The sequence below is a fragment of the Cavia porcellus genome, unplaced genomic scaffold (assembly GCF_034190915.1).
Source record: "Cavia porcellus strain 051 isolate PalLab524CR breed Dunkin Hartley unplaced genomic scaffold, mCavPor4.1 scaffold_1, whole genome shotgun sequence".
NCBI lineage: Eukaryota > Metazoa > Chordata > Mammalia > Rodentia > Caviidae > Cavia > Cavia porcellus.
The window spans coordinates 173,440,578-173,720,428 of record NW_026947484.1 but is presented as its reverse complement, the minus strand read 5'-3'; the positions used below and the strand labels follow the sequence as shown (position 1 = coordinate 173,720,428).

The window sequence follows — 279,851 nt, the reverse complement described above, 5'->3', positions numbered from 1 at the left end:
GAGTAGCCAGACAAGAGGCTGCAGTGCATGCTGGATGGCACCGATGTGACACTGTCAGCAGTCCTTGAGGCAGTGTTAGGATCACCTGAGTGAACCAGTAACCAGGAGCACCAGTCATGCACCTGGGGGCCCTGACTGTCCTCTCCTCTTCCCCTCCCTCCTAGATGTGGACGTCCTCCAGCAGCTGGGCCTCAGCTGGACGAAGGCAGGGGGTGGCCAGAGCCCTGCACCCCCAGGAATCATTCCTTTTCCGCTGGGCTTCATTTTCACGCAGCGGGCCCGGCTGCAGGCCCCCACGGCCACTGTCATTCCCACCGCCCTCGGCACAGAGCTGGCGCTGGTACTGAGCCTCTGCTCCCACCGAGTCAACCATGCCTTCCTCTTCGCTGTCCGAAGCCGAAAGCACAGGCTGCAGCTGGGCCTGCAGTTCCTTCCCGGCAGGACAGTTGTCCACCTGGGGCCCCGACACTCTGTGGCCTTCGACCTTGATGTGCACGATGGGCGCTGGCACCACCTGGCGCTCGAGCTCCGCAGCCGCACCGTCACCCTAGTGACAGCCTGTGGGCAGCGCCGCGTACCTGTCTCGCTGCCTTTCCACAGGGACTCCACATTTGACCCCCAGGGCTCCTTCCTTTTTGGGAAGATGAGCCTGCACGCTGTCCAGTTTGAAGGTGCCCTCTGTCAGTTCAGTGTCCTCCCTGTGACGCAGGTTGTTTCTAATTACTGTGCCCACCTGAGGAAGCAGTGTGGACAGACTGACATGTATCGGCTCCAGCTGGGACCCCTCTTTCCCCTAGATGCTGGCAGGCCTTTTGCCCTCCAGAGTGACCTGGACCTGCCAGGTCTGGAGAACTTGACCACTGCCACACCGGCCCTGGGGACACGGTCAGCAGGCAGGGGACCTGTGGTGACCATGCCCACTAAGCCCCTGAGGACAAACCCTCCAGACCCTCACCAGCATGCAGCAGGGAGAGGCCCAGCCTCAACTACACCGCCACCTACCAAACTGTCAGCCAGTAAATCACGTTCTTCCTTGTACCCAGCCTTTCCTGCCAGCCCTACCACGGCTCACCCTGTAGCTGCCCAATCCCTGCAGAAGGTCACAGCCACCAAGGTTCCTAAGAATCTCCCCACCAAGCCTCTGGCCCCTTCTCCTTCCATCACCCCTGTGAGAAGCTCCCATCTGACCCAGAAAACAGCTCCCCATTCATTCACAAAGTCGGCCCCACCCACCCAGAAGCCTTTGCCACCCACTCCTCACCCAGCTCCTGCCAAGGCCTCCGATCCCACAGCAAAGCCTGTCCAGCGGAACCCTGTGACACCCCGACTTCTGCCACTCAGTGCCCGGCCTCCCATGGCTGGCTCCTCAAAGTCCTTGCCCACAGTAGCCCAGGTTGAGTCCAGGCTCACCAGCCAGGCCACCAAGCTGGCCTTGACCCACACCACCACCTACAAACCTCCCCGACCTGCAGTTTCGCCCTTGTCTTCTGCCAGTTCCGCTTCCCGTTCTGGCTCCACCAGAGCTGCTCGGCCATCAGCCCCAGTGGTGGCTTCAGCCTTGGGCTCTGGGGCTCCCAGAACAGCACCTCCTACTCTGGCTCCTGGTTCTGTCCCTACTGGAAACAAGAAACCCACTGGATCAGAAACTTTAAAGAAGCAGCCCCAGAAAAGCAGCACCTGGAAGCCCGAATCCATCAAACCTGGGAAGGCCATTGGGGATGCTCCCTTGAATGACCAGATAACCAGGTCCAGCCCTGGACAGTCCCCAGATGGTCAGCACACCACCCCAGCCATGGTGTTAGCTCCAGCACGAGTCTTGTCCTCCAAACCCCGGCCCACGAGCGGCAGCTACTCCTTCCACCTGATGGAACCCACACCTTTTGCCCTGCTGATGGGGCCTCCAGGGCCCAAGGGCGACTGTGGCCTGCCGGTAAGACTGGGTGGAGTTTGCATGCTGTTTGGGTGGTGATAGGTGACAGTGGGTGGCAGTGAGGCAGTTTGGGCCAGTGGCCGCTCCTGGTAAGGGCAGGGGAAAGGAGTGGCCTGGATCAGGGAGCTGGTCACGGGACTCTTTTGGTCTGCCACCCCTTCCTTGGATACCCTGCTCCACCCTCATGATCTGCTGGGACGGGCTCGGGTCTGGTGTAGTCCCGTCCAAGAAGGAGCACCTTTGTGCTTCAGTTGGCCCAGGCCCAAGGTTATGATATGCCAGCCCAGCTGCGAAGGTTGAGTGGCTTCAGGAAAGCCATTAGCTGACTTGGCTCAGGTTATGCTCAGGGAACAGCCCAGGAGCCTCCAAAGCCCAGCCCCTTACTCCTTACACTGAGTAGGACCTGCTGGCCCAGCAGCTTGTCTGGGAGCTGGGGACAAATATCACATACAAGTAGCCCTGGGTGTGTTTTGTTTGGCACATATAACATTCTTCTTTTGAAAATCTCCTAAGTTACTAACAGTCGAAAAATGTGAGCGTTCTTAGAAAAGTCTCAGCAACCAGCTTCTCTTGGAAGGTGGGAGAAGTGGTGGCCCTCGGATGGTCACTTATGACAGGACAAGCACTCCTATTACCATGAGCCTTACGTCGGCAGCTTCAATCTTAGCAGCCTGGCCTGCCACGCGTTTGTTACCTGCCTGGCTGGCACCTATGTGCATTTGATTTGTGGCCTCTGGTAGAGGAGTTGGGGATCAGGAAGGTCAGCGTGGGCTGGCGCAACAGGGAAGGGAAAGAGGAAGAACATTCCATGTGCAGGAGATGGTCTCAGGGTCTCCCGGGCAACGACCTTCCCACAGCTGGAGGTCAATTCCTTTGGGCGGGGAAGGCTGGGATGGAGTTTGTGCATGCCCGCGCCTCTGCTGTTCTTCCTTGGAGATGACCACGCTGCGGTGGCTGCCCCCTCCTTCCTGGGCCCGGGTGTCCTACTGGGCTCTGGGTTTGAGGTTAGGGCTCCTCGAAATGTGGACACAGTGGCAGATGCTGGGAATTCCCGGGCCTTCCAAACACACTTAATGAGTTTTAATAATCATTAGGAATAATATTTATTCAGCCTGTCTCCAAGGGGACCAAGGGGCCGTGTTTATTATAACCATATTGTAGATCTTATGGAAATGGTATGCATTGCTCTGCAGTTATGTCAGTGTTCTGCGTGGGTCCTGCATTATGGAATTGGCAGTGTGGAGAACCGCAGAGCGGTGGGGGTAACTGTTTTGCTGAGAGGTCCGGGAACCTTTCCCCTTTTCCCATCTCTGGCCCCAGCAACTCCACTTCCTTAGCTGTGTGCACCGGGTATGCTGACTCTGAGGTCAGAAGGGGGTTGCAGCTGAGTGGAGGGGCCAGCTCTCCCTTCCAACCCATCTGAGGTGTAGGGGGCAGGGAAGGCACATCCCTGAAGAGGATGCAGGGGCAGCTTTTAGGGTGCAGAAGCTGCCTTTGGACATGTCATCTGCTTGAACCGTGTCCTCCCTGAAGTGGGGAGCTGTGTGTGAGGCTGACTCCTCTCCTTTAGCCTCCCCATCATCTAAGAAGGCTAGAGTCCCCCTGGTCAGCAGATAGATGTTTAGGGGTCATTCAGTTTGACTCTTCTTCTTGGGCAGGGAAAGAGATAAGCGACTGTGCCCAGAGAAGGCCAGGACTTGCCTGAGACTGCAGCACACAGGAGACAGGGTTGAAATTCATACTCGGGCACCTTCTTCTCTCCCTGCCGCGTGTCCACTCAGGGTGCTGTGGCACAGCGAGGTGGGGGCTTCAGAGGTGAGCCACACCGTATCCTGGGCCTCAGAGGAAGTTTCCTGTCCAGAAAGACTTCTGCTTCCCCACCCATCAGGTTTAGGAGCCGCTTTAGTCGAGCATGGTGGTACAGCCTGTAATCCCAGCATTTGGGAGTCCTTTGACTGGAGGACTGCTGCAAATTCAAGTGAGTTTAAGGTTGGCTTGAGCTTCATTTTGAAACCCTGTCTCAAAAAAAACCAAAAGAAGAAAATAAAAAACCAAAGTAATTTCGATTGTGTTTTGGGAAGTGACCGGAGGGCCATCTCCCCTGTGTAACATAAAAACAGTATCTGCGGAGGCTGCCTTGCCCATGGTACTCAGGGGAGGGGGCTTGAAGCTGCCTGGCAGAGGCTGGCACCAAATCGGGGCTGGAGCTGCAGGAGAGGAGCTCTGGGAAAGCTGAACTGAGCTGGCGAGCGGGGCAGGGAGGGCACTGCACAGAAGCTGCGTGGAAGCTGCGCACCAGAGGAGGTCTGGACCTCCGTCACCGACATTGTCACTGACACCATTACCGTCACCATCACCATCACGGCAGCATCTACATGCCATAGTGCTTCTTTCAGGAGCCACCTCAGGAGACTGGGCTGGAGGTTTGGCCCACAGCCGCATGGACTGCAAAGCGTGAGAGCTTCGGATTTGGAATCGTTCCCTCATGCAGTCATTCATTCATTTTCTCCCCCAAGGCTGGAGTTTGAACCCAGGCTGTTTCCACTGAGCTACACTGCCATCCTTTTTTTTCCTTCTCTTTTATTTTGAGAGAAATTGCGAAATTCTTCAGGCAAGGTCTTCCTGCCTTAGCTTCCAGAAGTGAGTGCTGGGATTACAGATGTGTGCTACCATGCCTAGCTTGTGTTCATTCTTCACAATAATGTCGATGGTGTGCCTTTCAGGGGCCTGGTCCCCTGTGCAAGTCACTTAACCTCTCTGAAGCTCAGTTTCTGCCGCTGTGAGGTAGGGTATGATCTACCTTTCTCAAGTTGTGTGCTTTCAGTGAGGTGAGCCTGTATCACACCTGGCACTGGGCCTGGGTCCTTGTGACTTTCTGTGGCTGTGACTAGGTGGGCTTGGGAGAGCAGGGAGAACTGGGAGACAGAAGAACGAGAGCATTGTCCAGCTTCAGGCCAGCTAGGGATGAGGGGCTCGGGGTGGGACTGTCCCCACTTCCTGCTGTTGCACTGAGGGCTGCTCTGTGAGCTTCCAGACTGTCTTCATTTTCGTGCTGCCTGGGAGCCCTAGCTCACAGCCTGGCCCAAGGTGGGCCTTTTGGTATCTCCAGGGCCCTCCTGGTTTGGTTGGTTAGAAACTGGGGCTGGATCCTGAAACCAACATTACACAGACCGTGGAGAACAAGGCCCCTGTGGAGCCCGGCTTTGTGCCAAGCAGTTTGCATGCTGGGACCATGGCTCCAGGCAGGGTCATGGCCACCAGAACCATGGACAGGGGTGCAGTGGCATCAGAGGACCCAGCAGGGGCCGGGGGAAGCACAGGAGTCTGGAAACAAATGGTTCTTACACCCGCCCTGGAAGGCTCCAGGGTCAAAAATGGTGTTACCAGAGCCCAGCAAGGGCTAAAACCTTGAGTTGGGATCTCCAGCAGCAAATGGGGTCCTGCGAAGCACAGCAGGGAAGGTAGAGGAGAAAATTCTGTGCTTGGAAGCACAGCAGGGAAGGTAGAGGAGAAAATTCTGTGCTTCCTTATCTGCCACCTTTTCTTGCTGAGATCTCTGTTCCCCTCCCCCACCAAAGCCAACCCCGAGGACAAGAAATTTCCGGGGGTAGTGGTGTGCTCAGGTCACCAGTTCCCAGGGCCCAGAATGGATCTAAGACAAAGAGAGAATAAGCAGTGTGCACACATGTGTATCATCTCAGATGGGTGTGATAGTCCCATTTCACAGCTGGACAAACTGAGGCCCAGAGACACAGGAACATACAGTAACTTGCTTAGGGCCAGTTAGAGCTGGATTCCTATGGAGGAGCTCTGTCCAGCAGTTTCTTTACTAGGACAGAGACTGAAATGCTCAGCACCCTATCGGGTGTGCTTGGAATTATGCTGAGCTCAGATAGGGACGGGAGGGCCTTTTGTAATGCCTCCCCAACCCCTTCAGGTTACAGGAACTGAGCAGAGGCCCAGAGGTCATTGCTTAGGGTCACATGGCCATAAGTAGCGTGTCCCAGCCACGCCTCCAGCCTCTAAGGTGCCAGGCCTGTAAAACATCTCCTGAGTACTGACTGCCAGGGAGATGCCAGCCAGAGCTGCCTTCCTCTTGCAAGGCCTGGCAGGTGGGCTGCTACATTGGGTGCAAGGATGGACTTGTTCTGTGGGATACGATCCCCCTGGTCTGGCCAAGAGAGGCCAGGACCTCGGGGGAAGCTTGGAGTGGCAGCTAGGTCATTTCCATGGCTGTGTTTGCATGTGCCCCAAGCCCCAGCCTCCGTGGCCTCCCCCAGAATGGGCCTGCTCCCTGGCTCCCGCCCCTCAGCTCTGGGCCCTCTCAGAGGCCCCGTTGTTTGCAGCATGGAGTGGAAAATCCCACCCTGGCCCCGTGAATCATCCCGGAGTCACCCGCTCCGACTTCAGGCCCTGGAAAGAAACGGCAGCATTTTTCCACTGCAGAACAGACAGGGTCTCCGACCAGAGGAGGGGGCATGGGGTACCCACCCTTGCCACCACCAACAAAGGGATCAGTGAGTGGAGTCAGGTCAGGCCTGAGGCTGAGCTGAGCAGCTGGTGGGGCCAGGCCCACAGCGGGGACCTGGGCTGCCCTGTCAAGGAGTCAGCTGACATGAGCAGGCCAGACCATGGGTCTTGGCTGGCACTTGAGTCTGCTCTGCAGATGTGGTGGATGAGCTCAGACTTCTGCCTGGATGCCCCCATTTCTAGGACAGAAGAAATGCCAAGAGGGAGTGTCCAGGCCTCTGCAGCTTTGGCCCCATCAGGGAGCCACACCCCAAAGACCTTTTTCCTCCCTGTATCCCTCAGAGCTTTGACCTCCTGCTCCACGAGACGGGGATGATCTGATATTTTTCTCCCACCTGGTAGCCCCACTGCAGCCCCCACAGCTCAGGAAAAGCCAGTACTGGGAAAATTCTGGGTGTTCATGTTCCCGAGGGCCACAGAGCAGAAGGACTTACTCAAGGCCACACACCTAGTCAGAGATGTACCTGGCTTGTCCTTGGAGAAGCCTCCCATGGGAGCTTCCGTATGGGGAATGGGTTCCGTAGTGCTAGGCTTGTCTTTTATTAGCTGTGTGCCCTTGGGCAAGTCACGGTGCCTCTCTGAGCCTCTCTCAGGTTTCTTTTCCATTGAAAGAGCATTTTACACACACAGCAGTGTGTAGTCTTGGCCCCAACATTTTCATTTAATTATTTCCTGGCCCCCTGTGAGAAGTGAGCCAAACAGGGCCTTCTAGGAAGGGACACCCTTTGCTATTTCCCCAAAACATGCAGAGGGAGGTGGCTCAAATTTCTGAGTGGGGACATTCCGGGAGCTGACCTAACAAAAAAAGCTAACATTTTTTGAGCATTAATTTCGGGCCAGGCTGAAGGATTAGCACATTTTATAGATTATCTGCAGCTACGAGCTATCGTTATCCTCATTTGATGGAAGTTTGAGAACCCAAAGTTTGGAACCTGAAAGTAGCTAGGCAAACCACAGAGCTGGTAAGTGGGGTGTCTAGTGTGAGCCCAGGACCCCTGTCTTACCTGCAGTCTGCTGCTGTCACCAAAGCAGGAGCAAAGGACGGGAGGTAGACTGGCCCCAGTCCCAACCGCACAGGCTGGACACAGGACCAGAGACCGTGCCCTGTCCTTGTGTGCTGCTTCCAGTTTGACCATAGCTGCCTGGAAACTCAGAAGTGGCCAGGACTTTTCCGAGGTCACGCAACACCTCCTTGTCCATCCCCTGGGGCTCTTGCCTAGGGACTGGCAGGGCCTCGGTGTCCTATCTGCCTGTCTGGATCTCTGTGATCTTTATTTGTGGATGAGCAGGCACGTGGTGTTCACAGGCCAGCTCTACGAGCTGAGGCTGCCCAGCGTGAGATCCGGATTAATTACCAGCCAAAGCGTTCTGAGTTTTCAACACTGATTTTAACTCTGGGCAGGAAACCTGGAATCTCATTGACTGGTATTTGAAACAAATGAATTCCCCAGGCCTCACACATCCTCGAAAGCAAGCCTGGCTTCCTTCGAAGACTTTAAGACTTCGGGCTCAGTGCGTCCCATCAGGCACTTAGTTAATCCTCATTTACTCCTCTGGGGTAGATGGGAAGGTAGCTGTCGGACCTGTTTTAAAGAGGGAGCATCTGAGTCTCAGATGGCAGAAGGGACTGCGGAGCCCGTCACATTCCCAGCTCCGCAGGGATCAGCTCAGGATTTGAACAGAGGTCAGCCTGCTGCTTGGTCAGTGTGCTCCCTGTGTGAAGGGAGGAGAGACGGAGCCAGCTTCTGAGGCACCCACACCAGGGTCAGGCCTTCCTCTTGTGGGCAGTGGGGTGCTGTTGAATGCTGTTGAGCAGGGGAGTTGCTGAGGAAGGAGGACGAGGCTGGGTGAGGAGAGGGCGGATGCAGGGAGAGCCCTGTGGAGCACTTGCAGGTGCTCGGGGAGCCACAGTGAAGGGTCCAGAGAACATGAGTGCCGGTGACCAGCAGGCACTGTGCTGGACATTGGCTGTCTCTCATCACCTTGAAATTGTGCCATGACGGGGGAATTACGTATGGACTGAACCCAGCTGCTAAGTGGCCGTGTGAGGCCACTCAGGTGCCTGGAGCCAGGCCCAGGTGACTGGAAAACCTGCGACTGTGCTGTCTGTGCCATGCTGCCTGTTCGTGGTACAAAGATGCATGGCGTGACCTTGGCCAAGTCTCTTGTCTGCTCTGGCTCTGGAGAGAACTTGGCTGAGCTCTGAGGTGCCTTGTACTAAACATTTGGCTGAGCCCCGGGGATAAAGATGACTCACACTTTATTGGTTCCTTTGAGGAGACCATGATCTGCTGGGAGAGATGAGTATCTGAGCAGATAACTCTCCCATGATAGAATGGTCTTCAGAGAGAAAAGAAGGACTTGGAAGAGGGAACAGGGAAGGCTTCCTGGTGGAGGCGACACTGTAAGTTATCGGAGTGATTAAAGATGAGAGCTTCAAAGACTGGGAGAGAACAGATGCTACATGTGAAAGTCCTGAAAGCCTCAGCGAGCATTGAATTCCTCAGGACAAGACCTCAGGAGACCCCACTTATACCCATGAGATTTCCTTGCCCAGAGTTTGGGCAGGATTGTTGATGAATGACTGGTTGATGGTATTCTCTGCTGCCTCTTGGCACTGTCTGACATTGTCTTTTTGCTTCCTGTTCAGGGTCCCCCTGGCCTTCCTGGGCTACCTGGACCTCCTGGCCCACGGGGGCCTCGGGTAAGTGTTCTTTGGTGCCTGGGTTCTGTTGCCCCAAAGTCCTTGTTTGTGGTGTGTCTTCAGGCCCTTCCTTGACTGGTGCCAACACCCATTTTCCATTTTGTGCACTGGGGGTAGAGTAGGGTTTGGGAGGTGCTCCTTGGACAGGTGTGGCTTGGGATGACAATGACTTCTTGTGGGGTGTCTGTCCTGGGCATCATGCTTACAGCTTGAGGTGTGGAGGCGGACCCTGAGGATTATCTTCCAGAGCTGGGCTTCAGCATGTGTCCAAGAAGAAGCCTGGTTTGGGAGGTGGCACCCATGAGGTGTCCTTCTTGTTCTCTGCAGGGCCTTCCTGGGAGTGATGCTGATCTGGGCAGCTGCATGGCTGTGCCAGAAAGGGCTGAGCTCCTGGGTGGCAGAGAGTCTGGTAGAGATAACTGCCTGGGGCATATTTCTAGCTGGAGCCCAGAGACTGGTTCTGGTTACACAATTACTCAGCCCCTGCTCCCTCCAGACCTGGCCCTGGGATTCCCGGGCCCAGGGCTCTGGAATCTGCTGCTGAAACTACATTTCCTCCTGGCTTCCGAGGCTCCAGGAAAGTGCATCCCCAGAGCTGAGGCACCAGCAGTCTGTAGCGCCCCAGCAAGATCCTTTAACCTTGCATTCCAGGCCCGGGCAAGCTGCCCCACTCCCAGCCCTCCGGAGGACTTTCCTCTACTGTCCTCTCTACTCAGCAGGTCTGCTTTGCGAAGTCCTCTTCATTCACAGCTAAGCTATCAAAGGATAGCTTCCAGTGTGGTTCCCAGGCTATAAACCAGGCAACTGAGGCTCTGAAAGGTTGTTACTTGAGCGCACTTTCTTACTTGTACATCAGTAATTCTTCTGTCTTCAACCAACCTCTGTCTCCCAATGGCAGACTGACCAGTCTTATCTTATGGTTAGAACCTTACCCTGGTGGTGGGAAAATAGTTGGAGATTTCTAGATGGGGGTTGGGAACATTTCCACCAGGAAGCCATGTGATCTTAGGCAATCCTCCAGGCCTCAGTTTCCCCATTTATGAAACCTAGGATTATGGAGAGATTCCTCTGGGCTCTCCTGACCTGCTTCAGCTCTGTGCCCGCCCCACCCCCACCATCCTGTTTCTAGCCTGGAAATTCCATAGATCATAAAATTCTGAAGATAATAGAATGCTTGCTTAAACAAACTCATTGCCTCTGCACAGATGGTGGCCCTGGGCTCAGGGAGGGGCAGGGTTTTACCTATGGTCACCAGAGGCCTGTGGCCTGACCCTTCCCACCTCCATACACTCCCCCAGCCTGTGTAAAGATGTGGGGGAATCCCTGCATCCTCCCCTCCCCGCCTTTCTAGGCTCTAACATTTATAGAATCGGTCTGCTTGGCTCTGGGTCAACTATGTGCCTCTTGTCTTTGCAAGGCAGTGGTTGGAGAAGGGTGGGAAGTGGGCGCAGGGAGGAGGAAGCCCCAGCCTTGCAGAGTGCAGATGGAGGCCGAGAGCTGCACTCTCTGGGGCTGCTGGGAACATGACTGAGGAGCATCCACACTTGACCTTACATATCCTATGGCTGGTCCTGGGGGAGCTGGGCATCAGGGGCCCTCCACCAATACCCCACTCAGCCTGAGCTCTGAGTAGACATAGGATGGACATAGGATGGTTTTCAGAGGTCACTGGCTGCCATCACTTACAGGAGACCGAAGCTGGTGACCATTGCAGACTTCACCCATCCAAGTTCCATCCCTGTGCCAAGAGACTGTGGGGTGGAGGGCGCAGGATGGCTGATAATTTTAGATAGAGAGTTACACGTGGCACTTATAAATTCACCAGGCCAAGTGCAGGCTGGACACTGTTGCTTCCTGTGTGTTCAGAGGAGGGGAGGTCCCTGCTCAGGCATGGAGGAAGAGGGAGGTGCCTTGGTTGGAATGTGACGGGCTGCAGCTGGGAGCTGGCCTCAGACAGGGAGGAGGTCAGTGCATGCACAGCTAGACCAAGGAGCCCAGTGGGCCTGCGATGAGGACCGAATCCAGAGGATGGTGGTGTCAGGGGCCGGTGGATCCCTCCAGTTGCCCCTTCCTACCCCACTGCCCCAGACTGTTCCTGCCTGGTAATTGACTCCAAGTCTGTAGCCAGGGCTCTTGCTGGGGAAAGTGGACCTGACGGGAGCCAACTGTCTCGGGATGTAGAGATGGCCTGAGAAACTCAAGGGCCATGAACAAACTGGGTCCGAAGCCACTCACTTGAGCACACTCTGCTGTGCAACTTTGACCAAGGCATTACCAGTTGTTCTTGGTCTCTGGAGTTTGCTGGAGTCTATGGGAAGCTCTGATCACACACTGGGGCCTTTGTCTAGAAGTGGCCAAGCCCTACTCCTGATAAGCTCTCAGCTCCTACCAAAAGCCACTGGAGTCCAAAGCACGGAGAGACTGCTTTAGGCTGAGGAGTCTGGGAAGGCTCCCTGGAAGAGGTTGCCTTTGAGCCAGGCCTCAAGGGATGGGTTCTGATTTCAGCCAGAAGAGATGGATGGGCAAGACATGCCCAGTGACTTGGACAGCATGGGTCACGGGGACAAGGAGAGAAGGTACCAGCCATACTAGAGGAAAACAAGAGCTGAGTGTGGCTTGAGCCCAAGGAAGCTGGACAGGTTGATGAGGCTGGGCTGAGAGAGTGGGGAGAAGTGGTCAAGTCTGGGGTTAAGGTCTTGCATTCTGACAGATCCGGGGCTAAGGTCCAGCTCTGGCTCTTAGCGGCTAGGTGGTCTGGGGCAGCTGTAGACCTCTTTGAATACTGACTTCGTCCTGTAGCACTGACTTGTGGCACCCATGCCCAGTGCTTGCATCTACTCAGTAGGGTAACAGGGTGCAGGGGAAGTTCCTCCAACGCCAGCTTCCCGGGCCTCCTAGAAGTGGGCTGAATGCCTGCCATTGTGTGGACAGGTGATGCTGCTGCTGGGGAAAGGGTCCCTCAGCACTGGGTGGGAGGAAGGTGACAGGGATTGTTGTCTGAAGTGGGGTGACTCCGCTTTTTCTCTCACCTTCTCTTTGTCTCCCTTCAGGGTCCTCCTGGACCATATGGAAACCCAGGCCTGCCTGGTCCTCCTGGTGCCAAAGTGAGTAATTACTGTGGGGTCTGGAGAGGTGGCGTGGAGTGAGTGCTGGGCTTGGGGACCACATTTGGGATGCTTTTTGGTGGAGAAACTTCAGAGAAATAGTGGAAGAGTCCCAGTCAGGCGGGAGGCAGCCTCAGCTTGCTCCCTCCTATTACTGGGTCTGGAGGCCCAGAGAGAATTCGTGAGGTTGGCTTCTGGTTGGAAGAGACTGGGGGAGAAGGGCAGCTAGGCCCTGGAACCCTCAAAGGGGTGTAGGAAGAAAGGCGATTTGTTGCTGCATAGGGCGGGCCTTGAATGTCAGACTAGGGACACAAAGTCACTGGGCTGTAAGATGCACCCTCTGGAGACCTGTCAGGTTGTGAGCTGGCGAGGGACCCATAAAGACCATGTTTTAGGGAGATCCTGAGATGCACCAAGCTTGCGTTCTAGAGAGGTCTCTGGATGCCATGGGTAGGATGAACTGCGGTGAGATCAAAGGCACGATGAAGGTGATATGAGGAGAGCGGAGGCCTGGGCCAGCTTCCGCTGTGGGAGGACAGAGAAGGATGTGAGGTGAGAGACAGCCACTCCCTGGTGTTATTCTGGGAGACCAACCCAGGAGGAGGACCCAGGAGAAGGAGTGAGATGCCTTTGTGTTTGGGAACCAGATGGGGCTCATTGGTGGAGAGACATTCCGGAGCTCGGGGTACTCTGAGCTAGAGATGGAGTCTGGGAAGCCGCAGAGATGTCACATCTCTGCGGCTTCCCTGGAGGAGCCTTCTTGGAATAACCTGGGCTGCTTTTGGTGAGACCTTAGCAGCCGGCACACTGGGGATGCGAGAACTCCCGACTGCAGAGCTCAAGTGTGTTTCTGGAACAGGCAGAGGACCACATTGTCCCTGGCAGTGCCTGGACGGAGGAGCTCAGAGCTCAGAGAGGATGGGAAAAAAGGCAGGGGTAGCTAGGAAGAGGATGCCAAGTGCTGGAAGTTAGAAGGACAGTGCCCCCTTTACTCTTGTGTGCAGCACTGTACATGGGCTTGCCGCATTTGAGCCCCCACAAAGGCCGAAGAAATGAGTGTGAGGATACTGTGCTCACTGACAGATAGGGAGGACAGGCAGATTAAGAGCCTGTCCAGGAATCTGACTCCAGGCCTGGTGCTCAGAGGGCCTCCTTTGGAAACTTACTCTGCTTTTGCAGAGGCCTCAGGTATATCAAAATGCTGATGAACAGCAGCTGCTTTGCCCTGCTTGGCTGCTCTGGGCTGGGCCTGTGTGCTCCTCACTGACGCTGCTGCTGTGACAGCGATGCCCACAGTGAACCTGTGCTGACCTGTGCTGGCCCTGCTCATTCTGGAGTACTGCAAGGTCTCATGCCAGGCTCGCAGCCAGTCACTCCTGTTCTTTCAGCAAAGATACGAGGGTAGGACAGCTGTTTCTCCTGTCATTTGGAAAAGCAGCTGGGCGGGAGGGAGCGTGGAGACTTGTCCCTAACAGATGAGTCCTGCCACCACATGGAGCTGAGACTTATGGACACGGATTTAGGGACAGGACCCCAGATCTAAGGTCATTCATTGCTAAGTTAAATGCCAGGGCCTAGTGGCTTAATGCAGATCCTAGATTGGCTGCCCAGGCCTTGCAGAGAGAGTGGGTGTGCAAGGGAGAGGGTGTGAGTTCCAGAGAAAATGCTGGAGCCAGAGGCGTCTCTCCTCTTTGGACTTGTGTGGAATGCTGGGAGATGTGGAGCAGAGGCTATGCCTTTGCCCGGAGACTTGGCCTGAGGGCAGAGCAGGCAGAGGCCTCCAGGGCAGAGGCCTCCAGGGCAGAGCAGTTGGGTGGGCGGCCACAGAGCGCTTAGTCTGATGCAGACTGGTTATGATTCCAGGTGGCACAGCCAGGATAGAGTTAAAGCAGGGGCTGTCCCTAGAGCCCACTGGAAGTGGGGATTTTGCTGAGAGGGTCCCCACTGTTCATCAGAGCCCTTGGGGCCTGAGGTGCCTTTGGGGGACTACAAGGCTGGCCACACCCAGGCCCTGTGCTGGGTCTTCCCCTTCCCCTTCCTTGGCCACTGCCAGGGCCACTCATCTACTCATCTTCCTTGGTTTGCTGAGTACCTATTATGTTCCCAGTGACAGATCCTGTACTTGTCTGGCTTGGCCATCATCCTGTCCTTTAGCTCAGTCTTTGTGCTCACGAGCTAATGGCCTTGTGAGGTAAAGCTCTCTATGTTGGCCTCAAGGGTGGGCAAGACAGGTGCTCTCAGAAGACGGCGGAAGGAAAAAGAGAAAAGATGAGGGAACTTCTCCCCCTTGAGGTTCCCAGGAGTGGCAGGCCAAGGGCGAGGTGCGATGCCTGGGTCCTCACGTGCCAGGGACTGGACCCTTGGGTTGGTCCTTGGCAGGAGCTTTGGGGCTCCACAGCCTTAGGAGGTCAGCCTAGGTTTCATCACTCAACCTGCCTCCTCAGAGTGCTGGTGGTGCCCAGGGACTGTACCCATGTGTGCCACACTCATATCTGGGGAAAAGAGGACTTTAGCTTCCTCCTGGAGCTGAGGTTGAAGACTCTGGGAAAGCAGACACTGGAGCCCAGTGGCTCAAATTCAGGTCCCAGTTTCTTCACCTCCTAGTTCTGTGACTGAAGGCAAATTATCTTACATTTCTATGCCTCAGTTTCCTCATCCAGAAAGTAGAGTAACAACAGTAGCCAGCACTTCGGGGCCTCAAGAGGGGGCTGCGAGTGCCTTCTGTATCTGTGGTGTAGTGCTGGTCCATGGGAAGTGCTGTGGCGAGGTGGGTGTCATGGTCAGCTGTCAGCCTGTGCCGGGCACAGGTACACCGAGACACCGAGGTAGTGTTCCTGCCCTTGAGGCATGCAGAGGCAGTGAGCAAGAAAGAAAAGCAGATCGAACAAGATCAAACAAGTGGAGCCACACTGAGGTTAAGGCTGTGGGGGCCCATGTCAGAGGCGTGGGCTGCCCAGATTCCCCCAGATATGGCTTGATCTGCCCTGGGAAGTGAGAGTCGCCTTCCTAGAGGCTGGGAAGACTGGACCTTGGATGGTGGTGGGCAACTCCGCCCGTGACGGCGTGTGGGAATGCTGGCAGCACCACTGGGGAGTTTTGGGCTTTATCCAAGGTCAAAAGACAGAACAGACGTCAGCAGAGGTAAGACTATCCAGGCAGGTTTGTAAAGAGCTTTAGGCCGCCTCAGCAGCTGGCTGGACCGCAGGCCTGTGGGGATCTTTGTGCTGCCCTCCTGGGGGGCTGCTGCCAAGGTCGGGGGTTTAGTGAAATGCAAGGCCGTGGCGCAAGGGAGGAGCTGTGGGCCAGGAGTGGCAGGGAGGCCACTTAGGGGCAACCAGATGCCCTGATGCTGTTTGGCCCATTCCTTCAGCAGTGAATTAGATGGGTTCTTGTGGCCCTGGGGTGTAGGCATGTGGGACGGAAGGTTCTGTGAGCAGGTGGCTGCTGGCAAAGCCATGGGAAAGGCCCCACGGGATTCATAGGCCTCAGGCCCAGCCTTTCCCTTTCCTCAGATGGCCAAGAGAGGAGGCCCTACCCTTGGTGGGCACCGTGGGTTTGAGCAGTCCTGGCTTCATACACTTTTAGGGCACATGTTATGACCCCCTTTTATGGATGAGAAAACAAAGACCAGAGTGGCTAAGTAACTTGGCCAGCATCACGTTTCAAGTAGATGGTGAAGCCATCCATGAGTGCCTGATCCTTGGGTGTCACATGTGTGACTATGGCTTCACTGGCCAGGCAGAGTCTGGCCTTTGGCACTTAACAGTTGCTATGAACGTTTCCAGTTGCTGAATTTTCTTCCCACAAGTGTATTAATTGCTGTGTGGCTTTCTCCCAACATCAATACTCCATGCTTCCGTAACCAATTTCCTTTTAGCAAACTGTCTTTTACTAATATATGGGTATTATGTATATAATACATTATATACATTATGTATATAATACATTAAAGAAGAACATTACTGTATATAAATGCTGGGATATTTAATTATATCTTTATGATAAATTCATAAAAATAGAGTTGCTAGAATGGACTCAGGAGCCAGTGCACCTGAGTTTGAGTCCTGACTCCCCCATTTGCGGGCTGTATGATTTGGTCAAGTTACTAAACTCTCAGTGTAGGGTCTCAGTTTCTGCTTCTGTAAAATGAGCATAGCAATAGTTCTTATTTACCTCAAGATTGTTCTGAAGATTAAACTGTGTGTACTTGTGTATTTATATATACCAAAATATATATGCAAGATCCATGAATATGCATGGAAACATAGTATACCCCATGCCTTAACATAAAAGCAGTATGTGTATCTGCTGGTATTGTACTATCATCTGCCTTCCAGAAAGATTCCGTCACTTCATGCTGCTGTTAGCATTAGAGAAATATATTAAAAGAAGGCAATTCAAGCTGGGCATGGTGGTGCATCGCTATAATCCCAGAACTCTGGGGGGCTCAGGCAGGAGGACTGCAAGTTCACACTCAACCTGGGCAACTTAGTGAGCTCTTATCTCAAAGTAAAATTTTAGAAATGTCTTGAAATGTGCAAAGTCCTGTGTTCAATCCCCAGCACTGTAGGAAAAAAAGAAAGAAGGGAGGGTGGGGAAGGAAGGAAAGAAAGAAGGAAGAAAGGAGAGAGAGACAGAGAGATAGAGAAAGAGAGAGAGAGAGTGAGAGAGTGAGAGAGTTCTATTTCCAGCCAGGCATGACAGTATGTGCTTATAATTCCAGAATGCTGGGCAGCTGAAGCAGGAGGATTCCAAGTTTGAGCCCAGCCTGGGCAATTTAATGAAACGCTGTCTCATAATAAAAAAATAATAAAGGAATGAGGATGTAGTTTAGTGTAAAGACCCTGGTTACATTCCCCAGCACCACGATAGATAGATAGATAGATAGATAGATAGATAGATAGATAATAGATAGATAGATAGATAGATAATAGATAGATAGATAGATGCTTACATGCATACATAGAATGATACATGAGTTCTCTCTTCACTTCACTCTGCTCATCTATGAGATGAGCTTGTTCTTATGTCTGCTTTTATTTGCCTTTTGCCATTGGTGAATTAGTTTATGTTGGAGGTTGGGATGGTTTGTCATTTGTCAATGACTTGTAAAAATTATTTTAGATTATTTAAGGTTATTAAAACTTTGCCTATGTTGCAAGTATTTTCCAGTTTGTTGTTTGCCTATTAAGGGTAGTCATAATGGTTTTTACAGCCAGAAGTACTTTTTTAAAGAAGGAAAAGGGATCAAATAAGAAAGAATTAAGATGCTAAGGTGTGTTACGTACGTGTGTCAACTCCCAACAAGGAGTGTAAATATTATTATGTACTACAAACACGACTACTACTACTAAGAAAAAATATTAACACTAATAACTACCTTACGGGGGATTTATGGCATGTAATCTGATTTGGAGAGGGCTCTACCAGTAGGTACAATTTATGATTTCCTTTTCCTCCCTGCCTCCCTCCTTCCCGCACTTCCTTGTGCTGGGGATTGAATCCGAGGCCCTGTGTGTGCTAAATATGTGCTCTACTCCCGAGCTACACCCCGAGCCCTGCTTTGTCTTTATACTGGGAAGTGTCTTTTCCATTTTAAGATCAGACAGGTAGTCACTTTTATTCCTAGTCACTTCATGTCATTTATGCTATTAAACTTTTTAAACCATCTGGAACCTTAATGGGGGTGAACTATGAAGTGGGCCACTAGCATTGTTTTACCCTGATCTTTAACCATTTATTGAGCAGCTGTCTTCCACTGATTGTTGTATAATAGGCCAGAGTCTGTTTCAGACCATTCCATGGTATTTCACTGCTCTATTTGTGTATTTGTATGTTCATAAAATACTATTTTATGTGACTTTTACTGCACTATGTGTCTCCCCGCTCCTCTTTTAAAAGTATTTCCGGCTGTTTTTTTCTGTTGAGCAAACTTTAAGGCCACCTTAATTTCCTTTAAAAAAAGGATTTTTACTGGAATTGTATGAAATGCATATATTAATTAGGGAAGAACTAACATCTTTAAAATATTAAGTTTTCATATGTACACGTACAACATGTTTTCCCATTTGGTTAGGTTTTAAAAACATCTTTTGACAAACTTTTATAGTTTTTATTACATAATCCCTGCACATTTCTTTTCAAGTTTATACTTAGAAATTTTTGGTTTTTGTAGCTGTTATGATTGGAATAGTCTCCTCTATTATATTTTCTGGCTGGCTCTTAGCTATTGAAGAAAACTCTTGGTCTTTGTATTTTTGTACTTTTTCTGTTTAATCTGTGACTATCACCTTCACTGAGGTAGCTTATTAGTTCTACTAGTATTTCAGTTAGTTCTGAATATTCTAGAAAGGCATTCATGATGTTTGCAAAGGACATACTTCTGTCTCCTTTTTCTCAAATGTTAGTCATTCTTATTTGTTTTTCTTGTTTTAGTACATTGGCCAGCACTTCTAAACCCGTGTAATAGTAGTAGCAGTAGTGGAAATCTTCACAGGAAGTCCCAGGATGGGGCCAGATCTGACCCAGCCTCCTGCTGCTGTCTCTTGGGTGCCCATTCACTCATTTGCTCATTCATGAGCTATTCTGCGATGCCTTTTTCTGCCCAGGCCCTGTGCTGTGTACTTGAGATCAGAGAGAGCTTATACAGGGAGCTTCCAGCCCAGAATCTCCCAATCCTTTATGATATACTCCTCCTCCATCTCAATGTCTATGGACTCAGCCCCTTGGAGCCCTCTCTCGTGTCGCGTCCCAGCCCTACCCGCAGGAGCTATGCTGAGCACATTTCCTATTCCACAATGGTCTTAGCAGTAAGGTTTAGGCTTGCCTTCCTATAGTCTTCTAGTCCCATAAAAGCCTACTGCCTAGCCCAGGCACAGTCTACCATTCCCTGTGAAAGTGGCTTGCTCAAGGTCACCCTAAGATCTCACTGGCTGGAGAGCTAGGCCTGGAGACTAGATTTTTGCTCTCACCAAAGTCTGAATTGTTGGTTAGACTTTATACATTCTTTTGTCTCACACCGGGACATTTGCAGGAGACTGGCTAGGAAAGCATATAGTCTTCTCCAGCCCCCAAATCACCCCTTGGCTGACCAGGGATACCTTGGACATCCCCTAAGCTATGTCTTTATGTGGCTGCTCCTTGATTTGCTCCAGCCTCCTCTCAGCAGTGACTCCCTGCAAAGATGTATCTGTCTCTGGGTGCAGTTCTCCCAGGCGCCTGTCTTCCATCTATCAGTGATGTGTAGTTTTTCTCTGTGCTCTGCTGAAGTGTGACCAGACTGCCTGAGTAAACCCATGCATTAATTGTCTGACCTTTGGCACATGACATACAAGGGAGGACCAAGATATGTGGCTGATGTTTACATTTTCATTTTAAAAACTTACTACAGTCAAAGAAATATTGCCATGAATCCTTCTCAGAATACACCCTCTTGCTTTGAACACACTCATCCCGTTTCTTTTGCCATTTTCTGAAGCAGTTCTGGAAGTCCTCTTTCATCAGTATCTTTATGAGGTGTGAGTGGCAAATGTTGCTGCCGAGTGCCACTGTGAGCCTTTTAAATCTGTTTAAGACACTGGGGCAGCCACCACGGCACGGCTAAGATACTCACGAAAGAGAACTCCTAGAACTGCTTCTCGTGTGGCCAGGACGATGGGCTGAGTGTGTTCCAAGCAAGGAAGAGTACCTCGATGGCGGTTAAAGACAATGTGTCTTACTGTCAGGAATATTTAAAAATGTAAACTTTCACTGTATCATTTGGTCATACCTCACATCTTTGCTCTGCTTCAGCTTCCTTTCCTGTAAAATGGAAATAGCAATAGTTGCTGCTTCATAGATTTGGAGGATTAAACACAGGACTTGGAGACATCTGCAATAAATGTCATCCTTCCTGGTTTGCCTGGCTCCCTGCCAGTTCCCCAGGGGCAGCAGCAGTGCTTTGCTCTCCGTCACGGCACTGTGTTCTTCACCACAGTTGGTGTATAGTAGGTGTTCAGTAAGTATCTGTCCTCCTGAACGTTCTCAGGCAGTGACTGTGTTCCAAGCACTGTGCAGGCTGCCTGGGATACAGAAGGAATGATAAAGGACTAAAATGCCCCAAATCTGTCACTCCTTTGGGTCTCAGTTTCCCCTCTGCCATCAAATGACAGAATCGGATGTACAAAGACGCAGCCTTGCAAGCTTTCTGTGCCAGTTTCTCTGTCGGCTGCAGGGTGAGGTGGGCAGGGGCAGGCTAGGAGAAGCTCCATCCTTTTTTGGCCATGTGAATCCTCACTAGTCCTGGTCCTGGCCTTATACCATGGACATAAAAGGCGTGGAGCTGGGTTTGCGAGTAGTGAGGGTGGAGAGTGTCTGTCAGGGCAACTGCAGTGCCAGGTAGATCGGGGGTGGGTTCTGCGGAGGTAACCAGGAGGGGCCCAGGTAGAGCTGGCCTTCGATCAGGGGCAGGTGGCTGGGGAAGGGAAGGAATGTGGGGAAACATCGGGCCTTCCCATGTGCAGATCGGAACCCAGCCTCTCATCTGCTGGGTCAGCCTGGGCTGTGCCCAGCTTCCCTGAACCCAAGTGAACCCATGTCCTTTTTGCTGGGCCAAGTGTCTTGGTGCACAGAGAGTGACCAGCAGTGTCTGTACATAGTGGGGAGGCAGGGAGAAGCCATCTCTGTCCCTCCAGGAGGCTCTTTCCAGGGCACCAGTTTTTGGCAAAGAGTGACTGAGTCAGGATTTGGGAGGTCAGAGTTCTCACGAGGAAAAAACTCAAATAGGAATTAATTAAAGTTGGCCAAGCCACCTTTCCTGTGTGTCATGGCCTCTTGCCTGGAAACCCCAGAGGTCAATGTGTGTGTGTGTGTGTGTGTGTGTGTGTGTGTGTGTGTGTGCACGTGTGCATGCTCATGCACAATTGTACTCATGTGACCCCATGTTAAAGGTGAGGAAACCAAGCTCAGAGATGGGGATGCACTGCCTGAGGCTCCTCCATGAGTCTGTGGCTGGAATGGGGATGCACCCCAGGACTCGGCTCAGCTGAGAAAAGGATGGGAAGAAGCTGGCCTGAGGGGGAAAGGGGACAGAGATTAGGAACTCCTTAAGAAAGCAATGTCAGGGTGGAGGACTCCAGAATGCTGGGCTCGAAGAGTGGTTGCCTCTGTCCACCAGGAACTTGCTTCCTATCAGTTTCTCCCAGGTCACTGTTTTAACAGATTGGCTTCCAGGACATCCTAGAACACAGGTCTGGTGTCACAGGGTACTAGTCTCAGTTTGCCAATGCCCACCTCTGGGACTTCCAACAGTTCCCTTTCCTGGCCTCCATCCCCAGATGTGTTATGGGGCAGTCACACTCCCTTGCCTATGTCCTCTGTCTGTTGTGGGAAGGAAGGGAGATGAAGGATGTCAGTGGCTGTTGGTGCAGTGCCTTGGGTGATCAGGAAGCAAAGAGATGAGCATGAGCTCTCTGGGGAATGGAAAAGAACCTATGTGCCTCGTTGCTCGGAAACCCCTCAGAGCTCCAGGAGATGGGCAAGAGCCGGTCCTGGCAAGATGCACAGGCAGACCAGTCACCTTGGTGGCCCGGAGCTCTGCAGTTGGCCAGGAAGGACACAGTGAGCTGTGTCTTGCAGAGAAGGTTGACAGCCATCGATCGGCTCTGTAGGTGGGCGGCTGGCTGAGCAGGGTCTGCCCTCGAGATGTGCAGGCCATGACTGAGAAGCGTGCTGTGCTGTGGTGACACAACCCAGGCTTCTCTCTGTGTGCTTGGCTGGTGGCGGGAGAGTAAGATTTGGACCACATGGCTGGGGCCAGACTGTGGGACTTGGGACACTAGCAGGAAGAGTTTGGACTTCGCAGTCACTGGGGAGCCATGGCAGATGCAGGAGCAGGGATGTAATGGAATGGGAGAAAACACCCCTGGGGGTTGTGAGTGGGAGGATGGAGGGGACAGCACTGACACAGGAACGCAGAGCTTTGAGCAGAGCCTGTGGGGGAGACATCCTCTCTAGGTGACTTGGTGGCCAAAGGAGAATTATTTTTGTTTCAGGGACAGAAAGGGGACCTGGGGCTCTCACCAGGACAGGCCCACGATGGGGCAAAGGTAGGTTCCAGGGACTCTAGTGTTGAGGGAAGGGGGAGGTAGACCATGGTGACACTGCCATCCTGTGGGGAGCAGACCTGGCTGTGGCCATGAGTGACAGGCAGGAGGAGGGCAAGTCTGGGAAGGTCACAGTGGTTGGTTTTTCCTAGAAGTCCTTTGGGCTTTCCCAACACTGAGCCTTGGCCATTCCTGGTGTTTTCATCCTGGGGTACAACCACTAAAGCAAGACACAGTTTGCCTTTGGGTACAGGGTGGCGAACTGTTGCCCGCATGGCCTTCTGCTAAGTGACCCTGGCATCCAGAAGCTTCTTGGCAGCCCTTGCCCATGAAGCTTCCAACAGACCCCCTCCCCACCCCCCCAGTTCATCCAAGTAGACAGGTGTGTGTATCTCTCGAGGTGGGAAGGGCTCAGGCTCCATCTGAAGGCCCCTGACCCCAAGTGCTGTGAAACAGAGAGTTTGCCTGCAGAGAAGACATTTGGGCTGCAGGACTCCTTCCAGCCCTGAAGTATCTTCCCCAGAACCGAGCAGGAGGCCTGGAGAGAAGGCAGGGCATCAGGGGGCCTGGAACGCCCAGCAAGGTTATGCTGGGCCTCACACACATGTAACCTAAATGAACGGGCATGGCTGTCTAGCTACCACTGGGACAGCCAGGGCACTGGCTCTCAAGCCAACCTGCTGTGCCTGGCTGAGTGGCTGCCTGAGGGGCTGTTCCTCCTAATGTCCTTGGGACACTGGTGGGACACTGCTTCACATCCTCACTGCTGACTTTTTCACTCTGCAAACACTTCCTGGGTGTCCTGGGTCCAAGATAGCGTTCACATATATTCCCACCTGGGTCCTCCTTGTACCGTATAAGCCAGGGCCCATGGACTCTGCTTGTAGATGAGCAAACAGAGCCCCTGAATGTGAAAGAGGCCTTGCTGGAACCCTCACAGTCAGTAAGTGGTAGCGTGGAATCAGTGCAGGGGCCTAGGCTTCACTGTTCCTCCTGTGTGGCTGGCTTCCGGGTCTGGTGGTGGTTGTTGATGTGCCTAGTGACCACTGTGCCTGCCATGGGAGGTGTCTCAGGAATGTGGGGGAGAGCTGACTGGTATGGGTAGACAGGCACACGTCTCCTGGGTGTGGCTTTAAGCTATGGTTTTAGCCTCAGAGCCCATGCTCTGGGCTCTTCTGCCCCTGGAGGCCCAGTACATAAAATAGATCCAGCAGAGCCAGTCCGTTGGGCTAGGTGCCCTGCTCACCCCTCTGCTCCATTCCTCAGCTCAGGCCTCCTAGAGTCCACTTGGAGGCTTCACGAACCCCCAGGGAGTAGTTGGAGACAACCAGCCAGCAGTGGTCACACTTAGGACTTAACAAATGTCTCCACCTCACCTGCCTTGTCTGTGTCTCGCAGGGTGACATGGGCCTGCCTGGCCTCTCTGGGAATCCAGGACCTCCAGGACGAAAGGTATGCTTCGGTTCTGATACTTGTCCTCGCCTTCTGGGCTCAGGGCAGGAGCACTGTGGGCCGCCTGTTCTTTCTGGCCCATGCCCGGTTCCCTAGGGACCAGGAACAGTGGTGGGAAACGTGTGAGATTTGGAGGGTTGTACTTCCGGGAGAAGGCGGCACCTTGACATGGAGTTGGTCCCCACTGTGGTTAATGTGACAAGAAGGTGCCTGTACTAGTTTGCTGTACCTCCTCCTAGGCTTGGCCACTCCTGAGGAGGCCTCCCTCTTTCCGGGGTGCTGGAGGTAGTGAGGAGCTGTCCACAAAGCCAGCAGGGCCAGGCTGGGCTGTGTGACCAGGAGCCAGGCCTGCAGGGCCGGAGGGAAGGGGCTTTCTGTTCAGTTGGACCTGTGTTCTGCTCCTGCCTTCATGACCTGGGGCGCGTCTGTCACCCTTCTAAGCCTGATACCCATCCCAGCTGCTGTGCTGTAGGTCAAGACAGTGACTTCTCTCTGTGTTGCTGTTGCCGGGCTACCCTTCCCCCTCCCCTCTTTAGCCCTGATGGGGTCACACTCCTGAATGTCTCAGTGAGGGGAAAATCTGCCACTTTCCTGGATAGGGCCTCTCGCTCCGTCCTCTGGCTTCCTCAGAGTGTCTCCCATCCTTCAAGATCCTGTTCTAATTGGGCCTCCTCCAGGAAGCCCTCAGAACATGCCTGCTCCAGGCCGTCAGCTCCGCCTGCTCAGGGACTTTTGGCCCAGCTCAGCTCGGCTATTGCCAGCCCCGAGTCTCACAGGCCAGCCAGTGACACACAGTGACGCACGGGTCTATCACTGTCTCTGCTGAGCCTGGCACGGGGCTGCACGGAGCAGGTGTTTGGGACACTGGGAGAGTCATCCAGGCCTGGGTTCCTTCATCTTTTGCAGGAAACCCTCACTGTACATGAGCTGTCCAGGGGACACGTGAGCCCGGGGCCAATCCTGAGCTTCAGCCCGGCTCCCAGCTGTGGCTCCAGCTGCTCTCTCTGGACTGTCTGGTTCTCATGTGGACACCCTTGGTTTCTCCTGGGCCTGTCCTGTCCTTGCTTCAAGGCCCCCAGGACACAGCAGGACTTGAAGGCCTGCACTCCACCCCCATCCCCGTCTCCTCTGCCTTCCACGGTCAGAGCAGCCGTACTTTGGGTCTCAGGCCAGCCCCAGACAGGAAGTGTGGCTATCTGTGAGCCCGGAAGCATGCTCTCTCCTGGCTCAGACATGTCCCCTCTCCCCTCTGGGCTCTAGTACTTTCTGATGGATGAGGTATGAGTGGAAGAGGCTCCTTCCAGCCTCAGCTCCTCAAGTGGCTGTGTTCTGCTTGGGATGGGAGTCTTGCAGGGGAGGTGGGAGATGGGGAAACAGACTTGGACTAGCTCCTGCCTGGGGTCAGGAGAAGCTGGCAGCCAGCCCCTAGCCGAGTGGAGCCAGCTCCCTGAGCAGGGGGAAACATCCTTCGGACACTCCAGCTTGGCTTTTCTGCATCGTCTCTATGGGAGCCCTGGGAAGAAGGAACATGGGGGGCTGTAATGTGGGTCCACTTCCTCCCTGCTCCCCAGGGCAGGGAGCTCTGGTGGCTCCATTCATTCTTTGATTTAGGGAGAATGTATTGGATGCCTACTCTGTGCCAGGCATGGGGCCACACACATAGCCAGAGATCCCGCCTTACAGAGCCTGTAGCCTTGGGAGGTGGTGAGTAGAAGGAAACTTGGTAAAAATGGAGGGTATGTTGGCAGATGGAAATGGCTGTGGAGGAAGTGGGCAGGAGGAAGGCAGTCTGGGTTGGGTGTTCCAGGGGCAAGAAGGGTAACAATTAGAGGGGGCAGAAAGGATGGCTGCCCCTCCTCACAGTTAGGCAGCACTGTGCCCATTTTATAGCTGTAAAGACTGAGGTCTCAACAGATCTCATTTATTCATTCATTCATCTAGGAAGTGAGCAAATATACACCTCTGCTCTGGTTCCTGTGAGGACCCTGGTATTAAGTGACCAGAATGGTCAATGAGAAACCCAAAGGGATCACTGCAGTGTCAGTACCTGATCCTGTGGAGAATTACAACTGGCTGGGGCACTGGGTGTCCCCAGTGGGGAATACTGGGCTGGGAGGGGCACTTGCATCAGTAGCTATAGAAGCAGCCAGGTGACTCATCAGTGGCTAAGAGGGAGGGCCACCGGCTTAATGTACATCACCTCCCACGAGTCACCCACAGCAGGCCTGGGATTTGAACCCAGGTCTTCTGACCCTTCGTCCCTTCTTCTTACCTCAAGCCTGACAAAAACAGCCTCTTAGCCGAGAGAGGCCCCACCAAGTGAACAAGAATCTCCTGGAGGTCTGGCTCAGATGGACCCAGATGGATTCCCAGCTCTGTCCCTCTGTGACTGTGTGTGGGTGGCTCACTGGTGTCCTCGGCCCGTTTTTCCTGTTGGAGCCAGTATTGGAGGACAGAAGTGTGTGTCCCTCCATCTCCGTGTGGGGCTCAGCCTCCCACTCTCCTGCCTGGTCTCTGGCAGACATCACCAATGGATCTTTCATGCCAGCCCCCGACAGCCTCAGAGTCCTGAAGCATTGCCCTGGGGAGACATGACTAATGGAGCGAGATGTGTACTTAACTTGAGGCCCATGAGCCCTCTTTCCAGTCTGACTTCCTCTCCCCTTGTGGCTCATTAGATCTCCTGCACCACCTGAGCTGGCCATTGTCCATGGGAAGCCAGAATAAAATGGGAAGGTCACCTTACGTGTTTGGGGAGGATGTGGCTACCTGAGAGGGTCCCTGCCTTTGTTTGGACCTGCCAGTGCTTCCCAAGGGTAGCAGAGCTCCCAGGGTGAACTTTCTCCAGTTTCTTCCCTGCTGCTGAGTGGCTTTGGGCTTCAGTGGCTCCTTCCTGTCAGTCTGTCCTGTCCCCTCCCAGCCTCGGTTTACAGTGCTGCCTCCCTGGGTGCATCTGCCCCTCGAATCTTCCCTTCCTTCGCTTCACTGGTATGTGTTCAGTGCCCTACTTCGAGAGGCCAGCTCTGGAAACCGAGCTCCAGAGATGTACAGGGTCGTAAGCAGCATCATAGGACAAGGCTTTCTCCACCTGGCATGTTTCTTCTTTCACCTGCTACTCTCCTGACTGTCAGGGTGGCACTGGGTGGCTGGGTGGTAGGTGAGTTTGGTGGGAAGGCTCCTGGGCGCTAAGCAAGACTGGCAAGGTCCAGTTTGCTGGAGGGAAGCCGAGGCCTTGAACCGGGTAAGCTGGGGCCTGGGTAAAAATAGCTGAGCTCTGGACCCTCAGGCAAGGACAGGACTCCCTCCCTCCCTGCCCAAAGCCCAAATAGCACCCCTGCCAGCCGGGAAGCCTGTCTACAGCAACAGTGAGGTGATGTCTGGTTTCTCCCTGTGCATTGTAAGCAATGATTAATCTGGCTCCCAAACCAAAATAGAGTCCGAGCTGTATTATAAACATGGTTCTGCGGAGACCCGTCGGCTGGGCAGCCAGCGGCCCCGGAGCTCCCCTGTAACACTGCCCACCTCTTTGCGCCCACAGGGCACCTATCACCACTGGGAAATCACTGCCCCTGGGTCCACCTTGCTGTCAGTGCTGGCCCATAATTGCTGAGGCCCTGGAGAAGATGATGGCGTGGCCCCTGTGAACCCAGGCCCCTGTCATTTAAAGCTGTTTGTTGGCCCAGCTTGAAAAACACGGCTGGGTGCCTCTGGGAACACAGCACCTCCACTCTGCCACCTCGAACTTTGACTACCCTCAGTCTTGTGCCGCTTCTGGAAACCAGGAAAAATGCAGAGTTCCTGACATGTTCAAGCCCCTTGAATTAGCCCGCTCGGGTCAAGCACCCTGGCGACCAGTGTAGGCTCAGCCCTAACTTCCTGAATAACCCTGGGCCAGCCTCTGCTCTTCTCCCAGCTTCTGCTGCTTTATGTGCGTGGTGGACAAGGAAGCTATCCAATGTGTTAGGTCACTTCCAGCTCTCATATTGCAAGGCTTCATGACTGACCATGTCATGAAGACCCATATCTATTGCAGTGATCTGAGACCTGTCCCTTGTTGCATCTCTAAGGGGATCTTTTCCAGGCTGACCCTGTGACTCTTCCAGGCAGGGCCTGGGCCTCCGCAGTTTGGCACTTACAGGTGTAGGGACTGAGCCACAATCCGGGTGCTGCCTTTAGAATGCTACGAGGCTTCAGGAGTCTCTTTCCCTCTCCAAGTCTCGGTTTCCTTGACTGGTAAATGTGCCTGGTGACTCCTGCGAGGAGTCAGGAAGCTGGTTGTCTGAGGCTTTGCCTCATTGTCTAGGGCTGTGCATTCCTCTGAGGCCACACCCCAGTCCTGAGCGAGGGCTCACCTGACTGTCTGTCTGGACTGCACAGTAGATGCCTCTGCTTCCTTTAGGGAGGAAGCACCGAAGAGCCGGCTTTGGGAAGGTGGCCTGGTAGTTGTGGAGGAAGCCCCAGGAGCTGGTGATGGCTGGGGCTGCTGGACATGTCTTTTCTGCTTCTCCCAGGTCCTTGCCTCTCTTAGTCCATGGGCGGCATCCTTGAGGCGGGGAGGATGGTAGACTTGGCCATGCCTGGTCCCATGGCCAAGAGTGAACAGCTTGGCTCATCATGTTCCTGGGAAAAGGTGGAAAATGACAATAGGGCTGACCATGTGCATGCTGTGTCCCTTGCTCAGAGTCCTCCTGGACCTCCCATTATGTGTGCCCTGATCTCCTGTCCCTCTGACCACACTCATTTGCCCTGCTCCAGGTGGTTAGGCTTCTTTGTACTTTGTTGAGCTCATTGAGAACATTCCATCCCCAGGGCCTTTGCACTTGCTATTTCCTTTACTCAGAACACTTTTACCCAGATAATGAGCCCTGTTTCCCTTCTCTTACCTCACTCATCTGCTCAGGGCAATCTTCTCTGGTCACTTTTCCTGCAGTCACCGCCTCCCTTTCCCAGCATGGCCACTCTGTACCCTAACTTTACTTTTCTTCATCCCTCTGATCACTAATAGATGTTAGGTCTTTCATCTTAGTTTTATTTTTATGATGGCAAGAATATACATACATCTTATACATTTTAAGTGTGATTTAGAAGTGTTAAGTATATTCAGTGTTGTGCAACAGGTCTCTGGAGTCTTCCTCTTGCAAAACTGAAACTGTAGGCCCTTACACAACCTTCACCTGCCCCCACCTGGCTTTACCTTTCATACTTATTTTGTTTTTATAGTTCCTTAATAAGAACGCAGACCCCATTAAGGCAAAGGGTGTTGGCTGTCTTGTTCTTCTGGGCCTAAAACAGCGCTGGTATGTGCAAACTCCTCAAACTTTGAATGAAAGGAAACCAAAGGCCATGGCAGTGGCAGCAGCTAGTTTTCTCAGGGTCTTGAATTCAGTGCCAGGAGCTGTGATTAAGCATCTTGAGCACAGATGGGACGATCCACGCAGCAACCCTCATGTACCCATTTTACCATCAAGGAGGGTAAAGAGGAGGCTCCAGAGTTCGCAGCCAGCTGGTAGGCAGAGCTGCACTGGATTCCAGGTCTGTTTGAGGCAGAGATCTGGTCCCTTGCTGGCTGAGCCTGGTGCCCCTTTGCCCGTGGGGAGAAGAGTTCGCACCCCACATGCACACTCCTCAGGCAGCTGGGTGGGAGATGGAATCCGGTTGTGAGGAGGTGCGGAAGGAATGCTTGTAACTCCTCAGAGCGCTTGGGTCAGGCCGGCTGCTGCTGTTTATAATCAACAGCGCCACTGCTCCTCGGGAGTGGGGGAGGGGGCGTGTGCATGCCTGAGGATGGTGGAGAGGAGAGGCCCTTAGTGAGACTCTGCTCATCTTAACCCCTGAAATGAAGGTGCCCCCACCCCTCACCTCAACCCCGTGTGACTCTGCAGGGCTGTATGAAGTTGTGTACCCCGCGTGTGATCCCCACTGAGCAGCCGTACACAGTGGGGTTTCCAGGGGCTTGTGGGGGTGCATGTGTCATGGGAGGTGTGCATTCCCACACATATTCTACTCTTGATCTTGAGCTTAGTATGTGCATTTTAGACTCTGATGTTCTTAAAACTCTTGCATTCCAAATCAGAGGTGAAAAGGACCCGGGATTCTAAGACCCCTTCTGTGACCCAGCATGGGGCAGTGGCCACCCAGAGTTGCACCAGTCAGCGACCATGTCTAAACCCACCCCCTAGGGCGGGCCCAGGGGAGCCCTGTCTTCCTAGTTTTCACTGCAGCTTCAAGCTGGCAGGGCTGGAGTCAGGGCTCCCCCACAGCCCTCCTGTGCCATCTGACATCACACCCCTAGTTCCACTCTCTGGCCCTAGACACCCCACCTGATAGCTGGGCCGTCAGGTCGGAGGAGCAAAGTTGGCCCTGGGGTGTCACCAGAGTCCTTGTCAGTCACACATTTGGGTGTCCTCTTCACTCCTGGTGCGGGGGTGGGGACAGCTGGAAGAAGGGAAGCTTGTTTCTGGCCATTGTGTATGTGCTATCTTCTCTGATAATGGCCTTGGAGAAGGCACAGTCCCAACAGGACAGGGAGTCCTGGCCTCTCCCTCTCATAGTGGCTGAGCATGTCCCATCTGGGGTCCTTCTCCGACTACTGGTGACAGACAGCCCTCCACCCCCAGGGGCTGGCTCCATGGCTCCTAAAGGGATGCGGCATCCCTGGACCACAGCAGCTCTGTCTTATGGAGCTCACAGACAACCCAGACTCGCACGCCACTGGGAGCAGAGAGGAACCTTAGGCATCCTCCAGCCCTCCCTTAGTTGTGGCATCCTCTCAGGCAGTGTTCTCTGAGCACACCTTGCGTGCCCCCCCCCCCGCCCCAATGTAATGGCTGAACAAGCAGTCAGGGAACCAGGCACTGCTGTCCACTGTCTTCCCTGCCTGACATAGACTTTCCCCTCCCCCACCCCACAGGGACACAAGGGCTATCCTGGACCTGCAGGGCACCCTGGAGAACAGGTGAGACCCTCGCCCACTTGCGCTGTACTCCTCCTCCTCCCACCCCTGCCTCCCTGGACCTGCCAGGGTCAGGTGCTCCTACCTCTGCATCCCAGCCCGCGGGGAGCTCCCTGCACAGCCCTCCCTACTGCTTACCCAGCCACGCTGGCCCAAAGGAGTCCATGCTGGCCTGGAGCTGGCAGGAGCCACCCTACTCCAGTTGGAGCCATGAATAGCTGGCCTGTTACCCGCAATGTTAGGGGACATTATCCATGCGCACGCATGGGTTTGCAGGAATTTGGCCACCCTGGCCCAAGTCAACATTGAGCGGCCCTGCCAGATCCAGAGCTGCCAGGCCCCCTAGAGCTCTCTGATTCTGGCTGCCAGCAGAGGTGTTGTCCTTCAGAGCTGGTCCGACTGGTTTTCAAGAGGGGTGGGCTTGTGGGCCCCTGTCTCACATTCCTACCCTTCTCCTTGTGCTTTATCAGACCCAGGTTGAGCTAGGTACTGCCTCTCCCCCCTCTCCCCCTCTCCCCTCTCTCCCTCTTCTCCCTCCTCTCCCCCTGTCTCCTCTCTCCCCCTCCCCCTCTCCCCATCTCCCCTCCCCTTCCCTCCCTACATTCACAGTTCTCTCTGTTTCTTTGCAGGGGCAGCCAGGACCTGAGGGCAGCCCAGGGGCCAAAGGTTACCCTGGCAGGCAGGTGCAGTATATGGCTTCTGGAAGCTCTGGCCCCGGCAGAGAGGGCCATGGGTGCCCCAGGCAGAGGGGGGCTGTCTAGGTGGCCGCACCCAGCACCAAAGCCCCTCTTTGCAAACACCAGGGCTATGTGCTCAGCCAAAGGAATTTGGGTTCCTGGGAGGAGCCCGAGAGAGTTCTTCCATCCCTGAGACTTTGGGGGCTCAGGCCAAAGACCTTTAGTGTAACCCATCCCAGATGGGCCGCTGAGGCCGGAGTAGGATTTGCCTGCGGTGTTGGCAGAGGGGAGGAAGCCTCCATATGTCCTTGCCCCTGTCTTTTGTGTTTCAGGGGTTACCTGGACCCGTAGGAGACCCTGGCCCTAAAGGCAGCCGAGTAAGTGGTCCTCAGCCAGTGCCCCACAGGTGGCACCCTGGGTGGGCATCGCCTGTCCCCACGGGGGACGTGATAAGAGCTCAAAGCTTTCAGCAGGTCTTCTTACTGTGGCTCACCAGGGAGCCAGGGCAGGAGGAGGCCAGCTGAGGTCTACGGGCAGGCAGTTTAGTTGGCCCAGGCTCTGGGGTCTGGCCATGCCCAGCTGCCAACAACCAGGCATATTCTTGTCTGTCCCCTGCTCATTTCTTGTGACCAGGTAGCCAAAGCTGGGGCCATCTGAAGTGCCTGCTGTGGAGCCCTCAGAGGCTTCTCTCCTTGACTCAGCTGCCCTCCAGCCTCAGTTTGCCTGTCTTTACTACAGGAGTCATGTTCCTTCCTCCCTCTCACATGCTTGGGGGGGGGGGTGCCAGGAATTTGACAGCTGGTACTTTTGAAGGGGACATGCAGGCTAAGGGAGGCAGAGAAGGTCCTCTGTGCACTGAAGGAGGAAAAATGAAACAGGAGGACTATGAGCTGGACTGGTGGCATCTTCTTTTCTGTCCACAGGGAGCCCAGGGTTAGGATGGGCTCCTCTCCCCTCTCCCACTGCAACACCCAAGGTGGCTCTGGGATGGGGATCCCAGTGTCCCAAGGCCTACAGGAATACTTGGCAAGTAGGTCCCACCATCCTCGGTCAGGGCAGGCCCAGTGTGATGCTCCCTCCCCTCCAGAGCCAAAGCTGTTTAGCCTGTGGAAGGGAGAGAGCAGAATAGCTACCATGTCAGGCCTGTCCAGCCTGAGGGAGGCCGGAGGGAGCTTGTTCCAGGACCTTCTTGTGATGCGTGGGGCTTGAGGAGCTGCCTGTCCTGGGTCCTGAGCCTTCAGCTGCTCCTGTGAGCTGTGGCATCCAGGGTCCACCTGGACCCAGGGAGACAGTCTCTCATCCCAGCCCTGGTCCCATCTGCTGGAGGACAGCTCACGCTCATGATGTCTGCAGCTGCTTGACGTGTACCATGCTGGTGGCATCTTGAAGCCACATGTAGGGAAAGGGCCTGTCTGGGCCATGCAATCCGGTCCCCTACAGGTCACAGGTCCTAGGGCACTCAAGCTGCCTGCCAGCCTCTGTCACTGCCTGCTCAGTGTTTATGAGGCAGGCAAAGCACAGCCCAGGCTACAGAGCCACAGGGACAGCCCTGCCATTCCCCAGCTGTGAAGCCCTGGACAAATCCCTGGACTTCTCTGAGCCTGTTTCCTCACCTGTAAATCTGGGACACAGACCCGATCTGGAAGGGTCAGTAAATGTCACCGTTGGGATTATGAGTAACACACATGCTGGGTGCTAGACCTTGGCCTCTCAGCTGTCAGGGGAGTACACACAAGGCTGTGACCATCCCTCACTGTTTGTCTGTGGGGACAGTGGAGTATGCTGGTCAGGCTAACACGGAGACAAGCATGGGTGGAAGATGCCTGAGAGAAGGGGCAGTGTTAGGTGCTGCTAACTGGGCTGCAAATGGGGCTCTTGGGGCAGGGAGATTGCTCAGGCTTGGACACCGGGGTGTGGCCAGGGGAGAGTGCATGGAGGTGGCTCTGCAGGGTTTGGTGATGCAGTCGTGAGAGTGGGAAGGGGACTGGTGCAGGGCACCAAGGGGACAGGCAGGAAGCAGGAAATAAGACATCCTAGGCCCCGGCCAGGCTTTCACATGATTAAAGCCTAGGTAACCTGCAAGCTGGCTAGGAGGTGGCTAGTGGGACTCCCAGCCCCACCACTGACTGTGTTGCCTCTGTGTCCCTGTATGTCCCGTGAGGGCTGATAACCAGGCTGCAGGCTCCTTCGAAAGCTTAAGGCAGCAGCACGTGTGCCTGGCCGAATGGCTGCACGCCAGGGTGGCCGCTGCTATGACTCTAGCACTCAGGGGGCAGGGGGTGGCCATCAGCCTCATGGCCAGGACCTTCGAGGCCTCTGAGGAGCTGCTGCAGGAGTCATAGGCTCACTGGAGTGGAATGGGGAGGACTTGGGGCCAGGCTAGCACCTGACCCGGACTCGAGCTTCCTTCCGCAGGTCTGGAGCCCCGTGCGGGGCGGGCCTCCATCCACGAGCGCCCGCGCCCTTCCCTGGCGTGAGGGTATGTGCCTTTGGACTACATCGTGGAAGCCAGCACCATGCAGTCCATGGGCATATACACTTGCCTCAAGGCCTATGTCGTCCATCCGTCGAGGAGCACAGGAGCTGCTGCCGCCAGCGAGGATGAGGACCCTGGTGGAGGGAGGGCAGCGGGGTGGGCCAGACAGGCTGGGTCGCCCACATCCCAACACTCGAACCCTCTGATCCCCGTCTGCTTTCTCCTAGGGCTACATCGGAATCCCAGGGCTCTTCGGCCTGCCAGGGTCCGACGGAGAGCGCGTAAGCACGCTGCTTGGGCTGTTCACCCTGCCACCCAACCCCAGCTGGTGTAAAACAGCCTGCTAGGCACTGGCCCCCAGAGTCACATGATTCCTTTGGGTGGAGTAGGAGTCTGCAAAGGGGGAGAGTCAGGGTACATGGATTTCAGGCTTAGGGAGCAGTGTGTACAGAGTCAAGGGCATCTGACAACTTGGCAAGTCAACCTGGTCAGACCCCCAAGTGAGAAGTTGAGCGAGCAGAGGAGGCTGCAGGGGCCCTCCGGGTAGGCGGGATCACACACGCACAGGGACTGAGGTGAGGAAAGGGATGCTATCTGGGAGTCCCCCAGGGCTTGCAGCTAATGAGAAATGGGCCGGCTTTATATTCTGGATAAGAGCTCTGTGAACCGTGGCCAGTAGTCTGTTTTATAAATAAAGTTTTATTGAGCGTGGCCATGCACATTTGTTTACTATGGTTCCTGGCTGCCGTCTCACTACAGTGGTGGAGCTGAACAGCTGTGACAGAAACCAGATGGCCCACAGAGCCAAAAATAGTCACTATCTGCCTCTGTGCAAAACGGCTGCTCATCCCTGGCTTAGCCAGCTTGGTCCATATACTTGAGTGACATGAGACTGAGGTGGGGTGGGGGAGGCAGGAAGACCTGGTGTCCCTAGGGACAGGGTGGCATTGTCTGCACGGGAGAGGGGGGGCAGGATGGCAACGGGAAAGTGGGGAAGGGGGAGCACCACAGAGACTGGGCCTTAGCTTCCAGGGAAGCTGACGGGTCTGACTTAGAAGTGGGCAGGGACTGAGCTTCCATGCAGTGCTCTGTTCTTGCAGCCTGGGGGCCTGTGTCAGGAGGTCTGAGGCAGGGACAGGGGCTGCCCACGGCCCCTGGTCCAACCTTGATGCCTTGAGGAGCCCTGGGGCGGGAGAATGGCCCACTCCCAGTCTGAGCCTGTATTTGGGAGCTCAGTGTGACCTTGACAGTAAGCTGGGGACACAGCACTTTAGGATAGCAGGAGGGGGGTACTTTAAACACCCACGAACACTGGGAATACTGGGTGCTTTCTTTAGCCATTTCCTCAACCAACCAAAGGGTTGTCCCTCTGATGGGCACATAATTAGTGCCACTGGCTATATAGCTTGTACTTCAAGCCTGCTGGGACCTGCTGGGGGGGCTGTGGGGTGTGTTGCTGGCCCCTGCTGGAGTGCTGGGCTGATCTCTCCCCCTTTTCCACCTACAGGGCCTCCCTGGCGTTCCTGGCAAGAGGGGCAAGATGGGTAGGCCGGTAAAGATTTTCCGTGTCTATTACGCAGACTCTATGGGTGACCCCTGCTTCCTGCTGGCGAGCTGCCCTTGTGTGTGGCCCAGCTAGGCCTCGTGCACCTCTTTCTGCTCCGCTCTGTGTGTGTGTGGCTGTGAGTCCTGCCCTGGCAGGGGCGCGGCGGCTGCTGCCAGCCAGGGCTCCCAGGTGCCCTCTCTCTCTGTGCATTTCTGTGTCTGCGGCTTCTGTCCAGGATGTCTGTGTCTGTGGCCTGCCTGGGCTGGGACACCTGGGTCTCCATGTCTTTTTGCTGGCACCTGGCTCTGTCTTTTTTACTTGTGCACACACAAGGCCAAAGGACAGAGGGGCAGGGCAGGCCACTGCAGGTATGGCCAAGAGGGGTTCAGTGGTGACCCCTACCCACCAGCTTGCTCTTTGCTTCTCGCTGTTTTTTCCCTTGTTTGGGAATCCACCGGGGATAAAGCAAGAGCCAGGCATAGGGAGATTAAGCAGCTTGCCCAGGATTTCATAGCGACAGAATGGTGGAGCCAGGACTGTGACTTAGAGGGTTTGTCCCCAAGGCCTCTGACCTTGGTGACGGTTTGAGGTGGTCCCTTAGGGTGACTAGTTGGTGTTCATACTGTAAAAGTAGAATCTGCTCCTGCAGGAAGGTTGCTGATTCTGGCTGTCTCATTGTTCAGAAGGAGAAACTGAGGCTCTGAGAGGCAGTGTGATAGGCCCAGTGTCCCGATGCTGGGGTGCAGAGCCAGGATGGTCCCTCTGGCATCTTCCTTGAGTGCCTTGGCCCCCGTATGTGGCTCAGGCTCTCTGCTGCTGCCCCGAAGGTTCTCCTTGAGCTTGGGGGAACCAACAGCCCAGCTCTGGAACTCTTATACTGGTCAGAGAAGGGGGAGTGGGGAGGTGGGGACCAGAGAGGGGCCAGAGCCCTTGGGATGCTCAGGGGCTCTCCATGATGCTGAGATTGTTGGCCTGTCATTACCCTGCAGAGGGAGAGAGGGAGGAGCTGAACCCTCCAGGGGCCAAAGGGGAGAGGCAAGGAAAAATAGGATCCAACCTCCTCCTCAAGGGGCATGTAGAGGGGTCTCCATCATCAGCACTCTGTGACCTGACTTATTCTGTGCTCTGGCACAGTGCCTGCCATCTAGACATGGGCAAGGAGTGGCCCCTGCCATTCTGGGCTCAGGGCAAGGCCCTGGGTCAGAGAGGGCTGCGCTGGGCCCCAGTCTGCCCCTCGAGCCAGCTGGTCTTAGGCCAGGAGATTCCTTCATTGAGTGACCACTCATTGTGTGCCTGTTATGAGCCAAGCATTATGAGAGAGATTTCCCACTCTCACGAGGCAGATGGACAGTCATCAAATAGAGAAATGGAAAGAAGAATGCTGGGTAGTACAGAATGCCAAGAGAGCAGGACAGGGGCCACGAGCACTTGGAGTGGGTTATTGGAAAAGCTGGCCCAGGAGGGCCTCCCTGCTTCATGAGAAAACTGAATGATGTGAGGATGGATACCACATGGCTTTCCATGGAGGAACATTCCAACTTGAAGTAATGACAGGTGCAAAGGCCCTGGGGTAGGAGCATGCATTGGTTCAAAACCTTCTAAGTTCATCTGAGAAATGGTGACAATTGTGTCTACCTTGTGAGATTGTTGTACTTGCCATGCAGTACCAGTTGCGATAAGCAGTGGCAAGTCATTGCTCCTATCTGTGGTTTCCCTGTGGGTGAGGGCTTTCTGTGTTGTGACTGAGGCCAGTGGCTCACGTTCTCTGGGTCTGCGTTCTACAGTTCAAGCTGCAGGGAGGTGAGTTGCCCGGGTGCAGCTGTTCATCCCCACCACCTCTGAGGGGTTGCTCGGATTACCCTGGGACCCCCGCAAGCCCAGGCTCTGTTAACTTGTCAGATGAGGCTGGGGTCAGGAAGGCAAATGGCTGGGCCACAGGCACGTGTCTGTTGAGAGCCAGAGCTGGATTCAAACATGGCCCATGCTCACGCCGCGCCCCCTACAGTCTGTCCAGAGCGCAGTTTCCAGACTTGCAGGCAGGAAGAGACCAGATCTGAGAATCCCTGGCTATGTTAGTGGTGAAAGAGGAGGCCAAGGGAGACCAGAACCGCAGGAACCTTAGCATGGCCTGGCCTGGCTTTGTCACACTGATAAGCAGACAGCCTCCCCACCCCCACCCAGGGCAGGGAATTGCTCAAGGTCATACAGCCAGGTGGTGGCAGACCCAGGACCCCTGCTGGCAGGTACACATCACCGCTCTTCTGTCTGCCCACATCTTCAGCCTCTGAAGCGAAGCTGGCCCTGGCCCTCACTCCCTCCTCACGCCCACTAGAGAGAATGTGGAACGATTTGCTGGGCAGCGTCTGGGTCTAGGATGGTGCTGGCTTGGTGGGAGCACAAGGCTTTCTCCTGGTTAGCCCCAGCAAAGGTCTCTCCGGGCCAGGGAAGGTGTGCAGCGCCTCCCTGCATCCTGCTTGTACTGAGTCTGCCAGGGTGCTCGTCACCAGCTGCTGCCAGGGCAGCTCTCGGGCCCTGCCTGGCCAGGGTTAGGCAAGCCAGGAGGTAAACCCTTTAAAGCCAGAGTGGACATTGGAGCTCCCTGGGACATGGCTGCCTGGGGTGGGGGCAAGAGTGGCCCAAGGCTCCTAGCAAGCTCAAGGCTCTTTCCAGTTCTCTGGGGAGCTGGGAGCCAAGTTACAGAGGACTCACCTTTCTGCATGGGGAAACCAAGGCCCAAACAGATTCAGACTTTTATTTGGACATGCTGTGAGCTGCAGTTTGGTCTCCAGAACCGTCCCAGGACTGTTGATGACCCTGGAATCCTGTGAGACCTCTGCCTGTCTCCCCTTTCCTTCCGTGTGGTAACATTGAAAAGGGCCTCCAGGGGTCCCTCCAGGTCCGAACCTCAGGATGCATGCCCACCCTGTCTGGGAAAGAATTCGGGCTTCTTTGACTGAGGATGAGGTTAGATGTGGCAGGAACTTCCAGACTTGGAGAATTTACACTTCATTAGATCTCCAAGATATTTCTGCAGGTTCCTCCTAGAGGTTACCAAACATGCTCACTGCTGGTACCAGCTCTAACTAGGGGCACAGTGGCCCAACAGAGTTTACCAGATTCCTGTCCTCCTCAGCCCAGCCTGGCCAGATGAGGCAGGATCACCGGGAGCAGGCCAGGGAGCCTCGCCTGGAGCAGGGCTTGAGCCTGGGCACTCCAGGCCTCCCTGCCCAGCCCCTCTTGGTGCAGACCTGGAAGCAGAGTGCTCTGAGGTCTCTGCAGCCTTCCACTCCTACCGTGCCTGTGGGTGAAGACTGTCACTGTCCTTGCCTTTGTTCCTGAGTTGTATGGCCAGGAGAGAGTAGGAAGTCTCACTCCCCAGTCTCTCTCTGCCTCTTCTGAGCCCGGTTCTGCTCAGAGTTCCCAGCATTTAGCTCCTGGAGAGGCCAAGGAGAGCATATGGCTGAGCCCTGCAGGGACTGAGCTCCGGCCTTGGGACTTGGGACTTGGGCCAGCCTGCTGCTGCCTGGAGCTCGGGCTGTGGAGGAGGTCTCCACTGCAGGCGGGCTGTGGTGTTGTGTGGTTACCTTGTACCAGCAGGGACAACCAGGGAATGTGTGGAAGCGCCTGTCTGGCTTGGAGCTGAATCTTGGAGACCCAGAGAGGCCAGGCGTCAGAGACCCTGGGATGCCATGAGGGAGTGGGGGCTGAGGCAAGTGAGTGGCATGACAGGGCCTTCTCGGCCTCAGTTTCCACACTGGCTCAGTGAGGTGTCAAATGTCAGAAGCACGCAGAGCCCTTCCATCCCGGATCCTCTATTCCCATCAGAGATTCGTTCCTGTGCCTCGAGAGCTCTATCCTTGGCCTGTTTTGTAACTGTAAACCCTAGATCCCCAGAGGGCACCATCTGTAGGGAGACAGAGGATGGACACAGGGCAGGCACGAGGCCACCCTGCATGTCCAGGCAGAGCCAGCCCTCCGCCCCCTCATGCCTGGCTGTCTGTGCCTTAGCCCAGGGCTATGATGAGCCTTGCTGTAGTCTGTCCTGTTTATCCTGTTGTGTCCTAGCTCAGAGAACAGCTCTGGGATCACACTGCCTGGACTGAAATCCCTGCTCTGCACTGCATAGCTGTGCGCCTTTGGACAAGTCCCAGAACTTCTCCACATCCCTATTTTATCATCTCTCTGATGGGGCCATGCCAGGCGTGGTGGCACACACCTGTAATAGTGTGAGTTCAAGGCCAGCCTGAACTTCATAGCAAGACCCTGAAGTTTGAAAAAAAAACATTTACAATGAGGCCAGTAATCGGAGCCACCTGCCAGGTCTGCTTGGTGTCACACTGTCGTCACCACCCGCTGGCCATCCCCAGGCTGCATTAGTCTGCAAAGGTGACTCGTTCTGGGACACGGACTTGTGAGTTTGACGAGTGAGTCTCCTGCTGCTGCTTCACAGATTCCGGTACTGCCGTGTGGGACGGGCCCCAAGTCTTGTCCCCGCAATGTTTCCCTTGGGACTGAAGACAAAACTGAGGCTCTGAGAGGCTGTTGAGAGCCAGAGCTGGATTCGAACATGGCTGACAGAGGGAGGTCACCTGGCAGCTGGGCCAAAGGGGATGTGGAATCAGCCTGAGGCCACCTCCAAATGCAAAATCATGCATCTGAGACCCACCTCGTGCCACTGGGGGAAATACTCTGTTCTGCACAGCCAAGATGGCTTGGGGGCGATTTGTCCAGGCTGGGTAGTATCCCTTGCCTGGGAGAACAGCCTCCCTTCTCCCCAGCCTTGTCTAGAGGTCAGATCAAGCTGGAAGGATCTTTAGCAAACACCCCCAAGCAGCACAGGATAGGGGGTTCAGTGAGTCTGTGGTCACACAACCAGCCCAGAGGAGGCAGGGCGAAGTCTGGTCATGTCTAGACACAGCACTTGGGGAGCCGAAGGGCCTCTCAGGGAGGGAGTCAGCCAGGTGCCCAGCAGGGGAGCACCCTTATTCCCTGAGGACCTGCCTTCCTCTCCTGCCACACCTCAGTGCTGCAACCTCCAAAAGCCAGAGGTGGGAGCCAGTGTCCTCAGAGTGTGCCCCCGATTGCTGATGTCCCAGTCCTGCAGGGTGTGACAGAGAAAGGTTGGAGCGGGGTGAAGCCAGAGTTTCCCAGCAGAGACTCCTAGGACATGAAAAGAGGAAGCTTGGGTGGGGTCAGGTGTGCCCCACAGAGGGACAGCCTGCGCCCCCGTGCACTCACACACAAGCATACACCTATCTGCCATCCTCCACTGCCTGTTGGACACAACCCAGCAGCTCCCGTGCACCGGGCTTTACCTTGCACAGCTCATGGGCACACAGTGGGTTAGAGAGATGGGACCCAGCTCAGCTCTGCCAGAGACCTGTGTTATAGCCTTGGTCAGGTGACGTTTCCTCTCTCAGCCTCACCTTCCCCAACAGTTAAATGGGACCCCCGAATCTTTTCCTTCATAGTGACTGTCACATACAAGTGAAGTTTTGCATGCAGGGTGACCAGCTTGGTCCAAATCCTAACACTGCATCCTCCTCGTCTCCTGGTGTCTGAGCGAAGCCGTGTGGCCCCTGCCCTCCGACCCAGGAGGGCATCCTGGCAGAGGCTGTAAACTTGTGTGGCTGGCTGTTGCAGTTTTGAGGATTAGTCTTGGGACTGAATCTGTATACTGTATCCTCCACCAGTGCTGAAATCAAAAGCAAGATTATCTTCTGGGGTGGGTGTGGGGAGTCATATGGTCTGAACCTCAAGGCATCCTCTCAATCACAGGAACATGTGCTTTGTGTTTTTATTAAATTTCCTTAGGAAAAGCAATGATTTGAATTTGTGGAGGGGGGAGAACAGGTCTCCCCAGCTCCAGGCTGGAGGATTCGCCTTTCCCTTTGAAGTAGGGATGGAGCTGTCCCGGCCCCTGGAGGTGTCTGCAGCTGATGTTTTTCCAGCTGTCTGGCTCCCCAGAGTGCAGTGTGGGCTCCGGAGTGCGTTTGGGGAGGGACCAATGCCTCTGAGCTGCCAGAGCTCACCTGTGCAGGCCGCACCCTGCTGCTCGCTACTGCGTGACCTTCTGTGACTCTCTATGACCTTCTGTGACTTTCTGTGACTGTGCCTCCTTCCCTTTCACAGCCTTGATATATTTGTAAAATAGGGATCCTGATTCCATAGGCTGGCTTTTGAAGGGCAGCTCACAAAGATTTGAGCCAGGAAGTACCAGTGGGGAAACTGAGGCCTATGGGGGGAAAGGATGTTCTTAAAACTTTAGGCCAACTAGTGGCTGGTCTGGGCTTAGATCTACCCAGCTGCCTGACTCTATTTAGGTCCTTCTCATGTCTTGGAGAGCAGGTCCCAGATTTGGGGGGGTTGGCATCTATCCCTGTTCTTTCTAGACTTGACTAGGAAAGAGAGGGCTGCCTGGCTGTTGCTCCCCCCGTGGCCTGTCCCTGCCCAGTGCAGTGTTTGTTGATGGCAGGGGGTGGCCGCAGGACCCCACTGTCTCCCAGATCCAAGCAATGAGACTGCTCAGATACTGTCCTTGTGTCCTCCCTGGGGTCTGGATCAAAGCCACCTGCAGCTACAAGCACTAACCTCTTTCCTGTCCACAGGGCTTCCCCGGAGACTTTGGGGAAAGAGGTCCGCCAGGACTTGATGGAAACCCTGTAAGTACTTCATGTGTTTAGGAATAGGAGACTCCAAGTGAGCCCAAAACACAATTTGGGGGTCAGAGAGACCTGGGTTAAATCCTGATCTGTGGCCTCCTAGCAGGATGCCCTCTACATTACTTGCCTTCTCTGAACACCAGGTGCTATGACACCCTACCCCACCTTGGTCCCAGGAGAGTCCTCAGCTGTACCTCGCCCCTGGGGATTGGGAAGGTTCATGGGTGACTGCCTGCTGTAGAGGCTCCGGCTGCACCGTTACAAAGTGTCAGCAATATTTATGGGCCACAGTGGCCTGGGAAAACAGACGGTCTGCAGGCTCTGTGCAGGCAAGAGCCGAACTCCAAAGGAATCTCCACGGCAGGCATGTTTATAGAGTCTGTAAGTAATCCCAGGCCCAGGCTCTGTGCTGCCGAGAAGCCAGGTCAGCTTGCCCTGGGGAGCTGAGTTTGTGTTCCCTTCCTGCCCAGGCTCCAGGCCCTGGGGAAGAAAACAGTCATCCTTGGGCTGGGGGGTACAGAACCCACCCAGAGCTCTCTGGGACACTTGCCATGGTCCTCTGTCACTTTCTGGGGCTTCCTGCCTGAGCAGCTTGTATCCAGCTGTGTCCTCTGCAGAGGTGGATGCTGCATCTGCAGTCAGCATCCAATTATGTGTTAATTGAATTCTGCAAATTTTCTCCAACCCTGACCCAGCCAGGGTCTCTGGTGTCCAAACCCTGATGTCAGAGCTGGACACACCTGGGCTTGAATCCTGTTCAACCACCTGTCAGGCCCACATCTGAGCCTCTGTTTCCTTCTCTGCAGATCAGGGACCTGGAATGCCTGCCCCGGGGGCCCATTGAGGGCATAGGCTGAGGGTAGCAAAGATGTTACAGTGGATGCAGGTGTAGAAAACACCAGGTGTCAATGAGGGAGGTAGCATGGCCACCTTCCCAGTCCATGCACAAGACCCAGTGTGCTGGGTAGTGTGAAAGGAGCGGGGAGGAGCAGGGAAGACCCCCCCAGGGGACGATGCATTGGATTTGGGATGAAGAAAGAGAAGGGATGGCCAGGGCAGAGGAAAGGGCATCAGTGAAGCTGTGGTGAGGGGATTAGGGCGTTCCCCTCAAGCAGCGCTTACCAGGTCTGCCATTGCATTGTGTTTGGACAAGCCCATTCTGGAAGTTTTACTGGGCAGGGGCAGAGCAGAACAGGTGCCTGATGTCTGACCCCAGCTACCGAGAGACCTTGATTCCCTAGAGCCTTAGATTCCCAGTTTTGAAGCCAGGGCTGCTTGTTACGCTTGTCTTCCCGTTGGTGTCTCTCATGACACCCACGCATCTGAGCACCCCCAGATTGCATGAGCTGAAGCATCGGGGGATGCTGGCATTTCTCATGGCTCACTATACTTTCCAGAATCCTGTTTTTATTCACAACCTAACACTGAACTGGACTCAAACCCTTCCACTTTACTTTTCTGGTATAACAGAAGACTCATTTGCAGAGCTGCAGTGACTGAGGGTTAGAGGGCAGGTCACACACACTGTTCACTCCCTGACTCCCAGACAAGAACTCTTCCAGTATCTTAGGCCGTGGAGAGAGGAAACCAACCTGGCTGGCAGCCAAACAGGGCTTTGTTACATCACTGAGCCTCTGGAGGCCCAGTTTTCTTATCTGTCAAAGGCAGCACCCCATGCATCTTACTAGCCTATTGCAGTTCTGCCCGCATTTTATACCTACTGAAAGATACTAGATGTGGGCCTCCAGCTGCCCCATTGTACAGATGTGGACCGCTGATGGCAGAGGGGGAGGAGTCTTGTTCAGAGACCAGGCCAGGTGTGGGACAGCGTTGATCAGGAAAAGGAATGTTCTGCAAAAGGTTCCGACGGCGCCCTGAGAAGATAGCATGGAGGGAGCCCGGGAGGGAGAATGGTCAGTAACTGCCTGGCTTTCTGTGTTTGCAGGGAGATCTGGGCCTGCCAGGGCCCCCAGGAGTTCCCGGCCTCCTTGTAAGTACACAGGTGCCCCGAGTGGTGGTTGGGTGGGGAGGGAGAGAGGAGCTGGAGGCAGGCAATGGGCCTTGCTGGGGTGGGGGGTGTTGGAAGGGCTCCCTGGTCATCAAACCTCAGGAGGAGATGAGGAGCAGGACAGGACAGCCTGGGCAGGAGACTGAGGGAGGAAAGCCCTGCTGTGTGCCTTCAGGCGGGTCACCTGCTTGCTCTCTGATCCCGCTTGCTCGTTATTTAAATGAGGCTGGGTGGCAATGTGTTTTTGCATGTGTTGCCCGTCCGTCCTTTGCAAAGACGCCTGGATGGTGATGGCTGCCGTGTGGGGCTTCAGGGCCAGAAGGAGGAAGTGGGCAGCAGAGGGCTGAGACTGCACCATGCAGATCAGTCTTCTCCCTTTCGCTTGAAGTATGGCTTTGAAGCCAGACTGTCTGAGTTCAAGTCACAGCTCTCCCACATTCAGGCTGTGGGCGTGGGCCGAGTCGCTTACCTCCCTGAGCCTCAGCCCCTCATCTTTAGAGTGGAGATGAGAGCAGGCTCCTCCTGGATTCTAAGTTGTGCGGTTAATCAAGGCTTAACTTGCTCACACAGTGCTTATTTAGCACATGAGCTAATTTTTACCACATCAGTGGTAAAAATTAGTGGATAACTGGACTTGAGTAGTGGAAAATACCATGGTATTAGTTATTACCCCTGAAAAGCCTGGACTGAGGGCTCTGTTCCTGGGAAGGCCAGAGGTGATCAAACCTCTGACTGCATCTGGGCTGGGAGCCTGAGGGGTAGTTTGGTTAGGCAACACTGAGGCTTGTGGTGGGAGTTTTGACTTTGGTGAGTTTTGACTTTGGGCTGGGCCCCATGGGCCTGAAAGTTGCTAGAGCTTGGCAGTGATTGGAGTAACCACCTGTCACTGCTCCACTGGGGGACACAGAGCCTGGTGAGATAGGGCACAAATTAAGGTCGACCTGTGTCCACTTTCTGACTGACTCTGTGAGCCTCAGCAATGACCTCTCTCCTCTGAACCTCAGGGACCCCTCAAGTACCTACTCCTATTAGGAGCACAGAAACACACAGTCCAGTCTAGTGGCTAAAAGAACAGTCCCAGGACCTAGACCACCTGGGATTACCTGTACTCACTTAATTGCAACTTTGAGCAAATTCTTTAAACTTTCCTATGCCTCAATTTCTTCATCTGTAAAATGGGATAAGGTTCATGCTTAACTCAGAGGATTGTTGTAAAAATTTTAATCAACTAAGTGCTTAGGACATAGTAACAACCATTGTTACAGGTGTGTATGTGCACACGTGGTAGTTTTATGCCAGGTAGCAACTCTCTGGATTGTTGCACTAAATAACTAGGAAAGATTTCAAAATCACATTGGAATTCAGTGGGAGATGGTGCATCAGTTGATTAGCAATGTCTGCCTTGGCTGGAGATGGGGAAGTGTTAATATGTGAGTCACACACTGGTTGATCCTGATGTCCATTCAGCAGGACTTTGCTGAGCATCTTTTCTGGTACATGGTGCTGATCTAGAAAAGCAATGTCTGCCATGTGCCTTTCCAGTTAGAGACCTCTCTGGAAGTCTTTTAGTCCACTTTTCTCTAGGCCCAGCAGGAATCCTTTCTGGGGCAGCCTGGTCATATGGTCATTAAATTCCAACTTGAACGCCTCTGGTGTTAGAAATCCGTCCCTCTCTGGGAACTGGTCCATCCTAACAGAGCCCTCATTGTTCAGTGTTCCTGTCCTTGAGCCCAAGTCGTCTTCGCTGTCCCTGGGAGAGGCTGATCCAGGGGTAAGATGCTCCCCGTCTGTTCTTCCCAAGGTTCCTTCTCTAGGCTAAACAATCCTGATCCCCAACCCTTTCCTGAAGGGATGTTTACATCCCCTGGCTGTCATCCTTGGCACAAGTTTCTATTTGTCATTGTCCCTGTGCTTACTAGGTTGGCATCTGTTTTAGTTGAATAAATTTAGATTTTGGAGACATATATGATGCCCTGGTCCTTGGCCCTCTTGATTCTTGAGAAATCTCGTGCCCGTCTCTGGTCTCCATGCTCAGGGTCGCCAGATAAAATAAAAGACATTCATTTACATTTGAATACCAGATGAAATACTTAGCACTCACTTATACTAAAATATCATTCTTTGTTTATCAACTACTAAAATATACCTGGGCATCTTGTCCTTTCATGACCTAATGCTTGACAGGCAGGCACTTTTGCTGCTGAGCTAAATCCTCGGCCTTCATCTTGTCCTTTCATAAGGACAAGATGCTTATGTCTCAGGAGAATCCCACGTGGCAGATGGGAAGACTGAGACTATTGGCTAAGGTCAGACTATTGGCTAAGGATGTAGGCACAGTCTGAGACCACGAGTCCCAACTGCTAGGCCAGAGCACGCCTCCTACTGTTCCCCCGCTCATAGCCCACACTCGGGGCAGTCTGGGCATTCCTACATTTCTCCGACTCCGAGACCCTCTGTGCAGGGCTCCTTCCAAGGAGCTGATCTTCCCACCTTGTAGCTGCTTCTTCCCCCGGCCATGTCTTCCCCCAAACTCTCTTTCCTGTTTTTAGATTCTTTTTGCTGCTCAAGTGAACTTCCATTTGTCCTTGCTCCTGAAGTCTCAGGGCTGGCCCTGAGCCCATCAAATTACCACTCTGCCCCATGCCAGTGCCCCCTCTCATTTTGCAGTTTGGGAAACAGCAGCTTTTGTGCCTGGGGAAAAATTTCCCCAAAGAGTTAGAAAGGAAAGGAATTTTCTATGCAACAGTTGCAGAGGAAGAGGCACCATGAGTCACCCATGGTTTTCCAAAGGATGTGGGTTTTTAGCTGAGCAGTGGGAATTCCATGTATTGATCATCATTTTAGTGGTGGTGTGCGTTTATTCAGTGCCTTCTGTCTAGTCAGCTGGAGCGATTTGCATACAGACTGAGGCCAAGACTTCCTGTCCCTCAGGTCATTACAGTAGCGAGGAAGGGCGAGAGAGGACAAGCTAACATTTACGGAGTGTCTGTCTGCTCTGCGTGTGCTGTGCACACCCTCGGCTCTGGAAGCCTCGGGATGCCCTGGGTCAGCGGCTAGGGAGTGGAAGTGCCGGCTCATAACTCAGGTCTGGATGTCCCCCATCCCAATAAGCTACTAGTGGCTCCCTGCAGGCTCAGAGGTGAGTGCCCAGAAGTAGCCCCTTTGAGTAATGGAAACCTTTTGGCATAAGAAAGCTGTGCTGATTCCAGAATCTGCTCAACAAAGACAATGTCTGTCTTTCTTATTCAGAGTGATACAGAGGGAATTTTGGCTCCCTCATCTAATAAGACCCAAAGAACATGTCATGTAGCCAAAACCCCAGCATGTGAGGTGCAGTGGACCAGTTCACTATATTCTGCCACCAAATGACCACCCATCTGGCTGTTTGTCTATCTATACAGCAGGGTCCGAGTGACCTGCTTGCTGCCATTCGCCAAGCCCTTGTGTGCTGACTGTCCTTGGTGTGGAATTGTCACCACTGCCCTGGAAGGTAGGGGACAGGAGCACCATTTTGCAGGGATATAAACTGAGGCTCAGTGAGGGAAGGCACCCACCCAGCGTCTCACAACCCCAGCCTATCTCTGGGGCTCAGTATCTTGCTTGCTGCCCCATATCACAAGCTCTGTGAGACATGTGTGCTGGGCAGAGCCAGCAGAAGTGGGGGCTTGGGCTGGGTGGTGCTGGGCAGCTCCAGCGTGAGAGAAGGCACTTAGGGAGATCATGTAGAGCTAAGATGCACCAGGGTCTCTGGATCCTGGTCCCTAACTACCAGCACCCTAGGATACCCTCTCCGTGTTCCTGGAAAGAGATGTGGCCTTCAAAGGCAGGTCCCCAGAGGGGCTGCAAATGAGCCACTTTCCTTGCTTGCATGCTGTTTGTTAAGCCACTTTTATCAGGCACCTGCTTATGGCCATGCCCCTTGATAAGGTTGCCAGATTGGGCGCCGGCCCTCAGTCTGATGGCAGGCCAGGTGGTGGCCTCGTGGGTACACACATGAATGAGGTAGTGGGGACAGCTATGAGGAAAAGAGATGGGCTCCAGACCCAACAGTAGGGCTGCAGCAAGGGGGAATCTGGGGAACCAGGAAGTGATGTCAGCCCTTGGAGCAGAGAGCTAGATGGGCAGTGACTGTGGGAGGGGCATAGTGCACAGGCCCAGCAGGAGGCAGAGCCAGGGGTCAGCGTGCATGAATAACTGAGTACCCGTCAGTGGCCGAGGATGCCACTGCTGAAGAGAAATGAGGCAGGAAGCTGGGACAGGTGTGACGGAGGGAGGGTATCCTGCCTCTGCCCCCATTAAGTTCAAATTAAGTTCATTACTTAATTTGAACAGGTGACTCGTCTTTCTCTAAGCTTTGGTTTCCTCATCTGTAAAGTGAAGCGCGTCTGATGGTGCTGCTGGCTATGTGGAGTTACTGAGTGACCGAATGTCCAAGCCACCAGCAGTGCCTAGAGGACCACTTGCTGTTGTTGAGCACAGCATGTGGCTGCTGTGAGGAGGTGGCCCACTGTCCGGGCCTCTGAGTAGCTCAGATGTGCTTGGTGATGGTCTTGGTGGGTGTCACGGGCTGAAGGGCCAAGTGCTGTCTGGGGCCAGGAGGGTTCCCAGTCCCTGCTCATTGTCATGGGGAAGTGACACTCCAGGAGGCGCCAGCCCAGTTATTCAGAGTGCATCTCAGCAACCTGGGGTTCCTATGTTCCAGCCCCTGCCCTGTGTGTGTGTGTGTGTTGCTGGGAATTGAACCCAGGGCCTTCATACTGAGCTGCATCTCCAGCCCTTTTTATTTTTTGATACAAGGGCTTGCTAAGTTACCCAGGCTGGTCTTGAACTTGTGATCCTCTTGCCACAGGCTCCCAGAGTGCTGGGATTACAGACATGTACTACCACCCCTGCTCCTCCCCCTGCTTTTATAGGGGTCCCACTGACACGGAGACAAGGTGCTGTGTGACCTGCCATGGGCTCCCTGGGTACCCTACAGCCAGGTCCCTTAGCTATGGATTTCTTGCCCTTTTTGCATTGATTCTCACACAGGGCCCTGTCCCCACCACACACAGGCCCCTTGAGGCGGTAGGGGCCCCTGCCAGCCATCGTCCTTCAGCCTCTACTGACTGACACCAGGCCCTCCAGGAAACTGTCTTCAGGCCTGGAGCGCAGAAGGAGGCTGTGTTCCTGGGGTCCATCCCCAGCCCAGGCTGCACCCCCTCCGGCAGAGCCCGTTGTGAAGCTCTGAGCAGCCAACTTCATCCTGGGAAGCTGTGGGGAGCCACAGCCCAAGGGGACGTCCTCCTCCTCATACTCCCTGAGCCAGCAACTCACCCCCTCCACCCCTTTCCTCCTCCTTGCAGGAGGCAACTTCAGAGCTGCCTAGAAACCCTGGAGATAAGGCTGTGTGACTCCTAGCTCTGCCCTGGCTCCGGGACTCTACTGCGGCTGTAACTCCCAAGCCGTCCGTCTCTTCTCCTATGAGATGGCAAAGCAGAGTCCATAGCTAAGGGATGTTGCTAGGAGTGCCTGGGCTGAGGCTTGGGAAGGGCTTGGCTGCTTATTCCTGGTACCTGGGTTACTGTTCTGAGTGAGACCTTTACTGGGTAGTGACTGAAAGCAGAATTTACTAGCAAAGGCTCAGCTCAGAACCCAATCAAGTGGGAATCCTGGAGCCCAGGGAGGGTGAATGTTGGCCAAGGTCACACGGCCAGTCCTGCAGGCCAGTGGCCATCTCCAGTGTTCAGGGCTAGGAGGAGATGTCTGTGTGCCCTGCACCTGCCTTCTCTGACCCTGGGGGTGTTTATGGCTCAGGCCCTTCCTTCTGGGGTCACTGGGAGAGATGACTCTGCCTTCTGTCTGGCCTCTCTGCAAGGGTTCCCACCTACTCCCACGGGAACTTGAGTCTGTCCGCAAGCTGGCCACCTGGGGAGCCTCTGGGCCCCAGTGCTTCAGAGCAGCATCCTAATCTCAGAGCCCTTGCCAAAAGAGCCTGAACTGGAGTGGCAGGACACTGAGGTATAGGGGGATCCCGCCATGTCCCTTTGGTTGGGGTCATACAGTGGCCAAATGCTCAGATCAGTTCCAGAGGGTGTGTGGGTGTCCAGGCTTTTCCTGTCTCTGGGCATTGGTTTAGCGTTATGACCATGGCTGTGAGTGGCTGTGATGGGGGAGGACAGAGCAAGATTTGAGGGAGAAAGGTGAGCTTGTTAAAAGATTTAGCCACACTTTTTCGAACCAGATTTTGAGGCTATTTTGTGTGCTTGGTTGCTTGGTGTTTTGGTTTTGATTTTGGTGTCAGACATCAAACCCAGGGCCTTTGCACTGAACCACATTCCTGGCCCCTTTTATTTAGTTTGGGACAGGGTCTTGCTGAGCTTGCTGGGCTGCCCTCAAACTTGAAATACTTCTGCCTCACCCTCCCAGAATGCTGGGATTACAAGGCATGTGTCACTATGGCCAGCTGAGAGTGTTTCTTGACCTTAGCACTTTTCACCCACTAGGCAGGAGGATTCTTTGTTGTGCAGTGTCCTGTGCCTGTGGGATTTATGCAGCCTCCCTAACCTCCTCCCCACAATACCAGTAGCAGTCCTTCAGTTGTGACAACCAAAAATGGCCTCGGGCACTGACAAGTAGTCCCACCTGCTAAATCAGTAATTTCTCAAAGCAGCCCCAAGAGGTGCATAGCACTGCTACTCCCACTTGTTATTGAAACTGAAGCCCAGAAAGCTGGGGACCTCAACCAGGCCATGGCCCAAGACAAAGCAGCCAACCTCAGCCTCCCACTTGGGCCGTGACCAGCACTGAGGATCCCAGGATGAGCAGCTGTTCTCTTTACTTGCTGTCCTGCCGAGGAGATGACTGGGAGCAGGAAAGGCGCTGCCACCTACCTAGAGGAAGCGGGACTTCCCCTTATGCTTTCTGTAGCTCTCACAGCACTGTAGGGCTTGGAGGTCATCATCCCCATTTTATAGAGGGGAAGACTGAGATGAAAAGTCTTGAGTTCCCCTAGCTGAAAGGGGACAGAAGTAACTAATATGTAGCACTGATAGGGAAAGGACCAGCCCAGACTTGGGCCTGGGGCAGAATCCATGTGCGATGGATTCCAGCATTTAGCCTGTTCCAAGATCAACCCAAAGGAGTTGCATCCTTGAGAGCCCAGCCCTGACACAGGCCAGCTTCCTGGGGCCACTCTCATGAGCTTCTCTTCTCTTTCTTTTCCCAGGGCGACATGGGAGCTTTGGGTCCCCTTGGCTACCCAGGACCCAAGGGCATGAAGGTAAAGACGGGCTTCCCCCAAGTTGGAGCCTTCTGGTACCCATAAGGCAGGGCACCCCTCAGTGATATGAGTGAGGGAGGCCAAGGGTCTCTCTGGGATGCTGCAGAGAAACTAGGCTGTTAGGCGCTCAGTTCTTCCCTGTCCTGAGAGCTTGTCATCACCTGATTGCCATTGAGAATGGATGTCATTGTGAGCCAGCAGTCTTTGAGCTGAGTATGATTCCAAGGTGATTCTGGACTGGGGAACCTGAATGTCATTGCCAGGGCCATCAGAACCATCATGATGGACAATGAACCCAGTCCAGCTGAGAGAGAGGGCATGTGGAAGACAGGCTAGCACTGCCTGGCCAGACCCGGGGGTGGTGCAGCCTGGCCCCTTCCCTCCTGGCATCAGTGCCTTCCTCGTATGCTGTGGTTCCAGATTCACCCCTCACCTTGCTCTCCCTCGACTTCCTACCTAAGAAGGTCTTGGGGGTGGGGACCGAGCTCCACGTCAGCCAGGCGCCTGACTCCTGGCCCTTGTCTTGCAGGGACTGATGGGCGGCGTGGGGGAGCCTGGACTGAAAGGTGATAAGGTGATCGGAATACTCCCTCATTGCACCGGGGTTTGTCTGCATGCCGCCCCTCTCCGCCTGGAGGCTGCCGCTGACCACTGGCCAGGTCCACCTCCCTGTGTGCTCCCTGCGCCTCTCCCCACCCCACCCCGCCCCTGAATCTGTGCTCCTGCTTCTCCTGGTCCCTCTGGGCAGGGCTCAGTGCATGGTCCCAGGACCTGCAGATCTTGGCAGACAGGGCGCAAGAGGCTGTTGAGGATAAATCAAGGCAGGCCTCCGAATCTGCAGAGTGGGCTTGGAGAGCATAGCCCTTGAGCAAGGGCTGGGTGGTGGCATGGGACAGAAACACGGCACATAGCATGATCCCCAGGCTAGTCTCTGAGCCCTGACCTGCTTCTGCAGCTTCCAGCTATAGGGGGTAGGGAGCACCCCCTAAGTTCTCACTGTATCACACTGTGTCAAGCCAGAGTAGGAGGAAGGAGGTGGGTCCTGGGGGCCAGAGAGGGTCAGCACCTGGCCTGGGTCAGAAGCGTCAAAACTATAGACACTGAGGGAAGTAGCACCCCTTGTGGGCAACTTTCTGCCCCACTCTCAGACTATGGGGAAACCAGGAAGCCCAAAGGGGGTGTGCGTGAGCTGGAGCAGCATTCTGAGTATCCCCACAGGCCTTAGAGCCTGCCTTTAGAGGGCTATGTGGTCTACCCCCTGGAGCAGGTGCCCTGTGCCCTGTGCCAGTGCCGTGCCCTGTGGGTCAGCCCATGCATCCCGCAACCCCATGCACTGAGGGGCTGGCCCAAGACCACACTGCTCTAGAGGATCAGGATTCTACCCTAGGCCCCTGGCTCTGGGGACTTCCACCACCCAGCCAATGGTGGTCAGAAGGTCCAAGCAGATGAGATTGGAAGGTCACTTCCCGTGCCTGTGCTTCGCAGCTGGGGAAACTGAGACCCAAAGAGAACAGAGGGAGAATTTGTCAAAGCAAGTCTGTGCTTTATCAGGGGAGCCAACCCTCGTCTCAGACTCTTAGAAAGTTAGAATTGCTGGATAAACACGGACACCTGGCATGTTTGGTGCAGGCCAGCTCCAGGTAGCCAGTGGTGCGGTGCTCGCCCGGGCCTTCCTCTACCTGCTGCCTGCCATCTCTTCCCGTGATGCCTCCCTGCTCCAGCTCCCCTCAGCTCTGCTCTGCTGCCTGCGCAGCACCTCCAGAGGAAGGGGCTTCTTTTAGCCAAAGGAGTCCCATGCCTGCATGTTTATCCTGAGGCTCAAGCCTTGGGTGCTGTGGAAAAGCTGAAGTTGTGGTCAAGGGGGAGACGAGAGCATAGGCAGCAGTAAACTTGTCACAGTGCCCGGTCAGAGCTGGCCTCCTGCAACCAGGGCCCCAGAACGTGGAAATACTGGTGTCTACAGAATCGGTTGCTAATGGGGCTTCTTGGGACACTTAAAAAGATTAAGCGCTGGAAAAAGGGGATCGGAATTATTTTCATTCACACAGTTTTCAAGAAAGTCAAGTAAGTGAGGATGGCAGGAGAGATGTTGAAATTTCTTTTCTGTCCCAGTGGTGGGAAGGGTCTTAGTCCTGTGCTCTGATGGGCCGCCCACACATACCTGCCCCGCAGGCCTCCCTGGGAGACAAAGCCAGCCTTTCATCCTGGATGCCTGCCCAGAATCCCAGATTTTCCATGACCCTCCCTGGCCTCGGCCCCACTTACAACCGCTTGGCTCGCGCTCTCCGTGTGGAAGCGCCTTTTGGAACCAGGCTCCCGCTCGGCCCAGCTCTTTCCGAGTTTATTATCCTGTGTTCCTAGGTGCCTTTTAAACTTTCCTTTCCTCTTATTTTATAAAAAAAAATTTTTTTTGGACTCTCTCTCCTTTACTTTGGACATTAAAAAATAGATGTCCCTTGGATCCCAAAACTCTTAGGATGTACTGGATTTTCCAAATTGGAAAAACCGAAGTAAGTTTTTAAAAAAAGACACTTTCTTTTTTTTCAATTCTGGCTTTTGTTCTGCTAAGGAAGTTCTTCTGCTGGATCAGAGCCATAGCTGTACAACATGGGTTTTCCAAGATTCCGCATCTTTCCTCCTGGCCCCAGGGCTGGATGCCCAGCATGGAGAGGGGCTTTGGGCAGGCTCTCAGCAGAAGGACCTCTCTGTGCAGCCTGTGACAGCTCATTTACTGGGCAGGGAGGGAGTAGAGGAAACCTCTATGGTCAAAGTGTGTCCCCAAGCCTGGGTAATACATCATCTTAGGAAAGAAACAACCAGGGGGCTGGGAATTTAGCTCAGCGGCATAAGCGCCTGCCTTGTAAAGCAGGCAGTTGTGAGTTCGATCCCCAGTACTGATAAAAAGGAAAAAGACACAAAACAAAACAAAACAAAACAAAACAAAACAAACAGGAAAGAAACACCCAGATCTAACTCAGGACGGGGCTTCTCATGGTTTACACACAGTTTAGCAGTTCAGATTAAAAGCAGCCGGTTTGCTGGCCAAAAGGAAGCAGCACAGTCCATAGCCCAGTGATGAGAGAACCACAGGGCAGGGCAGTCACACAGGCTGCCCTGGCCGCCCGGGCAGTGAGTGGCAGGGAGAAAGCAAGCGCTCCAGGAACCGTTTGCCTCATGTCCTCTGTGTGTGTCTCCTCCCAGCAGCAGCTGCAGGCAGGCCAAGGGGGCTGCAGCTAGGGCAGCCAGTCCCCAGACAGAGCCCACCAGGTGGCCCGTCCTTGCCCCGTGCCAGGATGCTACTGGCCAGATCCCACCTGGGAACAGTCTGCGTGAGGCTGTGCCTCGCTGTGGGCTTGGCGGTCGGGAGGCCTCTGGCTCTGCTGCCTCCCTCACAGTCTTCTCTGTGCTGTGTACTCAGGGTGAGCAGGGCGTCCCAGGCGTATCGGGAGAGCCCGGCTTCCAAGGAGATAAGGTAACTCCACCAGATTCTCCCTGTTTCTCGGGCCGGGTTCCTTACTTCCTCTGAGATGGCTCCCTTTCAGACAACACCGTCTTCTCCAGCCTCCTTCCCCCTTCGCCGTCTCTTCCCTGTAGAGTGGCCTCCATTTTACCTCCAGGTCCCCAGCCTCTTCTCTCCCACTCTGTCTTCCTCAGTACTCCCAAATTGCATTTTTGAGGGCACAGCTTTGCCTGGTGAGTACACACATACCTGGCACGCTGCTGCTCCCAGAGGGAGGTCCTGGCTCCCTACCCAGTCAGCACGTCCCTCTGACACACTCTGCCCCTCCCCATGGAGCTGTGCTGTGGCCACACTGTGCCCAGGCCCTTTGCACACATTCCTGACCACCTAGAACACCCTCCTCCCAGCTTCTGCATCACCCTGCTCAGAGGCCAGTTTTCCTACCTCCTTGGAAAGTGGCCATTATCCTCTCAGATGCCCTGGACAGTATATTCGTCCCTCTAGGTGGAACCACCAATATCCCCTGGTTCGGGGGACTTGTGCTCAGCCCCCTGCCATGGTGAGTTCCCTGAGGCCAGGGCTCTGGATGGCTTGACTGTGAGCTCTGCTCAGCATCCAGCACTTTTCTGTGAATACTGGGACAGGAAGGAGGAAGGGAGGGAAGTAGGGAGGGGAACTGGTCTTATTGATAGATGACCCAGAGTGGCCTTGACTTCCAGAGGCCGTATGTGGCCTGCTGAGCCTGTCTCTTCTTTGCCTGTGTCCTGCACCATGTGGCCACATCTGGACTTCTCACAGCAGTGGGCCTACCGGGCCCAGATGTTGGCCTCCTCCTCCCACCTGGCTGGGCTGGCCTGTCCTGGCCTTTGTGTCTCTGGACTGAGACTCCACAGGCCTTCTGCTTCTGTGGGGCCCAGGCCTAAGCAAGGGGCAAGGCCTGCTTGTCCCAGAGTCCCAGTTCACTTTGACACCCCAGGCCCAGCCTCCGGGGTGTGAGCAGGTGTGGTCAATCCTGCGCCTGGGGTGGAGAGGGTCAAGGACCTGGTCCTCCTCAGAGGCAGGCCATCTCTGGGCTCAGGCCACACAGCACTTCACTCACCTTTCTGCCCCTCGCTGACCCTGCCTGCTCTGTGTCTTTTCCAGGGGAGCCAGGGGTTGCCAGGTGTCCCAGGTGCTCGGGGGAAGCCAGGGCCCACTGTGAGTATTTTCTCCAGAAACCAGCCCACGGCTCTCAAGCGGGTCACAGGAGGTGGCTGGGGAGGCCCTTGTGGGGAGGCCCTGGACCGAGGGCACTGTCTCCTCCAGGCCTGTGGCCTGCAGAGCAGTGCAGGAGGGTAGCAGGAATTTATCCATTGTTTGGATGAGAGGACACTGAGACACAGGGGACAGAAATCAGCCCACAGTGTAAACAAGCCTGTTCCTGCTGGACTCTGATGGGAAATGGGTTCCTTGCCTATAAACAAGTCAACTCACTTGTCACCACAGGGCATGTCATTTATGGAGTTACTGTGTAGCAGACTCAGCTGCCCACAAGCCCAGGAAGGAGGGAGTTTCTACTGCTCCCATTTTATAGGCGGGAAAATAGATTTGGGAAGTGTTTTGCCCTGCATCTCTTTGGCATTTGAATCTCAGCTCCTTGTGGCTGTCCAGGCAGAGTTTATCCAGACTCTAGAACTTTCTAATCACTGCGGCAAGGGACAGTGCAGGGTGTGGGTGACAGGTGGAACCTCCCTTCTCTCTGCCTCCCCTCTTCTCTTCTGCAGGGCAGAGTTGGAGACAAAGGCTCTCTGGGGTTTCCGGGGCCCCCTGGACCCGAGGTATGTGACTCCTATCTCTGGATCTGGCTGCATGCAGCTGGGACTGGGCATTGCCTTTGGGAAACAGAGGCTCAAGGCAGGGAGGGACTTGCTTAAAGCCACACAGCCAAGGGGAGGTGAGGCTGAAGTGGACATGCCTAGATCAAGCCCTTCCTTCACATCTGCTCTTCCCATCCTATCCAGGGGCTCTGGAAGTGGTGGGGAGAGAAAGCTGGTCTCCCTGGACTTTGCAGGGAGATGGTGACCTCGATGATGCTGTGGTTTATGCAGAACAACCAGGAAAGGTCCCCTGGGTCCTGCCACACAGGTCCCTCTTGGGAGCTGCCATGGTCTCAACGCAAAGAGGTCCACTAAGATCCTGAACCTGTCCCGATGCCAGTGGCCCCAGAAAGCCTCAGGGACCTACAGTCCTATATGTGGGAAAATGCTCAGAGCCAGGCATGGAGGTGCACATCTGTACTCCTAGCACTCTGGGAGGCAGAGCAGGAAGATCACAAAGTTGAGCTCAAACTCCAGAATTTAGCACAACACCCTGTTTCAAAAACAGGCATGGGGGTTGGGAGAAGCACCGTAGCTTTGTGGGGAAGCCCTAGTTTCAATTCCCAGTACTGGTAAAAAAAAAAAGGGGGGGGCGGGGGACAATGCTCAGGTCTAGGATTTGAGTGGGGAATGAGAAATGATGAGCTCAGCATGGTGCCACATGCCTGTAATCCCAGCACCCAGGAGGCTGAGGCAGGAGGATTGCCATGAATTCAACATCAGCCTGAACTACATAGCGAGACCCTGTCTCAAAAAAAAAAAAAAAAAAAAAAAAAAATTAATAAATAAAAAAGAGAGAGAGAGAGATGAGGAAGGGGGATTGGGTAGGTTTAGCAATCAACACCCTAACTCAGGGAGTTCATAGAAGGCCTGAACTTTGCTGATGCAGGTGATAATTAGCACGGTGGGGGAGACTGGACCCTAATTACCAACTCACATCTACCTGCACACTCCTGGGACCAGGGCTGTCCTCCCTGTTAGGGTCCTGGACACCCAGGCCAACCCTAACTAGGACCCCCAACGTTCCCCCAAACCCTGGCCCGCAGTCTCACTCATCCCCATGGTCCCTGCAGCCAGTATGAGAGCTGAGTCCGGGTTCTCTAGCTCTTCCAAAGCTCACCCCCCCACCCCACGCTGCTCTAGGAGAGGAGGCAATGTTTCTTAAAAGCCGCACGGTCTGAGTTTCCTCCATGTTGACTTTGGCTGTGCTGCCGCCCTATCTTTAGACAAATGGAGCTGGCCTGTCCCCCCAGGGCCTTCATTGCCTGCACCGGTCACTGTGGAAAAAGACTTCTGAGTCCTGGTTCCCAGCCGTCTGGCCAGGGAGGGTGGAAGGCACACTCCCTCCCATTTCCCCGGTCCCTCTTAGCATTTCAGGGACGACCACTTGCTGTAACCCCTTCCCCCTATTATGGGAGGGAGAGACCACTGCCTCAGGTACCAGTGAGTAAACTGAGGCCCAGAGCAGGGAAGTGACCAGCCTGTGCAGTGGGCTCTCCAGCCTCCGGCGACCCACCCAGCTCTGCCTCTCCCTGAATGGCAGCTCCATCACCAGGAGGCGCCCGCCATGACGAGGGGCTCCGAGCTTTGCCTGCACTGGGCCTGTTGGGAGTCTCTGGGCCTTGGAAGGGCTCCAGTCTTCAGTGCTCAGGGGATTTGTTTCCCTCCCTCACCCCTGGCCAGAAGTGAGTCAGCAGCAAGATCTGAGCAGCACCCAGATGTCACATTCTCCCTGAGAGAGGCCACTCCAAGCAGACTTGGTTTCCCCACACACCTCGACTCCCTGGAGATGCAGGTTTTTACTGAGCACTTAACCAGTGCCCAGAGCCAGGCTAGCACATTGCTTGCATCACTCATTTTAAACCTCAGCACAGCCCAGCGAGGGAGGTGCTCTGATCACTACGTTACAGGTGAGGGAGCTGAAACCCAAAGAAGCGGAGGGATTTGCCCCGAAACAGTGGAAGGTGACAAGCAAGCTCATCATCTCACTGCGGGGAGAGACACAGGCTTTGACTCAGGGCTTAGAGTGCCAAACTCAGGTCTTCCCTTGCTTTTGCCAGTAACACAGTTGAGGGGATGCTTGAGCCAGGATTTTACTGGAGGGGCTGAATAATTAAAAGGGAAAGAAAGAAAGAGAGAACTCACTTCTAAAGGCAAAGAGTAGGGAATTTTTGGTTACATTTTTTAAAAAAAGGCTTTGGTTTCTAGTTAGCAGAAAACTAAAGTAGTGAGACTGCCTAAGAGCTAATGATAGGTTAGGCCACATTAACAAAGATATGGCACTTAAAACTAGGAAGGGGATGTTTGCATATTGACTCATGCACAGAGAAGCATGATGGCTGTCTCAACCTGGTGAGGGAATAGAGAGAGAGAGCCCTGTGCCTGCAAGACCCTGAATGCGGACGCTGGCTAGAGGCTGGAGGTGGGGTGTAGGCAGGTGACCCTGCCAGGCCCAGAAACTTTAGGCCAGGGCGTGTTGGCAATTTTGGCTTCTGGTCCCTGTCTGTGTCGTGACAAACCAAAAGTCACATTGCATGGGAAACTCAAGACAGGTTTCTCCAACAGGGCTACTGCACCCTGTTGTGTATTTTCTCAGCCAGTCTGCGAGATGCCACGCTGGGCTGTGATCCCTGTTTGGAGATGGAGTGGTGGCCTCCCCCTAGCCCCGGCCTGGGTGGTAGGACAGCATGATACAAACAAATGACATAGGTTTTTCTTTTGTCTGTGGTGACCCTGCTTTCTGCTTCCCATAGGGATTTCCGGGAGACATTGGCCCCCCTGGAGACAATGGCCCAGAGGGCACGAAGGTGAGTCCGTGCTCAGTCAGCTATGTGGAAACCATGGATGCTGGCTGGGAGGGCAGGGTCCTGCTGGCCTGCATGGGAGATGGAGGGGCCACCTCTGAGACTCCTTTTTTTCCCTTCTCTCAGGGTAAGCCTGGAGCTCGAGGTCTACCGGGACCCCGTGGGCAGCTGGGACCTGAGGTGAGACCATCGGGCCCTTCCCCTCCTGTCCTCCCCCTGTCTACCCTGGCCTGTCTGCAGCATTCCCTCAACGGGACACAGCAAGGGGGACCTCAGACTCTCAGGCAGTTCATCCTTTTTAAAATTTTATTTTATTTTAATTTTTTTTAAGCCAGTCAAATTTAGCAGTAGGGGGGTGGTATACCAACTTTAGTGACACTAATGTTAATAAGTTCTGATAACCCACTGCCATCGGACCAGCCCAGCAGTTCATCCTTTATAGCCTGGCTCCTGGGAACCTGGCAGGATGAGCCACCCCTCCTTTGCTGTCCCCTCTTCACTGTGCTGGGAATTGTTTTCCTGGAGTGGCTGCCTGGGCTCATTCATGGTGGCTCCACTTATGGGGACATCGACAGGAGAGGATGGGAATTGTCAGCTCCATTTAGACTTGCAGCCAAAGGAGTCTCAGGGAGCTCAAGGCTTCCAGGGCTGTTTACCCGGAAGCAAGAGGAGGAGCTGTGGGAGGCTGCAGCCTTGGAGGGGGCCCCTTGATCAGGTCTGGCCTGCCAGAGGGACTAGCGTGGAGGCTGTGGGCCAGCACCTTCACTCACTCACCAAGCTGCCAGACACTGCCATCCTGAGTGTCAGCTGGGGAGGTGGCACTGCTGTCCTCCAGGGATCCAGTGAAGTCTATCACTGTGCTTTTGGAGGATCTCTGCACTCTGGAGAAACTGAGGCACCGCAGGCCATCGAGCCAGGCGCACCTTCTCTGTGTCCAGGAGGGCTTCTCCACCCACTGGGCACTCCTCTGGATGAGTTCTCCAGATCCCTGCCGATTAAGATACTTCTTTTTCCCTCTCTTGTGTCTCTTGACTCTAGGGAGATGAGGGACCCATGGGGCCACCAGGGGCCCCTGGTGTGGAGGTAAGTGGCACCGCTGAGGTGGGGTTTGTTGGAGCTGAGCCAGCTGAGCCAGCATGACCAGTGTTCCGGAGGGCAGCGGCTGAGAGGGCCTTGGGCCAGGCAGAGAAAGGACCTGACGGACCCCAGAGGAGAGAGACAGGAAGTGCCCAGGGACTGGCCTTGCCTCCTGCTGGGTGCAGGGTGCTGGGGTCACTTTTCCTGGGGATTTTCCCAAGAGCAGCATAGAATCTTCCATAGATGCTTTCCATAGATTCTTCAGAGAGCAGCAGTGGGGCTGGAGGAGCGGAAAGGTCAGCCCTGTGTCTCCTACCTGGGAGGTGGGGATACCCTGGCTGGAATCAGCCTCAGTTCCTGCCATGGCTCTTACAGCTTCTGGAAGGCACCTGTGCTGGCCCCACCTCACCCCAGTGATTGCACAGAGCCTCAGCCACTGTGGGTCTCAGTGGCAGGGTCTCTTCATGCTCTTTAAAAAGTCAGAGGCCCCAAAGAGCTTTGGTTTTTATGGGTTACATGTAGACATTAGTCATTAAAACACTTTAAATATATTTGTGAATTTATTGGAAATTAATAAATGCATATCATATAAACTACATATACTTTTTAAAAACTCAAAACCACATTTTCCAAAGCGAGTTAACTGCAGTGGCAGTCTCTTGTCATTTTGCAAATCTCCCTGATGTCTGCTTCAAAGTCACCTGGAGCCTCAGCTCGGCTTCTGGGTTCAGTGTTGATGATGCCTCAGCCATGCGACGAAGGCACATGGCATCTTAGTGTCAGGATGAGAAGGGTTTTGACCAGCAGACCCTCTTGGGAGGGCCCCACCACACTTTGAGACCCACAGCAGAAGCTCCCCGTTGCTTGATCCTCTGTACTCCAAAGTGTAGGTGTTGCTCTGTTTACACTAGGCGAGCAGCCTGGGAGCCAGGAAGCTTCCTGAGCTGCACAGCTGGAGACTTTCTGAGGTGCTTGCAGCTGGCTGTCTGGTGGCACCAGGGATCTATGTCCTTGTCCTCCCTGGACACTGTGGTCCTCCCTAGCCCACAGGGACCCTTGCCGGGTTCCCAGGTTCCCTGTCCAATCAGTATCTTTCATTCACCTCTCTCTCTGTTGCAGGGTCTGCCTGGAAGGAAGGGATTTCCTGGGAGGCCTGGCCCAGATGGCTCAAAGGTGAGGGCACCTAGGGATACTTGGGGAAGAAAGGGGTCCAACATATGAAAGCCCCAAAGCCCATGGCCAGCTGTGAAAAGGGAAAAAAATCTAGTCCCTATTTGTCACAAAGCACAAAAACAGATGGACATGACCTCCGTGTCCAACAGAGGGGGATTGTTCTAGTGGTGGGGTACCCTGCAGCTGCCCAAGATGATGCTGTGCAGTGTTTTACAGTGTGGGAGGACTGGGTGATGAGGTGGTGAGGTGGTGGAGAATAGGCTATAAATGGGGGTGAGATGAGAGTCTTACCGAGGTGGGCAGCACCCTTCTTCACACACAGCAGAGTCTGGAAGGTCCTCTCTTAGCTGTGGAAAAATAGATTTCCATGTTCTTCTCCTCATAAACAATAAATGTGTACTACATTTGTTAATGGGACTTTAAAAGAAACTGGCCCAGGGTAGAATACTCATGCTTGTCAGCGTATGGGCGGCCTCCCTGAGAGGCTCCCCCTGCCCCTGTTGGAGGGGACAATGCTAGAAGAGTTGGATGGACTTAGTCATTCTAGACAAGTGTTAGGCCAGGTTTATAGATGGGCAAAGCCAAAGGAGGCTGGTGCGGAGTGTGGGGACCCAGTGATCCTACCCCAAGGGAAATAGTCCACAAATCCACCTGGCCCTTCTGGTTCTTGAGAACTTGAGGTCTGGGGGAGAAGCCAAAGGGGATTTGAGGCTCCAACCAGGATGCAGTCCACCATATCCATTTTTGGCCGAAATTCTGACTTGTTGGAGCCTGGGTTCTACCCTCTGAGGTCTCACTGCTGTCTGTCAGATACCAGTTGGGTTCCTGTGATGGGAAGGTGACACAGTCTGGGTGGACTTTTCCCACTGGCCTGCTCGCCTCTCTCCAGCTCATGCTGTGAACACCAGAGCAGCTGTGGCCACCCATGGAGTAGGAGCCACCTGAGTGTGGCCGGAGCTGCCATGTCTGGGAACAGGAAATGGCCAGTGAGACCAGTGAGTCTGGTCACCTGTGGACAGTGGGAACCCAGGCTCCCTAAGTCCCCCCAATTTCCTGCTCTTCCTGAAGTGCACAGCCTGGTGCAGTAGAGTTGGCGATGCAGTCAGGCTGACCAGGTTTCTATCCCAGCCCTCCTAGCTGGCTGTATGGCCTCAGCCAGTCGTCCTACCTCTCTGGTCCTGTTTCCACCTCCTCAAAACGCAGTGCTGCTGAGGGACCTGAATGAGACATGCACCTCAGAGGCTGAGTGCCAGGTTCCTGGTCCGTGGCCTCCATCTCCCGTCCCTATCCATCCTCCTCTTTATTGTTTGCAGGGGGAGCCAGGGGAACCTGGACGGCCAGGGCCCATGGGTGAACAGGTAAGTCAGCCAAGGTGTTGAAACACTGGCTGCTTTTGTGCAGCACTTAGCTGTGTGGAGCACTTTGCTAAGGACCCCACCAGCACTGCTTCGTTTAGTTCTCAGAATGGCACCAGCGCCAGGCTGGGCCTCTCCTTCCTCCCGTCTACGCAGTGACTCTTGGAGAGGGAAGCTCTCTGCATGGGAAAATCTCTGTCACCGCTGACTCTACATACATGGCTCTGCTGCGTTTGCCCAAAGAGGTTCTGTGATGTGGGTCCTCGAGCTGGAGTTAGACCCCATAGGTCAGGCTGCTCCCCCAGAGGAAAGCAGCCACAGCCTGCCGAGAGCGGTTGGCCCAGGATCCCCAAACGGTAAAGATGAAACTCAAGCCAGTGGTGGGCTGGCTGGGAAGCAAGGCCCCTGTTCTGCAGAAGAGAGGTGGCTGCAACTAGTCATTAAGAATGAGGTTTGGGAATCATTCCCTCAATTATCAAAGTCCACAGAAACAGCTGAAGTGCTGAGTGGATGGGCAGCTCACTCCCTCCCCAGCCCCTGCAGCTCCTGCAGGCTTATTCTCTGGGCCCGAGGCGGAAAGTGGCAATCTCGTCACCACTTTAAATAAGCGCCCATAGCTAGTGTGGAGGAGCATGCCTACAATCCCAGCATTCTGGGAAGCTGAAGCAGGAAGATCAAAAATGTAGGATAGCCCAGGCAACTGAGACTTAGTGAGACCCTGACTGAAAATAAAAAAAAAATTTAAAGAGTAGGGAATGTAGTACATAGTAAAGATACTAGTTTTAATTCCCAGTTTCATCAATCAATCAATCAACTAATCAGTCAATAAAGGTGTCCTGCATTAGGACCCCAGGAAGGGGTTTCTGGAAGCCCAAGCCAGGAGAAGAGATGGCACCCTGGACCCAAAACGGTCCGGCTGCACCAGGAAACACCCTGCACACAGGGAGAATCCGCACACCAGGCTTCCTCACTCGCCTGCAACATCTGTTAGGGGGAAGAAAGGAATGAAAGCTGGGGGAGGCCGGATTGTTGAAACTTTTCCAATGTCATTCGAGTGCATTCTGTGGAAAGCCCAGGAGTTGGGAAAGGCTGCGGCAGCCTGGATGTGTTTCCTGATAGGAAAAAAAAGAGGCAATGTGAGCCCCAAATTCAATTTCATAGTTATGCTAATGGAAGGGCCCTAGGGAAATAGATACTCAGAATCCTGGACTATCAGGACACAAAAGGTCTTTAGAAATCACTTTATCTAGGGCCTTAACCTTTTTTTGTGCCATGGATTCCTTTGCCAGACTCCTAAAGCCCAGGGACCCCCCTTCTCCAAATAGTTTTTAAATGCATAAAATAAACACAGGATTCAAAGGAAACCAATTCCATTGAATTATACTGAAAACTACGTCTGAGATATAATGTGCTCATATTGATTGATGTGTTCAATTGTGAGATTTAGCAGGAAGTCCCACAATGACCTCAACTTTGAAGTGGTGACAGGCCTCAGTGATGTATTTTATGATCCCTGCAGCAGTGAGATCTCCGTCTGTCAGAGGTCCATGAGGGGAAAACGGGCTCAGCCAAGATGACTACAGGGACAGTGGCAGAGCCGGGGCCTGTTGGGTAGCAGCCCAGACAGCTTGGTCAACAGAGCCCCCAACTATCTGTCTGGCCCCCCAGACCGTGGCAGCTCAGACCATGGCAGGAAAGAAACAGTGTCAGGCTTTCTGGGCCACGGTGGTCCTCTGCGTGTAGCCCTGGGTCCCCTCCCCACATGGTCGTGGGAAAAGGGCAGGTGTTTCCTGTTCCTGGCAGAACCAGAGGAGTCCCAGGAAAGAGACCTAAGTTCATACCACAGGCCCTCCTTATAATCACAGTGACAGTTACATTTAGTGATCCCCTGTTAGGTTTGGCGCAGTGCCAAACACCAAATGCATGAGTGCCCACAGATGCCCCAGCAGCACTGTGGCCATTGGTGTTGTTATTCCCATTCTGCAAATGAGGACACTGAGGCCCTGAGAGGTTAAGTAGCTTGTCCAAGCTCTTATAGGTAGTAATGTAACTGTCAGAACCCAGATGGGCACTTAGATCTACAGGATTCTCAGGCACTGCCAGTCACAGAGGAACTAGAAACCTCTCCAGCCTGCTAAGCCCCAGCATCTGTGTACCAGTGTGAGAGCTCTGTGCTGGGCCCTGTCCTAGGTGCTGGGCCAAGGCATGAGCCTTCTCTTCAAGAGGCTCAGCCTCCGAGAAGCAGAGCCTGCCGACACCACTGTTGGGCTGTCTGGTTCAGCTGAGACGGTCTCAGGTACCCCCAGCACAGGTGTATGCCATGAGAGGAGACAGGGAGAGGAGGGACGTTCCTCCTCTCCTGACCAGCCCAGCCTCTCCCCAAACATGGGGACTCAGATCCTGCCTATGTGACGCCTGCTTAGGTAAATATCCCCCTTTCTCTCTTGCCATCCCGAAAAGAGCTGGCCGCGCTTCTGGCTTTCAGAGCCGCTTCTCCGCCCCACTGAAAGATAGAAGCTCTAGGCCTCCAAGGCTGGCTTCCCTGGACCAGCTCAGCTCCACCTGCAAGTCAGGCGTGCCAGGATGTTCCAGGACAGCACCAGGGGAGTCTGAGAGTGAGGGTGCAGGAACAGGGCACTTTTGGTATGCCCTGTATTCATTAGGATCCTGTTTGGCTTCTTGTGTGAGGTTTATGACCCACCTGCCTTCCAACAACTCATAAATCGAAAGTAGCTATGAAATTTCTCTTGCCCTGAGCCAGTCAGGCAGGGCCTTTTGACAGAGCAGTTTTATTCCCTCCATTCAGCGGCTTCTAAAGGGCTGCCTGCTCCCTTGTGGGGAGCTTGTGCCACTGACTTAACTCTGCCCTTTTAAACACATGAGAAGGGGTGGGTGAATACGAAGACCAAGTGCCTCTCCAGGCCTTGCAATAGAGGGGATACTCAGAACACTCTCGGAAGGTCAGGAGTGCCTGGTACTGTCCCCCTTCTGCAGTGATTTGCCCGAGGTCTGCAAACCTGAATGCTGGGTGACAGTAACAGAGAAGTGTGAGGTACAGGGCTTGACATATGGTAAACGCTCAACACACAAAGCCGTTGTCTTTGACACCACGGTCACCTTGAATATGTTTCAGTTTGTCTTTTAGAGTAAGTTGCTGCAAAAGTTAAACACGTACTTGGTTGTTCATGGCAACAGCAGCAGTGGCTTTACACACTGTGTCACATCTCTTGTACTTTATGCTTTGTCCAGAGGAAACCAGCTTGAGCTGTCCCATGAGCGGCTGATGGTGCTAGAGATCAGGGAAGTCAGGTCGTCCTTAGGCCCCACCTCTCCAAGTCTTGGGGAAGAGGGGAAGGTGTGTGGGATCTAGAGAGGCCTCCCCAAGCTGTACCAGCAAAATCTATAGGGTCCTTGCTAAAGCGGCCACATCAAACCCTTTGGAGAAGGAGGAGTGGGGCTCAGAGTCAGCCCTTTGGAATCAGGCGTGCCCTCTCACCCTTGCAGCCTGGCAGGTGGCCTGGCTTTCCCGTGAGCACATGAGCTCCAGCCTGTTATCAGCTTGTCTCAGTCTGGCCAGAGTTCAGGGAACAGGAGGTAGATTTTATAGGACAAACCCACTCCTCCCTGTCTTTCCTCATTCCCCTGGAAACTCTTGGCTGTACATCGGGGTTCTTCCAAAGCCACGTTTGCTCTCCTGACCTTCCCAGAGCCCCCTCCGCTTGCATTTTCCTTAGCAGGAAAGAGTTGGCCTGAACCAGAATTGGCTGGCTGTCTTTCTGGAGACTTCTGCAGGTATCCACCTGCCCCGTGCACATGTTTTGCCCGTTTAGGGGACAGCAAGGCCTGTGGCCACCTAGAAAAACTTTCTGGAACCCAGAGAAAAGTTGTCACCCAGTGAAGTAAAGAGGAGCCAGAGAGAGAGGGAGACAGAAAAAGAGAGAGAAAAGAGGGGAGGAGAGAGGAGGGGGGAAGAGAGGAGAGGAGCGTCCTTTCCGTAAGGAGAGAGAAAGTCTTTCAGGAGACAGTAAAGAGGCCCCTGCTTCCCAAATTCCAATCAGGTTTTTGGCCGGGCAGACATGCTGGCTGTTACGGTATTTCTATCCCAGCCAGCACGTTTGCTTCTCTCTTTGAAACAGCCCCAGAGCCCCGAAAGATGGGGGCAGATGGCCTCTTTCCAGTGCAGCTTAAGCGCCTCCCCCTGCTCCCTGCTCTCCAAAGGCAGCCACCTCCCAGCCTGCTGCTGGCGCGGGAAGAATGTGTGGCACTCCCAGGGATGCTGGCAGCAGCCCTGCTGCTTGGCTCCCAAATCAGAACCATCTGGTGGAGTGAGGGAAGTCAGTACGGTGCCCAGAGAGAGGCAGCGTGCCTTGGTGGCAGCCCCAGCCTGCAGGATTACTGGGCACAGGCAGGATGCTGGGACTCAGCTCCAAAGAGGGAAAGTGCCAGCTGTTGCCTTGAAAACTCAGCATGTCACCAAATTCATGTTGCTTCCTCTTGTTTTTGTAAATGTTCCTCTAGGGGCTTATGGGATTCATTGGTCTGGTTGGGGAGCCAGGAATCGTGGGAGAAAAGGTAAGTTGTTGTGGGAAAGATCAACCAGTGGAACACATGATTTGAGATCTGGAAAGTCAGAGGACTGGTGGATCCTGGGGTTTTAGGACCTTTCCCCACCGGCTTTTGTACACCTGTCATTCCACCTTCTCCAAGAGCCTTTCCCAGCATTCCCTGGGCCCTGCCCTGATCACCTGTGAGCACTTGGAGAAACAATTTTAGGACTTTCTCTTGACAACCAGTAGATGTATGTGACCTGGGCTCCTCGTGGCTGCCCACTGACACTGCCCAGGGTGGGCAGCAGGAGAGAGGGAAGATTCATCTTGAGGAAGGACAGAGGGTGAATGTCGCCTTGGTTGCCTTGGGAGCTCTCTGCAGCTCTGCCTTGCTCTTAAGGTGCCTAGGGCCCCTACGAAGGGGGTGACTTGATTAAGGTCATCCAGACAGCAAGTGACACACTTTGCCCACTGAGCCATTTAGCCTGGTGTTGGCTTCCCGGGTCCCACTGTGGTCCCTGAACCACCCCTCCCAGTACCCAGATCAGGTCCTCTGAGATAGCCAGCACAATCCCCACTGGAAAGATGGAGAAACTGAGGCTCACACTCATCTGATCTCACCAAATGCTTGGTTCATCATGAGCTCATGCTTCATTACTGTTTGTATCCTATACTCTCTGCCCTCTGCTCTCCTCTTTCTTGTCTTTATTTTAAATTTAAAATTCACAAAATATTGCAAAAAATGGGACAGAAGGCTCCCATGTGCCCACACCCCTGGTTCCTCCAATGTGAACAGCTTACAGAGCCATCATGTGGTGGCGAACCCAGGTGTCCTTCTCTTGTCGCTCGAGTGTCCTGTGTCCCTTTTCACCTACAAATGGTGGCCTTGCCAGGAACACCTTTCCCACCCTGGTACCCCTGCACACACTTTTGCTTGAATAACTCGAGTGACCATTTAGCCCTTAGTTCAGACAGCTCTCCCTGAGGGATGCTGGTCGTGGTAGCACAATCTATAAGCCCAGCACTTGGGATGATGAGGCAGGAGGACTGCCATGAGTTAGAGGCCAACTCTGGCTACCTAATAAATTCAAGGCTAGCCTGAACTGCATAGTGAGACCTTGTTTCTTTTTTTAAAAAAAAATCTTCCCTGGGCTGGAGATTAGCTCAGTGTCATAAGCACCTGCTTGGCAAGTGCAAGGTCGTGAGTTTGATCCCTGGCACCAAAAAGAAAAAAAAAATCCTCCTTGAGAAAAGTCACCCCCCAACAGCATAACACCTAGAGCCTCACCTCTCTCCTGCTGCAGGCTGCATCTTCTGGAGATTCATGTCATCTCCCTGCCACCCCCGAGTGTCTCACCTCCTGGGAGCCCATCTGTCTGTTTCTACTTCGCACAGGGTCTGAATATTAAGGCATATAGTGTCAGGCACATAGAAGCTTCTCGATACATTTCTGCTAGCTGGGTGGACATAAGAAATGGGACCTCATGGAAAAAGAGACAGGATGTGAACTCACAGGCCCTGTCTTCCAGCCATAGCTGTGACTGCCACCCCACCCTTTCTCCCAGCCTGTCTGGATTGGTCAAGAAGGAGTGATTCGGGTCTGATCCTCTAGCACCTCATCTAGGCGTGGCCAGAGAGAAAAACAGGCTGTGTATGGTTGTTTCCACCTCAGCAAGCCCAGCCCAGGGGATGCCAGCCCTAAGGAAGACTGCATGATGTGGGCCGGGATCAAAGGGGACGATGTGTTAGTGTGCTCTTGATCAGGACCTGCCTGGCCTGAGGGAAACCAGCCTGTGGTCTGCTGCAGGGGCTGCCGAGGCCTCCCAGGGCTTGCCCAGGACTTGGTCTCCATAGGGTGAAATCCTAGGTCCCCATCCAGGTGCAGCTATGAGCCAAGCAATGGCTGTAGACCTTCGTCAAGTCCCCGCTCCTCTTTGGGCCCCTGCATCTGCCTCACAGAGCCACCCATAGCCACCGCATGACTTTTCTGCCTGTGTCTCCATCACAGGGTGACCGTGGCATGATGGGACCCCCAGGTGCTCCGGGACCCAAGGGGTCGATGGTAAGGAGTAAGTCTACATCCTCCTACCCTCTCCTGTCCTCAGCCAAGGTGACAGTCCCACTCTTCCTCCACCTGTCACCAGCCCTAGGGCCTCAGGATGACCAGCTTCTCCTTTCTCCCGGCTTGGGCTGCTTGGCTATGAGGGACTGAGGAGGAAGAGGTTCCTCTGATAGCTCCTCTCCTTTTGCGTGGCAGGGTCATCCAGGAATGCCAGGTGGTGTCGGGATTCCCGGAGAGCCTGGACCCCCGGTGAGCAAAGCCCCTGTGCCCCAGAGTGCAAACTCATTGTCCAATGAGGGAGAGTCAGACCTCAGACCCAGCGTGCAGTCCCTCTCCACCACTGCCCGGCAGAGGCCCTTGAACTTTTTTGAGCTTAAATTTTGCACATCTCAAAAATAGAGGAAATTATCATGGTCGTGCTAATGTAGTGGCATGGGTTAAAAGGACAGTAGCTGAGACATGTTATAGAATGATGTGTTTTGCTCAGTACACAACAGATGTGACCTTGTCCCTTCACTCATTCACTGGGGAGGATCCCAGAGAAGCAGGTGCCAAGCAAGCAGGGATAGCAGGTGGCCCTGCTGTCCCGCAGTCCTTTTGATGAGGTGGGAAGTTCTTGCCATGCGGTTGGGGTCAGAAACTACACCCTGGGCTCCCATGACATGTTTTTTTGTCCTGTGCACAAGGAGGAGAAGTCACACCTGGCCTGGGGCTGGAGGATCTGAGGATGGGGAAATAGGCCTGGAGGGCAGGAAGCAGGGGGCCAGAGGACTTGTGTTCTGGCTGGTGGGGAGGTGTGGTGTCCAGGTACCCAACTTGGAATCTGAGGGCCCAGTTCCGAGGCCCCAGAGCTGCTGTCCACCTCCCTCCCTGTATTGAAGGTGAGGGAAGGAAGCTCGTCCCAGGGAGGTGCCCAGGTCTCCTGAAGCCTTCTCCTGGGTTCGTCTGTCTACTCAGTGGTTTGGCCCAGACTCTGTGAAATCAGACTGTCACTCACTGCGTCCAGATCTCAGAGTTGCCGCTGGCCCTTCTTTACAACAGGTGGGCCTGGTCCTTGAATTCGTGGGGCTCCTGCCCCCAGCCAGCTGCCTATAGTCTACACAGAGGCCCAAAAACCCACTTCAGAATCAGATCTGTGGGAGTCAAGTCCTGGCCCCTACTCTCTCACTGTGGGTGTTGGCAACGTTGGCGGCCGTTGTGGGCCTCGATTTCCTCATCTGTAAGTTGGCATAGGGCCACCTTCCCTGGGGAGCACTGTGGGAAGTAAGTGGTAGAGTTGTGATGCCCAGCTGGCAAACATCCTGCATTTCCCGAGTGCTTAATAAATGGCAGCGAGGCTTGGGTGGGTACAGAACTTTCCACCTCGTTGGCTCACTGGATAGTGCCATCTACTGATGCTGTCTAACCCCGTTGGCTTTTTCGTATGTTTCCAGTCATTTTAACATCCATGCTCTGCTCCTACCTACTGAGGCCATTGAGAGTGTGATCCCTACGGCTGGGAGTGGGGGTGGAGGGACAGGTGGAAAGGGTCTGAGACCTGCCAGTGTCATACAGTGGTCTCTCCGGGTGCCCCTCCTGGTCTGACCTCTTGCTTGAGCAGGGTGAATACTGCCTTGAACTAAGGACCTCTGGGTCATTTCACCTTCCCATTTTATGGGTAAGGAAACTGAGGCCTACAGAACTAAATAACCAGAAGTGGGTTTGAACCCAGTTCTCTGGAGCTGCAACCAGGCCAAGTGAGCACCGCTCTCTTCTGCATGGAGACAGCTCCTAGCCCTTTGCAGCAGCACACTCACACCTTCTGGGCTGGAAACAGCCCATCTCACAGCCTTCACCAGCCGGCTGCCAGATCTGCCTTTTTATTGGGCCAAGGTGGTGGACAGTCTGCTGCCTCTGCCAACCAGAAGTCAGGCTGGGACACAGCCCACCTCAGCCTCCAGCAGAGTGTCTGCAGAGCTCCGTGGGATCTGAGGGCGCAGCAAAGGGGGTTGGGCAGTGCTCTGGTCTGTGGCAGGGTGAGACCATCCCCTCCTTGGGAAAAGAGCCTGCCAGTCCGGGAGCTGCTGCTGAGCCAGAGGCCCCTGCAGCTGTCACAGGGCTCCCGCTGGCCCTGGGATGAGGTGGCTGCTTGGTGGTTGCCAGCTCCATTTGCCCAGGGGGCCATTGTTCACTTGGATTTCTGAGGACTTGGCAGGTGCTGAGCCAGGCCAGGTGCTGAGAATTCAAAGCACAAAGCCGCCACCTCTCAGTGCCTGACTCTCCGGGACTCTCCATGCCTCCCGCCATCTCTCCTTGTCCCCTGCTGGTCCTCCATGGCTCTCCTTTGCTTCTCCTATCATTCCTTCATCAAACCAAGATAAAGGACCTTGTCTCCAGAAGGGCCCTAGCTCTCCTGCCCTGACAAAACCTAATCGTGGTCACATTTAGTGTAAGGGCTGGGGTGGGGACAGAACATGGGAGGCTGCTGGGGAGAGAAAGGGACATGAATGTATAGGGACACTCTTTTAGACATGGCCCAGTAGCCCCTCAGTGCTGATTTTGAGAGGAGGAAGGAGGTGGCTCACCCAGGAGGCCTCTGCCCACCCCCAAGATCCCAGGAATGCCTGGGCTGCTGATCTAGGGCAGCAGCTGCTTCTCCCCCAGGGCCTGCCTCAGGGAGGGGCGCTGTGTGTGACCCCCTAAGTCTGCCCCACACCCCTAGACCCCTGTGTTGCTCCTGCCCCCTAAAAACAGCTTCCCTAACTTTTCTTCCCCAACAGGGCCCTCGAGGGTCACGAGGCCCACCAGGCATGCGGGGAGCAAAGGGACGCAGGGTAAGTTGGCCCAGACCCCAGGGCAGATGCTGATAAGTGCGCGAGTAAAGTGGGGCCACCTGCAGAAGACCTCCTTCTGGTCCCTGCCCCCTCCCTGGCTCTGGGCTTTGTGACTTTTGCAGCACCAGTCTCACCCTCAGCCTGCTGCGCATGTGGGACCTCTCGTTCCCACTGCTGTCTTTCGAGCCTACTCCTGAGCCTCAATCTTGCTGTCAAAAATGGACTCTGGTACCAGGGCTTTGTTCATTCATTCACTCCATCATCCATTCAATTACCATTTATTTAGCATCTACCTTAGGATACTCTGCCGATATCATGCAGGACAGACCAGGCATGCCCTGCCTGCCTTGTGGCCCAGGGAACAGGTCACACATGATGCGAGGCAGACACAGACCATAGAGCAAAGGGCCATTGGCACATGGATGATGGGAGCGCTGGCCACTTAGAGGCGTCTCCCCTTAGAAGGGGAACCAAGGACAGCCTAGGAGAAGGTGTCTCTTGGTCTATTACCAGATTGCAGGAAGAGAGGCTGGCAGGGGAGAGCCCTACGGTGAGGGGAATGCTGGCATGCTTAGGGTTCCCTAGTCAACAATGACCAGGATCACACTTAGCAGGCACCATGCCAGGCAAGGTCTCCAAAACCACAGCTATGCCTTAAAGGTAATAGGGAGCCACAGCTGGTTTAAGATACGAGATGGATTGAGCACAATGGCCTGGGGTGATCACTAATACTCTGTGCCAGGCACTCTCACATGCACTAACCCTGGTAGGTAGGTGCTATCTTTAGTCCCATTTCACAGATGAGGTAACAGAGCTTCAGAGAAGTTAAGTCTTGTCCTCAAGTTGCACAGCTGGAAGTGGCAGGGCTGGGATTTGAACCCAGGGAATCTGATGCGTTTGCATCCTGAATTCAGCCTCCTTTTCAATCATGTAGGTGGATGGATGGAATGATCTCCTGCCAACTGGTACGCAGATGCCAGGGCACGCGTCCTCATTGTAAAGAGGAAACAAGACAGCAGGGGTAGCCCGGGCCTGATATCCAAGCCTCATGTTGGGGAATCTGTGATTATTTTGGCTGGAATTCAACTAGTTTTAAAATTTCCCTTGCACCAGATGGCCTGAAGCAACAGCCCAAGAGAGGAAAGATTAAGAGGCATTCCTGTGGCCACTGGGGCCTGCCCAGTACCCAAGTCCTCCATCTCTACAAGGGGACAGGAACCAAGGGCAGCCGGGTTCCCCTGGTTCTGGAAGCAGGATTAGCTGGCAGGGGAACCTCAAGGTCCTTGGCCGCTGCCTCACCCCAAAAGGAAGCCCAGCCCAGCTCCACCAGCCATCTGCTCCACCCTTCCCAACAGTGGCTTGAAGAATTTCTCCCCTACTTGAGGAAACTCAGGCTCCTGACTGCATCAAAGTCTCTGGGACAGAGAAGAGCAGGGGGACCTGAGCCCTGCTCCTGGCAAGGTTTGGCAGGAATGTAAAACCTGCAGATTGTCCCGAGGTCCTGCCTAAAGAGCTTCCCAGGGCCACTTCCCAGATGTGCCTGAGTGTGGGGACCCAGAGAGGTGCCTCTGCTCATGTAGGAGTTCGCTTCTAAGCAAGCCTCTCTTAGCTCCAAGCTCTCCTCAGGCCCTTAGCAAGGCCTCGTTGCAGTCCTGGCCTCGGTTCCTCAGGTGCTCCCTTTCCCAGGGTCTGGCTTGGGGAGGGGGGCAGCGCGAGTTTGACTATAAACATCTTCCTTGGGGAGTGGAGACAAGTGGCAATTCACTGGTAGAAACCCAGGACACCTCCAGTCTTGGCCGCCCCTGGTCTCATGGAAAAAGGAATGGGACCAAGCGGGGACCCGCAGGACAAGCTGCTGAGTGGCCAGAGCAATGGGTGATGGCGACTCTCACATATGTTTCTGCGTAGTGGGCTGAGAAGGAGACGGCTGGTGGTCCACTGCCTCTGCCTCCCTCCAGGCAGAAAAGATTGGTCCTGTTTCCCCCAAGCCCGGTGCTGGCTTCCCCTGAGCTCAGCAGGTGTAGGCCCTCTCTTGAACAAAGATTTCAGACCTTGTCTTCTCCAATGCCCTGCCTGGGGCAGGCTGCTACAGGCTCTGCCTTGCATACCGCCTGGGACAGGAAGCTCACACTCATCCTGATAAACAGTGACAGGCCATACAATCAAATGGGCACCTAGCTGACTTGGGTTCAAATCGTGACTCTCCCCCAACAAGTTGTGTGACCACAGGCGAGTTCACTGCCATCTCAGTTTCCTCATTTATAAAACAAGGGTGCAGCTCTTTCTGTGAGTGCTGCTCCTTCCTCCCAGAGGGGCTTTGAGAGTCTGCAGCGGTCCCAGGCTCTCTTGTGGAGGCTCTGGCCTCCGTGGATGGGGACAGTGCTGGGAGGGAAGTGCAGGCACAGAGATGCCGTAGGGGTGCCCTGAATCACACAGCCCTCTGTTCCCCCACAGGACTCTGTTTTGCAGTAGGGGCTTTTGCACTGAGCTCTGCCCCAGCCTTACTTACTTACTTATTTAACACAGATGTCTTCCTGTTTGTTTATATATTCTTTAATTTCTCTTTCAACGATGTTTTGTTTTGTTTTTTAAAATTTTCAAATTTGTACCAGCACATGTTTGCAGTAATGAAACCCCTTGTGTGGAGTTTGTATGTATAGCCGTCCTCTTCCTCTCTCTCCAGCTGTTGATCCCTTTTTCCATTTGAGAATGATCTGTCTCCCTACTTCCTAGTATCTATTTTTAAAAAATTGCCCAGGAAGAAAAAAAATCTTATGCCGCTGAGCTAAATCCCCAGCCCCAAGAAAAAAAAATCTTACACAAATGTTTCAGTTGTAAATTTATTGAGACATGAGATTCTTGCAAGTTACCTTTGGCCTCTACATTTGTAAGAGGTGCTCAAAGTGCTGGCTTCCAGACATTTATTAGTATGGGGAACTGCTGCTCAGTCATTGAGATTATTACACGTGTCTTTTGTCCTTGGTGAAACTAAATATCCGACACCCAAAGTTAAGGGAAGAAAAGGTTTATTTAGCTCACAGTTTGTAGAAGTTTCAGTCCACAATCAGCTGGCTCCAAGGCAGGGTGGCACGGCAGACAGGTATTGCAAAACAGAGACAGTCATAGCAGGAGGAAGGTAGCAAAGCAAGCAAGGGGCAAGAAAGACTTTCTGTCCCTTGTATTTTATCCAGCCTTCTGGATTAGCACGGTACCAAACCAGTCAGTGAACTGATTTAGGAACACTCACCCCTAACCCTAGCAACCTTAATGCTGGCACCCTTAGTCCTAGTGTCCTTAATCCTAGCATTGCACCAAGAATTAGTCACACACTTGAAATCCAGCCACCTCTGAAAAGCCCCACCTGAGACTGCATGAGGCTTTGGGGAGACATCTAAACAGACACCACAGCAACATGCATTTTCAAATTGCTCTGTAAAGGCCGGCAGCGTAGTGGATTTTCTGCAATATACAGTATCCTCTTGGGTCTCCCATACAAGTAACACCACTTTGGAAAAAATACATTATTTTTATTTTCCTGAAGTGTGTATACATCTTTTTTAGTGAACTCTATATATTTATTTGTTGGATTGGCTGTTTGTTTGTTTGTTGTAATTTTTGAGGCAAGGTTTTGCTAAGTCACTAAATTACCCAGGCTGGACTCAAACTTTTGGTCCTTCTGCCCCAGCCTCCCAGAGTGCTGGGATTATAGATGTGTACCAGCATCCCAGCTTCAAGATCTCCTTAAACAGGGTTATGCATGTACCAGCTTCATTCTGGAAGCTGTGCCATGCCTCTGCAGAATGACCTGGGCCATCACTGCAGGCCAGTGACCTACCTGCCTTTGGAGGCAGTGGGCAGGCAAGGGGAGGTGGTGGGAAGGGGAGGGTCCCAGGCTCTGGGCATCGTCACCTACCTGGCTTCTACCCTGAGAGAGATCTCTGCTGTCCACCATACCAGAAACTTCTTACTATTCCAGGGCCCCCGAGGACCAGATGGACCAGCTGGAGAGCAGGGGCCCAGGGGCCAAAAGGTACTGACCCCTGTGGGTTGCCCTACTTTACCCTAGTTTCACTGGGTCAGGGGGCCCAGCACCAGGAACCTTAGGAACAGAGGGAGGCTGCGGGGCCCATTCCTGAGACTCATCCACCACCTTCCTGACCCCTGGAAGTCCCGAGCAAAAGAACATAAAGGAGGGACAGTGAGAGCGAGGGGGGTCATCATGCCCTGGAATCTTGGGAGCCCAAGCTTCTCAAGCTGCCTCTGTTGTCCTGTCAGTAGGAAGAGGTCCTTGGTTCTTGATCCCAGGCACCTAGTCACTGTGGGAAGCCACACTTACCTGGCCTTGGTTTTCCCAGCTACACAATGGGACAGTGGGGATCACTGCTCTGGCTTCTTCTCCTGTCTCCTGGGTGGGTCCCTTCCAGTGCAGGGTAGTCCCAATCTCTGTCCAGCTTTACTTCTCCACTCCCACAGGGCCCTGAAGGACCTCGGGGAAGACCGGGGCCACCTGGACAGCAGGTACGTGGGACAAGGACACACTGGCTGGCCACTGGACCCCCATCCCCACCCTGTGATGGGTGCCTCTAATGACCCCCAAATGTGCTTCCAGGGTGCAGCTGGTGAGCTGGGCCACTCAGGGCCACCAGGCTTTCTGGTAAGTAGAATCTGTTTCTGCGGTGCCCAGCGTGGGACTGGGGCAAGCTGGGGCAGAATAACTCAGATTCCCACCTGCAGTGGAAACCTCACACCCCCAACCCAGAACCCCTTGGGCGTGGCTTCCACACCAGGGTCTCAGCCTCAGCATCCATCTCAAGGCTGCAGAGGGTCAGGTCGGATGCTGAGACTCTTCAAGCACTGCCAAAGGTCAAGGAGAAGGGCAGAGTGGAGAAGGCCAGCAAGGGACTGAGGTCACCTGTGTCTTTCTCCGCAGGGCATCCCAGGTCCCTCGGGGCCCCCAGGCATCAAGGGCCTCCCAGGAGAACCGGTAAGCTCCTTTCCCTGCCTCTGTGGCATCCTTCCCCTGGCAGGCAGGTCTAAAAGGGGCCGCCGACTGGGTTGTGGGCTGAGTGGTCAGACTAGGAGAGGCATTGGCAAGGGACAGTGCCAGGGCTCTGCTGCCCACCAGGCTTTGGGTGGTGGTAGGGGCCCTCCTGCCTGATTTCTCACCAGTGAAATAGGCACCCGTGTCCTCCCTTGCCATTCTGTCGGGAGGATGACATTGGGAAAGGTAGAGAGGGTGCTTGGCACAGCGAACGCAGAAGGAGGGAAGGAAGCAGGGAAAGGAGACGAGGAAGAATGAGCCACCAGCCAGCTGGGAGCCTCAAGGGGAGAAGGGCTGTGGGAAGCAAGAGGAGGTAGCCCCGAGGCCCGGAGCCCACTCATCCCAAGGGCACAAGAGCCTATGAAGGTGACGGAACAGAGGCAGTGACTGCATCACCTCGCCCTTCGAAGGAGGCCCAGAGGGACAGGTTTGGGAGACAGCCTAGATGCTGAGGAGCTCGTGAGGAGGCTTCAGGGAGTGATGGTGACAGAGATGCAGAAGAGGGTGGCTCTTGGGGTTCAGGAGGAAACCCCAGGACCATTCTCCACAGAGCACAGGTGCTGCAGCACCCACCTCTGGATTCTCAGGGAGCAAGGAGGCCTGGGGGGGCTGTGGGTGGAGCAAAGCAGAGGTCACAAGGGAGCAAGGCTGCAGAGCAGGGATTTCTGCACAGGGGACCCCCACTGGGCTTGGGTAAGGGTGAATAGGAGCAGGCAGGTCGCTGGAGAGCCTTGGGAGTGGATGAGGAAGAACTGCAGATGCCAGGCCCCTCCCCCTCGGTGCGACTGGGGTCCCTGGGGTTGGGCTGCACGATCCCCAGTTCCCTTGTCCACTGCTCCAGATTGCATTATGGAGCCTCAGACCCCAGAGAGGCCCAGGCTGGTGTCTCACAGTATGTCTGTCTGTCTGTCTGACTGTCTTGCAGGGCCCTCAGGGACCACAGGGGCCAATTGGGCCTCCAGGAGAGATGGGACCCAAGGTGAGTGCTGAGGGCCCTGTGTGTCCCTAACTGCTTTAGTCGGGGGCGTGGCCTGCCATCCCCTGTTCTGGCCCAGGGTAAGAGTGGAAGTTGCTGAGAGAGTAGCCCATGCTGGGGCACAGGGCCAGGACCTGGTGCCTGGGTGGGGCAAGTAGTGCCAGGACGCTCGTGGAGGTGGCCAGTGCCTCTGAGGGCATCACTGAAAGTAGTAGCCTTTGCTTGTCCCATCTTTGCTGAGACTTCACCCAGCACAGTGAACAGGACCCAGCCCACTGTGGGTCACTGGGCAAAGAGCCAGTAGGGGTCTGAGACAGCTGGCACATCCTGAAGGAAACTGAGCTCTGGAGATTATGCAAGGCCACGGTCATGCCCTGGTGACAATTCAGGACCCTCCCACACTCATCACCCTGGCTCATCCATGAGAGAAGGCTGGAAGCACCCAGCCCCAAGCACCCACTGACATCCCTCGTCCTTATGTGAATTATGGATTTTCCCCCCGTCCTGCCAAGGGGCTTCTATGTGGTCAACCCCACGCATGGGGAGGGGTGGGTCCTGGGCCTCTGCCAGCGTGGATCACTGCCGTCCCCCCAAGGTCCCAGTCCCAAGTTCCTGGAGCTGCAGCTGTCTTCCACGTATATCTTCCCAGCATATCTCTGGCCTCTCGGACTCTCTTTTCCCTCTTGACAACCAGGGCTGGCCCTTGGTATGCGAGGGACCCAGAGCCTTTTCTTTCCTTGCAGGGACCGCCAGGTGCAGTGGGAGAACCTGGCATTCCTGGGGAAGCTGGGATGAAGGTGAGGCGGGATGAAAGGCGAGAAAGTGACTTGTTGAAAATTAGCTCCCGGCTGGCAGCAGTGTTCTCCTCACAGAGAGGAACGGATCTTTCTTGTGCCTGGGATAATGGGTTCTCTGTGCTCTTGGCTGAGGGGTGGGGCCACAATGGAGGGCTCCCCTGCCCAGAGCGCCCACCCCAACTTCTGCCCAGCAGTGTTTTCTGTGGCGCCTACCTGCCTCCATGCCTGGGTGGCTGCACCTGCTGGCCTGTGTGATGCCATCGCACCCCTGCCCTGGTGTCCTTATTACCTGCCAGGAAACAGATGCCAGCTGATCCCTGGGCCTAAAGCAAGCTGCTCTCCAGGGCGTCTGGAAGATGATCCTGTCTTGTACGGGTCCAGGAGCTGATGTCTCCTGCTAGTGGCCCAGGACATTGCAGAGGTCTGGCCCACGAGAGTCATGCAAGGGCTTGTGACTTGAAGCAGATCACCCTTCTAGTCCTACACTGTGACACTTGGCTCAGTTTCAGAACCTTTGCTCAAAGAACAATGAAGAAAACAATGCCCATGTGTCAGACAGACAGAAGTGGGTTGTTCTGGCCGAGGCCAAGGGATCGGAGCTCTTCCCCCTCTCTGTGTCCCCAGACCCTAGCAGAAAATCCTAGGAGGTTGTTTGGGGGGCTCCCTGAGGGAGCAGGTAACATTCAGCCTTCCTCCTCCCAGTCTCTCTCCAAGTCTCAAGGGAGAGTAAAGATGGTATCCAGTCAGAGCTGCCATCCTGCAACCCACACTACCTGGTTAGAGTCCCAGTGTGTCATTAGTCACATTACAGTATGGGCTTGCTGTGGAACCCCAGCCTCCCATCTTCCTCTCTGGAAGAAGAACACCTTTTCTTCCAGGTGTTAGGGAGGTCACACGTTCATTTTTAAAAGTACTTAGAACAACGCTGAGTAAGTGGTGGCATGATGGCGGTTGTGGTGGCGATGGTGGTGGTGGCAGTGATTATCGTGCTGGCCATGCTGTTGGTGGTGCTGTTTGTGATGATGATAGTAATTATGATTGCGATGGTGGTGGTGGTAGTCGTGGTGATGGGATGATGTGGTGCTGGTGGTGATGGTGATGTGATGGCAGTGGTGGTGCTGGTTACAGTGACCGTGATGGTGATGGTGGTAATTAGTACCATGGTGGTGGTGGTGGTGAAGGTGGTGATTTTTTCATCCTGCGGTGAGAAGCCCATGGCCAGAGCTGACTTGGTAGAGGGACTCTGGTGTTCTGTAGTCCTCAGGAAGGACGACCTTCCCTAGTTGCTCTTTCGTACCCCAAATCAGAGCCAATGGGAACAGAAAGTGGCGGGGGCTGGAGCTGGCCCTGCCCACCCCCATGTGCTTGTCTTTGGCTTCTTGTAGGGTGACCTTGGACCCCTGGGAGCCCCTGGGGAGCAGGGCCTCATTGGGCAGCGGGTAAGTTGAAGCACATATACTCTCCTTGGGAAGTCCTGAACATATGTGGATTCTGGGGGAAGAGAGGAGCTTCACTCAGTGTCCCTGTGCCTCAGTTTCCTCAGCTGTAGGAATCAACCAGGAATGTCCACAGCCCGGCCCAGTCTCTTTGGTGGCCAGCATTTCCACAATGTATGAAAGCATGCTATGGTCCAAACGCTGAGGATGCACTGTATGCTTGTATTCCCTCTTACATGTCAGTTCAGAAGGCTCTGAGGTGACCTGCAACCAGAAAGTGGCTTTTTCTAGATTAACCCAGGGCCCGAATGTATTTCACTTCCAAGTGCTTTTATTGAACAGCAATCCTCTGCTGTCCCAAAAGAAACCCACAAAGCTTGTCTTACTCTAAGAAGCTCTGCAAGGCCCCTGTGTCCACCTCTCCCAGCTCAGTGCCGAGTCCATTAGGTCCTTGCCGCATCCTTAGTACCTGTAGGTAGAGAAGGGAGGGTCTAAGAGTGATAGGTAGTGCAGGTCTCACTTCAGGAGTACACAGGTCTGTGACCCAAGCATCTTTGTTTTTCATCTTTTCTTTGCACTGCCTTGTGTTGCTTGTGGCTCAAAGTCTGCAGAGATTCTGTGAATTAAGACAGAGGGAGAGGACAAGGCCACACAGCCTGGAGCTGGGGCCCTGAGATGGCAGGGCATAGCGTCCACCAAGCTTGGCCAGTGGTCTTCTTAAAAGATGGTATGAAGAAGGATCCTGAGCTCCATCAGGATCCAATAGGAAAGAAAAGGGCAAACACTCAAATATTTCAGCTGCTGTGTGTCAGGAGCCCAGCAGGAGAGTAGCAGAAGGCCTGTCTCATGGAGCTTATGGTCTAGTGGATCGATTAGTGATGTCTACATGGGTGCAATAGGAGTAGAATGTGCACACCTGTCACTTCCCTGAGGAGTGCAGTGAGGTCCTGCTCCTGGTCCAATAAGATCTCAAGCAGCTGTCATTGTGAGGCACTGGCATGGCCTTAAAGCAGCCTGGGAGGAAGGGGTGTCAGCCCTATTTCCCAGATGAAGAAGTCCATATCCTGTGGACTGAGTAGTGTGCTGTGGTCAGATGGCCAGTGAGTGGGAAGCCAGAGTAGTGCTGAGATCTGCTGAGGCAAAGCTGGCACTTAACCAGTAGGCTGCTCTGCCTCCCCAGCAGACAGAGCAGCCTGTGGTCTGGGAATCTGTGTGTCACTTTCTGGAGAGCTGAGGGTGAGGCCTCAGCCTTCTGCTCACTCATTCTTGATTCATTCATTCATTCTGGTTGCCTTGTGCCTGTGGTGGCCCAAGCCTGTGGGTGCCCTGCCTAGGGATCTGCATGGGGTGGGGTCCTGCTGCAGGGTGGGGAGGGAGGGAGAACACACGGCACTGCCCCCCATATCTCCTGCCTTTCCTATTGTGCTGTCCAGGGGGAGCCAGGCCTTGAAGGAGACAGTGGCCCTGTGGGGCCTGATGGACTGAAGGTAAGCGCTCTTCCGAGGGAACCTTGCAGAACTAAGTTTCCTCCCATCACGGTCTCCCACACAGCTCTGTGGTCAGCCTCCACTCCCAGCAAGGGAGGGGTGGGTGTCAGCACTGTCCAGCAACCTGCTGACTGTCCACACCAATGTCAGCTTCTCTGAGCACCTAATCTGTGTCAGGACCTGAGCTGGGGACATTGCTAGCTCTCACCTTCCAGCATCCTGAAACATCAGGAAATGATCCTAAGCTGGTGTCCTGAATCACTAATTAGGAATTCGGGAAGACTAAGCCCAGCGGTACCAAGTACCATACTGAGCGCTTCAAACATATCACCTCCATCAGTGCTACGAGGGAAATTTCATCTTCAGATGAGGAAACAAACTTAGTAGGGTTAAACAACTCCCCAAGGACGTGTAGCTAGGAATCAGCACATCCAAGATCTGAATGGAGGCCTCTGCGTGCTGTGCCACAGGGTGCACCTGTCCTAACGGTGAGGTGCAGAGGCTCATGGCGAGCACAGAGCGCTTCATTCACAGGTCGTGGCTGGGAGTGCAGGGGCTGAAATGTAAGTCACGATCTGCAGGTGCCAACGCCTGCAGGCCAAGCTCAGCCCTGACGCTCTGTCAGCCCCACGGGTTGGGTGCTCACCTGAGGTGCAGCCTTGCAGGCCACCTCTCCAACTAACCAGTCCCCCGCAGCCCTGGCCTGACCCTGCCTCCATCTCAGGCCCAGCCTGGCCCAGACCCATGGTGGACCTGCCCTGTGGTCAGCCTCCCAGCCCAAGGTCCTGAGTGCCACGCCCCCAGTCCTGGGTCTGCTCCTGCTGGCGCTTTTTCTTGCAAGGGTGAGAGCGCCCCCTGTCGGTACCCTGTCTGTTTTTTCTCCTCCCAGTCCTGCAGGATTCCAGGATCCTGCTGGAGTCCTGTTGGGACTCGGAGGATTAGTTGGCCTTCCACATCCCTGGCCAGGTCCCATCCACTGTGTGGGGATGGTGACAACCCTTAGGGTCAAATGCTTTGTGTACTTGCTGTGTGCCAGGCGCCACACACCTTAAAGGCCTGCACCTTTTCCTTATTGCTCTGGTCCTCTCTTTTTCCCATTTATAAATGGAGAGGCTTGAAACAGGCAACTGTGAAGTTCTTCAGAGCACTGGCAGGCATCTAAGGATTTGGGGAGCCTCCAGGTACCCCCAGAACCTATGATGCCTGGAATCCACAAACAGCCCCACTCTGCTGTGGTAGCCCAGGCTGTGGGGCAGGGGCTGGCCTTCTCTGGAACTCTGCCCATCCCTGAAAACCAGCCCTACTGCTAGGAGCAGGCACCCTTTTGAGAGCCAGGGCCATGGATGGCCAGGAAAGACAGCCAGGAGCAGAGTCCTGGAGCCAGACGAGGCTGCAAGAGCATGTCAAGTGCGGTCCTGTTTTCATGCCTGACTGTGCTTGTAATCTGAGAATCACAGAGGGAAGGGACCTTGGAAGCCCACCTGCTGCTCAGGCCTGCTTTGTACCAGCCCCCCCCAAGCTGTGTGAGCTGTGTCTCCAGGCTGAGCTGGACAGTGCCTGGCCACTGCCCTCCTGCCTCCTGCCCCTGCGCACAGAGATGAGCTCACAGCAGCCATGTCCTCCAGAGTCTCCTCTCAGGCAGGCCAAGCCCCAGCCTCCTGCGCCGGGCCCTCTGCGCCCTGCTCTCCCCGTGCACTGGTTATCTGTGTCCTTTGTAAAGTGTAACACTGGGAAGCAGAACTGGCCAAGCCCCCCTCTGCTTTTCCCTGCCTGCCTCCAGTGCATCCCTTGCTCATTCATGTGCCCAGCTCCTTTTGTGGCCTCCTGTTGAGCCATGAGTATACTTGCCTGAGGCCATCGAGTCCCCTCAGGTGTGCAGCTGCTGCCGAGCTGCATCTCTCATACCTGCTCTGCCCTCAGCCTGTCTGCTGCCCCCAGGAACGTGGGAGGTGGTGGATGAGCCAGGCAACTCAAGGCACAGGGCTGATTTTTCCAAAACCTCTCGCTAAAGCCAGTTCTCACGGAGAACCATGAAAGCCCGTGCCGTCACCCCCAAAGCCCATGCTAAAGGTTCCCTTCTTGGGATAGAACCTTAAGCGCTTGCATACCCTGCAGTCCCAGAAAGACCACAGCGTGACACCCCCAGTAGCTTCAAGGAGAGCATCACTAGGGCTTATTCTCTGAGGAACCAGTGGGTGTTCAAGCCCTTGCTGCCAACTCCAGCTCCTCTACAAGCTTGGATCCTTTGGGTCAAATGATTAAACTTAGCCCTGCCTCAGTGTCTTCATCTGTAAAATAGGACAGAAAGAGACTCTGCCTTCTGTGAGGCTCACTTCCCTGAGGGTTGAGTCTGTTGATCTACAAAAAGAGCCAAAATTGGCCCAGACCCAGGAAGTGCTATGCCCATGCTGGTAAACATCTGCTTGTCCTACAGCAGCGGGATGGTGGCCACACAGGGCAGGCATTAAGGACACTGGGTGGGACTTGCATGGCAGAGCACCAGGCCTTTGGGCCCAAGCTTCCTGGTGACCAGCTGCATGGCCTGAATAGGGCAGTGTCCTGCTCCAGGCCTGGGCCACAGCCATCAAAGCCTGGCCTAGACTTTGTCACTGGTACTATTGTAACTAGGGTTGTGTGAGCTTGGGCTGCAGATGCACCTCAGGGAAGCAGATGGAGCTGGCTCCGAGGGGCTTCTGGGGCACATTTTCTTCCTCAGTCAGACTCTCACTCAGTTCCCGTCCTCCCTGTGTGTCTCAGCTGGGAAAATGACTGTCTCCGAACCTGGTCCGTTCTGGGAACTCCTGGGCAGTCTGTGATCACATGGTGGTGTCTGTCTGAGCCCTGCCATGGCCCCACTGCAGGCAGGGACAGGGAAGCGTCCGTGGCTGCGATGTTTCCTGGGGCAGCCAGCCCAGCCCAGCCCTGACACTGGGCAGCTCAGAGACCTGTTGGGAAACCTGTTGGGTGGCTGTGGATGCCACGCAGCCCTGGGGCTTGGGGTGCTTGTGACCCAGTGACTCATCTGTTGTTTCTCTCTCTCTGCTCCGCCTGCCCTCCTGACCAGGGGGACAGGGGGGACCCAGGGCCTGATGGTGAACGTGGTGAGAAAGGCCAGGAAGGGCTGAAGGGTGAGGACGGGCTTCCTGGGCCCCCAGGCATCACTGGCATCCGGGTGAGTACAGCTGTGGGGCTGCTAAGGGCTGGAGGGGACCCTCACGCCTGCTCAGGTAGCTGGGCAGGAGCTCTTGACAGCAGCCACCAAAACTGTGGCTCCATCTGTGAGTTCCACACAGCACCAATCTATGTCTCTGCCCTAGTCAGCCACCCAGCTTCTCCATCATCCTCATTCCTTGGACTGGTCTTCTCCACTCCCGGGTCTTTGCACATGCTGTTACATCTAAATCTTTCCCTTCTTTCTCTCTATCACCTGCTTCACTCCTCTTGGCCCTCAGCTATCCTCACAGCCGTCACGCACTTTAGAAAGTCACCCTTGGCCCTGGGATAGGTCCCAAGCCTCCAGAGATGTGGAGCCTTGCGGGTATCTACCCCAAGGCCCGTGAGCAGGGAGGTAACCAAACTGTTGATTGCAAAGCCAGAGAATCTCTGCTGTCCCACCCCAGGGGAATCTACTCAGTCTGAGCGTCTTCCTGAGCCAGGCACCTGATAGGAAGGGTGAACTAGGTTCCTGCCCTTGAGGGCCATGGAAAGGAACTATCCCATCTCAGTGTCTGTGGACAACATGCCCAGGGCTCCCCAGCACATTCCTATTTGGTACTGATAGCAACCCCCAAGGACCAGAAAGCCCAGAGAGGTCAAGGAATTGCCCAGGCTCACACAGTAAAAATAGGCAGAGCTGGGACTTGAACTCTGGCCTACTTGAGTCTGCACATCCTGCCCTCGGCTCTGACCCAGCTGGAGCCCAGGCCCTGGTCTCCCCCTGTGTCCAGGATTTGACTGATGTGTGGAACATGACTTTGCAGAGGGGGGTGGTAGGTTCTCACACCTGGGTAGGATGTGCATCACCTAGGAGCAAGGGACCAGCACCTTGCAGCTAAGGGGCGCCTGATCCCAGGGTGCCTGCAGGGGTGGGTGGGGCGGGGCCTTGCCTAGGCATCTCCCTCTTCCTGCCCGAAGCAATTTGCTTGTGACCTGGACACCCACTTCCCTCCAAGCCAGCTCGCAGCATTTGCTTTCCCTCTGCAGTGCAGAAAGAGTAACCTGGGATGGATCCAAATTAGCCTGCAACGAACCAGTTGTGGGAAGATGTTTGTTTCCTAAAAATAGAACTGAAATGCTAATCCCCTGAGCAGCTGTAACAGGATGAGCTCACCACAGAGCCAGAGAGGAACACAGCGCTTGGTCAGACTGGCCTTGCTGGAGGCTTCCCCAGGCTTGACTCAGTTGCAGGGAAATGGACCAGGGGGAATTTAGCAGGAGGGGCCTGACCCTTATTCTCCATCAGTAATTTGCTGTGTGACTTTCCACTTGCCTCTGGCCCTCTCTGGTCTTGCCTTTGGTATAATAAAAATGGGAAAAGAATGTGTGCTAAGGTCACCTTGAGTTCCAGTATTCCAAGGACCCTCTTTTTAGTGAGTTTTGAGTACCGACTGTGGAATGGGGAGTAACTGCACAGGGACATCTTTGGAACCAGAATCCAAGGGTTGAATCCAGGTTCCTGAGGTAAGCAGCCCTCATTCTCTGTGACTTTAGGCAAATCACTGCCCTCCTCTGAGCCCTGGATTTCTCATCTGTAAAGAAATAGGAAATAGGAAAGCACTTTACAAAATGCAGTAGAAATATAAAAGACTGTCTTTAAGAGTTTAGAGGAGAAGTTTGGCTAGAAGTTGATAGTGACAGTGGTGATGGTGATGGTGGTTGTGATGGTGGTAATGGGGTGGTGGTAATGGTAGGGTGATGATGATGATGCTGGCCATGGTGATGATGATGGTCATGGTGATGATGATGGTGTTGGTCATGGTGATGATGATGGTGTTGGTCATGGTGATGATGATGGTGATGGTGATGATGATGGTGTTGGTCATGGTTGTGATGGTGATGATGGCGTTGGCCATAGTGGTGATGGTGCTGGAGGTGGTGACAGTGATGGCATTGGCCATGATGCTGATGGTAGTGGTTCAGGTGATGATGGTGGAATTTGTGGTGGTGACAGTGATGGTGCAGTGGTGATGATGGTGGTGATGATGACGATGGTTACAGAGGTAATATTAACATGGTTGTGACAGGGGCTATGGTGATGGTGATTTTGTTGGTGATGGTGACGCTGGTGGTGTTGGTCACGGTGGTGGTGGTGGTGGCATTGCTCATGGTAGTGATAATGGTGGCAGTGGGGTGGTAGCAGTGTTGATGGTGGTATAGTACTGTCCTTCGTGGTTCTTATCTGCTAGGATGGGAGACAGTATCTGGGACAGACGCATGCATGTACATAAGAGAGAGAATAAGGGACTTGCATTTAAGTCTTTTTGGCATCAGGGCTGTGGGGCAAAGTCCTCCCACTGTGTGTCCTGGAAATACCCAAATATTTAAAAATAGAATTTGCCAAGCCACCCAGGCCTTTGCAGAAATGCATCTGCACACATGGCGCCATGTGGTCAGCAACATGCCACACAGTCATAGGCCAGGGTCTCCCGTATCCGTGGTGGTAAACATATGGCACATGTGCCACGCTGGCTCCATTTTACCAGTGCGGCTCTAAAAGATTCACTGTCCCTGCACCTAGATGATCTTGCCTAGAAACGTCAGAGCCCCTTCAGTGTGAGTGCACCCTCTGATGTGCCAGGCAACGTGTTTGTCAGCTTGTGTCCCCACCCCTACATGACCAATGACTGCATGGAAGGGGTCAACCATCTCCATCCCAGGCCACTGTCTCCCCACTGGGTACCCCAACCATGGTCCTCAGGGTCCCCTCATGGAGAGCCATGGGAACTCGTGGCACCTTGTCTTGGGGGAGGCCCAGCCTCCAGTCCCCCAGACCATGGATCCTGGGTCTGTCAATGCCTCACCTCACTGGTCACTGGTCACTGGTCACTGGTCACCTCAGTCCACTGGCAAATGCCACCGCCACCATGTTATGAGGCTGGCACAAGAGATCCTTCAGGCAATGTGCATCTGTGCCTCTCTTCCAGCCTGGCGGCTGGCTGTAGACAACACCTTCATCTCACTGAGCCTCAGTCTTTTTAGCTCTTCAGTGGGATAAATAGTTTCTTTCTGGGAAGAATCCAGTGAGGCGCCCAGCCTAATATCATGGTTACGATCATGGTTGTTGTTATTTTATGATGGAAGAATCCAGAGACCGTGGGATCATTTAGTCCAGCACTGGCCAAGGGAAACAATATAAGCCACATAGGTAATTTTAAATTTTCTAGTAGCCACAGTTTAAAAAGGTACAAAGAAATAGGAGAGATTAACTTTAACAGTATATTTTATTTAGCCCAGTAGATAAAAAATATTATCTCAACATGTAATCAATATTAAAAGTCATTACTTTGATCTTTTCCATTTTCTTCTCTTTTTTTTAAAGGCAGGATGTCACTATGTAGCCCCAGCTGGCTTTGAACTCAGGGCAATGCTCCTGCCTCAGCCTCCTGAGTGCTGGGATTACAAGTGTGCGCCACCACACCTGGCCCCTTTCTCTTTTTGGTACTAAGCCTTTTAGATCTGATATGTCATTTATGCTCTCAGCACATCTCAATTCAGATGTAAATGTTTGCTGGAAAGACTTATCTATATTTAGGCTTCACAAAACATACAGTTGAAAATGTAGATTCGTAAACCCAAGCCGTTTGAAACGTACTTAAAAGTTTCTGCCAGTAGTCAAATTCAATATGAGCTTTCAAATTTAATTTTAAATCAAAACTAAATAAAATGAAGAATTAAGTTCCTTGGTCATACGGGCCATGGTTCAACACCTCTGATGAGCCCAATCCAAGACCTTTCTAATCCAGCTGGGGAGACTGAGGCCCAAGGGACTGGTCAGGATCACATGAGGACTCAAGCAGCAGGATGTGACAGTCTATGCCTGGCTCCTAGGGCCACGTCCCGCCTCCCTGCCGCCACAGCACAGTCTGACAGGTGCTTACCTTGAGATACAGAGTCTTCTCCCACACCCGGGCCCAAGTTCTTTCCAAACAGACATTTCTGCCTTGTGTCGCATCAAAGCTGGCCGCCTGTGATTCCCGGGCATTGGCCTCCCCAGAGAACCTGGCTTCAGAAATCTGCAGCCAGGAGTCCAACTGCCTCTTCCTACCCTTGTCCCACCACAGGTTGTCAGGTGATGGGGACCGTCCCCACCCTCACCCTATCATTTGTACTTCTGTTAATGCAACCAGACGATTAAATCAAGCCATCGTTTTAATACTCATCAACAGCATAGATGTTCTTTCCAACTCCTGAGACTCACAGTCAGAAGGTCCCTTCCAGACCAGACACACTGCCTGCCCTACCCCGTGCGTCCCAGCCTGGTGGGCTGAGGGATGGCACTCTCTCTTTTCTCTGTCTCTTACATTCTCTTGCACACTCACCCACCACTGAGTAGTTTCCCTGTAGCTGTAGAGACAAAGCTGAACCCCTCTCTGACAGCCAGGGCGTGCTTGTGATGGAGGCGGCACTGGAGACTGTTATAGAAAAAGGAGTGGCTGCTGATTTACAGAGAGCTGTTTCAAGGATGCCCCTGGGTGGCTGGCGGTAACCATGACAGCAGTAGAGGCCACCCCCTTTGTGGAGGCCCAGTGCTCATTATGGCCGGGCACTGCGGTCACAAGGGTCACAAGTCTACTCCTGATCCCTGAGCGAGTCTTCAGCTCTGTGACGTGCCTGTGTCTCCCGGATGAGGCTCCCAGCATGGGGACTCAGGTCACGCTCAGGGTTGCGTGGCTACCTGGTGGCAGCATCATTTTGGAGTTTGGAAACCCAGAGCCACCAGCCTGGCCCCTTCTGATACGCCTCGATTTGCTCTCAGCTCGCCCCTTTTTCCCTTTCCTTTCAGGGTCCTGAAGGAAAACCAGGGAAACAGGGCGAGAAGGGCCGGACGGGAGCCAAGGTGGGTGTCCCCACCCGCCACGGTGGCCTTTGTCCCCACCCTGTCTCCACCAGCCCAGTGACAGCTTTTCTGTCCCTCTGCAGGGTTCCAAGGGCTACCCAGGACAGCTGGGTGAGATGGGCGTCCCTGGAGACTCCGGACCCCCTGGCACCCCAGGTCCCAAAGGGTCCCGGGGCAGCCTGGGACCAGTGGTGAGGACCTGACTGGGGTGGGAGGTGAGGGTAGGCTGGGGGACCTGGGACGGGTTTGGCACCAGACCCCAACTGTGAGCCAGATAGTGGTGTTCATTATTCAGCCACCTCCTGCCACCCATGGGTCCCTTAAAACGTGCAGAAAGCTGCAGCCCCTGGACACGGGAGTACACAGAGGCGCCATTTCTCACTGTTTAAAGGGATCCTGGGGTCCCAGATTAGTGAAATCTTGCTAAATGACATGGGGGAGGGAGGCTCCAGACCCTTGAGACTACTTTTATCCAACAAGCAGTTTTCCTGCAGGAAACAGACATGGGGGGACCTGGGCCAACCACTGCCAGCGCCTCAATGACACTAAGGGTGTCCCAGTGCCTTCTTGGGCTCCCTGAAGGCCAGAGCCCAGAACAGGGTGACAGCTGCAAGGAGGAGAAGCCTTGGGAGGCTGAGGTCTTTGTTGCTCCTGCAGTGTAAATGCACACGTGAGCACAGGCCAGAGTGGGATGGAGTGAAAGGATTCAGAAGGGCGGGGTTTGGAGTCTCCCTTTGCTTTTAATGACATTGATTTAGCCCTAAGTCCAGAAGTTTTAAATTGCAATAAGGACTCTGTTTAAATAGCTCCTGAAAGTGCTAGAAATGGGCCAGCAGTGTCCTGGCCCAAAGGAGCAGGACAGGGGAAGGGCTTGTGGGCTGGCAGCTGGGGAGGAGATCCCCGCCAGGATGCCTGCTCCAGACCACCGGGGTCTCTTCCCTCCAGGGCGCTCCGGGACGGATGGGGGCCCAAGGAGAACCTGGCCTGGCTGGTTACGATGTAAGTGGAAGCTGCCCTCCCTGGAACTCTGTCCTGCAGCCGGGCTCTGCCCCCATCACCCCCAGCTAAGGGTCTCCCCAGGACTCCTGAAGATGTGGGCCTCACTCTGTCAGGGAGCTCCTGGGCCCACACCTGAGGGTGGGGATGGGGGACCACGGAGGAGTGGGTCACAGGAGATAGTACCAGCACCCGTCCTGAGCCACTGGAGCCCCCCTGCTCCTGGTGGGTGCTCCTTCAGCCCTACCCAGAGCTGCAGGATATCCTCAGGGAGAGAGGAGCTCAGCCCAACAGTGCGCCCTAGGGTCCCCCTTGAGGTGGTGTCTGTCCTGCTCCTGTCCCTGTCTGCCTTGGACACAACAGCAGGCTGGCACATCAGCTGGAGGTGTGCTTGCCTGTAGGGCGTGTCCGGAAGCCATGCTCAGAGCCTCACGGAGAGGTCGGGTCAGAGCTGGGACCCAGTGCACAGCCCAGCACCTCCGCCTCTGAGTTCCTGTCCGGTGCCATTTGCCCTCCTGGGCCCTCACTGTGCCTTACTCTCTACCTTGTTTGTCTGCAGGGACACAAAGGCATTGCGGGACCCCTTGGGCCTCCTGGACTGAAAGGCGAGAAGGTAGGTGTTTGGGTCTGGAAAAGCAGCTGTCGGAGGCCAGTAGGAATGAGCCCCTGAGGTCCTCAAGGCTGAGCTGGCAGCCCGATGGCAGCTCACCCCCTACATACACTGTGGTGGACCTGCGTGGTCCTGCGCCCAGTGTCACTAAGGCCATGGGCAGCAGTCAGGAGCTGTGGGACTGACAGCCATCACTGTGTGTGGGTGTCATCTTCGTGTCCAGCACTGGCTGAGGCACAGACGCCATTCCAGCCTTTAGGGGTCAAGCAGAAGTGACTCAGTCATGGGACAGCTGTGTCACTCCCTTGTCTGTGTGAACCTGGGAAAGGAAGATTTGCCCACAGATGAGCTCAGTCAGTGTGTGCTGGGGGGCAACGCTGGGAAGTGGCACTGGAGAGTGAGGAGGCCCAGCAGCCTCACCAGCTGGGCACCAGGCTTGGGACAGGAAGCAAGTTGTCAAAGGAACCTTGGTGATTGGTGACCCTCCTGGTGCAGAGGGTAGGCTGAGGGCCCTGGGTCACATCCCAAGACAGTGCCCAGTGACTCTGGAACCAGGTCTCCGAGTTTCCTGTTCCTCCCCTTCCCTCCAAGGCTCACAGTAAGGAACGCCTGCCCCCTCACAGGCTGCATGGTGTGCGTCCTGGCCCAGTTCCATGGCCTCCCCAGGCTTCCTGCCGTTTGCTGAGTCAGCATGCCACTAACTAAGTCCCGCTGTGGCTGAATCTCGATGGCCTGGCCGACATGCCCTCCCCTGCCTGGGGGAGTACGGATCTGCCCCACAGCTCTGCAGTTCCTCTCATCCTGCAGGAAGAGCCCCCAGTCCCCAAGGCTGGCCCAGGGAGGGGCCAGGAGCAGCCCCAGAAGCTGCTGTTGTCACCTAGGCAGTCCCTCTTTGATAGAAATGTCACTATGGGTTGCATGGTTGTTGTCACACGATGAACAGCCAACCACAAAGTGGAAGGTGCTGGGAAGGGTTGAGGACCACCCCCTGAGGCCAAGACCCACTCCTGCCACTTCCTTGAACTTCTCCCGTAATCCTTGCCATCTCCCGGCCATGAAGCTGTCACTGTGCTACAGGACGGGGGCGGGAGTTGGGGCTGAGTTCTTGTGGTATCACGGGCTCGCCTGGGACCAGTGAGACAGCAGCAGGGCCGGGCACAGGCTGTGTCTGGCTGATGCCAGGCCCTGCTCCCCGAGCCATAGCCAGACCCTGTCTGAGGAGCCACGGTGCTTGGACCTCCCAGCATGGGACCCATGTCCATGAGGAGGTGGCAGAGTGTGAAGGGATGAGACTGACAGCAGGCTGCGGAGGGCTTCCGGAATTAAAATTGCACCCCTGACCTGTAGCCGCCATGACATGGTGTATGCTGCAGGAGACTAGAAGTTCCTTCCAGCCCTGATTCCTAAGGAGCCTTCACTGAGACCCTTCACTCCTTGGGCCTCAGTTTCCCCATCTGTAAAGTGGTGACAACTCCAGCAGCATAGATTCTGTGACACACTGAGGCAGACTTTATGACGCGTCCAGCACAATGGATGTGCCCGGTAAACACTGACACCTCACCCTAAGGCCCCTAGTCCCTTGCCACTGTCCGCCATGAGACTAAGGATTGCATCAGTGGGCCACAAAGAGTGGCGGGTGGGACAGAGAGGGATTCCCTGCTCACAGGGTCACCCCCTTGCTACAGCTAGTTCTGGGCCTCGGGCCGAGTCCTGCTTGCGTGTGCCACTGCCCACAGAAGCCACAGAGCCCCGAGCCAAAGTGCTGCGGCCGCCAGCCCTCATCTGCTGGCCCAGGCTCTGTTCCCTGCCCTGCTGCCCCAGGCCTCCCTGGAGCTCTGTGGGCAGCAAGGGTGCCCGGTTTGAACCCCACCCGAAAAGGACTCCCTTCCCCTGCGCAGGAGATGACACTCGCTTTTCAGACTGGTGTCCTGAGCCCCGAGACTCTGCCCTGGGCTCTCCCACTTACACCTCCCTTCTGCTGGCCAGGTGCATCCAGCCATCTGTCCTGCCCCAGACCAGGGGCTATGGTGGTCTGAGCGAGGGGCTCTGCTCTAAACTCTGCTCCTTTCGCAGTGTCCTTGGCCACATCCATGTGACACATGCACTGCTATTACCCTTATCAAGGATGGCAGTTCAAATAGCCATCTGCTGAGGGCCAGCAGCGGCTCTGGGCCTGCCTGAGCCCTCTTCCCACTGTGCACTGACTGACCCCCAGTTGCTGCTGATATGCGCCCTGGGGCAGCTCCAGCCTTCTCTGGGGCTCCTAGCAAGGGGAGAAAGTGCGTCCTGCGGTGCCCACCTCCCCCTAAGAAGCTTCAGGACAGGGATTTTCACTGAGTCGCTCTGAGCAGCTCCTGTCGCCTCCCTGCAGCTGCTCTGTGAAATGGGGATACCAAGGGGGCTGCTGTGAGTGTTCTGAGTGCCTAGCCAGCCACTGTGGATCAGACTCCTAGCTGCTCCTCTGTGCCCACATCCATTGGCCCTTCACCCCCAACCCAGCTGAAAAAAGCAGCTGAGAGATGGGAAGGGACATAGTCCAGGGGCTCAGGGAAGTGCAAAGAGCACCGTGTTTCATGATACTGGTTCCACAACATACCTGGGTCCGCTTCCTGATCTGCCTTAGTTTCCCCATCTACTGCCTCCCGAGGCCCAGCATTTCTGAAGCAGGAAGCCCCAGTTACCCAGGATGGGTGGCTTTTCCTAAAACTGATTCTGCGGGGTGTGGTGACACACATTAGTAATCCTAGCACTCAGGAGGCTGAGGCAGGAGAATCACCTAGAGTTTGAGGCCAGCCTGGGCTACATAGTGAGTTCAAAGCCAGCCTGAACTACATAGTGAGGTGCTGTGTCAGGAAATAAAAAAAAAAAAAAAAAAAAACTAAAGGTGGTTCTGTATTCACAGGGAGAGCAGGGTGAGGACGGCAAGGCCGAGGGGCCCCCTGGGCCCCCTGGAGATCGGGTAAGGCCCCTTTGGTTCCTGGGCTGGATGGCGTCCAGGTAGAGTCAAGGCCTCCTGCCACATGGGCAGGGAGGCCTGAGAGCCCCCAGGGAGCTGTGCGCCATGTTATGCTATTGTCCTTGTCATGTAGGGCCCCATGGGTGATCGAGGCGACCGTGGGGAACCTGGGGACCCTGGATACCGTGTAAGTAGAGCACCTTCCCACCTGGGAAGGTGGGTGTGTCCTGAGAGGACACTGGCAGCTGGACTCAGGACACAGGCAGAGGAGGTGGTCAGGGAGGGAGATGCGCTGAGCCTGGGTCCATGGACAGTTTCCTCCAGTGTGGTCCTGGGCAGACTCCTTCTGTCTCCATCCACAGCTGGGAACAGCCGTGCCAGCCACCCAGCCCCACCATGCACTTACCTTCTTTAGTCATGCTGGGGGCATCACTGCTGTGCCCCTTCTGCAGATGAGGAAGCTGAGGCTCAGAGAGGGACAGTGGCTCAGGAGCTCTGGGCTGTGCCCTGGCCCCAGCCCCCTCCAGATGCCCCCCTCACCTGTCTCTCTCGATTTCCAGGGACAGGAGGGTGTGCAAGGCCTCCGTGGAAAGCCTGGCCAGCAGGGCCTGCCCGTGAGTGGTGCTTCCTCTCCCTTTCTCCTGCCCTGAAGTGGGTGGAGCAGGGATAATTAAAGAACCAGCCCTTTTAGTGCTTAAAGGGACCCTCCTTGCAGTAGGACCCGGGAGGCAGCCCCTTCTGGTCTTTCCTGCCCTGGCTCTGGGGGTACTCCCATAGCCTGCACCCCCCCAAACCCCTCCCCACCCTCCCCCTCCAGGCGGAGAATCCTGGGGCTGCCTTGTGTCATCTCACCTTGGTTTGCAGGGGCATCCGGGACCCCGGGGGCAGCCGGGACCCAAAGGATCAAAAGGTGAAGAGGTAAGAGGGAAACTGAGGCGGAAGGAGGGAGAAAGGCAGGAGTGGAGGCAGGGCTGGGAGGGAACCAAACCTCTACCCCACGCTCTGTGGCCTGTTCTGCTGGGGCTCAAGGAAGGGACCGCCTGTTGGAGGTCAGCCAGGGGGATCAGGGCCCAGGGACCGGGCTCAGGGGCCAGAAACAGGCAGCCTTCTGTCTGCCATCACATGCTGCAGGGCCAGAGAAGCTGGAGAAGGGTTCCCAAGGCCACAGGGCCTCTCTCCCCTGCAATGGGGCCAGATAAATGCCCTCCCAGCTATGCCCACCTCCTCACCCCCTGTGGGGGGGACACTGTCCAGAGCCTCGTCAGCAAGGAACGGATTGGGAACACAGGACCCAGTGCAGTGCAAGGACAGCCCTGGCTGACCTCACAGATGGCCCTGACCCTCGGCTCCTGGGCCACTATGCTTGGTCCCTAGTGAGACCTGACTCTCCCCAAGGGCCACCTTTGCTTAGGGCCCACACCTCCTCCAGGTAGCTTCTGATGCTGGCCTTGCTTTTGTTTTTCTAGGGCCCAAAGGGAAAGCCAGGCAAGGCCGGGGCACCAGGCCGGAGGGGGATCCAGGTGAGTGGCACAGCTGTTGCTCTCCCCCAGCCCCTGTGCTTCCTGGAAGCCCTCACTCACGCTGCTTCTTCTATGCCCCCAGGGGCTGCAGGGGCTGCCCGGGCCTCGGGGCGTGGTGGGGAGACAAGGCCCCGAGGGCACCGCTGGACTGGATGGGCTTCCTGGCAGGGATGGCCGAGCAGGACAGCAGGTGAGCAGGCTTGGGAGTGGCAGAGCGGGACAGACGTGAGGGTGACCACCACTGGCTGATGGCCAGAGGAGCAGGCAGAGAAATGAGTGGGGCAGAGCCAACGTGGAGAAGTTTCCTAGGATGCTCTGGGGGAATGGCCCCCTCATCCCTTGGGGCCTGGCAGGCAGTCACTGAGTCTGACCCCTGCCCGTACTGGGCTGGAGCTCCTTCCAGCCCCCACTCACAGACCTGCAGCTGCTGCCGCCTTGGGTCCAGCCATCTGACAGAGGGCAGGTGTCACATCCCTCCCCTGCTCCATCCCTGTGCACTGCAGCTCCGGCTACCCCACATCCTGGGCTGTCGCCTCCTAAAACCTATCCTGGCCTTTGCCCGCTTTCTTCACAGGGAGAGCAGGGAGATGATGGGGACCCTGGCCCTGTGGGCCCTGCTGGGAGGAGAGGAAATCCAGGTGTGGCCGGCTTGCCTGGAGCACAGGGACCCCCAGGATTCAAGGTCAGACTCTTCCTAAGCCACCTACCTGCCCTCCTCCCTATCTGACAGCCCCATGTCCCAGGACCCGTGCGGAAACGGATTCCACCTTGTTGATCTTTCTTGGGGGTCCTAGCCCCCCAATCTTGACCCAGACTTAAAGGATAGTCTTTCCAAGGGTCTGCAAACACTGCCCCCTACCAGACGGTGGGCCCTATCTTCTGCCGCTGCGTTGTCCACGTGCGCCCTCTTGTGGGCCTTTGTACAATAACAAGTGTCGGATTCTCCCAAGGAGGCTTCATTGACCAACCTGGGTAGGGAGCAACAGAGGAGGAGGCATGTGGCAGAGGGGCTGGGGGTGCTAGGGAAAGAAAGGAGACATCTTCAGGAGGCTCAGGCATAGCTCAGCCCCGGTTCCCTCTGTCTCCAAACGTCCTGAGTTTTCAGGGGGCTCAGAACCACTTCATGGCTTGACTCATCATTTTTTTTTTTTTTTTTTGGTCTTTTTCCTTTTTTTTTTTATCGGTACCGGGGATCGAACTCACGACTGCCTGCTTGCAAGGCAGGCGCTTATGCTGCTGAGCTAAATCCCCAGCCCTTGACTCATCATTTTGGTGTGTTTGTTTCAGGGTGAAAGTGGGTTACCTGGACAGCTGGGCCCTCCTGGAAAGCGGGGGACAGAGGGCGGAATGGGGCTTCCTGGGAGCCAGGGGGAGCCGGGCTCTAAAGGCCAGCCGGTGAGTAAGTCTTGGGGCCTGGGATGTGCATACCACACCGTGCTGGCCACTGTGACCCAGCAGATTCCCGCCCTCTGGGAGCCTCTGAGTGCCTGTAAACAGGAACACGTTTGCTAAGGACCTAGCGACCCAGCCTCGGTGAATGGGGTTGCTTTTTGGGGATCTTTTCTTGAGAGAGCTTTCAGACAGGTGTGTGGGGGTGCAGGGCTTGCCACTGTCTTCCCTGAAGGCCTGGGCCAGGAACTCCAGTGTCCCACAGGGAGGCCCTGAGCTAGACCCTGGCAGAGGACAAGGTGACCGCTCTTCTCGTTCCACCTGCCCCATGGTCTCCCGTTCTCCTTGCAGGGCGACTCCGGTGAAATGGGCTTCCCTGGAGTGGCCGGCCTCTTCGGACCCAAGGTACAGGCCCCTGCTTGCTGCTGCCTCTGTGGGGTCCTATCCACCCACCCTCTTACCTGTGCATTTCTTCATTCCACAAACGCTCTCAGTGTGGGCTGGAAAGAACTGGAAGTGGGGCTAAGCCTGCTGGCCTGGCTCTTCCTTCCTTCTACACGCCTAGGCTCCCAGCCCTGCTGTCACCTGCTCGGTGCCTCAGACTGTCTGGGTCCCTTTAAGCCTTGATTTCCAAATGGGAAGAGTAAGAGTGGAAGATCGTTGGCAAAACTGAGATCAGAGGTGTATGCTGCACGGTGCGCAGCTGGAGTTGCTAAATAATTGGGGACTTTGGTTTCTCTTCCGGAGCACTCTCAGGCAACGCCTCCCCTCAGCCTCCAGGGGCCTACCCAGCAGCTCCTTCCGTTCCCCACAGGGTCCCCCTGGTGACACTGGCTTCAAAGGCATCCAGGGCCCTCGGGGGCCTCCTGGCTTGATGGTGAGTTCCTCCCTGTGTACCCTAGCAGGGTCAGTCCCCGAGGCTGACCAGCCTGCAGCTGGTGGGACACCTGTCTCTGAGACTGTCCTCAGAACCCTCTCTCTCCTCTAGGGGAAGGAAGGCATCATTGGGCCCCTCGGAAGCCAGGGACCCTCAGGACTCCCGGTATGTGCAGGGACGGGGAGGAAGGTAGCCTGGTGCCTTTATCCTCGCTGTTCCAGATCATCTTTGTGTGCCAGGGCTGCTCCAGGCCTCAGTTTCCCCATCTGGGAAATGAGACTTCCCCTCTGAGCCCTGTCTGTAATTTGTCGCAGGGTCGGAAGGGTGACAAAGGCAGCCGAGGGGACTGGGTGAGTACAGGGGCTGAGGCTGTGCTATGGGGTGAGGAGGGGTAGGTTCCGGGTAGCTCAGCCCTGGTCCCCTAACTCTCTGTCCCCCCACTGTATCTCCCTCCAGGGACTGCAAGGTCCGAAGGTGAGTGGAGCGGGGGGGGGGGGGGCAGGCTGGGTTTTCCTCCTCTGTGACGATGACTGTCCCCAGAGTGTCCTCTCCTCTGGACCTCATTTGTCCCATCTGTACCCTCTGCACCAGGGGAGCCATTGTCCCTGCATCTCAGGCTCCCTGGGGAGACCAGCTAGCAGCTGCTTGCTGACCAGGCCTCACATTCTTCTCCTGTTCTTCAGGGTCCTCCCGGCCCAAGAGGGCAGCCCGGACCACCGGTAGGTACCTGCGTGCCAGGCCATCATGGACCTAGGGCAGCTGGAGGGCTCCGGACCCTGAACCTTACAGGCCTCCAACACTTCTTAGAGGTCACAGACTTCTGGGAGGGGGGTAGGGGCAGCCAGGCCTCCAGGAGGGCAGAGACCAGCATGGTAGCCAGGGCCTGTCCCTATCTAAAACTGACCCAAACTTCTTCTGCAGGGCCCTGCAGGACGTCCCATCCAGCTTGTAAGTTGGGGAAGATTGTTTTTGGCCTGCTTGGGAGGATCTGGGCACTGAGGGTGGGAAAAAGCCACCGAGCCTTTTCAGGGCATGGTAGTGAGAACACCCAGCTGGACCTGGGGACACCCAGGTCCTTTCTGTTCCAGTCCTGGGGCCCCAGGGCAGGAGGTGGGAAAGCCAAGTTTTCTCTGGACGAGCCCATGATCCTTTCTGTGTGCCCCCACACAAAGAGGGGTTCTGAGGTCCCCCATCTGGGATTTTGGCCTAGAGTCAGGCAGCAGGCAGATCGAGCCTTGCCCTGGGTATCATAATCCTGCTGAGAGCGTGGCCTCTCCCCCTAGCCCAAGGACAGCTGTGTCCCCGTGTTACTGTACTGCATGATCATGGGATCAGGCCAAGATGGCATCCCAGGGCAGGGATCCATGGGAAACTGAATAGTGAAAGAGCCCTTGGGCTGGGGCCACTCCAAACCTCTGCTCCTCTTGTCTCCGCGCTTGTCCTGTCTCTTCCGCCATCTACAAAGATGCTACTCTTTGTCCCTAGCCTCCTCCTCCTGCAAGCCTGCCCTCATCTCCTCATGGATAGAAAAAGAGCCCTCCAAAGCCCTACAATATGGAGAAGGGATTTGGAAGTTGGGGAATAACAGCTAAAGTACCCAGGTCATTACTGGCCAGCCACCATTGGCAGTGCTTTTCCTGTGTGAACTCACTGAGCTCCTTCAAGCAGTTCTGGGTGGTTTTATTATCAGGCCTGTTTTCAAGACAAGGAAACTGAGACAAAGAGAAGCTGAGTGGCTGGCTCCAGCTGGGGCCGATCGGACCGGGCAGGGCTGGGATTTGCCCCCCAAAGTCCCACCCCAGCCCCTGATCCTGGCTTGACTTACTGCCTGGATTCTTGCCGTCTCTGAGTTCATGGAAGGACCATCACAGGATCTCTGCCAAACCAGCGCCAGCCAGGGGGTGCAAGTGGAGCTGAAGGCAGCACAGGGAAGCAGCAAGAAACATGAGTCTTGTGGGGTCCTTGAGAAGCCCCTCCCGCCCCAGCCTGGGGACCAGAGCAGCTGGCAAGGTCGCCTGTCGTCGTGCTGACCTGTGGGTTGGGGATGGGCTGTTGAAGAAGCTAGAGGGAGAAAGGGACAGGGTCAGCTCTGACTCTGCCTGCAGAGGGCGTGTGGCTTGGCCAAGATCCTACCAGAGAAGCTGGGCAGGAGTGGGTGCGCGGGTCTAGAGCTCCTGCTTTTGGGGATCCTGCACAGCAGCTGGGTTATGTCCCTTGTCTTTCCCTGCACAGCAACAAGATGACCTCGGGGCAGCTTTCCAGACGTGGATGGACACTAACGGAGCGCTCAGATCAGAGGTACCAGGGGCTCCATTCCCAGAAGAAAGAGAGACCAGTGCCCACCATGTGGCCCTGCACCAATGTCTCAGAACCTCTTCTCGACCTCCAGCTGGTCACAGATGAAGGAGCTGTCATAGTTACTGAGGCTCAGAGCGGGTAACAGCAAGTACAGGGTCACACAGCCAGTGTAGCCAGAACCCGGCCAGAAGCAGCCTGGGTACCGTGTGACCCTGAGGAGCAAGGAGCTTATGGTCAGCGCTTTGAGCTCTGCTGAGACCCTGGCCTGCACTCCAGGCAGAAAAGGGCCTTAGGTGTCCTGCACCTCAGCCCTGTCAAGAGGGAAGTACTTTTGCAGCCTTGGCTCCTTCACATGGTGGGGAACTCACAGTCCCCGGATCAGACCTCCAACCAGCATTTTGTTAGCTCCCTGTACTGGGTGCCTAGTGCACAGTCCAGGGAGGAAAAAGCATGCACATGTCCCTTGCCATTCATATAGGGCAGCCAGCAAAGGACAGAGAGATGCCTAGGGCGCAAACAGGGTAGAGGAGGGAAGTGTTTCCTTCCACATTTGAAGGTCAGTTATGCTGCATTCTGGGGAGAGCGCCCCCTGCAGCAATTTTATAGCATTACTACTGAACACAGCTCTACTAGGGAGGTTAAGGCAGGAAGGTTGGATGCTTGAGGCCAGCCTGGACTACATAGTAATTTCAAGTGCAGGCTGTACTACATAGTTATACTCTGTCTCAAAAAAAAAAAAAAAAAAAAAACCAACAAAACAAAGCATCTCTATTTATGATGCATTTCTCCCCCCTTTTGCACATTTTATTAAGTTATTGACCACAGAATTCAGTGTAATTTATTTCTTGTGCATGTAAAGGCTAATTGCTGTGGTAATGGCAGTCCCAGACTGCCGCCCTGGACTCTGCCATTTTTCTCTTCCACATATGACCCTCTAATTTGTCACATTCTGTCAGGGAGCTCTAGCCAAGGAAGGCAGCACAGAGAATTGTGCAGGAGACATCTGTGGGCCAGGCTCTCCCATTGCATTGCCTAAAACAGTCCTGTGACCCCCACCAGTGGCTAAGGATGCTGTAAGGGGGCACCATGTGTCCAAACAGCATGCACAGGTAGGGTGAGCATTTCCAGTCTCTGACCCACATATATGCGGACAACACACATCCGTATGCATGCACCTGCACATGTGACTCCTGCCTTTGACAGGGGATGGGAGGAGGCTTATTTAGCTGATTTGTGGCTCTGGAAAGAGATGTGATATCACATAGCAAGACAGGGCACCCCAAAGGCCCTGCTCTCCAGCACCCTGCTAGAGACCTGTCCCTTCTCTGAGCTGAAACCCATCCTAGGGTGTGTGCTGCTGGTCCCAGTTCTGTTTTCTGGTGCCTCTCAAGAGCCCCCGATATCACCCAAGGGAGCCCAGAAGGGACTGGAAGATTTTCAGTTTGGCTCCTTTCCTCTTCTGGTTTCTCCCCGTAGCACTGGGTCTGCTCCCCAGTGTCTTATGCTTCTGCTCTGCCTAAGTCCCAGGGTGTGGTCCTCCCTGTGGCAGAGGACCTAGGCCGACCTGTGACACCCCCACCCATTATATCCCTGGCCCCAGTTTCTTTATCTGTGAACTGAAGAGAGACTCAGCCCTGGCCAGCCAGGTGCCTGGATGGGGGGGGTGACTCAGAAGTGTGAGCACTTGGGCCCTGGACCTTGACCTTGGGCTGGCCCTTTCTGTGACAGGGGTATAGCTATCCGGACCGGCTGGTGCTGGACCAGGGAGGGGAGATCTTCAAAACCTTACACTACCTCAGCAACCTCATCCAGAGCATTAAGACGCCCCTAGGCACCAAGGAGAACCCCGCCCGGGTCTGCCGGGACCTCATGGACTGTGAGCAGAAGATAGTGGACGGTGAGAGCACCTGTAGGCACCCTGCCCAGGCTGGGGTGGGCTAGGGTAAAGGGGTGGTTCCAGGAAGAGCTAAGGCAGATGGAGAATTGGATTCTCAGCACATCCTAGCCTCAGAGAGAGACACATGGGTGAATATTCATTCAACAGTCACTGAGTGTGTGTACTGGGCCTTATCATGAGGATATTGTGGGGGACACAGAGGAGTGTCCTTCCAGAGCCCACAGATCCATAAGCTGGGGACAACCATTTCAGTGCACTGACACAAGAACTCCCCAAGGTTTGGCAAGAGAGCCCCAACCCCAAGGGCCTTCCTGGATGGGCCCAGATACACCCTCTGTCTGCCCCTCCCTGAGTTTTCATCTGCAAACTGGGATGTACCTCGGCACGCCTGTGCCACCTCACATCCTCTGTACTTGGAGCTGGGTCTAGATGGCCAGGTGTCCCCTTCTCTGCTGCAGTCTTTCGCTTCCCGGAAGCCCAGCAGAGGGAGCCAGATAGAAGCAAAGTGTCCAGCTGCCAGGCAGAAGCCTGAGCCACCTCCCATGGAGGCCCTGGCATCGGAGATACTGTCCCACATGATGCTTCATGGTTCCTTGGGGCAGGCAGTCTGGCCTTTGTCAGCCTTGGCTGCTCCTGACAAATGGACACATCTTGGGGCCATAGGGAAACTTACATGGGACCTATCCAGGGAGCCACCAGTCACTATCTCTGCCCAGGCTTCCTTCTGTCACTGGGGTTTCCAGAACCTCATTTCTGCTCACCTATGACTCCATGCCCAAACAGCACAGCTGGTCACAAGGGGCGGGGTCCTTCTGCCAAGCCAAGTCCTGCACCTCCCCAGTGACTCCTGCCACACCTGCCGTGCTGCCCACAGGTACCTACTGGGTGGACCCGAACCTTGGCTGTGCGTCTGACACTATTGAAGTCTCCTGCAACTTCACACATGGCGGACAGACCTGCCTGAAGCCCATCACGGCCTCCAAGGTGCCCGTTGCCCCTATTGCCTGCCACGCTGACCCTCTTCCCATCTTGCCCTGAGCCCCAACTAACCTAAGCTCTGTTCCAAGCCCTGCCTTTCTTTGTGTGTGGCCTGAGGAAAGTCACCTCCTTGTTTCCAGGCTGCATTTTCTCTTCTATGAATTGGGGATGGATTGGGCTAATCTGTGGTTTCCAAGCCCCCTTAAGGTTTAATGTTGCCTGTAGACTCTCCCACATGCATCTCAAGCAGGGTGGCTACCATATGGGCCTGGCCTGGGGAGCTGTGAGTAAAACCCTGGGCTATACAGAGCTGCCCACACCATTGCTGTTAACTCCTGTTCACCACCCACTGGCCACCTGCCTATCTCTGGGCGGAGCATGTGAGGTGGTGCAGGGCAGAGCAGCAAAGTGACCCCCAAGACCATTCACTTGTACCATGGGAGGGGGACCTGGCTACAGCAGGACCCTGAAGGCTCCAGCCCAGGGCCAGCAGCATTCCCTGTTCCAAGAGGCTATGAGACCAGCTTGCACAGATCTGTTTTCCTGCCTTTCCAATGGTCACACATCAGGGTGCGTGGACGGGAAGAGCCCACCTGGAAGGGGCTCATCCTGTGTGTGCTCGCCGTGTCCCTCAGGTGGAGTTTGCTGTCAGCCGGGTACAGATGAACTTTCTGCACCTGCTCAGCTCCGAGGTGACCCAGCACATCACCATCCACTGCCTGAACATGACCGTGTGGCAGGAGGGCCCGGGACACACCCCCGCCAAGCAGGCTGTGCGCTTTCGGGCCTGGAACGGGCAGATCTTCGAAGCCGGGGGTCAGTTCAGGCCAGAGGTGTCTGTGGACGGCTGCAAGGTACCTGCTGGAGCCTCTTGCGGGCCTCTGATTCGGGGACACGGGAGAAAACTTGTTTGGAAAAACTGTTCACAACAAGGTTATGCGTCATAGTCTTATGCCTCAATTAGGGTTTATAGGTATGCTTTTATCTTTATGCTGAATAGTTTTATTAAATTGTTTTTATTCACTGTCCCCTCTGGGAAACTTCTCAGGGATAGTCTGGGCTGGTAAGAAATCTATGGCCTCTTTTAAGAACCCTTGCCAATACTATGGCTATTTCTTCTCTTTAGGCCCATCTTGGTTAGGATAATTTTTTTCTCTTAATGTTCTTGGGTGGGTTTGGGGGGAAGGGAGAGAGAGCAAGCTGTCATGAGGCAAAGACCAGTTTCATAAGATTGAACAACACTGATAACACATGGTGTTAGGATGTGGGGAACCCAACACTCGCTTAGGAAGCAGTAGAAAAAACCAAGAGGTAGGGGCTTTCTGGAGAACAACTATGCATAAATATACATCCAAATAGGTCTTAGACAGATCCAGAACCTCGGTGTGCAGTTATCCTTTGATCCTGCAATTCTACTTCTAGAATTTATTGTAGGGAACGAGTTAGGAGTGTGCACAAAGGTGATGTTTTTTAAGCATCACAAGATGCTAAAATATGCAAACAGCTTGGGTCCACAAACACAGGCCATTGCCACAGTGAAATGGCACATGGCCTTTCTAAACTGGGAGGAAGACTGGTGGGGAAACGCACACAGCAGGAGATGAGAGCCATGAAAACTTACACGCACCCTTTTCCTTCTGCCCAAGGTCCATGATGGCCGTTGGCACCGGACACTCTTCACCTTCCGCACGCAGGATCCCCAGCAGCTGCCCATTGTTGGCGTGGACAACCTCCCTCCTGCCTCATCAGGGAAGCAGTACCGCCTTGAAGTTGGACCCGCGTGCTTCCTCTGACCTCTGTCCTCCAGGCTCCTCTAGGCCTTATCTGGGAGAGAAGGGGAAGAGGAGGCAAGAGGAGGGTACTGAGGGGCATGTGGCCCCAGAAAAGGCAACCCCTCTGCCCAAGGAGCCTTAGGGAGGTCCCTGCTGTTGTCTGCTCAGTAGGAGCAGGGGGGCAAGGGGAGGCTGGGCACAGTTTTTCTTCAGAACAACCAATCCCAGCTTAGTCCCAAAGACCAACCAAAGAACCAGCCAGAGTAAGCTGGGCCTGCAACCCACCTGAGCCCCATGGCCTGTCTCCAGCTCTGTGGCTGCCCCTTCCCTGCCTGGCTTCTTGCCCAAAGAGCCCTATGTTCAAGCCAGTTTGAGGGAAGGGGGCATCTTGTCAGCTGGTCCCTGCCAGGGAGCTTTTGATGTGCAATATTAGAAAGGAGACATGAAAAAGGAGAAAAGGAAAGAAAGAAGTATATATATTTTTTTTATTTAAACAAATACAAAGAGGGTGTGTTACTATTTTTTTCACCTGGGAAAGAAGTGAGAGGATGAGAAAGAGCAACCAGGGGATGGGAAAAGGCGAGATCTTTGGGGCTGGGGGAACTCACAGTTTGCTACCTCCCACTGTGAAATCGCTGGTGCTCGACATTGTCTCGCATAGTGTATGTGACTTTTTTTTAAGGAAAAAAAAAAACTATTTAAGATTCTGAAGGTGCTACTATTTTGCCACAGACTTTGAAGAAACTTTTTGATGTGGGACATCATCCACATCTTTCTCTGTCTTCCAAGTGATAAAGTTCGGGGAATCTTTAAATTTTCCTAGCATCACCCTTGTGCTCATCAGGTAATCTATGAAAGAAAAAAAGGGAGGAGAAAAAGAAAAAAAAAAACAAAAACAAAAAAACAACCAACTAAACAACAAAAAAAGCAAACAAAAGATGTTACCAGAAACCAGAGTAAGGATTTCCTTTTAATTTATGAATTTTGAAATATCTATCCTTTTCTGAAGCATTCTGACTTGGCCTTTCCCGTCCTGGAGGGAGGTCCAGCTTGCCCTGGAGGTGCGCTGGGAAGAAGTGTATGGGGGAAGCCTGGCCCTTGCAGAATCCAGTTCCAGGAGGGGCAGCGCTGGACCAGAGCAGGCCTGGGAGGTGAATGTAAACACACCTGAGCCACCATACAGGGCATCCTGCAAGGTTCTGTCTCTCAGGAGCCCATCCTGTCCAAACAAGGTCAGCACCCCAGCTTTTTCTCCCTGGTGTTAAACTGTACAACCTTAGTGTCATTAGCACCACGTGTCAATTTGGGCTGAGGAGAAAAGAATAATTATGGGTATCTCAGTGTTCTGTGTGACAGTGACACCCGGTGCAGTCTGACCTGTGTCACTCTATCTGCAAACAAGGCAAGGCCTCCATTGGAGTCCGAACTTAACTATGGAGTTATTTTTATAGAAGGGGAAAAGTCACACGGAAGTCTCTATCTGTGTAGTCTAAAGTTGTGTCTTGTCAGGAATTGGGTTTGATTCTCATTATTTAATACCTCGCTCTGGCCCACCATCCCGCACACTCCGGCCCCCACCCTGCGCATTTTCCTCGCAGCTTGGGCCTCATCTCCGAACTTCCTTCCCCACCACCGTCTCTGCCTGGCCTCCATCTTGTCTTTGGATTTATCTGCTGTCTTCTTTATGTCCCTTTCCAAATGTCAGTATGTTAAAACCCCGATGGGTTCGGTTTCTCCTTTTCCTTTCTGGATTTTAAATAAATATTTAAAACTGAAGCAATGGAATGAGGTGTCTGTGGCCCTGTGCTTCTTCATAGAAGAGAGGGGTGGGCAGTGGAGGGACGGAGCTCTGAAGTTCTGGTCTGCAGACTTCCTGGTATTAAGCACCAGGAATGTTTTCCCTCTTCAAAGGAGGAAGTCAAAGTGTCAACAGGCCAGCCTGCAGGGGGAGGAGCCTCCCTTTCACCTAGCTTTTCTATTTTGGTTTGGGATTTGTATCACTAGTAACTGCTGGGCAACTTAACACCAGCGGAACTGAATCAGCACCGTGCTGAGCATAGGTGGCCCACCTGAGGACTCACTGTTGTAGCTTAAAAAAGGAGAGCTGAAGAGGAAGAGTAGCAATGTGGGTCCTAAGTGTTATTTGGAGCCAAAGGTTCTCCTGGAGGAGCCTGTCACACTGACTCCCCTGATATGGACTTGGTAGTTCTCATCATCAGAGGAGCTCAGGACCTCTGTGTCACTGAGGATGGCTGTAGTACTTTTCAGGGGAGCCCTGGTTCTTATGACTCCATTGCAGAACCCTCAACCTGCTGGCACAGCTCCTTCACCCGCCAGCACAGACTTTCTAGCTTCTACCACTGACCTTTGAGCCTTCATGGTGCAGGTCTATGAAACAGACTTGCATGAGTCATTGTTGTGGGCTCTGGGTCTTCAACTGAACTCATGCAGATTATTACCATGGGGTCCAGGCGCTTGGCTGCATTTTCTAGGACTTTAGTGTTGTAGATAGATTTCCTGCACTTTCTTTGTATTTGACTCCTTGAGTAACTAGGCCCCATGCAATACTGTGAGGTACTTAAACTGAGGAAAGTTGTCGTTTCTCTGAAATTTACATTTATCTGGGCATCGGAACCCTCAGCTTCATGTGTTTTCCTGCATTCGCAGGACACAGTATGAATCAGAGCCCATCTCTTTCATCTAGGAGAAAGGACAACTCACAACCTTTGAATTCATACTGGGATTCAATGCTTTAAAAGCTTGTGCTGCATTTCTGGGTTTTAGAGCTCATACAGCTCTGGGGCCCCATCTGTCCTCACCACAGCACCTGCCCTGGACGGGGAGCTTTGGAGCTGTCCTTCCAAGGCTGTAGGAGCCACAGTACCAAGCCCAGGATGTGGAGGAGGACCAGGAATTCCTGTGTCCATGCCACTTGATCCCATCTTTCCTAGGGGGCAGCTGAAGCCCTAACAAAAGCCTGAGTCTTAGGAGATCCAAGGCAAGGCAGAGCTCAATTTAAAGCTGATTGCTGACAGCACATTAAGTGCCTTGCCCCAGCCCTGCCTGTGATAGCTACTGGAAGCTTGTTACAAATGCAGATTCTCAGCCTCACCCAATCCTACTGAATGGCAGTCCCCAGGGCTCTGCATTTCTACCCGCTGCCCATCCAAGTGCCTGCTAAAGTGCTAAGACCTGAGGTGGTGCACTAGTTCCGAAGGCTGGAGAATGAGGAAATACAAAAGTTCTTTTTGTTTCTTTGATAGATAATCAGAAATGAAATGGAGCCGGAGGAGCCCATTTCCTGAATCATTTCCTGAGATCTGCAGTCTCCCCAAGAGTTTCCCCAGCTGCCCAAGTGGCGTCCTATTATATAGATGGAAATGAAACCACAGCAATGTCTGTTTCCCCATAGAAAGTTCTTGGGGACAGGGGACCAGGCTCATTCTTTGCTTCAGGTACGGAGGACAGAATGTGAAAAGCACTCGAACTTGGCCTGCACCCCAGATCATAGGCCTGTGTGACCTGCCCAGTGAAGACCTTGGGACAGGGCCAGTTCATTCCTGGAAGGTGTGAGGGTAGGCTTTGGGGGACAGAAAACAGTTTTCTACCAACCAGCAATGTCCAGTTGCAAAACCAGTTGTCATGAACTGGCTTAAATAAACTTTTGGCTGGGTCACCTCCAGGGGAAAGTCTAGGCCAGCTTGTGTTTGTCCACAATAAATCAGTGCCACAGCGGACAATCACATCTGTCAATAATCAGCAGCTCTCAATAGGAAAGTAGCCAAAGGTGATGGCGCATGCATATAAACCCAGCACTTTGGAGGCTAAGACAGCAGGATGGCCTCATGTTCCAGGAGAACCAGAGCTACATAGGGATAAGGGAATGATAGCAGTGCTGGTTAGCTAGAGTGAGGGCTGCAGTTCACCATAACAGCGCGGAACCGACAAATGGAATAATATTCAGCTATATCTGGACCTTAAACCTTCAGTTCCACATTGTTCAGACCATTCAAGACCACAGTGGCTGCAGTCCTGGCTCACTGACCAAACGCCCATGATGTGCTCAGTGTGACAGGCTTTCACCTCCCACAGGACCTTGTGAGACCCATGTGCTGTGATTCCCACTTCCCAGACAAGAGAAACGAAGTCCTAAGGGGCTACATCCCATTTACCAAGATCACAACACAGGATTTGAGCTTGAGCGAGGCTTCTTGTGTGTTTCCTGAGCCCAGACACCAAGCTCCTGGTGGGGCGGACTCTGCTTTTGGGTGCAGAGACAGCACGCGGTGAGTTGGTTCCGTGAACAGAGTTGAACCCAGGCCTCCATGCAGAAAGGCGTGAAGTGACCTCTCAGGAAGGAAATCACTGTCGAGTGGGAGCCGCCTCCTGCTTACCCAAAGCTCAGCTGCTCAGAGGCCTTTACCAGGTCTCCTGGCCTCTCTGAGCCATCTGTCACCCTGTCTGTATAAAGGGAGGAAAGATCACCTTTTCTCAAACCTATCCTAAGCATGCTTTCTCACTTTGAGGCCTTTAAAAGTGATTCAATCTGCCATCGGGTGGTGCAAAGGCTGATGAACAACACAGGAGTGTGTAAATTTAAAAATTTAATACCATAAAAGACACGTTGCCCTTAATTCCCCCAAAACATTGACCTTCACTTCAAATGCACATATTCTGTTGTTCTTGCCACCTTCTAAATCAGTTCTGGAAGTCCTCTTTCATGAGAGTCTTTGTAATGTGTGATAAAAAAATATAGTGCATTCTGCGGCCATGTGTCATCCTACAGGAGGGCAGGCTTATAGGAATATTGCAGCCAGTCCTCATCCAGCTGACTCACTGGACCTGGCACCATGCAACTGCTGGCTCCTCCTCAAGGTCAAAATGACCAGGAAAGGTAAATACTTGGATTCAATCCAGGATATCAAGAAAACCCCAACAGCACAACTAAAAACACTCAGAAAGAGGATTCCAGAATTACTTCAGAAAGTGGCAACCCTGATGGTATAAGTGTGGTTAGAGCAAGGAGACTATCCTGAGGGGCATCAGTGGCTTGATGTCTTTGTCTATAATTTGGAATTTCAATACGCATCGAGTTTCTTGATCACATCTTGCATACGGTTCACCCTGGGGTTTGCCTTTCTCCCAACCAGCTTGACAGTAAACTCATGGTGATAGTGGTCATATCCATGGACCTGACAAGGACATTTATCTTATTTGAGAAGTAGATCACAAATATGCACTTGTGGAATTCTTATAACTAGCTACTGAAGTCAGTACTATTATCTCCACTGGGAGGGACAGATATCAAGGTGCAGAGAGGTTAAGCAACTTGTCTTGGGTCACAGAGCTAACAAATAGCAAAGCCAGGAGAATGTTTCACCCTCATCCCTGACTGCCAGGATGACATTTTTGTGTCTTTCTCACAAACGCTTGACATTGTGCCAGGGCCAGATGGAGAGACAGGTTGGCAATGGTGGGCCAAGAACTTGAATCCCTAAGGGCACTCAAATGCCCAGAAATTCTGTGGCCTGGTGAGTACTGGGTCTCTCCAGGAACTACAATCCATGGACGGCCTCTTGGGTAGACACTGGGACCCTGCAGGGCCAGCCTAAGTGCTGGACAGGCACTAGGACCACACGCCCTCCCACAGAGTGGCACCACCTGCAAACACAGTCTGAGCCCTAGCTCTGTGCCCATCCCCCACACAGGCCACCCCCACACCTTGTATTTGTGCTCTAGAACAAAAGGAACACACAAACCCATTATTATAAAGAAATTTATTATGAAGACCATTTGGCAAAAAGCCAAAGTGTTTAAATCAAGTCGAAACCGTAAGTTTTGGGGATCCAATTCGTTCATTCATAAAACCTTGTCCAAAAGTTTCATATGATTAAAAATGATTCATTCACCAAGAATTTAGTTCAGTAGCATAAATGCCTGCCTGGCAAGTGCAAGGTCGTGAGTTAATCCCGGTACCAAAAAAAAAAAAAGATTCACTCAACCTTTGGTAGCCAAGGACAGGAGCAGATTCAAGCCCATTGTAGGTTCCAACAACCTATCCAACATGGTTTTTCTTATATAAAAACTCAAAATATACTTATATATTTTTCAGCAAAATAAAAGATAAACAAATAGGAAGTAGGGAGAAGTTCAAATTACACCCCAAATTATCTATTCCATTGTTTCAAAAATGTTACAACAGATGAAACAATTTGTTTTCATTTATACTACTAGTAGGTTCTGTTAGTACATTGAAAAAGAGAGTATTCAGCAATTATCTGTTTGTCTGCTTTTTTGTACAACAGAGTCTGTTTGGTCCATGATTTATACTCACAGTAATAGTTTGGCCATTCTTTTAAGATTTTCACACACGGTGTTAGCAATTATTATTCTCTGAATTGTGGTGAAATTTTGTTTTATTTTATCACAGAAGTCTGAAGAGAGCTTTCTATGTTTTCTTGGTTAATAGCTACCTGTAATACATTACATGAAAACAACAACGAACTTAGGGTAGTGGGAATGACTTTATATTCCAGTTGTTTCTCAGCTTCCTTGTGCAAGTGTTACAAGCCCTGCTGGCTGGGACTCAGAAAGGCTCCCTCAGCCAACCGTGCCTTGCGAGACGGGGGACTGACTCACAGGAATGGAAACAAAGTGCAAGAACTTATTGCGCTTGAGCTGAGGACAAGATATGGGATGTGAGCTAATTTATCTGTTCTCTTACTTCTGCAATCAGGCAAGTCCTCCCTGAGCCTTGGAGCAGGAGCTGTCTCCTACATCAGGGGTGGCATCTCAGCAAAACCTTTGGATCTTTGATGGGTTCAAAGACAGAGTGCCAGAGCAGGGAGTTGTTCCCCTGGGTCAGCATCAGTAATGCAAGTTAAGGAAGAGGATGTTTAGGGCTGTGGATCCCTTGGTCTAGAACTAGGCACCACATCCCAAGAGTTGGGGGAGCTTAAGTGTCATTTAATAGACTCTGTGTGTGTGTGAGTGTGTGTGTTGTGTGTGTGTGTGTGTGTGTGTGTGTGTGTGTGTGTTGGGAGTGAGGGTGTCTCTGAGTCCCTGGGTTCCAAGTAGGAGCCTCAGTTGTCCACATCTAATGGTGGTGCTGTCCCACACAACACCACCTCCTCCATAAAATAAACATGGCCTGGACTCTGTTCCCAGCATCATCTCAGGCCTGGGCCCATGCAGCTGCCACCCCTGGCCTCCTAGGTCTCCACCTGACATTGACCCTTGTTTTTCTCTCCACTGCTGACTGACAGATTTTTCAGAGAGCAAGGTGACCCTCCACACTGCAACTTTTCCTCCTCTCTGCAGCACCTGTGAGGCCCATAAAGATGGGGCCTGCTGCCACGATGGTAGGGGGGCTCCTGCAGCTCCTGTGAATTCTGTTTTGGACCTTCCCACCAATCCTGTCACAGTGCTAGCTGCACAGGGACACAGGTGCCTGGGTCTGAGTGCTCACACCTGCTCTCTGCCCTCCTCATCAACACCGTGTTGCCAAGGTCAAATCAGAGCTGTGTTCAGTCAGAACGCAAAGGAAGGAGGAGAGAAGGGAAGCAGGGAGGAAGAGAAGAGGAGAGAGGGAAGGAGAGGGGAGGGTAAGGGAGTGATGATGGGAGAGACAGAGAGAGAGATAGAGAGAGAGAGAGGGAAGGAGAGGGAGATGAACAGGGAGAGGGGGAGGGAGATGGGAAGAGAGAGAAAAGTCTAGTTTAGACAAGGTCATGAAGAAAGATGCAAGAGCCTTAGTGTTTTGGATTGGTCTTATATTTATTTTTTCCATTTGGGAAGAGAACTTTTAACAATGAATTTTAGGGAATTGGAATAAATAAAGTGAGAGGCGCATATGTTAGGGTCATGGTTCAGTGAGTTCTCACAGATGCACACCTGTGTGACCCTCCACCGGGATACCACACTGCCTTTTGAGAAGTCCTCTTGGGCCCCTCCACAGTGAAGCTTTCCCCAGGCACCAGTGGTCTGCTAGCTGGTACCACAGGTGGTCTGGGCTGCTCTAGAGTTTCACACAGTGGAATAACCCCGAGCCCGCTCTGGCGTGTCCCCCACTCAGGCCTTGTGCTTCTGCACCTCTCCATGTAGTACATGGCATATTGCTGAGCCAGCTCTTCTCAATGCTGAGTTGCACACTTGTGTGAAGATGCCACAACTGGCTTCTGCATCTTCCTGTTGATTGGCTGTGAACTGCTTCTACTTCCGGGCTCCTATGAATACTGTGGCTGTGAATGTTCATACACAACCTAGTGTGGAATTGGAGAAGTCACTCTGATGCTTCTCATGAGTAGGAATATTAAACACCCAATGCTATAGACACAGAGGTGGGCTTCCTGGCACACTCATGGAATTCTAGTGTTCAGGAGGCTGAGGCAAAAAGACCACCATGAGTTAGAGTCCAGCCAGCCGATGTAGCGAGTTCAAAGCCTTCCTGAAATACACAGTGAGATATTTCTTAGAAACAAAAAACTAAACAAAACAAAAACCTATAGCTGTAATGGACATAACCGAAGTAAAATATAATTAGTGAATGAAAAGTTATGCATTCTTAAACTCTAACCAATCATTAAAACAATAAAGATTTGTTTGGGACATGGATCAACTCCCCATGGTCAGTGTAATCCCTACATATTGCAAACATGTATCACTAAATATGAAACCAATAAAAATGAAATCCTAACCACAGACTACCCGGAGACACGAACATTTCTTTTTTCTTTTGTGAGTCAAGGTCTTCCCATGCAGTTCAGAATGGCCTTGAGCTCACTTTGTAGACCAAACTGGTTTCAAACTTGTGATGTTCCTCCTGCCTCAGCTTTCTGAGTGCTGCGATTACAGAAGTGTGCTACCAAGTCTACTAACATGAAATCAACATAGTATATGTGAAATCAATAAGAATGTACAGCTGTAAGCACCCCATGAAAGTAGTTGTTGATTGTGTTTGTTCCTATAGATAAAGACGCAAGCCCATGAGGTTGAAGGGCAAAGGGTAATGAAACCCCTCCTTCCACTGTCACCCAGAGTGCCGGGCACTGTCCCAGGCCTGGGGGTGTGTAGGAGAGAGGAGGAGGCCCCCACCTGGTCCAGGGCAGGGTGGGGGGGGGGTGTGATGGTTTCCCGTTTCCCATTCTGGGAGAAGAGTCTAGGAACTCACTCACTGAAAAAGACATTGGACTTAGTTGCATCGTTTTGGGATTGTCCGGGCCTCCAGGACCAAAGAGGATCCCATGAAGGTTTCTGTGTCACAGTGGGGAGCACACACAGTTGGATCCAATTACACTCGTCCACAGTCTCCACCTTGACCCCTAACTGTTTTCCCCAAACAGCAAAAATCGCCAGCCTGGGAACTCCCTAAGAACCTTGCATGTTTGATTTTTGGCTGGGTCCCATTCCAGTCTTGCAGCTCCGTGGGACAGCATTCTGATGCGATGGCAGGGGAAAGCTGAGGACTCCATAGGTGACTCAGAGCACACCAGCTCCTCACCCACCTTGGCCTGGAATAAGGCAACTCTGGCCCTGGCAACTCCAGCTCAGTCTCCGAATCAGACCTTTGCTTCCCAGTTGGCTGTGGGGAAAGAATTGTGCAAAGCATTTCCCAAGTGCAGGCTGGGTTGTATCACAGGCCAAAGCCCCAGGCTCCACAGCACCATCCCACCTCCCTATAAAGGTCAGTGTGCCCTCAGCGACCTGCTGTCCCCGGCTCTACGTACATCCTGCTCTCAGCATGGCGCTGCACTGGGCCTTGGAAGCTCTGTGCCTCCTACCACTGTTGAACCCAAAGGACCCAGCTTGTGCCAACGTCACAGCCATGCCCATCACCAGTGCCACCCTGGACTGGGTGAGTTCTAGGGCCATCACTGCCCAAGAACTATGGCCTCACGTCCCTCTCTGAGCTTTTATTCTCCTGCTGGCTGGGTCCCCTCTGCTCCTGGCTCTGTGCTTTGTCTTCTTGGGGATGGGTGGCATTCTGACAACCCTGGGGGCCTCCCCTGCCTTCAAACTCAGGAGCTCCGCAACAAAGACCCTACACAAGGGACAATCCTGTGGTAGGCATGAAGGGGCTTCCCTGAGGGCCATCGGAATGAGCTCTGGCCTGTCCAGGCCTCAGCCATGCCTCGTTCTCCCTGATGCCTCAGCTGAGGAAGCGAAGGAGGGGCTCCCTGAGGTTTCTTTGCCCTGAGCTCCCACATCTGCTACTGCCCAGCTCAATCGTAGGTGGTTTTATGCCGCCGGTGCCTTTCGGAAGCCTGAGTATAAACAGGAGGTTCAAGCGTTGCAAGCCGACTTCTTTGAATTTAACACACACCCCAGGGAAGACACAGTGACACTCCAGGAGCACATGACCGTGTGAGTTCACCTGAGAGCCCAGGCACTGCCCACACTTGGAGGGGACACTTGGAGGGCCCTGCCTTGGCCCTGTCCAGGGGGGTGCCTGCTGCTTCTTGTCCTCCTGCTTCTCACACTCCTCTCCTCCTGGTGTCTGACTTCAGCCACGACCACTGCATCCAGAACTCCACCTTACTGACAGTCCAGAGGAACAATGGAACCTTGGCCAGAACTGGTGAGGGCCGACCTAAAAAGGACTGGGACCTGCAAGGGGCCAGGAACCAGGAGACCATGGCTGTCCGATCCCCAGATGTGCAAATTGCATAGCAAGCTTAGTAAAGACTCCCACCATTCCAGAGCCTTTACTGTGTGCCAGGCACTGTTGGAAGTGCTCTCAGTGAGCCAGTCCACCTACTGTGTGCAAAGAGCTCTAGGAGGCATTATTACAAGGATCAGATGAGGAAACAGAAGAGAGACACTGAGGAGTGTTCCTGAGGTCACACAGCTTGTCATTAGAACCAGAATTCAGAGCAAATCTGGCTCCAGTCCTGCTGCTCTCAGCCAGCCTTGAAGATCCTGTGGAATCTCAGGGTGGAAGTCTATGAGTTGGCAGGAGGAGATTTCATCCACGTCCCCACTGTCACTGAAGCTGGCACACAAACATGGGTGGGACTAACTGATACCTCTTAGCATGGCTGAGGCTCCTCTGTGGGCCTCATCTCTCTCACCTGTGAAATGGGGCACAGCTACCATCTGAGGCTCCTACCATCCCCTGTGTCTATAGTGCCCAGCATGGGGCCCTGCTATGCCAGGGATCCTGGTGCCTGGTAGTGAGTACAGGGAGCTGTGTAATAGACCCTTCATGCCCTTAAATTGTTTCACTGGGGTTCTTTCTCCTGCAGTGAAAAATGAGTTGCACCTGGCCCACCTGCTGCTCCTGCGGGACCCCCACAGCTTCATGCTGGGCTTCTACTTGAATGATGAGCAGAACGTTGGGCTGGCCTTACACAGTAGGTGCTGGCCCTCCTGGCCCCAGCCTGCCTGCCCCCGTCTGCAGCACTCTCACCCCGCTTCTGCATTCCCCTGCAGCTGACAAGCCGGAAGCCACCCCTGAGCAACTGGATGAGTTCCGGGAGGCCATCAAGTGTGTGGGCCTGAGCACATCAGAGATCCTCTACGTGGACTGGAAAAAGGTAAATGCAGGGGCCACATATGGGCCAACCCCAAGGCCCAGAGAGGGAGAGCTGTCAGCCTTGCAGCACTGACTCAAGCACTGACTTTCTTGCAGAGTCTGCTGAGATGCAGACATGTGGGGTTTGAGGAGAGGGCCTCGAACCCTAATCTTAACACTAACCCTCAAGCCCTAACCCTAATCCCCTAGGGAAGGAAGAAAGATCCTAGGACAGGTAGATGATCTGGGGAGAGACCCTCCTGGGAGTGACCAATTGTGATCATATACCAAAGAGTTTTTGTCACTCTCCCTGTTTTTGCCATCTGGACTTTGGGGAATGTGTATCAAGATTTGTACTGTTGGGGCTGGGGATTTAGCTCAGAGGCATAAACACCTGCCTTGCAAGCAGGCAGTCGTGAGTTCGATCCCTGGTACCGATAAAAATGAAAAAAAAAATTAAAAAAAAAAAAAAGATTTGCAGTGTCACTCAAACCTCATGCGAAATCCAGAACCTCAGTCCTGCTTTTTGTGACACATGACAGTGACCTGTAGTATGGTCTCCTCAAGGTTTTTCACCAAACTTAGTTCCCTGCACAGCTGTGTCTGCTAACTCAGTGCTGCTGAGCGGTGGGTGACCTTGCTTTTGTAGAAATGCAATGCTTTCTTGACTCTAACAGTGAAAGTCTTTACCCCTGCATGCTGGACTGATGTCCCCAGGCCTGGGGAACAGCATAAAAAACGGGCTGGCCACCCTAACCTTCTGCTCCAGTCATTCCCCGCCTGGGGAACCTGGGACAGGTGCCCGGCCGCTTCGAGGTAGACTTGAGGGATGCAGCCGAGGCAATGTGAAGGCATCACCAGCTCTGGCTGGGGTTTGAGCCCCAAGTGGAGCTGAAGAAGCTGTGGCTCAGCGAGCGACACCAGCTGGGCCCAGGCACACCTACCAGCCAGCAAGCTGGGACTTTGCCTTGTCCCAACCAGCTCCCTTCTCTCCTGTCTCCTAGAACAAGTGTGAGCTGCCTGAGCAACAGGAGACCAAGGGAAAGGAGACCTAGGAGGACAATGCTGGGCAGCTCCTCGGGGTATTGGCAGCCATCACCCCCTCCGACCACTGTGCCTCTGCTTTGTCTCTGCATCAATAAAGGTCCCACAGGGGACAGTCAGACTGACAGTCATTTGTCCACTCAGTCACTCACTCATTTGTTCCTGCGTGGGGCCCAGGCTGGGTGTGCAGAGACCATTTAGCATTTTATAAAGGACAGGTAAAAGCCTGAGGAGGATATAGACAAGGTTTTACAAAAAGATCCATTTTGCAGAATTTTATCAAAGTCTGCCAGATGGTACCTTAACAATACTTCTTCCTCACCCTGTCTAAAGTGAGATTAAAAACCACAGCAACCACAAGTCAAATAGTTCACGTGAGCCTAAATGGAACACAGATGAAAGAGGAATACAAAATCTTGTTCACAAGAGTACAATGTCCCTTTAAAAAGCATTATAAAGTGATTTTTAAAAGACGCAAACCATGGCAAACAAGAGTGACAATCATGATTACTAATATAATTCACCAATCAAGGAATCAAAGTGAACTCTTATCTCCTGTTAATTAGTTGTTATTTTGCAAAATGCAAAAAGCTAAAGTATTACACTCCCGTCAGTGAGAACTATTGTCTAGTTAGCTTGGGCCTCCCACAGTACAGAAAAAGATCAGAGGTTTGGGCCTCAGATGGGGAGAGGAGGAGAGAAATTTGCAATTCTGTGGGAGGCAGACTAGAGGGGACAGAGGAAAATGGAAGGTTTCTCACTTGGGAGAGAGTTATGGAGAGCAGCTGGATCTCTGGTGGATGTCTCCGGTTGGGGCCCAAAGCCATAAATGCGAGCCACCTAGCAAGACAATTGTCTTTATGATTGGTCGCTAAAGGAAAACAGCTTTCCTGGAGGTAATTATTGAGATCAGCATTGGAGTTTTAAAAACACAAAAAGCAGGGACTCCTGCAGGGCCCAAGGTCTAAGGATGGTGCCAAGGTGGGATGGAGGTTCAAGAGGACTGAGAGCCTCTGGAGAGAGAGAGCTTGTCTCCCTTCTGGGTTTCAGCTGCAGATGTAAGGAACAGCCAGAGGCAGAAATCAGCTGAGCCCACCAGGGTTGTGTTAAAGGCAACGTGGGTTGGAATTTATTATGCTTGGGTGCAGGCAGACAGAGGGCAAAAAGGCTGTCTGGAGGGAATAAAAAGAAGTGAGTTCTTTTAAAAACTGAAATTGAAAGACGAAGAGACATTACTTGGGAAGATAGGAGTAAATATCAATGGTCCAAGTTCTCTGGCTGCTCGCACCTCAGCAGGCAAAACTCCAGTGTTGAGTTTTGGGTGTCTCCAGATACCCTGGGATGTTGAGGTTCCTTTTCTTATGTTTTCTTCTCGGTTTTGTGACATCCTGTGTTTGCAGATGACAGCGTCAGTGCTAAGCTGAGATGCAGCTGTGAACAGTGACTGTGAGGGCAAATAGGTTGGGTGCTGGGAGAGGCAGCTGAATTCAAGCCTTACACCGGTAACTCGTGTGTGAAAAATAATAAAGCTCCATTTACTTTTGAGAAAACAGGGTTTCTTACCCTTCATGCACAGGGCTGGGTTGAGGGGCGGGGGATTGCCAGGTAGGGCTCGCTACGGTTCTGTGCCCCCTTTTGGGTATACAATTTGACCACATCACCCCACCCTCACCCACCTCTCCTCAGGCCTCCATCTACCTCTGTTTCAGCCTGGTCCTCTCACCCCCAGCCACCCCATGTGCCCTCTGTCTTTAGCTTCTCTTCACCTCGTCCTCTCATCCCTGGAGTTGTCATTCCTTTGCCCGTTTGCTCATTCCTTTGCTCAGACACCATGACTTTCTCAGTTTCTTGCTAATGGACGAAGTGAAAGCACCACTCACTTCCCCTCTTTCCCCTCTGCTCTGCTCTAAGCAAAAAACAGGGAAAGGACCCCTGATGGGGTGAAAGGAGGTCCCGTGATCCCACCGACTCCCTGTGAGCCATCACAGGCACTTTGACCCCCAGGCTATCCCAGGAGTGACACTGAAGGGACAGTGATGGGGTCCACGATACCTGAGGTGGGAGAGCCGGTGCTTGGGGATCTGGGTGAGGGGTGACACTCGGCTGGTTTCTGAGCCCACAAAACCACTGTCTGTCTCAGGAGAGGCTATCCAGGGCTCCTGAAAGAAGCATTGTCCCTTTAAGTCAGAGGCATGTGCCCAGGCCCCTGGGAAGCCCCTTCTTCTCCCAATCCTGGCCTGGGCTCACATTCCAGAGGCCCCCAGCTCGTCCAGGAGAAGGAAGCCAGGCCAGGGGTGAGGGTCCTCAGGCCTGCAGGCCCAGGGCCAGCACGAGCTGATGGAGCTCCACAGATGGAGAAGTCCCTGAGAAGGTCTGGCAGCCTTGTGGGTGGCAGTCTGAGCCCTGGGAGAGCCACCTCGGCAGGTGAGAGATGCAGAGCAGAGAGGAGAGTTCTACTCCAAGGTCCTGAAATCCAAAGCTTGGAATGCCGTGGTCTCCTCTGCTCCCAGAAATCCTGCGATGCTTATATCAGAAACAAAACTCACTGAATACACACAGGCTGGCCTTCTGGGTCCTATGCAAGATGCAGAGACACAGGCACTGTCTTTCTGGTTCTGTGCAAGGGTCCCATGCAGGGGCCTATGCTGGGTCCTGACCAGGGCTGGTCAGGACTATGGTATGTGTGTGTGTATATGCATTTTCTTAACGGCCTAAGACACATATCCACAGTGGTTGGTGGCCTATGCTATCGTTTGAGTGATTACTGGCAGCTGGGATTTCCAGGTGGAGAGAAATACAGCCACATACTCAGCCCTCTCTTTCCAGATTTAGTACCTCAGATGTCCCTTGGCTTCCACCTGCAGCCTTCAGGGTTTCCCTTTACTGTCACATCGCAGTTTTTACTGTGTTGTGATGCTGGGATTTGAACCCATGGCCTTCACACTGAGCTACATCTCTAGTCCTATTTGTTCCTTTTTATTTTCAGACAGGGCCTCCCTAAGTGGCTGAACTGCCAGGTTGGCCTTGAACTTGCTATCTTCCTGTCTCAGCTTCCCAGAGGTCCAGGCTCACAAGCCTGTGACACCATGCTGGTCTCACATTTTTAATAAGGACACAGCCATGTCCCTTTTTAAGACCTCATGTTAATTTGACCACACCTGCAAAGACAGGGACTGATGAGGAGACACATCTTTAACCACATCTTAGGGGAACAGTGGAGCCCAAAACACAGAGGCCAGGACACACTGAGGTTAAAGTGCAGGTCTCTATTGCAACTACTGTAGTAAAATGTTCTTGAATCTTGTCAGTAGTGGAATTTAGAGCATTGATAGCATCGTGTAGGTGACTGCTCCCTAGCCTCATAGCATTGTCACCACCCCAAAGGAGAAATTTTTCCACAGTCACTTCTACTTCTTTCTCTCTCCCAATCTGGAAACCACCTATCTGCTTTCTATCTCTAGGGTTGTGCTCATGTTGGACATTTGGCATAAATGGAATCATGTGACATGTGACTGTTGGGGACACAATGTTCGTTCACTCAGCATCAGATCATTCAGGTCATCTATACTTTATCATATCTCAGAACTTCACTCCTTCCTCCGGCTGGGCGGTGCTCCATCTTCTCACTCTGTGCCAATCCAGTCCCCATGTGCTAAAAGGGCCCAGGTGTGCTGAGGCCAGGTAAAGAGGCAGACAGATCGAGGACTGCAGAGTGTTGTCTCCTGGGGGACCTAATGTGGCGGTCATGAGAACAAGGGGTCCCCACAATTTGTGTCAGAAAGAGGAGCACATGGGGCTGGGGATTTAGCTCAGCAGCATATGCGCCTGCCTTGCAAGTGTGCAGACGTGAGTTCAATATCCTGCACCAAAAAACCAAACAAACAAGAAAAGGATACAAACAAAGAGGAACACATATGAGTTGGGGTAAAAGTGACTTCATCCAAGCTGCAGGATTACCTGGTTTATCCGAAGAAAACATCGGAGAGTCCTGGGGCAGACTCCTGGTGGCAGGGTTCTCAGTGCCCACGTAGCCCAGAGTCCCCAGTTCTCCTCACGCCAGCATTTGTGCCAGACTGGGAGCTCTGGAGCCATCCTTCCAGACTGCAGGAGCCACTGCAAGGAGTCAAGGATGTGCAGGAGGATCAGAAATTCCTGTGCTCACACCACTAGGCCCCATCCTTCCTGGGGGGCACCTGAAGCCCCAACAAATGCTTGAGTCTTAGGAGATCCAAGACAAGGCAGAGCTCAATTTAAAGCTGATTGCTGACAGCACATTAAGTGCCTTGCCCCAGCCCTCCCTGTGACAGCTGCTGGAATCTTGTTACAAATGCAGATTCTCAGCCTCACCCAATCCTACTGAATGGCAGTCCCCAGGGCTCTGCATTTCTACCCCCTGCCCATCCAAGTGCCTGCTAAAGTGCTAAGACCTGTGGTAGTACACTAGTTTTGCAGGATACTATTTCCTTGTCCCTGGGAAAATACAATATTACAATCTTGGGAATGGGAAATACAAAAGTTCTTTTCATTTGTTTGATAGATAATCAGACATGAAATGGAGCCCTTAGAGCCCACTTCCCTGGTCATATCCTGAGATCTGTCATTTTCCCATCTTTGTCCTGAGTGGCTTCCTATTATATAGATGACATTTAAAGTCACAGCACTGTTTTCCCATAGAGTCTTTGGGGACAGGGGACAGGGCTAGTTCTCCTCTACAGCTACTGGGGGCAGTATGTGAAAGACCCTCAGACTCGTCGTGGCCTGGCCACCAGCTCATGTGTCACCTGGCCAGTGACAATGACTGGGGCCAAGCCAGTTCCTTCCCAGCAAGTGTGGAAGTATGTTTGTGGGGACAGAGAGCAGCCCTTCATAACTGGCAGTGTCCTGGTTCTCAGTGTCCCATTGCACAATCAGGTGCCAGGAACCAGCAAAGCAGACTCCCCAGTTTGGGCAAAACCAGGGAAATGCTGGATCTGGCTGTGTTTGTCCATCATGGCTGAAGTGTCACGGTGGACAGTCACATCCAATGACGGCCAGCATCTGGCACTGTGAAAGTAGCCACATGTGGTGGTGCAGGCCTGTAATCCCAGCACTCGGGAGGCTGAGACAGGAGAACAACTCCATGTTGAAGGAGAGCCAGGCTACATAGCAAGTGTAAGGCCAGCCTGAAAAACATAAAGACCTTGTCTTTTAAAAAAACGAGGGAAAGCAGGACAAAAAGGAGAGAAGCTGGCAGGGAGTCTAGTGCCATCTTCCTGCCTTGAGACAGGGCCTTGAGGGATGATTCTCTCCCACCTCTCTCTCTGCCTCAGTTTCTCTGTGAAACAGGCATAAGGGAATGATATCTGTATTGGCCAACATGACTATTCTTTAACACAGCAGCACAAAACCGACAAAACGAAATAATATTCAGCTGTGTCAGGACCTTAAACCTTCAGTTTCACATCATTGAGACTATTCAAGACCTCAGTGGCTGTAGTCCTGGCTCACTGACCACATGCCCATGATGTGCTCAGTGTGACAGGCTTTCACCTCGCACAGGACCTTGTGAGACCTGTGTGCTGTGATTCCCACTGCACCCTAAGGGGCTGCATCCCATTTGCCAGGATCACAAATAGGATCTGAGCTTGAGCGAGGCTTCTTGTGTGTTTCCTGAGCCCAGACACCAAGCACCTGGTGGGGCGGACTCTGCTTCTGGGTGCTGAGACAGCAGAGGGTGAGCTGGTCCTTGTGGCTGCAGCTGAGCCCAGGACTCGATGCAGAAAGGCGTGAAGTGGACCACGTTGGCACTTAGGGTGCTGGGAAGCCAAGGAACTAGCCTGCCTCCCTAGTTAGCAGCCCCATGAGACTACCGGTGATTGGGCGAAGAATCAAACATCCAATCCCCCACCACCCCATTAGCAAATGGGAGCCAGAGGTCTAGCACCTCTTGGTAGGTTGACCATATACAGTATAGCAAACAGGGAGGATTTCCTGTTACCATGTCTTTGAAGGTAAATATGGTTATCACTGTTTTGCTTTGTTCTGATTAACTGTATAGCTTTATTCAATATTCTGTTTTGATAAGTTCTATAATATTCTATATTCCATTTGATTGTTTATAACTGATTGAAAGAACAACTATTGTGAACATAAGGAGATGTAGTATGGCACCTATTACTGCTATCCCTGTAACCTGCTGTGACTTTCTGGACCAATTTCACTGCACTATCTCAATTGGCTTTGTTTCTTTCTTGTTCTATTGTGCTTTACTATCTCCAAAATAATAAAAAAAAAAAAAAAAAAAAAGAAAGAAAGAAAAGGAAAAAGAAAAAAGAAAGGCATGAAGTGACCTCTCAGGAAGGAAATCGCTGTCGAGTGGGAGCCGCCTCCTGCTTATCCAAAGCTCAGCTGCTCGGAGGCCTTTACCAAGTCTCCTGGCCCCTCTGAGCCATCTGTCACCATGTTTGTATAATGGGAGGAAAGATCATCTTTTCTCAAACCTATCCTAAGCATGCTTTCTCACTTTGAGGCCTTTAAAAGTGGTACAGTCTGCCATCAGGTGGGGCAAAGGCTGATGAACAACACAGGAGTGTGTAAATTTAAAAACTTAATGCCATAAAAGACACATGGCCCTTAATTCCCCCAAAATAGTGACTCTCACCTCAAACACACCTGTCCTATCATTCTTTCCACTTCTAAATCAGTTCTGGAAGTCCTCTTTTGTGAGAGTCTTTATAAAGCATGATTAAAAAATATGGTAAATGCTGGTGCTATGTGTCATCATACAGGAGAGCGAGCTTGTAGGAATATTGCAGCCGGTCCTCACCCAGCTGATTCACTGGACCTGACACCATGCAACTTCTAGCTCTTCCACAAGGTCAAAATGACCAGGAAAGGTAAATGCTTGGAATGAGTTTGGGGTATCATCGACAGCACAACTGAAAAAGCACTCAGAAAGAGGATTCTGGAATTATTTCACAAAGTGGCAACAATGCTGAAATAATTATGCTCAAATCAAGGAGACTATCCTGAGGGGGTTAATGGCTCTATGTCTTTGTCTGTAATTTCTAATTTCAATACATACCATGTTTCTTGGTCACACCTTGCATACAGTTCACTCTGGAGTTTGTCTTCTTCCCCACCCCAGCTTGACAGTAAACTCATGGTGATAGTTGCCATATCAGTGGGATCAACGACGACTTTGATTTTTCTGTTTTGTTTTGTTTTGTTTTTGGTACCGGGAATTGAACTCATGACCTTACACTTGCCGGGCAGTTGCTTGTGCCGTGGAGCTAGCTCTTTGGCCTCTAGGACATTTGTCTTATTTGAGAAGTAGTTCACAGATACACACTTGTGAAATCTTTGTAACTACCCAGTGAAGTCAGTACTATTGTCTCCATTTAGGAGGGGAAGATATCAAGGTGCACAAGTGAAGCAATTTGCCCTGAGTCACACAGCTAAGGAATGGCAAAGCCAAGGGAGTGTTGCACCCTCACCTGTGACTGCCAGGAGTATATTTGTGCATGTTTCTCATAAAGGCTTGACACTGTGCAAGGGCAAGATGGAGAGATGGGTTGGGAATGCTGGCCAAGAACTCTAATCCTCAGAGGAACACAAACATCTCAGAATTTTGTGGATCTGTACTGGGCTCGTATCTCCTGCTCTGTGTTACAATGCATGGCAGAAACAAAGACCAAGAGACACAGTGGTGGTGCAGTGAGGATCTGGGATGATCAGTTGTTCATGGAGAACAAAAGGCCATGAGGCAGTGAGAACATGGGTATTTATTGATTGAAGAGAATGGTGAGGACATTATGGGATGACTCAGAGGCTGAGCTGGTCCCATGCTAAGAAAGACCATGCCCTGGAGAATCTTCTGTCTTGGTAGTCTTAGTCTTGGTGCTAGTGATCTTAATCTTAGTGCTAGTGATGTTAAATCTTATTAGGTAGGAGAGGATGGCCCACCATTAATGAGATAATGGGAAGTCCCAAATGGGTGAGATCAGTGTTCCCAAGAATCCATGCATTCCTTAGGGAAGTATGTAAACCCAGTCATAGTGAATTTTTCTTCCCAACATTTCTCCCTTTTTGTTTTTGTAATTGTAGCATTTGAAACAGCATAGAAGCTCTGATGCCCATCATAGGAAGAAACTTATTCTCAGGAGTTCGTGGGAGGCACTCTGATCTCACCAGCAGGTGAGACCCTCAGTGTCTTCTTTGGTTGTCTCTGTGTCATGGGTTTTATAGTCTGCATGGATCTCAGTACTTGTGTTAGGCCTTTCTCCACGGCTATCTGATGAATGCTCACACTGGAGGACCAGATGGGAACAGGCTCCAACATGGGGACAGAATTTTCCTTCAACCAAGGTCACAAGTTCCAGGATGGCAGCCATAATGGTTTTTCATTGTCTGTTGACATGCAAGCCTACCCTCAACACCAAGTTATTCACTACACTAGAATCTGTGAAATAACATTCTAATTTGAGAATCCACGACACAATACAAATGCTCTAGGCTTGATACCTGGGACAATCCAAATGTGCTGTCTAAGGAAATGGATACACTACTTTTGGGGTGGTTTTATTCTGTGCTCTTAGGCTGTCCCATTTTCCTGTTTGGATGTCCTTCTATAAAACTTGAGCCCCAGACATGCTCATCAGATTTGTTCCTTTACCAATAAAATTTTGATGGAGACGATTTGTTTTCTGCAACCAAGTTTTAAAAATTTAAGGTAAAGAAAGCAAGATCTAATTGTGCATGTGGCGGTAACAATATTCCCCCTTTATGCTTCTGCTATTGTGTCTCCAGCCAGTGTTGTCTTCTGTGCTCACCTGTCCCAGGCCCACCCCTGTCTGACTGCCTGTAATATTTCTAGATAACTTAGTGCTCTATACTATTACCCACTCTGAAGGAGTATCTATAATGGTTGAGAGATATTCTTAACTGTGGATAAGGGAGAATGGGTGCTTTGAACTAAGAAGAATCAGATTGGGGATGCCCACAGTCAGGGCTCTTCTCTAGACAGCTAATTGTATGAGCCTCAGATAGATGCCATTTTGTGGTTTAGCAGTTATAAACTCTATTTACAAGGTTGACCTGGTGGGTCTTAGTGAAAGGAGTCTAACATGTTTCTTGGTGGATTCATCTGCATGATCAACTGGAGTTTGTCAGCCTATAGGCAAGAATGAAAACATTTTAGAAGAGATTAGAGCTGTGTAAGTAAAGCATGAGCACTAGAATGGAAAGTACTAGATCAAGAAAGAGCCAAGTCTAGAGAATGCTCTTTAGAGACTGGGAAGGTGCTGTCATCTGCTGGCCCTTAATTTCCTCTGGTGATAGAAGTCATCTATACTTTGGTTATTTTGTCCTTCTCTAGTCAGAGCTATAAGGAGATGGAGAATTTTGTGGTTTTTCAGGAGAATTTTAACTAAAGAACATAAAGATTCTTGTTGAGCTTTTATAGGTTTTTTAAAATAGTTTTTCTTAATGACCTATAACAGTGGTCAGCTACTGGTCTAGCTTGAAACTGCCAGAAGGAGTTGATGATTGAAGCCTCTTCCTCTATCTACCTTATTTTTGTAACATTGTTTGATATATCTTTTGGCTTTGTTCTCCTGCTGGATGTTTGAGACCAATGTAAACTGAGACCTGTATTAATTAAAGTCACCCTCTTGCTATCTATTTGTGAAGTCTTCCGAGGATTTTCTTGTAAAGAGCCTCTCAGTTGTTCTATTAGCATCAGACATCAGGATGTGTCAAGACCTTTGCTTGACCAATTGCTTTCTAGGAAAGAAGGGAAATTTTCCCTCTAGTGAGCCTCCTTTGGCACACTGTTCACTGTGTTCCCATTCCTTACCACCCAGCAATCTCTTTGGTCAGAAGGTTGTGTGACTTGTCAGAGTTGTAAAGTGTTATAGAAAACGTCCCCTTATCATCCAGGTCCTCCTTAACTTCAGAGGGCCAGGGCCAAAATATTGGCTGTCTTCTTAGCCCAGTTATCTTTCTTGCTTTAGTCTTGAAACCTCAGGTGTTGAACACCCATAAGAAAAGATTAATGACATCAGCATTGCAGTGGGGACAGTGACCTTAACTATTATGATTTTATCTGAATATCCAGCACTTTCAAACATAAAGTATACTCAAAGTCCTATTATGTTTTTATCCTCTATGATTGTCTTTCTAGCTGAATCTCTGTAGAATGTAAGAGACAAAATGTCGAAGGTTTAGAGAGCAAACTGGAGGTTAAGAGCCACAGATAGCCTGTCAGCATAACAATCATGAGATCCTTACTTTTTTTTACTTTAAAGGGATAAAGAGGATAAAACCAACCAAAACAAACCAGTGTAACAGATACAGGATTTCAAGACATTACAAAATCAACAACAGTTACCATAATGCCTCTTAATGTCCTCAAAATAACTGCAGATAACTTCAAACAGAACAGAATAGAAGAGACAAAAAAAAATAAATAAAACAATGAATGCAATAAAAGACTTCAAAACAAGCCCATAGAAAATCCAATTGCTGTCATATTAGATGTTATCTTTCTTTTTTTTTATTTTATTTTAAAGAGGGTAAAATTAAACATGACAAAATAGAACAAAACAGATCATAAGAAAACAATGTAAGGGGCTGGGGATTTAGCTCAGTGGTATAAGCACCTGCCTTGCAAGCAGGCAGTCGAGAGTTTGATCCCTGGTACCGATAAAAACGAAAAAGACCAAAAAAAAAAAAAAAAAAAAGAAAAAGAAAAAGAAAAAGAAAACAATGTAAGAGACACAGATTTCAAAGCAAGACAACCAGAGAACTTCACTGTCTATTATATTGTCTCTTGTTTTCTTCCAAATAGTTGTCCATATTTTCACATACAGTGAATTCATGCAATATAACCTAGTATAAAATTGATCCAACCAGGATGATGAAGGCATTTTAGGTATTTTAGGTCTTCAAAACCAGTCAATAAGGAAGTCAACAATGGCTGCCATGGTGTCTCTCATTCTCTTCAAAATAACTGTCCATACCTTCACATATGTTGAAATTAAATAAAACAAAACTAAATTAAAATCACTCTAAGCACTCTGAACAAAGAATAATAATATTGCTGGATTTCATATCATGATGCTACAGAATCAGCACTGGGTACCTTACTGTCTCTTTTTCTTCAAAGTAGCTGGTCAATTCATCATGCATTATATAATCAATTCTCATAAACTGTTTAGAAATTCTATGCATGAATGAGTCTCTACATGTGTATCTATCCTTTCTGTATTAGAGGCAAAAACAAAACAAAACAAAACAAATCCCTAGAAAAACAAGAAATGAAAAAGACAGATAAAACCACAATACAAGATGATCTACAATGGTTACTAAAATGTCTCTTGTTATCTTCTATATCTGATGATATTGTCTGTATCATCAGGCATAGTATAATTGAACATAGCAGTATATAACAATATTAATAAAAACAAAACATTGGAGACATTATAAGATTTCAAAAGCAGGTAATAGTCAAACCAGAATGGGTTCCTAGTGAATCTTGTCATCTTCAGAGTAGTTGCCTTATCCTCTTCTTCTGCTATGCTCTTTTTCTGCCATTGGTTATCTACTTTACTCCTTCATTCCACTGTCTGCCCCATTCATGGAGGCCTCTCTACCACTGTCCCTGAAGTCCTGGTGTTTTTTTTTTTTTTTCTCTCTCTAGAATGTCCTTCATTATCTTTGTAGGGTTAGACTGGTGTTCACGAACTCCCCCAGTTCCTCTTTCTCATAGAAGCATCTTCTTTCTCCATTAATTTTGAGAGACAGTTTTTCAGGGTACATCAATCTGGGTTGGAGGTTATTTTCTTTCAGGACTTGTAATACTTCGCTCCAAGCTCTTCTGGATTTGATGGGTTAGGAACTCTGTTTTGATTTTGATGACTTTTCCTTTATAGATGCTTTGTTTCTTTTCTCTGATGACTTTTAATATTCTGTTTTTGTGATGAATATCTGGGCTCTTGGTTATTATATGTCTGGGTGTAGCTCTGTTTTGGTTGTAGCTTGCTGGAGTTCTGTATGCCTCATACATCTGAATATCATTTCCTTTTCCTATGCTTGGGAAGTTTTTCTTAATTATTTCTTTGAATAGCCTTTGTATTTCATTTGCATTTACCTCTGCTTCTTTACTCACATTTTTTTATTCTTAAGTTATAGATCTTCTTGTTGGCTTTTAGCTTTTGTATTGTTACTGCCTGTTTCCTTGTTACTTTTAAGAGATCTTTCCTTTTGTGATTATACATTGCAAACCTACCTTCAAATTTTGATTATCTGCCTTTAGTTTCTTTCAAGCAATTTTGCCAGATTTCAATGGAGTTTTTAATTTCCTGGTAATCTCTTTGAATCTGTTTCATGTATGCTAGATTTTTTTTTAATATTCGACATCAAAGGTTTCCCTCCTTTTTCTGTGTTCCTCCATTCTTCCATCTGTGTCTTCTTGAGAGATGCTTAGCATTTCTTTTATTAATCTTCTTATATCTTGCTTTACTTGTATTAGTATTTTAGTTTTGAGTTCTTCTGTAATGTCACGAAGATATTTCTTTATGTTAGCTGATGCTATGTCCAACATTGCACGTTTGCTGCCCTTGATCTCTTCTGTGTTTGCCTCTCCTGGACCCATATTCCCTGGGTTGGCAACTAGAGGCTTTTTTTTGTTTCTTTCTCTTGTCATGGTTCTGATTTCTTCCAGACAGGTGTATGGTGGCAGTCCCAGCCCCTTTCCATATTGGTTACGGTTCTTCTGAAGCATGCTGGCTAGGGATTGCTGCCCTCTCCAGTTTGCTGTCAATTACTGAGGTATAAAAGGGGGTGGTGTAGGCTGGCCCCTCTCCTCTGAGCCACTCAACCAGCAGGGGCCTTTACCACGTTAGTGTGTGCCACGCAAACAGAGCCAGTTCGGGACAATTTCGGGGGCAATTTTGTCCCTGGCTATTGGGTCCTGACCAGGGGCGTGACCCAGCCCAAGCAGATCCTACCAATCTGCTCTGGGCGAAGAGCAGCCAGTTGAAGCCACTGCAGTTCCAGGTTCAGGTCTGCCCCCAATTCCAATATGTTGTCCTGCCAGTCACCTCCTCCTGCAGGAGGACCAAATTTTGAACACTCACTGTAGGTTAGTGCAGATCTCCATGCTGACTCTGTTCTCTGTTGGACGTGTTCTCACACTGAGGGCCTCAAGCTTGCCAACCCCCGACTTCCGCAGGACTGGGAATTCAGCATGACTGCAAGTCGTCTGACTTCAAGGTGCCTAGCACAGTGTGGAATGCTCTGGTGAGAGCATGTCTGGCTCCAGCCTTTTGTCCACGTTTTTCTTTTCTTTTTTTCCTTTTCTTTTTCCTTAGTTTCTTCCCGGGTCATGAGAATCCCTCTCCTTTTGTCCAGTCTTCTCTATGGTGGTAAATTCTAGCCTCTGAGCTGTTTCTCTCAGAGAGGCTCTTTACCTTGCTACTTATCAATCCGCCATCTTCAGTATTGCTCATCTTGCTGTCTTTGAAGTCACTGCTCCTACCATTGGATCTGACATAATCAAACAACAAACAAAAAATAATAAAATCCAACTCAGCAAAACAATGGAAATGATACAGGACTTCAAAAACAAGGCCATGGGGAATCAACAATGGTTGCAACTCTCACAAGAAGATTCTTCCCTAGATGTCACACTGTGTACCACTATCCTCTGAACCTATGATCAGACTACTGGCCATAGACCTGCATTGTGAATGAAACCCCAAACACCACAGGCATCCAATTGCATTTCATATCCATAGCTATCATCACAGCCTGTGTTTCTCCAGATAAGCTGGCCACATAAGGCAGGGGAGCCAGGGTGGAGGGTGGGATAGGGAGGTTGGTACTTCTTATTTACCAGCCCACATGCTGGAAGGGACTGGGGTCTGTCTGTTCGAGTCTAGCAGTGGCCTGCACATGGCACTGGTTCCCAGACTGGGCTTGCTTGCTGGTATGGGTTTGTTCTCTACCCCCAGACCACAAATGGTGATTTGTGGAGAGGCCGGGGTCTGTCTGTTCCAGTTCACCAACAACCTGTGCATGGTGCTGTTTCCCAGACTGGGTTTGCTTACTGGTGGGGTTTGTTCTCTCTACAGCAGTCTGCAAATTGAGACCCTTACTTTTGTAATAGATTTAGATGTCCATGTTAATATATAATTCAGTGACACATATATCATATATATCACATAATTTTTGATCTATCATTTGTAAAAGAAAAAGTTATCACTATAAATAATGCCAGTTTTATATGTTAGCACAGTTGTACACTTGGTAGGCATAAATACTTTTGCTATACAATGAGACTATCGTTAATGAATGTCATAGCTACATGAAAAGCTTTGCGTCTCAATGCAGTTTTGTAGCAAGGCCACTCTTTAATGAGACCATATTGTTTCACCCACAGAAAGCTTAACCTTTGACCATGACCAATACAAACATATTATAGAAATATATTAGGCAGTGTTTATTGGAGTGTGCCTCCCGTGAGACTAGAAATTTTGGGGGCCCCATTAATGAACGGAGGTGGGAATAAGATTTTTTAAGCAGCTGTTCCTTTCTTCATCAAGGGGATTCCTAGCCAACAGGTCCTAAGCCTAAGAAGGTACCCATTTAATTATCTGAACAAACTTTGGATAACCTATGTGTTCCAGATCATGACACATTATCTTTAACCAGTAAAAGAGTCTCAAAATATTTTACACTTAAAGCAATATGCTATACAGTTGTAAAATCAACCTTGACATCCTTTTGGTCAGCTGGCAACCTAGGTAGAAGCATGTCCTTAGTTCAAATGACATCTTAGTTACAGACAAAGGTTTTAAGCATCCAAAACCAAAAGAAAACAAAAATTGTTAATTTGAAAAGAAACAGCTATAATTATGGTAACTACATATTGGACAGACTGACAGACAAACACATATAGTTTATTTACGAAACTAGGGTGCACGCAGAAGTATTTGGTGAAGCTGAAGTATAAAAAAGTTTTTGGTTTTGAAATTGGTAACTTATAATGGACCAGCCAGAGGCTGGGGATTTAGCTCAGTGGCATAAGCACCTGCCTTGCAAGCCTGTGGTCGTGAGTTGGATCCCTGGTACCAGTAAAAATACAAAATACAAATATATATATATATATATATAATGGACAAGTCAGAACTCTTTGTAGGTCAGTTAAGAGGTCTCTTGTAAGAAGAATCTGATAGAAGGAAATCTTTTATGCCTGTGAAAGCAAAGACAGTCTTTAAAATTGGCCCTGGGCCAGTGGTTCATCTGATTGGATGATCCAGCTATATAAGCTCCTCACTGTTATTTTGATTGCCACAGATCTTGGATAGTCTCAGCTGACAGGCAAGCGCTGTTTTGATAGCCACAAGTAACTTTCCTCTACTTGGACAGACTGTTAAAGGTGATTTTAACTATTTGGAGGGAGGATTATCATGCCTGGTGTAGAAAGAGATTTTCTCTGAGAATAGTGGCAGCCTGCAAGATGATTTGGAGACAAGTCATGGTGAGAGTCCTCTGGGGACTGGACTGAGCCTATTTTTAGTATCTGCTTCTATTTAAAATTGTGACTAAGATTATAAGCTTCCTAGGAATGTTCTTCTTGTTTTCTGAGTGAACTTCTTTGTGATATAAAACTAGTCAGCTTCGGGCTTGAGGCTGAGGGATGGAGAGTCAGAGGAGTTAATCTCCAATTCTCCATAAGAACTGAAACGCAGGCAAACTCGGACTAAACTTTGTACATCTATTTCCTGAAAAAAATCTAGACCTATTTATTATATGACTCAGAGTAAGTGAAGGTCAGTTTCACTCTGAAAGGGTTCTAGGAGGGGAACCTCACCTTTCTGCAAACTTGGTCCTGAATTTCAGCAGCCAAGAGAGCTGCCTTGGACCAAACACTGTTGTGAGCTGTGTTATTTCTGTGTGAGAGGGCTTAGGAGAAGGGACAGAACAGTGACTCCAAGTGGTCTGGCAGGAGAACTAAATCCTAACCATCTGAGCAGAGAAAGATAATTACGATGAAGATCTTTTCCAAGGTTGATCTCTAATCCTCAGCCAAACATGCCTCTAGAGACAAAAGGTATGATTGACTCCAACAGTATGGCCAAACAGAAAATTAAACCAATGAGCAAACAATCTGAATCACTTTCAAAGTTTTTCGAAAAAAAGGGAGAAAATAATATTCTTTAGGGCTTACCTCTTAATATATGAATCAAGAGTTCTGAATCTTAGTCTTTGAAAGAGATCTATCACCTGTGGGGAAGACAGAGGCAGATAATAATCCAGAAGAAATGTCAGCCCTGGATACAGAGGTTTTCAAAATATTCAGGGTTTTCTATCTAGTCACTTCCACAGCATGGCTTGCTAAGCTCTATTTAAGCCTGCTCTGAAAATATGCATCTCTGGGTATCTGGAATACACTTCAGAAACTCAGATTAAAGTCCATACTCACTGCATCTCATTAGAAGTCAATATGTGATAACAGAATGACATCAACTCTCTCTAGTTCAGTTCACATATCTGGGTAAGTCTCCTAAGACGTAGGTGGATTTATCAGGATCACCTAAAAAGTTTCTTAGATTTGTCTGCTATGTTTTGGGTGGTTTAGGGAAAAGGAGCACATGAATGAGTGTAGTTCTAAGTGTCTTATTTATTTCTGTAAGGGATATGGTTTTTGAGGAGCTTGAACCAAACAAATCAGCTAAGAATTGATACATCCTCATGGAGGCTTTAATTCTGGCTGACCTAGAATCTCCATCCTCAGGACCGGAAGGGCAAGTAGAGGAAGCCTAAGACTCAGTGATAGTAGGTGAGGCATTGATTAGGATTGTTAGGAAATCTTATCCTCAGGTTCTAAAAGTGGAGGACCAGTAGCCTCAGGCTCAGTGATTACTGATGCCTTAAGATGTCTGGCCTTCCTGTGGCTCACAATTGCATTTAAATCCAAGTTGGACAGTCTGAACATGAGGAAATTTTGACCACTTGACCTCTGTCTTACAGTACAACTCCAGTTGTGCAATGGTATCATAACCAATATTTCCCTTCGCACTAGCAGTGCTGTTTAGAGTAAGCACTGCTTTAGCACTAAATCATTGTTTTCTAGTTCTTTGAAAGAGGGCCTGAAATGTTCCTTTTTAAAATATGTTTTGACCCCAATGATTTTAACATTTACAACATCTTATTTAGGAGCCATACATTAATCCATACATGCTGGCCCAGCAACTTGCTATTGTGTTTAATATAATTTGGGTTAACATGGAAAAAATAGAAGACAGTGAGATAAGAAATAGGGCAACATTCCAATGACTCCCCAAATTATCTCTTCCATTGTTGGAAATATGCTGCAAACACTTACTTGTTTTCATTTTTACTACTAATAGTTTCTCTTAGTTCATTGAAAAGAGTTTTCTGCTATTTCTGTGTATTTCTTTTTTGTAAGAAAGACTCTGTCTTGTCATTTTGGCCACTCTTTTAAGATTACGGTACCCAGAGTACTAACAATTGTTATTCTCTAATTCATAGAGAAGTTCTGTTTAATTTTTTACACTAGCGAACAGAGTGTTTTTTATGGTTTCTTTATTAATATTTACTTGTACTACATTACATGAAAATAACAACGAACTTAGGGTAGTGGGAATGACTTACTATTGCAAGATGTTTCTAGCTTCCTCCTGTAAATGTTGCAAACCCTGCTGATTTCGAAATCAGGAAGGCTTCCTTAACCATGCCTTGTGACACAGTGGGCTCTTTAGATTGGAAATCAAACACAAAAACTTACTGAACTCAAGCTGAGGAACCAGACGTGGGATGAGAACTAATGTATTTTTCTCTCATCTCTGTGACCACTAAAGTCCTCCCTGAGCCTTAAAGCAGGGTCCATCTCCTACAACAGTGGGGCATCTGGGCAAAGCCTGGTGACCTTTAGTGGATGACAGGTTCAAGGACAGAGTTTCATACACAGGGAGTTGTTTCCCTGGGGTAGAACCAATGATGTAGACTGAGCAGGAGGATGGCACAATATTAAGCGTTTGTGAGAAAGACACAAAAATGTCATCCTGGCAGTCAGGGATGAGGGTGAAACATTCTCCTGGCTTTTCTATTTGTTAGCTCTGTGACCCAAGACAAGTTGCTTAACCTCTCTGCACCTTGATACCAGTCCCTCCCAGTGGAGATAATAGTACTGACTTTAGTAGCTAGTTATAAGAATTCCACAAGTGCATATTTGTGATCTACTTCTCAAATAAGATAAATGTCCTTGTCAGGTCCATGGATATGACCACTATCACCATGAGTTTACTGTCAAGCGGGGTGTGGAGAAAGGCAAACCCCAGGGTGAACCGTATGCAAGATGTGATCAAGAAACACAGTGCTTATTGAAATTCCAAATTATAGACAAAGACATCGAGCCACTGATGCCCCTCAGGATAATCTCCTTGCTCTGACCACAGTTATCCCATTAGGGTTGCCACTTTCTGAAGTAATTCTGGAATCCTATTTCCGACATAGACCTTTGCTTCCCAGTTGGCTGTGGGGAAGGAATTGTGCAAAGCATTTCCCAAGTGCAGGCTTGCTTGTGTCACAGGCCAAAGCCCCAGGCTCCACAGCCCCACTCCGCCTCCCTATAAAGGTCAGTGTGCCCTCAGCGACCTGCTGTCCCTGGTGGGTACCTCCTGCTCTCAGCATGGCGCTGCACTGGGCCTTGGAAGCTCTGTGCCTCCTATCACTGCTGAACCCACAGGACCCAGCTTGTGCCAACGTCACAGCCATGCCCATCACCAGTGCCACCCTGGACTGGGTGAGTTCTAGGGCCATCACTGCCCAAGAACTATGGCCTCACGTCCCTCTCTGAGCTTTTATTCTCCTGCTGGCTGGGTCCCCTCTGCTCCTGGCTCTGTGCTTTGTCTTCTTGGGGATGGATGGCATTCTGACAACCCTGGGGGCCTCCCCTGCCTTCAAACTCAGGAGCTCCTCAACAAAGACCCTACACAAGGGACAATCCTGTGGTAGGCATGAAGAGGCGTCCCTGAGGGCCATCGGAATGAGCTCTGGCCTGTCCAGGCCTCAGCCATGCCTCGTTCTCCCTGATGCCTCAGCTGAGGAAGCGAAGGAGGGCTTCCCTGAGCTTTCTTTGCCCTGAGCTCCCACATCTGCTACTGCCCAGCTCAATCGTAGGTGGTTTTATGCCGCCGGTGCCTTTCGGAAGCCTGAGTATAAACAGGAGGTTCAAGCATTGCAAGCAGAATTCTTTTACCTTGACACACACCCCAGGGAAGACACAGTGACACTCCGGGAGCACATGACCATGTGAGTTCACCTGAGAGCCCAGGCACTGCCCACACTTGGAGGGGACACTTGGAGGGCCCTGCCTTGGCCCTGTCCAGGGGGGTAGCTGCTGCTTCTTGTCATCCTGCTTCTCACACTCCTCTCCTCCTGGTGTCTGACTTCAGCCACGACCACTGCATCCAGAACTCCACCTTACTGACAGTCCAGAGGAACAATGGAACCTTGGCCAGAACTGGTGAGGGCTGAACCTAAAAAGGACTGGGACCTGCAAGGGGCCGGGAGCCAGGAGCTGAGGTTTGGACACCAAGAACATGGGAAGAGCAACTCCACATGCCTGTCCGATCCCCAGATGTGCAAATTGCATAGCAAGCTTAGTAAAGACCCCCACCATTCCAGAGCCTTTACTGTGTGCCAGGCACTGTTGGAAGTGCTCTCAGTGAGCCAGCCCACCTACTGTGTGCCAAGAGCTCTAGGAGGCATTATTGCAAGGACCAGATGAGGAAACAGAAGAGAGACACTGAGGAGTGTTCCTGAGGTCACACAGCTTGTCATTAGAACCAGAATTCAGAGCAAATCTGGCTCCAGTCCTGCTGTTCTCAGCCAGCCTTGAAGATCCTGTGGAATCTCAGGGTGGAAGTCTATGAGTTGGCAGGAGGAGATTTCATCCACGTCCTCACTGTCACTGAAGCTGGCACACAAACATGGGTGGGACTAACTGATTCCTCTTAGCATGGCTGAGGCTCTTCTGTGGGCCTCATCTCTCTCACCTGTGAAATGGAGCACAGCTACCATCTGAGGCTCCTACTATCCCCTGTGTCTATAGTGCCCAGCATGGGGCCCTGCTATGCCAGGGATCCTGGTGCCTGGTAGTGAGTACAGAGAGCTGTATAATGGACCCTTCGTGCCCTTAAATTGTTTCACTGGAGTTCTTTCTCCTGCAGTGAAAAATGAGTTGCACCTGGCCCACCTGCTGCTCCTGCGGGACCCCCACAGCTTCATGCTGGGCTTCTACTTGAATGATGAGCAGAACGTTGGGCTGGCCTTACACAGTAGGTGCTGGCCCTCCTGGCCCCAGCCTGCCTGCCCCCGTCTGCAGCACTCTCACCCCGCTTCTGCATTCCCCTGCAGCTGACAAGCCGGAAGCCACCCCTGAGCAACTGGATGAGTTCCGGGAGGCCATCAAGTGTGTGGGCCTGAGCACATCAGAGATCCTCTACGTGGACTGGAAAAAGGTAAATACAGGGGCCACATATGGGCCAACCCCAAGGCCCAGAGAGGGAGAGCTGTCAGCCTTGCAGCACTGACTCAAGCACTGACTTTCTTGCAGAGTCTGCTGAGATGCAGACATGTGGGGTTTGAGGAGAGGGCCTCGAACCCTAATCTTAACACTAACCCTCAAGCCCTAACCCTAATCCCCTAGGGAAGGAAGAAAGATCCGGGGAGAGACCCTCCTGGGAGTGACCAATTGTGATCATATACCAAAGAGTTTTTGTCACTCTCCCTGTTTTTGCCATCTGGACTTTGGGGAATGTGTATCAAGATTTGTACTGTTGGGGCTGGGGATTTAGCTCAGAGGCATAAACACCTGCCTTGCAAGCAGGCAGTCGTGAGTTCGATCCCTGGTACCGATAAAAATGAAAAAAAAAATTAAAAAAAAAAAAAAGATTTGCAGTGTCACTCAAACCTCATGATTTTTGTGACACATGACAGTGACCTGTAGTATGGTCTCCTCAAGGTTTTTCACCAAACTTAGCTCCCTGCACAGCTGTGTCTGCTAACTCAGGGCTGCTGAGCGGTGGGTGACCTTGCTTTTGTAGAAATGCAATGCTTTCTTGACTCTAACAGTGAAAGTCTTCACCCCTGCATGCTGGACTGATGTCCCCAGGCCTGGGGAACAGCTTAAAAACAGGGCTGGCTGCCCTGACCTTCTACTGCCTCGGGAACCTGGGACAGGTGCCCAGCCGCCTCAAGGTAGACTTGAGGGATGCAGCCGGGGCAATGTGAAGGCATCGCCAGCTCTGGCTGGGGTTTGAGCCCCAAGTGGAGCTGAAGAAGCTGTGGCTCAGCGAGCGACACCAGCTGGGCCCAGGCACACCTACCAGCCAGCAAGCTGGGACTCTGCCTTGTCCCAACCAGCTCCCTTCTCTCCTGTCTCCTAGAACAAGTGTGAGCTGCCTGAGCAACAGGAGACCAAGGGAAAGGAGACCTAGGAGGACAATGCTGTGCCGCTCATCGGGGTATTGGCAGCCATCACCCCCTCCGACCATTGTGCCTCTGCTTTGTCTCTGCATCAATAAAGGTCCCACAAGGGACAGTCAGACCGACAGTCATTTGTCCACTCAGTCACTCACTCATTTGTTCCTGTGTGGGGCCCAGGCTGGGAGGCCTGGTTGGAGAGGCCCAGGCCTAGTTTTAGAACCATGAGAGTGTCCACAGCTCTGCTGAGGACAGCACTGCCAAAGGAGCCCCGAGCCACCCAGGAGGATGGGAAGACAGCCACTGCTCGTTACATGCTGGACACCCCAGTGGACACATCTGGGGAAGCTGGGGCAGCAACCTGAGTAGAAGAGGTGTGGAGGACCCTCATTGCAGATGTGTCCTCGGCCACCTGGGCAGGTGGGTTGGGATGGACCAGGCAGGAAGGCCTAGTTAGTGGCATCAGGCATCCCAGAAGAGACTGCTGCACTGTCTGGCTGGCGAGGGGAAGAACAGGGATGGAGGACTTGGGCCTAGCCCAGCAGAGTTTCTGTGGTGTCCTCAGGGTGCCCACCTGAGTGACTCAGGAGCAATAATAGTTGTGGTTGAGGTGGCTTCAGGAAGCAGCTGACTTCTCCCTTGCAAATGTGTGTAGAGCCCTTATCCTGCACCTGCTGGTCCAAACAGACCTGGAATCCACCTGGGATGGCGCTTGGCCTCCCCCTCGCTGATCTCTCCTCACTTTGGCGGACTGAGTGTGGATCTTCTCTGGCTTCAGCACCAAGGGCTCGCCCTGACAGAGCTAGGGAAACTGAGGCCAGCTGAGCAGCAGGTCCCTGGAAGACTTGGATGGGGCTCAGGTCCTTCCCACCGACCAGCCTGACAACAGAAACTGTAAGGCTACCACATACCACACACATGCAGGTGGCTTTGGGGACTGTTTTGCTTTTTTTTTTTAAAAGATCATTTTTACTTTGCTCTTGTAACGAAAATAGACTTTAAAGGCCTCAAATATACAAATATCTGCGATGCACACACAGTGCAGAAATGCTGAGGTACATGCTGCTGCAGGTTGGGGAGCAAGGATGCTGGCCTCGAGGCCCAGACTGGGCCCTGCCAGGTAGCTGGTCACCAATCCAGTGCCACTGCGGCCTAGGGAAGAGCCCAGGCCTTGAGGCGAGGTACAGAGAGGGATGGGGTGGATGGCATTTCGGGCCTGCTGTGAATGGCCTCCATTCCCCAGCAGACCTACGAGAAAGGTTCATGCAACCATGGAGGAGCTGGGCACATCTCACCCGTCAGCATCACATCCTAAGATGTCCCACTTGTCCCTAAATGCCCCTCTGCCCACCAGTCACTAGGAGCAAGGTCTCTGAACAGGCCCTTCCTGAGACATGTGCCCCAGGGTGGCTGGACATAGGTGGGGGACAGGTTGGGTCCAGAGCACCTGGCCTTCCCATCTTCTCTCGCCTTTTGAGGAGGAGGTGAGACAGGACAACTCCTCAGCACAAAACTTCTGTCCATCTGTATATAAAGTAGATGGTACCAGTGAGAATGGACAAAGGCAGAGGCCAGGGAGGAGAGTTCCAGAGACTCCATCTGGCCAGATGTGGCCTTGGTCAGGGCACCTCCTGGACTGCTGGTGCCTTTGGGAAGTGGCTCCTCATGGTGCAGCATCCGTCCCTATTAAGAACACACTAATCTGAGCAGGTGAGTGAGCCTCCTGGGAGGGGGCTGTGGGCTCCTTCCGGTGTCAGCATCTCCAGCATCTCCATCCTGGGCTGGGTCCCAGGAGCTTCCAGGGAGTCAGAAGAGGCAGGAGTCCCGCAGGCCCTGGGACTGGCGCAGGTCAGCTGACAGTGACCGGCGCATCTGCCGACTGGTGGAGCGCACACTCTTGGCAACCTGCACAGCCCGGCTCAGGGCCCTGTGCATCTCCTGCAGGTCATCTAGGTCCAGCTGGAGGGAGTGCCGGTGTCCTCGAGATGGCCGCGAGGAGGCCTTGGGGGCTGAGGTAGGTGCTGGGGGTGCATAGTACCTAGGAGGAAGGCAAGTGTGCTCATTAGCACTGAGTTGGCTGGGTAACACCGAGAAGCACTGGGCTTGGAGTCTTCCCCTTCTAAATCCCAGCTCAGCTACTAGTCCCTACCCTCTGGGTCTCAGCTTCTTTGCCTGTAAAATGGGAATATCAAATACACCTAGATGGATGTGCTGGGAGGACAGAAGAGAAGGGTGCTCAGCCTGGACCTGGTGCTCAGGAGGGGTAGTTCAGAGCATTCACTCCTTTCTTGCTTTACTCAGTATCTGCTCCCTGAAAGCTCTGGAGTTGTCATGGAATCAGCAAACACAGACCTCTGCTGTCTTTCAGAAGCTTCTCATCTAAGAGAAACCAGGATCCCCACAGGCTTGGAAGAAAACCCCTTTAATGGAGAGGTAACATCTGGAGGCCCCATTGCCAGCCATAGGGTGCTGGAGAAATATGACAGGAAAGTTAGGAGCGAACAGAAGAAGGGGCCAGTCTCAGTCATCCAGGGTGGCAGGGAACAGGTGTCTCTCCCAACCTGGTCCTGCAGGAAGGAGCAGTGCTATTTTCAGTGGGCGGGGACATGGCGGATGGAACTCAGATGTTCCCAAGAGGTGATGGCTGCATTCATCAGGGCCACTAATTTTAGAGCTAAGATAGTTGCGGCTTCTGCATGGTGAATAAAACGTGTGTGAGTGTGAGGAGTGTGCGTGTGTGTGGTTGGGAGAGGAACACGGAAGCTGACCTCAGTAAAGCAGGAACGAGTTTCGGGCTGTCAGTTCTGGCTTATTCCTGGCGCTCGGCCTTCTTTATTGTTTTATGAATATATTTTACAGTACGCAATGGTCACATTCCTCCTGGGGAGCCTGGACATGCACATACAACACATCTTCATTTTTTTTTTATCATTTTCCTCTCCCCTTTTTTCCTCACTCCTTCCCTCCATTTCTTGGTCCCCTTCTCATATGCAAAAGATCTATCTCCCCTATTTCCTGTGATCTGTCTTTTATTTTGTTCTTTATTTATATTTTGAGTTTTTCATATAAGGGAAACCACGGGATATTTAAGCTCATATGTCTGATTTATCTCACTTACCATTATGGTCTCAAGGTGCCTTTGTTTCCCTACACTATACCTTCTAACTTCTGTTTCTCTCTGTGTGTGTGTGTGAGTGTGTGTGTGTGTGGGTGGGTGGGTGACCTCTACAGTCATTTCTCTGAAGAAGGACAAATGGCCACCAATCCCATGAAAGGTGTGGCCACACCATACGCCATTAGGAAAATACAAATCAGAGCCATGTGGGTCACCCCCATCTTCTGTACCCACACACCAGCTGCTTCCTATTATTCGTCAGCTGATGCCATAACCTTATTTTATGGAGAAGCATGAAGCTGGGAGGAGCTGAGCAAGCCTGAAGACAGTAGGAGGTGCTGGCTGGAGCAGCTCGGGCCTCTCAAGCAGCCCAAAGCCCGGGGTTACCGTGCAGGGTCCCCTGGACAGGGTACGCGTGTTTTCAAGTCTCTCTGTTCAGCTACATCCCGATAGAGCGAATGGAAGAGTTAGAGAAAAGCCGTGGGCTGCCAGACACAGTAAGTGCTTTGGAACTGTGAGCTACTAAGGCCTCAAGTCACAGCTGGAAGGGGCAGCATCGGATTCACACCCAGACCTGACTCTGCCAGCAACACTAATCAGGAAGCAGCCTGTGCTGAGGAACATCTCCAGACTGAAAGAAGTGTTTTCTTGAATCCAGCGACCGCAGCCCACATTCTCAGGGAGTGTCCCATATCCCCCTGCCTTCTGCTCACCGGATCACCAGCTTGGTAGAACAGCCGCTAAATTTCCCTTAAGGCAGAAGTTTGAAAAAACAAACAAAAAATCCCTTTGGGCTACTCAATCCCAGGGGCCATACATCTCCTGGCCTGCAGGTGGCAGCACAAGCACTCTGCGCGCTCCAAACCACACGGCGCATGCTCCATCGCTAATCTCAGGAGGGAGCCGGGAGCACCGGCAGCCGGGATTCCAGCAGCGTTAGAGGCACTGTGGTTTCTGGCCACCTTCTGTGCACTGTGGGCTTCCTGTGCGTTATTCATTCACTTCTCACCACGAGCCATTTCCCAGAGGAGGAAACAGGTAGAGAGGGAAAGTGACCCCAGAGTTATTCAGACACTGCTGGGCACTAAAATACTTTCCCCTTTCCCACAGCACCGTGGGGCCAGGAGACAGCAAACAGCTTAGCGCTTCCACCAGGCCCGCAAGGATGGGGCCCAAGGCGCAGCGAAGAAGCCAGGGCTCACACGGGGTGACGGGTGGGGGGCAAACTCCAGACCCTCCCGTGCAGCCAGGCGGCGAGTGGGAATGTTGGGGGGGGGGTGTCAGCGCTTGAACTTGCATGTGTCAGCCCTGGTGCCCAGAGTGGGCGCCCATCCTTGCTGGGGTGCAGAGAGCCCTCAGGACCTGTCCAGCTGGTTGCACCATGACTCCTCTGCTCCTGAGACCCTTCCCTCACACAGCTCTGGCCCGGGCTGCCTGCAGCGTCACCATTGAAGGCCTCAGCCCCAACTGAGGGGAAACCGAGGCACGGAACTAGCGGATGACAGCTGGCCCGAGAAGGGAAGCGTCCTGATTGCACGGTGCAGGCTTCTCCACACACAGTCACACCACCGTGGCGAAGTCACATGTAATTCATTTCTCCTTCCCAGTTCCCGCTGATCCAGCAATGAGCTCCAGCCAGCCCTGACCGGCAGACTCGGCCATTGCCTCGCTGAGGCTCTGCCCTGCACCTCGCTTCATCCTGGCACGGCAGAGACCATGACCCCACGCACAGAAGGGAAACTGAGGCGCAGAGGGCCAGGAGGGGCAGATGAGTCTCCACAGCAGTTCTCTGTCTCAGCCTACACCTTCCTGCCTGACGCTTTCAGCTCTGCTTCAGTGGGGCACTCATCCCATGGCACACCCAGCCAGTGCACCCCCATCCTGTTGGGGTCAAGGGAGACAGGGCCACCACTGCCACAGCCAGAAAGAGCCTAAGGAGAGTGTCAAGCTGTAGGGGACCCAGAAAGGGACACTGGAATAGAAAAGACTTCAGATACAAACTGAAGACACTGAAATAACTATGGATTTCATGGGTAATGTGCAACACTAACCTGATACTCTTGTAGTCATTCAACAAACCCAATAATGTATTAATGTTGGCTTGTTAATGGTGGCACATGTGCCATATGGATGCAGGATGTTAGTAACAGGGGTGACTGCACGGGCAAGGTGTTGTCTATGGAAACTCTGTATTATCTGCTCAATTTCCCTAAATCCAGAACTTCTCCAAAAAACAAAGTCTACTAAAAAAGTATGTAAGTTCTCATTACACACTTGTCATGAGGAAATGGAAGATGCTTGGGGTTCTAGGTCCCCAGGAAGATGTAAGTTCTCAGGCGGCAGATCCTTTTAGCAGTTTCCTATAGCGTAGGCTCCTCAGGTAGAGCGATTTCCCTGTTATGGAGAGTACTTGGGGTCTGTGGAGTGACTCTTAAGAGTGTCAGGCTTGGGCTGCGTGTTACTCACACAGGCTAAATCACAGTGCGCACTGTGCCTGCCTGCTCTACCCCCTACAGGTAGGAAGGCTGGTGTTTGCAGCCACTCAGACACAGAGGCCGCCTGCTTAGAAGGGAAGACTTACACTGTGGCTGGAGGATAAGGCATGATGGGCACCGAGGAGATGTAGGCAAAGGCTGGAGGAGCTGGTGGCGGGGGTGCAGCTGCCAGGTACCACAGTCCAGACGGCGGCCGTGCAGGGGAGCCTGCCTGCTTGCTCCTCTGCCTGGGGCTGGAAGCTGGAGGCGCGTCTTTCCGTGTGGCTGCCTTGTCTGTCCCTGCCGGGAAGGCGACACCACAAGACACAATCTGACTCCTACGTGGGCGGGCGGGGGCGGCAAGACCGGGGGTGCCCCAGAACCCACCCCCGATGGGTGGTGACCCCTTTTCCCATCTGCCGCACCCCAAGCCAAGCAGATTCCAAGCACCTGTCCTTACCAGAAGTGGCTGAGCTGGGGCCGTCTCCCTCGGGAGGAGACCCTGCTCGGCCACACAGGGGACACAGGAGGGGACCGGAGGCTGACAGACGCAGTGGGTCTTTGACAGCAGCTCCTGGAAGAGAGATCAGAAGGGGATCTACCTGGAACATCAGGCCCTCACAGCACTGAGATTTCCTTGGGAGCTGTGGCAGCGGGGACTGCCGCCTCCCTCCACCCAGGGGACGATACTGATGCCATGATCATGGTGACAGGTGGCACTCAATAAGCTGGCCCCCACTAAGGGCCTTTGTGCTTTACTGTATCAACTCCCACTGGCCACGGGGTTGGCTGCTCTGCTTGTCCCTCCCTCTCCTAAGGTGGAGCAAACGTGGTTCAGGAGTGCTGTGGTTCAGATCTCAGGTCCCCTGAGAGTGTCACAGAGTTGGAGCCTTCGGAAGGCGATTGAATCACAGGGGTGCTACACTCATCTGTGAGTTGACTTCTTGTTGCTGAGTTTATGCCTAACTGCGCCACGAGGGGTGGGCTGGGCTGGAAGAGGGGTGTCCCTGGGGCTGAGCCCGGAGGGCCTGTGCCCCTCCCTGGCTGCTCTTTCCCTGTCTGCTTCCTGGGCCATGCGGTGAGCAGTTTGGTGTTTCCGCTGTGCAGCCAGCTGCTGTGGACTGAACCCCCAAAACTGTGAGCCAAATTAAACCTTTCTCCCTTTAAATTGTGAATAATGGGCACTGTGCCCCCGCGACGGGCAAGCTGACTTATACGGAAAATCAGTACCGGAGAAGTGGGGTCTTGCTGTGAATGTACCTGACCATTAGTTTGGAACAGGCTTGTGGGAAGAGTGAAAAGGTTTGGAGATAGACAGGAAAAAGTTCTGGAACGCTTTAAACAGAATTTTCTGGGAGATTCTAGAAGCCCAGAATGCTGACAGGAAGGAGGCCAGTAAGGCCGGGCTCTGAGGTCCCAGGACTCCATCGGCAGGTGGCACAGAGACCATGCATGCGGTGGCAGAATTGTCGACTTTTGCCGACGTCCTGAGAATTTTCAGCAGACTAATTAAAGATTAAGTGTAGTATTAATTAAGTAATCTAGCGGAGGAAATGTTAAGTCGGCTCAGCATTTAGCCTATGGCATGGGTACTGTTGGCTTCTTTCAGCCAGATTTACAGTGAGAACCAGAGAAAAGGCACAATACAAAAATGTTTAAAAGGTAAATTTTGATCCAGAAGGAGTCATGTGTAAAGATGAAAGAACACAGACCTGGTAGCCAAGTGTCAGGGCGCTATAGTCTGAAGACCTGGATTCGAACCTTGCTTCTCCCATGTATATAATCTCTCCAAGCCTCGGTTATAGAATGGACATAATAGTAACACTTCATATATGAGCATTAATATAGATAAAGCCCTTAGCACAACTTTCTGTATACAGTAGGAGCCTAATGAATTGCATCTCCCTTATCATCATCATTGTTGCTTGAAAAGGCCTGAGAGACCATCTCCAACCTTCTCATTTTGAACAAGAAACCTGAAGCTCAGAGAAGTCAAGAACTGGCCTAAGATAACACAGAAAATCAGTGGCAGAACTGGTACCAGAACTCAGGGCCTGGATTCTCAGGTCACTGATCTGCCACCACTTGTCACTGCCGCATACTGGGGGTACAACAAGGAGTGGAGGAGGAGAGACACGAGGCCCTGTCATGCACGTAGCTGCCCTGCTGCATACCCGTCCACCCCCCCAGGAACTCAGAAAGTCCTTAAATGATGAGAGCAGGTCCAGGGAGCAGCCCCTGGAACAGAAGGTGGTGTAGGACAGGGCTGGCTGAGCCCTAAAGCCCCTTCCCCTCATCTGTGCCCCTGGCTCCCTGGGCAGGGCAGGCCCATCTGCCTGGCCAAACAGAACACCCTGCAGAGCAGCTGCAGCCTCAATCACCCCATGCTCGACCCCTTACCTGTGTCCTGGGCCATAATGGGTTGGCAGTGGGCACAGGAGGCTGAGCTGCTGCCCCTCAGGATGGTTTTAGGGAACAGGACATGGTAATCCTTGCCTGGGGGAGAAACGAGCCATGAGCATCAGCCCCCTGCAAAGACACAGAAGCAGGGAGGATCTGGCTTCACAATCGCTCTTCCTCCTCCCATGCTAGCCACTCCCTGTCTGTCTCTCACGTGTGCACTTGTGAGCACACATACCAGGCATGTGCACACATATGCTCACGAGTGCATGCACACACGCACACATACATATATAACACGTGGACTGTTTACTGCGAGCTCTCTGCAGACTGTGGCCCTGGAAGCAGCTGCTAAATGATTCCCAGTATGGAAGTGACTGACACCCCTCAGTCAAGCCAGGATGTAAACTGGAAGTTGTGAAGAAAGGGCCACTCTCCCAGCCCCTGATGCACTGATGTGGGTCTGGGTGCCTTGAGCCAGGGGTCCGTGCATTTGCTTACTCCCTGCACTCTGGGTGGCTGTGAGATTGGGGTCATCATAGCACCAGAATCCTAGGCTTGCAGCAAAGACTCATGGGGTAATATCGGTGAGGTCACCACCCAGTGCCTGGCAGATGAAAATCTCTCTCTGCCACCAGGAAGCTTTTGGGTCCTTACCATCCCTCAACCTCAAGCCACTGCAAGAAGATGCCTGATCTTTCTCCTCCCTGTGCTGGGGTGGGGGGGGGTGTCACATTTTGTGCCGTATGTGGTTCTGGAGCCCTGCACTGCATTGTGACTGCTTGGTCTCTGTTGTCTCCCTTATGACACATGCCAAATAAGCTTCCTTCCCGCCTCATTCCCAGCAAGCAGGGATGTAGACTGAAGCAGCAGTCTCCTTGATCAGAGAAGTGCTGGTGACAGCCACGCTGACTTTATTGTCAATACTTATTGTCACTGCCTCTGCCGGGCAGTCAGTCTCGCCAAGGTGGAAACCAAGTGCACACTCTTTTTCAATGTTAAGCACTTAAAAGTGCTATGAGGAGTCACTGCAGGCCATACTTGGGTAAAGTCAGGTTTTTGAGGTCATGAGAAATGTCAGCTGCTGGAACTACAACCTGAGACGAAGCCAGTACCCAGAATGCAACACTCAGTGTTCACCCAGGTCTGGCAGAGTAGTTCACGTACCTGACTGGCTGAGCAAATGGGTTAGATTCTCCCAGAGCTAAGCCAGGTGGAGGGGACAGTATCTGTCCGTACATGGAGCCCTGCCCTGACACTCCTTCTGTTATGGACACCCGGTCTAAATGGCCCACTGGCCACATGGCAAAGGTATGCCATGGTGGAGGAGGCCCTGGGGGGGCTGCGCCCATGCCAGCCACTCTCCTGGCCCACCTGTGTACTGGCCCTGGAAAGAGACCCTGTCTGGCCGTCTGGAAACACTTGTTCCTCTTGTGCTGTCCGGAGCTGTGTGGGGACTGTCCTCAGAGGTCCTGATCTTCCCAGATGGCAGCTGTGGGGAGAGCGGTTCACATTCCGAACCTAGGGTAGAGACAGAGGGACTTCAGAGTGGATGGAGTGGTGGTCATACAGCTCAGGGCATAAGCCATGGCAGGTTCTGGCTCTAGGACAATGCCTTCTTACTGGGGGTTTGCTTCCTGGGAATACAGCCCACACCTCCAGTTAGCTGTCTCTCTAGCCACTCAGCAGGGGCACAGCCTGGTTCAAGATGGTGAGCAGAGATGGGGTCAACCTGCAGGGACTCTGGGGGCTACACCCTGTCTGTCACATCTGGGTGCTGGTCAGGGCTCAGTGTCCTCATCTAAACGAGGTGGACAGTACAACCTGCCTTGCAGTGGTGGACCACCGAGATGCGTATCCTGAGCTCTGTAGACAGCTGGTGTGTGACAGGCAGTGGCCACTACCGGTAACACGTAATGTCTCAGTGTACCCCAGTGGCTTGCAACGTATCCCCAACACCCTCTGATCTGCAGCGCAGCTGCCGGGCTCCTCAGCCACTGAGTTAGCAGGCTCTGCGTGGCCTGCTGAGGTCAATTCCAGCAGGCAGTTACTTACTCGGGGACAGTCGGGGCGCAGAGGAGGACCGAGAACGTCGTCTGCCTGCAGACCAAGCTCGCTCTGTACCTTCAGGCTCCCTGGACAACCTCTCTATGGATTTACTAGCAACAGAGAAGAGAGACAGTGTCCCTGGATGGGGGTCTGTGCAGCCTTCATATGAGCCATGGAAAGGCCAACCTAAAGAACTGCTTGTGACCCAGAAGGAGGAAGAATATGTAACAGTCAAACCAGACTGAGTCAGACCCATGCGTAATGGCTCTGGGCCTGTGACCCTCAGCTTCCTCGTCTGTCAAAGAGGGATGAGAAAAACAATGATATCAGAGAACGGCTTGAAGGACTAATGGGGTAATATTTATAAAACCCTTAACTCAGATCTCTCCGCTGAAACAGTCAGAAGAAGCGATCTGACTTTACAAGTCATCTTCACAAACGAAAGGCTACTGACCGAGTGTGTGTGCAACCTGCAGGAGGTCCCGCTCCTCAGGCAGGAGGAGGATTCGGGAATATTCTTTGTCTAATGCTTTATTACTAATGCGTGACTTTAGATATTCTTTTATGCATCAAATACGACAGTGAAAAAAATGACAGAGGGAATAAATAATGGCCCGAATGCGTGACAGAGCACAGTGGCAGTGGTTGAACCCTATGGCTACAGGAAGCGAGGGGCCAGACATCTGTCTTTTATAGCCGCCACCAGGACACAGAGGTTACCCACCTGCCACTGTGGGAGCCCCCGGTAGCTGAAGAGTTGGTGGTTCGATCCCGGGTGCGGGCAGCATGGTCAAAGGCAGATGCAGCCTTTGGGCTGCGCTGGGAAGGTGGCTGCAAGCTGTCCTCTAGCCGCAGACGGAGCCGGGACACCTCTGCTTGCAGCTCACGGATGGCCTGGCTAGGGTGGGGAATGGGACAGAAGCACAGAACAGATGTGTAAGGAACAGAGCCACAGACCTGAGTGCTTCCTAGATGCCAAGGCCTTCACCAGGCTGCAGCAGACACAGGCTCAACCTCTGCAGTGCAGTGATTCTCAAACTCAGCTGTTGGTCCACGCTATGCTTCTTGACACCTGAGTTCAGTCCGTGTGAATTCTGTGAGCACCTCAGAAACTTCCATTGAAGATGGCCCACCCAACATGCAGGAAACACCAGGACAAATTCCAAAGACCCAGCCAAGGGTGCACTGAAAACAGTCCACTTGAAACTCTCCATCCATCCTGACTGCCCCAGCTTGGGCCACCTTCCTGGCTCTGCCTTTCTCCCAGAAAACCCTAGTGTAGCAGCTGAGCCTGGTCCCTCTCTGCCCTTGCTTAGCTTCTGCTTCCTGCTCTCCCTCAAAACCTTTCCTACTGTTGAGCTCTCCGCTCCTGGTAGAAGACACTTCTCTGTCTCCCAGCCCTGAGCCACTGGCAGGCAGGGACCAGGCTTCCCATCTCCTGTCCCCAGAGATCTTCAGTCCTAGAAGCATTACTGAACCGGAGCCAGCTGTAAGAGGGAGCAGGGTAAAGTGTGTGCATGGAGCACAGACCAGGAGACCCTGCACTGCCGGACTGAGCAGATGGGGAGGGCAGGGTGCTGCTGTGACCCTGTGAGTGAGTCCCACAAACTTAGTCCAACCTCTTGTTCATAAGGCTGAGGAGCAATCCTAGCTATATCTCTCTCTGCTCAGTGCCTGTATTGCTGTTACCCTATGGATCCTGTTGGCACTATGGAGAACAATGCCACCCAGGCATCCTGCACACAAGATGCCCTCCCATGGCCCAGTTGTCCGCTGGGTCGCTGCGGGCTCTGAATCCCTCAGGGTCAGTTCTTGCCTGGTGTCACCTCCAGCATACATGAGCTGTCCCACGAGTGTGCAGGAGGCACAGAGACCTGGCCCTGGCCCTGTGGCATGGCATGTGTACAGAGTGAGTTGGTTTCCCCGGCAGTGCCCAGGGCAACACTTGTCAGGGCTTGCAAGGCACATGGGCGGTGACCATGGTGGTGACTACAGGACAGCGAGTGCTCTGGACCCTTGTTAACCCTTGGGTGCCAGGACTCTGGCTGCTGACCTGGGACTTGGGATACCCACTCAGGCTGGTAAGTGGACATCACTGCCCCTCTCTGAGCTTTATCTCATTAGCCCCCGAGTTCCAGCTCACACTGACACTCATCTTTCCTTGCAAACTTGCTCCCCACTCTGCCCAAGGTATCAGCATCCAGCCGATTGCCCAGCCAGGAGTTGGTATCCTAGATCCTTCTCCTCCCTGGGTACCTCTGTGGTTAACCAGCTTCTTGAGATTGGGAGGAGTTGCTCCTTTTCTCTCACCATCCCTTGGCCTCTCCTCAGCACTCCCCCTGCCCAGCTCTGTGTTCCTGCTAGGGCGGCCAGAGAGATCTTTCTGAAACACAAACCCAGTTCATTAAAACCCCTTGCCATGCTTGGGAGGAGACTGCACACTCATGGAATGTTCAGTAAATGCCTCTCTGTACCAAGCTTCTGCTCTGAGATGCACACTGTAGCATTTGAGGCCCTATATGGTCTCCCCTGGCTGCTTCCCTGTGTTACTGCTCAGCACCTACCACCTCATACCCAAGGATCCAGCTGTCATGAACATCTGGTTCTTTGGTGGTGACAGGCGCTCTCTTGCCCGAGTTTCCCCTGCAGGTGCTGTTCTATCTCTCGTCCTTTGGTCTCCACTGAGATACCTCTTCTTGTTCCTCCCTGAAGCCTCCCGCCCTCTGCTCCCATAGCTGAGGCCTCTGCTAGCATTCTACTTAACATGCTGGGTGCACTGCCTGCTGGCCTTGTCCATCCTACAAGATGCTGAGCCTCCAGGACAGTGGCTTGTCCCCTGACTTGTTCCCAAGGATTGGCATACATAGGTGAATATGCTTCCACTGATGCTAGGGTGGCTACTGGGGTACACATAGTCCACCAAACCCCTAGAGCTAGCCACGACTGTGCACCTGGCAATGTGACCTCAAAGGCCAAGATGACCTGGGAGACCTACTAGCAGCCTCTCTAGAGAGCTGTAACCTACCCTGAGATGGCATGGGGCTGACCATCTGCCTCCCCATTCTGGTGCAATCGGAGAAGAAAACATGAGGGGAGAAGGGAGAAGGAAGAGGAGAGAAGGGGGCATGAAAGAAGAATCTCTTAGTTGATAGATACAATGAAAGAACCAACTGTCTTGAAGGGAAATGTTGGAGGCAGGGGAGATCTCAGCACCTCTGCGTCATTTCCTGTTGGCTGGTGAAGTGTCCTCAAAGTCTAGATCAGTGAGGTCCTGCAGAAATAACCTTAATTTGGGAGGCAGGACACCTGGATCCCCTCATGTGTGAGCCATTTGGGGCCACCTCCCTGTTCCCCAGCCCCCACCACTCTGATGTGTGACTTTGAATTATGCAACTTACTCTCGCTCTGTTCTGGTGAGGAGGAGGTCGGAAGTGGTCTCTGCTGGTCCAGGAGTAGATGGGGCAGCTCCAGGGACCTGTGTGGGCTCAGGGTTGGTTGTCCTGCTGGGGAGCAGCCATTCAGAAATCTGCTTTCGGCCCCGAAACTCTGAACCAGGGAGCCCTGGTGAGGCAGACAGAGGCCAGCATGAGCTGCAGCAGAAAGGACCCTCAAAACTTCAAGACATGGAGCTGGATGACGGTGGGGGAGGGGGAGGGAGGTGGTAATCAGTTGGAGTCCAAGTACAGGTCCTGACCAGGCAGTGACCTGCTGACCTCACAAGCAGACTTTGTTTTTTGCGCCTGTGGGCGCTGAGCTGCTTCTAGGATGCCCCCATCCCCATTAGACAACAGACCCAAGTCTTTAGGACCTTATTCCTGCCACCGGGAATTCACTGCTCCTTGCTGTGGCTCTTGCAGACTCAGATACCATCTCAGCACGTCACACCAGGACTGGCTTTAGAAATCTGCCACACTTCTAGGTGCCTGCTTCTGGGGACAGCAAGACTCTAGTTCTGGGGATTCCGAGCTCTCAAGGCCAAACCACCACCCTGGTGCAGGCACAGCAACAATGGGCTATGGGATGCACTGAGCATTGCATAAGAGACAAACTCCTGACACCTGGGAGGATCAGGGTGAAAACTACACTGAGTACAAGAGCCAATCCAGAGACTACACACCGTGATTCTGTTTATAAGACATTCTTGAAATAAAATGGTAGACATGGAGATACTGAGCACTTGCTGGGAGGATAAGGTGTGGCCAGGAACAGGCACGGAGAGCCCCTTGCAGCCGTGGAGATGTCAACCTCGGCTGAATGTCAGCCGCTGCTGCAACACTGTCCCTCACTCTTGCAAGGTATTCTCACTGGGGGACATGGGAGGCTGTGGGCTCTCCCTGTGTTTATTACCTCTCCCAGGTGCATGTCAAGCTACAATTGTCTCAAACAGTTTAATTACTAGTTCTTTTAAAGATTGAATCTTAAAAAGAGGCAAAGCGAAGTTGAGGTATTCTGTTTGGGGGAGCGGGGACAGAAGGCGCTCGCCCACGTGGCGCTCTGGGGTGCTGATCTCTTGGTCTGGCCAGGTTCACTCTGAAAATTCACTATCTGTGTTCTCATCTGTATTTTTGTTTTGTTTACAGAAAAAGTTCATGTGCATTTTCTAAAGGTATAAAATCGACTGCAGGTAGATGTACAGACATGGAACAAGCTCACTTTCAGTGTTTACTAACGAGGGGCAGGAGGAGGCTGCCACCCCTGCACACAGAATATGGTGCCATTTCAGTTTCACATGTATATCAACAAACACACAAGGCTAGCGGTGTGGAATTTTTCTCTTCTTACCTTCTGTCCCCGCTATCTGTAATTTCAGATTTTCCTGCGTCAGCCTATATAGTATTTTGAATACTAAGAATAAGCCAGGTTTTCTATTCCTACATTTTTCCACTCTGCAGTCCAGCTGGCCAGATCCTGGGTGACCCAGGTCCCAGCCAGCCCAGATACCCCTCACTCACCCATTGCCACCGAAAATGCCTGCTCCAGGTGGGAGGCAGGTGTCCTGTTCTGGGGGTGACCACTCCTGCCGGACAGGTTCCACACGGCTCGGTGTCTGGGGGTGCTGGGCCCAGCTTCTCTCCTGGGAACCAGAGGACCCCTGGCCTTAGGGTGGGAGTTTCTCATGTGGGGCACAGATGCAGTGACATGCTGGGGAAACGTTCCTGGGGTGCTGGGGGACAAGGCAGGGAGAAATTTGTGGTCACACATAGAGGCTGTGGGTGGTAGGGGCCCAGCTTCCCAGGCAGGACACACCCCTGTGATCGGTCCTTATCTTTCACAAACTGTGTAGCAGCAAACAGCAAACCTGATAACTCATATACGGGAAATAATAAAGCTCCACTTACTTTATAGGAAACAAAGAGAGTTTCTTATCCTTCCTTAGTGCACAACAGGGTTGCCAGGTGGGGCTCTGCAGGGGCCTGGGCCCCTATTGGTGGCCTCTAGTCCACAGCCCATCACCTCATCACCCCCACCCCCACCCCCGCACCCTCACCCAGCTCTCACCAGGCCTCCCCCTCCCTCTGGGTCCCAGCCTGGTCCCCCACGGAGCCACCCTGAATGCTTTGTGTCTTTGGCTTCTCCTCACTTCATCCTCTCATCCTTGAAGCTGTCATTCATTCACCCATTCACTCATTCCTTTCTTCAATTACTATGACTCCCAGCTCCTGCTAATGGGCTAAGTGGCTATGCCACTCACGTCCCCTTTTTCCCCCTCTGCTCTGCTCTATGCAAAAAACAGGGAAAGGACCCCTGATGGGGTGAAAGGAGGTCCCGTGATCCCACCGACTCCCTGTGAGCCATCACAGGCACTTTGACCCCCAGGCTATCCCAGGAGTGACACTGAAGGGACAGTGATGGGGTCCACGATACCTGAGGTGGGAGAGCCGGTGCTCGGGGGTCTGGGTGAGGGGTGACACTCGGCTGGTTTCTGAGCCCACAAAACCACTGTCTGTCTCAGGAGAGGCCATCCAGGACTCCTGAAAAAGGCAGTGTCCATTTAAGTCAGAGGCATGTGCCCAGGTACCTGGGAAGCCCCTTCTTCTCCCAATCCTGGCCTGGGCTCACACTCCAGAGGCCCCCAGCTCGTCCAGGAGAAGAAAGCCAGGCCAGGGGTGAGGGTCCTCAGGCCTTGCAGGCCCAGGGCCAGCACGAGCTGATGGAGCTCCACAGATGGAGAAGTCCCTGAGAAGGTCTGGCAGCCTTGTGGGTGGCAGTCTGAGCCCTGGGAGAGCCACCTTGGCAGGTGAGAGATGCAGAGCAGAGAAGAGAGTTCTATTCCAGAGTCTTCTGGCAAAATCTGGAGTGCCATGGTCTCCTCTGCTCCCAGAAACCCTCAGATCCAATATATTGGAAACAAAACCCATTAAACACACACAGGCTGGCCCTCTGGGTTCTATGCAAGACACAGAGAGCTCAACAGGTGACACAGGCACCGTCCCTGTTGTCCTGTGCAAGGGGTCCCAGACAGGGGTCCTGAGCAGGGCTGGTCAGGACTATGGTGTGTGTGTGCACATGCACGCACACATATATACACATTTTCCTAAGAGCTCGAGTCACATTTTTGTAGTGGCCTGTGGCCCCTATCACAGTGTGGACGATTACTGCATGGTGGCAGCTGGGATTCCCAGGGCAGACAAGCTCAGTGAAGAGTTATAGCTCTCTAAGGAAGAACAAGAGTCCTGGCAGAGGACAGGCTGAGTGGCACAGGGGGGCATCCTGAAGAGCAGCACTGTGGCTGGCAGGGGTCGGAGAAGCAGCCCTTCTGAGAGAGGCTGCTTGCAAAAGTCCAGGGACAGAGGGCTCAGCAGGCCCAGTGAGAGGCTGCAAGGCTCTGAGCCAGCCCAGGAGCACCAACCTGAGGCAAAGTCTTCTGCGCGAGGTGCTCCGAGAGGCCGCTCCCCTCCAGGCTGCTCAGGCTGCTCTGGTGAGATGCTGCAGCTGTGGTGTCTGCTGAGTTGGGGGGTACACCGGGCCCCAGAGGAGCTGTCTGAGTTTTACACATGCCTGGCAGGTGCCTGTGCCTTGCCTTTGACGTCTGGAAGCCTGGCAGCTTCCTGGAGACCATATGCTCCACATTGTCCCTGCAGGAAGGAGAAACAACATCCCTGAGACCTAGCGTGAGCTGGGGCTCTGCCTATCATGGGAAAAACTTGGAGTCAGACACCTACGAGTGCCCATTCTGACTCTACTTCCTTTCAGTTGTGTGACCCCAAGTAAGGCACTTCCCTCTATGGACCTCATTTTTTTAAACTGTAAAATGAAGACATCAGCACAATCTTTGCAGCAATGTACCAGAGCAGAACACCATGGAAACAGGAAGTGATGTAATGGTTCCTAGACTTTGAGTATTTGCATGCCATCCTCCTGCTTCCGGTGTCCCATGGACTCCCAGTGGATCAACAAGATGGCCACATGTACCCGTGGAGGACTGGTATTCCATGTTACACACAGAAACGAACTTTGAAAATAAATATGAGACAAACAAGAGCATAGCAGCATATTCCGGATAGATCTTGTCACCTGCTCCGGGCTCTGGACCAATGCCTGCTTATGCGTTTGGCTGTATCTCTGTTCCTGTTTGTCTCTCTCTGATTCTGTTTCTGTCCCCCAAAACAGACCATGCGAGGTGTTAAAACATAATGGCACTAATTGGACTTTCTCCTTGGTATCATTAGATCAAAGAAGGAAAAAGAGGACAATCTGTTTTGTGCGGCCTCTGTCCTGCTTCAAACCCTGTCCCAAAATGCCCAGGGACTCTTCAAATGTTCTCGGTGGCCCATGACTCACTAAAGAGAGGTGGGCTGGCACCATGTTTATACCGTGAAGAGCAGTCTAGCTCCCCCCGACAGCTGCCATCCCTGTGGCTTCAGGGTGGAGTGGGTCACCTAGGGGCTCAGTGACTTACTGGGTAGGTGACCTGGGACTTCGCTCAGCCTGTGCTGGGTGCCGCCAGGGGGGAACCCTGGTGGCTTCTGCTTTGCTTGAAGCTGAAGCCGGCCCATTGACTCTCGGGGTGTGATGGCTCTCTTCCTCTTCCTCCTCTCCTTCTTCCTCCTCTTCCTCCTCTCCTTCCTCATCCTTGCCCTGCTGCTCCTTCTCCTCCTCCACCTGCAGGGCTTCTGGGACGGACTTCACACTGAGGTACCTGCAGAAAGAACAAAGACAGGCTGTGGCCTCTGCCCGGGGGATCAGCTGGGCCCCAGATGCCCTGGGAGCAGACTCACCGCTGGAGGAGGCCGTGGAAGTCCTGCTCCATTCGCAGCTCCTTGTGCCTGAGTGGGACAGGGAGGCCTCGCGGGCTGAGCTCTGTCTTGCTGCTGCCAAGGCTCCTCTCTCTGTCCACGTGCAGGGAGCAGGGGCCAGCGGTGGGCTGGGCCTGAGACATGGGACCAAGGTTAAACACGGCTTCCTAGCACCACTGGCACTCACCTCATGCTGTGGGGCAGCACAGTATGCTCTACGGCACCTCATCAGCCTGCCACCCTTTTGGGGTGCTCTGTAGTACTGGCTGTGGTGAAATGAGCAACTACTATGTGCAGGCCCGAGACAGACATGACTTCTCACCAGTATGACCCATACATCTGTGCCACCCTACAGACAGGTAACTGGGGGTCCAGTGATTTGTCCAAAGCCACACAGAAGTGAGGAGCAGATTCCAATTCAGACTTCCTGCCGGATGCATCTTTCCTCATCTTTCCATTCCAGCCTGGCCATCCCAGCACCCCCTTCACTGCAGGATCACGGAGCTTTCAAGGTGACAAGCTTGGCTTTCCCTGTTTGTGCACGTGTCTCCTCCTCTGGCCCACACACACTGCAGAGAGTTCCCCCCAACCTCAGGGCCCGTGCTTAAGACTTGTGCCAAGACCCTTCAGCAAATAGCCCATGCCTGGTGGCTCTGACCTGTGCCCATAGCCCCACTGACACCTCAGTACTTCAAGAGAAAGCCTGGGCCCTGCCCTGCCTTCTCTCTGATCCTTCAAATCTAGTTACACAACTTCTAAACCTCTCTCCCTCTGCCCTGCTGCCTCCCTCACCTCAAACTGGTCTATTCACAGACCTCTGAGGTCTCTCCCTGCTGAAAACCCAGTAGTTTAAGACCGAGCCCTTGATGCTACCTCTAAAGCCCCACATGATGAGGCTCCAGCCACATCTCAGACCATCAGCCCCCTCACTTGCCATATGCTGGCCACAGGGCCTTTGCAGGGCTACAGGCAGTTTCCTTGCTAGATGATTTTCCTCTGCTGCACTCATAATTCCTACTCACTCACAGATCTCATTTGTCCTCAGGTCTTTAGGGACAATTTCTTTGACCTCCCTTCAACCCAGTCTATTGGCCTGTGCCTATGCTCAGAGAAGCCTGTAATTCTAGAGCACAGATCAAAATGATAATTACATTTGGAAAACTCCACAAGGGCAAAGGTCCCCTTCCCTGCCTCTTCCCATCCCACCGAATGCCCACCAGGTATCACGGTGTTCGGTTTGTGGCACACATTTCAAAGTGGCCAAATTGTAGCAGCCCACTGTTACAGACAAAGAGGTACCTCTGGGTGTGGGATCTGGCTGGCTGCCGTGGACATGGATGCTTGACCCGAAGGAGCAGGCAGGGGTGCTGGCAAGTGGGGGATGGATGGGACTGGAGTACCGTCCAGAGTCACTTCTGCCCTGGATGGCTCGGGCTCCCGCTGCATCTGGTCCACCTGATCCTGCATTTCCTCCAAGCGGATTCCCAGGTGATAAATCTCTGCCTCCAGCTCCCTGGAACGAGCCAACATCAGCAGTCAGGGCCTGAGAGCAGTAGCAATGCTGGGTACAACCAGAGGTCCATGCCTCAGAGCAGCGGCCCTGGGGAACACCCATCTGGGGTCCCTGTAAAATCAACCTTTGATGATGCTGAGAACTTGAAATAAACAAGATGAGGGAAAACTCCACTGGGACTCAGGAGCGTTAGCCCTGATCACCTCTAGCATCCCCAGGCTGTGAGACCTTAAGTAAACCTGGATCCTCTGCCTCAGTTTCCCTATTTTCCACCCAGAGATTTCAGCTCTTATTTTCAAGGTGCCTTCTCACTGCAGGGCATAAAGGGACACAAATCTGAGTTTCCAAGTGTCCCATTGTTTGGGTGTGCTGCTAATGGGCAGGCGCTTTGTCTCTGTTCCCCTTGGGTATAAATTAGGAGAAGGAAATGCCTTGCTCCCCGTGACGGCGGGCACCCAGGGCTTGGCCCATCTGTCCCTCTGGGCCTGCCTCCCCAGAACGTACCTGCTGGGATCGAATTTCCGGGGTGTCCCCTGGGAGTCGACAAGCTGGGGGGCAGAGGGCAGCTCCCTGCAGGCCCTCAGGTACTCCTCCTCCAGTGCCGTGTGGGCAGCCCTCAGTCGCAGGAAGCCCTGGAACACACAGGCCAAGAGTACCAAGTGCCCAGCTCCACAGCCATGCTGCAGGCACAATGGACCGGCAGTGAGTCGGGTGCTTGACTCACTGGGACCCCTGCCATCACTAGGGGACGGTGGTGGGGGCTGGAAACCTCTGGATGCTGCCTGCCTGGGATGAGCTCTCTGCCATCGGAACCGTGTGGCAAAGGCAGGACTTAGAGCTTGGAACAAGCCCTTCCTGGCCAGACCTATAGGGACCAAATGCGCCATGGCAATTACCCTGTCAAATACATTTTTGCCATGTCTATGTCTCTATGATCAAGTGCTCAAGAGACCCTGGGTCTTCATTCACCATTTGCAAAACTGTAAAAAAAAAAAAATCAGTCACATCACTGTCTTCCCAAGTCCTTATGGATGAGAGACAGATGGCGTTGCCACAGCGTGGTATGTGCGGGTATGACTAACACTGGCTGCAGGGGCTCTGAGCCAGCGCACTCTGCACTTCTTCATCCTCAGCACAACCCTAAAACCACACGGGTACTTTATCATCTTCACTTGAACAAGCTGCGGCTGGGGCACAGGAAGGGTTATTCAAGTCCATGAAATTCTCGCCGTAACTGAGCAAGTTGTATATCTAAGCTTTGAACTCAGGCTTCGTGGCTTCAGAGCTCACGGTCCTAACAGTTATGTGAGGCCCCTGGTAAATGTGATCATAGTTAATCTACCCCTAGACCACGGGAGGTGGGCTCAGTGTCCTTGGCTTTCCATCCCCTTCCCACTAAACTCGGAGGGCAGAATCCAGTTCCCAGCCATGCTTGGTTTTCCAACAGCTCTCAGCCTCCCCAAATATGCAGGAAAGAAGCCAGAGAACAAGAACACGAATTTTTTTGTCATTTGTAGTATTAGATGCATCTGGAGGACATTAGATTCAGGGAAAGAAGACAGGCAGGAAGAGACAAATGGCACATGCTCTCACCTACAAGTAGAAGGTTAAAAAACAGTCTGTCTCACAGAAGAGAATGAATTGTGATTTCCAGTCTGTGACAGGAAAGGGAAAGAGACAGATTATGCATTCAAACTACAGAGAGTAAATCCTAGTGGTCTGCAGCCCAGGGGAAAATGCAGAAACTTATTATATTTTATAAAGAGCTGGGAGAGAGGCAGGCTTGGGCGCCCATTAAAAAAATGATAAACACTTAGGGATTTATGCTTACTCTGCTCTGATCGTTACATGTTGTACACATGTATCAAATGATCACACTGTGCCCCATGATTATGTACAGCTATGAGGTGCCAATGAAAACTCTTTAAAAGGAATGATTTTGATTCTCCACCCGCTTGATGTGACGCATCAAGCATCCATCCATCTGTAGCTGCTAAATGTGTGCAATGTCTACCCAGAACCCTGGGAAATACGCCACAGTATCTCCTTACGAACCAGGGTCCTGCCTCAGCTGCTGCAGGCCCACACCCTGTGTGGGCTCTGTGCCAGGCTCCCTGCTGCTGCCCACTGGCTGGGTCTGTCCAGGTAGAGGGAGGATAAAACATCTCAAAGTGGGAGGAGAGAGCTAGGGAATGGGGATGGCTCAGGGGAGTCCTTGCAGAGTCCCCTGGCCACTGCCTGCACCTGTGCCATCCCTGCCTTTGATCCTTACACTCCGCCTGGAGAGCCCTACCTGCTCCTTCCTGTTGTCCTGGTGGAGGTGGCAGGAGGCCATGCTGCATGTATGTGGCAGTAGATATCAGTAGCTCCAAAGCCCAAAAAAAAGGAGCCATTCACCGTTGGACTAAGGGTCTCCTCCCCTCGATGGACCACACTTTCCAAAATGTTGGCAACCACTTTTATAATGGAAAAAAGGGAGGGCCAAAAAGAAAAGGCCCTTTTCTGCTATTTAGAGACAGGTCCATCAGCAGGGGTGGAGGTCACGACCCCGGACCTGAGAGGCAGGCAGACCTGGCCCTGGCTGTGGGTTGCAGCATCACCATGGCTACCCAGAGCAATGGCTGTAACTGTCTTGTGGGGCATCACAGTGACAAATGGAGTACAGTCCATCCAGGGCTGATCACTGCTGTGCCTAGCTCACCACTCCCAAGCTTCATGTGCGGGTTCCACTGTGATCTGGGGTCATCATCCTAGTGAGCTAAGTGGGAGCTTCTGAAGCTGGGGCTCTTGTCTGTCTCTTGTAGTAAAAGAGGCTTCTGGGGTTCAGCTTTGGGACAGGGCAGTTAGGTGGTGCCGTGGGCATCTCCTGAATGGGGCAGTACCTTGAGTTGGTCCTGGGGTGTGAGCTGCTCCGCCTGCATCAGTCTCTCAAAGGATTCCACCTGCATCGGGAGAGAATAGAAGCAGGCTGTGTTAACCCAGACCCTGGATCCCACACTCAGCCACATCCAGGCTCTGGCCTCATGGACTCAGGGTAGGGGTTTCTGCCAGCAGAGAGTGGGTGCTGGAAATGGGCTCTTCCCTGGCAGCTTTGGAGCAAGTTACGGAAGTTATCAACAATAAAACATTCTCATCCTGAGCAAGAAGACCTATGAGTGGGAGACGGGGCAGAAAGGGCCTAAAATGTGGAAGAGGATGCAGCCACCAATAAGAGCAAGGCAAAGCAGGTATTGTAATGCACAAACATCTCAAGGCCTCTTTTTGTACTAAATGAAGGAGCTACCTAGAAATTCCTGTTGGCTGCCACTTACATAAAATATACAGGAAATAAAAAGAGAAAGAATAAATATGTTTCCTTGTATAGTAGAATTGGTTCCAGGAACACCAGCTCCTGCAGAGATCAAAACCCACGGATGCTCAAAGGCCTCTATAAAACGGCACACGGTATCCATTGACCCCACATGCCCCCTCCTGGGCTGACTTCTTACGGAAGGCACCCTGTGTGCTGTGTGAGGGTCTCCACCATGCCCATCTATTAGCTTCACAAAGGCTGTCTTAATAAGGAAAAGGCAAGGGGTAACTTGGGGTTCACTTGCAGGAAAGCTCTAGGCCAGTGAAATATACAGAAATTTACATAATAATATAATAATACTATGAATATAATTTATGTAATGTGTAGAATACAAAACAAAGTTTTATGGGAGGTTCATTAAGGGTGTACAAGGAAGCCAAGGGTGACAGTGCACCCCTGTAATCTTGGCACTCTGGGAGGCTGATGCAGAAGGACTCGAGCTTAAGTCCAGCCTGGGCAACTCAGTGACTTGGAGTGACCTTGCTTTAAATTTTCTTTTTAAAGGTCTAAGTTGGATGTAGCTCAGTGTGAAGGTCCTGATTCAATCCATAGTACTGGGGGAATAAAGGTGAAACAAGAGAAGATAATTTGAACAACGTATTCCTTTGACTTCAAATACCACTTCAATAGGTGACCACAAGAAAGCAACCAGCGAGACAGTTTCTGTGCAGAGCAGTCACACATCACTCACTGGACAGTCACAGAGAGCACCAGAGGCAGACACGCTTGGCTCTTGCTCTGCGGACCATGCAAGCCAGAAGAGCCGTCCCCTGCTCCAGGGCCAAAAGGGGCTGGATGAAAGGGAAGGAGGACCTGGAACGCTGTTTCCTAAGGAGCCTGGGAAGCCCTGGGCACAGGACAGCTAGTGCCTGAATCGTGGTGGGAAACCTCTGGGGGGCAGCCCACGCAGACAGGGGAGGCAGGAGGCAGGGTTGTGGGGCTCCTGGCTGCTGGATGATGAAAATATTCTAAAAGTGACTGTGGTGACAGCTGCCTATGAGGATACGGAAGACCACTGTGGCACATTTAAAGGGAGGGAATTGTATGGTATGTGACTCACACCTCAGGAAAGCTTTTACAAAAGGAGAGGAGGGGAAGGAGGAGGGGGATGGGGAGGGAGAGGAACAGGCAGCCCTGGTGGTGCACGCCTGTAATCTCCGCATTCGAAAGACTGGGACAGGAGGACACCAGAAGTTTGAGGCCTGTCTGGGCTGCATAGTGAGGCCCTCTCTTCAAACAAAATGGAGAGAAAAGTTGGTGTTTCTCTGAAGGACTTCTCTTTATGGACACGGTTGGTGGTATCATTGGATTTACAGCGACTAGGAAAGTAAAGCCCAAGGGTGGTTAAGTGCTCAGGGCCCAATCGGACACCTTGCTCAGACATTTCACCCTAAATTAATTTATTAATTTGTTTTTCTTTACCCTTACTTCCCCTCTGCCCCGGGTGCCTCACTTCCGTTTTCAGAATGCGGTTAAACGTTATGTATTTTCATAAGCTGCTTTAAGCACTTTTGGAATAAGGCCAAGTGTGCAGTTACAGAGACCTGCAAAAACTCACAGTAAGTTGGAGTGTTTGATGACAACATAAAGACCCTCTGAGAGGCTACTGAGAGTTGAATTCTATGGTGAAATGGGTTTGGACAGGGGCCAGTTTGTCCTGAGGAGGAAAGCGTTGGGGGAGGCTCCCTGGGGTCACCCAGAGATGCCTTCAAGTGCACCTGGAGAGACTGAAACAGGAAGTAATGCCAAAAAAAAGAGGGCTCCAGCTAGTCCTGGTGACACAGAGGAAGAGGAAGAGGAGGAGGAGGAGGAGCTGTTGTGTGGTCCCTAAGGTCCAAGGAGAGACTCAGTGCAGAGGTAGGCAGTGACAGCCTCAAGCCCACATTGCCACCTGTATCTTCCGGGGCAAAGCAGTGACCTACTCACCTTGGCCAGGAGCTGGCTGGCCTGAGAAGCCAGCACCTGGGTCCACTCTGTGGAGGGTTGGGTGGTGGCAGTGCCCTGACACTCTGGAAGCCACCCTGGGGTGGGCATTTTGGCATGCGAGGAGGAGCTCAGTTCTCCTTGGGTTGTTGGCCACCCTAGAAGACACAAATGATGGGGACCAGGACAGTCCTCCAAGGGCTGACAGACTGAGCCACATCTATCCTCACTTACAGCTCAGCCATTTTCACACAGTTCCAGGGCTCAGGCTGGGAAGGGGCTGCCCCTGCATATGGGTGAGAACCAGGTCCCAAGCTGGGAGGAACAGAGCTGAGCCGGCCTTGGGGTTCCCAGTGGTAGCTTGGGTTCTAACTCGGGAACAGGTGGGGTCCAGTCCCAACCCTTCATCACTGTGTGACCTTCAGCCTTGGTCTCTTAATGGTCAAAGGGAGACCACAGTGCGTCCCTCACCAGCAGGTCGTAGGGACTAAACTGAGACCACCTCACAAGTGTCACACTGACTGCCTGGCCTGGCCATAGTCACCATTCTGCACTCCCGACATCTCCAAGATGCCCAGTAGCAGAGTCATGGCCCAGCAAGGTGCCCTTTCTCCCTCCTCTTGACTCCTGCATGTCATAAGGCCCAGACAGCAGCCTCTGTCTTCCCTGGCCCAGGGTGACCAGGCTCCCAGAGCATTTTGACAGGAGGAACCTCCTCCCCAGACTCACCTGCCACCTCCGAGGCTTGGGACTGCTTGGTGGGGCTGGGCCTCCACTCTGCTGAGCGGGGCTGGGGGATGGTGAAGGACAAGACCTTGGTTCCCTGGGGCACCGTCCCCATGTGGATGCTCTGGCTGGGTCGGGGTGGATCTGAGTACAGGTGGATCTGTGGGAGGGGGAGTGGGCAGAGCCCGGTCAGGGTGACCTCTGTTTATCACACCTCCCGCTCAGCAGCTCAGCATTCCCCCTTTCTAATAACAGATCCCACCCTTCAGTGGAGCCCTAGGGTGGCACCCTGCACTGGGCGAAGGGCTTTCATGTCCTTTTGCCTTCTCTTGATGGTTGTCTTGAAAGGGAGGCAGGGCAGGGATCATCAGCCCCATTTTTCAGAAGAGAAAACTAAGATGCAGAGAGGCCAAGACCCTGAATCAGCGCCTCCAGCTAAGTGTTTGGATTATGATTACAACATTTCTCTATCTGATCCCAAAGTGGATGAGTTTTCCACTACGCACAATGGTGATTTACAGTACGTGTTATAACATAGCAATGTTACTGTATAACATATAGCAAACAATAGTTGCTATTTCTTAATTCTAAAATAGTTCCAGTAAGAATTATTATATTGCTAATAAATAGAAATGAGTGACTGTCTGAAGGAATGAGCCACCAAGTGAACACATAAGTCCCCCTGGTTGTGTTTGCCCATCGTTTGAGGATGGGTGGGACAGAGTGAGCTTTACATTCACTGCCACTGCCACCATCACAGCATCACCACCTCCCTGTCATCCTATGACCATCACCACCATCCACGCTACCATCACCACCGTCACCTTTAATTGTATCACCATCATCACCATCCACACTACCTCATCACCATCATCGTAACGACTGTCATTTCTATGGACATTTCTGTGGACACCATAGAGGCAGCTCCACCGAAAAGCCACACTCCGGGGGTGACTTGGTGCCTCATTATGTGTCAGGGAGCTTATCCTGTTTGTCCCTGCAGCCCCAAGGGGACCAGGCAGCAAAGGATGCTGGCTGAGTGCCTTTGGGTTGCCCAGCAAGGAGCCTCTACTGTCTACACTGTTCTTCAGGACCCAGCTACAGCGGAAAAATCTACTCCCAAGTGTGACTTGGCCTCACTGCCTCCTCCTCCTCCTGCTGAGCCAGATGAGAACAAAGCTGGATTTTAATAATCCCTTTGGCCATCTGCTCAGACCTGCCTGTGGGGGGTTGCCTATCAGCGCCCTGCTCTGCCCAAGGTGACCCAAATCCCAGGGGAGGGCTGCCTCTCTGTGCCCTAGGTCCCACCTGCGCAGCAGCAGGGAAACTCACAGCAGGTGGGGATGGACCCTGGAGGGCAGTGGCTTGCTCTCTATTTTAGGATCAAAGAGGAACTAGAAGCAGAGAGGCCCAGGGCCTGGGCAATGCCCAGAGCAACAGGTAATAGCAGAGGGTGACCCTGTTGAGCTGCTCAGCACCTCTCTGGGCACAGCTGGACCCATTCCCTGGTGTCCAGGGGGTCCGCAGCAGTGTGCCTGTGCAAGATTGGCTTCTTCCGGTATTCTGGGCAAAGAGGAGCAAAGAAACACTGGGTTAAACAAATGAGTATTCTCGGCACAGCTGGGCTCCTCACATCCTTTCAGATGCTAATAGACATTATGAATGGGGCAGGAGGGGGAGAGCAGACAGAAGGGAGCGGATCCTCAACTTACAGCACCACACAGAAGCCTCCCACATCCCCCTCCCAGCCCCTCCAGGGGCTTCTGGACCAAGAGGGACAGTCAGAACACACTGGGGAATGGTGGTCTTGTGTCCCTCTCCCAATTCCTTGGGGGGTATCCTCTCAGGTCTTCTGCAACCTCCTGTAGCTCAGGTGGAAGAAAAGAGGCTGAGGGAGGCAGTGACAGGGTACTCAATGTAGTAACATCACCATAAACTGCCCAGCAGCCTGCACAGAGAGACCAGAGCCCACCAGTGACCCCTAACTTTGGTCCTGGGTCTCTTCCCTGCAGCTCCCATCCCTAACAGTTCCCTGGTCCAGATCCAGACCCCCACGCTGGGTCCACTGTGTTCCCAGGTGGGACAGTCATCCTGGCCTTGCTGCCACTGCCATATGAGTGCACTGGAGAGCGGGCTCTGCAGCCAAATCGTGAGACCCAAGTGCAGGCTCTGGTACCTATGAGTTGAGTGATCCTGGCAAGTTGCCTAATGTCTCTGTGCCCAGCTGTAAGTCTCTTCAGACAGCATCACTTCCTGCCATTTTCATCACTGTGATGGGCCTTGTCCCTGTGCAAGCTGGGCTGGATGTATGCAGGCATGGGAGGAACACCCACCATGCAGTCAGGGGACAGAGGGTCCGGTCCCATCCTCGCCCCTCACAAGGGTGCAGGATGTTGAGCAAATCCCACCTGGCAGCCTCAGCATCTGCAGGAGCAGGGCACTCCCTGAGATCTCAGTGGCCTGGGCCTGGCACCTCTGAAAAGCTCAGCAATGTCTCCTTCCTGTGGTCCCTACCTGTGCCTGCACGGGCCTGGCTCCCTCCCCGGTGAGCCCAGTCTCCAGTGGGCACTAAGCAGGACAAAGGGAGCTCTGCAGTCCCTGGAAGGTCACGTGGGGTGCTCAATCTGAGGAGCATCTCATGAATGGGCTTCCCAAAAGGGGATCTCGGGTGGCTGCCCTCTGGGGTCCCCTATGCCTTCAGGGCAGAGGGCAGGCCTGCAGAGTAAGGACTCCTAGCTGCCCTTGGGTGTGTGTGATCTGGGGTCCTGTTCTCTGCTCTGCCAGGGTGGTGGCAGTGAGATGGGACTGGCAGAGTGTGGCTCTGTGTGCAGCTGTGCATCCCTTTGTCCCTCTGCTGAGGAAAGGGGGTGAGGGAGCTGGCTCTGCAGAGCCTTTTCCGGCCTCTCTCTACTCTCTCTGTTGAGCCCCTCACCAACCAGCTGGGCTCTGGGTACCAGCCAGGCTCCCTGGAGCCCATGGAGAATCCTGGGGCTGGGGAGTTGCAGGAGAGGAGGTCCCGTCGAGGCCCCGTCTCTCCAAGGTACCCATGCAGCCTGTGCCCATGAGTGTGAAGAGAGCAGCAGCAGGACTTTACACTGGCGACTTCCCCACCCAGGGAGGCACCCGCCAAGCACCAGGCCAGTGGAGGGGGCGGTGCGGACACAGAGATGCTGAGGCAGGAGAATCCCAGAACAGGCCTCCTTCCACGTTCTCACCAAGAAAAGCCTCTGAACCTTGAGGGCGGGCACTTGGTAGTGTCCTGGGGTGTGGCAGGGTGGCTCTGCCTAGGAGGGTGGCAGGACCCTTTGAGAAGGAAGGCAGCCCTCAGCCACCGCCCCTCCTCCACAGCTGCCTGAGGGGGGAAGGGGGATGGGGAAAGCAGGAAGCCACAGGGGCTGCAGCAGGTTCCACTTCCTGCCTCACCCAGAAAGAGGAAGGCCCAAGAGCAGTCTGTGCAACCTCCTCCCAAGATGGACCGCCCACTCTCTGACCACACAGGCGGGGAGAGGCCATAGGGGAGACAGTGGTGGCCACAGGCAGAGACGACGCCCAGGTAGCCACACAGATGCAGAAGGCAGTGAGCGGCCTCTCCCTAGCACTAAGGAAAGAAAGCCACCTTTGGGGGCCCAGCCCAGCCAGTACCTTGGCCCCGAGGCGCAGCTGGTCAATGGTGTTCTCAGCCTCGGCATACTTGGTGAGGAGCTTGTGGTAGTCTTCCTGTGGGAATGGAAAGCAAGGCGGTCATGCCAAGCACACAGCACACCCCACCATGAGCGCCCTCCATGGGGGCTCCTGGCTTCCTCTGTGAATTTCTCAGAGGGAACTGTGGAGAGTGTCAGGCAGGTGAGCACGTCCTCCACTGGCCTGCAGGTGTCTCTCCTGGCTTCTGGCAGGTTTACCTTAAGGCTCTACCCCCAGGATGGGACACTTCCTTGTCTGCTCAAACTCCTTGCCCATCTACTGGCTCTCCCGCCACATCCACGCTCCTCACTGCCCTGTTCCCACAGCTTCTGTGGCATGTGCTTTAAAAGCGTTTTTTAATGACTGGGCATGGAGGTGCATGCCTACAATCCCAGCACTCAGGAGGCTAAGGCGGGAGGATCACCAGGAATTTGAGGCCAGCCTGGGCTACATAATGAGTTCAAGGCCCACCAGAACTACATGGTGAGGTCCTGGTCTCAAAAAACCAAAGTGGGGGTCGGGGGAGGGAACCAACCAAATAAAAATATTTTCGAATACTGGTGACTCACACAACAGCCCCTCAGCAGGTTCATCTCAGAGTCCCTTGTTATCAACAAACCCACAGGTTCATTAAAATGAGTCATTCTAGGCAAAGGGCAAACACAGTGGGCCCTGGTCACCTTTAGAGGAGGTGACTGAACTAAATCAGTGTTCCAGCAATGTGCAGTTAAAAGGACAGAGTCGAGCATCTCTCCGGCCTTCCCCATGTGAACAAGACCTTGGTAACCATAGAGGTGAGGAGGGGAGATTTTAGGTACTGCAAAGTTAGTAGCAAATAAGGCAGAAGTGACATCAGAACACTGCCATTTTTTCTCCCCAAATGAAGGCTGGATTGGGACAATGAGCATCAGGGGCTGTGAGTATCAAGACCAACAACTCTGCGGGGTCTGTGCCTCCTCAAGGGCCTCCCGGTGATATCTGCAGCGATCGCTGCCTCCCCCAGGAGCTCGTGGTCTGGAGGGGAAAGAGTCACACACAAGCCAAGGATGCGCTTGCTCTAAACCTACTGGGGGAGAGAGAGGAGGACAGAGTTCTCTTCCGGGCAGAGCTGGTCTCAACATCAGTTACAGGAAGAGGTGACAGCAGGAGGCATTTACAGATTAAAGGATTAAAAGAGATCAAAAAGAAGAAGCTGCAAACTAAACCAAAACAAAAACAGTAACAACAAAAGAAAGAGAAAGGGAGGGAGAGACTTAACAGGCAGGAAGAGGACCAAATGGCAGGGAGGAACTCCATTCAGATTCGGATTCATAGGCACACAGCACTGATGAGACAGACACACCAAGATCTGAGTGCTAACCTGGTATTTGATAACAGTACTACAGAACTGGCATTGGCCATGATATTGTGGCTATGTTTGAGATAAGATCCTTATCATTAGACACTAAAATATTAAAGGGTGGGACGCCTGAGATATTGCTTTAAAGTAACCTAGTGGGGCCCAGGGAACAAGGTCAAGCAGACAGGAGGCAGGCTGCCAGGGGCTGCCAGCGAGGAGGTGGGTGAGGTCGGGACCAGGTGGGCAATCAGTATCCTACCTTCTAGCCTACATATATTTGAATTTTTTTAATAGAAGTTGGAAACAGAGCATCCTTGAAACCTGAGCCCAATCACTGCTTATTTTGAGTAAAGGCCTTGGGTTTGTCTCCTGGCTCCCCACGACCCTCCCTCCATCCCCCAGCCAGGGGTCCTGGCCTCCCACTCTGGCCTGTTTCCATCCCAGGCTGATCCACCCAGAGACCGGAGTCCCACTCACCTGGAGCTGATGGACCAGCTCTGTGGCTTGCTCAGGTGTCTGAAACTCCTGGGGCACCATGGTGACAGGATGGGCAGAGTGTGGGTCCTTGGCCAGGGACACGTCTCCGCTGTTCAGTAGCACCTCTCGCACGATCTCAGCTGGTGATTTGAAGATCAGGGGTCCAACAGAGCCTTGAGGCTCCCTGTTGTGGCTCTTGGACTTGGGGGGTCGGTAGCTCTCATCTTTGGGGAACCTCACCCGGGGTCCCACCTTGGAGAAATCAGGGAGTGGGTAATTCAGACGCCCCCGGCCATACTTGGGGGCATCAGACGAGGAACGGCCAGCCAGAGTATCCCCCTGCCTGGGCTCTGATCTGTCCTTCTGGGCCGGCCTAGGCCGAGGGGTCAGAGGGCTGCTGGAGCCAGTGAATCGGGAGGGCAGTGGCTCAGGTGATGTCTTTGTCCACCTGCAGGTTTGGCCCTTGAGCTGTGAGCTGGGCAGGCTGGCAGGCTCTGCCCTCCATCTACCTGCATCACTCTGGGGGCTCTGGGCTGGCAGAGCTGAGGATCCCTGGAATTCCGTAGGTGTCACCGGGGCAACGCCATCTCCAGTTCTGTCATCTGGGGGTAGGAGGTGGGGGCTGGGGCTCCGTGGCAGGATTTCTGCTACGGCAGAGGACAGAGGGATATCAGTCTCTCCTTCCCAGGTAGAATCAAGGCTGTCACTAGGCTGGCCAAGGCTCACGGTGCCACTGCTCCAGGATCTGGCCAAGCTGAGTTCTGCGGGTGGGTTGACCTCTGAATGCTCCGAATGCTTGTTTCCACTGGCTGCTTTGCTAGAGGCCACCCAGTCTCTGGCCTGACCCCACCCCACATCCACGGCGCTGGGGTTTTCATTGTCCTCTGAGCTGGGGTCAGCCTCACACCCCAACCGTGGGGAGCTCGCCCCAGCTTCCTTGGCCTCAGTACTTGTGGGGGTCACATCTGGCTCCTTTTCACACATGTCGGGTTGATGGCCCTGCCAGGGGTGCCAACTGAGAGGCAGGGGGGAGCCCTCTGGACTGTCCACATCTTCTGAGCTGTCCACATCCTCTGCTTCAACCTCTGAAAGACAAGTCATTCATTTCATAGCATGCACTGGATCTGGACTCACTGTGCAACACTACTCCAAGTAACTTTGACTCTAGTTTCATTTCCTTCTCACATGACAACAGCAAGAAGCATGGGGAGCCCCGACTTAGGTGACACCTCTTCTGTGGTCTCAAAGGACCTTCAAACTCAAACCTCAAATCTTTTCAACCCAGTATCTCCCATCTCAGCAAATGGCAATGCCATTCTGCAAGATGAAAGTGTGGGAGGCATCTTGGTCCTCTCATCCACCCTAGTTCCCCTAATCCAATCTGTCACTTTGCATTGTCATTGTCACATTTACCCCTACAGGGCTCTCAAACTCTCTCACTGCTCTGAGCTCTCCCTCTCCTCCCCACTTGTGCTTAAGCCAGCGGCTTCTTGTGCTTGGACCACTGCAGTAGCCACCTAACCATCTCCTCAGTCTGCACCCTCATTCTCCCCTGGAAACTCACCAGTGTCCTCCTGCTGTTCTCAGGTCAGAAGCCCAGCCTTCCCTATGGTCCCACAGTTCCTGCCACTCTGACTCCATTAGTTCCGTGAGTCGGTCTCTTTCTGTGGCCCCCTGGTCTCTTCTCCGCCATGTGCAACCATGAGTGCTGTGCATGACCTCATCCCTCTGCCAGCAGCTGCACCCCATCAGCCCCCATCTGTCTTCAGACACCAGCTGTGGCCATGTGGGTGAGTCTGCCTCTACCACTGGGATCTCGCAGTGGGATGAAGAGTCAGAGAGCACCTGGTTCACCCCAGCTCCCCTAACCCCTCCCTGGGGCCAAGGGCAAGTTGCTGACCTTTGGCAGTCCTTACTCAAGCTCCTACCTGGGTAGGATGGTGTGGGATGGTGTTGGGGGAGGGCAAGAAGGCATGGCCATGCCCAGCCCTGTGAGGGTACAGGACATGGAGCAACTGTTATATCATAGCAGTGTGACCCCAGAAAGACACACCTCTGCCCTGTCTCCCAGTGCATCTCAGTCCCCATTCCCTGGTGGAGAGTTCAGAAATACTTCCAAGGAGGCAGCTGGGACAAACGCTGATATAAGGATATTAGGTACGTGACAATCCACTGCCAGCCTAATGGTCTCTCTACCATACACATGGGATCTGCTAATTCACAGGTCACAGGAAACAAGGAAGTTTCATTCATAATTGAAAAGCAATAGTGCCTACCTGTCAAGCTCTTATCATTCTCAATGGAGTTACTACTCCCATTTCCCAGCGGGGGAAATCAAGATTCTGGGGCAGAGGGGATTTGCCAAGCAAAGCTTGGAAGGGGGCCTAAGTTGTCCATGCAGATTCCAGTCATTGTAGAAAACACAGAATGTTAACATTCCCATTGCCAAATGGGAATTTTTAAAAAATGAGCATAATCCCTGAGCAAAATAATTCAAATTACCAAGGCTATTTCCAAATCAAGTGTGCAAAACTGTGTTAATTACTTCCATCTCTGCATTATTTACAGTAGCAAAATTAGAAACTGCCTTATTTCCAGCACTAGTAGACTGGCCCAACAATTTATGTATGCAGGCAGGCAGTAGGTGTGCCTTGCAGAATATTTGGAGAACTGGGAAAATGTTCCTATCTATTAAGTAAACAAAAGAGCACGTGACAGTGCAGTCTGCAGAGTGCTATTCAGATTCATATTGCATTTGCATATCTGTACTTATGGAAAAGAATGGTGACTGAGGAGAGGATAAAAATTCTTACATTCTATCTCTTTTGCTTGTATTTTCTACATTTTTGCAATGAACAATATTACTCATACAGTTGACATCTTTAAAAATTTTAAGTTATAGACTTAGTAGAATTTAATTTCTGCCCTTGCTTTGCTGGAAGATAGGACACTCCGGGGACAGGACACCCGTGTAGGGTACAGGAGTCAGCCTCACCTTCTCCTGAAGACCCTCCCAGCTCTCGCAGGTCCAGGTTCCACTCCAGGGGTAGCCCGTGCTGCTGTGCCAGGCGGAAGTCCTCCAGGAGCTCTGGGCTGGTGGTGCCCAGGAAGGGCTGTGCATCGTCACCCCAGCCACATGTGCTGCTTCTATCTGCATCTTTCTCCTCCTCGGCCCAGGCCCAGCGTCGCCGCCGCTGGGGTCCCTTCCCCAGGCCAGGCCCCGCCCAGCGCACCTCTGTCCCTGAGCTGGCCATGGGGCCTGGCATTCACCTGGGCCACTTCATCTTCAGGAGACTGGGCTGCTGCTGCCCCACAATCACCGGCGGCTCCTCTCAGAGTCAGCCATCCCACCCGTGGCCTATTGGGGATATGATCAATAGACAACGTTAATCCTTGGCCTCTCCTTCATTCAGAATAAGAATTTACCAGTTGGCTGAGCCTCAGGAGTCAAATGGTCTTGGTTCAGCTGCCTGCTCATCCTGCCAAAGCTGTGTGACTGGGGCGAGTTATTTTGCCTTCATCTGTTTTATCAGTAAAACTGAGATGACACCTCCTTTCCCTGTCCAGGGTTTTATGAGACTGCCTGGGATGCAGGATAAGACACCCTGACACTAGCAGGTGTTTGACGTCACTGCGTGCAAGGGTGCTGGGTAATAGGCATGGGCCCCGCTCACAGGAGAACTGACAGCCCAGGGAGGGGCGACAGACAGATACCCAGAAACTACAAACTACAAACTCCAGGCGAGAAACGATGGGAAGGCCCAGGTCTGGATGATGCAGGCCAAGGAGGGAAGGAGACAGCCAAGAAGCCACTTCCTCTGAGAATCTTTCCTGTCCTCCCTTGTATAAGAGTTCAGGTTGACGGTGAAGGGATGGTAAGAACATATTAGTTCCCAAAATAATTGAACACAGGTGTGCAAACAAATATAGGGCCACACGTATCCAGCCAAGAGGAGGAAAAGAGCCCAAGGGTCCACCAGATGAATGGATAAACAATTTGTGGCATCTCCATGCAATGCAATGTTACTCAGCCATAAAAAGGAATGAAAGGGGCAAATGAAAAGAAAAGAAGTCCTGGCCCACACTACAAACAGATGAAGCTGAACGCATCACACTAAATGACAGAAGCCAGATACAGAAAGCCACGTAGTGTAGGATTCCATGCATAGGCGATGCCCACCCTAGGCAAGTCCACAGACAGAAAGTGGACTGCTGGGTGCCAAGGCTGAGGAAGAGAAGGGCAGTCCATAACTCTGTAATGGGCATGGGGTTTCCTTTCGTAGGACAAGGATGTCTTAGAATGGATGGAGGGATGCCTCCAACACCGAATGTCACAGAATTGGTCCCTTTTAAGTGGTTAACTTTGTGTTATTTGAATTTGATCCAAGCACCTGACACCGAAGTGTTTTCTGGGGGGCTGGGGTGGGGGACCAGGGGCTGGATACAATGACGTCAGGGAGAGCAGGATGGCAGAGAACAGACCCAGGCTGGCCACTCTGGGGCTGTTCAGACCCAGATCCTAGGTGCAGCTTAGAAGTTTCTCTCTGCTACTCTGGGAGAAGCAGGACAGGAAGTCCGGTTGCAGACCGGCATGCTAGGAGGGACTTTGGTGGCAGGGAAGGTTGGCCCAGGAAGGGCTCCTCTTTGATCTTTCTCTCATTTTCTCTCCTCCCTCTTATCTCTCTTTGCCTCTGCCTCTCCTCCTGTTTCCAACACTTTCCCAGCGCTTCCTCTATGCCAAGCTCTGTGCCAAGCTAAGAAGCACACAGCACACCCCAGGAGCTGCTGGCCATGGAGGATTCAAAGAAGCACACACAGTCCATTCATGTGGAGGCTCACACAGAGGCCTCTCCTGCAGGTGGGAAACTGAGGCCCAGAGACGGCAGGCTGTGGAGGTGGGGTTGGGGCAGCCACACAGGGACCAGGCAGGCGGGGGCCGGAAGTCAGCCTCCCCACTCACAGTGTGAGCCACGTGGAGAACAACTAAGGCCTTTGCAGACAGACTGTCTGTGTTTGTCCTTCTGCCTCGTGAGCTCTTGGATCCTGATCAGCAGCGTTGATTTGCACAGTTGGGAAAAGTCAGCAGGCAACTATTTCTGTGCACCAAGTTCCCCAGGGAACGCAAAGCTCGGAAAAGGCCAGCTTCCCAAGGGCCAGGAGGGACAATGGTAACTCCCCACTCTGGCTGCACCCCAGCTCCACACATGGGGCTCAGGGCCTCTCCTCTGCCTCCTGCCTCCTATCCTGTCCTTTTCTCTACCCAGCAATGCAGAGCCCTGGATTCCTCCACACCGCCTGAGTGTCACCCCATCTCATAACACAACCCCCATATGCGTCCCTACTCTGCCACCTTGGCTAGATCTTCTCAGTCTGTCTTCAAATGACAACCTGAGGCTCAACAGGGAACAGTGACTTGGCCAAGATCACTGCTTGATCAATGTCAAGGTCTGCAACTGTCAGTCCTGGCCTGGGTACCTTGTTTTTATTGTTTTCAATCACACAACCCACCAGTAAAAATATATTGGTTCACATACATACAGGTGTGTATATTCCTTATACTTATAACATGTTATGAGAATTAGAAAGAATATTTCCAAGCCAGGTACAGTGAGTGGCACAGGCCTGTAATTAAAGATACTCAGGAGATTGAGGCAGGAAGATCTCAATTTGAAGCCCAGTCTGGGCAATTTATCAAAACTGTCTCAAATAAAATGGAAAAAAAAAGGTGGGGATGTAACTCAGTGGTGGAGTGGTTGGTTACCTAGCACACGCAAAACCCTGCATTCAGTCCCCAGCACAGAATTTTTTTTTTTTTTTTCCCAAAAGCAAGTACCTTAAGAACTCTAATAGAAGTTTCCTGCGTAGACATTTTGGTCTTCACTCCCCACGCCCTCTGCATGGCTCCCTCCTGGAAACCCCGGGCTCCTGGTGATCTTCAGCCTGAGCCTGCTGAGACCTCCCAGCATGCAAATGCTTGGGGCTGCCTGCAGAGAGCCCAGCTCAGGAACCTGCCACGGGGCCCAGGAACTTGCATTTTAACCAGGGGCCTCAGGCAGAGCTGTCCTTAGCAGCTTCTGGGCCCTCTCCTGGCTTTGCTGCCGAGGCACAGACTGGAGGTACTAGGGTTAAAGGTGCAGCCTCTGCTTTTCTGTCTGAAATGCCACTACGGAAGGGGCCCAGGGGTGGGAGTGAGGGTGGGGGATCGTGTGGTTTTCTGACTTTTAAAAGGGCTTTTTCTAGCCCTGCCACAGAGTAGCCTGCCCAATCACAGAGGCCTCTGCGAGCACAAAGAGGAACATCCTGTCTTCTGGGATGACTCAGAAGTCACAAAAATCTCACTGCAACCAGGGGATGCTGCATGTCTGAGGCAGCTGAAGTCACTGGGTGCAGTTTTCCAGGCAAGTGTGTCCCCAGGCCTCTGAATCTGTGAGCCTTTCCACGCAAGCCCAGCCGACGGCAGCACAAAGCTCAGGACTGGCTAGTCAGTCAACAAACATATATTAGTGCCAACCATGTGCCAACTTCAGGTTGGGACCGAGTGGTGACAGAGACTGGGTCTCTGCCCTGGAGTGGCTGCTACTCACACTGCTGGGCTGACACTGTCCCAGGTGTCCACGCAGAAAACTCCAGCTGCCCTGGCTACTGCAAGGGGTTTGGCCCTGCTGGGGCAGGTGGGAGGCAGGGCGTGTGATAAAGGAAGGTTGACTGAGCCCCTCCTCCTTCCTGAGGTTGCATTTCAGAGGACCAAAGATACACACTGAGGGGTGCAAATCAACATTTTGGTGAACCCTAGGACTACTCAAGACACAAGGGACAAAGAAAAGAACAAAAGCTTTCCACAGCAGGGAGGGGTCCCACATAGAAGCAAGCTTAGGGAGGGCCAGAGAAACAAAGTGGGTTTGGGGGAGCAGTGCAAAGAAGGGAATTCCAGGCCCAGGGAACAGCACAGGCAAGGCTTGGCGGTCTCATATGAACTTGAAGGGCTAGGGCGGGCTCCTCGCAGGCCAGACAAAGGCTGTGTGGCTTCAGGTGGCCTACGTCGCTCTGCGGAAGGTTCTAGCCATGTAAATGGGAGCTGATTCCCCAAGCCACATCATCCCTTCTGCTCCCTCAAGGGTTGTGCAGACCACTGTGGTCTTTTCTCAGTTCCTGAGTGAACCCAACTCCTCCCAACCACCCCCACCCAGAAGGGGGCTTCTCTGCACCCTCAGCCATCGTCACAAAGCCTGGGACCCTTCCCTTTATGGTCCCATATCTCAGACCCTCCCAGACTGCAGGGTGCATCTGGCCAGTACAGCCATTTCTGTCCCCTGTGGCCTCTGAAGCCCCTTCCCATCCAGCCAGGGCTGTCCAGGGCACTGTCACCACTTCCACCTCCATCTTGATATCTACTAAATGAGGAGACTTGAGGTCCAAGACTGAAGACCTCAAGACCTCACAGCCAGGAAAGGCAGCCCAGGGGTTCAAAGCTAGGGTGCTGTCTCTCGGATGCTGAGGCTGGCAGACTCTTGAGGGAGGACGAAGGGGAAGAAAGATCCCATATCAATCAAGTGGCAGGGCCCAGCAAAAAGCCTGGGCTGGTGAACTCAGTAGCCAGTGACACCCTGGCAGGGCACAGAACTGCTGGCTGACCCAAAGCCCCAGTCACCCTCTCAATGTGCCCCTGCTCCCAAGAGAGACAGAAAAGATGCCCGAGTTGTTTCAGACTTTGTTCTCAGGCCTGCCTGTCCTCAGACCCCCCACCCCCACCCCCAACACTGCTCCTTGTTGCTGTGCTTAGGCGGCAGAAAGGGCCACTTCTGGGGAGGGGCACAGGGCCTCCACTGCCTGCTGACCTGTCCCCACCCTGCGTGTCTGAGTTCCCTTAGCAACCACAGCACTAACTCCACAAGCCAAGTACACCCTCGGCACAGAGAGGGATCACTGCTCGCCCAAGTTCTCCGGGGAACAGAAATCAGAGCTGAAACTGCAATCCAGCATCCCGAGATTGGACAAAATCCCCCTAAAATCCACCCTGATCCGGAACAGGGCTCCACTAAGACAGAGAAGTGACAACAGCTGCGCAACAGTGACTTCCTGGCGCGCTGGTCGGGCTGCCTGGGCTGGGCTGTCCGGAGAGCCTGTGACTGGCCCGTCCAGTCCTCCAGTCCGAGGGAAGGCGGACTCCCGCCCGGCCCTCCTCCTGTGTCCCCAGCTCCCTTACCTCGATTTGCCTTCATCAGTGCCCTGCCGGCCAGGCCTCAAGAGACCTGCCTGTGAGGTCTTTGTTCCAGACGTGGGGAGCCCCCGGCCTCCATCGCGCCCTGGCCCGCCTCCAGGCAGCTCTGCCAGCCCAAGCTGCGGCTCACAGACCAGCATCGCTCCCCACTTCTCCCCGCCCCTGAGCAGCTGAGGCGCTGCTGCTGCCTCCTCCTCTTCACAGGAAGCGCCCAGCCTGATTTCCTACAAGTGTTCCTCAGAGGGAGGGGGTGAGGAGTGTGTAGCCAGGAGCCAGGAGCCAAGAGCCAGGAGCTTAACCCTTTGTGGGGCAGGAGAGGGCTCCTGGAAACTCTGGATCTCACCCTCTAGCCCCCCAGTACAGCCTGGGGACCAGAGCCCAGAGAAGGCAAGCTGAGGCTGGGAGAAGGCTCCTGCACCCTCAGCTCCCACCTTGGGAGCTTCTATAGCTCCCCTCTCCAGGCCCTCTTCAACCACACATGACCTTGGACATGGCTCTCTCCCTTGCTTAGGCCTCTACCGTGGGAGCTTGTATTCACCCTTCTAGCTCTTACTCTGTCCTCCCTGTCAGTATGAATCCCAATCTCAGGGAGGCTGCAGTGATTCATGCCATCTCAGCCACTGTCCTCACCCTCAGTGTACCTGCTAGGTAGAATTTTCCACGTACCATGGAGGTAGGGAATGGGCTGATCCATTGATTTTGCCGTGTTGCAGATTCCCTCCTGGGGCTTCCCAGAGGTTAAAGGACAGATGAAGCCTGATGCCCAATCTATCTTTCCCCAAGTTGCCCTCAGCAGATCATTCACTCACCAGGCTCCTACGGCATGGCAGGGCACAGGAGAGCCACATCCTCTCTCTACTCCAGTGCAGACATAGATGGTAGTGCAGCGCGAGTGTGACTTCCGGGAAGGAGGTGTGCAGGACACAGCAGGGCAGCGGGGCTGACACTTTAGGTCCCAGGCAGTCTTGGATGGCTCACCCAGCCCAGAGGGATCAGTCTCTGGCACCAGCAATTTCAGGCATCCCATGTGGCTGGGACACAGGCCTTGGGAGAGGACCCAGGACAGAGAGTAAGGGGTTGACGAAGAAGCTTAGGACCAGGAAGGTGTCTGCAAGGAAGCGACAAGCAAGGAACTGGAAGGAAGGTGGGGCCCAGGCCAGCGGCAAGCAGGGCTGTGCTGAGCATTCTGAAAGGGAAGTGCAGAGGCCCTGGCTGGGGGCTGCTGTGTCTGGAGACCAGCAAGGCCAAGCACCCAGAGCGAGAGGCAGGAGCATAGATACCTGGCTCCCAAGTGTGACTTCATCTCGGCTCAGAAACTCGAAGTCTGGAAACAAGAATAAAACGCACAAGAATGGCCTCTGAACTGCCGAGGAACCCGCTTGGTGACCGGTGAGCAGCCAGGTTCTGGAAGCACCTGTCAAACAGAATGAGGACTCTTAGGGCCCACGGGGTTTGGGCTCCATCTCTACCTCTCTGCTGCTCCAGTGGGCATGCGCGCACACGGGGGCGGGGGGAGGGGGCTTTCAAAGCTTCATCTCTTTAAGCCTCTGTTTCTGATCTGAGAAATGGGGACAAGAAAAGTAGCTCCCTGCCAGACTGTGTTCAGAGTTTCAGGTAGCAAAGCCTGCCAAGTGCAGGACAGAGGACTGGGAATGTGCTATCCCTTACCCCGGTGTTTAGCTTCTGCAGCTACTGCTTAGGTACAAGAGTCTCTGGTTGCTCAAGGATTAGATCTGAATGCCCTGCTTTGAACCTGGCATATTGGTTATGGGTAATGAATGTGTCCACTGAATGAATGAATGAATGAATGAATGAATGAATGTATGAATGAACAAATGAAATTTCTCAAGATCAGCTTGTGAGTATCTAGCTGAGCCAGGCACCCTCATCCCACTAATTTCTTGTCTCCTGCCTTTCTGTGTATCTGGTGGTGGGCTCTACCATGGAGCAGAGCTAGACTCTAATGAGGTCCCTCCCTGACAGCTCTGGTAGCCATGTGGGCCATTGTGCTGGGGGTGGGCTCCCTGACATCTTGTCACTCACTCATCATCCTCCCTGTCATTAACCCAGGCAGCCCTGCCATCAGTGCCAGGTGGCTACCGATGCTGGCCACGCCCTATAGCCCTGGGGTGCCCCTTCTAGGGGCAGCCTCCATGCCATCTCCTTGCCCCACTTCCCACCTGCCTTGTGCATGCAGTGATGCTGTCCCTGCTCATGGAGCCGGAGCAGCACATGCAAAGCTGAGCTCCTGACAGTGCCCCCACCAAGTCCACATCTTTCCTGTGAACTCAAAGCCAGAATGCACAGTCACACTGGCTACTTGTCAGCCTTTCTAGGACAGTGCTCAGCTCTCCATCCCATCCCCATCCTGCACCCATGGGAGTGTTCAAAGCACACACTGCCTGCCATAAGTGGCCCCTCCAAGCTTAAAGCATGGGAGTGGCTGTCTATTGCCCTGGGAAAGTAGATGCCACTCCCACCTGACTGCTGCCCAAGCCTCCTTCCCTTGCCTGAGAGCATTAGAATCTGGGGCAGGGGGTTCTTTGCAGGTCCTGGGACAGGCATCCTGCTCCTCCTCCCCACCAGCTCCACATCTCCCTGTTATTTCTAGGTGACCTACAAACCTGGCTCTCTTGGGCTCTCCTGGGGGCTCACCATTCAGATTTATGCTATGACGATCTGACTCACATTGGTTCCTTGGCTCAAGTGGTAGTACCCTCACTGCTATGTCCTCTGCACCCAGCAAGGGCTGACACACAATAGAAATGCCAAAGGTGTACCTGCGTTCATCCACTAACCCTACCTACTTGCCCCACCTGAGCTGTAGCCCTCTAACAATACAAGGAGCCTGGTTCAAGCACTTATTTTACACTTGGGCAAACAGAGTTCCCTAGCACCCAAGCAATTTGCCCAAGGTCACAAAGCTGGCGAGCACCAGTGGAGATTCAAACACCCAAGGACCCAGATCCTAGGACCGAGCTGGGTTCACACCCTGCAGCCTGCAGAGGTCATTAATACCTGTGCATGGTGAAATCAAGAATGGCACAGGACCAGCTAGCTAACTGCACCATGAAGCTCACTGACTTCATAACAAGGTGCTGCTTCTCAGTGCTGGGGTCTCACAGAGGTCTTTCTCCTGCTTCACAGTCTAGAGGGAGGTTTAAGAAGGGCTTTGGGAAGTGGATGCCACAGAGGTATTATTCTGTTGTGCAGATGAGCAAATTGAGGCTCAAGAATTGCAAAGGCCTTCCTCAGCCAGCTGGGCCATGGGTTATGGAGGAGGGTGTGGCCATAAGAGAAACTCTGACACTCTCTCTCTCATGTTCTTTTCCAAAGGCCAATTAAAAAAAAAAAGATGCATGTGCTCAGAATGTATAGCTAAAAGCAAAACTTTATTGAGCACAGTGTATGTGTTAAATACCTCATAAATGTCTTCCCATGGATTTATTCTCAGTATTCAATCCTCATCTCAATCCAAGGAGATAGAAATTTTACAGGTGAGCTTGAACCAGGCTGCCAAATCCAGAAAGCACAATCTTCATTATATTGTGACTGAGGATTACAGTAGGCGAAAATGTTGGGAATAATCTAAGTTCCCAAGAATAGGGGAAGACAGAAATTATGATATTTCTACTCAGAGGAATGCATACAGCTAGTAAAAACCATGCTACAGAAGAATAAAAAATAGTGTTAAAATCATGCTATGTAAAGTGAGCAAGCCCATTATAAAACTATGTGCTGCCCAACTGGATCCTCATAAATAACCAGGCATCTAACAGAGGAGTAAGGGCTCAGAGAGTTATGCAACTTGCCTGAAGCCCCATGATGCTTAGCAGAAGAGCTGGGTCTGCACCTGCAAAAAAGGTATCAGCTTCCAAATCACTTGGGGAGCTCAGGTAGGTCACCTGGACTCTTCTACCCAGTCCCTGGCCCTCGGTTGTGGTCCCAGGGCCCCAAGGAGGCTGACAGCGGGCATCCTGCATTGGCCTTGATTTTGGCCCCGCCCCAAGAACAGGCTCAGTGCAGGATGAAAACAAGGACCTCAAGGGGCTGGTGGAGGAACAGCTTGGGGAGCAGGGGTTCTTCTGGGAAGCCCAGCTGGAGCAAAGGAGGGTGGTAAGTCTAAACTGTGAGCTTTTGGGCTGGGGCCTGGGTCCCAGCTGGCAGATCAGTGTTTGGAAGTTTGCTTTGGAACCTCGGACAGTCTTGCCTATGGCCTGAGGCTGATGCACTGCTGGCCTCCTGTGGCTCAGCACACAGGCCAGCAGGGAGCCAGAGCCGCCGCCATGGTTTCCACCTGGTAGGCCTGGCCCCAGAGCTCACCCTCTTTCCGTCCAGCTGTTTGAGTGCTTAGGGACTGTCCCACAGTTTGCATCGTTGAAGGTGAAGGATCAGACGTTTTGGCCTAGAACTTGGGCTCCTGCCAGCTTGTTCTCCAGTCAGGGCTGCCGCACAGCGGCCATGAGCCTAGCGCCTTCCCAAATGGTGCTGCTGTGAGCTTTGGCCTTTTTGATCAGTTCCCAGGAACTCTAGGGTCTGGGCTCCCTATAAAAGCAAGGCTGCCCCTACCCATCATGCCCTTCATATGAGGCTTTCTTAAAAAAAGAAGAAAAAGGGGCTGAGGACTTAGCTTAGTGGCATAAGCGCCTGCCTTGCAAGCAGGCAGTCGTGAGTTTGATCCCTGGTACCGATAAAAAGGAAAGAGACCAAAAAAAAAAAAAAAAAAAAGAAGAAGAAGAAGAAGAAGAAGAAGAAAAAGATTAGATGAATCCCCAAGTTTGGGTATTTGCTGACTCTCCTGGTATAAATATCCAGCTACAGGCCAATTTCAAGCTACCAGAGTGATGTCACTGAAGAACACACTGGGGAGGGGTGGGTACAGTCAACTCTCATACTCCTGTGTGACCCAAAGTAAGTACCAGCAAGGTCCACTGAAGAGCTGAGTGACTTCAGGCAAATGACACAATCTCTGTGAACCTTTGGCTTCTCATCTGTAAAATGGAGCTAACAGTAATGGCCATCTCGTGGGAACATCATGCAACCAAGTGGTGGGATCTAGTAGGGCTCTATGCTGGGAACTGGGGAATGACAGAGGTGACAGAACAGGTAAGAGGACTTGCTGTCCTAGACCACAGCCTTGCAGTAAAACCCCTACCCAGGGGCTGGGACACAGCATTCAGTAAACATCAGCTGTTACTATCATGGCATTATTATTATCATTGCTACTGTTACTCTTTTCTTCTCTGGGCCTCTGCTTTCTCATCTCCAAACACAGAATCAGGCTGAGTGGCTTTCTATGAGGCCACCTAGTGCCACCACGCCCACTTGCCAGACAGGAAAACTGAGGCACTCAGACCTGAAGCCAAGTCTCCAGATCAGTCCGACCTCCTGGGTGCCATGGAAACTTAAGGACCACCTGGCCCGCAGTTGCAGTTGGCTGCATGGAGGCTTCATCATGCTCCTCCCCTTCGCCTGCCCACACTGCGGTCCTTGTGCAACAGTTTACAAAACCCCCTTGCAGCATGCCGCCTGCAGCTCCCGGGACTCTGGAAACCCCACTCTGCTTCTGGCAGAGTCTGGTGGGAGCTGATGAAATTCTCTAGTAAGAGGCGCCCAGAAGATCACGTGTTGCAAATGCAAACCAGCTGGCCTGGGGAGGCAAAGACCCCACGTGGGTACCTTCCCCCTTCTGCGAAGAACTTGAGATGGTCACAGGAATGAACCCAGACTGTCCCCAAAAGACACAGCTCCCAACCACCCATTGTTGGTAAGAAAACTAGGTTTATCCTCCTCAGACCCACAGGCAGCCGTTGTTTCCTTAACAAAACCGCCAAGACTTAAACCCGGTAACTCCAGAGAGGACATCTGAGGAAATCTTTTGGGAAGTCCCTGTATGTGTCTAGCCTTAGTCCCTCATGCTTCGGTGTCAGCCCATTTCTTTTCCTGTTCTAGAGGACAGAAACAATGTAGCTTTTCATGAACTGCAGCGTCTCAGTTTCTCTCTTACTTCTAAAATAGCTGGGGACTGTTACCAGCGACTTTCCTTTCCAACTGTCTCACTCAAGAAGCAGGTTTTTAAACAGAGATAACGATCTCGCTCCAAACTGTCATTTTCTTTCAGCTGAAGCCTAGTAATGGAGCCCTGCAAGAGCCTTATCCAAGGTCACACAGCAAGCAAGTGCTGTCTCTGTCAGTGCCACCCCGTCAGGCTGGGGAGATACCCGCTTTGTGCCTCCCTGCGGTGCGCTCTTGGGTAAGTCGCACCGCCTCTCTGAGCCTCTTCTGTGTACCAAGAAGAACTGGCTTCATTTGGGCAACTCGTTCCGGTTCCTTCCATTGCCGAGGCTGCCCACCCCACACCGGCCTTTGTCTACCTCCCTCCCCTCTGCCAAAAAAGAGGAAAAGAAACTTGCGTTAGGTGTCCGGGGAGAGCGCGCGGCTTAGGGCTGCTGAGTAGCACCGGTTGTTGCCGGGTGAACGAACCGCGCACAAATCCCAGCACCAAAAAAGCCCCACCTCCACAGTCACCGCAGCAACGGGCGCCACGCCTCCAGTCCAAACACAGCCCGCGGCCCCGCCAAGGACCACCCCTAGCTCCCCGGGGACCCCTACTTTCCCTGCGACCAGCCCCAGCTGGAATGAGGAAAGGAGCCCACGCCCCCATTACGCAGAGTAGGAGACTGAGGCCAGGGTGTAGGGTGGAGACTAGACACCCCGCGGCTGGCGAGGTCTGGACTCGCGCCCTGATCGCAGGTTCCGGCTCCCTCCCATTCCCGGAGCCGCAATCTGTCCCCGACCCATGCCCGTGGACTCTCCACGTGGGAGAGACGCAAAGCGGCTCTGTGCCTGCGGAGCGGCCCAGCGGAGTGTCTAATCTCCCTCCCCATTCTCCGCACAGGGAAGCTGATCCCCACCACCACCACCGCGCGCGCGCTGTTCCCCCTCCCCACTAGACCCTCTGCGGCTCACCTGGTGGCGGAGGCACGCGGGTGGTTTCCTGGAGTTGAATGGCAAACAAAGGCCACCAATCGGCGCGCGGGGCGGTGTGGCGGCTGCTTTGCATAATACTCGAGGTCAGCCTTAGACGGCGGAGGTGGATCCTTGGGGGCGGGAACTCGGGAAATCCCAACCAATCATAGGGAGGTAGTCGCCTGTGCCCCGCCCCGCGCGACTCGGAAGCCTGGGAGCCGGCACCCAGTTCCAGGATTGAAAATCCCAGATTGCCTGGTTGTATCTTCCTATTGCGATCCGTCCTACCGCTGTTGGGCGACCGAGGTCCTGACGGTACGATATTTGTGCGAGGTCTCACAGAGCCACCATGAGGAAGAAGTCACAAAATTTTTCGACCGAAACGGACACTTTATAAACAGGAACATGCGCTCTGTAAATGTCTGGCTCTCTGGTAAGGTGTAATGATTTTAATCCTTTCCTATGCTCTAGCAGAGGATCACTCCCCTTCGCTGTCACGATTTGTTCTAATCGCAGTCTCCTTGTGGCAGACCTGGAAATCCAGACCGTAGAGGGACCAGAACTTGTCCAATGTCAAGCAATGACTGAAAGGAACCATAACCCCTACCTCCTGGGTTTGCTCAGTGGAACTAAACCAGCCCTCTTCCACCGGGAGTCAGCAGGCGCTGGGCAGGAAGCAACTTGGCGGGGAGGAGGTACTCATCAGGTGTGTGTCTCTCCTGACCGGAAGCTCTCTTGTCCCCTGGGCAGCTGGGTCCTTTCCCAACACACCCTGGCAAGAATAGCAGCAGCTTCTAGTGGCTAAAGGCCCGTTCTGTGCCCAGGAAGGGGTCAGCAGGGGCTCCAGCTGATTTACTGGGGCTCACCCGTGGCCCAGGAGCCCCACACTCGCTGTCTGCCTGTCTTCTCCTCTGTGAAGCTTTCTGGCCCTGGCTGTCAGGACAGGATGGCCAGTGAGTTCAGACTGCCATCAGAGAGAACCTGGAGTAAGCCACAGGCACTCCTGATAGATGCTGGAACAGAAGGGAAACTGAGCCTCAGTTCCCTGCTCTGGGTTCTCCAGCCAGGACGGAGCAGACAAGAGTGTCTAGTTGTAACCTCCCCATTTTGACATTAGGAAAAAGAGATTTCAAGGCAAGATGGATCTCTGACACCCCCATTCCCACCACATTGTTCCTTCAAAGACCTCCAGGACAGGTATTTGTCCTGGAAATTACCTTACGGAAAAGGCAGCTGTAGATCCCGACTTTTCCCTTCTTCCTTTATAACTCTGGGCAAGCGACTTGGCCTTCCAAAACCCACTTCCAGAGGAATGTCTTGGGTTTAAAATTTCACTGGAAAGGAACCCAAACACCCTGTGACTACAGCACTAGTCATGGCTCAGACTTTGAGAAGTAACAGTTCCTGAAAGCCAGTCTCCTCCTCCTCTTCCACAGTGCAGATAGGGGCTGGGGCTGTCTGGTCCCTGGGTTAGGCCAAGTGGAGAGAGAGTGCATTCAAGACAGGAGCATCACAACCTGCCCAAAGGTCATAGTGTGGGTCAGTGACAACCACAGCAATGACAGTGCAAAAGCTCCCCTTCAGAATGGATGGGCAATGAAAAAGGTGTAGCGTCCCCTTCTGTCATGGTCACATCCAGAATCGTTTCCCCAGGGTGAGCTAACAGACTTTGCCGCCTTTTGTCAGCTTCCGGTGATACCTGAATTCCTTGGCTGACCATCCTTCCTCCACCTTCTGTCTGACCTCCCAGTGACTCAGTCACAGCTTCGTCAGCACCATCCCTTTTCCTCTCCTGTGACGAATTTTTCTCAGCCTCCCTGTTTTTCTGGGAGGCTGAAGGGGATAGTGGGAATTGAACCCAGGCCTTTGTACTGCAACCAGACCTTTAACCTTTTAATATTTATTTATTTTGGAGACGGGACCTTCTAAGCCACTTGGAACTTTTTCAGTCCTCCCTGAGTTCTAAGATCACAGGCAAGTGTCACCATACCCAGCTCTCTGCCTGTCTCTTACAAGGGCCCTGCAATCCCAGAGGGCCTGCGCAGAGATCCAGCATCATCTGCTCCCAGAACTTCTACTTCTTCACAACCGCGGCTCTCTTTTGCCACATAAGGACACTGACAGAGTCTAGAAGTGGGAATCTGGCTATTTGGGGGTCTGTTATTCAGCCTATCGTATGTGTTTTGCAGGAAAGGGGAGCTTGACCTGGGGTGAAATCACTTGCCCAGGATTGCACAGGGCATACCCCTGTGGCAGGGAGGGGGTGAGTCCCTGCAGCATTGAGACCCTGAGGATGGGGAAGGGTCGGCCCCTTGAGAGGAGTTGGGGCTTCAAGGACTCCAGCTGCCTCTGGGGAATTCATGGCTTTGGCCTGGGCTGGAAAGGAACAGGGACAGTAAGAGCATCTTGCACCAGACCAAGGAACTCATGCCTCTCGTCCACCTCTGACAGAGCCCTGGGCTCAGAGGTGGGCAAAGCAGGACTTCTCAAACCCCTTCCCTAGGGATGAGAGGAAATGGCCCTCAGGCTGGCCCTGAGGCCGCATGGCAGGCCATCTTCTCTTCCCTCACCCTCTCTGTGAGTTTGCTTCCAGCACCCACTGGCCTGGGCTTCAGAGACAGTTGGGCCTGAAGGAGCCTGGGAGCCCACAGTCAACCTACAGGCCTCATTCAGGGACTAACAGGCATCAAGCCCTGCCCTGGCCTTCAGTGGAGACAACGTTACCTCCCTTACACTCCAGGTCCCCAGGCAGGGACTGATACTGTGCTCTGGGGAGTTTGCCTGATATTGTGCAGTCTTTTGACATCTCTTCTTCCCTGGCCCGCTCCCTTAGCACTTAGAGAATCACTTCCGGGAGCCCACCTGAGGCCTGCATTTTAAAACATGCATTCTGCACCATAATGGGCCTATGTGGTTTTGTCTAAAAACATCATCTGTGTTTTACCTTCACACCGTCAAATACGGTGCTCTGAGATTGCAGGTGAGACTCCAGCGCCCCTGTCCACTTGGGTGTGTATCCCAACTGAGTGTGGAGTGCAGAGTCCCAGGGTGCTGGTGTAATGCTCTGGGTGCCCCTCTAAATCTGTCCTCTCTACCCCTTCTCTCTCTCCACACAGAGCAATCAAAAACCCAGCCACACAGGCAGGCCACACAGCACGCTGGCCCCAACCAGGTTCAGATTTCTTTATTGAAAAATTAAAGTCATAAGCTCTGTATATAAATACATGAACATTGGTGGTCGCCTGCAAGGCCTCTGGAACAGGCTGGGAGTGGGTGGGGGAAGCTGGGGCTTGGGGTCCCCACAGTGCAGGGCAGGGAAATAAATAATAAATACCACAGGGATAGGGAGCCAGGAGGTACTGGGGTGGGGGCGGGGCATCTCGATGCTTATTTGTGGCACTGAAGGTCCTGCAGGATGCCCCCTAGCAGGAAGCTGCGTCCTCAGATTCTCCTGTGACCTCACTGAAGGCGAAGGCTCAGGTATCTGGGGCCAGGCTGGGTCCTGCCTGGCTGGGGGGCAGCAGAGCACATAGATTCTGACTCAACCTGTTTGCCTCACCCAGCTCTCTTTTCCTCCTGTTTACGGTCCAGTGGGTCAGGACAGAGTTCGGGGGGTGCCTTCCTGCCGATCTGGCCATCCAGCCCTGACCCTCAGAGAGCTTGAAAGTGCCAGGGCAGGGGAAGGATGGGGACCAGGAGCTACACAATGTGGGAGGCCCTCAGCCCCGGCCTCTAGAGCATCACATTAAACTCAGTGACCAGGAAGTCGATGTAGTCACGGTCCTTGGTCTTGAAGGCCTCGGCGATGATCCGGGCGGCCTCCCGGTGCTCCTTGCCACGGAGTGTCAGCCCGTTCACTTCCAGGATCACGTGGCCCACCTTGAGCTGCCCGCAGTTGTGGGCTGAGCCCCCTCGCTGCAGAGAGACAGGGCAGGGCTCACCTGAGGTGACCAAGCAGTGGGCAGTTGGACATGGCTAGCTAGGCAGACACATCCTGGTGTCAAAACCGCAGCTGTGCAGAGTGAAGTGGGCTGTGAGCCTCTTGGTTTTGGTTTGGAGTCCAGTGTGGAGAAGGAGTATCCTGTTCATGCAGCCAGACCCTTCAGGGAGACTTGATCATGCCACAACAAGGGAAGGACAAGCACTAGGGTGCCCTCAGGTGCTGTGTCACCTCTGGGGCGGCAAAACCCTGGGCATGCTGAGCAAGGGGATCTCACGTACTTTTGGGGAAGGGTGACATGGTCCCGGGGACCCCTGGGGGCACACCTGAATTGTGACGATCCTTGGCAGTGGCTGGCGTGTGTTGGCCCCACCCTCAATGGCGATGCCCAGGGTGGCTGCACTCTTCTTCACGCGGATCAGGGTGGATGTGGGCTCTAGGAGTCCAGGCTGTGGGGTGAGGCCTTCTCAGGGAGCTGGCCTGGTTGAGGGCCTGGGCTGGGCCATGACCCGTCCCTGGCCTCACAGGGCTCAGGCTCCCATGCTGGGAGCCCCCAGTGTGGCAGGGACCAAGCCAAGCACTAAGTGTCCTCAGCTCTTGAATCCCAACAAACTCCCTAAGGCCCCAGGCCTCCTGGGATGACCACAGGGACTCTAGTCCAGGCCTGTTGACCCAAGGACTGTCCCGGCCATTGCTCCATGATACAACCAGATCACAAAGATTCTCAGGCCAGCCTCCTTTATCCAGGGCTGGTGGTAAAGGTGGGACTTAAAAGTGGCCTTCAGATTCCTACTGCAGAGTCCCTTCAGTACGTGGAAATTCCTCTAGCCATGGGGAACTCACCGCCCCCCTGCACCCTGGTCCCAGCGCCACCTGTCTTCACCTGGGCCCTGCCTTCCTCCCAGCCTTGCACCTCCTCCCTTCCGGCCCTCCTCACCGGTTTGTGGCCTCCCTCTGTGGTCCTCTCGCTCCTAGGCAGCTCCTTACTGCTCCTGCTCTTGGTGGACGCCATCTGTCTGCTTTGGCCTGAGGCGCTGGCCTCCACCTCGCCGGCATCCACACCACTGTCCTCACTTAGCGTCTGTCCACTGTCGGAGAGCTGGGAGAGTGTGGAGGCTGCTGAGGATCGGGGGACAGGAGGACAGGAGCAGTCAGGAAGGGCTTCCTGGAGGTGGCAGTGGAGCCTGAGGCTAGAACGCTGGGGGACTTGCCAGGCAGTGGGGGAGGGAAGGAATGAAGAAATGCAGGGGCTGGAGGGCAGGCCGGGACACCCCTCATCTCCCTCTCCTCCTCCTGCCCTAGCTGCTGCTTCTAGGACATCCACCTTGGCCTCCCTTGGCCTCAGCCACTGGCATAATGATTGAAACGGAGGTCAGTGGGCAAGCCGGCCTCCTGATTGCTATTTTGTTTTAATTCTGAGGCAGGGTCTCAGTACACAGTCCTGGCTGGCTTTGAAGTTTCTATGCGCCTGCCTCGGCCTCCCAAGTGTGAGGATTACAAGTGCTCCTCTCTTACCTTTGTTTTTTAAATTCATGCATTGCTGATCATTTTTTTTTTCCAGTGCCAGAGGTCAAACTCACGACCACCTGCTTGCAAGGCAGGTACTTATGCCGCTGAGCTAAATCCCCAGCCCCTTGCTGATCATTTTTAATGATGGATTAACATACTCAAGTCAAAGGTAGTTTTTAGTTTCCTAAGAAAGAAAAGGAATGCCTGCTGTACCTGGTCTGTGCCACCCCGGCCTGAGCTGAGTGGTGGGCACATGGTCTCTGAGTGTCTGGGTGACCAGGCTGCCTGGCCCCTGAGTCAGAGCCCCCGGTTAAGAATGTGTGGGCCGCAGCCTGGTGGGTTGAGTGTGCAGGCCCTGGGACCCTCTGCAAGTGTGGGCAGTGGCACAGCCCCTCTGGGCCCTGGTGCTCCTGCTCCAATGCAGAAACAGCAGAGCCTTTCTAAGAGGCTGGCATGCAGACCAACAGGCACAGAGCGTGGGGTCGGGACAGCCAATGGGGCTACACTGCCTGGCTCTTCTGCTGCTTAGTGCAGCTTAATTCCTCCTTCTGTAAGATGGCGATGGTTTTAGCACCCTCATTGTCCTCTAGTGCGGGCACTGCCTTCTGCATCCTGGCCATAGCTGCCTGGCACAAGACTGACTCCCCAGGTATCACTCTAGCCACAAGATGGCAGTAGAACCCTATGAAATGTGCCTAGGTTGGCCAAGCTGGAGATCCAGGGCAGACCCCTCCATTGCCTTGGCAGTGGGCCTGGGCTGGGGCAGCAGCCTGCCCTCTGATGCTGTGGCCCCAGGCCAGGAGCCTCATGGGGATGCAGAGCCTCCAACTCCCGTGCCCACCTAGGCCCCAACATGCAAGGTCCTCGGAGATGGGGCAGGAAGGAAGCCACCCCTGCCTCCCTGTTAGTGAACACAGGGGCCAGCACTGAGGGAGCTCGAGGGGCCCCCAGATCCCCAGCAACCCATGGCTCAGACAGATGCAGCAGCTTGCTCAGGCCAGAAGCAGGATCAAACGCCAGCCTCAGGCCCCAAGTCACTTTAACACTGGACCCTGATGTCTGCTGGCAGGCCGTGGGGGACACATCAGGTCTCCGTTCGCTACGGCCCAGCAGGCAGACTGCCCGAGAGGCCCGGCTGCCGTACTCACTGCGCGTCTGGGGCAGGGCCCGCACTTCGTTCACATCAGGCTCGCTGTCGGGACGGTGCACCTCCACCATGACAAAGTGCTGGTTGGTGCCCATCTGGTCTGGGGGGTCAGAGGGTGAGGGTGGCAGGAGGCACCCCCCTGCTGGGATCTCTGTGGGGGTGCTCTTCAGGTGCGGTGGTGACTGGACCCGAGGGAAGGGCCCGATGGGGTGCTGGTTGACCAGAGCCAAGTGAGCGTCCAGAGGCCTCTTGGATCCAGGGTTGGCCGGGGAGACAGAGGCATAGATGGGGGAGGAGGGCGAGTCCTGGGCAGAAGCCCCCTGGGTGGGTGCGGTGCCCCGGGGTGGGCTGTGGTTCTGGGCTGCGGAGAAGACGGTGCCCGAGTGGGAAGATGAAGAGTGGGGAGCTGTGGGGTCCTCCTTCCCCGGCTTCCTCAGCTGGCCAAATGGGCAGTCATGGCCTTGGGCCAGAGGTGGCAGGGGAGGCGGTGGCCTGATGCTTGGCAGTCCCTCGGAGGGGGATCTGACATCGTCCTGCCAAAAGACCCAGCAGGAGTAGAAGGAGTCAGAACCCATGGCGGCTGCGAAGGGGAGGCCGGGGCACCGTGTGCTGCCAGACCCGGCTGGAATTCGGTCCCTGCTCTATCAGCTCCCGGCCACGCTGCTCTGAATAATGTAACAGCCCAGTGGAAAACTTCTGAGCAGGGAGGCAGGTGAGCAGCGCTGGGATCTCAGCACACGTCTCTGGGGACCTCACCATCCCCTTTGGGAATTGAAGTTCCTGGCGTCAGCCAGGCTTGTTGCAGGCAACAGGACTTAATTAGAAGCAGGATGACCAGGATGGAATGCATGAAAGGCACATTTCTATGGCTTTTCGTCTTAGGGGATTATCTGGGCCACTAGAGACGAGAGAGTTGGAGGGAGATGGGATGGACAGCAGGGGCAGTGGTGCCGTGGCCCTAGGCAAGGCACAGCACCTCTCTGGGCAGTGGGGGAGTATTCCCAGCAGTGTGGATGGAAGGAGCTGCATGCACAGCAGGTTAGCAAGATGCCCAGGTGAGGCAGGCAAATGTTGGAGGGCAGCAGAGGAGTTCGTGATTATTCTTCCCCGCTGCTGAGCCCAGGCCCGACACTTGCATGGCTCTGACAGTCTTATGAGCTCTCTGCTAATGCTTTACTTCAACTAGTTAAATTACCCATCACCACAAACTTATGAGGTAGGTAGATTCTTATTCCCATACTACAGATGAGGAAAAGAGAGGCACAGACTGGCTCGGAAATTTTCTCAAAGTGACACAGTCAGTGGAAGAGGTGGAATTTGCTGGGCAGTCCTGCAAGTCCATGCCATTCAAGAGCCATTAGAGTTAGAATGTAGCATTGTATTTACTATCTACATCCCGTCCAGGCATATGGCCTCTCGAGGAGTATGCGGTTGGCACACTCCAGATGTCCGGACTTGCTGTGGCAGCATTTAGGGAACACCAGAAGTCAGCACCCACTTGGCCCCACCTGAGTCACCAGGAATGACACGCCCAGGCCCCGTGGGAGATGGCAGAGTGGCACAGTGCACAGTCCCGCAGGGGGCTCTTAGTGGAGCACAGAGCACAGCTCAGGGGCCAGCAGGGCCTTACCACGGACACGTCGGGGAGGGCACCGGCCCCGCCCTGCACGGCCTCGCCGGTTTCCTCCAGGTCCAGCGTGTTCTGGAAACGGACAGGACAGCAAGCTGAGCACACAGCAGAGGAGACAACCAGTCTCTCCACGAGCACACCAAGTCAGCGAGGCCTTGAGACATGCCCTGCCCTGCCGACACTGAGTTCACCCCTCAGAACTAACTCTTCTGCCATAGAAGTCCGTCTCCCTTTGGGATTTTTGGATTGTTTTCAGACCTCCCCTGAAATACTTGTGGAGATGCTGGGGTGTCTTGGCCTAGCCTTAAGTATTGCACTGCTGTGCTGAACTGATTTCATGTCTCCCCAGCCCTGGGACTCCGTGTCCACTGTGAGGACAGAACTCAGGAGGCGTGAAAAGAAGGGCCATGCAAATGGGAAATGCACAGGGCTCTCTCTCTCTCTCTCTCTCTCTCTCTCTCTCTCTCTCTCTCTCTTTCTGTCTCTCTCTCTCTCTGTCTCTCTGTCCCGCTCTCTCTCTCTCTCTCCCCCCCCTCCAGCCCAATGGCTTTAATCCTGAGGAGTTGGTTTCAAATATAATTGGGCCTTATTTTTGCAAACATCTTCCTTTCTTCCTTCCCCAAATCTCCCTCAAGCGACTTTCTCCTGCCAAAGGTCATCTCTGAGAGACCGAGCGGAGCTCCTCTCTGAGCTGGGCTCTCCTGAGGGCTCAGGCAGCCATTTCTCTCCACCTCAGAGAGTCTAGGATGTCAGTGAGCTTCTGCCACTGATGCTGGCTTTGCCAGCCCAGGGAGCTAGGAAACATTTCTAGGTGTGTCCCTGGGGGTTCTGGAAGGAGGAGCATTTGAGTGGGAAGGCTGAGTAAAGATTACCCTCCCCAATGTCGTGGGGGGGGGGGTGTCACCTCTCCGGGAGGCTCCCATGAAAAAAATGGCAGCGGAAGGGTAAGTGAAGCTCTCAGGGGTCATGTTTTTTCTTTTTGCAGTGCTGGGCATGGAACCCTGGCCTTGAATGTGCTCCTTAAGTGCTCTCACCGAGCCACACCCCAGCCCCTCCGCTGCCCTTGTTATGGTTTATGGTTTATGTGTAAATTTCCCTGCAAAGCCTTGGGTGCTCATGGGTGAGGCTCTGGGGAAGTGTTGGGTTATGGGGGCACCTGTAGCTGACTTGCTGTGAGGGGGCGGGGCCGGGTCTGAAGAGGAAGACCCCTGAGGGCATGGCCTGGAAGGGTTTATGTCCTTTCCCTCTCTTCCTGTCCACTATGCCCCAGGCAGCTCGCCTGTGCCATGTCCCTCTCTGCCTTGGAGCCAGCCATCTATGGCCTGAAACCCCTACAATAAACCTCTCCTCCTTTAAGTGCTGGGTGTTAAGTACTGAGTCCCAGCCATGAGAAAGAAACTAAACTGGCATGCCAACACTAGCCAGCTCTCCTGGGTCCCCGCTTTTGGACTTGGCCTGAACAATGTTGCCCGCTCTCCCAGGCTTCTGCTTGCTGCTGGCAGATCAGGGGACTTCTCAGTCCGCACAGCTGCAGGAGCCAGTCCTCACAGGAGGTCTTTTGTGTAGCTGTGCATATCCTACTGGTCATGTTGCTGTGGGGGAACACGGTCACCTGACTCAGGGCTCGGGTGAGCCGTCAACACTGAGTAGTCTCTGCAGCTCCCAACTGAAGGGACAGGTGATATCACCCTGCCTTCAGGAGCTTAGAGACAGATGGGTCAGGAAGAGACAGCAGAGGGGGCATCTTGTGGGCAAGTGGCATTTGATGCCTAGGGAGGGGCTGTCCAGGAAGGCTTCCTGGAAGAGGTGGTACAGCTCAAAACTGGCGAGCAGGACAAGAAGGGCAGGATGGGTGTTTCAAACACAGAAAAAGTGCAGCTGTGGCAGGAGAGAGGTGGAAGATGTTTAAGAATCTGGGCAGCTGGCAGCTCCCCAGGAGTCATGCATGGAAAAGGTTGGGCTTGAGCCCCACAGCAGTGGGTACCATGGAGATGAGGTCAAGTCTGCAGATGTCCTTTGCTCTTTCCCTTCCTCCCCACTGGCTGCTGCCTCTGCCTCCCACCCCGAGGCACACACAGCATGCTCACCTGTTAGGTCCTCCTCATGGGCGCCTTCTAGATGAAGTCTACCAAAAAAGCCCATGGAAAATCACAACTCCATCCCTGCCCTGCTTTCCTGTCTCTTTTTCAAGGTCACTGTGCTCTACCAGCAGCCAGACGCATTCTGAAAACCTGCTCAACTAATGCCTCTTCCCAATCCAAGACCCTCAGGTCTTTCCATCTCTCTTGGAGGAAATTTCATACTTCACACTTCATACTTCAACTGTACCTTTCTTATGACTCCTCCAGCATAATGGGATCCTTCCTGCTACAGGACCTTTGCATTTGCTGCTCTATCTGCCTATACCACAATTATGGCTCCCTCCCTCCCTGTCTTTGGTTCTGCCCTCACGAGGCCCTCTCAGACCAGCCCCACCCACTGCAGCCCTGCTCCACTGCCCCCATCTATCCCTGCTTTGTTTTTCTGTATAACACTTCTTGCAGCCTGACTTTACTGTTTGTCTCCCTGACTAGGACATGAACTCTGAGAAGACAAGACTTGTGACCATGGGGTCCCCACTCAGAACAGTGGGTGCCTGATAAACATTTTCTGGGCACATTAATGAGTCAGTGGGTGAGAGGATCCAACCATGGCTGTAGCTGTCAGGGAAGGGGTGGGGTGCAGGGAGGGGGCATCAGGTCCTTGTGCGGAGTGGTCACTGTGGTCTACAGGTGGGGGCACAAGGCACCCTGACTCCATAGCCCTAAATCAGTCCAACACATAGATCCCCCTCTCTAAAGATCAACCTGAGGCCAGAGAATTCCAAGGCAGGTAAAGGTTTCCATGGCCACCAGGGCCAGGGACAAATCCCCCCCCACACACACACACACCAACAAGATGCCTCCTTGTCAGTGACATTAGTGCTACCTACAAGATTTCTTTAAGATCACACACAGTTCTGCTGCTTCCAGCTGGGTGGACAAACGGCAGAACCTCTCTGCCCTCAGTCTCTCCATCTGTGAAATGGGGTAACAGTAGCACCTGCCTCATGCAGGTGACATGTTAGCACCCCCACAGCTCTTGCCTGGCATAACATACATGGGAAGGTAAGCGTCACACTCAGCAGAAGTCTTGCCATCTGTCTTCACCTAAGCCTGTCCTCCGGGCCAGCCATAGCACACTGCTCCCTGGATTACACTGGCCAGTGAGCTGGAGCCCAGTGGCTCCAGCAAGCCTTTTCTGAGACCCAATAGCCATGGCTCTGGCACAGACAGGGCCTCAGAGGGGTCTCCAGCAAGGACAAGAGTAGTTGCTGGCACCTGCTCTGGGGATGCACCCTGCAGGCGGCCCTCTGGGGAGGCTCGGATGACAACTTTAGGCTGTGAAGCCAGATGGGTTCTGCCCTGCTCTGGTACTGTGGGAGCTTTGAGCATTTGTTAGTCACTCAGCAAGCACTTCCTGGGCAGTTAGACTTAGCAAGAAAGCTCAGGGAGGGTGTGACTTTCTCCTGGAAAGCATATTACAGAGCCAGGAACTCTGGGGGCTCATGCTAGGGGCTCCACCTATACCATTCAGGGACGTCCTCTTCCTCACTGCAATGACCCAAGAGCAGAGCCTGGGCACCTCCTGTCAGGTACACTACTGTGAAAGCTCAGAGAAGGAAACCACTGGCCCAAGGCCACACAGCTATTCCGCAGCAGATCAGGTTTCTGAGCCAGGTCAGGTCACACCAAAGCTCATCCTGCCTACCCTGCCCTGCCCCACCTCGGCACTAGATGCCTGGCACTAGATGGTGCCCGGAAATCTCAGAGCCAGAGGGCTTCTGGCATGAGTAAGGACATAGCCTCGCTGGCCTTGGCCTCAGCCTCTCTCCCTGCCAACAGTGGCATCATGGAGTGGAGACAGAAGGGGCTGGGGGTGGGGGACAAACATGGAGCCTGAAGTGGAGCAAGCAGACGGCCAGAGCCCAGCCCTGCCAGACTCCATCTGCCCATCCAGGCCTCAGGAGCCCATCCCCGTGCAACCAAAATAGCTGCAGACGGCAGCGGGCTTCGAGCCCGGGGGAACAGGTCAGCAGAACTGCTCGAAGGCAGGCTTGTGGAGGAGGCTCAAGGTCGGAGCACAGGTCTGCGTGTCCTGGCCACCTCCTGGCACCCCTTGGGGACTCAAGGGATCCTCTACCTTTGCTCACTGTAGAGTTGGGATGACTGAGGCTCAGAGACGGAAGGTCATCAGCCAAGGTCACACAGCAAGGACAGGAAAGGACACCCAGCCCTATTGCAGGCCTGACAGAAAACCTGCTTCCCACAGGACCACGATGCCTTCAAGACCTGCTGCCATTGTCCTCTTCTCTTCCCTCAAGCCAATGGGGTCCTGAGGGACATTCCTTTCCCAGGAGAGGAAAGAAGCCCATTTCTGTAGTCTGAGTCAGCTCAGGGGGATCCAGAGTCACACAAGTCTGGTTTGGAGCCACCGAGATGGGACAGAGTGAAATGAGTGGGAGGGGACTCTGGAAACCCTGGAAGTCTTGGAGGGCACCCAGGACCACCTCAGCAAAAGCAGGCCCGCCTGCTGCCCGGCTCCTGGGCCCTCCCTCTCCCGGACGGAGGACACTTACGTAAAAGGCTATTTTCAGCTCTTTGTTCTCCGGGCTTCATTACTCTCCTGTCAGGCCAACGGGCTCCCCACTCCTCCCCCAAAATGCACCTGAGACCTGAGGCTGCCAGCGCTTTCCCAGCCTGTACATGCAGAAACTGAGGCACTGAGTCACAAAAGCTTCCCAAAGGTCACCAGGACCCAGACTTCTGCCCAAAAGGGGCTGCTGCCAAAGGGACAGGAAGGGGACAGAGAGCAGGGCGAAGCAATGGAAGGATTCTGAGGAGCAGGAAGCAGTGGGGGGACAGGAAGCAAAGAGGAGAAAAGCAAGGAGAGCCGTGAGAGGAGGGGCTTGTCACCCCAGAGGTAATGAGAGACAGCAGTGTGACCAGGGAGAACCTGGAAGCCTGGCTTCCGAGGCACTGGACCCCCAACTTGTCCTGCCACTGGGGTGGGTGACTGGAGGGTGCAGGGCAAGACCAGGGAGTGGACCAGGAGACAAAGGACCCTGACAGTGAGGAGCGGGGGTCCCCCTGGCATGGCTGAGACCCCGTGAGAACAGCCCAACACCAGCAGCACCTGGCTTTTATTTATCCTCCTGTCAGTCTGGAAGTTCTGTATGAAGCCCCCAGGGAGGGGCACCCAGGACAGGTGTGTGTGTGGGGGGGGAGTCTTGCCCTGGGCATCACAGGTGAGGTCACGCTGTTAGCCAGCCTTGCTCACTTCTGCTAAGCAGAAAGCGGCCCTCCCTGTCCCTCCCCAGGCAAAGAGAGCGGGATCCCGAAGCGCTAGAAGGTCAGGGCTGGAGGAAGCATAGGACCAGTGTGAGAAAAGGGCTCCAGGACGCGGTGCAGGGACCCGAGAGCCGGGCCAGGGGACAACAGTCCACTTCATGATCATGAACTGCCTCGGCAGATCAGCCACTGCCCCTGAGAGAAATCCCTGACCTCTCCTGGCACATCTCAGTCACTGCAGATGTCATGATTCGCAATGACAGTGGCTCCCGACCTGGGTTTCGACTTGGTCACCGGACATGGTAATAAAGAAAGCAGTGTGTTTTACTGTGTGCTTCGTGGCTTGAAAATGAGGTTTTGTCATGTAGCTGCTACCTTGACTGTCCCCTGCATTTTATCTTTAAACAGACAAAAGAGTCTTTGGAGAAGAGGCCGCAGGGCCCTCCAGGCTCCGGAGGCTCTGTCTGGTGGAAGCGTGTCCAGCACCCAGGTCCTCACGGTGGGAGGCAGGAGCTCTGTAACTCTCTGGAGATCAAGCAAAGAGCAAGGCGGGGTGAACTGTCCCGTCCAGACTGTGGCTGAGATGAAGCGCAGTCACCTGGGGCCCTGAATGACCCTGGGGAATACAATTCTGCAGGTGCTGAGGGCCCCCTGGGATGGAATGGGCTGCCCCACTCGGGGGGGGGGCACATGCCAGCCTTGCAGTGGCCCCTTTAGGGCACTTGGCAGCTTCCTGGCACAGTGGGTATGGTCAGCCTACCTGCGGAGTACCTGTGGGCCTAGAAAACTCTCCCTCTGGTCACTCTGTCCTCACGCTCGGCCCCACCACACACACAGAGCAAACAGAACGGCGCTTTGTACTGAACCCTCTCCTTGGCATCTCATCCTGTTAGGTGCCCCCCTTCCCCTCGCCTGTGTCCCATCACTCCTGACACTGACCCCAGCGATCTCCTTCACTCCTTCCTGGGACTTTGGGTGCCCCAGATCCAGTCTGGCTCCTGCACTGTCTCACTGCGTTGCTGCCTGGCACATGCCACACTTCGGATCTGAGCTTGCTTGTTCTCACCCAATGCCCCAGCCTTTGATTGCAGAGTTGAAGTGAATTCTATAGACTGCTGTATTGGAGATGGCTGACTCCCCAGACATGCTGGAGCCCGGCAGGGACATGCCTAACTGATGCATGGACTGCTGGAAAGACAGTGGAAAGAACCTCTGAAAGCCTGCTTGCTGCCTCTGTGGAGAGCAGCCATGATCAGCTTCTGTACTCTTGATGTTCCCAGCCCAGAGGTGCAGGGCACAGGAGGAGGGGAGGACTCTGAGGCCTTCTAGGGGGCAAGATGTGTGGTGCGCAACCTCTCGAGTCTGGGTGGAAAAGCTGGAAGTCTGGGTGGAAAACCCAGGGCTGGTCGTAGCTGCTCTGTGGTCTCCCTTTCCTCCCCATCTTTAGATGAGCAAAACAACTGCTCACAGTCCATTCCTGAACTTCCACCTGCTTGCACTGAACAAACTCAGACACCTGGTCCCCGTGGCTTATGCAGAAACTGAGGCTCAGAAGGCTCAAGTCACCTGCCCAAGGTGACCCTGCTGCTAGTCTGGAGAACCAAACCCAGACGGCTGAACTCCAAGCCCATGTGGTGAAGCCCCTCTGTCACAGCCCGCTTGTACTAAATGAAGAATTCCAGAATCGCCCGCAGCCCATTCTCACTCTGCTTTTCTGGCCAACAACTTTACGGGGGAAAATGAGATTGCTTGCAGGCAGCCAAGAATGCGCAAGGCTGACTCTCAAATAGGAAGCAAGCACAGGGTCTGTGGGGGCATCTGATTTCCTTTGATCGACTGCCTCTGTGTTTGGGGCACACGGCTGCAGAGTGAGTTACAGGGAACCTGGGACTGATCACAGCAAAACGGGCCCCAGGGAACTGGGGCTAAATGGAAACCAGTTCCATCTGGGGCAACGTCTGGGCATCTGGGTCACTGACGGCTGGTGCCTGATGCCGCCTGTGCGTCTGAATGCCAGAGCAAGGGGCATGTTCTCTGACGCAAGCAGGGAATGCTGAGAAGATAATCCTGCAAGTGCCTGGGGGTGTGGCTTCAGTTTAGTTTCTCTTCTACATTTCCTGGGCTGCTCTGGGTGCCAGGCTCTGGACTGGCACTGAGGATGCAGACAGGAAGCAGACACTTCCTCCTGCATGCCACAAGCTCTCCCTGAATGGTGCAGAGAGAAACTGATGTAGGAGGCAAAAAAGGTGATAGATGCCTTTGTGAAGACAGGAAATATGAGTGAGCTAAAAGGAAAGGAATGTGAGCTGTCAAATCTGCCAAGATTTGGGGCTGTTTGTTACTCGGCATTATTGTGGCACAAACTCAGCAAAACACAGTGGGGTTGCAAACCAGCATCGGGTGCTCTGTGGGCAATGAGTGTCCTTTCTGCCCTGGAGGAATGCTGCAGCCCTGGTTCACATGCAGAGTTTATGGGGCACAGTGTCATTCCTTGCTGCGCCACCTTGAATATTTTCCACCACTTTTCAACCCAGACTTGAATTTGAGAAATCCTGAGGGCCTGCCTTGGACATGCATGTGGGGAGACTGAGGCAAGGTGAGGGGCTTTCTTGAGGGTATGCAGTGTGCTGCAGGACAGAGAAGACCAGGACCAGGTGGGCTGCAGGAGGGCTTCTGGGTGGAAGAGGCAATCAAACAGACGGCTAGGTGATCCCCAGCAAGAAAGAACTGCAGCAGACAGCAAGGCTCACAGCACCACTCAGAGGCCACCAGGACAGGTTCCCAATCTTGGCTCCTCCTCTCATTTGTTGTGTGACCTGAGAGGAGCTGTTTCTCCTCTCTGAACTTTCATTTCCTTCTCTGTAAAATGGGAACCACAGCAGCACTGGCTGCCTGTAGCTCCTAGAAGAGCCTCAGAAGAGATGGCTGAAAAGTATTACGACACCAGGCTCTGTGCTGGGCACGGAGGACAGGAGAAGGAGCGTGGCTGCTTCCCCGAGCAGCTGGCGGTCCAGAGGGTGACGGGACCTCCCCAAAGAGATGATGAGAATGTACTGAGACAAGAAGCCATAGCAGTTGGAAACCTGGGCCTAGAGGAGCCAGGGCTGACAGCTGCTTCTTAAGAGGGTCAGGGAAGACTTCCTGGAGGAAGTGGCATCTGCGATCTGCACTGATGGGTACACATGAGATGAGAGAGGGAAGGACAGCAGGCTGGAGTGACAGAACGTGGTCTGTGCAAAGGCTGAGAAGTCTCAGCAGCAGGTCACAGAAATGATCTCCTCATGTTTACAGACCCTAAAGCAGAGCTCAGAGAGGTGAAACCACTTCTTGAGACCACACAGCAGGGAAGGGATATAGCTAGGATATAGTGGGCTTGCTCACCCCAGAGCCTGAGGACACCTCATGAACTGGTTGATTGTGAGCACCAGAAAAGGAACCCCCGTTCCTACCATGGGCAGGTGCAGATGTGAGCTGTGGCAGGGAGGGCGACAGCTCCTGACTCTGCCCAGCTAAGAGACCCCTTAGCTGCACACACAGTCCCCACCCTGCAGAAGGGACGGTACCTCCATCAGGTCTATAAGCCACAGCAGCCGCTCCTGGGGTGGTGGTGGGGTGGGCAAAAAGCAAAAAGAAAAATACATCAAATAAATACAAGGGAATGAAGTGGCCACGGGAACAACCCCTCTCCAAACACAACACATCACACACACACACACACACACACACACACACACACACTCACTCATGTAAGCAAAAAAAAAACAGGAGGCTCCCTCTCCCACTGCTCTGGGCAGCAGTAAAGGAGGGAGAGGGCAAGGGAAGGATTCAAACAGGCTGAGAGAAGGCGTGTGCCATGGCCAAGATCAGCTGTGCTCCTGAGAAGTGGGGCTTCCAGGGGTGCCCCTTCCGCAGGACAAGGAGTACAAGAGGCTGGAACTTCAGGGAAGCTGTGCCCTGTGTGGGCAGAGAATCCATGGTCTGGCAACCAGGGTGGGCTGCAGGTCGCAGTGGGAGAGGTCATCCCCAGCCCATCTTTTTCAGAGCCTAATGTATCCTCCAGGCCCTGGGTGCCGAGCTCCAAGTGCTTTTCCCAGCAAGCAGCAGGTGGATCAGAGAGAGCCAAGGCTTCCCTGCCCTGGAGTGGGAGGGGCACCCCAGAACATAGCCACTGGCAGGCTCCTTTCCCAGGCCATGGGCATTGTCTCATTTCCTGGGGCCGGAGGACATGGTGTCATGACTCCTTTGGACAGGAGGAAACTGAACCACCAGACCTGGCACTTGGAGCTCACCCTGGCCTGGGTGTTCCTATCCCTGATACGCATGAGCATCTTCTCTCAAAATCCCCCTGCTCAAAACCATTCTGTGGCCTGAGCTATGACATCCCTTGGGTGCATCCATTTGCACTTGACCCTCTGGCAGCTACGTAGGGTCATGCTTGCCACCGTGGGGGCCCAGGGCAGCTTGAAGAAGTGTTTCAGGAAGGAGAGATGCCTCTGGCTGGGAACAGGTCATCGTGAGTCAGTGATGAGCTTTGGCTGGGGGCTTCTGACCTACAGAGATCTTTCTGGGGATAATGATCACCCTGCCCACTCCTGTCCTCCTGCCTGACCTGTCCTAGGGCCCTGGAATACTGTACCCAGAGCCAGCAGAACCTTAAGACATTTATTGATGACCCAGGGAGGCCAGGGCTTAAACCCAGATCAGCCTCCCAGAAGAGGCGATACCCCCATCCTCTACCCTGGAGCTCTGGTCCCTGACTCCAAACGGACCATCACAGACCATAGCCTGCACAGTGGCTCAAGGATCCTGAAGCTTCCCATAGACACCTTCAAGGCCAATCTCAGCTGGAGCTGAACGTAGACACAAAAGGCCCAGCAGGTGGAGGCTGGCAGTCTAAGTCCACTCACCACCCAGCCCGCAGCCCTCAGAGCCGGACTTGCATCAGGAAGGGTGAAGCGCGGCCTCTTCCTGCCTGTAAGTGATCTGCTCTTCTGGAAACATGAACCAGCCTCCACTGGAGCCTGCCCAGAGCCTTAGAAGGATGCATGGCACCTTCTGGGTCACCACCGAAGAAACTAGGACCCTTGGGGATGAAGGTGACAAGGGATAGGAGAGAGGGGTACAAAAGAAGAACCCCAGAGCTAAGAAAAGGCCACACTGGCAGTTGCTTATGTGAGAGAGGGGTGCATGCCCACCTACACCCACTGACCACCTGGGTACACAACCCTAGACACATCGAACCCTGCTGAGCAGGCCCCCAGACTGAGCTCCCCAGTTCCAGCACCCAGCCCAGCTTAGGGGAGCCACGGTGCGGAAGCATGGCTCTCCTCTCCCCTTCCATGGAAGAACAAGGCTGGATATCCAAAGGAAAGAACAGCCCATGTTCTTTCCTTTGGGGAAGAATGGGACCAAACCAGCTCCTGGCCCCGAAACCAACTCCCTCCCTCTCGTGCACCAACCACCAGATGGACGAGGAGGCTCCTGCTCCTGCCCTTCCCTGCACCCGACCTCCTGAGGTGGTCTGGCTGTGAGCATCCTAGGGGCAAGAAGCACTGGCTGGCTGGACCAGATGCTATGCAGGGGCTGGAGACTGTGGAAAAGTCAAGCTGGATCAGGGCTCCAGGGACTAGAGGGTGGCCTCTTGGAGAAAGCCAAAGTCCAAATGCTGTGACCATTGCCCGAGATTGAGGGATGCCGAGTCTGACATTTTAGTGCCAGACTTCACTCCTTTGGACAGGCTGATGTAGCCTGTGTCTCTCATTTGACCACCACCCCGGGATCATAATTATGTATTTGTCTAGCACCCCCAACCCTGCACGCTAGTGGAGCCCTAGCTGACTCCTGTCTTGCGTGCAGTAGGAACTCAACAACTAGTAGGTGATCACAGCTGGAGAGATTGAGCTCAGACAGACACAGTAGAGAGCTGGAGGGTGGAGCTAGGGTCCCACACCAGACTGGTCTCAGTCCCTTCAAGCCAGGGACAGGGCATGGGCAGCTCACCCTGGCCGAGCTGACAGTGGTGGAGGTGCCGTGGCTTCCGGTGGATGAGCCCGTGTCACTGTAGGAAACCATGGAGTAGGTGTCCCCAGCCCCAGGGCCTGGAGGCTGCCTTGCCTTCATGGAATCGATCTCCCGCCTCAGTACCAGGTGGTCAAAGCGGTCCAGGTCTTGTGGGGAGATGATGCCTCTCACTTCAGAGAGGAGTGAGAACTGGAGATAGGGACAAGCAGGGCACTCAGCGGAGAACGCTTACAATAGGCCCTCCTAGTAACCCTAAAACTTCCAAAGCATCTGCTTCACTCCTGAGCCTATTATGGCTCCCCAGTGCCCTCAGGAGAAAGCTCAAACACTTTCACCTGGGCACAGGGCCTAGCATCATCTGCCTCCCGCCTTGGTCACCTCCTCCTCATCCACATGCACACAGGGACTGTCAGTGCCTGAAGCCACCATGATGTTTTATGTTTCCAAGCCTTTGGCTGTGCCTTTCCCCTGTCTCCAAGTCCAGTTTATCTCCACATCACGTTTCCTCTCAAGTCTTCCCAATTATGCACCTTCCTAATGGCCTAAAGACTCCTTCCTCAGACTTGTACTAGAGCTTGGTTTCAGCATGGTCACCCACGGCTTGTAAAAATGACCCACTGCTGGGGCATTCACTTGGGCACTGATTTTTTAAAGCAATCAGGTGATTCTAACTGCGCATTCAGCATTGGGGCCAATCACAGGCCTTTGTCTGTGTCCCCAAGAGTTTAGTGTGCCTTCTGGTCGGAGGTGGGGACAGCATGGCTCCCAGCTGCTACCCAGGACCCGGGATGGCTGACTCCTCAGAGCTGCTCAGAACAGGTCACCTTGGCATGGGTGTTGAGCAGCTCGAACAGGGCGGTGACGAGGGCCTCCACAGAGATGCTGCCATTGCGGTACTGGTCCAGGTAGTAGGCCATGGTGGCGCGCTCCTGCCCATTCAATACGTGTCGGGCCTGCTCCTCCAGCAGCACACGTGTCTGGTTCCCTAGGCTGCTCAGGGTCACCTGGGAGCCAGCTGGGCCCTTGTAAAATCCTGGCTGAAAGACAGGGACACAGAGGCCTGGGGATGCTGAGCTGATCCCAAGTCAGGACCCAGGCCATGCCAGGGACAATCACAGGAGAGGGGCAGCTTCTGAAAGCCCCAGGCTCTCTGCACGGTGGGGAGCTTGCAGCCTGCCTTTAGCCTCCTCTAGGTGCAAAGTGCTCACTGAGTACTCTTTGCTTTGCTTTTTTTATTTTTTATTTTTTGGTCCTGAGGATTGAATTCAGAGCTGTCACACTGAGCTACATCCCCAGCATTTTAAAATTTTTTATTTTGACACAGAATCTCGCTAAGTTGCTCAGCCTGGGCTCAAATTTTCAATCCTCCTGCCTCAGCCTAGTGCTGGGATTATAGGCATGTGTGACCGTATGGAGCTAACTTCACTTCTGGTTCCCTGTATCTGTTCAGAGGCCAGCACTATCACCTAGGATCCCATTTGTTCTGTAGGTTTTGTATCTCTATGGCAAACCAGGGATGACATCAATACCTGTATATCTAAACTATGATTCAGATCAGCATGCACCCACATCCTGCCCTCCACTACCTCCCCCATCACCAGCTGGGTCTAAAACGCCATTCAGTGACCCCTGGCCTGCTACTAACATGCTCTTGTGAAAACACCCATCTCTGCCCATGCTGCCCCTATTTAAAAGGCTTTTAATGGCATCCATTATCAGGTTAGAAGCCAGGCCTCTTTTGCTCGCCCGCCCGTGTAGCCCATGAGATCTGAGCATCCTGCCTGCTGTTGTGTTATGTTCACCTCACCCCCCCCCCCTTGCTTTTCTTCAGTTCTTCCAATAAGCCAAGCCCTCCCTGCCTCAGGGCCCTGGGTCACATTCCTCCCCTGCCCTCCGGAGCTTGCTGTCCCCTCTCTCATTCTCTCTGGGTACAGCATCTGCTGAAAGGTGTGCTCGGGCTTTCGGTGTTTCTTTCAGGAGCTGTGATCTTCACAGGGCCAGGAATCTGGTCAGTCCTGTTTGCTGTCCTCAGGCCTGGAGAGCACACCATGCTCAGAACCTGGCAGGGGTCCCTCAGGGTTAGGGGCTGCCCTGATGAAATACTCAGCACACTGCCTGGCCCCACCTCCCTGCCTGGGGAGCCATGAAGTTGAGGACACACAGATGAAGAGGTCCTTACCTTGTTTGCCCCCTCTGTGGTGAGATCCCCTGGAAACCTGTGGAGAGAGACAAGTTCTTCAGGTGCAGGTCTGAGCAGATGACGTGGGACCACTTGCGGGGGACTCCATCCACCTCAGCCCATGTTGTCATGAAGAAACATAGGCTCAGGCAGCCAGACTTCCTGCTTTTTTAAGAAATAGCCAGAAATCCAGTTTTGTACAGGAAACCTGGTGTCTTTTTAAATGCTGGCAACTAATTTCAAAGAATTTATAACGCTGTGTGATGACAGGAAAGAAGGGAGGGAAGGAGAGAGAGAAAAGATACTCCAGGATGGGGTGAGCCACCAGCTACCAGGCTGAGATCGGATGGAGACTACAGGTGACATAGTACATGATCAGCACCAAAACAGTCACCTGGCAACAGTGGCACCAGGTTTTATCATGTTCAAGACTCACTCAAATTAACCTCAGGGGTTGGCATTGGCAGGGCTGGGCTGGGGACAGAGTTATGGCCCCACTTTTCAGTGAAGCCCTAAGCCCAAAAAGATAAGCTGTGATCCACCTGAGAGCAAATAAAGGACTGGGTCTGACTGGACATCTCAGCTTTCTATCCGGAGCAAGGCCACAGCGTGAGGGACATGATCATGGCCATGCACGGGAGGGACCTGTGTTGGTGCATTGCAGCCGCCTGGCTCTCAGTGCCCGCCCTGGGGCCCCCGAGCTGCATGCACAGAGCCAGACCCTGGCAAGCCTGCTGCACTCTCCCCGATCCGGGAACTGGCAATCCATTTGGTCTCATCCACTGTGGTGCGTGCATGTGGCAGCCTCCCCACGTCCTTCACGGTCAGGATGAGGTGTCGAGATGACTTGAGCAGCTTGACTGCCTCATCGTGCAGGATGTTGAGAAAGCTCCGCCCGTTCACCTCCAGGATCTGGTCCCCGATCTGCCGAGACCAAGCACAGCACTTGGTGAGTTCACAGCCCTGACCTACTCCTCCTCCAGCCAGCCTCTAAGGCGGTCACGGAGGCTCAGGGAGGTTGTGTGGATGCCTGAGGACCACATAGCAAGGCAGTGGCAGAGCTCACTCCATCTGAGCCCACGCACCACACTGCTTTAATTCCTCATTTCTAATTCCTCATCTCAGAGGCCAGAGTGAGGGGTGCGATGGGGGCGGGGTGTGAGGGAGGACTCCATTTCATTCCTTATATATGTCTACATGCCTGAGGGTTGTTACCTCAAGCATACTTTCTTTGTTAAAAAATACTACTAATGTATGTTTGCAATACAGAACAGTAACATTCATCCTGGGGAAATTAATTTCAGATCTTCCTCATTTTCAATCCCCTGACCCTCCTGTCCCTATCTTCTTCCTCTTCTTAATCCCCTTCCCTCGCTCCAAGAATTTACCTTCCAGTTTCCTATCATCTCTTATTCATTTATTTATAGTTCAGGTTTCTCATAAGAGAGAACACATGTGATATTTAACTTTCTGAGCCCAGCTTAGTTCGCTTAGCATGATGGTCCTAAGTCCCGTCCATTTTCCTGCGAATGACATAATTTTGTTCTTCTTTACGGCTGAGTTCTTAGATCACCTTAAAATGGCAAACAATGTTTTAATTTACTGAAGACAAAAAGCAATAAATGAGCCCAGTAGCCTCCCACTGATTCTTACAACAAGCCAGCAGTTTTATTTTGTAATAAAAAATAAAAACTACAAGCACATTTTTAATGAAAGGATTAAAAAAGACTAAAAAATCCTAGTCTTCCCATAAAAATAAATCCATGACAAAAAAAAAAAAAAAAAAAAAAAAAAGCAACAGAGGCCAGAGGGACCCGTGGAATGATGCCATTGAGAGGGCGTCTTATTCCAGGAGGGAAAATAAGGCCTGTGGGTGCGAAGGGGCTGCCAGGGTGCCAGCCTCCAGCATGCAGGGCAGCCTGGTAGCTCTATCCCCACTGTTATTGGCTATTTTCTACTCTCCTGATCTGCTGACCACGTACAATCGATGCCCATGGGTTTTCACCAGCATTTTTCAAAGCTGAGAAAAACAGAACAGGGAGGGAAGTTGGGACCTGACAGGAGACTCCAAGCCCCTGGTTCCAGCACCTGTCTGCAGTAGTTTTTAGGTCAGAAAGCGGCTACACCTGCAGACATGACCTTTCCCCCTCTACCCTGGCTCTGGTGGGTGCAGGGGTAGAACGCGCCCTCTTTGCTTCTACCACCCGGCAGTGTGGATGTCTACACTGCATACTGGTCATCTGCCGGCATTGCCACCCTTCCCTCATGTGCCAGGGGTTGTGCCAGGTGCTGTGCTGACCTGCTTAGGTGCTGTGCTGCTCACAAGTCACCAACGGGCTCAGTTTGGTACCATAAGTGGACTTTCCCAATTGGCATGTCCACAGTGTCCCCAGTGCCCCCACACTGCAGGAATTCAGTGGAAAATCACCCAGGGGATGAAAAGGACACTCACTCCCACTCATTCCTACCTGAGACCCATCTCTGCCTCAGTCCAGCAGGGCCAATCAGGTGACACCAGCCTCATCCATCCCTTTACATGTTTCTCCTAACTACACATCCCAGCATCTAGAGAGGCAGTATTATCACTTTTCATTCCACTTGTGAGAGCAGAGAGGTGCCCAGAGGATAAGCAAAAATGGGCTGAAGATCCCTTATCCAATGTTTGGCACCAGAAGGGTTTCAGGTGTCAAGGTGTTGCAAACTTTGCAACATTTGCATACACTTTTCATTAGCATCTATATTTAGAAAATCTGAAATCTGAAACATTTTGAGCATCACATCAGCATTCAAAAGCCAGATATGGTGGTGCATCCTTGTCATCTCAGCACTCTGGGAGGCTGAGACAGGAGGATCCCGTAGCTCAGTGTAAAGGCCCTAGGTTCAATCCTGAGTACTGGAGGAAAAAAAATTGCATTTCAGAGCATTTTAAATTTTCAGATTAGAGGTTTCAACCCATAGTTTTGGGTCACAGGGCTGAATGAAGATGCGCTACTGGACACAAACCCAGGACCCATGGGCCTCCCTACCCACCTGCTTCCTGCTACTGGGCTGCTGCCAGGGGCTCTGTTTGGGGACCACATCGTATCACTTCAAAGCCAGCATATGCCAAAGCACCGCCTACCCATCATTCCCGACCCTACCTGCAGCAGCCAGACCTGAAATGCTGCCCCACCGCCAGCTGTGTCTTTAGTTCTCAGTGTAGCCCCCTTCATCCAGTCCCATCCAGTCCTCCCCCCAACCACCCACCTTGTTGGCCCACTCTTGGGTCCCCATCCACTGCTCCTAGGGACCTGAGCTGCCCTCTCACTGTACAGGGATAGCCAAACTGACCACAGGCATGGCACCCACGGAGCCTCATCAACACTCTGCTTTTGTGATACCCTTCCGCTGTGCCTCCCATGACCTCCCCTGACCCAGGACACAGCACAGCACCGAGGTTTAAGGGTTTCAGATGCTAGCAGAGCCGGGTTTAACTCCTGGCTCTGCTACTTCCATGCCATGGGACCCCACAAACCCTCCAATAGCTTTGTGACTCACTCTCCTCAGGTGTCAAAGGAATTCCTAGCCCAAGACTGTTCTCCAGATTTCTAGTTGTGAGCATGTCTCAATGCCACATGCCTTACTCCTGCCACTGGCATCATCTACAGTTCTTTCAACTCTTCTGTATTCCTGAGCAACCTGACGGAGAGAGGCCCAGGCCCCTGTGAACTTCAGCGTGCTCCTTTTAAAGGACTTGAGATAAGGGATGGGGATGTGATGAAGGGTAGAGCACTTGCTAGCTGGTGAAGACACTGGGTTCCATTTCTAGCATCATGAAGAAAAAAAGAAAGAAAGAAAGGTGGGGGGAGAGAGAGAGAGAGGGAAAAGGAGCTTAAGGTGAGATATTTTGTGTCACCTCCTTGCTCCTTGCATCTGTCTCCACGCAGCTCTCTCTGAAGCTCAGAAGCAGAGCTGCAGGGAAGGAGAGCTTCCCCAGACCCCAAGGGCTTCCCCAAAGTGAAGGAGAAACTCACTTTCGACCAGGCTGTGGGTGCAGCAGCTCTGCCTGGGACTCGGCCAGGCACAGGTCTCTGGCCACCCCTGGCTGTGCTGCTGGGAGCCCGGGCTGCTTTATTTCTGCCCAAGTGCTTTGTTTCCTTAAGTAGCTCCTGTGATAGCTGTGGTTTTTGTTGAGCTAAGGGAATCAATTTTAATCTTCCCTTTAACACACTTTATTTCATCCCGGCAGTTTAATTAAAGAAGCTCACGTCTGAGAGAGCAGATGCAAAGGGGCATGCTTCTGCGAGCTTGCCTTTTTCTCTGGTCCAGGCAAGTGGAGAGGGGACAGGAGGAACGATTCAATGCCACAAACATCTACATGACTTGAGGGGGTGGGATTGCCGGCTTATAAGTCACAGGATGCCCAGTGACACCTGAATTTGAAATAAACAGCAAATATTTTAAAAATATACATATGTGCCAAATATTGCACGGGGCATACATACATGAAAAAAATAACCACTCATTTCCTTCCACAGCATATGATCGGACTCAGGCAGGTCTGGGGTTTGGGTTTCAGCCACCTTCAGGGCCAGTGGCTCCTGGGGGTCCTGATACAGTGCCCTGGTTTCTGAACCTCTGCCATTGTCCCTTGCACTGTCCTGACATCTGCCATGTATGCCATCTATGCCTGGGTATGACCAGCACAACATCCCCACTTGCCCAGGATAAGGCAGCACTGTTTGTGAAAAGCCAGGTTTACTGGGCGGCTGTGTCTTCCTCACCCTGTTAAGCACACAGGATTGGACAGAGGCAGGAATGATCCTGCGCTAGCCAGTGGGACAGCCATGGAATGTAACACATGGGAAACTCACTTTCCTTAGGGCCAAGAGCGCATTTCCTGTCCTTTCCCAACCCCTTCCTGTCTCTTCCTCTTCCAGAGTTTTAGGCAAGTAGCTTCTGCTTCCCCAGCACCAGGGCTGGTCTGAATTCCTGTGGGTTTTGTGTGCAGCTTTGCCTCCTGTTCTCTGCTCATTGGAAAGCTTCCTGTGGCCTTGGACCCTGCAGGTGGCTGTCTACCTGTTATGGCTTAGATCTACAATGTCCCCCAAAATTTTCAACGGTGTGGAAGGGAAGTGGCTCCTGTGGGTTCTATAATTCCTCAATGGATTTATCCATTGATGAGTTCATGGGTGACTGTGCAATTGGATGTGGGGCCTCGTTGGGGGCAGTCACTGGGGACGTGACCTGGAGGGAATATTCTTGTCCCCAGATCTTCCCTTCTTGCTCTGCTCCCAGGCTGCCTTGCCTACCTCGGCCTTACTTTACAACCTTGCCATTTGTGTCTTGGAGCCAGCAGATCACGGACTGAAAGCAGGCACCAAAATAAACCTCTCCTAATTTAAGTGGTGAGCACTGGTTATTTTATCCCAGTGATGGGAAAGTGACTAACACACCACCTGTCACTGTGATTTTCAGTTCACAATGCACTTTCAAACAAAGCCACCGTATCGCTGCTGCTCGCAGCAGTCTTGTGTGGCCTGCGGGGTGTGGTGTTGCATCCCAAGTTTTGAAACCAGGCAACTGTGACATGACTGAGAGGCCCTTCACAGCACTGAAGTACATCTGAGTCTCAGTGTTCTCATCTGTTAGAAGGGGGTGACATGACCATGGATTCCCAGGTGGCTATGAGAATTCACAGAGCCAGAGATGTGGGAGATTCTCACAGCTTTTCACTGGCTTCCCAAGCAGAGGAGAGAGGTTCAGAGATGTCAAGTGCTTGCTCAAGGTCACACAGGAAGTGGAAAAATGATCTAGGACTGGAACCCACCCTTCTCATATTCTTCCTGTGGCTCCTTGCTACCTTTTCAGTAGAGTGCAGGCAGCAAAGGGACCTTCCCAACCCCCATTCTTCCATTTGCTCCCTCTTTCCTTTCGTGCCCTGCGAATGTAGAGGGAGCCATAGGTCTTGATCTTGCTCTTTCTGGAAGAAAAACCCAGAGCTCTGTTTACTCAGTGGAAAGTGACTTTTCTTATTCCACAAAGCCAGCTAGGCATAAGAAGTCATTTGCATAGACAAGGTGAAAAATAAAGACTGAAATGTGCTGAGTCTGTCAGCATCTTCCCAGGGTCTCTTACAGATGGGGAGACTGAGGCCCTGAAAAGACAATGTGAAGGTTAAGCCTATGGTAACTGTCACCTTGATTGGCTTGGGAGATGCCCAGGAGATTAGTCAAGTACACTTCTGGGTATGTCTGAGTGAGTCAGGGAGACATGATCTTGGGGTCTCTGCAGTTTCTTAGTCTTTGACACTTTCCTCTCTGCTGCTATTCCCCCACTCCACTTTCCAGCTGCCATGAGCCAAGTATCTTTCTTCTGTCATTTCTTCCCACCATGAAGTTCCTGCCTTACACCCTGGACTGAATCCCCTGAAACCATGAGCCAAATTAAATTCATTCTCCTTTAATTTGCAGGTGTTGCTTATTGCGTTTCAGGAGGCAAAGCTGACCAATGCAGCTGAGGACACATACAGGCAATGACAAAGCCCAGACCCTGGAGCCAAGCCAGACAGCATTCACCCTCCCTTACCCGGACCTGCTGTGACAGAACTGGCACAAGGACAGACAGGTGTGAAGTGTGATCGAGTGTCTAATATTGCTCAGCTCGCTTCTGGGTGCTGACAGGGAGGACAAGGAAGGATAAACGAATAAAGGCAGCTTTATTTTATTTGTCACCATGGACATCCTATTTATCACCAGCGACGGAGGAGTGGAGCTGGACCATAAGAATGCCCTTCATTTTACAGCACAGTAAAGCCTCCTCCATCATCCAGAGCCTGCCAGTGACAGGCTCATGCTGTGGACACATTGAGAGAGGGTAAAAGGTCCAGGAAAGACCTCTAAACCTGTCCCACCATGAGGAGGGAGGAGTCTGACTCATTAAATGTGAGGCGAGCCAAGGGGCCTTGAAGAGGCAGCCCTGGGAGCAGGAGAAAGGTTCGGCAGCCTCTAAGAGAGCTGAGCAAGGCTCTTTCATGCTTCCATGGCCTCTTCCCTCCCCAAAGCAGGAATGAGACTCTCAAATGTGCACACTATATCCAGTGTTTGGAGCTAATTCCAGACTCATCCTGCCACTCACTTGCTGTGGGATTGTGCGTTAGTTATTTAACAACTCTGTGCCTTGGTTACCTCCTCTGGAAAATGGTGATAATACCAGTATCTACCTCACAGTGAGCTAACAGCACTGAAACAGTATACAGTAGGTGCCTGATAAATATTATGGGACACATACAAAGCATGTAAGAGAGTACCTAACATACAGTATGTGCTCAATAAATATGAGCGGCATTTTTCAAAATTCATGCTTACCCTAGAAGGTCCCCCTGAACCCTCAGCAACCACATCATGCCACACTATCTTCTGGCAGATGTATGTCCATCTGCGATGGTTCAGATCTGAAATTCTCCCCAGATCCTTACGGCCATGGAAGGAGACTGGATCGAGGAGGTGCCGTAACTCGTCACTGGATTCATCCATTGATGAGATCACAGCTAACTGTGCCATTAGGAGGTGGTACTGCAGGTGAGGCAGGCTGCTCCAGTCTTTGTCCCATCCCACCACCTGCAGCATCACCTTCTCCAAGAGGTTGCACGTCACACTCACCTTACCCTCGCCTCCAGCTTCAGCTGCCCGCACATGTCAGCCACACCCAGAAGGACACACTGTCATGCCCATCTTAAGGAAGAGGGGACTGGGAAGGGAAAGAACTGGGCTGGAGCCTTTATTTACTGGGTGGAGCATGCAAAGTCCCTGCCTGAGCCAGTATCCCCATGGTTTTAAGTGGAGTCAGCCTCTCTTTCCTCCAACTCTCACTCTGCTCACCCTTGGTGTCATGGTTTTGTCTGTGTCCCCCAGGCCTCATGAGTTTGCATTGTGCATTTGTTATTCGTTCATTGTCTAGTGCTTAGATTGGTGTCAGTGCTCCACCCACATAGGGGTGGAGCCAGGATGTGATGTACTGGCAGGAAGAAGGTGTGTCTTGCTCTTTGCTGGTTCCTGTTTGCTGTTTGGCGGCCACCATGAACTGCGGCCCAGCCATGCCTGCCTGCCTTGGAGCCAACTGAGTGTAAACTGAAACCTCCAAAAACTGTAAGAAATAAACCTTTCCTTTCCCAACTTGGGCTTTAGGTATTTTGTCTCAGCAATGAGTAAAAAGTAACTAAGACACTTGGGCTCTGAGCCACACACACAGTAGGTTCTCTGTGGACACCGGCTATGGGGACTGAAAGGAGACCAGCAAGAAGAATCTGCGGTGGGAGGACAGTGGCTCTGCTCTTCTGCACAGAGCTTGCCAGCCTGATCCCTGGCTGGGCTGAAGGCTGGAATCCATCCTTAGGGATATGTAGCCATGCTAGGGAAGGACTCAGAGGGCCCAGGGTCATCTTCGGCCCCTCCCCAGACTGCACAGAAACAGATTCTGGCTTCAGGTGAGGACCCTGCTGATTGCAGCACAGGGCCAATGAGAATTCCAATTCTATTACAGAGTTTTATTGCAATTATGAATCTTTAATAGTTTTCCATGTCAGGTATAAAACTTTAATGGGCTTTTCCCCCCTCATTCAGTACAAGTGAACAATGCAGTTTTAATGAGACAACATTAGTTTTTCCCAACAGTTCAGAAGTCAGTAAACCTTGCCCGGGTTTACAAAAATAAAAATGGAGAGATCAAGGTCAATGCAGGGAAGGCTCCTGGGGCAACTTGGGGTAAGGGCTGAATCTGGGGAACTATTCATCAGGCCTGCAGTGGCTCAGAGCTCTCAGGAGGTGAATCACCAGAGACACCACAGACTGCACAGCTCAGGCATACTGAAACCCAGCACACGACCCCTTCTGGTCCCCTCTGACCTAAGAAGGTCTCATGTCAGAACTGGATCACTCTGTTCACCAGGTGGTGGCCCTCAGTGAGAATTGTTCTAACCCTCTCAGGTCGCCAATGGAAAAAGAGGTCAGACAGGGGAAAGGACTCGGGCCAGGTCATACTCTGAGGTTCAGACCTTGGTCCTAGAGCCCAGACCTGAGTTCTTCCCACAGGAAAATGTGGCTTTCAGGATAAACACAGAAATTACAAGGGTTGAACACAGAGAATAACAACTGACCCTAGCTATCTCATGCAATTACCTCTAAATGTCCTGCGTGCCACACAAGAGCAGAGAGCAGTCACTATCCCAATGACACCTAGCGTGACACCTAGCAACAGAGCAAGGTGAACGCAGCTCGCCCACAGTTCTGTGCCATGGACCTGTGTTGTTCATCAGCTCTGATGCCTCAGAGGAGCTTTAACTCATACTGCTCCAAAGAGTTTTAAGGCAAACAGTTCTATCTGCATTGTCCAAGAGAGTAGCCATTGCTATTTACATTTAAATGAATTGAAATGAAATCAAATTAAGAAGCCTTTCCCTCAGTCACGCCACTTCCATTTCAATGGCCATGATGGCTCCTGTACCAAACCATGCAGCTCTAAACACAGCCCAAGGTAAAACCCTTCTCCGGTCACTTCCTCCCTACTTCTGGGCTTCCCCATCTCAGTGTCTAAGCCCCGACCTCCAATCCACTGGTTTATCATCAAGGCCACCATTCCCCTAACTCCACTCTGGTCATAGCCACCACTGTCTCACCATCTCCGAGGTGGCCCTCTGCATCCCCATCCCCAGCTCCTCCAGCCCCTTCCATATGTGGTAGAGGGATCAATTTAAACTGCACATCTGAGCTTTTCTCTTGGTTGGTATTGGGGGATTGAACAAATTAGGACCTTTGCACTGAACTCCATCACTATCCCTTTATATTTTTTATTTTGAGACAGGATCTTGCTAAGTTTCTCATACTAGGCTTGAGCTTGTGACTGAGCCTCCTTGAATACTCTAATGAGCTTATAGGTGTGCACCATGAACTGCACATCTGTCATGCCTCTGGCTTAGAGAAGCCTGAGCTCACTGACCCATCTCACAGCTGCCTCCCACAATTCTTTTCAATCTAACCCTAACTGATATTGCTCTGTTCACTGAACAGATGGGGGCCCTTTCCTGTCTCAAGACTTTTGCAGATATTGTTCCTCAGCCCCAAATAATTTCTCCTCCATTTTCACTTGAAAAACATCCATTCAACCTTTTGGTCTTTCCTTGAATGGCACTTCCTCTAAGGCAAATGGCACCAACCCTCCTCCAGGTGCCCTGCCACACACATCAGGCTCGGTGCTAACCACTGAACTCAAAGCCACCGTGCTGCATTTCCTAGAATGGCATATGGGAAATGCCCATCAGGACAAATGAATTCATGATTGCAGGAACAAGTAAGCAAGTCTCTTGGTCATGAATTTCTGCAGACAGGCAGGAGACATTTGCTGTTTATGTAAAGGTTGCATTTAACAAGGTGGGGCACATAGCATGCAGTATGGAAAGACCATCCAATCTTTTCAATTGAATGGAAGGCAAAGAGTTAAAAACACAAAACACAGTTTTGTTTTTGCTGGAGATATATTCTGGGAAATCATGCACATTAACCCAGCCCTGTTCTGGAAGACACCTACAGTGAGGGGGGGAAGGAGCATCCCAGGTCCACGCACCCCAGTCAGTGACTGCAAATCTGGCCCCAAACCCAGTCTGCTCACTTCCTCTGGATGCTTTGGATGCCTGCAAGAATCAGTAAGTTCTCAAGTTCAAGACCATAGTCTTCATAGATCTGATCAGTCACCAGGCAGAAGATAGGACAGGAGGGGAAAATCCACTTGTAGCAGAAGAGAAAATATTTAGGGATGAAGAGGGAACAGACAACACATATGTGAAGAAAACTTTAAACACTCCTGAGATGCTCAAGATGAACTCAGCAGATAGGAAAACCTTCTCCTCCATGCTTAGCAACGCTCAACACTGTCCAGTTATCAGTGTTGCTAAACCAGTTGTAAATTCAGCATTATCCCCCAACTCCCTGCAAAACACCAAGAAGCTTAGGTCAGATAAGTCAATGGGAAAGTTCATGTGAAAAAATAAAAACATAGGTGAAGGAAACTTAGATACACATTGCTAAGGAACAGTAGGGCACCAGTAGCATTGTAACTGTTAGTTACAACAATCTAGGATATATTTCAAAATAACTAGAAAACAGAGAAATAATTCCCATTTGAGGAGATGGAAGTCCTTATTATCCTGATCTGATTATTCATTCTATAGCTATATATTAAACATGGCACTGCACCCTACAAAGACGTACAAATACTATGTCTCAATAAAAAAATGATATAAGGAAAAATGCGTTCAGCTAATGAACAAAGCCAGTCAGGAAAAGCTGCACCCTGTATGGTTGCAGTGACATGACATTCTGTGTCAGCAGAAGGGTGGTGTAAAGATCAGTGCTTGCCCGGGGCCTTGCAGGGCGTGTGGGGGGATGATACATAGAACACAGGGGATTTGTAGGGAAGTGAAACTATTCTGTGTGATACTGTAATGCGGTATATGTGATATTATGCATTTATCACAACTCATAGGGCTGTGACCTTAATGGAAACTATAGACTTTAGTTAACAATAATATTATTAATACTGGCTCATTAATTGTAGCAAATGTACCTCTTCCACAGAAATACGAGATGTTACTAACAGGGAAAAGAGTGGGAGATGAGAGCCTTGGAACTGCCTGCTCCACATTTCTGTAAACCTCAAACTATTCCAAAAATAAAGCTGTTCATTTTTAAAAAATAAAATGATTTTATTATTTAGAAATAATTTAAGAATGGCGCAATGAAATTATAAGGTTAAAAATACACAAAATTATTTTTATTATTAAAATTAGAATCAGTTTTTAACCTAAAGAAATAAATATGTAAGAATGGCTCTTAAAATCCTAACAAAGAACTATTGGAGGAGCAGACAGGTGCTAATACCAATGCTGCACCTCTACAGTCACACCAGCGTAGCCCTGACTCGGAAACAGATTGGACTGTGGCCCACGGACACATAGAATTGTAGTACTGATAAAGGTAGCATTGCAAATCAATGTGGAAAGATGGGCTTTTTAATAGACAGTGCTGGATAACCAGTAGGTCTTCTGAAAAGAACAGGAAATCTCACATCCTCCCCAGGAATAAATGCCAAACAGATCAGCAGTCTAAAGGGAAAAATATACATTCCTGTAAGCCTGAAATGTTATGGGAAAAGTACACTGGGAAAAATGAATGAATTCTCCTATACCCCATGCACAAGGAAACATCTCTAACTAGAACTCAGATCCAATGAAACAAAAGGCTGACAAATATGCTTTATAAGGATAAAATACGCATTGAAAAAGATTACAAAGGCAAAATCAAAAGAAAATGAGAATTGGTATATTATGGGCTATGTTTGTGTCACCCAGTTCCCACCCTAACCCTCAATCTGACTGTTCTGGGGCCTGTGAGGAGGTGATAATGGTTAATGAGGCCATGAGGATGGGGCCCTAATCCAACAGGGTTGGTGCCCTTCTAAAGAGATGAAGACACAGCACAATTCTCTCTTAGCCTTGCAAAGAAACAGTAAGAAGCCAAGCCATGAAGATAGCCCTGCCACCAGGAGCCAATCTGACCATCACATGGAGAAAATAAATCTCTACTGTGTAAGCCACCTCGTCCACGGTCCCCGTGATCTGTCAGCCAACCAAGGTCAACACATAGAGGAGAGAACGTTTGCCACATGAGCCACAGATGAAGGGCTAATTAGCCTTCATACTTCAAGAATTCTTAACTTTTAGGGGAAGAAAATCCAAAGCCCTAATATCAAAATGGTTGTGAAAAGACATGAACAAGGTACAAAAAAAGACTCAAAAATAAAATGGCCTTTAAGTGTATGAAAAGATGTTCAGTTTCATTTGTAATAAGAAAATTGAAGATAAAGTTACATCCAGATACCACTTCTCACCTATCGGATTTGAAAAATTAAAAACCTGCCAGCACTTGTCAGCCACAGGAACAGGCCCACACACATACCGATGGGAATTCAGGCTGAAACAACACTGACGGTATCCTTTTTCTGGAACTTTTACCACCACAAAGCCATGCTTCCCAAAGCAAGAAAATATACAAACACACTGGACCCACTGTAGCATTGCTTGTAACTTCAAAATATTGAAAATAACCTAAATGTCCGCTCAGAGGAAAAGATCTGGGTTAAACTAAGGTACAGCCACCCAGTGACACACCATGAAGCCATATAAAAAGAACGATGGTATGTGCGGTGGCACACGCCTTTAATCCCAGCACTCGGCAGGTTGACACAGGAGGATTGTTGCAAGTTTGAGACCAGCTTGGGCTACAAAGTGAGCTCAGTGCCAGCCTGAACTGCATAGTGAGCCCTTGGCTCCAAAAGACAAAAAGAATAAAAATGACAGAGGTATCTGTGTACAATGCAATGTGATTTCCTGGACATGATTAAGCTGAAAAAAATCAAGTCCCAGCAGGATCTACAATATGATTATCTTTTATATATGAACAAAAGAAGAGCATACAGGAGAGTCTGTTTATTTTTGCAAAAAGAAGCAGGTGGAATAAAGTAGAAATGTGTTGATTTGGTTCCTTAGAAGGAGTGGGTAAAAATGGGTTAGATGGGGTGCGGGCTGAAGTGACACTCTGAGTATGATCTTTCAGACAGTTTCAGCATGTTAGTTACCCAGAAAGTAAAATTAAATCAATAAAGAGGGACAGTGGAGGGAAGGGGCTCTACTGATTACCAGCAGTGACAAATGGACTTACTTCAGATGAATAAAGTAATCACCCTGATGGGGAAAAGAAAGAACTAACACAAGTATCAAGTATTTTGAATCTAAAACCATCAGACTGAAGACCAAATGAACTGCTAACAAATCAGAAGTTCCTCTTGGGGAGTTTGTTTCTCACCATGATATACATGTGGCAATTCTCAAATTACTTTTGAGTTTAGAAGAACTGGGAAAATGAGTGAATATATTGACAGTGCGCTTGACCTCACTTTGAGGAAATGTGTTAAACCAAAAGGTGAGACACCAGAATGAATAAGCTCATGGTTTCAGACAAACAGATATTGAAATATCTTACCTATAGATATCTGTATATATATAGATCTATAGATCTCTATATATTATGGATACGAGTATGTGTGTATATGTTCTGTGCATATGTGCAAACACAGGCATGCATGCTTCCTAGTTTTGTCCACTTCCGAGTTTACAAGTATGACACCCTGGTAAGAAGGAGCCCAGCTAGCCCACAGATCTTGATTTCGACATACCATTCCCCACTGTGAGAAAGCAGAAACCACTGGAGAAGGGTCAACTGTAAGGGTGAGACAGGAAAAATACACATCGTCTTGAACCATCTTTTCCCTCATTTTTGTTTTTATTATACTTATTAAGGCATATTAATTGTACAAATAAGTCTCACTATGACATTTATATACATGTGACTTGAACCATTGTCTTGAGCCAAATAAGGAACAGCCCAAAAAAGGATAAATACATGGAAGAGATCACAGTGTCCAAATCTTAGACACTTTGGATATCAAAACAAATAATGACAATAACGAATGGTAAACTAACAGTAAGAATGTGTAAGTCTGTACTTGCACTCTGCATAAGAGGACAGTTCTTCTTTACAATTAGATGTCAATTGGCTTTTTAAAAAATTTATGAAACAACAAAAGCAGTTTGATGAAGGACATAATATTTACCATTTTAAAATATCACCCACAAATTAGGTAGTAATTACAAAAGAGAAAACACTCATTTCAGAATGCAGAACTCTGGAGGACATAACTTGCCCAAATGACCAAGGCCCCTCCCTTTAACAAAGGGACCATGAGATAACCTGGGAGCCAATAAGGGCCAGCTTCATGGCTGGGGAGGTCAGAAGCAGCTTCCCCCATACAAAACATCACATGCCCTGGCCAGACAGAGGAGCCACAGAATCAAAAATCAGTGCCACGGAAAGACACAGGCTGAGCAGCAGCTCCACATGACATGAGCACAATCATGAGAAAAGAATGCAATATGAGACCCTTGGTTGGTTCCTGCACTGGGAAAAAAAAGGAATTGCTATGTTTTGGTTACTTCTCTCTCACTGCTGAGACAAAATACCCAGCACTCAAAATTAAGGAAGAAAAAGTTTATCTTGGCTCACACTTTGTGAGCAACTTTCAGTCCATAAGCAGCTGGCTCCAAAGAAGGGTAGCATGACAGAGGGGCAGCAGCTCCAGGTGGCAGGAAACTTCAAAAGCAAAAGAGAGGGGCATGCCTCTTTTCTTCCTTTATATTGTATGCAGGCTACCTACCCTCAGGTGGGTGGAGCACTCACACCATCACTGTACCCTCCTCTTGCACAGGATAAAGATGTTTGCAAAGTGAGGACCCTGGCCTCCTGCTGAGTGGAGCTGGAAATGCTGTAACTGTTTCCTGAGGTGAGGGCATGAAAATAAGAGGTCCAGGTTTAACAAGATACAAAAAACCTGCCCCTCCCGGGACTGCCTGAGCCTTTGGGGGGACACTCAGACACAAACCATAACACTCTAAAATGACATTACTGAGACAACCGGAAATTTGTGAATAAGGTATATAAATAATAGTATCACAATGATGCTGAATTTCCTAATTTTGATTATTGTGATTAAGTGAATGTCCTTGTTCTTGGGGGAAAATATACTGAAGTATTTAGTATTAAAGGTCATGAGATATACAATTCCAGTGCATCAGAGGGAGAGAAAGGATGATGCAGTCCATGTGACAAACCATAAAAACTGATGAATGGAGGTGAAGGGTACCTAGGAGTTCTTTGCATATTATTGCAACCTTTTTGTAAGGTTGAAATCATCTCAGAGTAAAACACTTAAAAATCTCCCTAGTTCAGTCCTTTGTGGAAAGCATCAAAGACAAGATTGCGTTTCCATTCCTATGAATCCATAATTTGAAAGAAGTTCATAGAGCTGCCCTTCCAAATACACTAGGATCCCCTGATTCCTCCTAGGATTCCTCCTAGGATGATGGAAGTGGGCCAGCTCTAGAGGATGGAGACTAGTAGAGAACTGAGTGACCCTGAGGGCCAGTCCTAGAACAAGAGTGTGTGTGGGGGTGGGCAGTATGCATCATTTGAGTATTCTGTAGATCTGGAGCTGAGAAGTCTAATTCAGATCCCACTGGATCAAAATCAACATGTCAGGAGGGCTGAGTTCCTTTCCGGAGACTCTTGGAGCCTCCATTTCCTTCCCTTTCTAATCTTCTAGAGGCTGGCCATATCCCTATGCTGGTGGCCCCTTTCTCCATCTTTAGAGCTCCATCTTCGGGCCAAGTCCTTTACACAGTCATCTCTCTGGTCCTTTATTTCTCATCTCCACTGCCACTTTGAAGGGTTCTTGTGGAATCCTTCAAAGGATTGTACTGTGCTCACCAGGTCCCACTCTGATCATCTCCCCATCTCAAGGTCCCCTGAGCAGCAGCCTTAACTCCACCTGTGCCCTTAAGTCCCTTTGCCATGCAGTGGAGCATACTCTCAGGTGCTGGGGACTAGCATGCAGATATTGGTGGAGCCTACCACATTACATACTCATTCACGATGCCAAAAACATGGCAGGCCAAACAGAACCACACCCCAAAGTCTCCACCACCCCATCTGGGTGAGAAAGCGATAACTTGGTACTTTTTCAGCCAGGATATGAGCTGGTTGTGATTTACTAAAGAACATTTGACCAACTGGTCTTAAAAACTTTAGTAACTTTACTTCTAAGAATTAAGCCAAAGGAAACAATTGTGATTACGAAAAAGTTTAAATGTACCAAAAAAAAAAAAAAAAAAAAAAAAGAGCACACGCCTTCCTAAATGTCTAAAACCTAGTGATTGGTCAAACATTACATCAAATATTCATATGATTGTTGTAATGCCATTAAAATAATGCTATAGAACATTTAATGACATATAATGATTTCCAATTAAATTTTTAAAAATTATAAAACACATATTACTAATAGGGTAAAAATTCAAGTGTATATTTTAAAAACTTTCTTCTGAATTCACTTCCCTTAAAAACGTACCCTAGGGCTCAGAGTATGAGGTCTGACCTGGGCCTCACAGTAGCTGCACCCTCAGGGTTAGGGACGCTCTTCCCATATATAACTCCATACAAACAACTGATTTCCCCTTCCCAAAAAAGAAAAATGGAATTACACAGCAAAACTCTGTACCTTACCCCCATTATCATTTCACGACAGTCTCTCTGCAGCGAAAGATGTAAGTGCCGTATTTTTTAGCAAGTGGGGAAAAGAAAACAGTTTGATCCCACTTTGGCTGGAATGTTGTACCTTTATCCTCATAGGCACACCAAGGTCCCAGGGTGACTATGACATGCAAACTCATCATTGTAATTAAATATAGAAACTAATGACAAACACTCACAAATCACGGCCACTTATCCAAATTATTAGCACACACCCCCATCGTGGCTCTACTTTCTCTCTAAGTGTGGGAATCTCCACAAGGTCTATGCCAGGCACACTTTGCTCCTGAACTTGGATTTTAAAAACTATCTTAACATTTTCTAATGTCTTCAACTCTGCTAAAAGTCCCGGGAAAAAATATGCCTCTGAATAATAAATTCTAGACAATTTTAATTTCAAACTCTTTATTCACTTTCTGCATCTTCCAAGATGTATGCAAAGATGCTATCCCCAAGGGAAAAAGGAAACAAATATCCTACAAAGAAATATGAAAACGTGAGGTGGCATGAGGTGACACACAGCATTGTTTTCCCTCCAGGTGAAGGGCCTGAGGACAGGGCTGGGGTCTGTGGCAAATGTGTTCCACCTGGCTGGAGAGGAATCCACAGGGAGTCCAGTCCTGGGAATCTGGTCTAGATAACGCTGGCCCTTTAGGCTCTGCAGCCTCAGGCACCAACAGGCTTGGAGGTAGGTCAGGCTTTCTGGAAAGGGCCCTCAGGGCTTCTCTTATTTGCTGTTCCTCTGAAAATGTTATTTCAATTAGGAAGAGCTATGTGCTTGACTTCAAGGGAATGGCTAGGTAAATTATACTGCAGCCACTGGGTGGAATATTATTATGCAACTATCACAAATTGTGCTTAGAAGTTTTTAATTACTGTACATAGCAAAACACAAGTCAACTGCGTGGAATGCAAAATACTCCCTACTGTAGAATATCAATCATGTAAAAATATACGGAGAAAATGAAAAAATTGCATCAAGATGCTAGCAGATGGAAACAATCCAAATGTCCATCAGCTAATGAATAAACAAAAACGTGATACAGCCATACAAAAACAGCATTATTCAATCATAAAATGAATTTACTGATAGAGGCTACATTATGCTAAGTGAAAAAAGCCAGACACAAAGGCCACATATTTTGATTCATTGATGTGCAGTGTCTCAAATGGGTACATCAATAGAGACAGAAAGGAGATTCAGCCAGGCAAGGTGGCATAAATCTATAATTCCAGTACTTGGGGAGGCAGAAGTGGTACAAATTTGAGCCCAGCCTGGATATCTAGTGACTCAGCAAAACCTAATCTCAAAAATCAAAAGATGAAGAAAGCCTGGACATGTAGCTTAATACAAAGGCCCTGGGTTCAATACTGTACTGAACTGTAGAAAGAAATGAAGGGATGGAGGTGCAATGGTGGATACACAGTGTCAGTTTGAGAGTTCAGAAGTTTAACTAAGTGACTCAGCAGGGGGCCAGGGTCCTCACTTTGCAAACATCCTCATCCTGTGCAAAAGGAGAGCACAGAGATGGTGTGAGTGCTACATCCACCTGAGGGGGTGGCGGCCTGCACACAATCTAAGGGAGAAAAAGAGGCTTGCTGCCCCCCCTTTTTGTTCTTGCTGCGTTTGCTGTCTTCTGCTGCCTTGAAGTGTTGCCAGCCCGCTCTGGAGCCATGTGATTATGAACTGAAACCTCCACAAACTGTGAGCTAAGTGAACCTTTTCCCTCGTCAACTTTGGGTGTAGGGTATTTTATCCCAGCAACAGAGAAAAGTAACCAAGACAGGAGGGAAGGAGGAAGAGAGCAATTCACAGTTTTCGGGGAGTGGACCCAGAGGAGGATGGGAAGGGCCTGTTTAATGGGTATGGAAATTTTTAGGGTGTGATGAAAATGTTCTGAAATTTGATAGTGGCAAAGGCTGCACAACCTCGTGAGTATACTAAAAAGCACTTTAGAGGGCAGATTTTATGGTGTCTGAATCATAACTCAAAGAGAAGTTAATCAAGGCTGCCTGTCTAGATCCCTCTACTTTCTTCATGTTCTTGTGTATGTGCTGTAGATGAAATTTATTACTTTAGTAGCTGGAAAAAAAAAACCTAAAAAGAAACAGGTGCCTCAGGGAGAGTGAATCAACAGCTCCAGCACAGGGCCTGAAGGCCCTGCAAAGCCCAGCTAGGGGGTCCCGCAGCTGGGCCTGTTCCCTGGGCTGAAGGCTCCCTCCTGAGGTCCCAGCATAAGCCAGCACTAACCTCAGGATTCTCAGTCAGGACTCAGCGCTAACCTCAAGGACTCTCAGTCAGCCTGCCTGGGCTTGGGGTCCTGGCTGTGCGATGTGGGCAAGTCATTCAACATCTCTGAGCCTCACACGGGTAAACAAGGGATGCGAACTTTTGCCGTAGGGTTACTGTGAGGATTAAACATGCAGATGATTGCCAAGAAGGGCGGCAGCACACAGTAGATGCTATGTGTTTTCCAGGTCTCCAAAGCTGCAGGAAAACTGTGGTCCCTCTGAAGTCCCACTCCACAACACTTTGCTGTTCACTTTTCCTCTTTAAAAGCAGGCTCTGTATGTTGTTGTCCACGGCATCCACGGACCAGCAGAGCTTGCTATGGCTTGAACAAGAGTCCCTTTCAAACTCATGTTGAAATTTAATTGCCACTGTAACAGCATTAAAAAGTGAGATCTTAAAGAGGTAATTAGGCTAGGAGAGGTCTCTCTCTCTAGCTCCCTCCTTTTCCCTTTCCTCTTCTAGAGCTAAGAGGCAATCGATTTTTGTCATTATAAATCACCAGCCTCAGGTACTTTGTTACAGCAGCACAAACCAGACTAAAACAAGCAGTCTCAAGGGGACCCAGGAGCTGCTAAGAACACTACCTAGGCCCCACCTCAGCCCACAGAGACAGACTGTACTTTCTCAAAATGGCCTCAGCAATACCCCAGCTTTCACAAGCTGACCTACAACTTGGCCTATTGTAAAATGTCCTGGATTGAATTGTGACCTCTAAAAACATATGTCTGTGTTTTAGGCCCCAGGACCTGTGAATACAACTTTCTCTGGAAAGAGGGCCTTTGAGGCCCTCAGATTGAGGGTGGACCTAACTTCAGTGACCGGTGTCCTCCTAAGAGAAAGAAGAGGAAGCCTTGAGGTGTGCAGAGAAGGAGCCAGGGTCTGGAGCAGGGCTGCCATGAGCCAGGGTGGGCTGGCAGCCAGGGACACTGGAGGAGGTGAGGGGAGTCTCCCTTGAGCCTTTCAGTGAGGGATGGTGATGCTGCTGCTGCCTTGACATGAGGCTATAACTATAAATGAGCAATTCCTGTTCTAAGCCAGCCAGCTGTGGTCATTTGCTACAGTCTAAACACTCATACCGGGAGAAGGGTCGGCTCCTCTCCCTTGAACTTGTGTGGAATTGTCACAGCTCTGAAGGACAGAAACCTGCTGGGTGAGACTGTACAATTTCTGAGGCAGGAAAGGACACAAAAAGGACCACATCCTCTACTTGCCTCCCTCCCAGAACCTGTCCCCTGGAGTTCCCTCTAAGGTACTATGCTTAGAAGAAGCGAAGCCCAAAGCAATCCCATGGAAACATGGCATCGAGAGGCCATGGTGGAGAAGAACCAGCTTCCGGCTGATGGCCAGCATCAACCTTTAGACTCCAAAAGCCGCTGGTCTCTGGAGGACCCCAGGGTCCGAATGTTGAATTTTCAGTTTGCAGCCCTGGAGTCAGCTGTTCCTGCTCTGCCCTGTCCATATCCTGACCCACAGCTTTCATGAGCAGAATGTTGGTTAGTGCACTGCCCTGGGTTCTGGCTGTCCGTGCAGCCAAGTACCCCAACACTTGCTATTGTGATTATACTTGACAAGGTGCCTGGCATCTGAGGGCCCAGACATAGGATTGAGGTGCAGCCTAAATAGTTACCCTCCTCCCCGTGGCCCTGCCCGATGGCAGCAACAATTTCCCTTGTGAAAGGGGCTCTAGGCTACCCTCCTATTCAGCAAGATCCACCCTTTGCACGTAGGCATTGAACTTGGCCCGGCCACATCTTAAACCAGAAAGGCAAATGACCTCTTAAGCTCCCATCCTACTCTAGCCACTTCACTTCCCTACTTGGGGACAATGGATTAGAAGGCAGACCCAAAGCCAGTTCTGGCCAGCAACATCCCCAGATAGATGGGAGAGTTTATAAAGATATGAAGACACTGACCACATGCCAAAATGCTCTCAGTTTCTCCTGTGACCATGGAAATCTCAGCTAAACATCGTCCCAAGGAGCCTCCCTGGACACACTGGGTCTTTCGGTGGTGGCCTGCTTGGGAACCCAGCAGGGACTGCAGTAAAGCCAGGAGGGAGTCTGGGCAGCTGGAACATCTCTCATTTATTCAACCCCTGTGCAGGGGCTGTTTCATAAACCCACCAACTAAAGTATCTCAAGGGCACACTGAGAATGCACACAGCCTGCTGGGGGAAAAGCCACAGTAGTCCCAGTACTTGCCCAGTTTCTCAGGAAGAAATCACCTTCTGCCTTCTCTGGAAAGATTTCTGCAGCGCTGCTGACTCATCAGTGCCCAAGCATTTCAGAGGTCACTGTGGTCATGTCGCCAACACCGTACACATACATGGGTGGGCAGAAATCACTGACCTTATGACACTTTCTGGTTTTTGGTTGTTACAGTGCACTAGGCCCTGGGCTAGGGGCTTCTTATGTGCTGTCTCATTCTGCCTGGCAACATATGTAGTCCTTAGCACACAGGTGGCACTGTCATTAATGTTAAGGATGATTAGTGCCTGGGAAGGGAAGTAAGGTGCCAGCTCTAAGGTGGAGGGCTGTGGACCCTTGCCTGAGACTGACAGGTGGCCACCATGCCTCAGAGGAAGGAGCTCCAAGGAAGTGTGGCTCAACAGAGGTCCCACTCCAGCTTGAGGCCCCAGTGGGGGTACAGTGCCCATTTCCTTACATGTGACCTCAGGCATGATATGGAACTTGCCATCCTGTCTCTTGCTAGGAGACTGGGACATTCTCAAGGCCCCAAAGCAACCTGGGGTTGATGAGGAGGCTGCTCTGCCATGATTCTTTGCAAGTGGGCTTTACATGAGGTCAGGGCTGGTGCACTCTGGGGGGCTCACCCCACTCTGGAGGGGTAATGCTAGGCTCTCCTTCGCCTGGGAGGCATAGTTGAATCTGTGCTTTCCTGGCATGTGGCTCTGTTCAAATCACTTCCACTTTCTGAGCCTCAAAAGGCCAAATCTAGTTACTATATTGGGTGTTATGATCTATACCTAGAGGTCCCTTAAAGCCTCATGTGCTCTCAGGTGGGTCTTTTGGGAGGTAACAGGGTTATGGGGGGCATGATACTCCTCAGTGCATGAGTCGATAGCTAAATGTGGTCTTGGGAGGCAGAGCTTGGTCGGAGGAGGGATGGCCTGGAAGGGTCTCTTTCCCTCCCTTCATGCTCCCTGCTTCCTGTCCACCATGCTGTCAGCAGTTCTCCTCTGTCACGAGCATTTGCTGTGCTGTCCTGCCTTGGAGTCAGCTGACTACAGACTGAAATGTAAGTCAGAGGAAACCTCTCCTCTTAAATTGTGGGTGTTGGGTATTGTGTCTCAGCAACCAGGAAAATGACTGAAGCACTGGTCATACTCAGAATAAAAAATAATATCTTAAAGCTGATGTTTTTAAATATTTTGACCTATATTAAATGCTTGCTAGATCTTTGGGCTACATCTTCACAATGTTCCTTATTATCCCCATTTTGCTGATGAGAAAACAGACTCAAGTAGCAGAGCCAAGAAGGTTGACTCCAAAGTGTCTGCCTTTAACCACCATGTGACACTGTCTGCTGATGGCATGACAGTCCCTGGCACAAAGCAGGTATAAGAAGAGGCTGCCACTGTTATCAGTTTCCCCCAGAACAATACTTTCTGCTTTGGTCCTACACAGCAGTTAAATCATCTTAAAAGTTGGGCCAGGCTGGTGCTCTCCTGTTGGGATACCAAGTAACTCATGATCTAGGCCACAGGTCCTGGTCCTGCCCAGGGCAGACAGCGCTCGGTAAGTCTTGGCATGGGCTGACACCTCCCCAGCACAGAATGGCTGCAACCACATCCATGCAAGGATGCAAACCTGTGCAGCCACACTGCTGCACTGGCCTCTGTGAGCGTATCCCAGGGGACTTGCTGTTCCTGGGAGCAAGCTGAGCACTGGACTTGGATTCAGAGAAATGCACAGCTCCCAGGGTAGAATAAACACCTCACTCACCCAAGGCCCGGGCTCCTGAGCTCAGCCCCAAGCAGTGTCACCAAGCCCGGTGTGAAACTGAGCTTCTCTGTCCACTCAAAACCTGCAGGGTGGCCAGCTGCTTTAATGTCACTGAGCCTCAAGGTCTTCATGGATAAAATGGGGACAATGACACTCAGGTCCTTCTCCTGGGGTGGCCTTGAGATCAGAACAAGATGACTCACAGTAAAGTATCTGGACGGGTGTGGCCAGCAGGGAACAGTCACTAAGAAGTTGCTTTTGTGTCACTTTTGTGACATCAGGGATGTCATCACAGGTGTGTGGGGCTTGAGCTGATAGAGAAGACACAAAGTTTCGCTTAGCCACTTCTGTGCTTGCAGAGAGCACAAGCCCAGGCCACCCGCAGCCTCCCCAGAACCACTCCACAGAGTGGCCATGGTGGAGCTCTGGGAACTGGCTGGAGATCATATGAGGAGAGGGAAAACGTGAAAATGAGACTCTGTGCCGCTGCCCTGGACTTACTGCTCTGTCTCCGCTCAGGACTCGGCTGCCCATCTCTGAAATGGGTAAGACTAGTGCTGTCCCAGGGTGAGGCAACGCCTGCAGGCTCTCAGCACAGAGCAGCACTGGCCATTACCGTAGTAACGCTGCAGATTCTAAAGAGCAGGAAGACCACACTGTTCTCATGAATTTAACCTCTGCATTTCCGCTTTCTCTTATTATTACTGTCTTCAAGCTGCTGGACCTCCTGCCATGTCCCTGAGATTTCATTTAAATGCAGCCTGAATGGTCAGAAAACTTCTCCAGTTCAAATCCAAAGGCCAAGTATTTGGCACCTTGGGACAGGCATTTGCCCGAGTACTGATGGCAGAGAACAGGTCACAGGGCTGACTGCCACAGCCCAGAGGACTTACTCCATTGCACAGTTCGAGGCTACAGGACTGCCAGGGAGTCCCAGCTCAGCACCTCCTTGCTGTGTGACCTTGAGCAAGTGTTGGTCTCTCTGGGCCTGGGTTTGCTCATCTTTCAGTGAAGGATGGTATGGTGTCAACCTGGGAGATTGTTTAGGGACTCGTTAAGCTGCAACATAAAAAGTGCTTCACAGGGTGCCCTGCCCAGAATAGTCACTCAGTGGATGCCAGCATCTCACTGCTTCCCAGCAGGGACTCACCAAGAGCACCAGGAATCTCTGCTGCCTTCTGTCTCTACTCCCTCACTCCCTGCTCAACATTCCTTCCATGCAGCAGTCACAAACCCAGGCACAGAGTCAGACTTGCTGTGTCATGTGGATCACTGGCACCCGGTACCCTCCCAGATGCCTGCTGCGCTCTCCAATGGGAACAGAACACAGGGCTGTGGGGTAACTGGGGAGACACGGCCTGCTGAGCCACAGCAAGCAGCTCCCTCTGAGCTCCTGCAGTGCTCCACCAAGGACAGAAAGACAAGCAGGGCCCTGGGGTGCTCAGGAAGGGACATAGCCCCCCCAGTAAACAGCTCTCTGCCCACCCTCTGAGAAAAGATCAGAAACAGCTCACTAGGAACACTGTGGCATCTCCTCCCCATCTTTTCTTCTCTCTCTGACATCAAAGAGGGGCCCTTACAGACATTAAACTACAATAGGCAAAAAAAACCACCCCACAATTTCTGTATCCATTCATCTGTTGATGGACATATAGATCACTTACTAAATTTAGCTATTCTGAGTTGCACTGCTATAATCATGGGTATGCGTGTGTCACTGTAATATGGTGTCTTTAACTCTTCCACAAAGGTACATAGCGAGCAGTAGCTGAGTCAAATGGAATTTTAAGCTTCAGTTATTTAAGTAATCTACATACTGATTTCTGAAGTGTTTGTAATAGTTTACATTCCCATCAACAGTGTAGAAGTGTTTATTTTTCCCCCTGCAAACTCTCCAGCATGCGTATACTTATTTGATTTTTCTCTCTCTTTTTTCCTTTCCCTTTTTTTTTTTTTTTTTTTTTGTTTTAGGTAGGATCTCGCTATGCAGTTAGGCTGACCTTGAACTCCCTACATAGCCCAGACTGGTCTTCAACTTGCAGTGATCCTCCTGCCTCAGTCTCCGAATGATGGGATTATAGGGATGTGCCACCATGCTCGGTCTTACTATTTGATTTCTTGATAGTCATTCTTTCTGGAATAAGATGGAATCTTGATGTGGTTTTAATTTGCATGTCTCTAAAGGCTAGATATGTTGGATGCTTTTTCATGTATTTATTGGCCCTTTGTACTTTTTCAGAAAGGCTCTATTTATTTCAGTTGCCCACTTGTCTTTGATTGTGTCTTATTTTGAGTGGTTCAATAGTTTTGACTTCTTTATATATTCTAGATATTAGTCCTATGTCCAATGTATAACTGGACATTTTCTCTTTCTGTATGTTGCCTCTTTACTCTATTGGCTGTTTCCTTTGTTGTGGGAAGCTTTTTAATTCTATATAATTCCTTTTGTTGATTCTTGATGGTATTTGTTGTGTAATTGAAGTTCTGTTTTAAAAAAAAGTCCTTATTTAAGCCTAAGTTGCAATAGATAAAAGAAAAAAATAAGACCATGAAAATACACATGCACTGTATTTTTGTACTTCTATTTCATTTTGGTGGGGATTTTTTGTTTGTTTTGTTTTGTAGTGCAGGGGATAAAACTTACAGCCATGCACATTTCAGGTAAGTGATCTACCCCAGCCTTGCGCATTTGCTTGTTAGAAAGTCCCTTGCTTTTGAAGAAGTGGCCACACCTGGCCAGATTTTATAAACCAGAGATGTCAGGGCTAAACAAAGAAAAGTTGTTATGGTTTGGATCTAATGCGTCCTCCCCTGAGTCTCATGGGCTTTGGGAAGTAATTGGAATCATGAAGGTGCTCTATTCACAGATGAATGTGTGGTTAGGAGGTGGGGCTGGCCATAGGTGTCAGGGAAACTCAGGTGAGACCCAGAAGAGGATGTTCTCATAGCAGCCTTCCCCCTTCCCTCTCTGCTTCTTGACTGCCAAGGGCTGAGCAGCTTTCCTCCGTCAGAGCATTTCACCATGCTTTTTCTGCCTTGGAGTTACTCTGCCATGGACTGAATGCCCCAAATCTGTATCCAAACGAAACTTTCCCTCCTTTAAATTGTACGTGTCAGGTATTTTGTCCCAGTGACTGGAAAGCTGACTAATACAGAAGCCATCCATGAAAGCGCTGAGAATTGGCTCCTAAGAAGAACAGATGGGACAAAAAGGGTCTGCAGACACTGCGTATGACAGGCCGGGTCTGGAAGGGCATGCTGACTGCTCACATCCCCAGCTGGCTAGGGGTACAAGAAGGATTTCCTTGCAAACTCGGACCAATAAATTGCTTCTCCTCTCTACAACTGACAAGGATTACTTCTGGCATTGGAAAGCACCACAGATTTTTAAAATATGTATTGCACTCAGCTAAGGTGGATGACTGCCAGGATTCTCCACTGTAAACTTATTAGTCCTTTATAATTTCAAAATGTATCAGCAGTGATGTTTTAAAGCCACATAAAAATCTTGTTTCTGCTTAAACTTGTGTTTGCTTTCCTGTATCTCTTGGGGGATCTTGTCTATTGCAGTGGCCATTGCCATGTGGTGTCCCAAGGGTGATTTCTAGTCCTGTGTTCCATGCCACTTCCTAATGGGTACTACTCCTTAAGGAAGCATTGCCCTTTCTTTCTCACTTACTGTTTATTTAGCTCTTCGGTAGTTACATTAGTCTAGACTCATGAACACTTATTTTCTTTGACCACTGGGAACACCTAATCTAGACTGCTTTGGGGCACATTGCATATGATTATCTGTTTACTGTTTTGCAGGTCTTTACTTTCTGGTGCAGAATATTACAGGCTCAACTTGTACCTTTTTTAGCCTAGAGCTGGATTCAACCCCTCCTATGAAGTGCTCTGGTTCTTTTCATTTGGAAACCAAGGGCTAATCCCAACCCTAACCCTAAGAGAAGGGTGTACCTCCTCTTATTAAGGTGTCTCTACCTCCAGACTCCCCCAAAGGGCACAACAAGGAACCCTATGTATGGACAAGTCATGCATACACATGCCTCTGTATTTATCTCTGGGTGTACATTTCTTAAAAAATAAGTGAGTCCATACTGACATGGCTGACTGCGACAGCACCTCAGGTATTATTCCATTTTCTTCCTTTTCTTAAAACCTGGCTCTCATTTTCTAAAGCACACCTACTTATTTTTTGGAAATGAAGTCAGAATTCCCAATCCATACCCTTTTGAGAAAAAAAAAATTGCCAATTTAGGTCCAGTGTTTATATAGAGTCTTATTTGCTCCTTCTGCTCTGATGTTTCTCAATTACTTTCTTATCACTTTCTTTTAGTGCAGCCGAGGGACAGGCAAGCTCCTGTGTCTTCACTGGTGGGCACTTTATCTTCCGCCTCTTAGCCATCCCTCTCCACGTCAGGATTGAGTTTTAAAATCTTACACACAGTAAAATTCACTCTGAGGAACGGAACTACGGGTTTTGACACATGCAGAGGTTCAATGTCCACCACTTCAGTTGTAATAGAGAAGCTCTCCAGCCCCTCTGCTTACTTGCTGAATGCTTTGAATGTTTTCATTACAAGTCCTTGGTTAGAAATGTATTTTCATTCATGCTATAGAAAGTGTCTTAGGTGGAGCAAAAGTCTAACGTAATGAACTCCATTTTGTCAGTATTTTCTTTTCTGGACCACACTTTGCCCAACCTAAGGTTATGCAAACTTCATCCTATGTGTTCCTCTACAGGTATAGTTTTATGCTTTACTCTAAAGCCTAGGGATCATTTGGAGTTAATCTGCATGCAAAATGAGATCGGGTTGTTTTTTGCTCCATTTGTTGAAACATCTACTTTCTCCACTGAGTGACCTGTGCACTTTTGCCAGCAATCAGTTATATTTATATAGTTGACTTCTGGACTCTAATTCTGTTCCATTGATCAATGTGCTTCTCTTTTTATGACTAGTGCACTGTTTTGTTTACTGTTGCTTTACATTAAGTCTTGAAGTTAAGTCCGTCTTGAAGTTAAGTCAGCGTGAACTCCTACTGGGTTAAATCAAAGTGAACTCCTACTAGGTTCATCTATTTCAGAATTACTTCAGCTCCTCTATGTTTCTTTACCCTTTCAGGAAAAATTTAGAAGTTACTTATAAAGATTTTTTTAAAAGGCCTTTTGAGATTAAAATTGGTATATAATCAGCCTAAATCAAATTAGGGAACCTGGACATTTTCATATTATTCCTATCCATGATACCTCCCAATTTATTTAGAGCCTCTCCATTTTGAGGTTTTCAACATATTAAAAACTGATGAATATCTAACACATTTTGTTAGATATGACATCTAAGTACTGTTCCGTGCTACTCTAAATGGTATGGTTTTTATTAACCTTGAATTCCTCTCATTCATTCCTAGCACATAGAAATATAATTGATTTTTGGAGACTGACTTTGTATCCTTTTGGCTTGCTAATCTCATTTATTAGTTCCAGGTGTTTTCATTTTGTGCTTTTTGTTTGCTTTTTGCAGATTCTTGGAATTTTCTATATAAATCAGTCTCTCTCTGTAAACAGTGTTTCATTTCTTTTTCTTGACTTATTACATTGACTATAGCTTCTCATGGGACACTGAATAGGTCTGCTGAGACATTTTGGCCTTATTTTAAGCTTGTAGGAAATCTTTGCTTATCATCATGAAATTAATACAGATTTTTGCATCATGAAATAAACACTGCAGATTTCATTGTAGATGTCTTTCATCAAAAGAAGCTCCTTTTGTCTCCCAGTTTGTTAAGTTATAAAGCACTTTTTTTGAGCACATGTTTTTTGTTTTTTTCTCTTTTAGTTTATTTATTGTGCTGGTTTTCAAATGGTGAACCAGCTTTGCCCTCCTAGCATAAACCCTCCTGGTAGTTGTCATGGTTTATGCCTGTGGCCCCCCAGGCCTCATGCATTTGCATTATGCATTTGTGATTGGTTCATCATCTGGCGCTTGGATTGATGGTGTCAGTGCTACTACACTCACATAGGGGTGGAGCCAAGATGTGATGTAATGACAGGAAGAAGATGTGTCTTGCTCTCTTGCTGCTTTATGCCTTGCTGTTTGCAGCTGCCATGAACTGCAGCCCTGCCATGCCACCCTGCCTTGGAGTCAACTGAGTATAGACTGAAACCTCCAAAAACTGTAAGAAATATACCTTTCCTTTTCCAACTTGGTGCATCAGGTATTTTGTCTCAGCGACAAGTAAAAAGTAACTAAGACATAATTTGGTACCGAGGAGTGGGGCCGTTTGCTGTGACTATACCTGACCATGTTTTTCGAGAGGCTTTAGAAATGGCTTGTGGGCAGAGTTTGGAAAGGTTCGGACATGTCACCTGGATGCACAGAGTTGGAACAGCTTAGGCTGTTCCGTAGAGGAGATTCTGTTCAGGGGTCAGCAGACCAGAAGGCTGATAGAAAGCTTGATGGTAAAGACCAGGCTTAGGAGGTGTCTGCTGGGAAGAAGGACTGCATTAGTTGGACTTCCCAGCATGTGTGTTAGGCTTGGCAGAAATTTTGTCTGCATTTTGCTCATGCCCAGAGCCTGCCTGAGACTGAAACTAAGGGCAATGGACTGATGAATCCGCAAAAGGAAATTTCAAGGCAGTCAAATATTGAGGCTGTGGCATGGCTATTGTTGGGGGCTTTTAGCCAGCTTTATGTTGCAAATTAAGAGCAAAGAGCCCTGCAGGATAATTTATAACTCTGTGAATTTGGCCAGAAGGAAACCTCCAGTAAAGCTGTAGATTGTAAAGACAGAGTTGAGACTCTGATTGCTTAGAAACAGAAAGATAAGAAAGATGGCCCCAGGGCATCCTAGGAAGCAGTGGGTCTCTACCCTTTGCAACCTCAAAACTGCAAAAGTGAAAGAATTTGCTCAGAGGAGAAAGCTGCAGAGCACTTTGCTCCAGAATGGCGATGGAGGCCACATAAGGTTCCAGAATGGTGGCAACATAGAGAAGCTTTTCTTCACAATCAGGTTCACAGAGCCCAGTGATCCAGGCAATTAATCCTTACAGTCAAGAGAGAAAAAAGCCTGGCTACTGCTCCAGCTGGCAGCAAACCTTGGTGGCATCCACATGGTGCTGATTTTGGGTGCAAGGAAAATGCACAAATTCTGAGGGTAAGACGGCTTCCACCTCAATTGCAAAGGGCCTGGGAGGCCAAGCAGTATGCCCCTGAGAGGGCAATTTGTAAAGATGTAAAGGTGAAGCCAAAGGTGCAATGGAGACGTCAGAAGTTTGGAAAAGCCAGGGATGCGGATCATCCAAGGAAAGCTGCAAAAAGTGAGCAGAAAGAGTTTAAAAGAAAAGCTGCGGGAACTGAAATCCCTGTAAATGCCATAGGGGTGGAATCACCCAAGCTTTTTGGAGCTTGCAACCAGATTGCTTCAGATGCTGAGCATGGAACACTAGGATTTAATGTTCGTCCTACTGGATGTTGGACTTGCTTTGTTTCCAATGCTTTATATTCCCCTGTTTGTAGCTTTTGGAATGGTAATGTTTATCTTGTGCTTTTACATTTCAGAAATGTTTAACCTTGTTTCATTTGTACTGGGGGTTACAGTTAAAGAGTTTGCCATAGATTTTGGAGGAAACTTGGGACTTGGACTCCTCAGCAGCTGTTAGGACTTTGGCAACTCTTGGAGTTGAACTAAATGTCTTTTGTATAAAAGATATACATGAGTCCTGGGGGCCAGGAGTGGAATGTCATGGTTTATGTCTGTGGCCCCCAGGCCTCATGAATTTGCATTATGCATTTGTGATTGGTTCATTGTCTAGAGCTTGCATTGATGGAGTCAGTGCTACACCCACATAGGGGTGGAGGTAGGAAGGTGTGTCTCTCCCTTTTGCTGGTTGCTGCCATGCCCCACCATGCCACCCTGCCTTGGAGCCAACTGAGTGTGAACTGAAACCTCCAAAAACTATAAGAAATAAACCTTTCCTTTCCAACTTGGTGCATCAGGTATTTTGTCTCGATGACCAGTAAAAAGTAACTAAGACAGTAGTGATACATGTTTCCTTCTAAGTAGGTTGGATTTACTTTTTGTTCATATTTTGTTGACGATGTTTGCATTTGTGCTCATGAAGAATCGTGGTCTTTTGTTTTCATCTCTTGTACTGAGTATGTTTGGTCTTGGTCTTATATAATGCAGGCCTCATAAAACGAGGTAGGAAATGTTTCCTTATCTTCTGTTTTCAGGAAAACATTTCATGATAGTTCTTCCTTAACTTCTTGGTAAAATTCATTCACGAAAGCATCTGGGCTCAGGTTTTCTGTTTTATTAAAAATTGTTTTTAACTGAAAACTCAACTCCTTTGACACATACATAGAATTACATAAATATTAGGCCATTATTCTGGTCATCTTTTTCAGAATTGTCATAAAATCAGCCATAATCACAGTTATAATTTATTAGCAGCCATAAAAATCAGTCATATTATGCCCTCTCAAACGCTTTTTAACCTTCAAGAATTATATAAATATTAAGACCTCATTTTTGTCATCTTTATTATGACTACCATCAAATCAGCCACAATCACTATGGTGGTGATTTCTAAGAAGATTCAATATCGACTATTGCTTCTCCCTGCATTCTTTGGATACTTACTCAAGTCAGTAAGTATAGCTATGTGACGGAGCAAAGCACATTTAAGTAGTCTTCACTGAACAAATAGTACAGCTGCGCACAGTGGCACATGCTTGTAATCTCAGCACTTGGGAGGCTGAAGCAGAAAGATCATTGCATGCTCACGGCCAGCCTGGGCTACATAGTGAGTTCAACTTCAGCCTGAAACATAGTGAGACTTTATCTCAAAAAACTAAAAACAGAAACAAATATTGCGTAGTAATCGTATCCTTCCCCCACCAGGAACCTTGAGTGTAGACTTCTTCCTGCTGTCTGTCCCCCAACCAGAAAAAGTGGTGACTTCCTAATATCCACAAGCACCAATGAAAATGAGTGGACCTCACTGGGGGGCAGCAGTTGCTCTGTAGCCTTCCTGAGCCCAAAGCCAAGCAAGATGCCAAGGGCACAGGGTCCAAGATGAGAGCCACAGAGGAAAGATGCCTGGTTCTGCCTGGCCATCGTCCCTTCTTCAAGTCAAGAACTGTTTCCTGAACACCTCACATGTGCAGATGTTTGTCTCAGGCAGGGGGCACAGTGCGTTGAGAACATAGCCTCGGCCTCCCGCAGTGAGCTGGGAGAGCGTCATTATGGAGACAGAGCCACTCCCTGGAGTCTCTGCCTCGTAGAGCTGTGCCTAGGGTCCCAGGGGATGACACGGGAAGATCGGCTGCCTGTTTGCTGAGTGCTCAGCCCACAGGCACTGGGTGGGCAGAAGAGAGCCTGACAAAAGCCAGTGTGCAGCGGGGTCAGCCCAGCCTCGCTGGCCCCACCAGTGAAGGTGACCCACAAGCCAGACTCCCACACACAGCACAGTTCTGCACAGCAGAGCGCCTCCCTGTCAGTGAGACACTGCACCAGACACCTGACAAGTGGCCACTGGACAAGTGTCGCTCTCCTGGCGACAGAGATTCCAGGTCAAGTTGGGGTCCTCGGGAGGTGGCAGAACAAAGCTCATGACCTCCAGAGGATCCCAGTGTCATTCTGGGCAAGTCACTGTACCACTCTGAGACTTAGTTGCTCATCTGTTAAATCATGCAGTTAATGCTCACCAGGGAGCTACTGAGAGGATTAAATCAAAGCATATCTAAAGTGTTCACACAGCGTCTGACTCATAATAACTGGTTAATAACTGGCAACTGCTATCCTTATGATTATTTTTAAATGCCAATCTCCGCTGTCCTCAAAGAAACAAAAAATGGCCTGTTCTTTGGTGAGATTTGAAGTTAAGGGGCAGGTGCAGAGGTATAAAAATCCAAAGGCAAATGTGAAGGGGGCTGTCAGACCCCACGGGGAGGGCGGGAAAGTTCCAAGTTCCATGGGCCATCCCCCGGGGTAAGTGCCGGGGGCCTTCCTGACCTCCCTAAGTGCTCCTCCACTTGGGGTAGGGTCGTCCTGCCCCTCCTGGATCTCCAACTGGGCCCAGGGCAGCTAAGTGGGCCAAGCAGCTGGACGCCCAGCACAAGGCAGCATTTTCGCCCCGGGAAAGCTCTGCACAGCCACAAGGAGCCCTATTTACAAATAAAGCCTGTTCTTGGCTCCACCACCCACACAGCTAAGCCCTTTATTCCATTTCAATATGCCTAATTCCACTGCAAATGCACTGCAATAAACAGAATTAATCAGCCCTGGATGCCCGAGCGTGTGTAGGCAGGTGTTGGCACAGCCAAAAAGCCTCAGATGGGAGAGGAACAGAGCGGTAGGGGCAATAAAACGCTTTACTATAGAGGGGATTGGAGGTGAAAGGACTTTACCGAAGGTGGGCATTTTATGAGCAAATAAAGCCTCCAAATGCCTGCCACCAAGAGGTGCGCACAAGCGGCCGGAAAACTTCTGTGGAATATTTTTCCTTTGCCTCCTTTCAAAATGGAAATCGCTTTTTTGTTGCCCTTACCCTATTATAAAAGTCATACACACTCCATTCAGACACTGCCTATGGATGTGAAGAATAGGTGAAATTGCCTGTAATCTTAGGCACTTGGGATAACCACCATGGATACACCGGTGCAGCCCCTTGGAGATGTTTCTCCATGCATATTTTTGCATATGTGCTCAGTATGAATGAGATCCTGCTGGTAGGCAGGCCTGTGGCCACTCAGTAATACACCTTCCACATTTATAACTGCACAGTTCCATCATCATCATCTTTTTATTGTTGTTTTGTTTGTTTTGGTGCTGAGGACTGACCCCAGGGTCTTGGAACTGAGGCACTGAGCTACATCCTCAGCGCATTTGACTAGTGTGCTGGGATTACGGGGTGATCATCAGCTTTTCACAGCTGCACAGCCTCAAGGGAATTACATACCCAGTGACATCCTGTCCTATTTGTCTTGCCGGCCTTGTCCACTGGCACCTTCTCCCTACCTTGCTGTTTTTTCTGCCTGGAATTCTCTTTCCATCTTTCACATAATTAGTTTTGTTCTCTTCTTTTAACTTTCAATTGCTATGCTTCTTCCTCTGGGAAACCTTCCCAGAATCCAAGGCTAGGGCTGATCGTCCTGTTACTCACTCCCTCCGCCATGGGATTCGCCACCTTGGTATTCACCACAATTGGGATGAAGTAAAGTTGTGTAATTAGGGTATCAGCTCCAGGAGGTCAGGGAAGGTGCTGCCCAGTTCAGAAGTCATGGAGCATGCTGCTGGGCCCAGAGGAGTCACTGGTGTGGACTTGCTGATTCAAGGGAAGGAAGGAGGGGAGGCAGGCATGGATAGATGCCGGCACAGGATGGCCACTTCCTTCCTCTCACCTGGAGAGACCTGCCAGTTCGTTACCACTCTGGCATCACAGTAAATATGGGAACCTATGAGTGAAAGTGGAGTGTGTTCCTGGTGTGTGAGCCCTCTGGCCGTCTGGGAAAATGCGCAAGCCTAGGGGAAAATCTCCACAGTCATCCAGCCCTACTGTTCTCTTCCTGTTTCAGAAGGGAAACTGTTCAACCCAGGGCAGGGAAGGATACATCCACAGCCACACTTGGTTTGCAGCAGGTCCCAGGACACTGGTCTTCTGCACCCCTGGCTCCACCAGCCCTGAGTTGAAATCCTACCTGTCACCTTGGGCAGGTCCTTTTAGTTCTGTGAGATTCCATTTCTTCCACTGTCAACTGTAGATAACAACTTCCTGCTCTATCCCTGAGAGGTGGGGTACTTTGATGGCTAAGAACAGGGCCTTGGTGTTCTTGTGAGTTCAAATCCTGCCCCTAGTGCTTCTTAGCTGGGTAACCTTGGGCAAGTTGCTTGCTGTTGTTTCTCAGTAATGCAGTATATATACTGTAATGCAGTATATATACCACATATATATATATATTTTTTTTTTCTTCATATATCGGTGTGAAAATTAGGTAAGAGATTGAGTGTGAAGCATTTAGCATGACACCTTAGATAGCAGCTCTAGACAAAAGGTCACCATGACAACAAATATCACCACCAATAACAGTGGGGCAGAGAGAGGTTCAGTCTCTCAGGCCAGTTCCTAACCTCTCTTACCTACTTCTTCTCTCTTTCTCTTAAATAGATTCATTCAGTTTATTTACCACTAACAAAATCTGGAAACCATTTGTGTACTTACAAGGACACTGCATATGGCCTCATGTAATGTCCTCCAGAAGAGGGACCAGAGGACAACTGCTGAGGTCCCAGCGTCCTGTCTCCCCAGCTCCTATACCCATCCAGCCTCTCCCATATCCTGTCCCCCAGGTCTGGCACAAAAGTCACCTGAGTCCATGGTCACCATTCTATGTCCTGGCATCCAGATGTAGCCAAACATACACTGTCATTTTTTCAGTGACTTGGGTCCTGGATCCAGGGTCCTCATGGGCAATGTCTCTGGCTGTCTAGCAGGTCACTGGCCCTCCCCAGCAGGGTGGTTAGCAGGTAGGATTTTGAGCTTTGGAATTAACTCTTCTCTGGGTTTCAGTGCTGCTCTGCAATCAGCCAGCTGTATGCCCTCAGAAAGTTGATGTAACCTCTCTGGGCCTCAGTTTCCCCAAGCAGAAAATAAGGGTAACAACCAACCCTGCAGGGTAGCATACCTGTGAAGTCAATCAAATGCTGGCACATAGTCAGCCCCCCTCAAAATAGAATGATGCCATGCACACAGCAGCTGGTTGCCCCAGATTGAGCGCCAGCCCTGAGGCTGTTCCAATCCCACTCCCTGCTTTTTCTCCTCTCCCTTCTCCAGGCACCATCCTAAGCCATGAGCCATCTGAAGTGTCTGCAGAACCATAACCATGAAGGGCTGGCTGGCCCACTGCCTAGCATTGCACAAGAGGCCACTGTGCTGAAGTCAGGGCTGAGAATTTGAGGATCAGGAGCCAGCCAGGCGATCCAGCCAGGGCTGGTCCTCAAGGGGGCACCGAGTACCCTGTGGAAGGCTGAGTCAAATCAGCTGCAAGGGCTCCATGTGGGCCTTTCCCTCCCGCCTCCCCCCACCTGCTGCCCCTCACCTTGAGCCCACTGCTTTCTGCTTCCGAGCCTGTGTCCACGCCAGTGATGTAAATGCCAAGGCCATACTCAGCTCCCCCGCGGATCGTGAGGCCTAGGGACCGGCCATCTCCCAGCACCAAGTTTACCTGCAGGATGTTAGAGTAGGAGGTGTTAGCCTGGGGGAGTCACAGCTCTGTAGGCAGCCCGCACACCCTGGAGAAGGCAGTGTTTCTGGTCAGGGCTCCACTCTTCTTCCCTAGGGGTCTCCTGCCCCCTGGGGCTCCTGCCTCCTGGGGGTTCCTTCTCTGTCATCTATCCTGATGGTCCATTGGTCATTTGCGCTGCAGACACAAGCACCTGCTAAGTATATCCCTGTACTGGGGCAGGGGACTCAAAGAAGCCTCAGACACTGTCCTGTACATGAAGGGCTCAGTCTGGCGGGGCACAGGGAACTTTAAGTGTAATGGAATCAGGTAGTGGGCCAATTCGGGACAACTTGATGCAGAGAAGGCGTGATGGTCCTGCTGCAGGGCTTGCTGGATGGAGTGTCGTTTCCGGTGAGCTGGGAGGGAGCAAGAGTCAGGCAGGCAAGGTGAGAGAACAGGAGAGGTGCAGAAGGTCCCCAGGACAACTCAGGACCATGGAGGTGGGGCACAGGGCCTTCAGGGTGGCAGAGAAGGGGGTGTCCAGGAGCAGGGCCGATCTGGAAGCCTTCATTGCTCCTGGGGAACCAGTCTTGGGCATAGAAGAGGGATTTATGGAAAAAGAGGACAGGCCACAACAAACCTAGGTCAACCTAGGTCAAAGGGACAAAACATCCCATATCAGGTCAACACCCAAAGAGAGGGTAGCACTGGCTGTCCCCAGGGCAAAGAGGGGCTGTCAGGCCTCAGGAGGGCCAAGGTCACTAGGGCAGCTCACCCATTTCTTTGTTTCTGAAAAATTATTTAACTAAGCATGTCCTATGCCCACCACCAGGAAAAGCCTTTTATGTCTATGATCTCCCTAGGCAGAGGTGGTGGAGAGGAGAGATTCCGGCTCAAACTGTCCAGCGGAAGGCTCAGCCCTGTTACCTCAGGCAAGTTATTTAACCTCTAAAGAGGAGCATAAGGGTGGCACCTGCCTGCTTTGTAAGGAATCAAGAAGAGAGTCAAATTCAGAGACAAACAGGCATGTGGGTTAGCCTGTGGCCCACAAGGAATGCTTAATGAACATTAACCACCATTAGCCATCATTGGCTTCTCCAAGGTTATGGGATGTCTGGGTGGGTGGTCCGGTGGATTTGTGCCAGGGATCTGCCTGCTGCAGGCCCAGCCTTCGCCTGTCCAGGTCTGGCTTCTCAGACAGGATGTGCACATTGGTGAAGAGGGACCCAGAGGACCAGGAGAGGGAGGTCAGGCAGGAGGGCAGTGGATACCACTGGGGAAGGTGCCCTGGGACTATGGTGCTAAGCCACCTAGGGCTGGAGGTGCTGGCTGCAGCTGTCCCCTCCCTCACACTGCACTGCTGTCAAACTGCCACCAATTCAGAACTCTCATGACACAGATGAATAATCCTGCGCTTCCACAAGTCAGCAGCATGGAGTGGGCCAGAGGACCCCTTCTTTCTGCAGCTCAGGGAAGAGCTTCGCTCTACATCATGTGCGCGGCTCCTCTGGGGACACCTTAGCTGAGCCACTGCCCACTGTGCTCTGTTATCACAGCTGCCAGCCCAGCATCCAGCTCAGTTCCTCTAGCACAGCATCACACCTCCTGTGACTGGCCTCTTCCTCCCTCCTGAGAGGCCCCTGTGGTGACACTGTACTATAAGCACAGTCCCCCATCTCAGAATCCTCTTTCACTGAATCACAGCTGCAAATCCACTGCCCTGTGGGATCCCACTCAGCTTCCAGCAGCTCACAGTGAAGCCTGGCCTCAAAGTCCACCCCAGGGAGGCCAGCCTCAGGGGGAATTAACCTCCTGGAATCAACCTCCAGGCCTGGGACCCTGGGGGTGTAGGGGGAGGCAGGGAAATCTACCAGGGACAAGGGCAGTGTGTGGGGGGCCTGGCAAGGGATAACGACTCCATGATGGCTGAGTGTGGTGTGGAGGGACGGCAGGTGAGATGTCAAGAAGCTTAGGCTGGGCTTAGATGGGGCTCAGGTAGCCTCCTGGGAGAGACACAGAGAAGGGCTGGCTTTCTGCAGCCCTCCTGAGAGGCTGTGTGCTGTAGGACATGCAGGTGAGGAGGTGCACATCAGACCAGGGCAGGCCTTGGTGAGGCTGGGGACACTGGGCGGTTGTGCCTTGACCCTGTGCCCTCTGCCAGGTCAGACCCCTTGGTGCTATGCCTCCAGGGCACAGAATAATGACCAGGCCTGGTCCACACAAGAGGCCCATCTTTGGACTCTCACCCCACACTGGAGCCTCGCCCCACCCTTGACTCCCTCCTGGCCTGTCCAGCTCCAGGACACTGAGCCCGGCAGGCAGGGAGTCAAGAGGAACAGGATGTCCATGCAGCCGAGCCCAGGCCACTCCCAGGGCAGCAGCACTGCGGCCCCCACTAAGCACTTAGCACGGCCAACAACCCCCCCACTGCTCTACCACTCTGCACAAATCCTTCACATCAGAAGAAAACAAAGTCTTTATCCCAGCAGTTCCATCAGCCTCTGCCTCAATCATCAAAATCTAAGCAGCGCTTGCGCAGACAGAATTCATCTACAGGAAGGAATACGAAACTGAGAGGCAGCCTGAGCCAGCAGCACCCCTGCTGCAGGTGACAGTACTAGAAAAAGAATCACACACTAAATTGGTCACTAAACTGTCCCCTGGGTTCCAGGTACTGTGCTCAGCACTTTACACAATGTCCCTCACTGAGTTCCTCCTCTATGGTTCTCTTGCTACTCCCATTTTCCAGACGAGGAAACTGACATACAGCCTCACCAAGGAGTAAAGCGATGGGTCCAAGATTTGCAAGGCAGAGCCTGACCTGCCTGCAGAGCCTGTGTTTCATCAGCATCTCAAAGCCAGGTCCCACACTGGGTACCCTGGGGTAGGCTCATTGATAAAATGAGAGTTATGCACTGGTAGTGGCCTGGCCACCTGCTGTCTCCTGACCTGCTTTACCATGGAGCTCTGACTCTGCTTGGAAGTAACAGGAGCAGCCCCAGGAAATGATGACAGCTTAGGCCATCCATTCCCTCCTTCCAGGAGAAACAGGTAGTTCTAAGCCAAGTTGAGCCAAGAGACATGGGGAAGGTATCTGACGGGGGATTCTCAGAAGGATTTTCCATCTGAAAAGAGAAAGGTAAAGGAAGAGAGAACCTCCTCCACCACTATGGTTTGGACACAGCCCTGAGAGACTGTGATGGCAGGAGCAGAGGCAGTGGTCTTGCAGCCATGAAGCAACAAGAGGAAGGAAAGACTCCCTAATTGGCCAGGCACATGTGGAGCTGTCTAGCCCCACACTTCTGAGGGGAACAGAACAGGAAATAGTCTTCATGTCTAAGCTCCTGTCACTTAGGTTTTTCTGTTACCTGCTGTCCAAAGCATGCCTAATGGACGCTTTCTTTCAGGGATATGGTTGCCCCCACTTCTACCCTAGCTCCTGATGTCCGTCCTCCAGAGGAGCTGGAGCTGCCTCTGGCCCCTCTGCTGCTCAAAGCTCTGCTAGAGTCCCCTTTCCCTGAGAGTGGACCTTCTGACATCCAGACTGCTGGTGCTCTGCACATGGCTGCTCTGTCCCCACACAGGCCTCCCTGCTCTACTCCTGGCCTTGTTCCATGTAATAACCATCATTTATTTTAATGCCCTTAAAGTCCCACTATACACTAGCATGGGAGCCCAGATAGTAGCCACGTCTGGTTGCCTAGTAGTGGTGAACAGTGAGAAGTTCTGGGTCCCCTAGAGGGACTCAGTGATTATTTTGAGGGAGAGACATGGGAGTCACCTGGTACCTCATTGACAAATGAGAGCTGAGAGTTGTTACTAGAATTCATTGCTATGCCCCATGCCTGGAGTGCACTATCATTAATCCTTGAAATGGCCTCACAGGGCTGTTGGGACCATCCTTAAATCACAGCTAAGGAGGCTTAGGTTCACCCAAGGTTAAGTGATCCACCCTAAGTCACTGGGCCTGGAAGCTTGGATGGAGACTTCAAACCCCATCCTCCCAGCTCAAAGCTCTGCTCTTTCTGGTTCCATCTTGTTTCTTTCTGAAGACCTATGAGCTCCATGTAGCCTTGAGGCCACTGGAGGGTCTAACATTCATCTGAGAATGGGGACCACAAGTGGTCTGAGGCCACCAAGAAAGCGTATGACTGGATGTGGCAGAGGAGCATCAGTCTTGCAAAGGCTGTTCCTTCCGGTCACCCCTTGAGCAGACTACATGCTGACTGAGGCACAGAGAACTGAGGATGCAGTCTGCATCCTTGTAGGGAGCTGTGGCTGTGCAGAAGCTGGCTGAGAGACCACAGCCAGCGGTACTGAGGGACCAGGGACATGCCTGACTGCCCTGCTGCTAGCCTGGTGCAGAACACTCCTCCCAAACCCTCCCAGCCTTCACACTCACATCTGGAGAGGGGAGTGGCAATGCCCTACAAGCCTTTACGCATATTGCCTCCGTGTCAAATGGTTCTAGGGGAGTGTGTACCATTGGGAAACTAACTTGGAGATGAACAAGGTTTGCTCTGGACGCTGTGTCCACCAGCAGAGGAGGGATCCCTCTTGAATAAAACAGCTGACACAAATACAAGGATGATGCAATGGAAGCACTTGGTGGGAGGAAAAGGCCTCGTCACCAGAGCACCTCTCACAGTGGCTCTGGGATGTGCCACGTGTGCCCAGGCTTGGCACTGCACCCCCCCCCATCAGAACCCAGCAGAGGTGATGCGTCTGGAGCATTAGGCAACATGGCTCCCCAAATCAGCCAGGAGGCACATGCACCCCAAGGGCTCACGCAGCACACCTGCGCTCCAGCCACGCAATGCAGTTGCTTCCCCTGCTCTCCCTTTCTCCGCTCCTGTCCCCACCACCCTCGTCCCACAGGCTGACCCAACCCTTCTCCACACCAGCTGTGCCAAAGGTGAGCTCGGCCCAACTCTGACTCTTCTCAGGAACCGCATCGCCCCGACCCACGCCCACGGGAGGTAGAGTGCTGACCGCAGGGAGCCCTCCCTGGGTCCAGTTCTGCCCTTGGAATTCACCTTGGGTGGAACTAGGAGCAGCAGGGCTGGCTCCAGACGCTCTTTCTGTTTCTCCTGAACCTCTCCTGCCCCTTCTTGAAATGTTCATGGCTCCTCCTCTGCCTCCTGATCGTGCCAAAGGTTTCTGCACCCTGGGATCCATTTTGTCTTTCTCTTTGACCCCCAGCTAAGAGCTGTGGCCTGAAGGGAAGGGGCTGCCCACATCCTAATGCCAGCAGGGGCTGACTCCCTTTTCCCTAGCCAGTGTGGCTCTCAGGCACACGACTTCCTCAGGACCCATCTTGCTGTCTCTCGTCGCCATGCCACTGGCATTCCATTGCCTCTATCTGCTTTTCCATCCATGCCCCGTGGCCAGTCCCCCAATGCTGCCTCCTCCAGGACCTTCTCTGTCCTTCTTGGACATACACCACATCTACCTCATGGAATGTTCTAGAACAAGTCCCTCTTTGGCCAAGGGCTCACTAGGAGATGCCACTCTTGCCTCTTCCCCTGGGGAATGTGAAACCAGGTGAAGGCTAGGATGACAAAACTGACAGAACTGGCCTTGCCTCTGGTCCCCACTGTGTCCCAGCTGTGACCTCCAGCCCTGTCATCATTCTGCTGTGGCATCTCACACACACGTCCACTGTGAAGATGGATGGGAAACGCTTCACATTGCCTCACACTCACTAGGACTAGGATGGCTGCTATGAGAAAAACAGATGGAGACCAGTGAAGATGTGGGGACACCAGAAGCCCTATGCAAAGACCAGGTATAGGAACGTGGCACAGCTGCTGGGGAAAACAGTGTGACAGTTCCTCAAAAGTGGAAAGTAGGGTCACATGATTCGGCAGGCTCACTTCCAGGTGAATCCCCCAGGGAACTGAAAGCAGAGTCTCAGAGATGCATTTTTCCACCCCTGCTCACAGCAACGCTGTCCACGAGAAACTACAGGTGGAGGCAATGAGGTGCCCACTGACAGATGGACACATCAACAGATGTGGCCGATACTTCTGCCACCAAAGATCTATGACCTTCCAACTCACAAACCAAACCCTATCCCCAGCAGGGCTCTGGAAAGGGATTAGGTCAAGAAGGTGGAGTCCCCTTGAGTGGACTCCAAAGAGGCCCAGGAAAGAGTGCTCGCCTCCTGTCAGACACAGTGGCCACCTCTGAACTAGGAAACACCCTTCACAGAGACTGCCAGCCCCTCAATCCTGGGCTTCCCAGCCTCCCACAGGGAGAGAAATCAGTTTCTCTTGCTTATGAGCCACCCAGGTGATGGTACTCTGTCCCAGAGGCCCTCAGAGATTGAGGAGATCTACAAGGAATAGTGTCTAGCCTTCAAAAGGAAGGCAAGTCTAGCACAGGCTGCAACACAGGTGAACCTTGGGGACCTTGTGCTGAGTGAAGTCAGCTGTTCCAGAAGGGCAAATCCACTCTTCTGAGGTGCCTAGGGGATCAAACTCACACAGACAGAAAGAAAGGAGAAAGATGAAGCTATGGTTTAGATCTGAGATGGCCCCAAATACTCATGTGGTTCAGGCTCAGTCTCCAGCTACAGTGGAAGCTTTTGGAGGTGGGACCTAAACAAGGAGGTTAGGACACTGGTACCATGCCCTTGAAGGGGATACTGGGGCCCTGCCTCTACCCCTGCTTCCTGCTTCCAAGGACATGAGCATCTTTGATGTATGGCATGAAGTTCAGTCTTGCCACAGGCCCAGTGACAGGGCCTAACCACCTCTGACTGAAACTCCTGAAACCGAACTATAAACAGATTTTTCTTTTGAAATTGATTAATCTTGGGTATTTTGTCACAGTGACAGAAAACTGACTAACACAGTAGTGCTGGGGAAGGAGGATCGTTATGCAAAGGGTTTTAGTCTTCCAGGATGAAATGATTTCTGGTGTCAGTGAATTTAACAATACTCAATGTAGATTTGATAAATAGTTAAGCTGATGCTATGGTTACACCCAGCGTGTCCCGTGGAAGTATCCTGTGTTCAAAGGTGAGGCACGTGAAAGCTGACTGGACCATGGGGTGCTGTACTTACCAGTGGACTCATCTTGCCCTGGCTCCTCCCATCTTTCCTGGCTGCAATGCCTTGAAGCCAGCCCATCACGGACTGAACCTCCCAAAACACTGAGCTAAATGAAACCTCTTCTCTTGTAACTTGTAGGTGCCTGGTATCTTGTCTCAGTGATGGGAAAGCTAGCTAGTACAGATGCTAATATGAATTTTGGCCACAATTAAACAAAAACAACAACCTCAGAAATATTTGAATCCACCGCCCTCTATAATTTCTCAAACATTTTAGGACAGGAAGGGCATGATGGGCCACAGAGCAATACAAAATTTTTCTTCCACCCTTCAGCCCCAGCTGATCCCAAAATCTGGGAGATCCCAAAACCTGGAGATCTGCCTGTCTGAGATGAGTGCCACCCATCTCATGGGTGAGGTAGAGGGAGCAGAGATGAGGAAGCACCTTTCCTTCCTCGGAGGGTGGGGCTGAAAATCCCTAGGGCAAGCCATGAAAGGCAGCAAGAAAAGGGCAGAGGCCACAACACAAAATGCCACCAGAGGACCTGGTGGCCACGCTTTGCTCCACAGCACTACAGAGAGCAGGGTGGATGTGGGTTGGATCAAATAAGACTTAAACACTGCTAACACTTATTGAGCCTCTTCTATGTTTCAGGCCTAGGCAAGGGGATCTCATTGTAATTTAGTCACTCAGGCAATCCGTATTTACTGAGTACTTACTGTTCCAGGCACTAAGGCTATACCAGGGCTCAAAACTGAGATGCTCAAGAGCCTGCACAGGGGAGAGCAAGAGGGAGCACAGGCGGAGAAGGCCTACTGCTTTGTCCACTTCACAGAGGAGGCTCAGAGAGGTAATGAAAACTGTCCAAGGTCACATAGCAGGTGGGTGGCAGAACTGAGCTTTGAACCATCCCTGCAACACTGCCACCATTCCATTCAACCCCACAACAAAGCTCAGCTGAGAAGTTGGTGAAGACCTCTCTCTGGTGTTGTCTGGGGTATTTCCTGCCTCCTCTGGTGTTTGGGTTCTCCTTGGAGCATGATTTGCTCAGCCTCTGCCTTCTGCATTCTTATATAAGTTACTCCAAGATGCCCAGGGACACCTTTATCTGCCTTCCATCCTCCCACCCACTCAATTCTAGCAACAACGCCCGTGAAGATGCTGGCTTCAGTCCTACCTCAGGGCCTTTGCACATATGGTCTCTATCTCCCAAGATGACACATGGTGGCACCTTCTCTGTAGGTCTCAGTTCACAAGTCATCTTCTCTAGGAAGCCCATTCTAACTACCTCACAAAGTCAGTGCCTTCCTCCCTGTCGCTCTCTTCCACTTCCGATTTGATTCCTTCCCTCAGTCTTCACCATAGTTATGATTCAAATGTGTTCTCCATATTGCACACATCCCCAAAGCCCTGTGGTTAACGCCATTAGGCAGGAAGGGCTTGGGAGATAATTAGGCTCAGAGGTGGTCACAAGTGGTGCCCATGGTGGCACTGGTGGCTTTGTAAGAAGAGGAGGAGTGATCCAAGCTGGAGCCCTTGCTCTCTCTACGTGACACCCTCTGATGTGCTATGGACTGGCAGGACAAGCCCTCACCCCGTGTCAGCACCACACTCTTGGGCTTCCCAGCCTCCGAATCTGAGAGTCATCTAAACTTCTGCTCTTTATAAATTACCCTGGTATTTTGTTGTGGCAACAGAATGCCGACCGAGACACAGGTCTCACTCATCTTGCTCCTTGCCGGATTATTGTCTCCCTCTCCCAACCCCCACCTCCCTGAATGTTTCCCCAGACCAGGGCCCCACTGTCCTGTCTGCTGCTTTGTTCCCTACTCTCACGACATTATCAGACACACCACAGGTGCTTGATAGACACTGGGTGGCTTTCAGAGTGGGTTCTAATTGCCACAGTGCCGAGCTCAGACTCCTCATCCTTAAGGTGGTGGGGGTGACACATAGGACTGGGAAGGTCCCCGGAGCCTGCAGCTTAGCCCCCTGGGAGCTCTCTGTTAAGGATGATTACCGTGCTTAGCTCCTGCCTCTGCAGAGAAAAGGGTTGGGCGGAAAGATGCAGTCAGTTCTCCACCTACCACTGTGAGGCTGGCCTTGAACATGACCCAACCCCAGCAGCACCCCCTTGAGAGGGCCACAGTGGGCTTGCCAGAGGGAAAGATGCCAGGGCCCCCAGCCCCTCAATTCTGCCAACGAGGCCCAGGCTGCAGCCACCAGCATACCAACTAGCTTCCTCTGCTGCCGCCACCTCCCTGCAGGGATCTCCACGTGCCTTGCATATTGACATTTGAGCAGAGAACACAAACCGCATTAAATAAATGTTATGGTCTTATCGACAGGAAAAGTAGAGCTGAGAGTCTCCAGGGGAAGATGGTTGGCCTGGAACCCCGTGTGCCTGGATCCTGGCTGCTGGAGGATCCAGGGCTTGAAGCAGCAGAGAGCAGCTGGCAGGAGGCTCACTCTTGGTCTTAGGGACCCCTCCCCACCCTGTGCAATGCAAACAGGGCCCAAAGAGAAGGTAAAGATGTGAGGGGCCCATGTCAGTACTTTTACTTTTGTAAGAAACAGTCCATTTCTAGGGGGAAGAGAGCTCTGTGGGGGACGTTTATTAATATCCCTTCCTCCTCCTCCAGGTTACAGCACCCCTGGTGCACTGGGCAGCTACCCCTCCCCCGCCCACTGGACTCTTGTCCCGTCAGTCGCAGTGCCCAGGCATCTGCCATGCAATCCCTTGCTTCTTCCCTAGAATATGCATCTGGAGAGGAAGGATGGGAGAACAGAACGGCAGCAACCTAAATTTTCTGGGCTTCCATTCTGGGACCACCCACACCCTTCCAAAACACTCCTACTTGGCAAAAGGTGGCCAAGGCCTGTTGCTGTTTTTACAGCCCAAGACCCACCAGCCAGAAGTTCTCCGTGGAGCACGGAGTCCTGGTACCTGCCAGGCCATGAAACTGGGTCTGGATTCATGTGAAGTGGTGTCACTCCTAATGTAAAGCCATATCCCAAGCTTTGTTTTTTCCTTTCCTGGGGGCTAGATCAGGGACCTGGTGAGGCTCAGCCTCCACCATCAAAAGGGGACCCCTCCCCCTCCAGGGCTGGAGGATGGGAGGAATCTGGATCCCAGAGTAAGCCCTATCAGGCTAGATAGCCCCTCCGTCCTGCTGTGGGGAGGAGTCACTGAATCAGTTTCCTTGAACCACTGGGCTGTTTATTGTGGTAGCTTAGCCTGTGCTGTAACACACACAGTGGAAGGAAACAAGATCCTCGAGCAGGACTTGAAGACAGGACACAGTCCCTTGGCAGGGCCAAGTCCCTTCTTCCACCTCCACAGGGCTTGGCTGTCTGGCTGGGACACAGTGTGGGACCTAAGGTGCTGCCCCCACCCGACCAGCCCTGGGCCTTTGCAGCCCACATCTCACCTTTTTCTCATCCCCGCCTTGCAGGAGTTGCAGGCCACTCCTCCGGTCACCCTCGTGTGTTCTCAGGGTGCTGCTGTGGGGCTGGGGCAGGCCAGAGGGTGGAGAGATGCTGCGGCCCTGCGGGTCCACCCAGGTGTAGATGTGATTGGTGACATAGCCCCCGGGGATGCGCCCCGCTGAGTACACAGACAGAACCAGCTTCTTGGAGCCCTTCAGAGCCTAGAGAGAAGGTGACAGAGTTAGAGAGAAGAGGGGACACTCTTGTCCTGTCCTTTTTTTTTTTTTAATTTTAAAGAGATTAAGACAAAACAAGACCTAACAGAGCAGATCAGAACAGAACAATGTAAGCAACACAGTATTTCACCAGAAGACAACCCATAATTAACAGTAACTACCACAATGTCTCTTTCTTTGAAATAGTTGAGTATAACTTCATATATAATAGTATCAAACATAACAAAATAGTATAAAGCCATTCAAGAGAATGAGAGTATTACAGGGCATTCTGAACCAAATAACAGAAAACAAACAATGGCTACTATGTTATCTCATTTTCCATAGAAAATTTGTTTATACTATCACACATAATACAACTCTTGTCCTTCTTCCCTCGTCCTTAGTGGTGGCCTACAGAAAGGAGAATCTTTACCCCCTCCTTAGCTCCTCTTCTCATCTCACAGTGGTCAGAACACAAGAAATATGATGTCTAAGGATATATGTGCAGATGAGAGTTAACCTAGCAGGCCGAAGCTGCTCTCCCCAGAAAGTTCTCCTCGCAAGGCTGGCCTCTGGGTGGTGGTGGGGAGTACAGAGTTGGCGTGTTCCCACCTGAAGCCACGGCTTACTATGTATACAGTGTGCTTCACACTGAAGCCCCAGTCACTCCTGGGATGTGGGTACAGGTCCACACAGCCATTCCAATTAAAAACTTTAGTGTTTGCTTCTGAGCTTCCCAGGTAGACACTGTTTCATAGATGTCACAATTTCTTGCTGGAGGAATTAAATGTGTCCTGTGTGACTCACTCAGAAAGGACTCTTAGAAGCTCAGACTTCCTCTGGACTTTCCCAGTGTGTCTATTCCCAGGTGCATTTTGCTATGTTGCCTTTCCGTATAATAAATACTACAGCTACTATATTTTGAGTGAAGACACCATATTTGTTGTACATTTTCCAGTCTGGGGCTGGAACAGTCACATAGAATGATAAGCCCAAACTGTATTCCCTGACATAGAAGCTGAGATGTGCCATGTTGCTTTCCCACAATGCACCTGTAGCTATTTATTCAAAAAGACAGACACTTAGCACTAGATTAACTGCAAATACACCCCATGTTAAGGACTGAATGTGTACATGTCTGAATTCAGACAATGAAGTCCTACTACCCTCCCCAACATGATGGTAATGTGGTGCTGGGGCTTTTGGGAGGTGATGAGAGTCAGATGAGGCCACAAGTATGGAGATTAGTGGCTTGTGGGGTGTTGGGGGGGAAGAGGAGAGAAGAGAAAAAGGAGACAGCAGAGAAAAAGGGGGAGAGAGAAGACAGATAAAAGAGAGGAGAGAGACCGTGCACAAAGCTCTCTCTTTCCTCTGTGTGCGGCTACAGGAAGAAGGTGGCCATTTGCAAGCCTGGAAGTGGACCCGGTCACACTGGCAACTGATTTCAGACCACCATCCTCAAGAAATGTAAGAAAATACATGTCTATTGTTTAGGCCACCCCAGCTATGGCATTTTGTTATGGCAGTATTTTCCAAATATTCCCTTATGAGGGCACAATGCTGTCAATATCCGAAAACAATAATATGCTTACAAAGAAGGAAAGACACATTTGCTCTCTGGCTCCCTCAAGCTTGCCCCAATCTGCTGTGCTTGGCTTTCAAAGAGGAGACGGAGAACCAAGAGGCATCAGGCCTCCACCCACGGCAGAATGCCAGCCCCTGGTACAAGGATAATAAGAGAGAGTGGCTCTCAATCTTCTGCATTTTACAAAAGAAGCTTGAGAATATGGGCAAAGGAAGGTCCACAGTGATCTCTGAGCATCCCTCAGGGCTCCACGACAGAACAATTGGGAAAATCAAATCTCTGCTAGGTAGGACCTGTGGAATAGAGGAGTGGAAGACCAGGTTCCCTTCTGCCACAAGGTGGAAGCCTGAGGCCAACACATCCTCGATACCCTTCAGACTCTCTGTTCCCCGCCTACTGCTGCCTTGGGGTGGGGGTGGGGTGTGGCGGGGCTCCCAGCTCTGACTCCGTTCCAAGTGGCTAGCTCCTTTGCTCCTTCCATGGCACATCACACGACCAGGCCCTGCCAAAAGAGGGCTGACTGTGTGCCAAGCCTGGAGGGAACCAAGTAGGAAGCCTGGTGAGAGATAAAGTATCACCATCACAGTAATCCTCATAATACCTGCGTGCAATGACACAACTCGTTATGAGGTGCACAGTAGGTCCTCACAACACGTGCAGCCTGTAAGAAACAAGGCATCACCTGGCACAGTAGGTCCTGGTGACAGAAACAAGGTATTGGACAGCACACAGTAGGTCTCCATGACATTTGTACCTAGTGAGAGACAAAGCTTTGATTGTCACAGAGTAGGTCTGAGAAAAGACCAGGCTGATTAGGTTAAAAAAAAAAAGTAAATAATTTACCCAAAGAAATCACAGCTCTGGTGCATCATCCACTTTAGAAGGTGGTGCTGGAGTTGGGGACAGGGACAGATGCAGGTAGAAAGCACATACGTGGGTTGGCAGGAGAGCAGAGGGGAGCTGAGCTGTCCTCCACTTGTTAGCTGGGAGCCGGCTGCTTGCCCCTCAGGGCGGCATGTGGGAAATGGGAGGACAGCACCCGCCTGGCACATGAGACAAGGCGAAGCGTGAAATCCACAGCCTCTGCACACACAGACAGCATAGCCCAGCACATCTCCACGCGGAGGAGAAAGCGCACTGTAGAAAGGCACTGCTCAAAGAGTTAAGAAAGAAAGTGGCAGAAGAATAAACCAGGATGCTTAGCACGTCATTTGTATTCTTTCTCATTGGCAATAGTAGAATCCTCCTGGTCAGTTCTATAAATAGCCCGGCAGCAACCTTGAGAACTGAGAGGAGGTTAATGCCTTTGATGAGAACACCACAGAGAGCCAGTGCCGCAGAGGAGGGCCCCCGCATCACTGAGCTCCCCAGTGCAGCTTGCTCCCGGTATGTTATAGAGGGGGACCCTGAAAACCTGAGTGGGAGGGGACAGATGGGGCACAGAGACAAGAGGCACAACCCAGGACACGAGTGGTCAGCCCCAGACAAGCCTTCCCGTTATGTGCCTCAGTTTCTCCATCACAAGACACTGGGGTCAGAAAGTCCAATGGCCACTTTAGATCATTTTGAACCACTTGGAATCTCTGATAGGGACTCTTTTAGAGGATAAATGTGGAGCTTTCAGTGGGCCACAGGGAGCAGAAATTTTATGTCATCTGCTATTTGCTTTTTTTCAGCGGGTCACAGGGAGCAGGAATTTTACATCCTCTGCCACTTGCTTTTTTTTTTTTTTTTTTTTTTTTTGGCAAAGCAAAGAAACAAGAACCTTGAGGCAGCACTTCTGATACCTAAACAGTTCTCAGGATATGGTCTTGGCCCATTAGGATCCTGCAGGAGCAGCTCCCTCTGCTGCTCTTTAATTTAAGCCTGTGTGCGTCATGGGGACAGGAAGGTTCAGGCTTCTCCCTCCCTGCCATTCTCGTCTCCTGCCCGGTTCCAAACAGCGCCTGTGTATTGTAAAGGGCATGAGCAAACAGAAGAGCTTGTTCCGAAAGAAAACAGACAGGAGCTTCTCCGATAGCCAGCCATTCCACTGGCCCCGCTCACCTCTGCAACCTCAGTCTCTGAGGCTTGGGCCATCTGGGGACAGCAAGGTCCCTGTTCACGGTTCAGTGACCCAGGCCTCTCACTGTATGTCCCTCCCACCATAGCAGCCTACATGGCAAGCTAGAGTCAGGCAAGGCAGAGTGAGCTCCGGCTGCTGAGGCGGAGACCTAGCCACGTCCCAACTGTGCTGCAGGCTTCTAGGTGGCCTCCCACCACTTCCTCCCTTAGCAGGCTTTGGGTTTGCCACTTGGCAGAGAGCAGGCAGGACGGAGTGATTGGTAAGGTCCTGGCTCAAGTTAAACTTCTCTTTTCTTCTGATAATGGTGATGGTCATGAGAGTAGAGAGAGCAAGGCATCAGGGACATGCAGGATAGACAGGTCGGTGGGCTGGGCCCAAAAACTGGCCTCAGTTTCCCTAGTTCTAGGACTACGGTACAGCTCTGCTCTTGCATCTTGCAGCCAGTCACCTGGGGACAATATGTCACATGTAGCATGCATTAAAGCCACCCGCATGCTCTGCCTGTGTGTGCTTCTGATGCCCACCATCCTCTGCTCCTCCCCCCAGGGCACCTTCACAGGATCAGCCTGTTCCCCTGAATCAAATGCTGTCAGCTGTGCCACATCACACAAGTCACCCTACTTCTCTGTCCATCTGTTTTCTGCCACACAAGATAAAGATCACAATTCTACTTTCTCTATAGAGAGAGGAGCATTGAAAAACTTGAGACCCACACACACAAGGACATTTTTCCGAGTGCTGTGTTCCCACATGTGTCATCAGGTGTTTATGGTAGAGCTCGGCCCAGGGGCCCTGCCTGTGTTCCACCAGCTCTGCTCACAGTGAAGGCTCCATCTGACAGGGCAGATGGTGCAGCTAAGCTGCGATCCATCACCGGAAGCCTATTCAGGCAGCACGTTACGATTACGGAAATGTAAATGACATGTGTACATCTTCAAACTTAATAAGTTGCTGCTTGGATTAATGCTCTCCAGAGGCAAACTGCCTCGCTCAGCTTATTGGAGTCAGTCCTGAAACTCCCAAATCACAGACTAACATGATGCGATTCTCTGTCCTACAGAGGACTAAGGAATAGACCAGATGGGCCACAGCGTAGGAGGGAGAAAGGACGTGTTAATATGGCAGATGTGTGTGTGTGTGTGTGTGCTATGTTCAAAAGCACACACCAACCATGAGCATAACAGGAGCCACAAAGGCACCAGACTAGCAGATGCCTGATCATGTGCAAAAGAAGTGTCCGAAGAAGTCCCAGACAGGGGCAAGTAAGAGCAAAATACCTGCTTATCTCAGAGCTCAGGCCTCCAGGCTTTGTGTTTTAGGAACCGACTCAGCCTCAGGAAGGAGAACTGTTCTGAGACTGGGACAATGACCTGTCTGTTCTTCCACTCTGCACCTTGCTTAGCTGATACATGAGGCAATGATCTTGGCTCTGCTGATGACTTGCTGTTATGATACTGAGCCAATTACCCAGCTCTGTGCCTGTTCTGCTTTTAAAAAAACAATTGAAATTCTAGCTACTTGAGAGGCTGAGGCAGCAGGATCACAAGTTTGAAGCCAGCCTGAGCAACTTAGCAGGACTGTATCTCGAAATAAAAAGATAAAAAGGATTGTGGATACGGCTCAGTGATAGAGTGCTGCTGGATTCAATCCCTGGTACCACACACACACAGAGGCAACTGCTGTCAGGGTTATTAAGATGATACCCACTGTCTATATGGACCTGACACATGGTAGGTCCTAATTCAACACTATGGTAACCCCTACCTGCTTCCCTGAGCCTGCCAGCTCCTCAAACATAAGCCATAAAAATTTTCTAAACGTCTAATCTGCCTGGATGAAAACACTGGCCATTCCTCTTGCCTTCTGATTTTCCTCCTTACAAGACACATCTTTCCCTCCTTTAATCTATACTTCCTCGAGCGGCCCTGCTTTCTGCTCCTCCACAGTGCACCAGACTCTTCCAAGGGCATCGGCACACTTCTGTGTTTCTGTGACCAGTAACCTTGTGGCCCTGAGTCACATTCATTATCTTACCTTTAAAACCACCAGGCAAGTGCCTTGAGACACACTGTCCATCTATTTTCTCTCTAACCTCTCTTTGCTCCTTGGCATTTCATTCATTTACCCATTCATCCATCCATTCATTTAACAAGATCTTTGATGAGCTATCTATGGGCCTGGTAGCCCCTGGGAACTTGTTCAAATTAGGGTACAGAGACAGAAGCGTATTTTACTTGGAATCACACAGATCCAGGCCATCAACCCACACTCTTACACACCATGTGAGCATAAAACACTCAGACTCAAATGGGATTTGGGCAGAGGGAGTGTGGAGTCCAACGCAGAGCCAGGTTAAGGATTCCCACTCTGGCTTTACAGCTTAGAGGCCTTGGGGAAGGTTTTTAACTAATCTGTGTCCCTTTCCCAGGTGTAAGATGGATTACCAATGGCCTTATGTCACATGGTAAATGTATTAAATTGGTCAATACACACACACACACACACACACACACACACACAAACACGCACACATATGTAGTAGAGTGATAACTGGGTAGTCAGTTTATAATACCAGCTGAACTGGATCAGAGTGGTACTGAGCGTGGACAGCCTACCCACCTGAGGACTGTGGCCAGCATAAAAAGGAGACCTGGAGAGGAAGCATTTAGCACTGTGTTGCTAAAGTGTTGCTCCTAAGTGTTGTTGTTGTTTGGAGCTGTTGTTTCTCCTGGTGGAGCTTGTCATGCCAGCATCCCTGATGTGAACTTGGCTGTTCTCACTGTTGGAGGAGCTCAGGACCTGGTCTGCTGAGAATGGCTGCAGTTTACTTTGTAGGAACTCTGATTCCTACTTTGAGCATTGTTTCCTGGCTCTGGAGGGGAAGATGTGAGCTGTTCAATCTCCAGGAGAAGCCTGTTGTGCTGGCTTCCTGATATGAAGTCAGCCGTTCTCCATTGTCGGAGGAGTCGGGACCTTGTTGCTGTGGAGGGCTGTGGCACTTTTCAGGGAAGCCCTGGTCCTTATTTTGAGTGTTGCTTCTTGGCTCTAGTGCAGAACCCTCAACCTACTGGCACAGATCTTTCACCTCGCTGGCACAGACTTTCTAACTTCCACTGCTGATCTTGGGGCCTCCCCAGAGCAGATCTGTGAAACAGACTTGCATGAGTCATTTTTGTGGGCTCTAGGCCTCCAGTTGGACTGGGACATTGTCATGGGCTCTAGGTCTTCAGATGGACTCATGTAGGACATTGCTGTGGGATCCAGGCCCTCAGCTGGATTCCTTAGGTGTCAGTGTGGACAGATTTCCTGTACTATCTTTGTATTTAACTATGTGACTAGCATAAAATACTACCATAAATTATGTGTTCTGTATGTAATTGTTTTCCTTGCAACCCCTGCATATATATATATGTTTTTTTCAGGACCTGGGACATATGTCAGAGCTCTAAAATCATTGAAGATTATGCTCATAAAGAATCTATAACACAACAGAACCACTCACAGTAGCCAGTTATATTTTGTATGTCCTTCTTGAGTTGTTTTGCATTTTGTAAGAACAGGTATACACATATGCAAAACTATCTTCTGATTCTTACACAAATGAACCCATAATGGACACTTTTGCCTTTTCTGTACCTTTTTTCAGCTAAAATTCATTTGGAGAATCTTTTCCTCAGAAGCTCAGTGAACTGAAACTCCTCTTTACTATCATCCTTGGCAGGGTTTCACTACATGAAATTCTCACTCTCTTCTCCATGAGTATCTAAGGGTATTTTGTGGATTTTGCCAGTACAAATACCTGTGATGAACACCCCTTGAGGTCCTGTCTTGGAGCACAGTGAGCTTCTCCAGACTCAAGTAGAAATACTGACGCAGTGGACCATGCATCTTTGTGCACAAATAACCACCTTCATGTCTGGGAAGGAGTAGTCTCCTGGTGGGTCTTGTCATCACGTGCAGTTCCTATCAATACTTGTAGGGGCATCACTGTGTGCTCTGAGCCTACAGACACCCTAAATTCCCCTGACACTGGACTAGGAGGGGTGGGAGTCTCACAATGGTCTCCCAGGGCAGTGTGGGAATCTGTCTTTCTTCATGCTTCCTTCCATGGGTTGCACAAACCTCACAGTTTAGGCAAATCTTGGGCCTGTATACCAACTTCATCTGGGGGGATAAATCTTGGACTCTGAATTATTGCAAAACACCCCCCTAAAAGATAACCTGGTAATGGCTTATGCTGGAGACAGTGAGTTTCCCAATGGAAGGTAAACTTGTTAGAAAGCCATTTCCAGACAGTTCCATGTCTTCCTATCTCTCTGAGCATCAGCTTTCTTATCTGTTAAATGGGGCTACTGATTGTCTTCACGGAGTTGTGCAGACCACATGAAGACTGATGAGATAATCTTGTAGCAGGCCTGAGGCACAGGAGGCTCTGGGCAAATGGTGACCACTCTGTTACTAACCTTTATTCTTCCCATTGTACAGATGAGAAAAGCGATGCTTAGTGGTGAAGACAGGAGGTAGGATCTTCATAGGAATCTAGGACTTTCCATACCCCTTCACCCTGCTGCCTGCTCACCAGTGGCTCAGGGGGGTTCAGATAACACAAAGTCAACCCCACACCTTGTCCCAAGACAGATAAACTGGGAGGCCTTAAAAGGGGGCACAGGCCTCACAGGCTGTCACCCAGCAGGAGAGTATTACAGGCTCCCAAGTCCTGAACAGGACCCTGCCCATCTAGCCTTGTTTTGAAGGAGGATAGGAATTGTTGACATGGCCTCTCTGCCGGAGCAGCACATTTTAATGTCATGAGACAGTAAAGCCCTAATTAGCACTGTCTCCAGAATACCTCCCATCTGCACCACTGCTCTCTGTGGTAATTACCTCTTCCGGGGACCACTCAGAGCAGCAGCTTCCCAGTTTCCTCGCTCAGCCCTCAGACCAACCTCCACATAGCAGCCAGGGGATCTTTTTCAAAAGGAAGGCGACCTTGTCTCTTCCCTGCCCCAAACTCTCCCCACTGTGGCTGCTGTAAACTGCACGCTGCCTCCAGTGTAGCTCAGGCCTGTGTGCTGGGCCCTGATGCTGGGCCAGCTCGGCTCCTGCCTGGCCACCTGAGCCCTCTGACAGTATCAGGTGCCCTCAGCTCCTTTCCACGGCAGCTCTGCACGTGCTGCTCCCTGTCCCTGAAAGCATACGTCTCACGCACTTACTTACACATGTGATTATTTGATCTATGTACCTCTCAACAGCCTGGGGAGTCAGTTCCTCTGACTCCATCACAGTGCGTCCATAAGTAGAAATGTAAGTGATTCCATGGAAAGTGACAGATGGTGATATGTGAGGGCAATTTCCTTCTTGGAATTGCCCGCTAAAGAGGGATGTGACTGCTCTTGAAGTTCCAGGGACTCTTCCAATGGAATCAAAAGAATCTGTTTATTTCTTTTGCCTTGGTTGTTCGGAAGCTCAGAATTCAATTTAAACATGATGTGCTCTCCTTATGAAAGAGCAGCACACACAAACATACATCCTCACACAATTTCTAGTGTCATTTGTGATCCCTTGTCTTTCTAATGATGTGCTTTTCTGGATAAAGTCACTCGATTATTTTGACATAAGTAGGCCTATTAACTCTAAACATAGGAGCAAGTAAGTAAATGGTATACATGGAGTGTAAAAAGAGTGTTATACCACACTAGCTGCACGGAAGGTGCTTGAGAAAACAACTGCTGAGTGGATGAACAAACTGTTAAATCTCGAATTAGACACCTACAGAGACTGGGGCAACAGATCTACTTTCCCCGCCTACCTCTGACCCTTACTCCCCAGAAATGTTTTGCAACTGCTAGTTTGGCCTAAGAACATGTGCCATTTGTAAATATGCCTTAAATGAAAGTCCAAAAATTGTTATTCCTATGTTCTTTTGCAATGATGATATAGCAGGGAATGGTGTGGTAAGAACCCACTATTTCTCAAACAACCATGGCTTGACAATAGCTTCATCTGTGCAACATCTGTGTGCCCATCAGGGGCCCAGGACACGAAACGCCTCACAAATTTGGGGGTCATCCTTGCACAGGGGCCATGCTAACGTTTTCTGAATCTTTCAATTTTAGTATATGTGCTGCTGAAGCGAGCCTGGGGCCCAGGCCATGATGTGCAGTTGTGCCAAGATAAGGCACATCTGCTCCAGCTCTGGGTGGCCACCTTGCCTGCTTGAGCTGCTGCACCCCTAGGGAAATCAACTGGACCGAGAGGGAAGCTGTGGGAGCCCTCTGGACTCCTCTCTGAGCACAGCTCAACATAAGGATCCAGAAACAGCGGGACAACATCTATGCGAAAAAAAATGGCCAGGAGGCAGGCGATTCCACAGCAGAAAAAAGGACCATGCAAAACATAGGCCCACAGCAGGGAAGTGGTGAGGACAGTTAGGAACAGGGACGCAGGAATCTTCCCTCCTTGCATATTTTCTTTAATGCTATTTAAATGTGCCTTTCACTGGAGTCTCACAAAGCAGGATTTAAAATATCAACTGTGCATTTCCTGTCCTCTCCTTTCTTTAATATTTTGCCTCCAAATGGTCCATGTGAAAATCTCCACTTGTCCTAGGAACGCTGGGGTCCAGAGGCTCAGATGGAGATCTGACATTTGCAAGCCCTCTCCACTGCTGCTACTCCTAAATGTGTCACTTAAAAGCTGTGTGAACAAGACACAACATTAACACTCCAAGAAAGAAGAAAATACTTTGACCTTGGGGATAATGCTGTAAGAAATCTGCAAGAAAGTTCAAGAGTGACTGCCCCTTTGCAAAACAACACACGAGAAGAGGACAGATCAGATTCCAGAAATATAATGATTCCTGTTTAATGGAATTCTTCAATTATCCACTAAGCCTGGCTTTTAGTCCTTTATAATTTAAATAAATCGCTTTACAAATGTTCTTTTACATTTTGTCTTGATATTCCCCTTTTTTTTTTTTCTTTAAAGGAAGAACAAGATTTTAGGAGTCATGAATGACTGGAGATGAGCTTCAGCATCTATGTGAGGCAGTGCTTACTGTCTAGGATCAGTGTCCGAAGCACACAGATTTCCCGGAATACCTGTTTTTATCAGTGTCATTTTCTCAACCCATGAATAGGTATATGGATGGGGCTTATTTTTCTCCCAGACTCATTATATCTCTGTGCCTCATCTCTTTCTGACCATCCTCGCTTGAGAAGGCTCCCATTTCATTCAACCTCAGCCTAAGAATCTGAATTCAAAGTGGATGCATCAACCATCCTTGAAAAACAGACTCAGCAGACATCAGAAAGGAAAAGACAGCCAGCTGATTAAAATGTAAAACTCCTGTGATCACATGAGCTTAGGATACTCAAGTATGAATACATACACGTATACAATCATCAAACATGCATAGGAGTTAAGCCTTACTATTTGTATTATACAGATTAAAATGGATTTTTTGTCTATGGAAATAAAATATAATATAATATCCAGTGTTGGTATTGCTGGGGAGCAATGAAGAATCTCACACACTGCTAATGTTGGCAGGAGGGACTATAAAAAAATAATTTCCAGCCCAAGAACTGTTTGGCAACAGTTATCAAAAGCCTTAAAATGCCACCTCTCCCTTGAGCCAATGCCACTTCTGGAAAGACAGCCCAAGGAATTATTAGAGATGTGCTTTAAGATTAATGTGAAAGATGTATAAAGCAGCAGTGTGGATAACAGTGGAAAAACAAACTATCCAACAAGAGGAAATGAGTTAAATAAATCATGCATTTTTTGCTACAATATATTATGCAGTCATTAAAAATCATGTTCTAGAAACATTTATCAAAGTAGGAGAACGGTCATGATACATGGCTTGGTGGGAAAGCCTGGAGAGATAACTATGTTGGGATTGGTGGGGGTGGAGAGAATTCCAGACACAAACTAGAAAGTACTAGAAAGGCAGGAATCCAATTTCCAAAAGTGATTATTTCTGGGTAAGCGGGATTATCTATAATCTGTATTTTTATGTGTTTCTCAAGGGGCTTTCCATGTTTTTAAAATTTAATCTTTATTTTTTGCGTGTTTTTAAAAAGTTCCTTCCGTATTTTTTAAACTGAGCCCATATATCGTAGGTCATTAAAATAAATACAGAAAGAAATACACATGCATACACAAACACATTTTGTTTTAAGGGCCTAGGTGGATTCCTTTTCCTCCTCACATTTTCTATAAACCAAGCAAAATGGCCCTTTAACTTGTCTCATCTGTGACAGGGTTGATGACCACTGGCCCTTTACATGAAGCCTCGAGGCACTGTTTGAATTGGGGTTGAGTTCAGGTCACGGTTATATAGCAGGGAATTTCCATGGGCAAGGCACCAAATCAGAACCTGCCATAACAGAGAAAGCAAGGTGGGGGAGATGAGAGAGAGAGAGAGAGAGAGAGAGAGAGAGAGAGAGAGAGAGAGAGCTGTGTTACTTCTTTCTGAAATCTAGGTAATGAAATACAGAGTATCCCAGGGAGAGGGTGGGGTAGCCAAGGCCCAGGTCCTTGGCCTCCTTGTGTCATTAAATAGCCACAAAGTCACTTTCATGAGGGAAAACGATGAGGAGGAAATGGTCATTTATAGAAGCCCTTCTCTCACCAGCACCAGCCTGGGCTTCTCCTCTTGTCAGAAGCAGCTGAAATGAACATACACTCTGGAGGCAGGCAGACCCAGGTTCAAACCCTAGTCCTGCTTCCCTCCATCCATGCACCCATAGCCGGCTACCTCCTCTTCGGATTCCCTGTCTCCTGGCCCTTGGGGCCGGGGGAAGCATCTGCAGAGCTCCCAATGGCATGCACAGGATGCTCGGTGGTGACACTGTCTTGGGTGTGCTGCTTTGTACTTTCCACAGTGCTAGGAGGAGCACTTCCTGGCAGGAAGACAGCCCAACAGAGCACGGGGACCATGGCAGGCGATCATCAATTGTTTAGCTTAACAGATGCACCCGGTGCTTTAGTACACTATCTGCACTGCCATCGTAGCCCCGCTTTAGAGACAAGGAAAGCTGTGAGAACAGCTGTGACTTTCCTGCCATTTCACTGTCATTCACATGCCGGTTCCACTGAGGAGGAATGTGAGAATCAGAGGCAAAGACGCCTTTTCAAGACCCCTCAGCCTCAAAGTGACGGAGGTGGGTTTTGTCCTCGGAAGTGGTTCCACAGCCCAGGCTCAAGCACTGTGAGACATGGTCTCTCCACAGTCCCTCAGGTCAACAAATCCTGGTTTACAGCATGGCTCTGTCTCCAGCTGTACCTAGTTTCCCCACAAATTCTCACACATTCAGAGGGTGGGCCTTTGGACTGGATCGTGGGACTGCTACACTCAACAGTGGACTGGTCCACCCATGAGTTCTTGGCTCAGTGTGCTGTTAGCAAGGAGGGCCTCGATGGAGGTGGGGTCACTGAGGGTGACCTCGGTTGTGTCCTTTTTCCTCCTCCTCCCTTCTTTCTCCCTCTCTGCTCCTGGGTGCCATGGGTTGGGCAGTTTTTCCTCCACTATGCTATTTCTGCTTTGGAGCCAGTCAACCATGGGCTGAACTCTGTGAAACCATAAGTCAGAACAGCTCTCTCTTCCTGTAGGTTGTGGGGTATGGCCATGCTAGTCCACTGTAAGCCCTCATGCAATACAAAGGTTAGGATCACATGATGAGCCACAAAGAAACACAGTTGGAGACACGGTATCTGTGTCATGAGACACATGGAGCAGGCTGTTACCCTGAGGGAACTGAGGACAAGAGAAAAGGTCTCCTCCAGACACAGCAATGACAATGTGGGCGGGCAGGGATCCTGGGACACTCATTAGGGCCAGCCTCAGGAGAACTGTGGGGAGACGAGAGGTGAAGAGAAGGCAATGTTACTTGTCATGTGTGGATCCCACTTGGGGACAGGGGAGAAGAAAGCTGCCTGCAGGTAAAAGGGGCCGAGGTCACAGGCATCCTGGAGACCAAGGTGAAGAGCTTGTCCTCCACCCTGGGTGCTCTCAGCTCCAGTGCAGAGCTCTGGGTAGACACAGCTGGATAAACAGGCATCCAGAGTGTCCGCTTTGCCTCCAGGATGGAGAAGGAACCGGAAGTGGAGACAGACTGGGGAGGAGGCTGCAGCTGGGGCAGTGGTGAGGGCAGGGAGGGGAAGTATGGCCTGAAACGCGCTGGGGAGAGATGAGACCCACAAAGGGAGCCACATGTCTCCAACAGGGTGACTAGAGGGAGGAGCAGGTGAGGTTACTAACTTGGGAATGTGTCCAGTTTGAGGGCAGGAGGAGGAAGGGGTGGTCAGAGGGCTGGAGATGAGCCAAGACTTCCAGAGCAAGTAAGTATTAGTCCTAATGTTGGAGAAGCACTAAAAATACAGCCGAAAAATTAAAGCATTAAAAAGAGGCATGGATCCCATTCAGAGACAAGGCCAGAAGATGAGGAGGGAAGGACATTCAGGAAGAGACAAAGAATCCGAGGGAGATCTGTATTTTCTGACCTCTGCAGAGACTAAAATCTTAGGACTGAGAGACTCTTGTAAGAAGAAGAGAGCTCAAGAGACTTGGGGGAAATCTAGAAAGTTTAGGGCTCTCCAAAGGGAAAGAGGAGACAGAAAGCGCGGATAAAGGAAAGGAAAAGGGTTTCGCCGTGTCCACATATGCTAGAGCAGTGGTGGTGAACCTACGTGCCGCAGTGGACCGTGGGTATCACTGAAAGCTCTAAATGGTTTGCCATCACAGTGCGAGGTATGCCACCCTAAGGGGGGATGCAGAGGGCAGACAGGCAGCCCCTCACCCAGCTTTTCCACGGAAGCTCCAAGACAGGGTGACTTTCTGAAGCTGGACCACATTTCTTAAGAAACCTCTTAATGAGGCCTAGCACACTATTTCAGTTGTGGTTCAAATAAATTACAAGTTTTTTTTTTTTAAGTGCAGAAGCCCATGTTATTAAATCACTTCACCTGCATTAATGGGTTTAATAGGCTCTGGAAATAGTCACCTCCTCTCCTTCCCTAGGGAGTCCATCAGGGAAGGTGCCCGGGAGCAAGGCTGGACACACGGCTGACCCAGGGTACAACACAGCCACACTCCAGGCCACTGGGCCATGCTTCTGTCTTACCTGCAACCCTATTTTTCAAAGTCTCACAGAAAATCAGAAGACAGGTGGGGAAATACAATTCCGCTCATCACTAGGCTTTATTAACTTCTAAAAAGCAAAATGCAGATGCCAAAAGGCAGATACAAGCAATTACATTTTTAAAGCAACTCCATCTATGTGGGAATATTGACCACATTTAGTAAATGACGCTGCAATTCAGGCAGCTACAATGGAGCACACAGGCCTCAACTCCTGATCTTTTCTTCCAATGCTGTTTAAAAAAAACAAAACAAAAAGTAACTAAGAAGGCACAGAGTTTCAAAGCCAAGCTAAGCACAACAGTCTCAAAGGCAATCGAATCCAGTCCATAACATTTTTCAGTACAATGCTTGCAGGCAGACCCTGCAAGCATTTCAAACTTTTGACGTGCAGTGGTGACAATGACTTAGAGGACAATGAGCCAGGTTTAGCAGCAGGCATGTATGAGTCATAGAGAGACAAACGGACTTGCCCAAGGTCACTGTCAAGTGACCCTGGTCCACCTCCTATCTCCACCTCCAGCCTCCAGGCACAGCCTTCCCTTCTCCTTGGACTCTCCAATGTATCAGCTGGAATTCTGCTCTATAATGAGTTAAGGATGGCAACAAGGTGGGTCCAGCCCTATCTCAAAGTCTTTAGGTGGATAAACGCTGCTGGAGGTTGGGAATCATAAAGGCAGGCAGGACTTCCCGCATTTCAGTGTGGCTTAGACCTGCATGGGAAGAGCTTGCCAGCTTTCAAGCAAGTTAACATCTGTGAATTACCATATGTAAGGCTGCAGCACCTGGGTATTTGGGAAAACTCTTCCTAATGTGGTTTTACTATGTTCCACCCTGTAGCCTGCAGAGAGAAGATATCTTCAGACTGTGCACGCAAGGCTGATGTGTTTACTTTGTAGTCAGAGCTAAGAGGATGCTGATATTAGAAAACTCAGGTAGGGAGGAAAAACAACCACAAAACTGGCTGCCAGCTGAAGCAAAGCCACAGCCAATTTAGCAGAAGGAACAGATTCTCAAAGGAGGCAGGAAGCAAAGGTGTTGGGACTGGAGAACAGGGAAAAATAAATTCACTTATACATCCCCCATGGACAATAAAGCAGTTTTTAAACATACACGTCATTATTGGGGACTTGGTCTTCACCTAAATATTGAGGCTTCTTGAAATCCAGAGTTACTTGTTTTAAAAAAATGCCTTGAGATGTATCTCATCACAAATTGGCTCATTGATTGCTTTGGAATGCATAAATGATTCTATTTTGGAATCACAGACACAATCAGGCTGCTGAAATAAACCACTTCTGGGAATGTGGTTTTCAAATTAAGAGAAAGGTGACAAATGCATTAGCCAAAGGGGTCTCATAGGGTGGATCTGGGCTCCAGGACAGGGGAAATGCTGTTGGTTACCCAGGTACACAACACATTTTTAAAGGCCTTTCACTAAAGTAGTAAATGGTGTTTTCCACACCTAGTAACTGATCTGATCCTCACAGCCATGAGAGAAGGAAGTATATGGGAGGTGGCTATACCCATTTTGTAGCTCCAAAGACTGAGGTTGGAACTTCACGGGAATTCCCATAGCCACAAAGCCAACTTCTATAGCATACACTACAGACTATGGCTTCCGTTGATTTATGCACCCAGCACTCACTGCCACCCACAGACTTTTATCAGATCTCTCATTCCAGAACTGACAGCTCTGGGTTAGGAGATCATTCCAGTCATTCAGTAAATATTTATCTATCTATTAAAGTACTTGCGGGGTGCCAGGAGATGGGGATATGGAAATGGCCAAGGAATACAGTGGTAACTCGGTTCATGAACTTAATTCTTTCCATGATTCCTGAACTGAAGGAGCACTGGGTTCCATTCTCATTCCTGCGGAGTTTACTTATAATGGGGGAGGCAGATGACAAACAAAGGTAAAGAAAGTCTTTCTAGCAGTGACAGGTGCATGAAAGGAAATCAAAGCAGGGGACAGGGATGGAGAGGTATGGCAGCAGGGCTAAGGTAGCAGGGGTGCAGAAGCAGGAGGCTATCACTTGAAATGCCTAGTGATCTGTGGCGGTGGATGGGTCTGTAGTCTCCTCCATGACTGGCAGGCAACGGAGCCCTTGTCCTGTTCATCTCTGACTTTCAAGTACCAGCTGCAGGTTTGCAGTGTGGTAGGCCCCACTAGGAAAATGTATAGACAATTGGCTGAGTCAGGCCACTCTCTCTGATGCAGAGGGCTCAGATTTCTCATTTAGTAAAGTCTCTAGGTGGTTCTCAAAAGACCATCAATGTCATGCACAAAATGTGACATCTTCCTGCCTTCAACTAGGGGAAATGGTATTGCCTTCAGGAGACTAGCTCCAGACCCTTGGGGCTGAGCTCCAGGCAGGCCTTGCATTCCTAATGCCAGTGATGACCTTTGGGCTTTCTCATTCCACAACCTTGACTATGATCCTCCTTATTTTCCTGCCTCTCTTGGGAAAATGAGATGGCACAGAAGAACAAACACACAGCACAGCACAGCAGGCACTGGCAAAGGTGAACTCTTCCCTTCTCAATAGCGTTCCTGTAAAACAAAGTTAAACCACAAGTGCAATGTAAATACAGGCTGGGTGATAAGAATGTGTCAATATAGCTTCTTCAGTTATACAAATGCACCACTCTGGCAAGGAGAGGTTGACAATTCATGAGCCTATGCATGTTTGAAGCCAGGGGCTGTATGGAAAATCTCTGTCCTGCTCAATTTAGCTGTGAACCTAAAACTGCTCTCAAAAATAAAGCTTATTAAAAAATACCACCAGCAACCACCACCACTGCCCATAAGTGCTCCAGCTTCAAGGTGCTGCTTCCTGCAGCTGACACCAGGAATGCACAGTTTGGAAAGAATGAAGAAAGAGACAGAGTTTGCTTCCCATGTCATACCCTTTCCACCTGCCAGGCTGTCAGAGGAAAAGGTAAATGTCACAGCACAGAGATTCAAGCACCCCTACCTAGTGGCACAATTAGATGCCTGCATGAGCTTAGAGTTAATATTGGATTCTTGCTTGGGGCAGGGAGGGGAGTATTAAAAAAAAAAAACAAAGAAAAAGAATCCATTTGCAAAGATTTATATTTCAGCCTCCTTATATTTCAACCTCTGGCCACTTGATGTCATTCTTTCTAATCAGATTCTCTGGTGTTGGCTGGCGAAGTAGTCTGGGGTCCTTGAGCTACGGGGACCAAACAGTGCTCTTCTAAGCTATAAAAGAACTCTGCTAGATTGGCCAGTTGGAACCTAATCCCCAGTGCATGCCTGCTTTGGTGCAAAGCCCTTTGTAGAGCGGAAGAAAGATTAAGGCTCGAGGAGCTGCACACATGCTGTGAGCATGAGCAGACAGGCACACTCACCAGGGGCTGTGTGCACTTGATAGGTGCGTGCAGACTGTGTGGCTGGGGGCAGGCGGAAGTGGGAAGCAACCGCACACTTACAATCCCACTGGCTGGAGGTTAAAGAACCATACCTCTCTTTGCCACTCCAGCCAAATGATGAATCTATAGCAAGTAATAAACAACACTGGGTTTGCTGGCAGAGAGGAATGAAGAAACCAGGAGCAAAGCACTGGGGGGAGGCATGGTCTCCTTCATGTCCAGCTTCAGCTCAGGAGGCAAGAATCTTCTCTAAATATATCAATTCTTCAATAAATAAATAAATAAATATAGGTGCCTCTTTCACCCTGCAAAATGCTTCTTTGATTTGAACAGTAAATAAGCAGAGGATTTGATCCTACGTCAGTGTTATAATTTTCTAAAGCTCTGAGTGTCAGCTTGAGTCAAATAAATATACAAGATTAAATTGAAGGCGTATATCAGTGTATAGCACAAACTCTACCCAGTCAAGGGTTTATAAACAGTGGTCTTGCTATGAGTTGTTGTTGACATGATTCATGGGACCTGAAAGTGAATGCAGAGGGAAGCCTGTGGGTGCCCACAGTTCCTGTTGGAGTCCGGGAACAAGACCAGTGTGAGACTCTACACTTCACGCACAAAGTGGGAAGTATGAATAATTTGTAAGGGCTTCACCTAACCACGTATGATGGTAAAATGACAAATGTGTCATTTAGAACCTGCTGAACCAAATATAATGACTTATATTAATCCAGACAGATTCTTCCTGGCTTATTATGCAAAGGTAGGAAAGGTATGATAACTCTAATTAAATGAAAGGGCTGGCAACAGTTTGTAACTTCTGGAACATTTTAATATGCTCCGTGGATTTACCTGTGGGAATGCTGAGACTATAATAAAGCTGTTTGATTTTTATCAAGATGAAACACACACAGACATACACACATCCCAGAAGCACCTGGATAGCCCGAGGCGCTATCCACATAACCAGGGGACTGAGAAAGCAGGTGGGTAAGTGAATTTTATTTTGTATATTCCCAGGGTGGTGCTGTTTGTGCCTGAATCCTGTTGTCATTTTTCACTGGCTCCAGAACAGCGCTAGGGCTGGAGTTCTTGGGTTGAGACCCAGCAGCCCGGCCCTCATCAGTACAGCGTGTAACCTATCAATTTCCTGATTTAGTGTGATGCTATACAAGACTGCCAAGAGTCTCATCTCCCAGTCCTCAGCCAACTGTCTTGGCCTTAAATGAAAGCGAATTTCAGAAGAAAAACAAAACAGCAGATTAGACATTCTGTATGCCTTCTGCATAGCACACATCAAGCACATCAAACTCTGGGCAGGAAAGGACCTTGGATAGTTCCTGATCCATCCACCCTGGAACACAGAAAGGATCCACAGCAACTGGCCCAAGGTCACACAGCAAGTGTGCAGCACATGCTAATGCAGTATCCTGGTTCTGTGGACCCAAGGGCCAATTCATCAAGCATATCCGGCTGGAAAACTTTGAATGATCTATTTTATTAATACTAGCTTGGCCCCTGTTCATTCAAGATCTTTGCAAAAATCAAACATCTCAACATAATTGCAAGTAGCACATGGGCCATTTTAGCTAGACCTGTCACTGCTGATATGGCAAATAGGCTTCACGGGAGCTGGAGGAGGTGACTTACAATTATATTCGTGATAAAATCCTCAGTAAACTGCTTTGGCTAACGATGGATGTTCCATGTGTCGGAAAAAGAAGAGGTAAGGGGCTGGGGATTTAGCTTAGCGGCATAAGCACCTGCCTTAAAAGCAGGCGGTTGTGAGTTCAATCCCTGGCACAGGAAAAAAAAAAAAAAAAAAAAAGAGGTAAATGTCTGCTTACTCCCGTCTTTACAAAGCTCTGACCCTCTCTGATCCATAAACTATTAAGTGAGTTGACTCTTAAAATCTATTTTAACTTGGGATGGGGAGAATAGCTCAGTAGTAGTGTTTGCCTACCATACATGAGACCCTGGATTCAATCTCAATCTGTAGCACTGCAAAACAAAGGAGTGAGGGGCCGAGGATACAGCTCAGTGAGACAGCACCTGCCTGGCAAGTGCAAGGTCATGAGTTTGATCCCTGGTACCAAAAAAAAAGTGAAAATTTTACTTAATGTAATGTTCTTTCTATTAGATACACTTCATCTCTCCTTGTCCCCTTCCTCCTCCCTGACAGAGGAAAAACAGTTTAAGTTTGAAAAGATATCTTCTACCAAATGTAATGTGGTATCCTGGGTATAGAAAGAGGACAGAAGCAGAAAAAGCACTGAAATTCAGGTAAGTCTGTGTTTCCCTCTACCAGGTCATATCCCACTGCCATCAAACCCTTCAGAGGCCCAGTGGTACTGGGCTTACACAGTGTGTCTGAGCAGAGAGCTACCAGATTGGAGTCGGTAGAGCCCAGTGGACAGGTGGGTGTCCCTGAACTTGCAGTGAAGGGACCTGTTCTTAATTTTGTGAAAATGTGTCAACTGTTCTCTGGGTATCCTTTCCACTGTCCTTGAAGCCACCTGTACATCTTGTAATGCTATAGTGGCCTCCTCCTCCATCTTACTCTAAAGTGTGTCCCCGTCTCTCCTTGGAGTTCATGTAGCACAAAACAGCATACATTTCTGTTGGTTCTGAAGGCTCCAAAGGGGTCTGTTTCAGGTAGATTATGTGTCTGGTGCTGGTCCGAAGAGAGGCAATCATGGGCCAGGAGTTCAATCTGCCCTAGCAGTCATATCCGGAGAGAAAAAGCAGGGACAAAGATGAAGGATCAGCTAGCTCACATGGGACTCCTGTGACACAGATGCCACACTTCAAGGACAGTCCTGCTCATACTCCAGCTCTCCCTCAGTGGCAGGTACTCTTTCTTGGCCTTCAAAACCTATGCACAAGGAGCAGATACTTCTTTCTGCAAGCAACAACAACAACATAAGGAATGAAGGTCTGGGGCTGCTCTGAGTCCAGCTTAGACAGAAGGTCCCAAGCAAGATCAATGAAATGCTGGGAAATCAAAACTCTCAGACAAGCAGCTTGACCCTCCCAGCATGTCCGGGTCCAGGAAACGAAGTGCAGGGATAGTTAGTGTTTCTAATGCTCAGATTAAATTGACAGCTTTTCCAAAGCCTATCACCTCATGATGATTAAGTTACCCCAGTCTCTTGAAATTGCCCCTAAAATTGAACCCACATATATAAATGACCATTTGGATCAAGTATCTTTAGAGTGTAAATTTATCATCTAGGACCTCTGGGCCTTTTAGGGACAAGGTTAATGGACTATTTCTCTATTAAAAAAGGAATGCTAGATAAAAGAGAAAGATTGATGTCAGGGAGGAGACCAAGAAAACTGTTCTGTGGGACCCACAAAGAGCTTTTAGCCACAGTACCTTGGAACAATCTATGCAATTGGTCTTTTCCCAGAAAATGCAAAGAAGTTTGCAAAAGCATCAGTGTCTCTGAAGAGGGACTAATGGGTTAGGAAGCAAATGAAGGAGGCCAAGATGAAAGGCATATGGTGGTGGCCCAGGTACATGGCCAGAGTCTGCGCACCTCACCTGGCCTCAGGTCACTAAGTAGCACACAGAAAGGTGCCCAGACCTCTGCTACTTAGTTTTCCGGCAACCAGTGGGCCCTTGGCTGGAGTTAGGAACACCTGGGCTGAGAAGGAGGCTGAGAAGGAACAGTGTAGGGGTCACAGGCCAGCCCAAAGCTCTGCGAAGCACCACTCTGCAGAAGCACAGCTTGTGCTGGCCTTCCTGTCCCTCAAAACCCTTCACTTCTTGCAAACAGGGGTGGAAGTGGGAGCTAAATGTTTAAAAGAGGCTCTTGAATCCATCCAGGGACCATGCACTATCCATCTCACACTCCAACTGGTTTTCAACAGCCCTGGGGAGAGGAGATCAGCAAACCCGCGCACTTTTTCAAACAGCATGACTAAATCCCCAGAAGCTGGTTGTCATGAGGTTATTTTTCTCAATTAACAGACAGAAAAAGCACAGATAGGCCAAGGGATTTATTTCCATCCATCAGGAAGGGGCCTCATTTTCAACAAAGTTAGGTAGGGACCACTTATCTGGTCCAGTTGCTTCATCTTCCAAGTGGAGAACCAGGGCTTCTGAAACGGCCAGTGCCTTTCCAGGGTACACTGGCTGAACTGGGCCAGAGCCCTGGGGTCACAAAGCCCTCCTGAGGCCACTTGAGAGCTAGCAGAACTTTGTTTCAAAGTCAAGACTAGTACGGAAGTGGGGCAGTTAACAGACTAGGACTACAAAGGGGGTCCCCATAAAACCAAGGCATCAGTAGAGCCTCAGTGCCCGCATCCAACCTACAAACCGGATATTCCTGCATTAAAGTTATGGATAATGGAGCCCAGAAAGGCCAATCTATTTGCCTAAGGACGCGCAGCACGGAGCTACTGAAGGAGGGCGCCACTCCGCTTGCTTCATGCTTTAAGCTCATCTCTTGTGCAAAACCTCAGCCCTACCTTGACAGCCTCCGCGTGTGTCACCCGGGCCAGGGATTTATCGTTGACACGCAGAATCTGGTCCCCGACTCGCAGCCCTTCCTTCTCGGCCAAGGAACCTGGCTCCACCAGGGAAACGTAGATGCCCACGCCATGCTCCGAGCCCCCGCGGATGCTGAAGCCCAAGCCTTCGTGGGCCTTGGCTCGTCGCAGGCTCACCAGACGCACCTCCCCGGGGCCCGCACCGTCTGGGCCGCCCCAGGAGGGCTGCCTGTAGGGGGCGTTGGCAGGCAGGTAGAGGCCCTCAGCGGTGTACTGGTCGAAGAGCAGCTGGTCAGAGCGCGGGATGACCAGACGCAGCATGGGCAGCAAGCGCCGCTTGACCGGGCTGTCCAGCAGGACGCGCAGGGTGCGCACCAGGTCGAAGACGTTGCGGCGCGCGTGGTAAGCGTTCAGGCAGTGAGTGAACTGCTCCCGCTCCGCCTCGCTTAGCAGAGCGGTCAGTGCTTGGTGCAGCTGGCGCACGTTGGCAGACAGCAGCCGCAGCCCTGTGCCCCCGCCGCCGCCCGCCACGGCCCCCGAGCCCAGCGAGCCGGTGGAGGACGAGCTCACCGACAGGCCGTCCAGTTGCGCGTTCATCTCCCCGCCAAGGCCCGGGCGAACTCGGGGCGCGCCACGGGGGTACTGCTCCCCTCGCGGGGACGGGCGCGACAGCTGGATCCCAGGAGCGCTGCGGTCACCGCTGGATGCCGGATGGCGGGGGACGAGGCCACGGGCTGGGTCCCGGGAGACGCGAGCAGACGCGGCGGCTGAAGTCTGGTGTGGGGCACTCAGAGACGACGGCTGGAGTCTGGGTTGCTGGTGGGGAGGCGAGTGGCGCGGAAACAGTGGCTGGTTCCTCGGGCGTCTCGGAAACCGCTACTAGAGTCCCGGAGACGAAAAGACTGAGAGGGTCGCGAAACTGGAATCTCGGGGACGAAGAGACGGCGACTGGGCTCCTAAGGTGGCGGATATCACGGTGCAATCCCAGGGAACAAAGTGTTGGTGGCTGAAGCCCGGAGGTCGCGGAGACTGCGGCGGGAGGCCGGGGGCGCGGAGACAGCAGCTACATTGTGGAGGCGCAGAGACGGCGGGCGGCTGGAGTGAGGGGCGCTGCTAAGCGGACCGCCCCGTCACACCATGCCCGGGGCTCCCCCAGCCGGGCTGCCCGTTTCTCTAGGGCTGGGGGACCCCAAAGTCAGAAGTTAGACCGGGGGTTGATACAGTTCCACTGTCCCAGAGTCGGAGCCAGCTGAGCCACGCGATCGTCCGGCAGGGGTGCGGAGCATGTCCCTGGCGGCCTCGGGATGCAGCAGCCCGGCGCACCCGCGCCCCTGCGCCACCTGGGCGCAGAAGGAGCTGCGCCGCCGCGAGCCCGGACTTCGCGAACTGTTGAACAACCTGGGGCCGAGTCTTCCAGCGAGTTCCGACGCCGTCGCCAGCGCCAGCCCAGCCTTGGCCCCGCCCCCTCGCCCCTCCCCCCTCCTGCCCCCTCCCCCTGCGGGCTCTTCAGGAAATGACGTCCCGCCTGGCGCGCCTGGCCGTTGCCTGGAGACGAGGTGAAACAGTCCAGCCCTGAGGAAGAAAGGGGTGAAAGTAGAGGGTAAGAGCTGGAGGACCTGTGGGCGCCCTCTGAGCCCCCTTCTTCCGCCTCTAGTGTGCGTGTGGGGAAGAGGGTTCAAGAATTGCGCTGTTCGGCGATTGGAGCCTGTGAACCAGGATTGCTTTGAAGCAGATATCCAACCAGCTAATTCACAAATGTGGGGAAAATAGCCAACTTTTTGCTTTTAAAATATCAGACGCGTC

At 51.8% G+C, this 279,851-nt stretch overlaps 5 protein-coding genes, 1 long non-coding RNA gene and 1 other non-coding gene across 31 annotated transcripts in view; 4 read left to right on the top strand and 3 right to left on the bottom strand.

Annotated features, from left to right (window-relative positions):
- Col27a1 (collagen type XXVII alpha 1 chain) overlaps positions 1-107,393 on the top strand; it is a 118,490-nt gene extending 11,097 nt beyond the window's left edge. For 2 of the 14 annotated variants that reach the window (XM_063260231.1, XM_063260224.1), the window contains exons 3-61: positions 165-1,930; positions 9,111-9,164; positions 12,215-12,268; positions 22,300-22,353; positions 23,749-23,802; positions 30,713-30,757; positions 31,384-31,437; positions 31,764-31,808; positions 34,135-34,188; positions 35,415-35,459; positions 42,062-42,115; positions 44,061-44,105; positions 51,331-51,384; positions 51,914-51,958; positions 54,803-54,856; positions 55,988-56,041; positions 56,608-56,661; positions 59,454-59,507; positions 59,631-59,684; positions 60,543-60,587; positions 61,701-61,754; positions 63,068-63,112; positions 67,628-67,681; positions 69,665-69,718; positions 69,914-69,967; positions 72,478-72,531; positions 76,508-76,561; positions 77,005-77,049; positions 77,141-77,185; positions 77,462-77,515; positions 78,498-78,551; positions 79,292-79,345; positions 80,731-80,784; positions 82,215-82,268; positions 85,333-85,440; positions 90,271-90,324; positions 90,408-90,515; positions 91,270-91,323; positions 91,880-91,933; positions 94,833-94,889; positions 95,020-95,073; positions 95,447-95,500; positions 95,704-95,804; positions 96,353-96,406; positions 96,489-96,596; positions 96,981-97,088; positions 97,694-97,801; positions 98,147-98,200; positions 98,543-98,672; positions 98,784-98,837; positions 98,987-99,022; positions 99,129-99,146; positions 99,356-99,391; positions 99,594-99,620; positions 100,905-100,970; positions 102,699-102,867; positions 103,742-103,851; positions 104,481-104,699; positions 105,492-107,393. In XM_063260231.1, coding sequence (XP_063116301.1) covers positions 165-1,930; positions 9,111-9,164; positions 12,215-12,268; positions 22,300-22,353; positions 23,749-23,802; positions 30,713-30,757; positions 31,384-31,437; positions 31,764-31,808; positions 34,135-34,188; positions 35,415-35,459; positions 42,062-42,115; positions 44,061-44,105; positions 51,331-51,384; positions 51,914-51,958; positions 54,803-54,856; positions 55,988-56,041; positions 56,608-56,661; positions 59,454-59,507; positions 59,631-59,684; positions 60,543-60,587; positions 61,701-61,754; positions 63,068-63,112; positions 67,628-67,681; positions 69,665-69,718; positions 69,914-69,967; positions 72,478-72,531; positions 76,508-76,561; positions 77,005-77,049; positions 77,141-77,185; positions 77,462-77,515; positions 78,498-78,551; positions 79,292-79,345; positions 80,731-80,784; positions 82,215-82,268; positions 85,333-85,440; positions 90,271-90,324; positions 90,408-90,515; positions 91,270-91,323; positions 91,880-91,933; positions 94,833-94,889; positions 95,020-95,073; positions 95,447-95,500; positions 95,704-95,804; positions 96,353-96,406; positions 96,489-96,596; positions 96,981-97,088; positions 97,694-97,801; positions 98,147-98,200; positions 98,543-98,672; positions 98,784-98,837; positions 98,987-99,022; positions 99,129-99,146; positions 99,356-99,391; positions 99,594-99,620; positions 100,905-100,970; positions 102,699-102,867; positions 103,742-103,851; positions 104,481-104,699; positions 105,492-105,638 — 5,555 coding nt within the window. In that variant the 3' untranslated portion in view covers positions 105,639-107,393. Of the gene's footprint in view, positions 1-164; positions 1,931-9,110; positions 9,165-12,214; positions 12,269-22,299; positions 22,354-23,748; positions 23,803-30,712; positions 30,758-31,383; positions 31,438-31,763; positions 31,809-34,134; positions 34,189-35,414; positions 35,460-42,061; positions 42,116-44,060; positions 44,106-51,330; positions 51,385-51,913; positions 51,959-54,802; positions 54,857-55,987; positions 56,042-56,607; positions 56,662-59,453; positions 59,508-59,630; positions 59,685-60,542; positions 60,588-61,700; positions 61,755-63,067; positions 63,113-67,627; positions 67,682-69,664; positions 69,719-69,913; positions 69,968-72,477; positions 72,532-76,507; positions 76,562-77,004; positions 77,050-77,140; positions 77,186-77,461; positions 77,516-78,497; positions 78,552-79,291; positions 79,346-80,730; positions 80,785-82,214; positions 82,269-85,332; positions 85,441-90,270; positions 90,325-90,407; positions 90,516-91,269; positions 91,324-91,879; positions 91,934-94,832; positions 94,890-95,019; positions 95,074-95,446; positions 95,501-95,703; positions 95,805-96,352; positions 96,407-96,488; positions 96,597-96,980; positions 97,089-97,693; positions 97,802-98,146; positions 98,201-98,542; positions 98,673-98,783; positions 98,838-98,986; positions 99,023-99,128; positions 99,147-99,263; positions 99,392-99,593; positions 99,621-100,157; positions 100,274-100,362; positions 100,673-100,904; positions 100,971-102,698; positions 102,868-103,741; positions 103,852-104,480; positions 104,700-105,491 lie in introns of those variants that run through there. The other 12 variants (XM_063260241.1, XM_063260236.1, XR_010051282.1 and 9 more) reach the window with 12 other exon arrangements.
- Positions 107,394-115,040: 7,647 nt separating this feature from the next.
- Positions 115,041-118,300, top strand: LOC100713799 (alpha-1-acid glycoprotein 1-like). 2 transcript variants are annotated; one of them, XM_003479149.4, is made up of 6 exons: positions 115,266-115,470; positions 115,837-115,979; positions 116,123-116,193; positions 116,861-116,968; positions 117,048-117,151; positions 118,134-118,300. In XM_003479149.4, the coding sequence occupies exons 1-6, from the start codon at positions 115,357-115,359 to the stop codon at positions 118,182-118,184; spliced, it is 591 nt and encodes a 196-aa protein (XP_003479197.1). In that variant the 5' UTR covers positions 115,266-115,356; the 3' UTR covers positions 118,185-118,300. The 2 variants fall into 2 exon arrangements, with proteins under 2 accessions (XP_063116271.1, XP_003479197.1); XM_063260201.1 differs by lacking the exons at positions 115,837-115,979; positions 116,123-116,193; positions 116,861-116,968 and having other exon boundaries at positions 115,041-115,470.
- An 18,506-nt stretch (positions 118,301-136,806) lies between these two features.
- LOC100713524 (alpha-1-acid glycoprotein 1-like) lies at positions 136,807-139,798 on the top strand. Its single transcript, XM_003479148.4, has 6 exons — positions 136,807-136,984; positions 137,351-137,493; positions 137,637-137,707; positions 138,414-138,521; positions 138,601-138,704; positions 139,632-139,798. The coding sequence occupies exons 1-6, from the start codon at positions 136,871-136,873 to the stop codon at positions 139,680-139,682; spliced, it is 591 nt and encodes a 196-aa protein (XP_003479196.1). The 5' UTR covers positions 136,807-136,870; the 3' UTR covers positions 139,683-139,798.
- A 799-nt stretch (positions 139,799-140,597) lies between these two features.
- On the bottom strand, positions 140,598-180,134 carry Akna (AT-hook transcription factor). Of its 5 annotated transcripts, XR_010051255.1 has the most exons (23): positions 179,158-179,348; positions 173,950-174,312; positions 170,955-172,039; positions 169,100-169,174; positions 165,461-165,617; positions 164,735-164,889; positions 162,339-162,398; positions 159,961-160,088; positions 159,243-159,456; positions 157,926-158,077; positions 157,607-157,846; positions 156,557-156,782; positions 155,572-155,678; positions 154,659-154,870; positions 153,105-153,267; positions 150,431-150,604; positions 149,713-149,816; positions 149,032-149,178; positions 147,658-147,753; positions 145,718-145,831; positions 145,365-145,557; positions 142,437-142,557; positions 141,568-141,706 (listed from the first exon to the last, which is right to left on the bottom strand). XR_010051255.1 is itself a non-coding variant. In XM_063260140.1 (22 exons), the coding sequence occupies exons 2-22, from the start codon at positions 174,218-174,220 to the stop codon at positions 141,475-141,477; spliced, it is 4,305 nt and encodes a 1,434-aa protein (XP_063116210.1). In that variant the 5' UTR covers positions 174,221-174,312; positions 179,982-180,134; the 3' UTR covers positions 140,598-141,474. The 5 variants fall into 5 exon arrangements, 4 of the variants coding, with proteins under 4 accessions (XP_063116210.1, XP_063116203.1, XP_063116213.1 ...); XM_063260140.1 differs by lacking the exons at positions 142,437-142,557; positions 179,158-179,348 and adding an exon at positions 179,982-180,134 and having other exon boundaries at positions 140,598-141,706; XM_063260133.1 differs by lacking the exon at positions 142,437-142,557 and having other exon boundaries at positions 140,598-141,706; positions 179,158-179,347.
- Positions 180,135-180,431: 297 nt separating this feature from the next.
- LOC134478558 (uncharacterized) lies at positions 180,432-186,560 on the top strand. The gene is made up of 3 exons (XR_010051272.1): positions 180,432-180,561; positions 185,294-185,425; positions 186,071-186,560. It is a non-coding gene; the product is annotated as an uncharacterized LOC134478558 (long non-coding RNA).
- Positions 186,561-189,309: 2,749 nt separating this feature from the next.
- On the bottom strand, positions 189,310-279,509 carry Whrn (whirlin). Of its 7 annotated transcripts, none has more exons than XM_003478847.5 (13): positions 278,028-279,509; positions 255,144-255,362; positions 244,529-244,654; positions 208,658-208,860; positions 207,937-207,973; positions 206,582-206,794; positions 205,737-205,946; positions 203,300-203,332; positions 194,368-194,439; positions 192,739-193,270; positions 191,019-191,200; positions 190,408-190,530; positions 189,310-190,056 (listed from the first exon to the last, which is right to left on the bottom strand). In XM_003478847.5, the coding sequence occupies exons 1-13, from the start codon at positions 278,643-278,645 to the stop codon at positions 189,874-189,876; spliced, it is 2,751 nt and encodes a 916-aa protein (XP_003478895.1). In that variant the 5' UTR covers positions 278,646-279,509; the 3' UTR covers positions 189,310-189,873. The 7 variants fall into 7 exon arrangements, with proteins under 7 accessions (XP_003478895.1, XP_012998454.1, XP_063116247.1 ...); XM_013143000.3 differs by having other exon boundaries at positions 191,019-191,197; XM_063260177.1 differs by lacking the exon at positions 190,408-190,530.
- On the bottom strand, positions 265,044-265,145 carry LOC111754401 (U6 spliceosomal RNA). The gene has a single exon (XR_002789092.1). It is a non-coding gene; the product is annotated as a U6 spliceosomal RNA (small nuclear RNA).
- Positions 279,510-279,851: the final 342 nt, after the last annotated feature.

What these genes read in the sequence shown, in the direction of transcription:
- LOC100713799 (XM_003479149.4), top strand. Translation starts at nt 115,357, where the DNA reads ATGGCGCTGCACTGGGCCTTGGAAGCTCTGTGCCTCCTACCACTGTTG. An exon ending in CCAGTGCCACCCTGGACTGG is followed by an intron (nt 115,471 to 115,836) that starts GTGAGTTCTAGG and finishes GCTACTGCCCAG; the next exon opens with CTCAATCGTAGGTGGTTTTA. An exon ending in TGGAACCTTGGCCAGAACTG is followed by an intron (nt 116,194 to 116,860) that starts GTGAGGGCCGAC and finishes TTTCTCCTGCAG; the next exon opens with TGAAAAATGAGTTGCACCTG.
- Akna (XM_063260140.1), bottom strand. Translation starts at nt 174,220, where the DNA reads ATGCCAGGCCCCATGGCCAGCTCAGGGACAGAGGTGCGCTGGGCGGGG. An exon ending in GGGAGGGTCTTCAGGAGAAG is followed by an intron (nt 172,040 to 173,949) that starts GTGAGGCTGACT and finishes CTTGTCTTTCAG; the next exon opens with AGGTTGAAGCAGAGGATGTG. An exon ending in GCCAGATCCCACACCCAGAG is followed by an intron (nt 158,078 to 159,242) that starts GTACCTCTTTGT and finishes CCCATGTCTCAG; the next exon opens with GCCCAGCCCACCGCTGGCCC.
- LOC100713524 (XM_003479148.4), top strand. Translation starts at nt 136,871, where the DNA reads ATGGCGCTGCACTGGGCCTTGGAAGCTCTGTGCCTCCTATCACTGCTG. An exon ending in TGGAACCTTGGCCAGAACTG is followed by an intron (nt 137,708 to 138,413) that starts GTGAGGGCTGAA and finishes TTTCTCCTGCAG; the next exon opens with TGAAAAATGAGTTGCACCTG. An exon ending in CGTTGGGCTGGCCTTACACA is followed by an intron (nt 138,522 to 138,600) that starts GTAGGTGCTGGC and finishes ATTCCCCTGCAG; the next exon opens with CTGACAAGCCGGAAGCCACC.
- Whrn (XM_003478847.5), bottom strand. Translation starts at nt 278,645, where the DNA reads ATGAACGCGCAACTGGACGGCCTGTCGGTGAGCTCGTCCTCCACCGGC. An exon ending in GGCTTATAGACCTGATGGAG is followed by an intron (nt 194,440 to 203,299) that starts GTACCGTCCCTT and finishes GTCCGTTTCCAG; the next exon opens with AACACGCTGGACCTGGAGGA. An exon ending in CAGAGGGAGGCCACAAACCG is followed by an intron (nt 190,531 to 191,018) that starts GTGAGGAGGGCC and finishes CTCACCCCACAG; the next exon opens with CCTGGACTCCTAGAGCCCAC.